This window comes from Mustelus asterias, chromosome 1 (genome assembly GCF_964213995.1).
Source record: "Mustelus asterias chromosome 1, sMusAst1.hap1.1, whole genome shotgun sequence".
NCBI lineage: Eukaryota > Metazoa > Chordata > Chondrichthyes > Carcharhiniformes > Triakidae > Mustelus > Mustelus asterias.
The window spans coordinates 90,871,574-91,159,835 of NC_135801.1; the positions used below are offsets into that span (position 1 = coordinate 90,871,574).

General features: G+C 41.5%; 2 protein-coding genes across 14 annotated transcripts; one reads left to right on the top strand and one right to left on the bottom strand.

The window, feature by feature from the left end:
• The first annotated feature begins 44,491 nt into the window (after nucleotides 1–44,491).
• ncapg (non-SMC condensin I complex, subunit G) lies at nucleotides 44,492–101,475 on the top strand. Of its 4 annotated transcripts, none has more exons than XM_078215434.1 (23): nucleotides 44,492–44,575; nucleotides 45,220–45,321; nucleotides 45,489–45,616; nucleotides 49,127–49,327; nucleotides 50,578–50,806; nucleotides 52,636–52,781; nucleotides 55,128–55,212; nucleotides 57,397–57,589; nucleotides 58,497–58,646; nucleotides 59,697–59,837; nucleotides 65,178–65,301; nucleotides 66,313–66,402; nucleotides 68,295–68,474; nucleotides 69,745–69,855; nucleotides 75,358–75,477; nucleotides 76,941–77,180; nucleotides 79,872–80,053; nucleotides 81,799–81,973; nucleotides 89,377–89,544; nucleotides 91,527–91,653; nucleotides 97,975–98,079; nucleotides 98,329–98,410; nucleotides 100,202–101,475. In XM_078215434.1, the coding sequence occupies exons 3-23, from the start codon at nucleotides 45,503–45,505 to the stop codon at nucleotides 100,326–100,328; spliced, it is 3,090 nt and encodes a 1,029-aa protein (XP_078071560.1). In that variant the 5' UTR covers nucleotides 44,492–44,575; nucleotides 45,220–45,321; nucleotides 45,489–45,502; the 3' UTR covers nucleotides 100,329–101,475. The 4 variants fall into 4 exon arrangements, with proteins under 4 accessions (XP_078071560.1, XP_078071538.1, XP_078071546.1 ...); XM_078215420.1 differs by having other exon boundaries at nucleotides 44,516–44,575; nucleotides 49,121–49,327; XM_078215412.1 differs by lacking the exon at nucleotides 45,220–45,321 and having other exon boundaries at nucleotides 49,121–49,327.
• A 10,948-nt stretch (nucleotides 101,476–112,423) lies between these two features.
• Nucleotides 112,424–243,253, bottom strand: lcorl (ligand dependent nuclear receptor corepressor-like). Of its 10 annotated transcripts, none has more exons than XM_078215338.1 (8): nucleotides 242,997–243,253; nucleotides 200,929–200,994; nucleotides 190,770–190,849; nucleotides 184,177–184,309; nucleotides 179,593–179,844; nucleotides 170,497–170,590; nucleotides 128,134–133,529; nucleotides 112,424–113,644 (listed from the first exon to the last, which is right to left on the bottom strand). In XM_078215338.1, exons 1-8 carry the CDS (start codon nucleotides 243,130–243,132, stop codon nucleotides 113,631–113,633), a joined length of 6,171 nt encoding a protein of 2,056 aa, XP_078071464.1. In that variant the 5' UTR covers nucleotides 243,133–243,253; the 3' UTR covers nucleotides 112,424–113,630. The 10 variants fall into 10 exon arrangements, with proteins under 10 accessions (XP_078071464.1, XP_078071456.1, XP_078071477.1 ...); XM_078215330.1 differs by having other exon boundaries at nucleotides 170,497–170,593; XM_078215351.1 differs by having other exon boundaries at nucleotides 242,993–243,230.
• Nucleotides 243,254–288,262: the final 45,009 nt, after the last annotated feature.

Genomic DNA, 288,262 nt, shown 5'->3' on the forward strand with positions numbered 1-288,262 from the left:
CTGCGTACTGGCCCTCACCCAGGTCTCAGGTCCTCTTCCTAACAACATCTCAAGACTTGGGCCAATATACGGCTCATCCTCTTATAAAATAACAGACTAAAGTGACGATTAACACTGAAGAGATTTCACTCATTGAATGTGTAACTAGTCTGCAACCACAGGCAAAGAATCATCCATGTGTGCTTGCTTCCCAGGGAGTTCTCATGGCTCATGCATTTGGGTGACTCGCAGCTCCCAGAGCTTTGAGACCTCAGCCAAGGTTAACAGAGAGGTCCACCAATGAATACTCACCCTTGACACATGATGCATGCGTCTCCCTTGCATGCTGCTGGCACTTTAAGTTTTATTGGAATTGTAATATTTAAAGGTTGCATGATTGCTTTAAGAGCTGATCACATGATTTCATGGTGGTGACATCACTGGGGTGTTTCAGTGATTCCTGCTTTTAGTTTCAGTTTGTACAGTCAAGTGGTCCCAGAATAAATCTGGTATTGTTAGTTTGAATCTGTGTGTGCAAACCACATTTTTTTGTTTAAAGTCCACAACCCCTAATATAGCTTTTTGGCATCTTATAGAAACACTACTCATGAGACTACCCAAAGTTCACCTGCATTACTACTTTTAAACAGAACGTTGAGAACTATGTTCGATTTGTTATTACCTTAGATGAGAAGTGAGGGCAATACAATGCTCATTTCAATAAGGAGATTGCTCACCTGCAAACCTGCCCAGATTGAACCCAGAAGTGAACAGTATCATGGTGGGTCCTGACTAGGCACCATTTTTCAGGACTTGAATCTCTCCCTCCTATACCCAAATATTGTTGCCCGCCACCCCCCTCCCCGCAAAAAAAATTAACATTCTACCCACTATGTCTGACACAGTTCTCCAATATACAATGGGTTATTGACCATTTATTATGTTTTGATAATATTTACAATTTGCTTTACGTTTGATTTTACTTTAGGACTGAATATATACTCTGAAATACATTAATCCATGAATCAGAAATGTATTTACCTAGGTATATATCAATATGTATCTCCTATTTGCTTTCTTCCATTTTCTATCTTATTTCTCCATTTTTGCTTCAATATGTTTTGATTTTTTTTCTCTACTGTGAATTGCTGTTTCACTTGTTCTACTTGGCACCTGCTGTTTCACCTGCCAAGTGTTTGATTTAGAAGTGACAATTCAGATTCTGAAGGAAACTAGATGATCAAATTCCTCTTTCATCCCCCCCCTGCCCCCGCCCCCGCCCCCAACTCCACTCCCCCAATAACTTGTGAGATGATTTTGGAAATGTACTGCATTTAAAAAAACATTCTTTCTTGGGATGCAAATGCCACCGGCAGGACAAGCATTTATTGCCCAACCCTAACTGTCCTTGAAAAGGTGATGGTGAGCTGCCTCCTTGAACTGATGTAGTCCACTTGATGTGGCATCCACAGTACAGTTAGGAAGCGAGTTCCAGGATTTTGACACAACAGTGAAGGAATGCAATATAGTTCCAAGTCAGGATGGTGTGTGGCTTGTAGAGGGTGGTGTTCCTATGCTGCTCCTCTCCTTCTCAGTGATAGAGGTCACAATTTGGAAGATGCTGTTGATGGAGACTTGGTGAGTTGCTGCAGTGCAACTTGAAGATGATATATGTTGCTGACACTGTGCTTTAGTGGTGGAGGGAATGAATGCTTAAGGGTGGTTGATGGGATGCCAATCAAATGGGCTACTTTGTCCTGGTTGCTGTCACATTGATTGGGTGTTGTTGGAGCTGCACTCACTAGACAATTGGAGAGTATTCCATCACACTCCTGACTTGTGTCTTGTAGACAGAAAGGCTTTGGGAAGTCAGGAGGTGAATTCCTCACTACAGAATTCCCAGCTTTTGACCTGCTCTTATTGCCACAATATTTATATAGCTGGTCCAGTTCAGTTTCTGGTCAATGGTAACCTCAGGATATTGTGAACAGTGGCAATGCCATTGAATATCAAGGCGAGATGGCTAGATTCTCTGTTGGAGATAGTAATTGCCTGGCACTGTGTGGTATGATTGTTACTTCCACTTATCAGCCCAAAACTGAAGGTTGTGCTGGTCTTGCTGCATATGGGCTCAGATTGATTTAGTATCTGAGGAATTGTGAATTAAGGTGAACATTTAACAGCAAACATCCCCACTTCTGACCTTATGATGGAGGATCATTGAAAAAGCAGCTGAAGATGGTTGGGCCTAGGATGCTACCCTGAGGAACTCCTGCAGCAATGTCTTGGGGCCGAGATGACTGACCCCACGACAACCATCTTCCTTTGTACTAGGTATGACTCCAATTGGTAGGGAGTTTTTCCTCTCATCTCCATCAACTCCAGTTTTGTTGGGGCACCTTGATATGATATTTAGTCAAATGTTGCTTTGATGTCAAGGGCAGTCAATCTCATCTCACCTCTGACATTCAGCTCTTTTGTCCATGTTTGGACCAAGACTGTAATGAGGTCAGGAGCTGAGTGACCCTGGTGGAACCCAAACTGAGCATCGGCGAGCAAGTCATTTGAGTAAGTACTGCTTAATACACTGTTGATGACCCCTTCCATCACTTTACTAACGATCAAGAGCAGACAGATGGGGGAGGTAATTGGTTGGATTGGATTTGTTCTGTTTGTTGTGTACAGGATATACCTGGGAGATATTCCACATTGCCAGTGCTGTAGTTGTGCTGGAACAGTTTGGCTAAGGGCACAGCAAAATCTAGAGCACAAATCTTAAGTACTATTTCTGGAATGTTGTCAAGACCCATAGCATTTACAGTATGTAATGTCTTCAGTCGTTTCTTAATATCATGTGGAGTGAATTGAATTGGCTGAAGACTGGCATCTGTGATGTGGGGGCCTCAAGACGAGGCAGAGATAGATCATCCACTCAGCCCTTCTGGCTGAAGATGGTTGCAAAAGCTTCAGCCTTGTGTTTTGCATTGATGTGCTGAGCTCCTCCATCATCGAGGATGGGGATATTTTTGGAGCCTCCTTCTCCACTGAGTTATTTAATTATCTACCACCATCCACAACTGGATGTAACAGAACTGCAGATCTTAGATCTGATCTGTTGGTTGTGGGATTGCTTAGCTCTGTCTATTACATGCTGCTTACATGTTATGCAAGTGGCCCTGCGTTGTAGCTTCACCAAATGTTACTAATATTGTTAACGTGTTACTTATTTGACGATTAAGTCTTGATGCTTTCTGAGATTAAAGAAGTTGTTTTCAACATTTATCTGTGTTTATAAGAACAGGAATTGGTAGCTCTGAAGAAGAGTGATACGGACTCAAAGTTAATTGTTTCTCGCTGCCAGACCTGTTAATTTTTTATTTCAGATTTCTAGCATCTGCAGTATTTTGTTTTTATTATAGGAGTTGGTTAAGCTTGGTCCCAGCATTCAATGAGATCATGGCTGATCTGCAATCTAATCCTCTTAAATTAATTCTTTCAGCTAACAAAAAAACTTTCAATCTTAGAATTAAAATTAACAATTGATCTACTATCAGTTTTCATTTGTGGAATAGGGCTCCACATTTATACCCAACTTTTGTAGGAGGCTGCAATTCTACCACCCTTCACTATTTGATGGCGTATCTGTATTCATGCCAAGAAAATCCTCAGACACACTGGTAAAGACACCAAGGCTAGTTTAATTAGAGCAGTGCAGAAACATGCAAACTTATGCATTGTAATGGACAGCATTCCAAAACCTGCAACAGGATCCATACACCATAGTAAAGAAATCCATCCACCAGACAGCTAATAGTCATAGAGGTTTACAGCATGGAAACAGGCCCTTTGGCCCAATTTGTCCATGCTGCCCCCCTTTTTTTTTAAACCACTAAGCTAGTCCCAATTGCCCATGTTTGGTCCATATCCCTCTATACCCATCTTACCAGCTAAATACTTTCCAAAAGACAAAACTGTACTCATGCTGAAATTCAAAGAACCACCTGCGATTTGAAGGACAAATGGTGGACAGATAAGTCTGAGGAAATGCAAATCCTTGCTGACATATCCATCTTTTTTGAGGCAACCAAAGAGATCTATGGACCCTGAACACATGGACCAACACCGGTAAGATCTAAAGATGGCAAGACTCTCAAACATAAAGACGGCATCAACATCTGCTGGAAAGAGCATTTTCAGGAACCACCAAATCAGAACCCCAATTTGGGGGGAGGGGGGCGCGAGAAGTGAACATGTACCTGCTGGAGAACCTCCCACAACAAACAAGAAAAGAGAAGTGAGTTAAACAATGATCAGCGAAGTGATAACTGCTGTCAACCAGATGAAAAGCAAGAAAGCTTCTGGTGCTCACAATATCTATGCAAATGTACTGAAATATGGAGGAGACAAACTGATCTCTTGAATACATGCCCTATTTGTGACCTCTGGCAGACTGAAAAAATTCCAAGTGACCTTTGAGATGCTATCCTGTTCACAACATTCAAGAAAGGAGACAAGTCAAACTGTAGCCACTGTAGCTGAGAGAAATGTAGCATTTCTCTCAGCTATTGGCAAATTACTTTTTTCCTACCTATCAATTGCAGAGGAGGTCCTTCCAGAGGCCCAGTCAGCTTCTGACTGACCCGAGGAACAACCAACATGATCTTCACAGCATGCCAACTTCAGCAAAAGTGCAGACAGCACATACCTGGTTCTCTTTAATCTCACAAAAGTCTTCAACTTGGTGAATTGAACTGCCCTTTGGAAGGTACTATAGCAATATGATGGCCATTAGCTAATTTCACAAATCATCTATCTCCTACATGACAATATGGAAATAACAGTACCGTGCAATAGCTCCATGACAGACCCCTTTCCTGTCAAAATAGGTCTGTCATTGCACAACACCTGTTCTCAATCTTTCTTGCGGCAATTTACTACTGATAGACTCCCTCAGGAGTGGTAATGACAAATTTACCATCTGTGTAAGAGGTTAACCTCAAGCTGGTTGAAGGCCACAACAAAGACAACAAGCACTTCTGTAATAGAACTAAAATACACTGATGATGCACAGTTTGTTGCTCACTCTGAAGAGCTAAAAAAGAGAATTTCCATATTCACTGAATCTTACAAGAGTGTGGGACTTGCGCTATACATGAAGAAGGCCAAAGTCTTCAACCAACCCACATCAAATCTATACTTTGAGTTGAGATTCTTGGTGAAGTGTTGGAAAATTTCTCTCACTTCCCATATTTTGGAAGCTATGTCTCAAAAGCTGGCAAAGAAGAGATGCACCACGGAATGCATGCTCAGCCTATGGAAAAATATGTACTCGAGTTTCTGAGAATCATAATATCAGACCCGACACTGAACTAAGTCTTTTGTGCAGCGGTTCTCCCCATACCTCTCTATGATGCTGTAGCTTGGAGATTGCTGACAGATATAGAGAGAGAGGTATGCATACATTAATTCATGAGGTGTTAACTATTTTCAACTTTGGGCCTTATTTGTGTTGGGTAAGTAAGCTGCTGAGTGCTCAATGGGCACTGAAGAGCAGCTCACTGATTCAGGAGACTGTGAACCTTAAGGCTTCATAGCAAGGCCAAACTAGAGGGAAAAAAAGTGTAGAGGAGGGAGGCATTCAGTGCTGGGGTGAGGGTGGTTGCTGAGATGTTGGCAGCAGCTCACAAAACACACAGAAGCATTTCTGAAGGCCATTTTGTGAGCAGGCTCCATCAGTGCCTCGAAGCTCAACAAAGCCACTCAAAGTCTAGAACTAATGAGCAAAGGATCCCAATTTTTCAAGTAGGCTCCTACCCATTTCAGACAGGAGCACTGAGCACCCATTTGTAGGCCTTGCTGAAGCCTGCAACTTGGGCAGGCGATTTAAACAAAAAAAACAATGACTGCAATGATTTCCGGCATTTTCCAATTGCTTGAGAGTGAAAGTTGTCCCATAAGTATTTAATAAAATAGCGAACAAGGAGTTCATATAAAATGGATTAGACCATCAAATCTTTTAGCGCTTTATACAATTCTTCCTTTCCTTCAGTTTTCAGGAAAGAATGAATTGCAACTCCTCTCCTGAATCTTGCCAGTCATTAATGGCACTCCTGCTCACCTTACTCTGGCCTATCTGCATTGTTCTGGGTCCCACACACTTGTACAACTTCTCTCCACAAGCAGTGGAACATTTCTATCCACAAGTGATACTCCCACCATGGTTGAGACCAACCTATAAAGGTAGCTGAACGTCAAAAAGGTTTGTATATGTTCAAATTGGACAGGTTTCAAAAATAGATCACCTGAATTATGCCAAGGCAAGGGTTTGGGAAAGAAAATTAGCCAGAGTGACCGTAGGCTGCTTTGACTCACAGCTATTAAAAATTTTGGTCTTAAAGAGACAGGGAAGCTTAAGCACAGCTGTTAATAAAAAATTATAATTATAAAATTATTCATTATAAAATAGCATATCATCCAATTTATTACCAAAACTGGTACAAAGATCCACTAGAACATATATAAAAGTTTTCACAGAATCTATGGCATATTATATATTAAAAAAACACTGCAAAATGAAAAAAGGCAATAATTTTAATAATCTTATTTCTCTCCCTTACCAGAAAAATGTACAAGCACTTTCCGAGTGAAAAACTTTCCTCACCAAGGAACAGTTAAACTGTGATAGCACTGGGCAAAATTAAACATAACTTTATCTTAGCAGCAGAATAATGCATTATTGATTATAACCTCTTGTCATTGCAAAATGGCTTACAACCAACCTACAGTGACCAGAAGAGGCTACTAGCTCACATATATGTACATTCCTCCCCCCATTTACACCATCCTTGCTTATCCTAAGCGCTCCCTTATGATGGATAAATAGTGTTAACTGGTATCAATTACTGGTGTCAATTACCCTCTGACTAAGGGTCATCCAGACTTGAAACGTTAGCTCCATTCTCTCTCCGTAGATGTTGGGGCATTTTCTATTTTGTTTCAGATTCCAGTATCCGCAGTAATTTGCTTTTATTACATTGGTATTGCTTAAACCATATGAAACAAGCTGGTTATTTCAGGTATTATAAGCAGCTGTTCACTCTGTGATTACCCAGCCATTAAGTCCTAACTCTCTATGTGAGTCCAAACAAGTGGCGTTAATTGTTTATTGGGAATCAATTTCCCTGCCCAATAAACTGCGAGTGACTAATATGCAACAGTTCTTGAAAGATTATGTCAATTGAATAGGAAGTGATTGGGTTATTGGAAATATGACAACTCATGTTACTATTTGCTCCAGATTCAAGGTCACCTTCCATTGGCTCCTGTCACAGTCTAACTGCCTCTTAAACCAGTCCAAGGCTTTAATTTCAGCAAAATTGACATATTCAGTGATGTACTGAATGCTGACATAATACCCTCTCATTGTTGTTGGAATGCACTATTTTTTAGAAAAGTAAGAGTAAGCAATAGCTTGTCAATGATATTTATCCCTATTCTCTGGGATTATGAGAGGGTTCACTGGATTTACCAACTATTGAGCATAACAACCAAATTGCATTAGTGTAAACATGCCTGTTACATATGGTGAGAACTATACATCAACATCATATTTATCTCACAGTCTGTTCCACTCCACTGAGATGTTAACTAAACATTTCCTCTGGTATTTCCAATGTTAAAATGCCAACATTTACCAGCAACCATTATCCTTCATGTCACTTGATGAAGTTTTAATGGGAATTCCACTGTTTAATATCAACACTGACATGTAATGATTATTTTCACCCTTGTATGTTTACCACCTACATGTCATTTAAAATATTTGCTGAAAAATAATCAGGTCATTTGAATTGCTTAACTGAAATTTCTGATGTCCGAATTTCTTTCTCACTGGAAATGTTACAATAACAGCAGGTAATTATCAGGTTCATGGCTTCATGATGTTCTGAATATATTAATCACATTTGCTAGCCTTTAGTCCTTGAGTATTACTCAAATACTCATGAAGAACTAATACATATGAATCTGGAACATTGGTAATTTCTTCCTTTCATTATTTGAAGATTCTAGGATATATTCAATCTCTCCCAGAAGTCTTTTGTGGAATTAACCCCTTTCAGTTTCTACACAACTTCCTTTACTAACTTCGAAACGTTATTGTTTAGACTTCATCTTCACGAAAAATGTGAAAAATCAATTCATTACGTGCACCATAGTTCAATGATCTGTTTTATTCAACTTCTCCATGACTGGATTATTTTGCACTGGTACAAATGAAAGGAGCAGCAAGAATAAAATAATGGAGTTCAAGGTACAATGCAACCAGTGAAAATATTAATCTTAATTGCCAAGAGCATGAGTGATAGTTGAAGTTGACCAGTAGCTGGAAGTAAGAAAACACTTCATGAAGATAAAGAGAGATGGAGAAGATGGATTACTAATCAATAATGATATTGTGTTTCTATAAAAAATGGATGTCTCAGAGATACTAAATTAAAATAATAAGGATAGAATTGAGTGATGATAAAGGCAGCAAATTATTCAATTACAGGCCTAGTGCAAGGTGAGTAAGTGAATGGGCAATAGCTTGGGTAAAGAAGGAGTCCTACAGAACATTATAATGTTTGAGCCATGGAAAAATGCAACATTTCAGCAATTGTTACTCCCAGCCTCACCAGGAATTCTTCTACCGCCTGCCAGAAACATAGCTCTTCACCAGAAATACTTTACTAGCAATTTCTTTGCTTCATTTCATATCTAGTCACTGTCAAACTGGTCCAGTACTTGGTCTTTTCCTGCTACCTCTTTATTTGAGCAGCCAACAACTTCCATCCCTCATATTCCTCTTTTAAAATTTAGAGTGTGCATTGCTCACAAATCAACATCCATGTTGAGATGTTCTCACTCCACTCTAGTTGCAGTCTCTACACCAAGCAACTCCCTTAAGCCTCTCCTTCAACATCAGTGCCTCACTTATCTTCTCTCAATAACACTTTGTAAATTGACCTACCCATTTTTGCCCATTCCCTCAACTTTGTCATCTATCATGGCTTTTCATAGAATCCTTACAGTGCAGAAGGAGGCCATTCGGCCCATCGAGCCTGCACCGACAACAATCCCACCCAGGCCTTATCCCCATAGTCCCTCGTATTTCACCTTGCTGGTCCCCCTGGCACTAAGGGGCAATTTACCATGACCAATTAACCTAATCTTTGGAATGTGGGAGGAAACTGGAGCACCTGGAGGAAACCCACGCAGACATAGGGAAAACATGCAGACTCCACACGGTCTCCCAAGATCGGAATCGAACCCAGGTCCCTAGCGCTGTGAGGCAGTCGTGCTAACCACTGTGCCACCATGACACACCTTTTATAGCCCCCAAACAATTTCTGATCATTTTCTCGTCTCCTCCCACATCCACTTAACATCTTCCGATCCCTATATTCTTACTCCAATGCATTGGACAAAATGTTTGTTCAGAACCATCACAAACTAAGATCAATTTGCATTTATATGGTGTCTTTAGCATAGAAAAACATTCTAAGACGTACAAATGCCAGCCTTGGCTCAGTAGTAGCACTCTGGCCTCTGAGTCAGAAGGCTGTCAATTCAAATCCTCTCTGGAGACCTAGGTACATTCTCTAAGCTAAGGCTTCAGTACGGTACTAAGGGAGAGCTGGAATATTGGAGGTTCTCTTTGATCTCTGAGAGCAATGGCAACATGATGAAAATACTTGTCATGCACCGGCTTGGGTCACTGTCTGTAAGGAGTCTGCACTTTATAGAACATAGAACAGTACAGCACATTACAGGCCCTTTGGCCCACGATGTTGTGCCGAACCGTTTCTGAAACCATGATCAAGCTATCCCACTCCCTATCATTCTAGTGTGCTCCATGTGCCTATCCAATAACCACTTGAAAGTTCCTAAAGTTCCAACTCCACTATCACAGCAGGCAGTCCATTCCACACCCCAACCACTCTCTGAGTAAAGAACCTACCTCGTACATCCCTCCTATATCTTCCACCACGAACCTTATAGTTATGCCCCCTAGTAACAGCTACATCCACCCGAGGAAATAGTCTCTGAACGTCCACTCTATCTATCCCCCTCATCATCTTATAAACCTCTATTAAGTCACCTCTCCACCCGAGGAAATAGTCTCTGAACGTCCACTCTATCTATCCCCCTCATCATCTTATAAACCTCTATTAAGTCACCTCTCAACCTCCTCCACTCTAAAGAGAAAAGCCCTAGCTCCCTCAACCTTTCCTCATAAGACCTACCCTCCATCCACCAGGTACACGGTACATACTCTTGCAACTCGGCCAACGTTGTCTACCTGATACGCTGCAAGAAAGGATGTCCCGAGGCATGGTACATTGGGGAAACTATGCAGACGCTGCGACAACGGATGAATGAACACCGCTCGACAATCACCAGGCAAGACTGTTCTCTTCCTGTTGGGGAGCACTTCAGCGGTCACGGGCATTCGGCCTCTGATATTCGGGTAAGCGTTCTCCAAGGCGGCCTTCGCGACACACGACAGCGCAGAGTCACTGAGCAGAAACTGATAGCCAAGTTCCGCACACACAAGGACGGCCTCAACCGGGATATTGGGTTTATGTCACACTATTTGTAACTCCCACAGTTGCGTGGACCTGCAGAGTTTCACTGGCTGTCTTGTCTGGCGACAATACACATCTTTTTAGCCTGTCTTGATGCTCTCTCCACTCCCATTGTTTTGTTTCTTAAAGACTGGATTAGTTGTAAGTATTCGCATTCCAACCATTATTCATGTAAATTGAGTCTGTGTCTTTATAAGTTCTGTTTGTGAACAGAATTCCCACTCACCTGAAGAAGGGGCTTAGAGCCTCGAAAGCTTGTGTGGCTTTTGCTACCAAATAAACCTGTTGGACTTTAACCTGGTGTTGTTAAACTTCTTTCTATGAGATAGCCAGTTACTTATCCAATCGGCCAAATTTCCCTCTATCCCACACCTCCTTACTTTCTTCATGAGCTGACCATGGGGGACCTTATCAAATGCCTTACTAAAATCCATGTATATGACATCAACTGCTCTACCTTCATCGACACACTTAGTTACCTCCTCAAAAAATTCAATCAAATTTGTGAGGCAAGACTTACCCTTCACGAATCCGTGTTGACTATCCCAGATTAAGCTGCATCTTTCTAAATGGTCATAAATCCTATCCCTCAGGACCTTTTCCATTAACTTACCGACCACTGAAGTAAGACTAACCGGCCTATAATTACCAGGGTCATTCCTATTTCCTTTCTTGAACAGAGGAACAACATTCACCACTCTCCAGTCCTCTGGCACTATCATCGTGGACAGTGAGGACCCAAAGATCAAAGCCAAAGGCTCTGCAATCTCATCCCTTGCCTCCCAAAGAATCCTAGGATATATCTCACCTGACCCAGGGGACTTATCGACCTTCAGGTTTTTCAAAATTGCTAATACATCTTCCCTCAGAACATCTGCCTCCTCCAGCCTATCAGCCTGTATCACACTCTCATCCTCAAAAACATGGCCCCTCTCCTTGGTGAACACTGAAGAAAAGTATTCATTCATCGCCTCTCCTATCTCTTCTGACTCCACGCACAAGTTCCCACTACTGTCCTTGATCGGCCCTAACTTCACCCTGGGATCATTCTTTTATTCCTCACATAAGAGTAAAAAGCCTTGGGGTTTTCCTTGATCTGACCCACCAAGGACTTCTCATGCCCCCTCCTAGCTCTCCTAAGCCCTTTTTTCAGCTCATTCCATGCTAACTTGTAACCCTCAATGGACCCAACTGAACCTTGTTTTCTCATCCTTACATACGCTTCCTTCTTCCTCTTGACAAGACATTCAACCTCTTTTGTGAACCATGGTTTCCTCACTCGGCCATTTCCTCCCTGCTTGACAGGGACATACCTGTCAAGGACACGCAGTATTTGTTCCTTGAACAAGCTCCACTTTCTCCCCGTGTCTGCATGTGTTTCCTCTGGGTGCTCCGGTTTCCTCGCGCAGTCTGAAAGATGTGCTGGTTAGGTGCATTGGCTATGCTAAATTCTCCCTCAGTGTACCTGAACAGGCGCTGGAGTGTGGTGACTAGGAGATTTTCACAGTAACTTCTGTTGTACCTGTTGATTCTCAGATACTTTCAACCAGTTTACTTACTCCAAGGTTTTACCCCGGTGTCCTTATTTGCAAGGTGGACAAAGGACAAACACAAGTAAAGATTCAACAAGTTTATTAATAATAACACTATTAACCCTTAAATTACCCACATAAAACAAGAGGATACCCCAGATTCAAGTATACTACCCGTAAAGATGGCTTGGTTAAACTGCAGGCCCGATTTTCTGAGTCCCTTTGGTCTGTCGTCACGAAGGTGAGTCTCGATGGCCGCTTCTTCCTTCCTTCTCTGGTCAGTCTTCCGAATGGTCACGGCCGCCTCCCCTGTCGAGTCTTCGCTCCTGTGTGCCTCTGAGTGTGTCCCTTTATCCCCAGCCTGCTTGCCTTTCCAGAAACTTCTCTGGCTTCCGGCCAATGAGGTCCCAGGAGGGGGTTCCAATACCCAGTGGGTTTCTTGATGTCTGCCTGACAGGACACCAGGGTCCGCCCCCCAGGTGTCCATCTCCATGTTGTTGAACTTGTTATCAGGTAAGGTTTCTACAGGATCTCTTGGTGACAGAAAGTCTGGCCCGATCTGGGCTTCTAACAATAGACCGATGCATTTCAATGAGGTGCCATGATCTCCTGCTAAGTCTCAAGTAGAGTGTAACGACCTTTGATGGGTGGTTGATGGGTCAGGCCCAGACACATTTGTGTATTTGTACAATTGGCCTGCCTGAGGTGTGACTGTGTTTGATTTCAAAATGCCCAATTCTTTAATTTCGGATATCCAATTTTATCAGCCTTAAAACTAGGCCCTGTTTATATCACCACACTTCATTGCAGTGTTAATGTAAGCCTACTTGTGACACAAATTTAAAAAATTAATTAGTTAGGATTTTGAATGCATCACCTAGGAGTGTGGTGGACGCAGATTCAATTGAGGCTTTCAAAAGGGGATTGGATGATTAGACTTTCTTTAATTTAACAATTAACTAAAAATGCAGTTTGGGTTAGAAGAAGTTTTAGTCCAGCTTTAAAACAGGGCTTATACAGGCTCTGCTTGCAGCTGCAACTAGATAACTGACTTAAACAGGTTTTTAAAGGTTACGTTCAGTTGAGCACAAAAATAGGCTATCTTACAGTGCAGATTTGGACTGCAGTAGAGTGCTTAATTTGGAGTTTGGTGACTGAGGGAGTTTGCTGAGGAGGGAATGAGGTGATCGTTCCTTTTCTATCTTTCCTCAGAAAGAAAAGTGGCAGCCTTAGTAAGTAAGACCCAGTGAGTATTTTTACTGTCCTTAATATATCCTGAACAAGTGGAAGTAAAAGTAAAGGGAGTAATTTAAGGGTAAGACATGGCAGGTCAGCCCTAGCTGTGTGGAATGCTCATCTTATGCGATGTGGGAAGTCAGGGACTCTTCCAGTGTCCAGGATGACCGCATGTGCAGGAAATATTGAAATTTGCCTTTAAGTATTGAAGCTGTGTCGAGAATCACTGTGGAGCATCTGCAAGGATGAGATCTTTGTGGATAACATGTAGATTGAGGTGGTCACACCGCAGGTAAAGAGTACACAAGCAGAAAGGGAGTGGGTGACCACCAGGCAGAGCAAAAGCACTCGGCAGATAGTGCAGGAAACCCCTGAATCCATCTCTCTCTTTAACAGGTTTTCTGTTTTGGATACTGTGGGGGAGGTGGTTTCACAGGAATGAAGCAAGTTAGAAGAGGGATGAGGTCCTGAGGTGGCATGGTGGCACAGCCGTTGGCACTGCTGTCTCACAGCATCAGGGACCTGGGTTCGATTCTGGCCTTGGGTGACTGTCTGTGTGGAGTTTGTACATTCTCTCCATGTCTACGTGGGTTCCCCTTGGCTGCTCCAGTTTCTTCCCATAGTCCAAAGATATGTAGGTTAGGTGGATTGGCCATCCTAAATTGTTCATTAGTGTCTGAAGATGTGTAGGTTAGGGGAATGAATGGGTTAAATGTATGGGGTTAGGGGGATAGGGCAGGAGGGTGGGCCTGGATAAGATGTCCTGTTGGAGAGATTGTGCAGACTAAATGGGCCAAAGGGCCTCCTTCTGCACTGTAGGGATTCTATGAAAGCAGAATGTAGGGAGTTAGGAAATTGAATAAAAAGGATTTCAAAAATAGTAATCTCAGGACCATTCCATAGCCACGTGCCAGTGAGAGCAGGAATAGGACAATAAACCGGATAAATGTGTGGCTGGAGAAATGGTGTAGGAGGGATGGATTTAGATTCCTGAGGCATTGGGACTGATTCTGAAGAAGATAGGACCTGTTCAAGCTGGATGGGTTGCACCGCAGCAAGACCAGGACCAATATCCCCACGTGGGTATTTGCCAGTGCTGTTGGGGAGGGTTTAAACTAGCGTGGCAAGGGGATGGAAACCTGAGCAGGGAGATGCAAGAGAGGAAAACAAATGTAGAAATGAAAGACAGAAAAGTAGAAAGCAAAAGTAAAAGGCAGAGGAAATCAGGGCTGGCGGCAAAAAGGGCCTGGTACAAAAACTATTTGTAAAAATGTTAAAAAGGCAAGTCCTGAAGGCATTGTAGCTGAATGCATGGAGCATTCACAATAAGGAAGACAAATTAACAGCACAAATTGAAATAAACGGGTACAATATGATTGTGATTATGGAAACATGGCTGCAAGGCAGGGAACGGAGTAACCAAAGGTACTGAATACTTAGGAAGAACAAGCAACAAAGGTGAAGGAGGTGGAATGGCATTGTTAGTTAAGGATGAAATCAGTGCAATAGTGAGAGAGGATATTAGTTCAAAGAATCTAGATGCAGAATCAGTCTGGGGGGAGCTAAGAAGTAATAAGGGGTGAAAAACATTAGTGAGAGTTGTCTGCAGGGCTCCAAACAGTAGCGGTAAGATATGGGATAGCATTGGGAAATTAGAGATGCATGTAACAGGGGTGCTACAGTAATTATGGGTGACTTTAATCTACATATATTTTAAGCAAACCAAATTAGCAGCAAGATCCAGGAAAATGCAAGCTGTTTTCTGTATCTTGGGAGGCTTCTCTCAATGAAGGTAGCACAGACAACAAAATTTATCATTGCCTCCAACATGCAACTCATCTTGCAGTTCAACTGACTGAAGAAGAATACTTGAGGATCAGGACCTCAAACCTGAGACTATGTTCATAGTTTACCGGGCAGCAGTGATCCCCATGTTCCTATTTACTTCAGAGACTTGGACAACCTGCATCAGGCACCCCAAAGCAATGGAGTAGTGCCATCAGTGATGCCATCGCAAGATCCTCCAAATCCACATAGGCGGTCAAACAGCAGCATCCTCTCTCAAGCCAACTTGCCCAATAGGACAAGACATATTGTTTGTATATATGATACCAGACTCGCAAAGCAACTGCTCTACTCTGAACTTGACCAAGCGGGTGACTTCCAGAGGCCAGTGGAAATGCTTTAGGAAGGCCTTATAGCATCCCTGCTGACCAGTGGGAGACCCAGATATGTGACAGATTAAAATGGAGAAGGCTGATTTGGGAAGACACAGAACAATGGCTAAGGCAATCAGGGATCCTTGATTTTCCCGAGAAGCATTGTTAGATTTCTTCTTGACATGGCTCATCTACCTCATGAACCCTATAGAATCCTTATGGTAGAGAAGGGGTGGGGGGGAATAGGGTTTGGACACTAAAAACTATACATTTTACATGATCCCTGACTCTTCTGCACCTATGTTGAAGCTTCAAAAAGATCTTCAGTTAAGAAGCCAAGCTAAAAGCGTGATGTATCAGCAGTGGTGGAACATGACTCCAGATTTTCAGTCTGCACTGGGTTCTGCAGTTCCTTTCCAAGAGATAGTTCACATCAGCTTACAGGAAGCTTACATATGTCATCTTAAGGATTATTTTCCTAAAGCATTTGAACTAGCCAAGTTGCATATTTTCCACTGTAAATGTAGGCTTCTAAGGATAAGGTGCTACACTAAAGATGAATATGCCAGATAAGGGTTCATGGAGTTGGGGCTGATATATTATCTTTGATAGAAGATTGGTTAAGAGACAAAAAGCATAGAATAGGGCATTTTCTTGTTGACTGGCTTCGACTAGTGGAGTGCCATAAGGGTCAGTGCTGGGGTCTCATCTATTTACAATTTATATGAACGACTTAGAAAAAGAGAGTAATGTATTTAAATTTGCTGATGACTCAAAGCTAGGTAGAAAGGTAAGCCGTGTGGAGAACACAAAAGAGGCTACAAAAAAATATCAGCAGGTTAGGTGAGTGGGCAAAAAGGTGGCATAAGAAGTATAATGTGAGGACACTGAGGCTATCCACTTTGGTTGTAAGAATACAAAAGTAGAATTTTTTTTAAATGTGTGAAATCTGTAATGCTGATTTTGGAGGAAACTTGGGTGAATGCGTAGAAGAAATACAGAAAATTGGAAGTTAGCATGCAGGGATAGCAAGTAATTAAGAAGGCAAATGGCATGTGGTTTGGAATACAAGAATAAAAAGCCTTGCTGCAATTGAACAGCAGTTTGGTGAAACCAAAGCTGAAGCACTGTGTGCAATTTTGGTCTCCAGATTTACGGAGGGAATACAGTGAGTGTTCACTAGATTGATTCCTGGGATTAGAGGGCTGCTCTGTGATGAGAGGCTGAGTAAAGTGAGTCTGTATTCCCTGGAATTTAGAAGAATGAGAAGTATTGAAACATACAAGATTCTGAAGGGGATTGACAGGTTAGAGATTAGGAGGTCATTTCCCCTGGCTAGGAAATCTAGAACACAGCCTCAGGATAAGGAGGTGATCATTAAAAACTGAGACGAGGAGAAATTTCTTCACTCAAAGGGTTGTGAATGTTTGGAACTCTCTACCCCAGAGGATTGTGACTGTTCCATCAAAGCCTGTATTTAAGGCTCAGATAGACAAATGTTTGATCTCTCAGGGAATCAAGGAATATGAGTAAATGGGCAGGAAAATGGAATTGAAGCCCCAGATAAAGCACGATCGTATTGAATGGTGGATCAGGCTGGCTGGGCAATACTGTCTACTCTTGCTCCTATTTCCCATGTTCTTTAGCAGAGCAGCTCCAAGCTCAGTAAGGGCACTCTCCTTTTGGCAGACCAGGGGGATTATCAGACCCCGCTCTGGTTCCCGATGACTGAGCTGTGAGTTTCAAAGAGAGTAATTGGAGCCAAACCTAATCCATCCCAATGGACCTGCCAACCTAGATATATTTATTTCTTCACTGCTGTGTAAACCAGCAAGAGTGCCTCCAATGTGGAGATGCTGCCAGCCTCAACAGATCCCACATCTCCTGGTGTGGTTACCAAGGCTCCTAGATCCAACCATCTTCAGCTGCTTAATCAATGACCTTCCCTCCATCCATGGTGGCACAGTGGTTAGCACTGCTGCCTCACAGCACCAGGGGCCCTGGTTCCATTCCAGCCTTGGGTGACTGTCTGTGCACATTCTCTCTGTGTCTGTGTGGGTTTCCTCTGGGGTTCTGGTTTCCTCCTACAGTCCAAAGATGTGCAAGTTAGGTGGATTGGCCATGCTAAACTGTCCCTTAGTGTCCCAAGATGTGTAGGTTAGGGAGATTAGTGGGGCAAATATGTGGGGCTGTGGGGATAGGGCAGGGGAGTGGGCTTTGGTAAGATGTTCTGTCAGAGAGTTAGTGCAGACTCAATGGGATGAATGGCCTCCTTCTGCACTTAGGGATTCTGATTCTATAAAGTCAGAAGTGAGAATGCTTGCTGATTGTATAGTGTTCAGTTTCATTCATAATTCCTTCAATAATAGAGTGGTCCATAGTCACATGCAGCAAAATTGGATCATTTTCAGGCTTGGGCTGATTTGTGGTCTGAATGTTACTTGCCACTTAAATGGCAGGCAAAGATCATTTCCAACAATCGGAACCAACTCAACCGAACTGATTTCAAATCTAATCTGGCCATTTACAAAAGTCTGACAGTAATGTGATATCCACAATACATGAAAGAAATCATAAACTATTTAAATCAAATCTTACTTACTGATTATTTGAAAATAGATTTTGGTGGAGAAAAAGAAAGCCATTGATATTCGTTATACCTGCAGATGCATCAAATGCCACCATCTATCTCCTAAAATGAACAATGGATTTTCAGCAGAGACACAGAAGCTGATTGTTAACCTGAAACTGGCTCATCACTGGGAATACCACATGTCTTTAAAACTTTCCAAAGGAGTTTATTTATGGCCTCCCAGGACATCTGCTGTGAATATCCAGCTGTCAACACCCAAAGTAGGACACCAGGCTAAGAACAAAGTCTAAACCTCCTTGAAGCTGGTTCTCTGGAATATTCCTACCATCACCCGTAGAGTCGACCAAGCCTCTGTATACCACCTCACCTTGGATGATAGCTGCTCCAACAACAGTCAAGAGCTTGATGGCACCCCATCCACCAACTTAAACATTCACCTTCTCCACCATCAGTGCACAGTGGTTACGGTTTGTACCACCTACAGAAATTCACCAAGGTGTCTTCCTAACTCTGAAATCTGTGATCTCTAACACCTAGAAGGAGAAAGGCAGTATTTGCAAGCGAATACCACTGCCTCGAAGTTCCCGTCCAAGTCATATACATTCTTATTTGGAAAGATATATTAATTCTCAAATGTGGGTGTCACTGGCAAATCCTGTGTTTGTGCCAATTAGGAATGGACAAATCACAACTTCTTCCAAAGATTCAGTACCACTTAACTCTGACTGGACGAACTACTGTCAACACTTCCAACAACACAGGACTTCCACTAATTCTACAGCAAAAAGAAAATCAAAAGCACCTCCCCTGAACGTTGGTTGACAGAGCCTTTAAATAATAGCGTCTGAAGACTCCCATGAATGTTTAAGAGGAGATGTTAACAGAATTGCAAGATCCAAATCCATGTTGAATGCTGACTGACATTAAAATTTGCCCACATTTCAGACTTCCAGCACCCACATGGGATGCCCACACTGTCTTCCAAACATGGTAATTGGCATGGGCCAAGCCCATTGTTGGGATAATCCCTTGTCATTTTTCATCTCCCTGCTTCAGTAATGCTGAAATCACAGACCTATGCAGCTGAATTTTGCAGCCAAAGTCTTTCCATTAGGGGTAAATAGTTCCACTCAGTTACTTCAAGTGACCAGTTTGGAATTACACATGGTGTCCCTGGAATCAGATTGTGCTCTTTGGCTGCAATTAATTCATGTCCTGAAGAAACCAGTGAAAAAGTGGATTGGAAAATTATTTGCACTGTAGGGATTCTACGAAATAACTAAAAGAAAAACTACTTGATTATGTTATTAAATGTCTGAGTTTTGCACATGGACTACTTTCTCATTAATTCTATGTGTTGTGAAACAATTTTTGATCTGATATTGAGAACATGAATCCAATTATTGCTGTGTTGTAAATTGGTTCATATTATACTGTCGCCTGCTGCTCTCTAGTGGAAAATATGTGAATCTCTGGAGTATGGTTTTACAATGACTGCAGGGTGAAAAATAAGTTGGTAAAGTGCAGAATCAGCCCTCTTATTTGAGAAGTTGATCAAAACAGGGTTATTTCTATATTTAAGATGATGATGTTAAAAAGCTGGGAGACCAAAGTCCATCATAGTAAATCAAGCCAATTGTCATAAATTTTCCCGTGGATATGGCACTTGAATGAACATCAAAGCATCAATACCTTGCATTTATTTAGTGCATCTAACATAGTAAAACGTCCCAAGGTGTTTCGCAGGAGTGTTTATCCAATAAAATTTGACAGAGCTACACACCAAACATTCCTTCAATTCTGGCTTATTCTGCACCTCTAATTCCCTTCACCCTTCCATTGGCAGTTCTCCATTAGTTGTATAGTTCCTGAGTGATCCGAATTCAATCCCTATGACTGTTCACCTTTGCATCTTTATCTCTTCCTTTGTTACTCCTTAAAATTTTCCTCTTTAATCAAATCTTTGGTCTTCTGTCTTAACTTCTCCTAGTACAAACAGAGTGAACAGAACTCTGTTTGGATTAGAGTACAGACAGCAGGATTTTGGATCAGCTCAAGTTTATAAAGGATGGAAAATGGAAGAGGCTGGGATTTGTCGATTCTGGTGGCAACAAAAGCATGAGCTGAGGAGGATGATACAGGCTTAAGTGGTCTTGGAGGTGCACAAATACAGTGCCTAAGAAATATTCTTGTTATAGCAAAAAACAACAGAATTTTATTAGGATTCACATTTTGAATGTGTTTTCCATTGTCAGCCTATGTCTAGATCTTTTTGTATCACAAAACTTAGGCAAAGGTTAAATTAAAACCAGGTTTCTTTGGTGTTTTGATGTTCAGGAATAAGGTGAATAGTGTCCAGGAAACAAACTGAGAAAGAGAGACTTCACAAATACTGAATACAAAAAACTGAATAAAATCAGGAGTTCAGTTCAGAGAGAGTTTAGCTTCCCTATGACAAGTTGACTTAGAAACACAAGTTGTTAATGTAGGATAAATAGCAGGGTAAATTTTATGTATTTGTGCTACTGGTATAGAGCTCCATGCATTGGGAACTCGTGGCAGGAATTCAGGTAGGGGCCATTAGCAAGCCCATCAGGATAGTCCCTCTATTAATTAAAATGGCCAAAAAATCATGTGGAGTCTGATGTTTTCAATCCTGAATTAGTAATATGAGGTACACATTTTTACAATTTACTCCATAAAGTAACAGTTAATTTGAACTGAAATAATGACACTCATGAAAACCAGGAAGTGTTTGTAGAAATTCTGTTAGCTTTAGGATAGTGATGGAAAAGGATGAGTGGTGTCCCAAGGGTAAGGTGTTGGATTGGGGCAAGCCTAATTTTAGTGGGATTAGGCAGAAATTGGCAGCTGTTGATTGGGAGAGGCTGTTCGAGGGTAAATCCACATCTGGCATGTGGGAGTCTTTTAAGGAATAGTTGTTAGGGCTGCAGGACAGGCATGTGTCTGTAAAAAAGGATAGGAAGGGTAGGATTCGAGAACCGTGGATAACCAGGGAAATTGAGGAATTGGTCAAAAAGAAAAGAGAGGCGTACGTTAGGTCCAGGCAGCTAAAAACATAGAACATAGAACATAGAAAGCCACAGCACAAACAGGCCCTTCGGCCCACAAGTTGCGCTGATCATATCCCTACCTCTAGGCCTATCTATAGCCCTCAATCCCATTAAATCCCATGTACTCATCCAGAAGTCTCTTAAAAGACCCCAACGAGTTTGCCTCCACCACCACCGACGTCAGCCGATTCCACTCACCCACCACCCTCTGAGTGAAAAACTTACCCCTGACATCTCCTCTGTACCTACCCCCCAGCACCTTAAACCTGTGTCCTCTCGTAGCAACCATTTCAGCCCTTGGAAATAGCCTCTGAGAGTCTACCCTATCCAGACCTCTCAACATCTTGTAAACCTCTATCAGGTCACCTCTCATCCTTCGTCTCTCCAGGGAGAAGAGACCAAGCTCCCTCAACCTATCCTCATAAGGCATGCCCCCCAATCCAGGCAACATCCTTGTAAATCTCCTCTGCACCCTTTCAATGGCTTCAACATCTTTCCTGTAATGAGGTGACCAGAACTGCGCGCAGTACTCCAAGTGGGGTCTAACCAGGGTCCTATAAAGCTGCAGCATTATCTCCCGACTCCTAAACTCAATCCCTCGATTAATGAAGGCTAGTACGCCGTACGCCTTCTTGACCGCATCCTCCACCTGCGAGGCCGATTTAAGAGTCCTATGGACCCGGACCCCAAGGTCTTTCTGATCCACTACACTGCTAAGAATGGTACCCTTCATATTATACTGCTGCTTCATCCCATTGGATCTGCCAAAATGGATCACTGCACACTTATCCGGGTTGAAGTCCATCTGCCACTTCTCCGCCCAGTCTTGCATTCTATCTATGTCTCGCTGCAACTTCTGACATCCCTCCAAACTATCCACAACACCACCTACCTTGGTGTCGTCAGCAAACTTACCAACCCATCCCTCCACTTCCTCATCCAGGTCATTTATGAAAATGACAAACAGCAAGGGTCCCAGAACAGATCCCTGGGGCACTCCACTGGTCACTGACCTCCATGCAGAGAAAGACCCCTCCACAGCCACTCTCTGCCTTCTGCAGGCAAGCCAGTTCTGGATCCACAAGGCAACAGCCCCTTGGATCCCATGCCCTCTCACTTTCTCAAGAAGTCTTGCATGGGGGACCTTATCGAACGCCTTGCTGAAGTCCATATAGACCACATCCACCACTCTTCCTTCGTCAATGTGTTTGGTCACATTTTCAAAGAACTCAACCAGGCTCGTAAGGCACGACCTGCCCTTGACAAAGCCATGCTGACTACTTTTGATCATACTAAACTTCTCTAGATGATCATAAATCCTGTCTCTCAGGATCCTCTCCATCAACTTACCAACCACTGAGGTTAGACTCACCGGTCGGTAATTTCCCGGGCTGTCCCTGTTCCCTTTCTTGAATATAGGGACCACATCTGCAATCCTCCAATCCTCCGGAACCTCTCCCGTCTCCATCGACGATGCAAAGATCATCGCCAAAGGCTCCGCAATCTCCTCCCTCGCCTCCCACAGTAACCTGGGGTACATCCCATCCGGTCCCGGCGACTTACCAACCTTGATGCCATTCAATAGTTCCAACACATCCTCTTTCTTTATGTCCACATGCTCGATCCTTTCTGTCCACTGCAAACCAGCAGTACAACCACCCAGATCCCTTTCCACCGTGAATACCGAGGTAAAGTATTCATTAAGCACCTCCGCCATTTCTAACGGTTCCGCACAAACTTTTCCCCCTTCACCTTTTAAGGGTCCTATGCCTTCACATCTCATCCTTTTACTCTTGACATATTTGTAGAAAGCCTTGGGATTCTCCTTAATCTTACCCGCCAAGGTCTTCTCATGACCCCTTCTCGCTCTCCTAATTTCCTTCTTAAGCTCCTTCCTACATCCCGTATACTCCTCTAAATCCTTAACACCTCCTAGCTCTCTGAACCTTCTGTATCTCCCAACGGAGGGAGCTCTGGAGGAATACAAAGAAAGTAGGAGAACTCAAACGAGGAATTAGAAGGGCAAAAAGGGGTCACGAAATGTCCTTGGCAGACAGGATTAAGGAGAATCCCAAGGCATTTTATTCATACGTTAGGAACAAAAGGGTTGTCAGGGAAAAAATCGGACCTCTCAGGGACAAAAGTGGGGAATTATGCTCAGAGCCCAAAGAAGTGGGGGAGATCCTAAATGAATACTTTGCGTCGGTATTCACAAAGGAGAGGGATGTATTGACTGGGAGTGTCCCGGAGGGGAGTGTTGACCCGTTAGAGAAAATCTCCATTACAAGGGAGGAAGTGTTAGGTTTTTTAAGGAATATAAAGACTGACAAATCCCCAGGGCCTGATGGAATCTATCCAAGGCTGCTCAGGGAGACGAGAGATGAAATCGCTGGGCCTCTGACGCAAATCTTTGTCTTGTCACTGGACACAGGTGAGGTCGCAGAGGATTGGAGGATAGCTAATGTGGTCCCGTTATTTAAGAAGGGTAGGAAGGATAACCCGGGAAATTATAGGCCGGTGAGCTTGACATCCGTGGTCGGGAAGTTGTTGGAGAGGATTCTTAGAGATAGGATGTATGAGCATTTAGAAAGGAATAAACTCATTAACGATAGTCAGCATGGTTTTGTGAGAGGGAGGTCATGCCTCACTAACCTGGTGGAGTTTTTTGAAGAAGTGACTAGAATGGTTGACGAGGGAAGGGCCGTGGATGTCGTCTATATGGACTTTAGTAAGGCGTTTGATAAAGTCCCTCATGGTAGGTTGGTGCAAAAGGTTGGATCTCATGGGATAAAGGGGGAGGTGGCTAGATGGGTGGAGAACTGGCTTGGTCACAGAAGACAGAGGGTGGTAGTGGGAGGGTCTTTTTCCGGCTGGATGCCTGTGACTAGTGGTGTTCCGCAGGGCTCTGTATTGGGACCTCTGCTGTTTGTGATTTATATAAACGATCTGGAAGAAGGTGTAACTGGGGTGATCAGTAAGTTTGCAGACGACACGAAAATGGCTGGACTTGCAGATAGTGAGGAGCATTGTCAGAGGCTACAGATGGATATAGATAGGCTGGAAATTTGGGCAAAGAAATGGCAGATGGAGTTCAATCCAGATATATGCGAAGTGATGCATTTTGGTAGAACTAATGTACGGGGGAGCTATACGATAAATGGCAGAACCATAAAGGGTGTAGATACGCAGAGGGACCTGGGTGTGCAAGTCCACAGATCCTTGAAGGTGACGTCACAGGTGGAGAAGGTAGTGAATAAGGCATATGGCATGCTTGCCTTTATAGGACGGGGCACAGAGTATAAAAGTTGGGGTCTGATGTTGCGGTTGTATAGAAAGTTGGTTCGGCCGCATTTGGAATACTGCGCCCAGTTCTGGTCACCACACTACCGGAAGGACGTGGAGGCTTTAGAGAGAGTACAGAGGAGGTTTACCAGGATGTTGTCTGGTATGGAAGGGCTTAGTTATGAGGCGAGATTGGGTAAACTGGGGTTGTTCTCACTGGAAAGACGGAGGATGAGGGGTGACCTAATAGAGGTGTATAAAATTATGAAAGGCATAGATAGGGTGAACGGTGGGAAGCTTTTTCCAAGGTCGGTAGTGACGTTCACGAGGGGTCATAGGTTCAAGGTGAGGGGGCGGGGTGGGTTAACACGGATATCAGAAGGACGTATTTTACACAGAGGGTGGTGGGGGCCTGGAATGCGCTGCTGGGCAGGGTGGTGGAGACGGACACACTGGAAACGTTTAAGACTTATCTAGATAGCCACATGAACGGAGTGGGAATGGAGGGATACAAAAGAATGGTCTAGTTTGGACCAGGGAGCGGCGCGGGCTTGGAGGGCCGAAGGGCCTGTTCCTGTGCTGTATTGTTCTTTGTTCTTTGAAGACTGAAATTACTTCAATGTTTGGTTGTGGCACACTTTGACCTGACAGTGCAGTTACTTCTGGAGCAAGAATGTCAAAAGTCCCTCTTAATGCTTTACACTTAAATGAAAAGCATATTTGTCAGATGTACCATACATACAGATGATTGCAAGCCACAACATGTTGCATGTCAAATCTGCTCCATATTTATTGTGTGTCCATGCCACACAAATTATTTCACAGCAGGGCACAGATGCAACATTCAATTGGAAACCTCGCTAGACTCACAGCTATCACACTTCAATCACTTACCAACACTTAGGCTCATCTTCAGATTGGACATGTATCTGCTTATTGTTTTAAGTTTATGTATTAGTGCCACAAGTAGGCTTACATTAACACTACAATGAGGTTACTGTGAAAATCCCCTCGTCACCACACTCCAGTGCCTGTTTAGGTACACCGAGGGAAAATTTTAGCATGGCCAATGCACCTAACCAGCACGTCTTTGGACTGTAGGAGGAAACCCATGATATGGAGATGCCGGTGTTGGACAGGGGTAAACACAGTAAGAAGTCTCACAACACCAGGTTAAAGTCCAACAGGTTTATTTGGCACTAGCTTTTGGAGTCTCAGGCTCCTTCATCAGGTGAGTGAGGAATTGTGTTCACAAACAGGTTATATACAGACACAAACTCAATTTACAAGATAATGATTGGAATGCGAGTCTTCACAGGTAATCAAGTCTTTAAGGTACAGACAATGTGAGTGGAGCGAGGGCCAAGCACAGGTTAAAGAGATGTGTATTGTCTCCAGCCAGGACAGTTAGTGAGATTTTGCAAGCCCAGGCAAGTCGTGGGGGTTACAAATAGAACCATAGAAAATTACAGCTCAGAAACAGGCCTTTTGGCCCTTCTTGTCTGTGCCGAATCATTTTATGCCTAGTCCCACTGACCTGCACTTGGACCATAATCCCTCCAAAGAACAGTACAGCACAGGAAACAGGCCCTTCGGCCCTCCAAGCCTGTGCCGCTCCTTGGTCCAACTAGACCAATCGTTTGTATCCCTCCATTCCCAGGCTGCTCATGTGACTATCCAGGTAAGCCTTAAACGATGTCAGCGTGCCTGCCTCCACCACCCTACTTGGCAGCGCATTCCAGGCCCCCACCACCCTCTGTGTAAAAAACGTCCCTCTGATATCTGAGTTATACCTCGCCCCTCTCAGCTTGAGCCCGTGACCCCTCGTGATCGTCACCTCCGACCTGGGAAAAAGCTTCCCACTGTTCACCCTATCTATACCCTTCATAATCTTGTACACCTCTATTAGATCTCCCCTCATTCTCCGTCTTTCCAAGGAGAACAACCCCAGTCTACCCAATCTCTCCTCATAGCTAAGACCCTCCATACCAGGCAACATCCTGGTAAACCTTCTCTGCACTCTCTCTAACGCCTCCACGTCCTTCTGGTAGTGCGGCGACCAGAACTGGATGCAGTACTCCAAATGTGGCCTAACCAGCGTTCTATACAGCTGCATCATCAGACTCCAGCTTTTATACTCTATACCCCGTCCTATAAAGGCAAGCATACCATATGCCTTCTTCACCACCTTCTCCACCTGTGTTGCCACCTTCAAGGATTTGTGGACTTGCACACCTAGGTCCCTCTGTGTTTCTATACTCCTGATGACTCTGCCATTTATTGTATAACTCCTCCCTACATTATTTCTTCCAAAATGCATCACTTCGCATTTATCCGGATTAAACTCCATCTGCCACCTCTCCGCCCAATTTTCCAGCCTATTTATATCCTGCTGTATTGCCCGACAATGCTCTTCGCTATCCGCAAGTCCAGCCATCTTCGTGTCATCCGCAAACTTGCTGATTACACCAGTTACACCTTCTTCCAAATCATTTATATATATCACAAATAGCAGAGGTCCCAGTACAGAGCCCTGCAGAACACCACTGGTCACAGACCTCCAGCCGGAAAAAGACCCTTCGACCACTACCCTCTGTCTCCTATGGCCAAGCCAGTTCTCCACCCATCTAGCCACTTCTCCTTGTATCCCATGAGCCTTAACCTTCTTAACCAACCTGCCATGTGGGACTTTGTCAAATGCCTTACTGAAATCCATATAGACGACATCCACGGCCCTTCCTTCATCAACCGTTTTTGTCACTTCCTCAAAAAACTCCACCAAATTTGTAAGGCATGACCTCCCTCTTACACCCCTCTCATCCATGAACCCGTCCAAGTTTTTCTTAAATGTTAAAAGTGACCCCGCATTTACCACTTTATCCGGCAGCTCATTCCACACTCCCATCACTCTCTGCGTGAAGAAGCCCCCCCTAATATTCCCTTTAAACTTTTCTCCTTTCACCCTTAACCCATGCCCTCTGGTCTTTTTCTCCCCTAGCCTCAGCGGAAAAAGCCTGCTTGCATTCACTCTATCTATACCCATCAAAATCTTATACACCTCTATCAAATCTCCCCTCAATCTTCTACGCTCCAGGGAATAAAGTCCCAACCTATTCAATCTCTCTCTGTAACTCAGCTTCTCAAGTCCCGGCAACATCCTTGTGAACCTTCTCTGCACTCTTTCAATCTTATTTACATCCTTCCTGTAACTAGGTGACCAAAACTGTACACAATACTCCAAATTCGGCCTCACCAATGCCTTATATAACCTTACCATAACACTCCAACTTTTATACTCGATACTCCGATTTATAAAGGCCAATGTACCAAAGGCACTCTTTACGACCCTATCCACCTGTGATGTCATTTTTAGGGAATTCTGTACCTGTATTCCCAGATCCCTCTGTTCAACTGCACTCTTCAGAGTCCTACCATTTACCCTGTACGTTCTTCTTTGGTTTGTCCTTCCAAAGTGCAATATCTCACACTTGTCTGCGTTAAATTCTATTTGCCATTTTTCAGCCCATTTTTCTAGTTGGTCCAAATCCCTCTGCAAGCTTTGAAAACCTTCCTCACTGTCCACTACACCTCCAATCTTTGTATCATCAGCAAACTTGCTGATCCAATTTACCACATTATCATCCAGATCATTGATATAGATGACAAACAACAATGGACCCAACACCGATCCCTGCGGCACACCACTAGTCACAGGCCTCCACTCAGAGAAGCAATCCTCCACAACCACTCTCTGGCTTCTTCCATTGAGCCAGTGTCTAATCCAATTTACTACCTCCCCATGTATACCTAGCGACTGAACCTTCCTAACTAACCTCCCATGAGGGACCTTGTCAAAGGCCTTGCTGAAATCCAGGTAGACAACATCCACTGCCTTCCCTTCATCCACTTTCCTGGTAACCTCCTCGAAAAACTCTAATAGATTGGTCAAACATGACCTACCACGCACAAAGCCATGTTGACTCTCCCTAATAAGTCCCTGTCTATCCAAATATTTGTAGATCCTATCCCTTATCACACCTTCCAATAACTTGCCCACCACCGACGTCAAACTTACTGGCCGATAATTTCCCGGATTTCTTTTGGAACCTTTTTTAAACAACGGAACAACATGCGCCACCCTCCAATCATCCGGCACCTCCCCCGTGAATACTGACATTTTAAATATGTCTGCCAGGGCCCCTACAAGTTCAACACTAGCTTCCCTCAAGGTCCGTGGGAATACCCTGTCCGGTCCTGGGGATTTATCCACTCTGATTTGCCTCAAGACAGCGAGCACCTCCTCCCCTTTAATCTGTAAAGGTTCCATGGCCTCCCTACCAGTTTGCCCTATTTCCGTAGACTCCATGCCCGTTTCCTCAGTAAATACGGATGCAAAAAAACCATTTAGTATCTCCCCCATCTCTTTTGGTTCCATACACAGTCTACCACTCTGGTCTTCAAGAGGACCAATTTTATCCCTCACTATCCTTTTGCTCCTAACATACCTATAGAAGCTCTTTGGATTTTCCTTCACTCTGTCTGCCAAAGCAACCTCATGTCTTCTTTTAGCCCTCCTGATTTCCCTCTTAAGTAGCTTCTTGCACTTTTTATACTCCTCGAGCATCTGATCTGTTCCTTGCTGCCTGTACATTTCACACAACTCTCTCTTCCTCTTAATCAGTGTTACAATCTCCCTCGAGAACCAAGGTTCCTTATTCCTATTTACTTTGCCTTTAATCCTGACAGGAACATACAAACTCTGCACTCTCAAAATTTCTCCTTTGAAGGCCTCCCACTTTCCATTTACATCCTTACCAGTGTGCCAATCCACACTTCCCAGATCCCTTCTCATTTCATCAAATTTGGCCTTTTTCCAGTTCAGAACTTCAACCCGAGGACCAGATCTATCCTTATCCACGATCAGGTTGAAACTAATGGCATTATGATCACTGGATCCAAAGTGTTCCCTCACACTCACAACCATCACCTGCTCTAACTCATTTCCCAATAGGAGATCCAATATCGCATCCTCTCGAGTTGGCACCTCTATATACTGATGTAGAAAATTCTCCTGAACACATTTTACAAACTCTACCCCGTCTAAACCTTTAACAGTATGCGAGTCCCAATCTATATGTGGAAAATTAAAATCCCCTACTATCACAACTTTGTGTTTCTTGCAGTTGTCAGCTATCTCTCCGCTGATTTGCTCCTCCAATTCTCGCTGACTATTGGGTGGTCTATAATACAAGCCCATTAACGTGGTCATACCTTTCCTGTTTCTCAGCTCCACCCATAGGGCCTCTGTAGACAAGCTCCCTAATCTATCCTGCCTGAGTACCGCTGTAACATTTTCCCTAACCAACAATGCCACCCCCCCACCTTTTATCCCTCTGCCTCTACCCGCCTGAAACATTGGAACCCTGGAACATTGAGCTGCCAGTCCTGCCCCTCCTGTAGCCAAGTTTCACTAATGGCTATAATGTCATATTTCCATGTGTCTATCCACGCCTTCAGCTCATCTGCCTTCCCCACAATACTCCTGGCATTGAAATAGACACACCTCAAAAAATTATTTCCACCACACTCTACCCTTCCATTTGTGATTTTGCTTGAACTAACCTGTCTTTTTACCCCTGCTCCACTATCTGCTCTGGCACTCTGGTTCCCACCCCCCTGCAAATCTAGTTTAAACGCTCCCCAATAACACTAGCAAATCTCCCTGCAAGTATATTGGTCCCCTTGTAGTTTAGGTGTAACCCGTCTCTTGTACAGGTCCCACCTGCCCCAAAAGAGGTCCCAATGATCCAAGAATTGGAAACCCTGCCCCCTGCACCAGTTCCTCAGCCACGTGTTTATCCGCCCAAGCATCCTACTCCTGCCCTCACTGGCATGTGGCTCAGGTAGCAATCCTGAGATTACTACCCTCGGGGTCCTGCTTTTTAACTTCCTTCCAAGCTCTTTGTACTCACTCTTTAGGACCTCCTCACTCTTCCTTCCCACGTCATTGGTACCGATGTGTACCACGACATCTGGCTGATCACCTTCCCACTTTAGAACGCTGTGCACGCGATTAGAGACATCGCTGACCTTGGCACCTGGGAGGCAACAAACCATGCGGGAGTCTCTGTCCCGACCACAGAACCTCCTGTCTGTACCTCTGACCATTGAGTCCCCTATCACTACTGCTCTCCTCTTCTTCATCCCACCCTTTTGCACTGTGGAACCAGACTCAGTATCAGAGTTCCGGCTGTCGCAGCTTGTCCCAGGTAAAGCATCTCCCACAACAGTATCCAATTCAGTATACCTGTTGTGGAGGGGTATGGCCTCAGGGGAACCCTGCGCAGTCTGTCCTTTCACACTGCCATTTCCTCTCCTTACATAAGAACATAAGAACATAAGAAATAGGAGCAGGAGTAGGCCATCTAGCCCCTCGAGCCTGCCCCGCCACTCAACAAGATCATGGCTGATCTGACGTGGATCAGTACCACTTACCCGCCTGATCCCCATAACCCTTAATTCCCTTACCGATCAGGAATCCATCCATCCGCGCTTTAAACATATTCAGCGAGGTAGCCTCCACCACCTCAGTGGGCAGAGAATTCCAGAGATTCACCACCCTCTGGGAGAAGAAGTTCCTCCTCAACTCTGTCTTAAACCGACCCCCCTTTATTTTGAGGCTGTGTCCTCTAGTTTTAACTTCCTTACTAAGTGGAAAGAATCTCTCCGCCTCCACCCTATCCAGCCCCCACATTATCTTATAAGTCTCCATAAGATCCCCCCTCATCCTTCTAAACTCCAACGAGTACAAACCCAATCTCCTCAGCCTCTCCTCATAATCCAAACCCCTCATCTCCGGTATCAACCTGGTGAACCTTCTCTGCACTCCCTCCAATGCCAATATATCCTTCCTCATATAAGGGGACCAATACTGCACACAGTATTCCAGCTGCGGCCTCACCAATGCCCTGTACAGGTGCATCAAGACATTCCTGCTTTTATATTCTATCCCCTTCACAATATAGGCCAACATCCCATTTGCCTTCTTGATCACCTGTTGTACCTGCAGACTGGGCTTTTGCGTCTCATGCACAAGGACCCCCAGGTCCCTTTGCACGGTAGCATGTTTTAATTTGTTTCCATTGAGATAGTAATCCCATTTGTTATTATTTCCTCCAAAGTGTATAACCTCGCATTTCTCAACGTTATACTCCATTTGCCATATCCTCGCCCACTCACTCAGCCTGTCCAAATCTCTCTGCAGATCTTCTCCGTCCTCCACACGATTCACTTTTCCACTTATCTTTGTGTCGTCTGCAAACTTCGTTACCCTACACTCCGTCCCCTCCTCCAGATCATCTATATAAATGGTAAATAGTTGCGGCCCGAGTACCGATCCCTGCGGCACGCCACTAGTTACCTTCCTCCAACCGGAAAAACACCCATTTATTCCGACTCTTTGCTTCCTGTCGGATAGCCAGTCCCCAATCCACTTTAACACACTACCCCCAACTCCGTGTGCCCTAATCTTCTTCAGTAGCCTTTTATGGGGCACCTTATCAAACGCCTTTTGGAAATCCAAAAACACCGCATCCACCGGTTCTCCTCCATCAACCGCCCTAGTCACATCTTCACATTCTCTCCCACATCTGTAACCCAATTTCCTGTGCTCTGCTGCTTAGGTGTAACTATCTCCCTAAAGCTACTGTCTACATACGTCTCATTCTCCCGAATTAGATGGAGGTCATCAAGCTCCTTCTCCAGTTCCCTAACACGCTTTGCTAGCAGCTGCAGCTGAATGCATCTTTTGCAGGTGCTGTCGTCAGGGATACCGGAGGTCTCCCACATCCTGCAAAAGGAGCATTCCAACATCTTGCCTGGCATTTTTTTTTTACTCTGGGGAAATACAGGAATAAACTTTCTGAAAAAGAAAAAAAACCTACCCTGCCTCTGCCTGTTCTCGCCAAAGCCCGTTTTGAGCCAAAGCCCTTCAGCTCTCACTCTGCCCCCTGCTCACTCTGCTGCCCGCTAACGACGCTGCCCGCTCAAAGGTGCGGCCTACTTTTAAACCCTCCAAAACCTTCCCAGGCTGCTGTTGGGCCTACTTCCTGTTTTGAAAAAAAACCTCCGATTTTTTTCACAAATTTAACTGAAAAATAAATAAATAAATTAGTGCACAAACAAGCTCCCTTACACTCAGCCTGCTCCTGTGGAACAATGAGTGTGACATGAACCCAAGATCCCGGTTGAGGCCGTCCTCATGTGTGCGGAACTTGGCTATCAGTTTCTGCTCAGCGATTCTGTGTTGTGTGTCGTGAAAGGACGCCCTGGAGAATGCTTACCCGAAGATCAGAGGCTGAAGGCCCGTGACTGCTGAAGTGTTCCCCGACTGGAAGGGAACACTCCTGCCTGGTGATTGTCGAGCGGTGTTCATTCATTCGTTGTCATAGCGTCTGCATGATCTCCCCAGTGTATCATGCCTCGGGACATCCTTTCCTGCAGCGTATCAGGTAGACAACATTGGCCGAGTCGCAAGAGTATGTACCGTGTACCTGGTGGATGGTGTTCTCACGTGAGATGATGGTATCCAGGTCAATGATCTGGCACATCTTGCAGAAGTTGCTGTGGCATGGTTGTGTAGTGTCGTAGTCACTGTTCTCCTGAAGGCTGGGTAGTTTGCTGCGGACAATGGTCTGTTTGAGGTTGCGCGGTTGTTTGAAGGCAAGAAGTGGGGGTGTGGGGATGGCCTTGGCGAGATGTTCGTCTTCATCGATGACATGTTGAAGGCTCCAGAGAAGATGTCGTAGCTTCTCTGCTCCAGGGAAGTACTGGACGACGAAGGGTACTCTGTCCGCCATGTCCCGTGTTTGACTTCTGAGGAGGTCAGTGCGGTTTTTCACTGTGGCATGTCGGAACTGTCGATCAATGCGTTGAGTGCCATATCCTGTTCTTATGAGGGCGTCTTTCAGCATCTCTAGGTGTCTGTTGCGATCCTCCTCATCTGAGCAGATCCTGTGTATACGGAGGGCTTGTCCGTAGGGGATGGCTTCTTTAACGTGTTGAGGGTGGAAGCTGGAGAAGTGGAGCATCGTGAGGTTATCCGTGGGCTTGCGGTACAGTGAAGTGCTGAAGTGACCGTCCTTGATGGAGATGTGTGTGTCCAAGAATGTAACTGATTCCGGAGAGTAGTCCATGGTGAGTCTGATGATGGGATGGAACTTGTTGATGTCATCATATAGTTGTTTCAATGATTGTTCGCCGTGAGTCCAAAGGAAGAAAATGTCATCGATGTATCTAGTGTATAGCATCGGTTGAAGGTCCTGTGCGGTGAAGAGGTCTTGTTCGAACCTGTGCATAAAGTTGTTGGCATATTGAGGTGCGAATTTGGTCCCCATGGCTGTTCCGTGTGTCTGGATGAAGAACTGGTTGTTGAAGGTGAAGACGTTGTGGTCCAGGATGAAGCGGATGAGTTGTAGAATTGCATCTGGAGATTGGCAGTTGTCGGCATTGAGTACTGAGGCAGTTGCAGCAATGCCGTTGTCGTGGGGGATGCTGGTGTAGAGTGCTGAGACATCCATTGTGATGAGGAGTGCTCCTGGTTCAACTGCTCCATGTGTGTTGAGTTTCTGTAGGAAGTCCGTAGTGTCACGACAGAAGCTGGGGGTTCTTTGTACAATGGGTTTCAGGATGCCCTCGACGTAGCTGGAGAGGTTCTCACACAGGGTCCCATTGCCTGATATGATGCGATGGACGGGTGTGTTGGCCTTGTGTACCTTCGGGAGGCAGTAGAGATCTCCAACGCGGGGAGTACGTGGGATGAGATCCGTTCTGTTCAGTATGACAGTGGCCCCTCCTTTGTCTACTGGTTTGATGACAATGTTGCGATTGGTCTTGAGAGCGCGGATGGCATTGCATTATGTTTGGGTGACGTTCAGGGCTGTCTTGTGAGTGTGGCTAATGAATCTGGCATTGACGCACCTCCTGACGGACACAACGGAACGACGCCGTCTACATGCACACCAAGAACAGGAAACTTGAGAAACCCGGCATCATCACCAGCAGCAACCAAGCCTCCCCTGGTACCACAGTAGAAAACAGTACCACTGCAGGGAAGTCCATTGTCAACTTATTGGACTACACACTTCAATCAGACGAAATCGAAGTTCTCAGCCGAGGGCTCAATTTCTGCCCAACCACCAAAATAGACCCCATCAGTCTCGCAGCGGACACAGAGGAATTCATCAGGCGAATGAGGCTGTGGGAGTTCTTCCACAAACCCCAAGAGGCCAACAGTGAACCTGATGAGACAGCCAATGAACCGGAACAGCTGACAGAGGGATCCGTGGTGCAGCGACCGAAGTGGAAAGAGTTGAATTGGACTCCTCCGGAAGTCCACTGCCCTCGACTCAACATGTATGTCCAAGCTGTCAGGAGGTGCGTCAATGCCAGATTCATCAGCCGCACTCACAGGACAGCCCGAACGTCACCCAAGCACAACGCAACGCCATCCGCACTCTCAAGACCAACCGCAACATTGTCATCAAACCAGCAAAGGAGGGGACACTGTCATACTGAACAGAACGGATTACTACAAAGAAGTGTACCGACAACTGAACAACGAGGAACACTATAGACAGTTACCCGCAGATCTGACGAAAGAACACACCCGTCAACTCAACAGACTGATCAAGACCTTTGATCTGGACCTTCAGAGCACCCTCTGTGCTCTCATCCCATGTACTCCCCACGTTGGAGATTCGAACAAGACCTCTTCACTGCACAGGACCTTCAACCGATGCTATACACTAGATACATCAATGACATTTTCTTCCTTTGGATTCATGGCAAACAATCATTGAAACAACTATATGATGACATCAACAAGTTCCATCCCACCATCCGACTCACCATGGACTACTCTCAGGAATCGGTTGCATTCTTGGACACACGCATCTCCATCAAGGACGGTCACCTCAGCACTTCACTGTACCGCAAGCCCACGGATAACCTCACGATGCTCCACTTCTCCAGCTTCCACCCTCAACACGTTAAAGAAGCCATCCCCTACGGACAAGCCCTCCGTATACACAGAATTTGCTCAGATGAGGAGGATCGCAACAGACGCCTACGGATCTGTAAGTTATTCGGGCAACTCAGGCCTTTTTTATGAGCTGGGAAAAGGACTTGAACCCTAAAGAACTGTGAAAGTGGCCACATTTGGCTGCAGGACTTGACCAAAAATTTCCCAGGGAGCTCAGCCAGCCTGTGTGTGTGTGTGTGTGTGAAGGGGCCCAGTCCAAAAATTGCAAGCAGCCAGAAACCAGACGGACTGCTGATTAGGTTATCAGCAGCACAAAAATGAGCTGACGACATCACCAGACTAGGCCGGCAGCAAGACAATACACCTGCTCTGGACTCAATACAGGTGATAATGGCCTTGTCCCAGAGTGAGGAGAAGCCCATTTCCATAATGGGAAAACAATTAAACGATCTCCGATGGAACAATAAAGGACAGCAAGAGACCTATCACCTGGGATGGGATCATCTGGTCTCTATGGACTGTAAGATCGCAGCTACAGATAACACTAGCAAGCCTTTGTCTGTGGAACTGCCGGTTGGAAGGGGGTGGAGTTGTCAGGAAAAAAAATTCAAGTTTTACAATATAAAAGGATGGTCAGGTCGGCCATCTCTCTTTTTCTCTTCGGACCAGCATAGCAGCACTCTTCACTCTCTTCTCCTGTTCCTGCCTCTCATTCGTCTCCAGCACGCAGCCCGAAGCCCACTGAGCAATTTAAACTAGGATTGTGAGTATCCCCTGGTAATTCGCGAAGTTCCCGAGATCATCATAGTGGATGAGGCTTTGGGGAAAGGGGGGGCTTTTGCATGCACCTTTCATAGTTTAAGACACTGGTAAACTTGTGTAAAATAAGCATTCCGTTGTGTCCGTTTTAGTATTCCTTCCATAGCTATAGTCTTATAGAGCATAAGGCATTGTGTGTTGTTTTCCTGGTGTTTGGTGATATTGACCTTGATGTTTTAATAAATATATATATATATATATATCTTTGACTTCCATTGGAGTCCGTTTTGATCTTTTCAATTTCTCACCAATGATCTCTGACCAAGTCACAATATTAAATATCCCTTACCATAATTCCGGAGTCTAGAACTGAAGGTACCCTGGGCGCTTCGAAACCGCCCACTCAGGAAAGGCTGCCAGGTAGTGGATAGGCAGCAGTTTCCTTTTCTCTCTCTTGGGAGCGCAACTCTAGTGAAGTAGACACAAGGTGGCCGTTGTTCCATCGGCAAGAGAGAGAATCACTCGGGCATTGGTGGGGTTTGGGTAACGGAGAACCAAACCTAAAATAAGCCCAGTGGAGTTAAAAAGGGGATCCCGCTACAGCTTCCACCCTCAACACGTTAAAGAAGCCATCCCCTACGGACAAGCCCTCCGTATACACAGAATTTGCTCAGATGAGGAGGATCGCAACAGACACCTACGGACGCTGAAAGATGCCCTCATAAGGACAGGATATGGCACTCGACGCATCGATCGACAGTTCCGACATGCCACAGCGAAAAACCGCACCAACCTCCTCAGAAGACAAACATGGGACATGGCGGACAGAGTATCCTTCATCGCCCAGTACTTCCCTGGAGCAGAGAAGCTACGACATCTTCTCTGGAGCCTTCAACATGTCATCGATGAAGACGAACATCTCGCCAAGGCCAACCCCACATCTTGCCTTCAAACAACTGCACAACCTCAAATAGACCATTGTCCACAGCAAACTACCCAGCCTTCAGGAGAACAGTGACCACGATACCACACAACCCTGCCACAGCAACCTCTGCAAGATGTGCCGGATCATCGACACGGATGCCATCATCTCACGTGAGAACACCATCCACCAGGTACACGGTACATACTCTTGCGACTCGGCCAACGTTGTCTACCTGATACGCTGCAGGAAAGGATATCCCGAGGCATGATACATTGGGGAGACCAGGCAGACGCTACGACAACGAATGAATGAACACCGCTCGACAATCACCAGGCAGGAGTGTTCCCTTCCAGTCAGGGAACACGTCAGCAGGCACGGGCATTCAGCCTGTGATCTTCGGGTAAGCGTTCTCCAAGGCGGCCTTCATGACACACAACAACGCAGAATCGCTGAGCAGAAACTGATAGCCAAGTTCCGCACCCATGAGGACGGCCTCAACCGGGATCTTGGGTTCATGTCACGACTTGCCTAGGCTTGCAAAATCTCACTAACTGTCCTGGCTGGAGACAATACACATCTCTTTAACCTGTGCTTGGCCCTCGCTCCACTCACATTGTCTGTACCTTAAAGACTTGATTACCTGTGAAGACTCGCATTCCAATCATTATCTTGTAAATTGAGTTTGTGTCTGTATATAACCTGTTTGTGAACACAATTCCTCACTCACCTGATGAAGGAGCCTGAGACTCCAAAAGCTAGTGCCAAATAAACCTGTTGGACTTTAACCTGGTGTTGTGAGACTTCTTACGGAGGAAACCCACGCAGACATGGGGAGAACGTGCAAACTCCACCCAGACAGTGACCCAAGCCGGGAATCGAATCTGGGTCCCTGGTGCTGTGAGGCTGCAGTGCTAACCACTGTGCCACCATGACACATTTAGCCCTTTTATTTATTCTTTCATGTGATGTGAGTGTCACTGGCAAGGCCAATCGTTGTTGCATGTCCCTAATCTTGCAGCACCTCAAGACTATTTTTGTGCAACAACATTCCAGGGTATAATCCCATTCTGCACACAAGTCTTCCTGGTGAAATACAGGTAATGCAAGAGATTTCCTTTCACATGCCAAGTAACTCTGGCAAGTTGATTCACTGAGTAATGATGGGTCTGTACAGACTTCCTTCTGATCAGTCTACTGCAACTCCTCCTCTTCCTTTGAGGGCCAGATGAGTACCCAACTTAACACCAAAGGAAACCTAAAATGAGTTTTAAGCTTCTGGAGCACTATGAAAAAAGGAAGTGAATAAAACAACAAAGTAAAAGCAAACTAAATGCAACAATAAATAAAAATTGCAATTTTTGAAACAATTTTGTGCCAAGATCACAAATGGAAAGAAAGCTATAAAGGGCCTGCCACTGCAATTGTTGATTGGGACTTAAATTACCACCTATCCATTCCTGCACAAATTCTGGCATTCCTAAGCCCCTTAACATTGCACAAAAAAACTTTGAAGTATTAACATGGCTTTTGCTCAGCAGTAAGTGCCTCCAACAATCTCAGCAGAGTGTGGATGCCAAAAATAACGGTAGTGTGATCTCAGATTGGAATAGCACGAGTCCTACTTGTGGAATTTTAGGACAAGTGCATCCCATTGTACAATTTTCACTTTAACAAAATAACTGGGGATTATGATGTTGAAATTTTCCAGTTAGCATCTTGTGGATGCTTGAACTAGGATTTGGATTTCACAATCTTAACGGGGCTCAGGTCAAGATCCATGGTTACCAGTCCTTTCACAGAAGGTGACTCACCAATGACTCCCACCCAAAATACCAGGGTGACATCCTGGACAGGAATAATCTCTTCAATACTGGCTAAGAATGAACGTGGCCAGAAACACGTTGGAAAGTCACGAGGGAGAGTAACCAGAGCACTTCACATTGCAACAGTGGCCCAGCCTTCTCTGTTGCACAATGCTGTTCTGTCTGATGGCTCTGCAGATGTCATACAAATATTGGACATGCAGCTCAACACAGCCATAAGGACAGTTTCCGGGACACTTGAGTCAACTTCAACTGCATGGCTCCCTGCACTGGCCTACATTGCCCCACTGCCATTCGTCACAAGGCTATCATGCTCAGTGAGATGGAAAATGTCACAAGTAACATAAACATTCCCATTCAGATTTGGCAAACCCCCACAAGAAAGTGTTTAAATTTGCTCTGACCATCCTGGGAAACAGCAGCTGATATTCATCAATTCAGTATCCAGATAATTGGAATTGTGGGTGAATCAACACACAAACTAGCACCTCATCACTGACCCAACAGCAGAGATCCCTGACTTTGATCTCCCTTCGAGATAGTGGACAACACTTAACCAAATTCTCACTTGGCAATGTAGCCATCTGTTCCTAAGTAAAATACAAGGGACAACCTAAATTGCATTTGTGATCATGAGTCAGACCATGGAATACATCACATGAAGCTGCCCACTAAGATCTGTTGTTGGAGGTACATCATTTCTCCACATAACATCTTAGGAGCCAACAAGTGGATAGCCAAACTTGACATGTAGTAGTACCAGTTTACATCAGGAAGTCTGTAGGTTTGATTTCTAGTTTGTGAAAGTTAATTGATCACAGTTGCTGTGGATGTTGAAGCCATACAATTAGCCTCAATGACATGGTATTGTAAGCATCCCCGAGGTATGGTTCAACAATGACTCGGTGTCACATTCCAGGGTGTTTTAGCCATCGTAGTACGTAAGGATTTAGTATGGTTTATAGTGAAACATTACTTGTTAAGTTGAAGTGAATTCACAAGAAACAGTAAGAGACTTGCATTAATATATCATCCTTCATGACCTCATGATGTCTGAAGAACTTTACAGCCAATGAAGTACTTATTGAAGTATGGTCACTGGTATAATGTAGGGTAACATAACAGCAAATTTACACGCTTCATGATTCCACAAACAGCATGAAATAAATGACCAGATTGTCAATTGTAGATGTTGGTTCAGGGATAAGGATTTGCCAGGACACCAGGAGATAACTCCCTTGCTCATTTTAAAGTAATGTCGTTGGATATTTCAAGTCAACATGAGAGAACACACCTCAGTTTAACATTTCATTCAAAGGATGGCACCTCTGATAGTCCAGTGCTCCCTTGGTATTGCATTGAAATGCTAGCCTCGATTATGTGCTTAAGCCTCTGAAGTGAGATAGATTTGATTTGATTTATTGTCACATGTATTAACATAGTGAAAAGTATTGTTTCTTGCGCACTATACAGACAAACATACCATTCATAGAGAAGGAAAGAGAGTGCAGAATGTAGTGTTACAGTCATAGCTAGGGTGTAGAGAAAGATCGACTTAATGCAACTTAAGTCCATTCAAAAGTCTGACAGCAGCAGGGAAGAAGCTATTCTTGAGTCGGTTGGTACGTGGCCCCAGACTTTTGTATCTTTTTCCCCAAAGAAGAAGGTGGAAGAGAGATTGTCCGGGGTGTATGGGGTCCTTAATTATGCTGAGGCAGAGGGAAGTGTAGACAGAGTCAATGGACGGGAGGCTGGTTTGTGTGATGGATTGGGCTACATTCACAACCTTTTGTAGATCCTTGCGATCTTGGGCAGAGCAGGCGCCATACCAAGCTGTGATACAACCAGAAAGAATGCTTTCTATGATGCATCTGTAAAGGTTGGTGAGAGCCGTAGCTGGCATGCCAAATTTCCTTAGTCTTCTGAGAAAGTAGAGGTGTTGGTGAGCTTTCTTAACTATAGTGTTGGCATGGGGGGACCAGGACAGGTTGTTGGTGATCTAGACACCTAAAAACTTGAAGCTCTTGACCCTTTCTACTTCGTCCCTATTGATGTAGACAGGGGCATGTTCTCCGTTACGCTTCCTGAAGTCGATGACAATCTCCTTCATTTTGTTGACATTGAGGGAGAGATTATTGTTGCCGCACCAATTCACCAGATTCTCTATCTCATTCCTGTACTCTGTCTCATCATTGTTTGAGATCCGACTCACTACGGTGGTGTCATCAGCAAACTTGGAAATCGAATTGGAGGGGAATTTGGCTGCACAGTCATAGGTGTATAAGGAGTATAGTAGGGGGCTGAGAACACAGCCTTGTGGGGCACCCTGTAACATTTTTATTCACAGGTGGGAGTGTTACTGCTGAGCTAAGGATGACCCTTAAGTTTAAAAGCCACTGTGTAGCCAGAACAGTTGTATATTAAAGTCAAATGCTCCAATTTAGAGAAGGTGGCCTATTCTCTAAACAAAATTAAGTTTTCCCTATTACTCATCAAGACTAATTATTTTGGGATATTGATCAACATTTTGAAAACTGTAGGATCCAAGTTTCAAGAATCTAATTTTCAAGAGGGGAAATCGTTGTCAGGTTAATTGACAGTTCTACTGGTTTACTCATGAATACAAATCCTGGTTGAATTTTCAACTTTCTGTCCCCCTGGTTGAGGCCACAAGACAAATGGACCCATACACCAGACAGTAGGGGCTATTGAGCAGGCCAAGGCCTACTTAGGTATTTAAGAATATGGAGCTTTGCCAGAAAGAAAAAGAAAAATTTTAGTTAATCCAGTAAGTGCAGCAGTAGTAGGTTATTATTTTCTTTGTACCAGGAAGGAATTAAGTAGAAGTCAGGTAAAATCTTTTATAAATACAGCTATGTACATTCACTCACTGTAAATGAAGCAACTCATATCTGATGTGCGGATGCCTATTGCAATATTCAGTTTTACACCTCTAGGCTACAGTACCATTCATTTAGATGATACGAAGCAAAAATAACTTCTTAGTTATGAGGGATGTGAGTCTGCTCATGGGAGAAGGTGGCGACATTAACCCAAGAAAGAAAGTAAGGCAAACCTGAGATTTGTAACACATGGGTTGGGTAATTGTGCAGTGATATAGATTCATTGGTTTGGACAATGAATACGTGTATAGTTTCTCCTCGCTGTGAATGCTGTGTAGTTTTTTCAGGCTGCGTAACTGGATAAAGCTCTTTCCACAGTTAGTTCACTGGAACACGCTCGGGTGTGTGTGTGTGTTAAAGAAAGTTTGATTACAATGAACATGAACCTATCTGACTACGTTTTAAAAAAAAAGTAAAGCCTGTGAACAAGGATGAAGGTGAGACTTGTGAGAGATTGTGATTTTTTTGACACCAATTGTTGCTGACAATGAGCTCTTAAATTTGTTTAAAAGAAATTAGGTGCTTGAAAATAATAAATATTTAAGATTATTGAGAGCAAACAAGAGAATGAGATCGAGTCAGGTTGTCCTATACCTTGCTGACAAGCCATCTGTGGTGAATTGAATTTTTGATGATGAAATGAATAATGGGCACCATCAACGTGCGTATAAAAGAATTATATGGTATACCAAAGTATATTTTAACATGATCATATGTGCTTTACGTTTTATCTACTAATATGAAGCGTAACAATGGACTTCAGTACCATGGACCTGCAACAATTTTTAAAAGGGAGAAGCGGTGCAATGTTGTCACATACCTTAGCAGCACAATGTCCAATTATGTTACTAACATGTGAACTGTCCAGTGTGTGTCTTTCTTTGCAAGTGTCCCATTATATAACAGCAGATATATAGAGGTCACAGTTAGGTCACAGATCAGCCATGATCTCATTGAATGATGGAACAGGCTGGAGGGCTAAATAGCCTATTGTTGTTCCAATAGCAAGTATATCTCAAAACTCTGATGAAAGGTTATCCTGACTCAAAACGTTGGCTCTATTCTCTCCACAGATGCTGTCAGACCTGCTGAGATTTTCCAGGATTTTCTGTTCTTGCTTCAAAACTACTTCACTGGCTGTAAAGTGCTTTGGGGCATCTGGAGTTTGTACAAAGTACTTTTTTTTATATTCATTCGTGGGACATGGGTGTCACAGGCTGGTCAGCATTTATTGCCCATCCCTAGTTGCCTGAGGGCAGTTGAGAGTCAACCATATTGCTGTGGCTCTGGAGTCACATGGAGGCCAGACCAGGTAAGGATGGCAGATTTCCTTCCCTAAAGGACATTAGTGAACCAGATGGGTTTTTCTGATAATTGACAATGGTTTTATGGTCATCAGTAGATTCTCAATTCCAGATATTTTTTATTGCATTCAAATTGCACCATCTACCGAGGCGGGATTCAAACCCGGGTGTCCAGAACATTAGCTGAGTTTCTGGATTAATAGTCTAGCAATAACACCACTGGGCCATTACTGAGTTATTTTTATTATTTAGAATCCCTACAGTGCAGGAGGAGGCCATTTGGCCCATCGAATATGCACCGCCCACAATCTCACCCAGGCCCTATCCCCATAACACCATGTATTTACCCTAGCTAATCCCCCTGACACTAAGGGGCAATCCACCTAACCCACACATTTTTGGACTGTGGGAGGAAACCGGAACACCTGGAGGAAACCCACGCAGACACGGGAAGAATGTGTGCAAACTCCACACAGACAGTGATCCAAGCCCGGAATCGAACCCGGGTCCCCGGTGCTGTGAGGCAGCAGTGCTAACCACTGTGCCACCGGTTTAACACGAGTTATTTTTCATTCAGAGCACAGGTGTAATCTATTTTTTTTTGTTTTACAATTCTTTGTTATATTTTCTGAGCTGCTTTGTCTAAATCTTTCTTGTTTGAAAGCATCTGTAACTGCATGGGACCAGTTTGCATTTGAGTTAATCCCACTAACTGTAGCTCTGACAAGGGTCATCTAGACTTGAAACGCTCGCTCTGCTCTCTCTCCACAGATGCCCTGCTGAGATTTTCCAGCATTTCTTTCTGTTTCAGATTCCAGCATACGCACTATTTTGCGATTATCCGTATGTGTGTGTGAACTGTAGCTCTGAGGCGGTCCTTTCCCAAAGTTCATGTGTGGTTGATCTTTCCTCACCCACTCTGCCTCTCTCCAGGATGTGGAGATGCCGGCGTTGGACTGGGGTAAACACAGTAAGAAGTTTAACAACACCAGGTTAAAGTCCAACAGGTTTATTTGGTAGCAAAAGCCACACAAGCTTTCGAGGCTCTGAGCCCCTTCTTCAGAAGGGGCTCAGAGCCTCGAAAGCTTGTGTGGCTTTTGCTACCAAATAAACCTGTTGGACTTTAACCTGGTGTTGTTAAACTTCTTACTGTGTCTCTCCAGGAGCCAGCTGGAGAACTGGTCCTCGCCGACCAATCGCCCGCTCCGCTGCGCCTCGAGTTGCCGTCATTTCCGGCCCGAGCTTCATCTCGCGAGAGCCGATTTGAAATTTCCGGCGGTTGTTGGCGGCTCGCGCCAATTCGGATCATTTGAAAACAGGAATTCTGAATCTGACAGGTAAAGAACCCCCCCTTCCCCTCCCCCCCCCCCTTTCCCCCCCCCCCCCCTCCTCCTCTCCTTCTCCGAGGGTGAGAGGGGGGAACCAACCCGGGGGAGGGAGAGTCTGCTCCTGGTGGAATTAGGGTGTGTGCGGTGGGCAGAGTCCGGTAATGGAGAGAGGGAGATGTGATGATCGGGTTGAGAGAGAGAGAGTGAGTGTGTGATAGAGAATGGAAGAGGAAAGAAAGTGAGATAATGCAGGTTAGTAATTTGAGAAGGAGGATGATAGCCCAGGTCATTTTGCGAGGTGGGAAAGGGAACCGTGAAGGTGGTTGGAGAGAGAGAGTTGGGTAACTGGCGGAGGGGAGACAAGCTGGTAATCTGGAAGGAAAGGGAGCATTTTGAGCTATGGAGCCTGTTTTGGGGGCTAGCGGGGGGAGGTGGGTGAGATAAGGCATGAGAACCCGTCTACTTAATCAAGGGGGTATACAGTGACCCACATAACCAGTGGAGGTGTGTGATAACCTCAGTGTTGAAGGAATGGAGAGATGGGATCATCAGCAATGAGGGTTACTCAGGGTGCTGTCTGTGTCAGTTGTGTTTTCTGTCAATTCAAGTACTCATGAGTTTAAAGGAATTTGTGACACCCTCTTGTGACTCAGTGAGGACCTGTGAGCTTGGAACAATCTGCCCTCTCTCAGCATCAATACTGATGAGGAAATCTGCTGTGAAAGACTGGGACATCCACACTAACCTGATCCCAGGTTAATATTTTTTCTAAATTGCTAGAGGTCTTAGAATAAAATGTTCTCTCTTGTATGCTCCTTGCCCTTAACTTGCAAAAGTACATAAATATTTTTAAAGTGGATTTATTGTTGCTTTAAAAACATCCTATTGAACAGTGATAATTTATTAATAGTTTTTATTTCAGATTATATTGTGTAAATGGGGATGCAAAAAGATGAACTGGTCCAAATTCGACAAGCCTTTGAAAAGGCTCAGAAGGGACATCAAAATCTGGCAAAGCTGGTGGCAGGACTCAAACAAATTTATAATAAGGTACAGTGCATTGCGTTGCCTCTGGATAATAACTATGGTAATCAAAAACCTCTGCTGTATTTGTCTGGATTGATAGCTTCAAAGTGTGTTTTAACAGTTTGTATTGGACTTTTGAATTTGAATCTTATTATAAATTAGAATTAATAGGGTCTAGGGACCTGCACACAACACTTCCCTTTATTGTGACTTGCTCCCCTAACTACGAGTCAAATATCCTTTATTTGTACTTCTGAAAACCAAACGTTTTGTTGAGCAGAACCTAACGTGAGCCAACATGAACCTCCCCAATGTTTTGCGCAAGAATTCTGTGATCTGAGCCGACAGAATATAAGACAAATGTACAAACAGAAACCAATGTTGATGTGGCAGATGAAAAGGGAAGAGGTCTCAGCAGAGTGCATTGACATTCTGAACTCTTTAGCTACATAAAAACTGAAAATGTCTGAATACTGTACCAAAATGCAATTGGCCCCAAGGGTTTTGGATAAAGGATACTTCCTTTCCTTCACTTGCTTTTGCTATTTTGATCTAATTTCTTTTTGCCTTAATTTCCAACATTTTAAGCTTAAGTAATAACTTCAGTTTGGAAGTTTAGATATGGCATGTTAGGTGGTCTTTCACTGTGCTTGAGATGTGGCAACTTCAGTTGATCAGTCAGACTTTTCTGCTTCTGAATCAGTACTGGCTGCTATTTATTAGGTTCTTGTCACACAGTTTCAGCTTGGTTCAGTAGGTAGCATTGTGGTCCAAGTTAGAATTGTTACGAGTTCCAGCCCCCTTACAGATTTGAGAGCATAAATCTAGTGCTTTGGGGCATCCCAAGAATATAATAAGATGCAATTTAATTTACAGGTGATCTTTGTGTATATTTTTGAACTTCATTTTACTCTTTGACCTGTTTTGCTACCATTTTTTGAAATTGATTCCTGAAATTTCTTATATCTAGAGTTGAGTCCCTGTATTGTTCATGGGCTCATTGTGTGGAGGTTGATGGTTATTACATATCAGCATTTAATGCATAGGATAAGTACCATCCATTTCTGACAATTAGCTTTGTGTTTTTAAACAGAACAATTGGACAGTTGAGGCTTGTTGCCTCAATTCCTCTTCCAAGTGGCAACTTTCCATGTGACTCCTGCCTTCCTGGTGAAGGAAAACGGCCAGAATTTCTGGCTTATGTGGGAGTCAATGATATATGTAGGAAAAAGATTGATGTTTTACAGTCAGTTTCATGAGCCCAGAGAAAGTTAAAAAGCAGGATCTTTGAGCTAATAATCTTTGAATTAGTCAGTGCCACTATGCTAGTGAGTGTAAGAGTTGTAAGAAAACACAGGTTAACGTGGCTGAAAAAATGGAATATGATGGAGGATTCCTAGTGCACATTGAGCCAGTTCTGGGACAGAAGGGACCTATTGAAGGTGGATGGGTTATATCTCAACAGAGCTGAGACAAATGGCCTTGTAGGAAGGTTAAATAATACTGAGAGAAGATTTTAAACTTGGAGGATGGATGAAACATTAGCGAGGAGAAGCAAGGTGCATAGGACTAGGAGAGGTATTAGCATTAGAATAAAGAACAATTCAGAGAGGGGATAGATGGACAAATGTGAAATAGCCTAAGATGGATTTGAAGTGCATATATGTAAATTCTTGGAGCATGGTAAATTAGGTTGGGCACAGTAGGAACAAGTTGCTACATGATATTATGATATAGTGGCAATAATGGAGATCTGCCTTAAAAAAGGGGAGGATTAGCAACTTAACATGCTTAGCTATGAGATATTCAGGTAACATGGGGACATTTGGCACAATGCGTGTTGATCTCATTTTCCTCCTCCCCTTCCATTCTGGGGAAGGCAGCTGTCCAACGAGCACTGTCACTTTGCTAGTACCTCAGCAGTAGTGCCCATCCATGACAGCAACCTCCCAGCTCTTATTTATATCGTCAAGAAGCTTGAATCAAATAAAGATTTAAGAATTGGATAAAATAAAGTTTGAAGAATTTGATGAAATGGAATTGATCAGAGTTCAGCTGCCTAGAGGGTTTTTGTTATGTGAATGAGCAGATATTTACTTGAGTGAAGTGGAGAACAATACAGTATAGAATTGTGTGTGTTAAAATTACAGAAGATGTGCCAAGGGAGGCATAAGAATACAAGTCACTTGCATGCTAGAAACATGGCTACTAAAACGAGTTATTTAGATAGGATGAGATCAAAATGGAAAAATGGTATATCAGTAGCAGGGTTAACTCTGTACTGTAGGAGGAGAAGCAGCTGATGAGCAGCTAAGATCATATCCATGCATAGTTGGAAGCAGAAGTTCTCTCAAAAGCAGGATTCTATGCTGGAAGATGCTGGTTGAAAACCCTCAAAGTCTGCACTGAATTAGAAGAAAGGCTTCCCAAAATTAAAGATACAACATGCATGGTAATGATTTGTTGGATTTGGCTTATTGATTTTAACTGTATGTGATGTTGTTTTGGGACAAGAGGCATTCTCAGAGTTTAGATTGATGTGGAATGGAGTTAATTCAAGGATTGTGTGCATGTGTGTGTCTACATATCCCACGTTATGATGATCTCGTTCATGAAAATTATTCTATGAATGATTATTTGGGCATATTTTGCATTTATCCTCAATTGTGGCTTCATCTATGAGTTTCTAGGTTTTCACCTTTCCCTAGTTTCTTCTTAAGACTGATATCTTCCTTTCCTCTGATACATTAGTTGTGCTCATTTCCTGGTTTCATTTTGCCCCTCTGATCACTCTTTGAACGTGTTCGAGTTTTCATTTAATAATTTTGGTGGCAGTCCCCTAACTCCCTTCCATACCATTTTTTTCCTACAGAATTTATTGAACTTTTTTCTGCATTTCACTTCTGATTGTTTTGTTCATCATTTTGAAACATGTTTGTCCGCTTGCAAACTTGATTAATTATTCAACATATATAGTAGTATTTCTTTATATTCTACTTCAGGCAAAGCAGCCTGCCTGAATCAATTTGAGCTTTCCTCCTTTATCTTGTTTCATCAAGACATTGGCAAGTGTTGAGTTGAGATTTCGTGGTCAACAGCAACCACTTGATAATTCATGAGCCAAACTAATGAAAGTCAGAGGCTGCTGGACCCAATTCTGTTATCAGATGTCAGAATTGGTCATTGGACAGAAATCAAGAACATTTTTGATGCAATATTTCCAGTTCTCCATGTGAAATCCAACTGATTAGCAAATAACAACGTAGATATTAATGCTGAATTAATATAAAATACTCATTTGACCGAGTTCCCCCTTTGTCAGATATTTTACTGACTTTTAATCATTTCTCTGAAGCAGTTGAATAAGCTCAGGTGTATTCATAAAGCAATTTGTGTAAGATCTGGTGGAAGTAGAGCGTTGAATGGGCTGAGTGGCTTTTTGATTCTGTACCTTTTTCTTTTTAACATTTTCCTAGCAAATGTCTGTTTATATTATTTCTATTATTAATACTATTTTTTATTTAAAAGTTGCAGAATGAAGATAAAAATACATTTCATGAAGAATTTATCAATTTGCTGAAATATCCCATGACCATTTATAAGCGAGAGCCAGCATTAGAAAGGATGATTGAGTTTGTTGCAAAATTTGCTACTTCGTTTGAAGAACCAGTAGATGAGGAAAGCAATGAGGAAGAAAATTGTTTCATGCTGTTCTTATTTCACTTCCTGCTTAAGGTGCAGTATTATTCCCAAAGTTCAAAAACATTCAAAAGCATTCAAAAACATACAATTCCATGAATTTTTGTTTCTATTTCATTTTACTTGGTTGATAACGGATTTTACTCCAGTAGATAGTTTTCTTCATGGAAATCTTTAGATTACAAGTAGAAATCTAACAGCAAAAACAGTACCAAATCCTTTTGTACTTTTACTGAAATTTGCTTTGTTGCCCAAGAAAGTGAGCTAATTATTATTTGGTATGCTAAGAACTAGCATTTAAAAAGTGACAAACCTTTTAATTAAAGTGTCGGTAAATGAGTTGAGTTTTGGGGGTTATTTTGTTTTAAAAAGAATCAACATATGCAAAACCAAAATTGCTGCTTTTAAAAGGTTGGTATTTGCTTGTTCATTTACCAGAGTTTCATTCTCGTTGAATTGTTCTAATAATCTTTAATTTTATCTTTAAGAAATATTTGCACTTAACTGCAACTGAAATACTTGTTTGTTGTTTGTGGGGCCTTGTATGCAGATTAGTTGTCGCATTTACCTACATGACAGTAACTGCACTACAAAATGATAGTGCTTTTGGATACTCTAGGACAAGTGATGCGATTTAAAAAAAAAAGTCAGCCCAATATAATGGAAATAAGTTGCATTATTTTTGTTTAGTGTTTTAATATTTAAAGTTTTTTTTTCCTGAACCGTGGGGATTTATCCAAGAGGAGATTAGCGCCCTGCTTAGTGCTAGGTTATGTTGCACAGTGGTTAGCACTGCTACCTCACAGCTCCAGGAATCTGGGTTTGATTCCCACCTTGGGTCACTGTTTGTGTGGTGCTTGCATGTTCTCCCTGTGTCTGTGGTTTTCCTCTGGATGCTCCGGTTTCCTCCTACAGTCCAAAGATGTGAGGGTCATGTGCGTTGGCCATGCTAAATTGCCCCTTAGTGTCCAAGGATGCGTAGGTTAGAGGGATTAGCAGGGTAAATATGTGGGATTACGGGGATAGGGCCTGGGTGGCATTGTTGTCATGCAGACTCAATGGGCCAAATGGCCTCCTACTGCACTAAGGTTTCTCTGATCTGACACATACAATTGTGACACAGCTAATTTCTAATGTGTACTAAAGATTTTAATGAAGACAGTGACTTTTATAATGTTTGCCAAATTGACGTATAGAAATTGCCGACTAATGTTATGAATTCAAGATAAATCTCACAGGTCTTTGATTGGATTTAATGATCTTGGTTCTAAACCACCTCCCAACAGTCTCACAGTGCATGTAGCCACTCTGTTCGATTCCGTGCCTGTCAGCTGATCAACAAACTTCTCGGTAGCATGTCAGAAAATGCACAGATTGATGATGAGCTATATGACCATATATATGAAGCTATGCTGGTGAGATTAAAAGACAAGTTTCCAAATGTGCGAATACAGGCTGTGCTTGCCTTATCCAGACTTCAAGACCCCACTGATGAAGATTGCCCAGTTATTGACGGTAAGTATTGACCTATCCAGTCTATATGAATGTTTGCGATTCAGAAGATTTTTTTTTCATTTGTATGACATGTAAATTGAGTATTCATTGTTTTATGAATATCTACTTCAAATTTTTAAATTGCAAATTATGAAGTAACATTTTCAGGGCAACTTTTATATATGCATGATACAGATTTTATTTTTGCATGATTCAGTCTCTTGGCCTGGACTGCGTGAAAATTGTGGGGCCTTTGTTTTTACGATTCCTTTATAATTGAAAAGGGATATAGTCATAAATGGGTCTTCTGTTCTGGTTTTTGGAACCTTTGGTTTTTAAAAGTGTTGTTCTAAAATGTGTACATGAGCTGTTGAAGAAAGCCTTTTCTGCAAAGCTTGCTGTTTTATGAAGTGCATTGGCTTGGATTTTGCAGTCATTGGAAATACAAGGGTCTTTGTAGAGGCTGCTCACAAAGATCTAATGATCTCTGGCTGAGATTTCCATTTTCCTGACGGCAGTTTAAATCTGATGTCAATGAAGGAGATGCGGTGTTTGGCAGTAATAATGAAGTAGTGAAGTCGTGTTTTCACCACATTTAGCAAGGAATAACTTTTCCTAGGGCTTTTAGAGTGGAAGCTCTCACCAATCCATGATTGCAAGAGTTAGCTGCCTGTGGGAGCCTCGACAGTGCATTTCTATGGAGTGTAGATTTACTGACTGCAACATTTTGTTTTCTGCATTGTTTTGCACGTCTAAATGCCTGAAGTTGTTGTCAGTTTCAGTGGAGTGATGGGGCCCGATTTTACTATTTTCATTCTAAGTGCTGAATCTGGGCGTGATGCAGATCCGACTTGGAAATCTGCTTTCAGGCACCCCCATACGCACTCAGCCATCTCCAATCCCATTCGTGCTGTGGGCGGGGCTTAGCGCCGCCGAAACGATTGGAGCTCTGAACTGCGCATACTCAGTTAGAGAAAAATTTGATAAAGTGCGCCCGTGTCAGATCGCTCCCGGGCCGCAGAAAGCGGAGAAAGCGGCCCGGGAGCAAAAAGCGGGAGCGATGGCCCCCACAGACATCACTGTCTCCCTTATCCCCCCCCAGCTTCCCAGACCGATCGCCCCCAGGGTGGCAGCGGATCCCCCAGCCGCCCCCCACCGCGCCCCCACCAGAGATCCGCCTGCCCTCCCCCCACCAGAGATCCGCCTGCCCTCCCCCCACCAGAGATCCGCCTGCCCTCCCCCCACCAGAGATCCGTCTCCCTACCGCCCCCCCCCCCCCCTGCCAGAGATCCGTCTGCCCCCCCAGCCTGAGATAAATCTTACCTGTCTCCCTACCTTCCCCCTCCCCCCCCCCCCCCACGCCTCTGAGAATGGGTCTGGCCTCACTCACCCCCCAGCCCCAGAGGAACATCTGACCCGCCTCCTCCTCCCTCCCCACCAGACAATGACCAGTCCCCCCCCCCCATGGCACCAGATAAAGTTGGGCGGGCAGTTCATTAATTCAATTTAAATGCATGCAAATGTATTTAAATCGCCATTGCGCCCGTTTTGGGCGCGAATCGAATCGTAGCCATTCCCGGGTTTTGGTAAAGTGGCAATCTGCGTGGGCGTGGATCGCGTTAATGGCCTCTCACCCGACTACCACGTTTCCGCGCCGTGCAATGGTAAAATTGGGCCCATGATGACGAACGCTAACATTTTGCTGTCATTACCACAGCAAAATCTGGATCATTGCTGGTGACTAAAAGTGGATATGTTATGTCTTTGGCTTGTTGAAATGTAGTATAGTAAAAAGATAGCTATTGAAGTTCTTGGTGATTAAAATGCATTAATTTTAATTTTTGTCTTAGCATACTTGCATTTAATTGAATGTGACACCAATCCAGAGGTGAGACGAGCAGTATTGTCCTGTATCGGACCATCAGCCAAAACTCTTTCCAAAATAATTGGGCGAACTATGGATGTTAAAGAGAATGTCAGAAAGTTAGCCTATGAGGTGGGTGAATATTGGTGTGTGCTGGCCCTCTTGCTGAATCCTACTCTGTTCCTTGTCTTTCTGCCATCAAATTTAATATTAAAAATGAAAACTCATAGATCATGCTTAACTCTTTTTAAGTTCTATGGAAAATGTGATCCTACCACTAGATATCTGTGGTTTCATTATAAGCTGCTATATTTAAAAAATCTTAAAAATATGGCTTTTGGTACACTAAGCCTAAATGATCCAAAGAAGTATGATTGGTGAGGAAAATGAAAACCTTACACTTTGCTTTGCCCCCGCCCCCCCTTATTCTGTAATTTCTTTCTTTAGGGATTTCTTTCTTTGCTACTGCAGCCATTATAAATTAGAAGGATTGTTTGAGCTTGGGCATAATGAGGCATACTTTCTCCATTTGAATGTGCACAGTTTTGCTGGATTTCTTTTGCCTTAAAATATACCAGCTACAACTTGATACAATGTTAGAGCAACCTTTCAATGTAGGAAACTTAGACTTCCTTCCCAAGATCAATCTTGCTTTAAAAGAATGGCAGGCTTTGGTGCAGTCCAACATGCCAACTTTGCCACAAATAGAAAATTCTGAAATTCTCTACTGCAGTGATTCATCAAGATTCCTTTGGCAGGTGACCTTTACCACCAAGGTGTTCCCCCTGCACCAATGCAGGCGCAGGGGGAACACCATGGCCTGCAAGTTAATCTTCAAGACGGGCGGCACAGTGGTTAGCACTGCTGCCTCACAGTGCCAGGGTTCGATTCCTGGCTTGGATCACTGTGGAGTTTGTCCGTTCTCTTTGTGTCTGCTGGGTTTCCTTCCACAGTCCAAAGATGTGCGAGTTAGGTGGATTGACCTTGCTAAATTGACTCTAGGACTAGCTGGAGTAAATGTATGGATTTATGGGGGTAGGGCCTGCGTGGGATTGTGGTTGGTGCAGACTCGATGGGCCGGAAGGCCTCCTGCACTGTAGGATTCTATGATTCTACGTACACCATCCTGATTTGGAAATATGTTGCCAGATCTTCACTGTTGCTGTTTCAAAATAGTATAACATTCTGCCGAACAGCACTTGTAACTGTATGTGCACCTACACCTCTGGTATTTGACTCAAAAAAGCACCTCATCACCACCTCCTTGAGGGAAACTGGGGGATGGGTAATACATGCTGTCCTTGCCAATGATGCCCACATCTTATGAAAAAACAACCCTGTGTAATATTTACTTCTAGTGTATCTTTAACTAAATTGCATTATATGTTTACTGCTGAGAATGATGCAATGTTTCTATCATTGTATAGATAATGTTGAAGAATGAAAAACTACAGTCCTTTTTATTGAAATAAAAACATAGTGCACGAAAAACTCAACAGACTTGGCAGTATCTGCGCAGAGAGCAGCGGAGTAAGTGTTGAGTCCAGTGTGACTTCTCAGAGCAAATGAGTATTGTATTGGACTTGAAACATTATCTGTGCAGAGAGAAGTAGAGTTACTGTCAAACCTGCTGAGCTTTGCCTGCCCTTTGTTTTTATTTCAGGTTTCTTGCATCTATAGTATTTTGTTTTGTTTTATTCTTTTGTGTTGAATGCTGCATCTTAAATGAGAATAATCTATCTCTAAACCCTTTCATCTCCCTCTCCTTTCAATGCTTTCCTTGAAACTCATTTCATTGGGGGGGGCGGCTATAGCAGAGCAGTGGGCCAGGAGACCCCCCCCCCCCCCCCCCCCCCCCCCTGCCCAAGCGGTTGGGGATAAGGGGTGGGGGTGCACCCTGGGTAGTGTCAGCCTGGCCCTGTGGCACTGCCGAAGGGGCAAAGTTGCAATGCCCAGGAGGCACCTTGGCACTGCCCACCAGGCATTGTGCAATGCCAAGGAGGTGGGACGAGATTGGTTGGGGTGCTGGGTCCCGCTGACACTCTGCACTCGGGCTTGCTGACAGAGGGAGGGAGGCCAGTGATCGGGGTGGGGGCTGTCGGGCTTTTTTAATAAGGTTCAGGCAAAGGCTCTCTGCAGTGTACAGAGTGTGGGAGATTCATTTTGAAAGTCCTGATGAAAGAAACAGCGGGATTTACTCCAGTTTTTAATGTGAATTCGACACATAGAATTTTTTTGGGAGAATCCCACCCTTGGTTACTCAATGTCTCCTTTAGCTTTGCATTCATTTTTTAAATGATACCGTAAAGTTTTGGAGTGCTACAGATGCAATTTATTTTGATTGTAAATTAAAATCACAATATGTTTGATCTTTTTGTTTTTAACTTTGTATTGAAACAATATGATTTTTGTTTTTTAACATTTATATTTGAATTTGCCAGGTGATTCAGGAAAGTTATCAATTGTCTATCCTTTTAGGTTCTAGCAGAAAAGATACATATAAAAGCATTTTCCATTGCACAGAGGGTAAAACTTCTTACGCAAGGCCTGACTGACCGGTCAGGTAAGTTATCTACATATAACATTGCTAATAATAGAGCTGACACCAAAGTCTATGCAATTTTAAATTGTATTATGCACACTTTGGATCAATGTTCATTGCATTTTATGTCTTGCTAAAAGAAAATTGCCATCCAAAGTCATTGCATTCTAACAGAGATGTCTCCAGTTTGGAAATATTCAACTGAAAATGGTGATCCAAATTTAGTAAGTTTACTTTGTTAACTTCTTATATTTACAATATCTTTAATCCTAAATGGTTGGGAAGGCAACCTGAGAGCCGGTAATCTCTGATGATTTACGCACTATTCTGCAGAGTTTGAGATAGAAGATGGAGAACTTGAATCCTATATAGCAAGTCCTCATTAAAGTTGTGATTGCATCCCTAAAAATTGTAAGTTTAAGTATAACATTGATTCTGTTAACACTTCTGTAGAACCTTCCTCAGCAGGAAAAACGTTTTTATGCGAATTTGACACTTAGAATCTTTTTGGGAGAATCCCACCCTTGGTTACTCAATGTCTCCTTTAGCTTTGGATTCATTTTTTAAATTATGCCTTCAAGTTTTGGAGTGCTACAGATGCAATTTATTTTGATTGTAAATTAAAATCAAAATATGTTTGATCTTTTTGCTTTTGTTTTTAACTTTGCATTGAAGCAATGCAATTCGCATAAAAACTGGAGTAAATCCCGCTGTTTTTTATTTTATATTTTAAAAGTTATTTCATTCATCAATTTAGGAATTCATCAAAATATTTCAATTCAAGAGGGAGAGGGTATAATGTTTTATTACTTCCTTTTTTCCTGCGAAGGAAGATTCTATAGAACCCAACTGCAGTGTTAACAAAATCTATGTTGTACTTAAAGTTGCAATTTTCCTGCTCCCTGAACCTCCTGGTCACTGCAGACTCTCCTCACTTCCCAATCTAAGAGTTGTGACCTTCTCTCGCCTACCCAACTCCAAATTGCACCCACCCTCTGTCTGAACCTCCCACTCCCTGGCTCACCCTTTCATTGCTTCACTCTCCTGGACCTGCATTCCTGTTTGAGGATCCAGATCCGATTCAAAGCTGGATCTCCAGAAGTTGTGTAATGTGAGTCACAATGGGTGCAGAAGTGCCAAGCTGGGGCTGCTATAATCCAGAAGTTTTTTTCAAATGCTACTGCTAGCGTGGGCTAGGGAGAAGGGCAGCTAGACAGGAGCATTAAAAAAAAAATCATGGATCAGTTGCAGTCCCAGGAGGTTACAAAGTTAGGGTGATGCGAGGCCCTGGAAGCATTTCAGCACTAGAATGAGAATTGGAGACTTTGGGGAACTAGGGTTCGAAATGGCTGAGTACTGAGCCAATTAAATTTGAAGTACTATCGTCCTTGTGCAAAACGTCATTTCGTGCCAAGCTTTTTAGGTGGTGCCTTTGTTGCACTATGGACTGTAGTCTTCCAATGTTCTCCTGGCTAGCCTCCCATTTTTCACCTTTGAAGCTTGAACTTGTTGAAACTGTTGCCTGCATCCGAACTCGCCCAAGTCCATTCGATATTAGCTAGTCTAATTGGGCTCCCGATCTGAAAGCACCCAACTTCACAATTATTTATTTATTTTGCTCATTCAGGACGTGGGCTTCGCTGGCTAGCCCAGCAGTTATTGCCCTTGAGATAGTGATGGTGAGCTACCTTGTCAAACCACTGTAGTCTCCTCCATGATTTTCTTCTCTCCTATCTCTGTAATCTCTTCAGGCTCTACAACCAACTAAGATTTTTGCGCACCTCCAATTGTGCCCGCATGTGCGTTCTTGATTCTAGTCTCTCCGTTGCTAGTTAGCTGTCTAGGTTCTAATTTCTGAAGTTCCTCCTCAAACCACTCTGTTGGCCCCTTTAAGACTCTTCTTAGAACTTATTTTTCTTGTCCTTATTTCCCCGTGTCCTAAAATCATATGCGACTTGGTGTCAAGTTTAGTTTGGCAACACTCCTGGAACCTCTTGGGAAATTTTACAATACTGAAGGGTCAATATGTTTGTTGTTGTCTTTACCTTTGGGAACAAGCATATTTAACCACTACCTACATATTTATGGCACCATGTTGGCGTGTGTGCTTCTTGTTCAGAGCAATGTGTGATAAGAGTTTTAATGTCGTACTTTTATCTTTTCGAGTCATGTGGTGATTATGTTCTTGCTATCTTTAATTTATAGATGCTGTGAAAGAAGTGGTGCAAAAAAAGCTGTTGCAAGCTTGGCTTCGCACAATGGAGGGCAATGTTTTAGACTTGCTCCATCATCTGGATGTGGAAAATTGTGTTACTGTGGCTGAATCTGCGCTTAATGCTTTGTTCGTCCAAGCCCCTCTTGAAGAACTCGTTGAAAACTGTCAAAATCTAAATAATGGGTGCGATAGTCTCTTTGCTTTGGCTACTGAAAATAGTTTACTACTTTCAAATTTATAAGGGCAGCAAATGCATGGAAACATCATAAGTTTCCTGCCAAGTCACTCATCATTCTGACTTGGAACTACATTTCTGTTCTTTCACTGTCGCTATGTCAAAATTCTGGAGCTCCCTCCCTAACAGCCCTGGATGTACAAACACCACATGGGTTGCAGTGCTTCAAGAAGTTCACTATAGCGATTCAAGAAGCGATTCGCCATCTTTGAGGGCAATTAGGGTTGGATAATTAAGGCTGGCCTTGCCAATGACCAGATCTCAAGAACAAAATTACATTTCATGCTGTGGCTGCTGAATTTTCTTAAATAGCATCAGTTCCTTCTGTCCAAAGGGTAATTAGTTGTGAATTGTATGAACACGTGATGTCCTAAATATGCAATAGCTACTTTAAAAGTTAAAATTTATTATTCGGTGTAAGATTATTATTTGTACATAAGAACATAAGAAATAGGAGCAGGAGTAGGCCATCTAGCCCCTCGAGCCTGCCCCGCCATTCAATAAGATCATGGCTGATCTGACGTGGATCAGTACCACTTACCCGCCTGATCCCCATAACCCTTAATTCCCTTACCGATCAGGAATCCATCCATCCGCGCTTTAAACATATTCAGCGAGGTAGCCTCCACCACCTCAGTGGGCAGAGAATTCCAGAGATTCACCACCCTCTGGGAGAAGAAGTTCCTCCTCAACTCTGTCTTAAACCGACCCCCCTTTATTTTGAGGCTGTGTCCTCTAGTTTTAACTTCCTTACTAAGTGGAAAGAATCTCTCCGCCTCCACCCTATCCAGCCCCTTGTAACTTTTTAATGCCATGTATTGAGCTGACTTGTAAAAGTATTGTTCTATCTTTCAGAAAAGTGATATCAGTTGAAAATCTAACTTGTGAGAATACCCTGTACTGGAGATGCCTCTGCAAATACATTAAATCAATGGATGATGAAAGGGAAGAAGCTTTGGAAAAACTTCTACCTGAAACAGCCATTTACGCTGAATATCTTTTGAGGTACATGTTAAATTGACTAAATTTAAACTATGGTACTGTTGATCTTCAATATAAACTATTTTGACTTGTGGAGGTTTCTTATTTAAAATTATCAGCCATTTCTCATATCTGATATGATTACATCATTGTCTTTCTCATTTCTTAAATTTTATATAATTGCAGTTTTTTTAAAAATCAGACATTTTATTTGGCCAGTTTTGATAGAAAAAGATATTTAGGGTGGCAGTAATTAAAGTAAATCAGATGTTGAGCTGTATTTAAAAAGTCTATCCTGAGCTGAAATAAGAAAGTAATCCTAAATATCAATTAGTCTAGATGGTAATCAAATATTATTATTTGATTATTCTGATGGAACATGGGATATTGTACAGTTCTGGTTGCCACAGTACAAAAAGATATTGCAGCTATTGAAACTATACAAAAGAAAATAAACCATGATTTGAGAAGATGGAGGGCTTAGATTATGAAAAATGATCATATAAATTGGGAAGGTTCTCACTGTAAAAGAACATTGCAAAGTGATATGATTGCTGTCCATGATCCTAAGGACATTAGATAATGTAGGCTATGATGAGCTGTTTCAGCTTATCCAAAGCAGAAAATGCAGAGGATGTAACCTGGTCTTGAAAGGGGAAAAATTCAAAACTAAATTGTGGAAATGTTATTTCGGTGAGTGAGTGGCCGTCGGTGTAGGCTCCCTAGGCAGATGATAGAACAAGATATTATTGATTTGTTCAAATAGATTTCTTTCAATAATAATTTGAGAAGCAAGTGTTTAGCTGGGAGGGATGGGTGATTTTGAATAAATGGTTCCAAAGCTTTCCTCCACTGGAGAATGTAGCTGCCTCACCCCTTTTGGCTATATTCTTGACTAATTGATAGAGATTGATTGTTTCTATTAGTCAGTAGCTAGCAGGAATGATAGAAGGTGAACTAGATCATCCTTTGTCTAGCAATACTCATATGTAGAACATTACTATTTCAGTAGTTTGAGGGAAAATGAAGCTAAAATCTACAGTTAGCTTAAAATATTATTCCTTATGTTACTAGTTACCTGAAAAACCTTCCTATTCTGCAAGAATCACAGAGAGCTGACTTTACACAAATTGAGGAAGTAATGAAGAAAGAATTCATAAGCCAACAGCTGGTCATTCTTGTTGGTTGCCTGGATACATCAGAAGAAGGTGGCAGGTAAATTTTGTTGTCATTTGAGTTTTTAAGTATAGGTGCCTGTGTCATTTGATACTTAAGCTGCAAACTTTGCTACGTAACTGATGAAATAAGTCTTGAAATAACTTCCAGAACAATTAACCAGACGATCAAAGTTGGATGTGTGTCTATGAACTGTTTTCATTTATAGTAACAATTTGTGTTTCATTAATTCAACTTCAGCACTGAAAATAGAATGGAGCAGAAACCATTATTCAAATATTTATCCAATTCCCTTTTGAAAGTTATTGTTGCCCTTTCAGGCAGGTTCCAGGTGCTAACAATTCGCTTTTTTGCACATGTTTCCTTGTTACTGTTGATTTTTTGTCACATGGTAAATCTGTTTGGCTTGGTATGACAGAACTTGAATATTTCTGAAAAGAGAGAAATGCTGTTGAAGCTTTTCGTCTTGTGCACATCAGAACAGAAGCAAGGTGCCAAATTTCAAAAATTAAACAATTGTATACTGCATGAGAAACAGGTGCTGTATACTTGATAAGTTGGTTGATTACTTGAGACAATGCTATGATGAATGCATCAGGGAGCTATTGTCACTCACATGAACAAAGAGCAGGCCATTCAGCCCTTCGAGCCTGCTCCGCCATTTAATAAAATATCCTACCCACTCCAGGTATCCTATCAAGCCCCTTGCTTGCCAAGAATTTGTCCACCTCTGCCTTAAAAATATTCGAAGACTCTGCTTCCGCCACCTTTTTCAGAAAGAGAGTTTCAAAGTCTCTTGATGTTGAAAACATTTAGCTTCATCTCTGCTTTAAACAGGCGACCGATTGTTTTTAAACAGTGACCCCTAGTTCTAGATTCTCACAAGAGGAAAAGTCCTCTGCTCATCCACCCTGTCAAGACCCCTAAAGTACTTCTATGTTTCAATCAAATCACCTCTTACTCTTCTAAACTCCAACAGATACAAGCCTAACCTGTCCAACCTTTCCTCATAAGTCAACCTTCCCTGAACTTTCAATGCATTTACATCCTCAAATAAGGTGATCAACATTATACACAGTTCTCCTAATGTGGTCTCACTGGTGCTCTGTCTGTACAACTGAAGCATAAACTTCCTACTTTTGTATTCAGATCTCCTCTCAAAGATGATTTCATTCTATTAGCTTTCCTTATTGCTTTCTGTACCTGTATACTAGCCTTTTGTGATTCATGCACCAGGACACCCAGATTCCTCTGCAATCTCTCACTATTTCGATAATATACTTTTTTATTCTTCTTGCCAAAGTGGACAATTTCACGTTTTCCCAGATTATACTTCATTTGCCAGATCTTTGCTCACTCGCATAACTTATCTATCTTTTTGCAGCCACCTTGAGTCCTCTTCACAACTATCTTTGCTATCTATCCCTTCATCCAAGTCATTCATATGATATTTAAATTGTTTGAGGTCCCAGCACTGGTCCACCACTGGTTACACCTTTCTAACCTGAAAAAGTCCCGTTTATGCTTACTCTCTGCTTCAGCCAATCTTCTTTCCAAGCCAATATGTTGCCCCCTACACCAGGAGCTTTTATTTTCTGCATTAACCTTTGATGTGGCACTTTATCAAATGCCTTCTACAGTACATGCAGCGGCTCTCTTTTATCCACAGTACAACTTCCCTTTCATAAAACTATGTTGATTCTGCTTGATTACCTTGAGATTATCCAAGTGCCCTGTTATAACTTCTTAAATAATGACTTTTAATATTTTCTCTACGGCAGATGTTAAGCTAACTGGCATGTAAGTTTACCACTTTTTGTCTTCCTCCCTTTTTGAATAATGGACTTGACATTTGCTGTCTTCCAATCTAATGGGACCTTCCCCCAAATCTAGTTTTGGAAATTAAAACCAATGCATCAACTATCTCACTAGACATGTAAGACCCTAAGATGAGGTACATCAAGACCCTCAGACTTTTGCAATGTCAGTAATTTGCTCAATACACATAGTTCTCTGGTGACTATAATTTTCCTCAGTTCCTCCCTCCCTTCCAGTTCCTGGTTTACAGTTGCTTCTGGGATATTACTTGTATCCACTATAGTGAAGACTGATACAAAATACCTGTTCAGTTCATCTGCCATCTCATTGCTTTCTATTGTCATGGTACCTCGTACTTTTGTTTAATTATTTGGGCTATTCCTTTTGTGTGCAAAGGGCAGGTCCCTGCATATGAATATGTGGAACTTCTATCAAGTGTGTAAGCCACATTTCGAGCCTGAATCAGTTATTGTAATTTTAAGCGTACTTTGGGCAGTGCTTACTGTTCAATCATATTGTGGAATCATTCTTAATGTTAAGAATATAGGAGCATGCATGCACACTGACTGCTTCCTGCAATACAGGCCCACATACCATTTGCTGTCCTACTTACTTGCTGCGCCTCCACATCTGCTTTCAGTGACTTATGAACAGGCCACCCAGGTCCCTGTGAACATCAGTACTTCCCAATATCTCTCTATTGAAGATATGCTCTGCATTTTCTGTGCATGCGCGCATGTTCATGTTCGCTCCCTTGCAAGTGTCCTTGCATTCTCTTGACAACTCGTTCCAATCTGAGAATGAACTATTTATTTTTTTCTCTTTTATGTCCATTAACCAATTCTCAATCCATGCCAGTATATTACACACACACACACCCCAGGCCCCAATCTCTTGTTTTCTAATTTTGCTTACTGACCTGTGTGGGAAGTCTTATGAAAACCCAAATATACCACATCTACTGATTTCGCCCTTATCTATTTTGCTAGTTACATTCTTAAAAAACTCAACAGATTTGAAGGCGCAAAAGTCTGTATTGTCTACTCTTGGTTCTATTTCTTGTGTTCGTCAAATATTATTTCCCTTTCATAAATCCATTTTGACTCTGCCCAACACTACCATAGTTTTCTAAGTGTCCAGTTATCATATCTTAACATTTTCCCTATTTCTGATATCAGGCTAAAGAGGTTTGTAATGCCCTGTTTTCTTTCTCATTCGTTTCTTAAATAGTGGAGTTACATTTGCTACCTTTGAATCTGCAGGAACTATTCTCAATCTAAAATTTTGCAAGATGATTATCAGTACATTAGTTATCTCAGCAGCTACCTCTTTCAACAGTCTGGGATGTGGATCATCAGGTCCAAGGGATTTATCAACTTTCAGTCTGATTAATTCCTCCAGTAATACTATTTTACTGACATTAATGTTTTCAGTCTCCCTCTTCCATTAGTTCTCTAGTATTCCTGGGAGGATCTTTGTATTTTCCTCTGCAAAGGCAGACACAAAGTATTTGTTTAGTTTCTCTGCCATTTCCTTATTCCCCATTATAAATTCTCCTGTCTCTGCCTGTAGTGGGTCCACATTTGTTTTTGCTAATCTTTTCTCTTTTTGCATACCTATAGAAGCTTTTGCAGTCTGCTTTTGGGTTTCTCACTTTATTTACTTAACTGTTCTCCCTTTCTCAGTTTCTTGGTCCTCCATTGCTGATTTCTAAAATGCTCCCAATCCTCAGGCATGCTACTTTTTTGGGCAACTTTATAAGCTTTCCTTTGATCTAATACAATGTTTAACTTGTCTAATTTCTCTTGTTAACCATGGTTAGATCATCTTTTCGACTGGGTTTTTGTGCCTGTTGGATGTTATGTTCTGAGTTTTTTAAGCACTGGTTGAGTACAGTTGGTATTCTGCCTATTGTGGACAGCTGAAGAGACGTGCTGTTTGTTATAATCTGCCAGTCATTTGTCTCTAGAAGGATAAAGCATCACAAAAGTGTCAGCAACAGGTGAAGCTAGATGTCTAATACTGCTACTATGCTGTTGCAACACAAATAGAATTCTCTACTATCAGAGTGCTGCTGTCAGCCCAAAAAGACATTCTGTCATCCACACAAATGAGTAATATGACAGAGGAATTTCCATGCCAGTGCGATGCCAGATACCTAGGCTGTACATCCCAATGGATTGTATCAAACAGCATGCCCCTTTAGCTGGTCACAGTTGGCAGAGTACTGATTGTACTTGACAAACCTGTGCTTATAAAACTCAGAGCATAATGTCTGACATTAAATGTAATTCCGCAATTGAGTAGCATTTGCTGAGGAATCCTGTATGCTAAGAATTACACTAACAATCAATTGAAGAATATCAGTGAGGCTCCCCATCAATACAGCTCACTTATGCTTGCCAGAAGCTCCATTACAGTCAAATGCAGGGACCTGTCCTCTGTAGGCAAAAGGAATATATCCAGACTTTACAGCTATTTTGATTAAACAAAAGCATGAAGGACAGTAACTTCCTGATGTATTTGCCATGGCATTATCCCAACCAAGCGGCATGTATGGCATCCAGTCAGCACCTTTTTCCCATGCAGTATAAATTGTTCTCTTTTGAAATTTGGCATTCTTGTATCTGTCCTGATGAGTGCAAGTTGAAAAGCTTCAACAGCATGTCTCATTTTTAGCAATATTCAAATGTATCTGTCCTCTATGTTGCCAACTCTTTTTCTTTACTCTGTCAAAACAACAATACCCGTTTCTCTTGCCTCTTCACATACCTGAAATTTCTCATCCATGATGCCTTTCTATTAAATCATCTCTGTACCCTTTCCAAGGCCTTGACATTCTTCCTGAAGTGTGGTGCCCAAAATTGGTCACAATACTCCAATTCTGATATAAATTGTGTTTTATAAAGATTTAGCACAATTTTTTTACTTTTGTTCTCTTCCTCTATTCATAAAGCCAAGGATTCTGTCTACTTCTGCTGTCTCCATGCCTGTTTGCAGCCTTTGTAACTCGTCCTGTGACCTTCAAAGATTAGTGTACATTACCCCAATGTCTCTGTTCCAGCATCCACTTTAAAATTGTATCAGTTAGCTTGTATTGCCTTTAATTCTTAAGACCAAAATGTATTGCTTCTCATTTCTCAGTTTAAATTATCCTGCCATTTGTATGCATATTTCACTAATCTACATTTCAGAATTTAGTATTGGCAAGCTTGAAATTATGCCATGTATATCCACGTATCAAAAAGAGCAGTGGTTCAAATACTGCCAGCGGGCTGCACCATAATAACTTCCCTCCCTTTGAGAAACAACCATTCAGTATAGCCCTACATAGCCACTACCCTTTTTAATCCCATGGACTTCAATTTTGCTGACATGTCCATTATGTGACACTTTATCAAACATGCATTCTGAACTCCTGGCCTGTGGAACTGCATCGGGACTCTTCCCGTCAATGAAATAACTGAGGTAACGAAAGAGAAAAGGAGACCCGACTGAGGAGGCGGTCTCCATTTTAATGCTTACTCTTTGAAATTCTAATTTTGTAGTTTAATTTACTAGGAAGTGCCTGGTCTCCGCATTGCAAGAAATTCTGATTTTGTCCAACACACCAAGTTCCCTGATTGCATTATTGATGGAACAATTGCTGCGCATCCAGAAGAATGATGACCAAAGGATTCGGCTGGTAAGAGTGCAGTTTTGCTATGTTTTTTTTTAGTTGTGTCAAAAATGTATGCCTTATTTAACATGGTGAATTTTATCATGATTTTTTTTCTTTAGTTTAAAAACAAGCACTACAGCTACAAACTTTCAACCTGGGCAACTCCTTTTGCTTCATCTTGCATCTTTTGTGAGTTGAGAACATCCAGCATAATTGGCCAATTTCAAAACACCTGTAACGACTAGAAGACTTGGATGTCAATCAGTTTGTCAATAAGAAAGTAATGTGTAACACTGAAGGCGCCAATGAGTCTGTTTGCGCTCTCCCCACTGTGGCATAGTAGTAACCCACTGGAACATCATAAAACTGGATTGATGAGTACTGGAAGAAATGTGGCCACAAAGGCACACTCTGGTTCTGCCCTAACCTGCAGTTTGATAGGGGCAGCCTGGGGCTGGGCTATCTACAGGTGAATTGTGGCATGACTGACAAATTTACGATCCCACTCTGTCTACTCCTGCTTTCTCCACGCATGCCACTTATTTACAAAATCCCACATCCTGGAAAGTGCAATACAAAGCAATCTTGAGACACTGCAGCTCACAACTCGATATTGTCAACCTTCTAATATGTGACTCATGGGGGTACAATTTTGAAAGTCCACTATTAGACTATAAGCTGTGTTCACTGCCTTCATCTCTCGAAGAATGAGTGGTTCAGCTCAGAATTCTGCACCATGCATAACACTGTGCAAATCCTTAGAAAATTCCACCCAACCATGGCAGGCTAGAACTGGCGGAACCGTCAACAGGAGTATATTGGCCTGCTGCCATTGTCCTTCTAGATGGTAGCTCTTGTGGATTTGGAGCCTTGATGAGTTCCTGCAGTGTATCTTGTAGATTGTACACACTGCTGCCACAGTGCATTGGTGTTGGTGAGAATAAATGTTTGTGGGTGGATACATTCGGAATTAAACCTGACTGTTGTATGACTATATGGTTGAGTTTTAATTGTTGTTTTTATTTAATACCACAGGTTGCAGAGATAATATCAGATGTCCGAGAACCAATTGCTCAAGTTGAAGTACCAAAAAATGCTGATGAACAAAGGAAGAGACAAGTTGAGGTATACATTTTGAGGATTATGGCTCTGCCTGGTTTGGTAATATGAATTATTATTTAAAAACCAGAAAAAGAACTTTTATAGTTTTTTTATAAAGTAGACACCACTGATTTACAAATTAAATAATGATGTACAAGATTTGAAAACTGAAGAACTGATTTATTTGCTAGTTATGGATTTTGGAAGATTAGTTTGTTTTAATTGCTTTTGAGATAACTTTTATAGTGCCCTCTAATTGTAATGAAACATCCCAAGACACTTATCAAATAGGCATAAGGGAAACCAATATTGAGCCAGAGGCAGGTTGAGAACAATCCTCACATTATGATTAGGTCCATAACCATTTAGAAATCATAATGAAGAGCCAGGCTAATGGTGTTAGGATACAAAGGGCAAACTGAAACCTAAGTCTGAAGGAATTTGGCTTGAATTAACACAATTGCTTAAGAGCAAAGAAGTACAGATTTTGTACCATAGCCTAAAGGTTATGGATGCAACCTAGTCAAGAGTTCAAATCCCAAAATGAAAACTTGTGATATTGAATTCAGTAAATCTTGCATTGTGACTTGGCAAAAGAAAATGATGATAGACTCAAAATGTCAAGCTGTGCTCCCATCCAATCGACCCTGCAATCACAAGATGGAATTGACTGAATGCCTTTACTAGGCAGTCTAGAAGATCACTCATTTTAAAAACGGAACAATAATAATTGCTATTCAGAGGCATCATTATCAAAGTAACTGCAGAGTTTTGAAGGAAGTTCTTCAGCAAACAATTTGCTGTTGTGTATAAAATAAAACAAAATGCTCAGGAATGGCAATAACGCTTCAGGTCGATGAACATAGGAACAGGAGTAGGCGATTCAGCTCATTGAGCTTGTTCCACCATTTAATTAGATCATGATTCATCTGTGGCCTAACTTCATGTACCTGCCTTTGGCCTATATCCCTTAATACCTTTGCTTAACAAAGAATTAGCTCAGATTTAAAGATAGCAGCTGACCTAGGATCAACTGCCGTTTGTGGAAGAGAGTTCCAAACCTGTATTACCCTTTGTGTATATAAGTGCTTTCTAACATCACTCCTGAATGGTCTGGCCCTAATTTTTGGACTATGCACCCAAGTAGTAGAATCTCCAACCAGTGGAAATAGTTTATCTTTATGTACCCTGTCTTTTCCAGTTAGTATCTTGAAGACTTTGGTTCTAACTTCTAGAGAAAACAGGTCTAATTTGTATAATCTCTCCTCATAATTAAGCCCCTGAAGTCTAAACATCATTCTTGTAAGCCTATGATGCTGCACTCCCTCCAAGGCCAATATGTCCTTCCTAAAGTGTGGTGCTCAGATTTGCTCACAGTACTCCAAGTGGAGTCTTAGATTTATTTAACTAGGCTTTGAACCCTTTCTGGGCGTGAAGCCGTTCTCACTGGTAAAACAGGGTTGAGAGAATACGAGGCATGAATCGGATTTTTAGCCTCCCAAGCAATCTTTCTGGCTCACCATGCTATCAACTAGCATGGCAAGCCGGTAAAATCATGCGTCACCCCATGTCCTCCTGGGTGGTGGGGGTGAAAAATACTTGGAAAGTTGTTGTAGTGCATCCTGTATATGGTGGCTTTCACTTTTATGATTCATTATCCTGATTAAATTCTTTACAACCAAATATGCTTCTGAATGTATTTATCTTGATGTTTATAATAGAATATTTTAACTTTACCCATTTTTCATATTACAAACTCAAAACCAATATAATACTATGTCTCCTTTATATGCCGTTGCAATGTCAACAAATTGGAATTGAGGACTAAAGCGATACATGTAAGATAGGGTGGTGAAAAATATTTGATAGCTATCACTAAGTAGTTACAATCATTTTTCTTCTTTTCTGTTTTGTAGCTTGCCAATATCAAAGTTCAACTGATAGAAGCAAAGCAAGCACTGGAGGAGAGTATAGCTCAGCAGGACTTCATTCATGCTTCAGAGCTGAAGCAGAAAATTGAAGAACTAGAAAATTGCAAAATTGAGATGATAAAGGCAGCTGAAGAACCAGAATTCAAAGAAGTTTACACTGAAAAGGTAATTCTTTTTAAAGGTAATGAAAATTTTAATCAACCATAGTAATCGTGAAGGTTAAGTAGGTGCAAATACCAGTATATGATAAAGTTATTGACATTTTAGCATGAGTTACTGTCTAATTACAATACGCTATTTATTGTGCTTGCCCACCCCACATATTCCCACTATCTACAATTTGTTGATTTGAGGGGGGGAAAAAATGCTCATCAAGGTTGTGATAATGCCAGGACTTAGAATGCCAGCACTTTTGCATCTCAGGTGCTTTGTGTTCGGCATTTCAAAGTCTGGTGTAGGGCTAGCTGTTCACAAAGTAAAACTACTATATCCTATTGTTAACATATTCTTTTCCTGTTTCTGCAGCAATTCTTTTCAATAGCCATTATAAAAGGAACTACTAATGTTGCACTGAACAGCTTTTGTTTTGTGGTATTAAACCCAAGTATTTTCCACTTTTGTGGATTGCAGAGCTATTTTGATCCCATCACTGGGATAGTTTCAAAGTCAGATTTCATAGATGAAAATCTTGTGATCTGCTGTAAAAGCTGTTTATGGTCATTGAAAAACATTTTTCTAAAAGGACCAAAAAAAATTATTCCGAATAATGAATGGCTTATTAAAAATAGTGTTCAACTACTTAAACTAAGCTAAATATTTGACTTTTTAAAATTCTTTCATGGGATATGGATGTTGCTGATAGGGGCAGCATTTGTTGACCAACTCTTGCCCTTGAGAAGATACTGGTGGTGTGCTGCCGCCTTGAACTGCTGCAGTTCATCTGGTATGACTTTTCTATAGGGTTTGGTACAATAGGGTGCTTGCTAGGAGATTTTAGAGGGCAGATGAGAGTCAATCACATTGCTGTGGGTCTGTAGTCACATGTAGGCCATACCAGATAAGGACCGCAGATTTCCTCCAAAAGGATATTAATTAACCAAATGTATTTTTACAATTGATTATAGTTTCATGGGTCACCAAGTCTTTCAATTCCAATTATTAATTAATTGAATTTTAAATTCGCCACCAGCTACTGTGGTGGGATTTCAACTTGTCCACAGCATATTAGCATGTGCCTGTGGATTTCTAGCCCAGTGACATTACCACTATGCCACTCTCCCCCCGAACTACATTGAAGGTACTGGTGAACAGGTTTGTTAATATTTGCAGTATGGTGGCTGTTTTCCATCAAATTTGAATAATTGGCTTATCTTTTGACTTTTCATTGAATAATATATTTTCATTTGTGTTTTTTTTCCTTTTTTCAATACAAAAGGATGATCCTGAAACTATGTTAAAATGCCTGATCATGTGTTATGAGCTTCTCAAACAGATGGCCATTACAAAGGGAATGGGCTCAACTCTGAATGGAATAACAGAAGCTTTGGTATGTCTTTAACATTTACTACTTGGTTTCTTTACTGTAATCTAGATTTCAATTATGTAATAGGAAGCATTAGGTAGAGGGAGTGACATATACAAAACTTGCATTCATGTTCCCATTCATTTTCTATATTATTGATGCCAACAGATTTTGGTAGGTCAGTTTGGAATTTATTTCTAAATTTGAAAGTTTAAACAAGAAAACCATATTACTAGTACTATGCTGCCTAGACTTCAAAGGCTCCCATTGTCAGAAATATGTCTGTCTTTCTTTGAGCTTTCATCAGAAGCACCATTCCCATCAGAATCCCCTACATGGCTGCATTTACATAAGAACATAAGAAATAGGAGCAGGAGTAGGCCATCTAGCCCCTCGAGCCTGTCCCGCCATTCAATAAGATCATGGCTGATCTGACGTGGATCAGTACCACTTACCCGCCTGATCCCCATAACCCTTAATTCCCTTACCGATCAGGAATCCATCCATCCGCGCTTTAAACATATCCAGCGAGGTAGCCTCCACCACCTCAGTGGGCAGAGAATTCCAGAGATTCACCACCCTCTGGGAGAAGAAGTTCCTCCTCAACTCTGTCTTAAACCGACCCCCCTTTATTTTGAGGCTGTGTCCTCTAGTTTTAACTTCCTTACTAAGTGGAAAGAATCTCTCCGCCTCCACCCTATCCAGCCCCCGCATTATCTTATAAGTCTCCATAAGATCCCCCCTCATCCTTCTAAACTCCAACGAGTACAAACCCAATCTCCTCAGCCTCTCCTCATAATCCAAACCCCTCATCTCCGGTATCAACCTGGTGAACCTTCTCTGCACTCCCTCCAATGCCAATATATCCTTCCTCATATAAGGGGACCAATACTGCACACAGTATTCCAGCTGCGGCCTCACCAATGCCCTGTACAGGTGCATCAAGACATCCCTGCTTTTATATTCTATCCCCCTCGCAATATAGGCCAACATCCCATTTGCCTTCTTGATCACCTGTTGTACCTGCAGACTGGGCTTTTGCGTCTCATGCACAAGGACCCCCAGGTCCCTTTGCACGGTAGCATGTTTTAATTTGTTTCCATTGAGATAGTAATCCCATTTGTTATTATTTCCTCCAAAGTGTATAACCTCGCATTTATCAACGTTTACTCCATTTGCCATATCCTCGCCCACTCACTCAGCCTGTCCAAATCTCTCTGCAGATCTTCTCCGTCCTCCACACGATTCACTTTTCCACTTATCTTTGTGTCGTCTGCAAACTTCGTTACCCTACACTCCGTCCCCTCCTCCAGATCATCTATATAAATGGTAAATAGTTGCGGCCCGAGTACCGATCCCTGCGGCACGCCACTAGTTACCTTCCTCCAACCGGAAAAACACCCATTTATTCCGACTCTTTGCTTCCTGTCGGATAGCCAGTCCCCAATCCACTTTAACACACTACCCCCAACTCCGTGTGCCCTAATCTTCTTCAGCAGCCTTTTATGGGGCACCTTATCAAACGCCTTTTGGAAATCCAAAAACACCGCATCCACCGGTTCTCCTCCATCAACCGCCCTAGTCACATCTTCATAAAAATCCAACATGTTCGTCAAGCACGACTTTCCCCTCATGAATCCATGCTGCGTCTGATTGATCGAACCATTTCTATCCAGATGCCCTGCTATCTCCTCTTTAATAATGGATTCCAGCATTTTCCCTACTACAGACGTTAAGCTGACCGGCCTATAGTTACCCGCCTTTTGTCTCCTTCCTTTTTTAAACAGCGGCGTAACATTAGCCGTTTTCCAATCAACCGGCACTACCCCAGAATGCAATGAGGTTTGATAAATAATCACTAACGCATCCACTATTACCTCTGACATTTCTTTCAATACCCTGGGATGCATTCCATCCGGACCCGGGGACTTGTCCACCTTCAGTCCCATTAGTCTACCCAGCACTGCCTCTCTGGTAACATTAATTGTATTAAGTATTTCTCCTGCTGCCAACCCTCTATCGTTAGTATTTGGCAAACTATTTGTGTCCTCCACCGTGAAGACCGACACAAAAAACTTATTTAAAGACTCAGCCATATCCTCATTTCCCACTATTAACTCCCCCCTCTCGTCCTCCAAGGGTCCAACATTCACTCTAGCCACTCTATTCCTTTTTATATATTTATAAAAACTTTTACTATCATTTTTTATATTAATTGCTAGCCTAGCTTCATAGTCTATCCTTCCTTTCTTTATCGCTTTCTTAGTCTCTCTTTGTTGTTTCTTAAATTTTTCCCAATCACTTGTTTCTCCACTATTTTTGGCCACTCTGTACGCAGCTGTTTTTATTTTAATACTCTCCTTTATTTCCTTCGTTATCCACGGCTGGTTCTCCCTTTTCTTACAATCCTTGTTTTTTGCTGGAATATATTTTTGCTGAGAACTGAAAAGGATCTCCTTAAAAATCCTCCACTGTTCCTCAGCTATCCTACCTGCCAGCCTGCTCTCCCAGTCTACCTTAGCCAATTCATCCCTCATCCTATCATATTTCCCTCTGTTCAAACAGAGGACACTGGTTTGGGACCAAACTTTCTCCTCTTCCATCTGAATCAGAAATTCGACCATATTGTGGTCACTAGACCCAAGAGGGTCCTTCACAATAAGATCCTTAATTCTACCTACCTCGTTACACAATACCAGATCCAAAATAGCTCGTTCCCTCGTCGGTTCCGTAACATGCTGTTCAAGGAAACTATCCCGACAGCATTCTAAGAACTCTTCCTCGATTCCACCCTTACCGACTTGAGTCTGCCAGTCAATGTGCATGTTGAAGTCCTTTTTGCCTGTGACTTCCAACAGTAGCATTCATTATTCTCAAGAACTTGTCACAATTTTAAGATGATTTTTGCTATGTTTGCACAACTAATTTTTTTTTAACAATTCAGAATCTCAAACTTTTCTAAAAGAATTCTCCAAGGTATGCTCAAAAATATATTAATGACCCAGCTCCTAGCTGTTCATACTCCCTTAGTAGAACCTCTACTTTGTCCAACATAATTGTTGGTACCCGTCTGGAGAATGACAATTGGATCCTTCCCCCTTCTGCTCCAAGTTCTTTGCCACCCTGAGAGGATGTTCTTAACCCTGGCACCAGACAGGTAACTCTGCCTTCGGAACTCGTGCCTTTGGTGCATTAAATCATAGCTATTCCCCCTAACTATAGTGTCCCCGACTCCAACTACATTCCTTTTCATTCCTCCACTTGAATGGCCTCATGCAGCATGTTGCCATAGTCAGTTTGCTCATCTTCCCTGCAGTCCTTTGCTCTCATCCACACAAGCTGCAGGAATATCAAAGCTGTTGGGCAATTGCAAGGTCTAAGGTTCTGTCAATGTTACCTTCTGGATCCCCATACCTGCCTCACTTCCAATCACACCCTCCTGTCCCTGATCATAAACAAAATTAGAAATACATAGCATAAGGGGTGGGATTTCCTCCTGGAAGTGGGCAAGTAACTATCCTCCATCCTGATGCTTCAGTGTCTAAAGCTCAGACTCCAGCTGAAGTTCCTCAAGCTGCAGGCACTTGTTGCAAATATGGTTGATGTGATCACATGGGTGTCCACCAGCTCTCGCATGCTAGAGCATTACCTGTCCTGCCATCTTAACTTGCTTTATTTAATCCATTAGGTTTAGAAATATCTCATGATTATCCGTAGTTATATCAAATGATTTGACTAGATAATTTTAACATTGTACTTGTACCTCACCAATACCAGTTTCAACTACTAGGTGAGTTGCCATTCCATGGAGCTGGCATAAATATGAGGGGCCAAATGGCCTCCTGTACTATGACCTATGATTCTGTGCTGGCCCTGTATGATTCTGTGCTGGCCCTATACCAAAACACCCAGATCCCTCTGCAACATAGAGTTCTACAATCTTTCTCCATTTAAATAGAGAAAGAGCTTCAAACTTGCTAACCCACTTACCTACCTACTTACCTAATTAATGCATGCGGGCTTCATCTGTGAAATCCTGCTGCTGGTCTCCGGCTCCCTTTCTCAGACCATTTTGTTTTGTAAAAGGTCAACAATGTCATCTCCCCATTGTGCTGAATTCCCCATCTCACCAAATTCCCAAGCTTACACTCTTTCTCAAGCTACATTCAGTTACAAGCTGCTTTCTTGTGCTTGCTCAGGGAAGAAAGCAAAGAACCACCAAAAGACCTCGGTGGAGGGAGGTGCAAGATTCTGGTTGAGCGGACGATGCATATTAAAAGTTCTGATTTGTATTGGGGCCATGGGGATGTCAGTTTTGTTAGTACTTGACGTTGTAATGTGACTGTGTCTCAGGAATGTATTCCATCAATAAATACTTGCACTCCACGAGATAAGAGCACATGGTGTAGGGGGTAATATAGTGCCACAGATGAAGGATTGGTTAGCTTATGGGAAGCAAAGAGTAGGGATAAATGGGTCTTGTTATGATTGGCAAGCTTGTAACTAGTGGACTGCCACAAGGATCAGGGTCCTCAACTATTTTCAATTTATAGCAATGACATGGATGAAGAAACCAAATATATGGTAGCTAAATTTATCAAGGATACCAAGGTAGGTAGGAATGTAAGTTGTCAAGATGAGGTACAGAGTCTGCAAAGGGATATAGACAGTTTTAGGTGAATGGGCAAAACTTTGGTAGATGGAGCATAACGTGAGTAAATGTGAAAAGTCCATTTTGGCAGGAGAATAGAAAAGCAGTATACTATTTAAATGGAGAGAGAGATCACAGAACTCGGTGCTGCAGAGGGATCTGGGTGTTTGGATACATGAATCCCAAAGTTAGTATACAGATACAACAAATGATTCGGAAAGCAAAAGGAATGTTTTCACTTATTGCAAGATCAATGGAATATAAAATTGGGAAGTTTTACTGCAGCTGTACAGGGTCTTGGAGAGACCACATCTGGAATACTGTGTACAATTTGGTCTCCTTATTTGAAAAAAGATATAATTGCTATAGAAGCAGTTCAGAGAAGGTTCAGCCGGCTCATTCCTGGGATGAAGGTGTATCTTATGAAAAATGTTGAACAAGTTGGGCCTATACCTATTGGAGATTAGAAGATTGAGAGGTGATCTTATTGAAACATAAAAGATCTTGAAGGACTGGATAGAGTGGATATCAGGAGGACTGGATAGGGTGGATACCAAGAGGATGTTTCCTCTTGTATGGGGAAACTAAAACTTGGGAACATAGTTTAAAGAATGAGAGGTCTCCCTTTTAAGATAGACATTTTGATATGGCCCTCTCTTCCCCAGAAGGAAGTCGAGGGTTATGGTTGCAGGTAGGAAGGTGGAGCTGAGATCACAATCAGATCAGCCATGATATTATTGAATGTTGGAGCAGACTTGAAGGGCTGAATGGCCCCCTTCTGCTCCTTTTCCTATGGAGATACTTTGCATTATGTAACTTATTATTTTTAAAAATTGTCTTTTTTCCTTACAACATATTTATTTCTGCAATTTTAGATACTTCCCAGTATTGCAAGTGTTAATCCTGCAGTAAGAAACATGGCAGTCTTGTGTTTGGGTTCATCTGTGTTGCACAATAAAGATTTTGCGATTCAGCACCTGCCACTGTTGTTACAGGTAATTAGTAGACTGGTCTTATCAATCTTGCACGATTCTCTGTTTGTGATTTCCTGAAGTACTTATAATGCAATATGGATCAACAAATAGAATTGTTTCATTCAGTACTGTATTAATACATGTTTTTCCATTTTTAATTTTGGAAGGACTTTTATCAAAAAGGAGTATGTATAAACACTCTGAATTCTGGGATATTGCTGCATTTGTGGTGGAGGCAAGTCTTGGAGGAAAATGGGATGAGGTTTGAGGTGTGTGGGCAGCAGGGTTATCTATAGGGGAGGGTCACTTTGATTTACCAGGAAAAAATAGTTTTCAAAACCGGTGCAATTTGCACTTAGATGGTTATATCGAAAGTGAAAATTCTTGCCTAATCAATCAGGAAGGAGATAATTGAAACTTGTATCATGATCGTTGACCAGGTCATGATCAAAGAACAGATTATAATTTAAACATATTGGGCTGAATTCTTTCCTTTTGCAGTAAGAATTGGGAGTTGTCATTTTCTGCCATCGTGATTGCACCTTATGAATGAACCTACCTGCCCATCTTGTTTCCGCACCCCCCCCTCCCAATTGTATCCACTACATACAGAACCCCTGAGCTCTATCATGTTTATGAGATGTTTATAAACAAGTTAAACAAATCATTTTAAAAACCTAATCCTATTAAGGGGTCATAAACTTTCAAGATAAACAAACTTGGGAGTCCCCTTGGCAGTGGAGTTAAAATCCCCTGCTGAGCTAAATCCGTTAATTGGGTTTGGAGCTCAGCCAAGCATCCATAATACAATTCAATTGCAAGCTCAGCCATCTGTTAAATCTTCAAAGGAGTGGAACAGATGTTTAAACTGCCATTTGATGAAAATACTAAATCTCAGGTGACTAATCTCAGTCAAATCTAAATATCACTATGTTTCAATGCAGAAGAGCTCTTTATTGTTTCAACAGTGTGCTCTAATGCATTTGAACACTTCTCCACTATCCCAATGCTGATAGGGCTATGTTCTAATAATGGTCTTATTAGAATATAGCCCTATCAGCAACCATTGAATTAAAAACATATGTAACTTATCATCCAACAGCATCACATTATGGTTTATGAAGTTGTCAACATCACCTGAACAGTTCCTTGCTCCAGATTGTTCTCCCATGGTTTGCGACACCTCTGATCTGACATGCACCAGGTCACCTTCAGAAGCTTGCTCAACTCCATCAAAAATATGGGGTCTCTAAAAGGCCCACCCAGCAATGGAGCCAGCAAGGTCAGGAATGCTAATGTGTGGGCTCGCAGACTGCCATGTTTCCCATGCTAAAAATTGCTAGCAATGGGAATAGGGGTGAAAATTCCAGAATCAGGCCCCACTCGTCTCCGTTTCTGCACACCCGATGTGGGTTTACTGCATGTCAGGCCAGGAAAGTATGGCCCAAATTGTCTCAACAAATAATATATCTTTTGTATTATAGATTGCTCAACTTGATATGATCAATGTGAAAATCAGTGCATTGCGGGCAGTATTTGACATTCTGCAGGTATTTGGGATTGAGGCTTTCAAACCCAGTCCTCATAAATCCCAGGAAATACAAAATGAAGAATTGGAGAGTGAACTTGAGAAATCAAAAGATGAGGAACCAAAAGAGCCTGTTCTGGAAACTGACACAGTCAACAGTATCCTTACGCTCCTCTTGGGATACCTAGACAATGAGGTATGAATTACCAGTGGCTTTTTGAACTGTTTATGGGATTTTCTACATACTTGGTGTGAGGTTGTCATCGTGGCATAAGAGATGTTGATCTTGGCTGTGAGATACACATACAAAATATTATTTCTGTGGGCACTCCTTACCTGCGGCACTTCATGCTGTCACATTTTTGACATGCATTTGTAACTCTATGCTTGGTCAAATTGGTGAGTTTTACAGAAGGATCAGTAGTGGGGACAGAAATGATGAGACAGGGAGTTATCGAATGTGGAACCACATAGGTGACCACCAGTGGTAGAATGAAGCAGGGGTGACAGTGAGTGAATCAAATAAAGGAATGAAGTGTTTGGAGGAAGGGGTTGAAGGCTGGAGGATGTTTTTGTGATGGAAATTGTTAATATTTAAAATAAGATAAGAATTTTCAAGTTGAAGAATTAAATTTAAGGAACTGTGATAATGTAGGTCAGCAAAGACAGGGCGATAGGTGAGTAAGATGTAGTGTGAGATAGAATGTGTGGAGGATGGGAGGCCTGCAAGAGAGAATTGGAACAGTTAAGTCTTGTTGCTAGCTGCCCCTCAGTTCAAGGATGGTGCCTACTTGGTCATGAATTTCTGCCATCTGACTGACCAGGCCGATTCTCAACCTGCATATCTTTGGGCACTTGGGACAGGATGTACTACAAGGTACTGAGATCTAAAGTAAGGGATTTGCATTCTCTCCTTCTCTGTTGCTGCTTTGCCTCATCACTAAGATGTTGGGACAAAAAAGGACGATGCAAAATTGTTGCCATTCTGTTTAACTGGTAGAAAGCTCCTTCCAGTCATTAAGGTCAATGCTGCTGTTCTTCGGGGAGAGCTTCCTATTGTCTTTTCCTTGTCTTCCCTGGAACATAGGTCTTTTGAGAGTTGAGAAAACAGGACCAGGTGAGGGAAATGGTTTTCAGCCACCTGGACAATCCGGTCCAACAAAAGTTGATTTTGCAGGAGATTTCCGCTGAATGCTTATGGAGCTGACTTTTTTGATCCGTGATCCTCCCGTTGAATCCGGAGGCTGTGATGGGGGCATTTCTGATGGAATTTCTCCAGTGTTCTTGTGTGTCGCTGATGCACAGTCCAAGTCTCACTGCAGTCAGGAATGTGATGATAGCAATTGCTCTGCACACTGGGACTTCTGTTGACTTGTGGAGGTCTTTGTTGTGAAACATTCGCTCCCTTAGTTTGTAGAAGGTTGAGCTGGTGCAGCTGATCCAGAGTTGGATCTCCTCATCAGTGGTGGCTTTTGGAGAGGGGAGTATGCCATGGTATGGGAAGTACCTATTTTGGAGTCTTTCCTTCAGTCTATATGGGAGGTGGAATATTTGGTTGATCTGGTGTGGGTTAATATATATAAATTTTCATACATCGAACTCCATTCCAGAGCATTAGGATCAAATATGTTTTTAACGTTTATTTATTAATCACAAGTAGGCTTACATTAACACAATGAAGTTACTGTGATGATCCTCTAGTCGCCACACTCCAGCGCCTGTTCGGGTACACTGAGGGAGAATTTAGCAGAGCCAATGCACCTAACCAGCACGCCTTTCGGACTGTGGGAGGAGACTGGAGCACATTGAGGAAACCCACCCAGATACAGGGAGAATGTGCAAACTCCGCACAGACAGTGACCCGGGCGGGGAATCGAACCCGGGTCCCTAGCGCTGTGAAGCAGCAGTGCTAACCACTGTGCCATCATGCTGCCAACTTTATCTGGTTTTGCTGCTTTCAACCAAGTCTGAAATAAAGTCAGCTGTACTAGACTCCTATGCCCATATCATTAAAGAGCATCATTGCTACCAGGGCTGGCTCAATGTAAATGCTACTCAAATATGTGATTGCCTGGAATAAGAACAAGCAGCCTTCATTGCCTGGCAGAACAACCCAAGGTTGCAACTCAAAAAGGAAGAATTGCCCAAAGATAAAGGACATGTGATGGGAAGGAGGAACTCAACAATATGCAGATCGTAACTTGCAATGCTTTTTCAAAATCACCAGAACCATCTATAGACTAAAGTTAAATGGAAGAATTTCCCTTTGTCCACAGGATGATGTTTTTTCTTAAGTCGAGTCTAGATTTGAATTAATGCCTGAGGTGGAGACAGGCATTGTTTGGAAGCAGACGGAATTTGTGAAGGGCAGGAAATGGAAGTTCAACACTCGTTTATTTTTCTCTTTCTTTGCTTTCAATTGGGATGTTGTGACTGGTGTGATGGGGAAAGAAGATACAATTGGCTGCATTTTGGGTGTGGATTACAAGCAAAACATATTTCTCAAATAAAAGCAAAATACCGCAGAGGCTGGAATCTGAAACAAAAGCAGCTCTGACTAGGGGTAAACTAGATTTGACATGTTGGCTCTGTTCTCTCCCCACAAATGCTGAGAGACCTGCTGAGATTTTTCAAACATATTTCTCAACTTTGCTGTTTTCAACCAAGTCCTCAAAAATTTGTGCTCTCTGCATCATCATTTACCCCTGACCTCTCAAACCAACTCTTCTCTCTTCCCAGTTGCTTCCTTTCCCTTTATTCTCCTCCCTTCTTTTCTCTCCTCTAAATCCTCTCTATTACTGTCTGGAAAATCCTCCCTTCTTTGCTCTTTGACCCCTCTCCCCAGTGCATATAATTTTTATGTGCTAATAATTGCTTATATTTTCAGGTAATGGACCTCAGGACTGCAGCTGCTGAAGGCCTTGCTAAATTGCTTTTTTCTGGAAGACTCTCTAGCCCCAAAATTCTTACCCGGCTTATTTTGTTATGGTATAATCCTGTGACTGAAGAGGACACTTTTCTTCGACATTGCCTGGGGGTTTTCTTTCCTCTGTTTGCATTTATGAACAGGTTTGTATTTAATCTCCTGTGTATGTTGATGAATACTGGTTTTTGCCAGAGTTGACAAGGCTGAAAGCCCCACCTGAATGAATTCCGAATTTGACATGCTGAATTTTCTACTGTTGCTTTTGTCTCTGTGCCAAGTCCTTTTATCAGTAATCTTCTTCCCCTGCACAGCTGACACTTTCTTTCAACTTCAGAATTCTCATTCTACCTGACCACCTCTTTCTGGCATCTTTCCTTCCTGGAAATAGATCTTCTCGTTTGGAAATGCCAGTGTGGCATCACTTGTCTCAATTTGTCTACCCTCCTCATTCACTCCAACAGAACCCTACTCTGAACTTGCAGCACTCCATTCTTTTTGATCCAATGCTAAAATTGTCATTAAACCTGTTGACAAGGTTGACACTTGTTTGGTAAACAAATGACTCTCATGGAGGCTGAACACTAATCTTCAATACCTCCTACCCTACCATTGAATATTAGTCATCATGATCCAGACTTTCTTTAAGCTCACCTTCTCTGGAGATCACTTTCCAATCACCCATGCCCCCTTCAACCTCTTAGTCCCTCAACCACATAAAGTCCACTTCTCCCTCCATCCCAAGATACACAAACAGGAATGCACTGGCAGGTCTTCATGTGGCCCATTTTGCAGTTCCCTTCCCTTCAACTTTTCTATCTACATTTCTGTTAGTAGGCTGCTGAACAATGTGTACTTACAAGCTCGCTGACTACCTTCATTGCACTTCGCCCACCCTGCTTCCTGCAAGGAATCTTTTCCATTTTCCCAGTTTTTTTGCCTTTGTTGGATCTGTTCTGATGTCACCAATGCTTCTGATCTGTCTCTTTTTTTCCTCCACTGTGGTTGACCAGGTCCTCGACAGTTCTTCCAACTTTGCGCACATTTTCTCCCACCTCTCGCCCTCATTCCTAAAGTAATGATAGGGTTCCCCTTGTCCTCAGCTTCCATCAGTGCCTCCACATTCAACAGATAATCGACCACCATTTCTGCAGCATCACACCACCACCAAATACATCTTCCTCCCCTCTTTCAGCATTTCTAATGAACTATTCCATCCACAAAACCCTGGTCCTCTCCTATCTCCAACACTTGCTTGCCTTATCACAGCATCGTCTCGTGCAAGCACAGAAGGTGCAACACTTGCTGATTCATCTTCACCCTTCCCACCATCCAAGGTCCCAAACTTTCCTTCCAAGCAAAACATATATTTAATGCTGCGACTTTTAGTACTATATTCACTGCTAACGATGAAAGAGACCAAATACATATTGGATGATCATTTTGCTGAACACCTCTGTTCATTTCACAGGCCTGACCCTGAGATTACGGTCAGTTACCATATTTTAATTTTCCACCCATTCCTGCTCTGACCATTCTGCACCCTATCTCTTGCATTATCCCAATGAAGCTTAAGGAACAGTGCTGCAGCTTTCAATTAGGCACTTTAGAACTTTCTGGAATTGATATTGAGTTCATTAATTTTAGATAATATCCACAGCTCCCATTTCTTCAGATTGTACCTTCAAGTAATGGTTCTGCTCTTTGTTTAATCAGTTTACCTTCCATCATAAACCTTCCACTTATTTATTTCCCCCCAGCTCCTACCCTTTCTCTTATTCTAAACTTGCTTAAAATCTATTGAATGTATTAAAAATTGAGAAAGTAAGTATTGTTCAGCAAACCGAAATAGAAATGATGTTTAATATTGTGCAAAACTTGCCTTTCCTAGGAAAAATCAAGAATGTTTTCAGGAAGCATTCCTGCCTACTTTGAGGACTCTGTTCTATGCACCAGCTTCTTCTCCTTTAGCTGAAGTTAATGCACTTAATGTAGCAGAATTTTTTGTGGATTTGACCCGAGCCAGTGAAGTTAATCACCAAAACAAGCAGATACAGGACTATCAGGTATGCATAATTACATTTTATTTCATATAGATTGTGCAACTATTCAATACAAAGTAATATTTTGTTTAGATAAAGGAAATGAAATGTATTTCTCTCCCTCCGTTCCCCAACAACTGAGGTATGTTTGCTGTAGTTTGTAGTGCATCCATTTAATTAGACCCTGTTTGCTGAGTTTACTGTTAGGTCCTACCCTGCCTCCAACGCAGTGGTGTGAAAATTTGCTGCATTGTATTAATCCAAACCTCAATTAAAGCATTCCAATGGCTGGAAAAAAGTGAAACAAAAAGGCAACTGCAATTCTGAATTCCTTTGCTATTTTGATCTGAAAACGGTTTAAAGTACCAGACTAAATACATATTGGACTAAATACATACAATGCTATGTGCATTGGTGGTTCAGTGGTAGAATTCTCGCCTGCACACGGGAGTTCCCAGGTTCGATTCCCGGCCAATGCAAAGCCCCTTCTTTGTGAGCAGCACGGTAGCACAGTGGTTAGCACTGCTGCCTCACAGCGCCAGGGACCCGGGTTCTATTCTCAGCTTGGGTCACTGTCTGTGTGGAGTTTGCATGTTCTCCCCGTGTCTGCATGGGTTTCCTCCGGGCGCTCCAGTTTCCTCCCACAGTCTGAAAGACATGCTGGTTAGGTGCATTGACCCGAACAAGCGCCGGAATGTGGCGACTAGGGGAATTTCACAGTAACTTCATTGCAGTGTTAATGTTAAGCCTTACTTGTGACTAATAAACTTTTTAAACTTTAAATACGGAGTGTACGTTTGTGTTTATAATTTATTATAACACAAATGAGTGCTGAATTACAGGTTTACAGGTGGAGTGTCCAGACTCTCAAAGATCAGGTGTGCACAATCGGAACCTGTAATAGTCCTTGTATATTGTAGCAGTGAATGGTAGATTGTTATCCCTGAAGGAGAGTACATTCATTCTATACATCCGATCAGAGGAGACACAGGCCTGCCTATAGCAAGTATTGAAGAACCTGTACTATAATTCCTGTCGGTAGGAAATTGGAAACAGATATTCATATTTGAGAATTTTGGGTTTGTGGTAAGCTGATTTATTAATTCCACTTAGAACTTGTAACTTTTCAGTGTGTAGATTTTGTTCTCAGTATGTGGGCAGTACTGAAAAGACTATATTAAATGTCCCTGTTTGCCAAAGCAGTTGTTTGTGCAGCTGAATGGCATGCATTTCAAGAGGCCATTAAAACTGTCAACATAATGTTGCCTGGGCATGTGGGAGTCTGACTCCCTCACTTGAATGATATTAATGAAATAGTTGGGTTTTTAACAAGAAGTCAACAGCTTTCTGATTTCAATAATTCTGCTCAAGCATATTTTGATCTCGGTCGCACAGCTTCCAATGTTGGGATTTAAACTTGGTCTGGACTATTAGTCCAAAACTTTACTACTACTATTCCCATTATGTGTTTGCGTTCAGAAGTTCTTTGTATATACAGTGGAATGACTTTAAATTATTGTCTAAAGTTTGTATAGGAGGAGCTCTAGATATAATTTAGGGGAGTCTCGTCAAAGTTACTTAAAATAGAATGCTAATTTTTTTTCCATTCTTAAAATTAATCTATATTTAGTGAGAGACATTTGTTGTAGTGCTTATGGTTGGTCCCTTCATAGGATACTCTTGTAAAGCTAAGTTATTGCAACTTTAGAAAGAAATCTGTTCCAGTATGTAGTAGAAATTTAGTCTGCCCATTTTGCCAAAACAGCTTTACAACAGGTTTGGGCCGTGCTCTCTCTCGGACAGAGCAGTAGAATCTTGTGTTGAATGTAATTTGTATTTGGTGTTCTGGAATTGAGCTTGCTGTCGGGGTTTGATTTGTACCTTTGGTCACTAGCTGTAATTCAATCATGGTTCTAAATCTTCATTTGGTCCTCACTTCCTTTCTATTTTGTTTGGTTTTTATAATTGCATGTAACATTTGGTTATTTTTATTGGGAATTCTGTTCCTCCTTTAATTGTTGCTGGATTAACCATTGTAATTTTTGACATGTTTCCAACTAGAGTTTGAGAGGCTTGTGTGGCGTCCTTTAAAGCATGCATTCATTGCATCCTGTATATCTTGTTCTGTTTCCTACATTGTTTCAAGATTTGATAATAAGTGTTTGCAGCAACGTGCCTCTTTAAATAAAATTAAATAATTGGATGTTAGATCCTAAATCAAAGTGACAGAGGATTATAATTCTGTTTTACAGTATGGCATCTGTAAACTCCTTGACAAAGAACAAGCTATAATTTGGTTTGATCTGTTTGACTCGCTTCAATATGTGAAGATGTAGAAGTAATTATATTTAGCAAATAGTGCATTTACTTCAAGGAGTGAGGAAATGCATGCTGCTGTCAAACTACTGTACTTTTGTGTTTTTCCATTAAAATCTTGGTTGCTTTTCATGAACACGTCTAGATATTAATTGGCAGCAGGAATATTGCCCTAGAATTAGGGAACAACGTGGGTAACAGCAAATTATAAAAATAGTTCTAAGATAATGCTGGACATGGTAAACAATGAGCCTGACACCTGAGGGCATCCTGAAGGAGAGTCACACCACCTTTCGTGAGGAAGTGGTCATATTTAGCAAACCTATTGATCCTCTTCTTGAGCACCTTCATCTTGTTAGCAGTGTTTTTTTAATTCATTTACAGGATGTGGGCATTGCTGGCTAAGGCAGCATTTAATACCCATTACTAGTTGCTCTTGAGAAGGTGGTGGTGCGCTGCCGCCTTGAACTGCTGCAGTTTGCGGTGTCGGTACGCCCACAGTGCTGTTCGTGGTAGGCCTCAACATGGCTGCCATCGGCCTTTGCTTTTTGCGCAAGTGTAGTGAAGAGCACCAAAAAAAAAAAATGGGGGGGGGGGGGGTGGGGAGAGAGAGAGTTCAGTTGTACGGAGAAGAAGTCGAGGGCTCAGGAGAGGTTAGTAAAGTTTCCAGACCACATAATGGAACAGAGTATAGAAGGTGGCAGGAATCTAACCTCAGGCAGAGCAAAAATGATGACAAGTATGAGAAAGGAGGTGGTCAATGCAGGACTGAGGGTGTTGTACCTAAATGCGTGCAGTATACGGAACAAGGTAAATGAGCTTGTTGAAATTGACCAGTACGATGTGGGCATCACAGAGACATGGCTGCAAGGGGCTCAGGGCTGGGATCTAAATATCCAAGAATATGTGTCCTATCGAAAGGACAGGCAGATGGGCAAAGGAGGCAGGGTTGCATTGTTAGTAAGGAATGAAGTTAAATCGATAACAAGAAGCGATATAGGATCAGAAGGCATAGCATCTCTGTGGGTAGAGTTGAGGAATCGCAAAGGTAAAAAGACCCTGATGGGAGTTATGTACAGGCCCCCTAGCAGTAGTCGGGATGTGGGGCAGAAAATAAATTAGGAGATAGAAAAGGTGTATGAAAAAGGCAATATTACAATAATCATGGGGGACTTCAATATGCAGGTGGACTGGGAAAATCAGGTAGGTAGTGAATTCCAAGAAAAGGAATTTGTGGAATGTCTAAGAGATGGTTTTTTTTCCCCTCCTTTGTCCCTGAGAGGTCCAATTCTTTCCCTAACAACCCTCTTGTTCCTAACGTATGTATAAAATGTCTTACGATTCTCCTTAATCCTGTCTGCCAAGGACATTTCGTGACCCCTTTTTGCCCTTCTAACTCCCTGTTTGAGTTCTTTTCTACTTTCTCTGTATTCCTCCAGTGCTCCATCTGTTTTTAGCTGCCTGGACCTCATGTATGCCTCTTTTTTTCTTTTTGATTAGACCCACAATTTCACTGGTTATCCACGGCTCTCGAATGCTACCTTTCCTATCCTTCCTCTTTACAGGCACATGCCTGTCCTGCAGTCCTATCAACTGCTCCTTAAAAGACTCCCACATGCCAGATGTGGATTTACCCTCGAACAGCCTCTCCCAATCAATAGCCACCAAATCCTGCCTAATCCGGCTGTAGTTAGCCTTTCCCCAATTCAGTACCTTACCCATAGGACAACACTCATCTTTTCCATTACTATCCTAAAGTTTGCAGAATTGTGGTCACTATTTGCCACATGTTCCCCTACTGCACCTTTGATGACCTGACCGGGCTCATTCCCCAGTACTAGGTCCATAATAGCCCCCTCTCTAGTTGGACTGCCAACATATTGTTCCAAAGAACCTTCCTGTACACATTTTATAAATTCTTCCCCGTCCAGGCCCCCAGCCCTAAGCGATTTCCAGTCTATGTGAAACAACCCTATTTATTCTGCACCTGTCCAAAATCTCCTTACATATCCGTTCCTCAACTTCCCGTGGGCTGTTGGGAGGCCTGTAGTATACCCCCAGCATAGTGACTGCGCCCTTCTTGTTTCTGAGTTCCACCCACAGTGACTCGTTACCTGACCCTTCCATATTGTCCACCCTCTGTACCGCTGTAATATGCTCCCTAACCAGCATTGCTACTCCCCCACCTCTCCTCGCCCCTCCTCTGTCTCGCCTAAAACACTTATACCCTGGAATATTCAGCTGCCAGTCCTGTCCTTTTAACCAGGTCTCTGTCACTGCAACCACATCCAAGTTCCGTGCAAGCATTAAGGCTCTAAGCTCGTCTGTCTTGCCCGTGACGCTCCTTTCATTGAAGCAGATGCACTCCAGGCTCACTGAGGTCATCCTCCCCCAGAATGCCTTTCCTCTTAGATAGCCTTGTCTTGACCCCAACCTTGTCCCCAGCCTCTATGCTTATTGACCTATTGTTCTGATCCCCACCCCCCTGCCACATTAGTTTAAACCCACCCGAACCACACTAGCAGAATTCCCAGGTAGGATATTCGTACCCCTCCAGTTTAGGTGCAACCCATCCTTCTTGTACAGGTGCCATCCTCTCTTGAAGACTTCCCAGTGATCCACGAATTCGAAACCCTCCCTCCTGCACCAGTCCTTTAGCCACGCGTTCAGCTGTGCAGTCTCCCTGTTCCTAGCCTCACTAGCTTGTGGCACTGGGAATAGTCCAGAGATCGCTACCCGAGAGGCCCTGCTTTTTAGCCTACTACCCAACTCCCTGAATTGCTCTCGCAGGACCTCCCTGCTCTTTCTGCCTACGTCATTTGCACCAATGTGGACAATGACGTCTGTCTGGTTATCCGTCCTTTTTAGGATGCTTCCTACCCGCTCAGAGACATCCAGGACCCTGGCACCAGGGAGGCAGACTACCATCCTGGAGTCTCGTTCACGCCCACAGAACCGCCTGTCTGTGCCTCTCACCATTTCATCCCCCACTACTATTGCTCTCCTGGTTCCCCTCTTTCCCTTCTGAGCCACAGAGCCCGATTCCGTGCCAGGGACCTGGTCACCGTGGCTTACCCCTGGAGGGTCATCCCCCCCCCTCCCCCACAGTATCCAAAATGGTATACTTATTTTGGAGGGGGACAACCACAGGGGATACCATCACTGACTGCTCTCTCCCCTCCTCTCTCCCGTCTGACACCATCCCTTACTGTTAAGGGGGACAACCACCGGGGTACTCTCTGGTACGTGACCTTTACCCTTCCTAACCGTGACCCACGTGCCTTCCTCGTGTTGAGAGGGCTAGAATATAAGAGCAGGGATGTACTTCTGAGGCTGTATAAGGCTCTGGTCAGACCCCATTTGGAGTATTGTGAGCAGTTTTGGGCCCCGTATCTAAGGAAGGATGTACTGGCCTTGGAAAGGGTCCGGAGGAGGTTCACAAGAATGATCCCTGGAATGAAGAGCTTGACGTATGAGGTATTGTTGAAGACTCTGGGTCTGTACTCGTTGGAGTTTAGAAGGATGAGGGGGGATCTTATTGAAACTTACAGGATACTGCGAGGCCTGGATAGAGTGCACATGGAGAGGATGTTTTCACGAGTAGGAAAAATTAGAACCAGAGGGCACAACCTCAGACTAAAGGGACGATCCTTTAAAACAGAGTTGAGGAGGAATTTCTTCAGCCACAGAGTGGTGAATCTGTGGATCTCTTTGCCAGAGAAGGCTGTGGACGCCAGGTTATTGAGTGTCTTTAAGACAGAGATAGATAGGTTCTTGATTAATAAGGGCATCAGGGGTTATGGGGAAAAGGCAGGAGAATGGGGATGAGAAAAATATCAGCCATGATTGAATGGCGGAGCAGACTCGATGGGCCGAGTGGCCTAATTCTGCTCCTATGTCTTATGGTCTAATGTTTATCTGGAGGACAAGCAATCTGAAAACAAAGGGTGGGTGGAGAGTCATGAGAGTGTGTGGGGAAACTGACATCGGGAGCTGGATTTTCTATTGCTGGCAGTGTCTGGACCCAGTGTGGGCTTGATTTTAAAAATCACAAATCTCGGGATCCCAATGATTCAAGGTCTGGGAAAATCTGGAATTTACAAAGTGCTGGCATATGTGGGAAGAACAGGAAACCTGCTCACCTCCAATTAACAGCCCATTAAGTTACTTTGAGTTTATTAATGGGTTGGGAGATGGAATTTTAAATGGTGATTTGGTGCATGTCAGGTTTGATTTGGGTGAAGGAAAAGTTTTTAATTTAATGTTGAAAATTATTGGGTCCTGAGTAATTTGCGCTGTAATGGACCCATTACCTCAGTTTGGCCCATTTACCCACAGTCTCATGTATTTAGCCTATCTTCCCTCTGAGCAGTTTCCTGCTTTCTTCAGCAAGGCATTGGCAGGCTGTTGCCTGTCTTTGCTGTGGCATCAAACAGGCAATTCTTGCTTCCTGAAGGTGGTTGGTACCCCTAATTGAGCAGTTGTGGAATAATTAGGTGTCAAGGATACATTTTTGGGGGACTCTGAAGGTAATGCTGAGAGCTTGGGGCCATTGCTGACCATAATTTGATGAAAATGGAACTAGCCACTGAGCTGGACAAAGGAAAGGAGTTAGTTAGTGGTCAACACTGTCAAAGGCTGCAGATGGGGACAGATAATGCCAATGTTGTTACACTGGTACATAATAGCTTTATGGATGATTCTATGGATGTCAAGACCTTGTGTACATTGATATGTGGAAATGGACAGGAAAAGCTGACTCAATGTTTGGGGGGTGGGGAGGGTGCCAGGGTGGAATAAACATACTGTTCACTGCAGTCGGTGAAGTTGAGAGAAAGTTGAACCACATTGCTGTCATGCATATTGTATTAGCAGTTATTTTAACCGTATAAGATTATCTGTGTGCCTGGGTAGGCAGTGGAGTCTAATGTGGGAACCTAAAAGTAAATTTGAACTCGCCATCATCACCTTGAGGGTAATTAGGGATGCGCAATAAATGCTGGCCTTGACAACAATCTCCATACCCCATGAATGAATTAAAAATAAATGGGAGACATGTACACTCTTCTGTACCTTGCATTGCTACCCAAAATGTTGTTTTATTTGCATAGGTGTTTGCAGTGCATGACAACCTGGCTGTGAAGATCTGCAATGAAATATTGAAGGATCCAGATTCACCAGACATCCGTATTTTGGTCAAAACTCTGGGATTGCTTGAACTCTCGACAGGAATGTCACCGTGCACAGAGCAGTTGTGTGTTCTCCTAGATGACATTAAGGTTATACTTATGACCTTTTCCATGATTATAATCAGGGAGAACTGGATAGGTTTCTCTTTATCAGATTTGGTATTATCAGATTTTGTTTTGCAGTTTGTTGGAATGCGATTCTGAATGAGTGAAGTATGGAAAGGTAAAGTTGCTAATTTCTGTGTTTTGGTGTTCATCGAAAGAAAATAACTGATATTGCCATCCATTCTTAGTCATGTTAATCATGTTCCTGGTAAGAGCAAGAAGGAATTTCCTCTGTCTGATTGAAAGAAATCATAAGACCATAAGACATAGGAGCGGAAGTAAGGCCATTCGGCCCATCGAGTCCACTCCACCATTCAATCATGGTTGATTTCAACTCCATTTACCCGCTCTCTCCCCATAGCCCTTAATTCCTCGAGAAATCAAGAATTTATCAATTTCTGTCTTGAAGACGCTCAACGTCTCGGCCTCCACAGCCCTCTGTGGCAATGAATTCCACAGACCCACCACTCTCTGGCTGAAGAAATTTCTCCTCATCTCTGTTCTAAAGTGACTCCCTTTTATTCTAAGGCTGTGCCCCCGCGTCCTAGTCTCCCCTGTTAATGGAAACAACTTCCCTACGTCCATCCTATCTAAGCCGTTCATTATCTTGTAAGTTTCTATCAGATCTCCCCTCAACCTCCTAAACTCCAATGAATATAATCCCACGATCCTCAGACGTTCATCGTATGTCAGGCCTACCATTCCTGGGATCATCCGTGTGAATCTCCGCTGGACCCGCTCCAGTGCCAGTATGTCCTTCCTGAGGTGTGGGGCCCAAAATTGCTCACAGTACTCCAAATGGGGCCTAACCAGTGCTTTATAAAGCCTCAGAAGTACATCCCTGCTTTTGTATTCCAAGCCTCTTGAGATAAATGACAACATTACATTTGCTTTCTTAATTACGGACTCAACCTGCAAGTTTACCTTTAGAGAATCCTGGACTAGGACTCCCAAGTCCCTTTGCACTTTAGCACTATGAATTTTGTCACCGTTTAGAAAATAGTCCATGCCTCTATTCTTTTTTCCAAAGTGTACGACCTCGCACTTGCTCACGTTGAATTTCATCAGCCACTTCTTGGACCACTCTCCTAAACTGTCTAAATCTTTCTGCAGCCTCCCCACCTCCTCAATACTACCTGCCCCTCCACCTATCTTTGTATCATCGGCAAACTTGGCCAGAATGCCCCCAGTCCCGTCATCTAGATCGTTAATATATAAAGAGAACAGCTGTGGCCCCAACACTGAACCCTGCGGGACACCACTTGTCATCATGTAAGGATGTTGCCCATATTTCGTGTTTGGTGAGCTTCTTTAGTCCCTTGATTTTCATCAACTCACCATGATCAGTACCTCGTTCCTTTGCCTCTTTTGCAAAGCACGGTATTTGCTTGTTATATTCCTTTAAATTAATGTGATAAGTTTCCTAAGGTTGCTTTGATATCTGCTTCTTGGAAGTATCTGCTCTGGGAAGATATTTTTATATTAAAAAGAATGAATTGGCTTTTTCCTGCAGTACCACTATTGCCACCCAGGTCTTTCTTGAGTAAGTGTAATATTTTTCTTGCAAGTACACTCTCTCTTCCCACTCCCCCCTTCCAACAATGATCCAATTTAAAACATTAATGATGCAGTCTTAATCTGCAATTGCTAGGTGTCAGTATCTTTGCTAATTTCCAGAGTACTTTAGAAATATTTAGTAGCATTATCTAGCCTATCACACAACACTTAAATTGTGACATTTTATTTTCTAAACATTAGCACGTATGTTTCAATCAATAAAACTTATTCAAGCAGCAGGTATATAATGTCCTTGGATAAATGGACTTTGTATTTTTGATATGCTTGAATTGGAACTTTATTCAAAGATCCTAATTATAAACAATGTGTAAGGATGGTAATTGCTTTATTGAAATTCTGAATTTAGATGTTGAATATTCGAATGCTGATTGAACTGATCTCCTTTACAGGAATTGAAAAACAAAGTAAATCAGCGAGTGATTGAGAAAATCATGATTCACTTAAATGGAGGATCAGGAGAAAATGAGAAGAGTAGATATGACACCACAACAGAGCGAACAACTGAAAATGACAAAGGTATGGTCTACTTCACAAAATTTCTTAATTGCACATTAATGATATCACTTCCAACCTCTATCTTTCCTTCCCCTGCAACTCAGTTATGATTTGATTTGATTTATTATTGTCACATGTATTAGCATACAGTGAAAAGTATTGTTTCTTGCACGCTATACAAAGCATACCGTTCATAGAGAAGGAAAGGAGAGGGTGCAGAATTTAGTGTTACAGTCATAGCTAGGGTGTAGAGAAAGATCAACTTAATACGAAGTAGGTCCATTCAAAAGTTGATGGCAGCAGGAAAGAAGCTGTTCTTGAGTCAGTTGGTATGTGACCTCAGACTTTTGTACCTTTTTCAGATATGATAATGCAATGAACGTCTTAAGATGCATTAATTGCATTAAGGCAACAAAATTTAAGTTTCTGCGCTGCTTAGGCTGACTGTTCGTTTTCCACTTGCACGAACTAATCTCTGGGTTCTCTGTGAAGTGATCAGCTATGCTAAGTGGATCCCTGAAACAAGAGTAAACATGTTTGTTTTCAAGAGAATTGAAAAAAGATGTCTGCACTGCAGAGCCATCCTTTGTATAATCAATGGCATGAGTATTGTGGAGTGTATTGGAAACCAGGATTTACAAATCTAATAGGTTTGCTCCGAATGAAGGATTAAGCATTATTAGATTGGTATATTCATCTGAATAAAGTGCATTTATTAAAAGCACAGACGAATTTGTTCAAGGACTGGAACTAAGTGTCCAACCGAGAACTTCTTTCCAAATTATAAAGTTAAGCAATTTAGAAAATTCCTCGTAAACTTATGCAACAAAAAGTATTTTTATAATTTTGCTTGGACAGTTGAGGCACTATATTACAGTGGAAAGCTGAATAAAAATGTTTGGTTTGTTGGCTGTAGTGATGGATGCCTGTGACAAGGTCACTGAAAGCTGCACTAAGGCAGTGATGAGCCTGAAGAGCACACATGGAAAAGCACCTACTCGACTCTTCCATGTATTGCTTGCATTCCGACTTGGCTGTGAAGCAGTTAATAATTGTGTCTGAAGCCACAGACATCATGCTATTGTACTATGGTTTTCAGTGCTAAGATTCCCTCGGAAATGAGTCCAAGAAATAACATAAAATGTATAGGCAACAGAAAGGATGTTGACGAAACGGAAGTAATAAAAATGTACTTTATGTTGCCCTTTTAATGTAGAAATACAATGAGGTATGAGAACACAGGTGCCAAGTTAAAGGTAACAGACATACATACACACATTTTCAGTTTGCATTCAGTCAGGTCTTGCGAGATTGTTACTGGTGATATTGTAACCCAGTGCTACCTGCCCCATTTGTTGAGTTGTGTCAGTGTCTAAACTGGCACCATTGTGGAAGGCAATGGCGAACTACCACTGAAACATCCAGCACAAATAAACAGCATTTACAAGAGTTCCTGTCAAAGGTATTAATCCGCTCGGTAAGGGAGTGAGGCCTCCCAGGTCATTATCCAGCGAAATCCTCATATACAAGCTTGTCAGTATTAAAAGAATGTAAATGCAGAGTATACAAACAACAGGAAAAGAAAGCTGGAGAACCTAAAGCAAGCAATAGAAAAGGATAAAGTAAACATCCCAGGGTTGTGACCTACAGTGACTTCATGAGTGATGAAATGAGAATGATATACTCCAGAGGAGATGAATGTGAGCAGAGTACCAATAGTGCTGGGCAAGGAAGCTGTTAACTTTGAGCGAGTAAAACTAAAGGAACAACCAATGGGCATTAAAATAAAAACAAAGTGCCAGGAAAACCCCACCAGGTCTGGCAGCATCTATGGAGAAACAAAATCTGCTAGATCTGAGTTTGTCCAGCATTTTCTGTTTTTTAAACCAGTTGATGTGTATGCCCATGTGCAAACATCCAGATGCAAAGGTTGATGAAATGTACAATAGAATTAAAAAACTGATCAGAGTGGAAAGAGCTATGTGATTGTTATGGGAGATTGGAACAATATTGCTGGAGAAGGGTAGGATCCTATGGACTTGGATAAAAATATGAGTGAGGCCAATAACCAGTAATATTTTACAGAAGAACAGGACTTGAAACAAATGCCTGGTTTAGGCATCATTTAAAGGATGATATATATATGGAAAATGATTTCAATTATACTGTATACTGATGAGACAAAGATACAGGAATAGTATTAAGAATTCTGAAAAACTGGGAGCTGGGGCAGACTCTGATCATAATACTGTGAAAATGGAAACTATCCAAAGATGTGCGGGTTAGGTTGATTGGCCAGGTTAAAAAATTGCCCCTTAGAGTCCTGGGATGTGTAGGTTAGAGGGATTAGCGGGTAAAATATGTGGGGGTAGGGCCTGGGTGGGATTGTGGTCGGTGCAGACTCGATGGGCCGAATGGCCTCCTTCTGCACTGTAGGGTTTCTATGATTTCTATGTATTCCAATTGAAGAAGATCCAAGATGAAAAATGCAGAAAATGGTGGAACCTAGAGAGGCTGAAACAAATAACTGAAGAATTTGTAAATGAAGTAACCAAAGCACTAGCTAAAGATAAAGATACCAACACCAATGAGCTATGGAAATCTGTCGAGGAAGAAGGGGGAAATAGTCAGATTTTTGAGGAAAATTAATAAAGGAACCACGAGTTATGACTGCAATGTTGCAAAAGAGTGGATCAAGCTCTTACCAGTCTACTGCAATGTATTTCAATACTGTTAAGACAGACTCATAAAAAATCTATACATGGGGCAAACAGCAAGAGTAGCCAACTAGGAGCCAGAACCATGTGAAATTGGAAAAGGAATTTGACAAAAGTGTTGTTTATCACCAGTCCTCTTCAATGTCTGCAGAAGCAACAGTCAAAGAAGCATTTGAAGACAGAATCTGACATTAAGGTGGGGAACAGGGACAGAGCATGATAACATGAAGCTCATATAATCCTTCTTCTGTACTTGCTACAAGAACCATTAGATAGACTAGTAACAGTAAGCATGAACTTTGGAATGGAAGGGAACAAGGGAGCATGGTGGCAGTGGTTAGCACTGCTGCATCACACGCTAGGGACCTGGGTTCAATTCCGGCCTCGAGTCATTGTCAGTGTGGACTTTGCACATTCCCCCCCCCCCCCCCCGTGTCTGTGTGGGTTTCCTTCGGGTGCTCTGGTTTCCACACACAGTCCAAAGATGTGTGGGATCAGTTGATCGGCTATGCTAAGCTGACCCTTAGTATCAGGGGATTTGCAGGATAAATATATAGGGTTACGGGAATAGGGCCTGGGGGGGATTGTGGTCGGTGCAGACTCGAAGGGCCGAATGGCCGCCTTCTGCACTATTCTATGACCAACAAAACCAAATTGATGCATATCTCAATCAGCAAGAAATATTCATAAATTCAGACGAGAACTAGAACAGGTGCAAAAAATCAAGTATTTGGGAAACGCATTATCTGCAGATTGAAGGTGCAACAAAAATAAGGACAAAGATAATAAAGGGAAAGTCTGAGAAAGGATAGTTGCTGACTGTTAAGCTGAATAAACAATTCAAGAAGCAACTTGTAAGATGAGTTGCTAAGTATCTTTGAAATATGGGCGGCACGGGTGGCACAGTGAATGAACCTATCCTGTTAAGCTGATCTTTCTTTTCACCCTATCTGTGACTGCACCCTATCCTTTCCTTCTCCCCCATGTACTCTATGAACGATATGTTTTGTCTGTATAGCATGCAAGAAACGATACTTTTCACTATCCCAATATATGTGACAGTAATAAGTCAAATTAAATTTCCATTCACTTTTTAAATTTATTTTATTAGTGTCACAATAGGCTTACGTTAACACTGCAATGAAATTACTGTGAAAATCCCCTCGTTGCCACACTTTAGCACCTCACAGCGCCAGGGACCCAGATTCAATTCCGGCCTTGGGTGACTGCCAGTGTGGAGTCTGCATGTTCTCCCCGTGTCTGTGTGGGTTTCCTTCGGGTGCCGGTTTCCTGTCACAGTCCAAAAGATGTGCTGGTTAGGTGGATTGGCTATGCTAAATTCTCCCTCGGTGTACCTGAACAAGTGCCGGAGTATGGCGACTAGGAGATTTTCACAGTAACTTCATTGCAGTGTTAATGTAAGCCTACTTGTGACACTAATAAAATAAATTTCAAATAATATGAGGTGAATGGAAATTTAATTTGATTTATTATTGTCACATATATTGGGATACAGTGAAAAGTATTGTTCCTTGCACACTATACAGACAAAGCATACCGTTCATAGAGTACATAAGGGGAGAAGGAAAGGATAGGATGCAGAATATGGTGTTGCAGTTGCAGATAGGTCCATTTAAACGTCTGATGGCAGCAAGCAAGAAGCTGCTCTTTAGTCGGTTACTATGTGTTCTCAAACTTTTTGTATCCTTTTTCCTGACGGAAGAAGGTAGAAGAGAGAATGTCTGGGCTGCGTGGGGTCCTTGATTATGCTGGCTGCTTTTCCGAGTTTAGCAGGAAGTGTTAACTGGGTCAGTAGATGGGAGGCTGGTTTGCATGATGGACTGGGCTACGTTCACAATTCTTTGTAGTTTCTTGCTGTCTTGGTCAGAACAAGCTGATACATCCGGAAAGGATGCTTTCTATGGTGCATCTAAAAATTGGTGAGATTTGTAGTGGATATGCCAAATTTCCTTAGCCTCCTGAGAAAGTAGAGGTGTTGGTGGGCTTTCTTAATTATAGTGTCGGCGTGGAGGGACCAGGACCGGTTGTTGGTGATCTGAACACCTCGAAATTTGAAGCTCTCGACCATTTCCACTTCATCACCATTGATGTAGACGGGCATGTCCTCCACTATGCATACTTAAGTCAAAGACTATCTCCTTCATTTTGCTGACATTGAGGGATAGGTTATTGCCATCGCATCACTTCACCAGATTCTCTATCTTTTTTCTGTACTCTGTCTCGTCATTATTTGAGAATCCACGATGGTGTCATCAGCAAACCTAAAAATGGAGTTGGCATACAATCTGGCTTTTATGATCCTCCATGGCATATTTTATAACATTAAAAGGCATTAGGTAAATGCTTTTCCTATATCAGTAAATATTAAATTATATCACTTTCTTTGTCTCAACATTTATCCCTTCTATGCTCTCATTAAGGTATTGGCTAAGCATACACTAAATTAGGTACCTTCAAATTGCCATTTATTTCTGTGAACCATGTTGGTGAATGTTGCTTGCCTTTTTGACCCTGGCTAAACCCAGTTGCTCAGACACACTTTCAAAGGAATCATCAGATTACAATCAGGAATGCCTCCAGAATTAAGATGCTGTAGCCAATTGCTTCTGTTACCTTGATGATGTTGGCACAGATGTGGAAGCTGTGACCTAGCTGGTCTGAGTCTCAGCTACTTTCTGATAAACTCACTGATGTATAAAGAAGTCTCTTTCATATACTTAACGTGGTTCTTTCATACTATTATGTCTATCAAACCAGGCTTTCTTTCTACGCCACCAAAATAGCTTCAAAAATAAACAAATCGTTTAGTAATGTATATGACATTTATCTAATGTATACTCAATTTTCTTTAGAAATTGAAATACAAGTTGCAAGTAAAGCAGTAATTTTTAACTGGGAGTGGAAGTTGTGCAGATTGGGATTGAGGCAGCTGACAAACTCCTATCTCTACAACATTGAAAGGTTGAAGATTTTTAATTCTCTGGCTCCTTTGGTTTCCTGTCCAAATCCAGCAGTAAGTGGTAGCTGATCAGTGGACAGGTGTGGCCTGTCAGGCAGCAAGAGGCTGCCTCTTGATACTCAAAAGAATAGTATGTGGGTAAGTAGTTAGGATAGAGGTTAGACGGTCATTTATGTGGGGTACAGAAGCCCAAGGGGAAGAATAATGTTTTTTGAGGCCTGGGACGGCACTAAGATTTGTATGAAGACAGCAAGGTCGGTGCTGCTAAATCACTCCCACTTAAATACTCCATTACCATGTTTTTACTGGGTGAACCCAATTAAAATTGACTCTTGTGTTCCTTGTGAAAGTGCTATTTTAATTTTCTAAAAGACTTTTGATATTTTGATCATTTATAAGCATTATTGTTTGTCAAGAAAAATCTAAGTTGAGAATTAGAAAGCATTTATGTGTCTTCTGCGAACTTGGGAGACCACCGAATTTGATATCTTGCGAAGTTTCACATCTAGTTAATAATTACAATTGAAAAATACGTACAAGGTCACTGACTAGCAATTCATTCTTTAAAAGAAGCATTTTTGAATGATTTACAGCATTGAAAGAAACACGGTAGCTCTGCAAATATTGTGCCTTTTTTCTTTCCAGATGAAGATATATCCCAAATCACTGGGAGTGTGGATGTTTCAGATCAACAAAATAATGAAAAAGTAAACGCTAAAGGAGGGAAAGAGAAGAAGACCAACAAAGAGGGTAATTTTGATTCATTCTGTAAAATGTGATGGATATTAGAAGACGATGAGTCTCAGTTGGTTATTGACTGTACAGCACAGAAGGGGGTCATTTGGCTTTTTGATAAATGCAGAACTAATAACTTTTTGGATTCTTTTTGATTCTGTATTATTGGAATGTTGGATTGGATGTTACAAGTGGATTTTGTTTGACCAGATGTTGCCTTGTAACCACCTAAAGTGAATCTTGTGTATACTGTGCTCTCTTTAGAAAAAGGAAAAGGTTTGTCAACTGCCAAGTCTGTAACCAAAAGCAGAAGGACTAGGAGAGCAGCGCGATCATCTGATGAAAGGCAAGTATAGTATCAGTGGATTGTCAGTCATCAGACATTATTTTATCATCCATGCTATCCATAAATGCTGTAATTTGAAAATAATTAACACATTTCAGCCAGAAATGGAAATGACCTTTTTTTGGTTTGATATTTCAAGCCCTCATACCACTAGCTCAAGAAATCTAGTTCTATAAGCATTAAATGTGGAGTGCATATTGGGGAGCAAGCTGTGAAAAAATAAACAAAGATCCATCCAGATATACACTAGAGCACAGATCAGCATTTGACATTCACGGGATATTAGAAATCTAATTCCTGTTCCTAGGTTTGACAGCTAAAGAAAAGTTGGAAGCAGAGGTACTGACCTGAAGTTGTGTTAAACGTTTTGTTGAGTCAGGAAGGATATAAATTGACAGATGAGGTGAGGTTCCTTGAGCTTGTGTTGAGCTTCATTGGAACGGTGTTGGAGGCAGAGGACAGAGAAGTCAGATGGGTGGAAAATTAAAACAGTAGACAATCGGAAGCTCGGGTCACGCTTGGAGTAAATTGAGGAATTCCAAAAAGCGTTCACCCAATTGAGTTTGATCTCCCTAATATGGAGACCATATTGTGAGTGATCACAACTCGATTGAACAAAGTCAATTGTTAGTTCACCTGGTACGAGTGTTTAGAGCATTCAACAGTGAGAAAGGCGGAGGTAAAAGAGCAAATGTTGCATTTTCTATGCTTGCATGAAAAGGGAAATGGGTGATTGAGGTGTGGATGAGGGTGTTGTGAAGGGAATGGTACTTTTTGTATAGTGAAAAGGGGGAGGAAGAAGTATGGGTTGTGGCATCTCTCTGATGGCGGCTGAAATGATAGAGAACAATCCATTGGCTGTGCAGGCTGGAAGCTGAGATAAAGGAAACCCTATCATAGAGAAAGAAGTAGAGAATCATAGAATCCTACAGTGCAGAAGGTGGCCATGCGGTCTATTGAGTCTGCACCGACCACAATTCCACCCAGGCCCTATCCCATAACCCCATGCATTTACCCTAGCTAGTCCCCCTGACAGTAAGGGGCAATTTAACAGGCCAATCCACCTAACCCGCACATCTTTGGACTGAGAGGAAACCGGAGCACCTGGAGGAAACCCACACAGACACGGGGAGAATGTGCAAACTCCACACAGACAGTGACCCAAGCCGGGATTTGAACCTGGGACCCTGGCGCTATGAGTCAGCAGTGCTAACCACTGTGTCACCGTGCCACCCTAGGAAAGGAAGAAATTTGCACCCATCCTTTGCCTTCATGTGACTCTTCCCTTCCTTGACTGCTCTGTCTCCATTTCTGGATAGGCTATGAATTAATAACCACTATAAGCCCACTTACTCCTGCAATCCTGACTAAACTTCTTGTCATCCCAATCTCTGTTGTATCTGTTCTGCCAATATGCCTGACGTTTTCCTTGACCAAGGAATCCACCCACTGTGGTTGACAGGTGTCTCCATTATGTCCCATTTTGCACATTTCTGCACTACTGTTGCCCCCTCCCTCCCAAAGAGCAACTTAAACGTGTTCAGTACTAACATCGATTACATTTATCCATTCATGTACTCAATTTTTTCAGTTTTAATCCATTAACAGTGATGCAATCGGATGTTGAAAAATTAATTGCTGGTTGTGCAATTCTTTTTGAAGAATACTGAAACCAGAGTTTTGTGCATAACCTGCTTTCTCAAATATGTGTAGATGTTCATGTGTTGAAGTGCAATACATTTGCTGCCTTTTGAACTTTATTTGATAATTAATGGCATGATTTTATGTTAGCAATAGCCAAGACTTTGCAACTCCAGCATCTTCAGTACCAACAAGACCTTCAAGAAGAGCAAAAACAGCAGCACTGGAGAAAACAAAAATGAATCTCTCTCAGTTATTGAACAAGGGAGAAGATTAGCCCAAAGGCTATATTTCGCATACTTGTACTTCCATATTGTTTCCAAGAAACCATATTTTGTAATTTCTCAATTTAGTGTCATTTAAGTCATACTTGTCCTGCAAGATTATAATATGCAGTATTAAAATGAGATGCTACTACATTTAGAAACATTTCTTTTTAGCTTTGTAGCTTAGCATGCCAATATTTCTTGGAAGGCATGAACATCTTTCTATTATGCTAATACAGATATGTTTCCTGAAGATGCTACTTGTATACCTTGAGCAACAAATTACAATAATGACAGCAGTAGATTCAGTAGCAATGTTGTGATTCTAGTGAAGCATATGCTTTAATTGATCTGGAAGCCAAGGATATGTTTGTCAATGTTTAGGTTGTGGATTTTGATGCTATCTGATGTATATTTTAACTTTTCTAGAGGGAAAAAAAATATTTTCATTGGACACCCATTGAAACAATAAAGGCATATTATTAACTGAGCTTTATTGGTAATTTATGACCACTTAATTTCTAGTTCTTACAACTTGGGTGCTACAGAACCAGAGAAATGTATTGTCCTTGGTGAGATCAAACTGATATTAGGTCAGCCGAGACTTGTATGGCTCCTATTTTTAAGGCTAATATTTATCTTCCCCTGAAGCTCAAAGCAGCATTTTTCATTCAAGCCTAAAATATTGTTAGCAAAAAATATAATTTAAAATCAATTCCTTATCACATAACTAGAAAATAGCCATGACAGTAAATGACTTTATGGATAAGTGTGATACTATCTACAAATGGCAATTTCTTCTCAATGTTGTTACAAATTATCTTTCAACATTTTCTTAATTACAATTGTAATGAGCTTTTATGCTCCAATCTTTAACACATGCATTAATACAAAATGTTTTTAAACACAACTTTTCTGTTCTGTTGGAGCAGGCTGTAACCTCGTGATCAAGTGGTACATGCCCTATTTATATAACCCAGTCTAAACCATAATTTTATTTAGCAGTCATGCTGGGTGAAGGAATTCATGTGGCGATTTTGCTTTTACCTCTTGTCAATTCAGTAGGAAGGAATGTCAAAAACGAATGCATTTTGTATCGAGTAAAAGGACTAAAAGTGTATTTTAGGGAAATAAAAATAATAGTTTGTACTCTGCAGCACAATATGGTTTCATTTGCCTTATCAAATCTTCAGACTTTTCACATTTCCTTGAAATCAACCTTCATAACATGCTGATAAATGAAGAGCAGAACACCATTAAGTGTGATGAACTTGAGTATTGAAGTAAGTGCTGTTTTCTCCTGTTGTAAACATGCTCAATATTAGTAAGGAAGCCTCTAGATAGCAGTGATCAGAACATGATAGAATTTCACATTCACTTTGAGAGAAATGTGGTCAATTAGAACATGGCTGAGCGTACCTTAACTCCATCTAGCTATCTTGCTTCAGTAACTCCTAATACCAACAAAAAAAATCTCTTGAAATTTTCAATCGTCTTAGCCTTTTCAGGGGCGAGTTGCAGATTTCCATTATCATTTGTGAGTGCTCCCTATCACCTCTGAATTGCCTAATTTTAAATTAATACCCCCTTATTCTGGACTTCACCCATCATAGTGAGTAAATAGTACTGATCACTAGGTGAATCTTAATTAGCATTTTGACATTAGACTAGGATTTCCTAATTCATCTCCCTTGCACATTAAATATTGGAATGGTTTTCTAATGCAAGGGGGACAATTCCTGAATTGTTTGTTTTGGAAGATCCCAAATAGAATTAGAATATTGGTAATTTACTCAAGGTTAGACAGTATCTGTGCAGAGAAATGGAATTGATGCTAGGAATACAGAAGGTTAGTGGGGAATGCATTCCTATTGATAACAGTTGCATCACAGTCATTTAACATTTGGCAGCGTCTTAATTAGCCCACCTTCCACCCTGAAGTACACTCTTCCAAAGCTGATGGATAATTGGATGGCTGGCAGTTCTAAAGTCCTAACGATGCTCTGTTTGTGCAGTGGTCACCTTTGGGAGTGGCTGTTGCCCAGCAAAGAGGAGTTAATGGAAGACAGACTTGAGGTAAGTCTGGGGTATTGGGAGGCCTGCTTGCCTGACACCCGAGCTGCCTGATTGGAGTGGGCCACCCCTTGCTGTGGGTAAGATAGTGGCAGATGTGAGGTGAGACACTTGCTATTCATTAATTGGCCATTTAAAGGCCTCAATTGGCCCTTAAGAGCAGGTGAGCCACTTTGGTGGAAAGCAGACAAGTGCTTCAAACCTACCGGTTAGGGAACCTATAATTCCCGGCTCGGGTCACTGTCTGTGTGGAGTTTGCACATTCTCCTCGTGTCTGCGTGGGTTTCCTCCGGGTGCTCCGGTTTCCTCCCACAGTCCAAAGATGTGCGGGTTAGGTTGATTGGCCAGGTTAAAAAATTGCCCCTTAGAGTCCTGGGATGTGTAGGTTAGAGGGATTAGCGGGTAAAATATGTGGGGGTAGGGCCTGGGTGGGATTGTGGTCGGTGCAGACTCGATGGGCCGAATGGCCTCCTTCTGCACTGTAGGGTTTCTATGATTCTATGAATTCCACCCTTAAAAGTTGATAAAGCATCAGGACCACATACGATACATCCAAGGACAGAGGAAAGTGAGAATGGAAATTGCAGAGACATACTACCATAATTTTCCAATCTTCCTTGGAGTCAGGCAGATGCCAGAAAACTGGGGAATTGCAAATTCTACACTCCTGTTCAAATAAAGGGTGAAAAGGTAAACCCCAGCCTCTATGAGCCAGTCAATTTAACTGATGGTGGGCAAGATTTGAAATTTCAAGACAGGATAGACGGGGGAAAAATAGTTTCTCACTGGTGAAAGCAGAGAGAACAAGAGGGCACAGATTTAAGGTAATTGGCAAAAGAAGCAATGGAGCCATGAGGACAAACATTATCATGCAGTGAATGGTTAAGGTTTAGAATGCTTTTTAGGAAAAGAAATCTGCTGCCCTTACCTGGTCTGGCCTACATGTGACTCCAGATCCACAGTAATGTGATTGGCTCTTAAAGGCCTTAGCAAACCACTCAGTTAAAGGGCAATTAGGGATGGGAATAAATGCTGGCCCCGCCAGTGATGCCCACATCCCCTGAATCAATAAAAAAAAATCAGGGTTTGGCTATGGGAAGAGAGGCACCAGGTGAATTGTTCCTTTGGTAAGCCATCTCAGCCACAATAGGCCAAATGGCCTCCCTTTTTATGCTTATCCATGTCAGAATTTGGCATATTCATCCATTGTATTGAAATCTTTGTAATGTGTTTGCCACAGTCCCAATGTTTATACATTTTGATCAACTTACAGAACCTTCCCTCAGCACTTACCTGCTTTACCATCCAAGATGATTATGTCCTTTATCTTCACCTTCATTTTACCTTTCATTTTCCTTCTTTGGGTGATTATAAATTGTTATTTTATCACTCTGCCTTTCTTCCTTTGATCAATTTTATTTTTTCTCCTCCCTTTTCCTGGGTCTGTGCTTGTTTTTTTAAAAAAAACAGTTGCATCTCAAACTTCTTCCAGTTCTGATAAAAAGGTCAATGACCTGAAACAGTAACTCATTCTTTCCAGTTTCTGCCTATCCCACACCAAGTCTCACTTACCCATCACTGTCTTTGCTGGCTTCACTGGCTCCTCGTCCTCCAACTTAAAATTATCATCCTTGTGATTAGATTTCTTATCCTATTGCTTCCCTGTCTCTAAGGGGTTGTTCTGCTACAATGTTGGTGGATGATGGAAGTCCAACTAGTACTGTACTTTTAAGGCTTTGCAAAGTTTGAACAAATAACAGGCACTCCATAAGGCAGAGGCTGTAGTTATTGTTGTTCGCACTGTTTGAATTTTGTGAGTAGAAATTTAGAACTGTTTTTGGCACTAATTTTAGAAAAATCAGCTTGCTAATGTGTTAGTATCGACTTGCAATTAGATGCAATTTTTTGTGAAAATGGATTTAAACTTCATATGCAAGATTTTCCCTCTTTTCTCCTGGTTCAGCAACTGTTTGGTGTGGATGGGAGGGAGACAAGCATGGCAGTTCACCCAGTTTTTTGGGGGCTTTTACCAAAGTTACAGTGGGAGATTAGAAATTACTGGTGTCTATATTTAATAGAGCACTTCAGTAAAATGGATCTTTGGGTTTTAGGCACAAAAAAACAAACTAACTTTCTACAGAACATTTGATTGTACAGCATTTATTATCAGTAAAGTGCCTTGAAAGTAAATCCTTTTGCTCCACATATCATAGCTGCTGGATTCCTTCTCCGGGATAGATCCTCTTTTGTTTTATGTTGCGCTGGAATAGCAATAAGAGATTGTAGCAAAGTAAAACTACCCAGTCGAATTTTTAAAGGGGTCAAGCAAAACTGGTCAGAGACTTTGAAATAAAAGATAGCCCATGGCATTCCAATGGAAAGTTCCTTAAAGGCCCAATAACCTTAAAAATCCAGGAATGATTAATAACCGAATACTTCAGGAAATCAAGCAAGTATAGACCCAATTTGGATATTAAATTCCTCAGCAGAAACTAGTAACAAGTAAATATAGAACTAAATCTGATATTTTGGCATTAAAAATGTACCTTTGATCAGCACAGAATAAAAAGTAAAATTTCTGATTTAAGCAACTGTACCCAAAATTATCCTGTCTCTACATAGTTTGGAAGATAAATGAACTGCCATTAAAGTCGGACTTTAACATTCCTGTTGAGTTATTATCATTGGCTGACTTCACATGGGATCATTCTGATCAAAATATTTGGCCTCACATCAAGATATGGCTTTCAAATCAGTGTTAAATACTTGACAAAGGAAATCTCATGAGCATTAGTTCCGATAGTTGGAGCCATAATGTGAAAACCACCTGGAGAGAAAGTGGCTTATGCAAAATATTCCATCTCAAAATACAGTCCACTTATAAAGCTATTCTGGTTTCAGGCCTGGTTTATTTCATCAAATATTATTTACAGAGTCAGACATCTTAGAAAATGACATTTAAAATAAAATGTTTGCTAAAATATAAAATATTTTGCAGTGCACATACAAACATATTCCTCCAATACTTGACTTTAGGAATTTATTTTGGTAAAAGTAGTAGGTACACTGAAAGTAGCACCAAGATAAACAGGGTAGCAGATTTTCTCAGAAGTTTTCACAGTTTAAAGATGTACCCAACTGACCCAGAAGGGGAAATAAATTCATAAAAAGCACAGCACCGCACATAGGTTCCAAATCAAGTAAAACTGTATTTATTTTCTTGCCCTAAAAAAATTAACATTCCCCTTGCAAGCACAAGAAAAATAACCACTGGTGTAAGATAAAGTCAACCATTCTTCACTTTGGGTCTATCTTGATTGAATTAATATTTTCTTCCAATTTTTACTGTTTCTGTTAATTTACAATTTCATCAACTGTCATTATTAAAATGATCAGTCTGTTGAAATACAAACCCTTTAGACTTTAATTCACCAATCTTAGTTTTCACGTAACTTGTTTTCATCAACAGAGGGTTATGATGAAAAGTTTTTGATTTGAACCGTTTCCCTCTCCACAGATGCTGCCAGACCTGCTGTGTATTTCCAGCATTTTGTTTTATTTTGGATTTCCAGCATCCATGGTACTTTGCTTCTGTATTAATGATGTGCATTATTTGCTACAATCATCTACACAATCCAATTTTAATAAATTACAGTAACAAGAATTATGAACCTACTTGTGTTGAAATACTGATAGTTACTGAGACTTTCAACCTTAGAATATATATGGCAGTTAATATGGCATTTTCTTGTGGGGGAATCCGGTAGCTTTAACATTTTGAAACACCTAGTGAGAATAAAAGCCAGAATAGGTTTATTCACATTTTTTTCTCTTCATGGCTTCACCCTTCTCTTAAATTTCTACAACCTGCTAAGAACACTGTTTACCTCCAACTCTGCTCTCTTTGCATCCCCCCCCCCACCATTAGCAATTGCACCATCAGTCATCCAGGCCCAACTTGCCCAAACATCTCCAACTCTCTTGGCAGACCTTTGCCACAGTAACAATGCTTACTATCATGTAGTGATCACAGCATAGCAAGGTTCAAAAATAGGATTGAGTGTGCCATAAGACAAAGACTAAGGTAACAGTTTGGAAAAGAGCAAATCAAGAAGAAATGAAGGTTGAACTTAAAGTCGGCACAATGGGAGAAATTGCAAAACAACATAATCTTTAAAATGGTAATAGAGGTCAAGTGAAATGTATTTCATGAAAAACAAAAAACAAGAAAGCTAATTATAGGGCTTTATGGATGAATTAGACCCAGAGAAAATTGAATTAAAAAACACAGGCAAGAACTACTGAGGTACTTAAGCAAAGGAGAATAAAAAGGAATACAGAGGATTTGGGATAGAATTTAAAAACTTAGGAAGGGAAAGAAATTACAAAATAAAAATCATCATCAAGGAAAAAAAGTACTCTCAGTTGACACAAACAAGATAAACTCATAGGTAACGACAGAGGAAATATTGAATTACTGCTCATCTTTAGTAAAAACTGAAACAAATAAAATAAACACCACTAGAGAATCAACTTAAAGACTAATACAGTTGGGATTGAAATAAAGAAAATAACTGACAAACAAAACAAAAAGAGAAAAAAAAACCTCGGTTTGGATGGTATGCACATAAACATACTAGGGAGAAGATAACAGGACTGTAGTGCTGGAGAACTGGTGCACAGCTAATGTGTCTAAATATAACTAAACTGAGAGCTATTCAGTGTTTAGGAAGGACAACAGAAAGGAAAAGGTGATGGAGTTGCATTGTTGATTAAAGATGATCTTGATACGATATTGAGGAAAGACATTAGCATAGAAGAATCTATCTGGGCCAAGTTAACAACAAGAGACAAAACCCATTGGTGGGGTTGGTATACAAACTGCCAAACTGTAGTGGTAATGTTCAGAAAAGCATTAGACAGGAAATAAGAGATGCATGTGTTAAAGGAACATCTGTGATTATGGGCAATTTTAATCTGCATATAGATTGGGAGAGTCAAATTAGTCACAGTACAATAGAGGAGGAATTTCTGGAGTGCATATACGGGATGGTTTTCTGGAGCAATATGTTGAGGAACCAACAAGGGAACAGGCCATCTTGGAAAGTAAGCTAGCAGGGAACATAAAAACTGATGGTAAAGATTTCTATAGATATGTAAAGAGAAAAAGATTGACAAAAATGAATGTAGGCCCCTTACAGTCAGAAATGGCAGAATTCATAATGGAATAAAGAAATGGCTGAGGAATTAAATTTGTACTTTGCTTCAGTCTTCACAAAGGAACTCATGAATAATGTACCAGAAGCTCTGAGAGAAACATGTTTTAGTGAGGAGCTGAAGGAAATCAGCATTAGTAGAGAAATTATTTTGGGGAAATTGATGGGACAGAAGGTGGATAAATCTTCATCCCAGAGTACTTAAGAAAGTGGCCCTGGAATTAGTAGATCCATTGTTGGTTATTTTCCAAAATTCTTTGGACTCTGGAATAGTTCCTACAGATTGGAGGGTAGCTAATGTAAGCCCACTTTTCAAAAAGGGAGGTAGAGAGAAAACAGGGAACTATGAACCAGTGAGCCTAACGTCAGTACTGGAGAAGTTGCTAGAATCTATTATCAAGGGTTTTGTAACTCGGCATTTGGAAGGCAGTGGTATAATCAGACAAAGTCAGCATGGATTTACAAAAGGGAAATCATGCTTGATGAAACTATTGGAATTTTTTGAGGATGTAACTAGTAGACTTGACCAAGGAGAACCAGTGGCTGTGGTTTATTTAGACTTTCAGAAGGCTTTTGACAAGGTCTCACATAACAGACTACTATGTAAAGTTAAAGCACATAGGATTGCAGGTAATGTTTTGAGAAGGATGTTTTGAGAAAGCTGGTTAGCAGATAGGAAGCAAAGAGCTGCATAAATGGGTCTTTGTCTGATTGGCAGTCAGTGACTAATGGGGTTCCACACGAATCTGTGCTAGGACCCCAACTGTCCACATATATTAATGATTTAGAAGAGGGAACAATGTATTATCTCCAAATTTGCAGATGACACAAATTTGGGTGGGAGGGTGAGCTGTGAGGAGGATGCAGAGATGCTTCAGTGTGATTTGGACAAGCTGATTGTGTGGGCATCTACATGGCAGATGCAGCATTAATGTGGATAAGTGTGAGGTTATCCACTTTGGTAGCAATAATAGTAAGACAGATTATTACTTGAATGGGTGTAAATTGAGAGGTGGATACGTGGCAAGATCTTCTTGTCCTCATGCATCAGTTGCTGAAAGTAAGCACATAGTTACAGCAGGCAGTAAAGAAAGCAACTGGTATGTTGACTTTCTTAGTGAGGGGATTCGAGAATAGGGATAGGGATGTTTTGCCGCAATTGTATAGGACATTGGTGAGGCCACACCTGGAGTATGGTGTCATTTTCTGAGGAAGGATGTCCTTGCTATAAAGGGGGTATGGCAAAGGTTTACCAGGCTAATTCCTGGGATGGCAGGTATGTCATATAAGGAGAGACTAAATCAGTTAGGATTATATTCACTGGAGTTTAGAAGCGAGAGAGGGGATCTCATAGGAACTTATAAAATTCTAACAGGGTTAGACAGGGTAGATTCAGAAAGAATGTTCCCAATGGTGGGGGAGTCTAGAACTAGGGGTCATGGCTTGAGGATAAGGGGTCAACCTTTTTGAACGGAGGAGAGGAGAAGTTTCTTCATCCAGAGCGTGGTGAATATGTGGAATTCACTACCACAGAATGTAGCTGAAGCCAAAACACCATCTGATTTCAAGAAGTTAGACATAGCTCTTGGTGCTCAAGGGATATGGAGGGGGGGGGTGGGTGTGTGTGTGGAAATCAGGATATTGAATTTGATGATCAGCCATGATCAAAATGAATGGAGTAGGCTCAAAAGGGCTGAATGGCCTACTCCTAGTTTCTATATAAAGGAAAATAGAATAAAATCTGGGAACCATAGATCAACCAGTTTAATGTCAATGATATGAAAGGTATCGGAGTCTACTAAAAGTGATAGAACATTTTGGAACAGAAAGTATAACAAAATAATTAGCATGGATTCCAAAAGATAAACAAAACTAAATTAAGCTCATGGAATGTTTTGGAGAAGTAATGGAAAGGGTAATGCAGTGGATGTCTAGTGCTCGGATTTCCAAAAGGCCTCCAAAAAGGTACAAGATAGGCTCATAACAAAGAGCTGGGCATGTGGAGTCATAGAAACTTACAAGCATGGATAAGACACAACAGCCTCTTGGGCTGCTGTGTCTGTGCTGACTCTCTGAAAAACCAGGATTGTTTTGGCTCACATCCCCTTGTTTTGTCCCTGTAAGCCTCTTATCTTCAAGAGCACATGCAATTCCCTTTTAAAACTATTTATGGGACTAGCTTGCACTGCCTTTTCAGGAAGAACATTTACGATCCCAACAACACTAACAAAAAAGTTTCTCATCTCTTCATTAGATCCTTTGTCGATGATTTTAAATCTGAGGCCTCTGGTTACTGACCCATTTGTCAGATGGAATAGTTCTTTCTCCATCTACTTGATCAAAATTTCTATACTTGAAATCTTCAATTAGGTCCTCTCCTCTGTTTCGAGGAGAATGGTTCTAACTTTTCCAACCTCACTGAAGTCGCTCATCCTTGTAACATCCTGGTAGATGTCCTTTTTCTAAGGCCTTTAAGTTTTCTCCGAAATTGAAGCCCAGAACTTGTCACGATACTTCAGCTGAGACCCCTAGCAGTGATTTATAAAGTTCCAGCATGATGTCTTGGTTCTTCTATTCCTGTATTTACAGTAAGTAGCCCATCTTATTAACCGCCTTATCAGCTTGCCCTGCCATATTTCAGATTCACATATGAACATCAAGGTCTCTATACTTAGCTGCACTTTTCAAAAATTATGCCATTTATTGTACGTCAGGTGACAAATTGTTGAATGGATAACATTGGTTAGAAAACAGAGTAGCTGAAGAGATTATTTTTTAGATGGGAGGAAGGTAGAAAGCAGTGTTAATTAAGGTCGATGATTACAAGACAGTTATTAATAAATTCAATAGGAAAAATAAGGAGAAATGTCTTTCCTCAGAATGGTTAGAATGTGGAACTCGGTATCATGTTAAGTGATTGAGGCAGATAGCTTATATGCTTTCAAAAACAAAATAGGCAAATACATGAGGAAAAGAAGTGAAAGATATGTTGAAAGGTTGAGGGAGGTAGTTGAAATGCAAGACTTGTGTGGAGTTTAAACATCAGCACAGACTAGTTGGGCAAAATAGCGTGTTTCTGCACTGCATAATGTGGTGTAATTCTGGCCAGACACAAAGGAAATAGTCAAACCATGGAGATTGTGTCAAGAATTGCCAAGGGTGTTTAAAAGGAACAAGTCATCAAGAAAGCGTGGAGAAAATTGGCCGTATATTCTATATACTGCCTTTTGTTATTAACTGCAGAAAATACTCAATGGAATTGAGGGTATAACCAACTTGATAGAATAGGGTAACATTATGAATTCATACATCGCAGATTTTGAGAAACCATTGAACAAATTTCCCTATTGGCACAAGCAGGTTTATCTAGTGAGTAGTTGATCCATAAGCTGCCTTAATTTTGCATTTAGTGGGCACTAGGGTAACTAACTGCCACAACTGGTGGCAACCCAAAAGTAAACTTACTATCTACACTAAAGCAAGTGGAATATAGATCTTCATGGTTGCCAGTTTTAGTGAATCTATTAAGTTCACTCCGGGGTTGCTCCTGCTACACAAAACCAATCCAGCAGAAACTATAAGTTATAAATATCCCACTAAACAGCAGCTTTTCAGACCAGAAGAAGCAGATTTTGATGTGTACTCAATGCAGATACTACTACAGTGGTCTCCAACCACCCTTGGGTTAGCAAGACAAGGTAAAATACCTAGTTACTACTGACCACTCTTCAGTGACTTTGGTGTTCAGGTGAGGAAAAGATTCATATAGCTAAGCCATCCCCACATTGATTGTTTCTGAATAATAAAGGATGATTACAAAATTTAAATGGGCTCTTAGGAAAGGCATTTGGGAGAATGTGAACTGCATCCCAACAAGGAGTCCAATATCCTTAAGAGTTGAGAAAAAGGTATTTGCTAAGATCTCTTAGAAGAACTCTGTTAAAATGGATGGCACTGAGAGTTTTTATGCCAGTAAATTGTTAAATATTAGGATACAGTGATTAGGTATTAATGGAAGTTTGATTGGGGAGCTTAGCTGGTTTCTGCTGCCCAAAGAACTGTTCGATTGCTGTTCAAAATTTATTAAATATTCTGTGCTGCAAATCAAATATACAATTTTGCTGAGAACATTAAATTGCATGAGACTCAAAATGTTCTATATAAAAAGTGATATAATTCAAAGATATTTACAAGATCAAGCAATTAAATAAGTGCACAAACAAACAGCATTTAATGGTGACATGCAAGTTAATGCATATAGTGCAAAAAATAGCAAGTGACAAGCATACTGTTAAAGGTAGTGGATCCAACAGACTTGAGTATAATAATCAAACACTGATACCTTCAAGATTGGATGTGGCTGGTCTGTTGCGTTGCACAGACAGATTTATGAAATCTATGTAAGATTTGTCTAAATCAATAAAAACATTTGCGAGCTCTGTTTTCACCTGGGATGGGAGGGCCATTTAATAAAGAGGAAAAAGCACTTGTGCAGCTAATGCCTAATGCACAAATGCCTATATTTCTAACTGAAAGGGTAAAATACAGGGTTGGCTTGACATGGAAGAAGGAGGCAATCTGCTTGGGTTCACAACATAGACTGAAACAAGAGTACTTAGGGATGGTCTTTTGATAGACAATATTGACTGGCTTTTTTGAAGAGTTTAGCCTTTAGTTATAAAAGTGTGGGCAGCAACTCAAAAACAAATAAGTAGCAATGTATTACTTAGAAAAGGATCCAGAGAAAAAAAAAACAAATCAGCAAATTAATTGAAGCTGGGAAGGTACAAGGTTATAAAGAATAGTAAACAAAAAAGGAAAGATAACGAAAGACTGATTTTTTTTTATTTCACCAAAAAACCCTAATTCAAGACAATCTGTACAATAACTTCAGACTTCAAAAGTACAATTACAGCTGATGGGCAGTGAATGAGCGAGATGCCCATGGCTATAAACATTAAAAAGATACCTCGTAGACAGATTCTGCTCTACAGGTAATCACATTCAGAATAGTAACATATTACCACAGGGCACTTATATCCAGACTAAGTAATCTGGAATCAAAGCACAAGTTTTATTTTCCCTGAGTTAAATGTCACTGAGGAAGAGTGCTTGACAAAACAGGTGTGTGTACTTGGGACCATAATGATATTATAATGGTAAGTTCTTTCAGGCCCTGTGACCAACTTATTGCTGGAGATTTACAACAAAATGGTGCAGGTACCAGAGTTTATACATAATTGTATCAATGGACCCCCCTCCCCAACAAAAGGTTTGGAATAGAGACTGTTTGAGGTAGTTTTACTCCTGCATCAAGAACTGTTTCCACAAAAGCACAATTTAAACTGTTTAAAACTTTGAAAATTCATCAAATCAGTTATTAAGGATACAAATTTATAACAAAGATTACAACATAGAATATACATAGAAAATGAGTAAAGTGTAATGTAAAATGAGTACAATAATTGAAGTGCCCTGGGTTCCAACATGGACAATGAAAATAAATCATGCTCCATTATTTCCCTTCCAAAAATGTCAAATAAATCGCTAATGCATTGTGACCTTCAACCATGCTGTGCTTGGTGCAAATAAAGTTCAAACAGAAAGGCTTATAAAAAAAAGGATGAACAGTTAAACAATTAATGCTTCTGTTGTAAAGTACATTGAGATCTAGTAGCAACCCAGAGGAATGTTAATCTGTAGATATTTAACAGGTTCTTGCAAGAGAGCAAAAACGAGAGTAAAAAGTTTTTTTTGTACAAGAAATTATTAGTGCAACCTCTGATATCTACAATATTGTTCACACAGCTTCAGGTTTTGGCTACAAAGCAGCAAATACAAAATATACTGCTACATACATTCAACCTGAATCAATAGGCTGAATATTAAGGCACTAATTAGATGCTGAGTGATAAGATAGCTTTCTTCTTAAAATTCTCAATTTATGGTATGATGTGCCAAGTCTTGGTAGCAATTGATGTATTGTTTAGTTTCAACCATCCATCGTTACGGTATGATCCTGCATCAACTTGAGTTTCCTATATGTAAAAATTAAAAAAATTAACATGCCAAAATATCTCTGTACATAAACTTTCCAATGCCATTCAAGCATTTCAATCCGAGCAAAGGGAAATTTTATTCTTCAAATGAAGTTTACTTTGTTTAATGTGGGCTGATCACAGAATCCTAAAGAGGAAATAAGGATTTTTTTATTGTACCGTGTTTTCCCTATACTCAGCAACCCATTTATGAAAAATTATACTATTGTTTCATTTGACCAAGAAAGCTAAAAGAGGTGACAAAAATGCAGACAAATAATTGTTTTTTCTGATGACCAATTATTTCCTGATAAATCATCAAATGCACCTTAGTGATGCAGGGTGTTTTTAATGGATCTAACAATTGATTATTTTTCTTTTGTTTTATCCCCCCAATATCTATTGATTTCCTTATAAAAAGTAGCTATGATGTTGATAAATGCCGGCTTATGGATAATTTAAGTGAGAGCCTGGACAGAGTATACAAGGGCACACATCACTCGGACTGATGACATGTAAACAAACGTAAGGTAATGTTTTTGGATGTTAGAAACATAAAACACATAGAATGAAGATGTATTGTTTTGATTGAGCTATTTTACTTGGGTCGTGATGACAGTTACAAAATTAACACGGCTCAATGAATTTAAAGACTGAACAACTTTTGTTCCCTACACAACACTAAAGATTCTGAACAGCTGTGCCAAGTGCAAAAGAAATTGGATAAATAAATGAATGGAAATAAAATTAAACGATATAGATGCAGATTGAGATAATTACATGCTCCACAGAGAAACATAGGGTGGGATTTTCTGGCCTCTTGTACCCCAAGGCCAGAGATTCACACGCTAGGTTAACAGACCTTTACATGGTCCGCCAAATTTTCTGTCCCACCCACTATGATTCCGTGGCAGTCGGGATGGGAAATTTCCAGCCACAGTATTGCAGGAGGCAATTAAGCACATCATACCTGTACCAGCTTTTTAAAATAGGCATCTAATTAGTCCTGCTCCCCTGCCCATTTTTATTTTTTAAATTTTCAAGTAGTTATCCAATTCTTTTGAAAGTTATCATTAAATCTATTGCCACCACTTTTTCAGGGAATGCATTTCAGATCATTCTGCATATATGATATCCCCCTAATGTCACCTCTGGCTCTTTTGCCAACTACCTTAAAGCCATGTTCTCTGGTTAACAACCCTTCTGCTTCTCCTCGTTCACTCCATCAAACCCCTTCATCATTTTCAACACCTGTATCAAATCTTCCCTCATGCTCTTCTTCTCCAAGGCCACATAAAAGGTTACTTACTACACAGGACAAACGCCAATGGTCTTGGGGATAATATATCAGCATGGATCGAGGAGTGGCTAACAGGAAAAGTCAAGATAAATGGATCATTTTCAGGTTGGCAAATTGTAACTAGTGGTGTGCTACAGGATCTGTGGTGGGGCATCAACTATTTTCGATTTATATTAATGACTTGGATGAAGGGACCAAGTGCACTGTAGCCAGATTTGCTGGCAGTGCAAAGATAGGGAGAAAAGCAAGTTGTGAGGAGGACACAAAGTCTGCAAATTGATAGATAGGTCCAGTGAGTGGGAAGAAAATGGCTATGGAAGGCCAGAATTCTCCAGTCTTGCATGCCCTGCTACCACTGTCAGCGAGAACGGAGAATTTAGTGCTCACTGAGACTGGAGAATCCCAGCCACGGGCGAGGTCAGAGAATTCCAGCTGCATTATAATCTGGGAAAATGTGAACTCACCCACTTTGGCAGCAAGAATAGAAAAGCCGTATATTATTTGAATGCAGAAAAACTCTATGGTACAGAGGGATCTGGGTGTCCTGGTACATGAATCACAAAAGGTTAGTGTGCAGGTACAGCAAGTGATTAGCATTAGGAAATAGATTTGGTTTTATGAAACATATTTGTTTTTGTGGGTATTAGGAATAAGATACAACTATAAGTGAGCTTATTTTTTTGTTTCTATATGGGTGTTAAGAAAAGAGCAAAAACTTCAGTTTAACCTTTGCCAGCATAGTAATGAAGGTTTTACGACCCTAAAGCAAACAGGGTATAAAAAGCTGGGCTGTTGCACAGCAACAAGAGACCCACATCAAGACGGCAAAAACGTCGAGTTCAGTTGGCACAAGATAACCAAGGAGGAAACACCAGTTCACTGAAACTGCTGGAGCAGAGACATGAGAGACTGCAGAGAATTGACCCCAAGCTAAACAGAAAGGTCCTTAAACCAGGGAATGAAGCAGAAGAAAGTTCCAGAAGTCCAGAAACAAAGAACAGGAATCTAGAAAAAAAAGGTTCTGTTCAGTAAAGAGGGAGGAATAGAGGAAGACTCCAAGTTAAAAAAAACAGGGCTGCAAGACGCAGACCTAGAACAACATCAGCTTGCAAGAATCCAGAGATCCAAGGTGACCAGAAGATTGGTGTAACCTTACAAACAGGCCTGTGAAGCAGTGGTGTTCTGTTGGCATAGCTGAGAGACCGTGTGGAAAGGAAACTGTGGCAATCTAGGGAAGGAACATCAGTAGGGGTTGAAACCTTCTTACTTGAAGGCATCCAGGAAAAGTGACATTTGGGAGAAGATTCCAAGACTTGATCTTCGGGAGTGGAGATTGGGAACCCTTGTGTGAAAGACAGACGTTCCAAGCAGCTCAATGTGACAAGCTTCTGGTGGGAATTGATGAGAAGCCCAGAGATGCTTTGGGTGGCATCCGTCACTTGATTTGAGTGTCTGACCACAGTTGCCAAGTAGTATATATAGACTGTGTACATTAGAGTACAAGATAGATTTCGTAACTTGTGTTATCCTTACAAATCTATATATATCTGTAAAGGTACAGTTTGGGTGTAGTGTATCATAATTAATCTTTTGTTTAATACATGTTTTGTACTTTTGTTAAAAGTTCATCAGCTGACTCCGTGATTGTTCCGTAGCTATCTTCCACATCTCTAAACAAAAAAACAATATAAATTATTGATGTCTCATCCAGAGTCACAGGGAGCATTAGAGAGACATCAAACTTTGAAAACAATGATGAGAGTGTATAATCAAGATTACACTCATGGTTGGGACAAAGGGATTCCATTTTTATTATTTGCCAATGGAGATGCCCCAAATTATTTTACGATATGGAGTCCTTTTTAATTCATTTCTGGACATGAAGTTAGAGGACTACTGAAATGAATAGAAGAAAAGTTATTAAGAAATCACTTTTGGACTAGGTATCGAATTTCAGAGAAAGACTGAATGGGTCTTCTGAAGTGGCAAGGAAGCATTTAAAGATAGCACAGCAGGGAATGAAAGCAAAGGCTGATGGGAGAGCACAGACTCATAGGGAGGGATTTTAGGCCTCGCTCGTCCCGAATTCGTAAAATCCCACTTGAGGTCAACGGAACTTTCCGCTCCGATTCCCGTGGCGGGTTGGAAGGTAATATTCCGGCCATAGTTTTGTCGCAGGGGAGAAAGTGCTAGTGTTTGCCACCTGTGTTGAGTGAATCATTGAAAGCCTGATTTAGTGGATCATATCAGATATATGAAAACAAAAACAGCAAGAAGTAAATTATCGGGTACGCACATCAGATACATGTAAATCTTAGAGTATGTCATGTTAACATGCTTAAGAGGTACCACGAAAGAAGAGATGAGGACAAGCATGAGGTCTTGGTGGTAATGAGGGAGAAGAGGAAGGGTTAAATTCTGAGAGTGACTTTCCTCTAATTAATTTGGATAATGAGGAAATATTAGGAAATTTAAACAACTGGTTAAGTTATCTTCCAGTTAAGAGCTCGAAGAAAATTGGAAGAGTTGATGCAGTCTTATAAATGTATTTGTTGGAATAAGTTAGGTAGAATGGAGATAGGGATGCATGATGTAGTAGATGTGGGGGCACAGTTCCAATAAAGCAACATTCATATAGGTTAAATCCAGAAAAGTTATCACAAGTACAGAAGAAAGTTGAATATATGCTCCAAAATTACATTGAATTCTAATGATTGGCATTCACCTATCGCAATGGTGTCGAAGCGAGATGAAACACAGACTGTGTGATTTTCCAAAAAAAAAGTAGTGCCCAACAGGTGGGAAAATGGGAGTTTTCCCGCCCATTATTTGGGCGAGCTTAGTGAAATGAATTTACGGCATTCTGCGCAACACAGAGGTCAGACGATTCACGTCGGTCGGGGGGGGGGGGGGTGTGTGGCGGGGGCCTAATCATACTAGAGAGGCTGGCATCAGATTGCTGAGGGGGAGGGGGGGGGGCACTGCACTCGCGCCAATCTCCGAGTATACTGCCATACTCCACCCCCCCCCCCCCCACATCACCGGCTCCTCCACCCTGATGGCCAGCCCCACCACCAGCCTCCACCCCACCATACAGAGCTCCCCCTTTCCCTCCTGTCCTACCGACTCATCCACTGGGTCTGACTCTGCCTCCCCATGAGGCCCCACCCTCTTGGTGTTGCCCGATGCCTGCTGGACATTGCCAGTGTAAGGCTGGCACCACCTAACAGGCACCCACCACTCCCAATCACCCAGGGTCCCTCAATGGCCTCCAGTCCCACCAAGGCCATCACACATGGTCCCTGTTGCTGGGGACCATATGTGATCATGGCTGGTGTGCACCTCTATCAACAATCGGAAACACTAGTGAGCCCGGACGATACGGTCCCGGGCTTGCTAAACAGATTGAAATTTGCACATTGTAATCAGCCTCGCACTGTTCCCCGACGTGAGGCTGATTACACTGAAAAAAATTGCGACCAGCCAGATGCCAGTTGCAATTCCTGTTTTTGGCCTCCTGCTGACATTTCCCACCCCGTTACACTACTCAACCAGCGTAGAGGGGCAGGAAAATCGCACCCTTTGCGTGGACTACAGGAAAGTGAATGTCGTCACCAAGAGAGATTCAATTCCTATACCATGGTTGGAGGCTCGCATTGAACGAGTTGGAACAGTCCAAATTGATCACAAATGGATTTGCTAAAGGGATACTGGCAAGTACCTTTGTCCAAGAGAGCAAAGGAAATCTCAGCATTTGTGATGCCAAATGGACTTTATGAATTTAAAATAATGCTGTTCAGGATGAAGAACGTACCCATAATATTTCATAGACTGGGGGGGGGGGGGGGGGGGGGGGGGGAAGGGCGGCGGCCTTGGGCACTCAAGGGAAGAAGCACCAGTCAGACACCTGAGGGGGCATCCAAGGATGTCTTGAAGCTCCAGATCCCCTCTGCCTGTGACCCCATCAACTCCAGGTCAGGCTTAGGATGGCTGCTAAGTCATCTCAGACAACAAGGTATAGCAATCAGCATTCACCTCGCTGCTCATGTCGGTGCTGTACCTGGACATAGCATTAGAGTTAGGAAACTTACATTTTGAATGCACAATGCAGGCATGGGAGTTCATTCACTGCATAATAATCTTCACTTGTAAATATATTTTGCAGTTATCTATCTCCAAGTCTAAGGTATTCAATGGCTAATCGATATAATACAAGTTCCCGCATTCATTCAAGGTTCCAAAATGACTTCTCCGCTCCACCCCAATTATCTCCCATTTGGACCTCAGTTCCATTAACTTTCACTCACTTAGTGATTAGCTTTTTTTCACATCTGTGACATGAACAAAAGCACATCATGTGTGAAAATGATGGCAGGACAATACATGTGACCCTTGGATCTCAGCTTGACATAATTTGGCTTCATGAGAACTATTTCTCAAAGTTAGTGAAATATCCCGATGCTGTCACATTGAAGTCTCTAGTTTGAGGATGTAACAAGCATTTGTCATGACCAATGTTAAGGGTCTTTTCTCCCAGTGTACTTGAGTTTTTTGGGAAAAGTAGTGTTCATCATTGAGCACCATGGGCTTTCATGCCTCCCATCTCTGCATTTAAGGCTGAATGTTATTCCTTTCTTTGTTCAAATTCTTCCCATGCATGACACTGACTGATTGAAGTAGGTTCCAATCAATGACATTTGAAACATCTGTTAGAGGGGAATGAGTATGTAATGTCAAGAGGTGTTTTGCTCATCCTGGTGAAGCCATATACTTACCTGTGAGAACTTTGCTCTTGAATAGCTGCTTGCTAATGCTGCATGGAATCCTTCTGTAAATCCACAGTATGCAATGAATTCCATACTGATTTGTATGAGTGTGCACTCAATGACTTAGGGTGGATAGAAAGGAATAGCCTTTGTGACATGGACAATGGTGAGGATTGTAATACTATGAAAGTGACTCAGCAGGATTTACAAAGGGAAGAAATTGTCACTCTCTGCTGTGTCAATAATGACTAGGCCATGTCTCTCCCAAATGCCAAGGCAATGCAGGACATAGACTTGGCAGGTTTCTGCGAATGCAGAGTCATCGGTGTTTGTAAATAATCAATCAATGGCTTCTCGGCTTTTTGGCTAAGATCAAGTGTTGTTTTGGTATTCTGGTCTTGGTTGAAGTTTTAGGTTACATGGAGGCTTCATTTGAAGCCATTTTTTAAAGCAGCATCTCGGCCTTTTGGCTAAGATGCAAATGAGATCAAGTCTTGGAGGAGGTGCAATGCCTGCTCCAATCAGCTTGGATCATGGAGATCAAGCCCAAGACAGGAAGAGGCTTGCCTGTCTTGTCAACTTAGATCTGAAATGTCTGACTTGCTGAGACTTTGATTAGATTGAATTGGATATAAACAAAAAAAAATTCAATCGATGGCCCTGCCTACCCACTCACTGTGAAATGCAAATATAACTCTCAGCTTTGGATTCATACCGTAGTTCACTGCCTCCTGTTGTCTGAAGGCATCTTGGGGCTCAGTAGCAAGATGTTATCTCTAGATTATTTATGCATGGGAGCTGTCTGAATGTTGCTCCCTTTTGAGACGGCCAAACGCAAAACATCGACTAATTTTTTTCCTGTTAGCACTGCCTTGCTAAGCTTCAGTCATACTGGAAATAAGTTCATCCATTTTTGTAATAGCATTTCAGCCCCTTGAAGGCTACCATGCCCACTGGTTTGTTGGTGCCATGATTGAAAGGACTGCACTAGATGTAGTTGTTTAAGAAGGTTAATCTGGTGGAGTGCTTATCACATTCCACAGTGACCACATGTCCTCTAAACCAATGGTTCCCAACCTTTTATATGTCATGGCCCACCTCTATACTAAGAAAGAATTTTGATGCACACCTCTTATTTTCTGTCTTCTCCCCTTACTGTGAACTTCGTTTTTAACTTCTCCCTGTCCTTTTGCCTGATTTTTAAAAAACCTCTCCATCTCTTCGCTTCATCCAGGGTTTTTGTGTCCTTTTGCATTTTCACATTTTGTGCATGCACGCCTTCAGCTCCAAGGTCAGGTACATTAGCCTGATGAACATAAAAATTCTAAACCACACATGACTCTTTCCCAGCTGGCACATGTGTGGGAGGCCCAAGATTTGTCGGATCTTGTGAGATGTCAAGCACAGAGCTGAAGACAAAGGTTAGTTTTAGTTTTGAATTAGTCATGAATTTTGAATCTTTTTTCACACCACTTTGGAGGGGGGGGGGTTTCTTCATGCACACTAGGGGCACACTTGTTGGGAACCACTGCCCTAGGCTATTGCACCTTCCAAGGATGATCCCATTGTTAGGAATTAAGGTGTCTTACATTGCTTCCATGATCATTGTGAGATGATATGTTCACGCCGACAATGAAGGGTTTGTTGCATCGAAGCCTCAAGAGAATTGCTCCCTGGATACCTAGCACAAATAAGCTGGCTCTGCTCTCTGTGATCAGAAATGAGTTGGACATGGAGTGTGAAATCCTTTTCTACTCATGAATCTCTCAGGCTGCTGCCAGGGAACTCTCAAAGCCACATATTGCTGGTGTTCTGCACTTGCAAGAAGCCTGAAATTGCAGTGAATTCCACAGCTCTGGCAGCCTGGCTTGCTTCATCTATGCAGAACTGTAAATAATGGTAAGCTTTACTGAAAAGGGCATCTGTCAACTCCCTTATGTAGTTGTGTATCACCAACGGTCCCCAGTGGAGCCTGGAAGGACCTGCTGGCAAAGAAATTCAGTGCAGCAGTAACCTTCAGAGCAGCCAGCAGTAGATGCCCTCCCATGTCCACGCTGCGCAAGTTCCTCAAATACGAGCCACCATAAGCAAAGATGTCTGCGGCATTGTCTTTCACTCATCTCCACGTATAAGCGTCTTCTGTAGATCCTTGGTCACACCAAATGTCTTTGTGGATTTGGCCACCCCTTGTCAGCATCTCAGCCTTCTTGGGGCTCTGCTGGCTCTTTTTCTCAGTACAATTGTCTTTCTACAGCAGTGCCAATTGGCAACTGTCACGTCGTCTCATCATAGCTATCAAAAAGGCAGTGATGCCTGCAGCCTGCATTGCCTATTCCTTCTTGTATCTGTGAAGTGATAAATTAAGCAATCAATGATAGTTCCTGTTGAACAGACTCCCTCCCTATACAAGGCACGAATGTAGCCTCTAATCCTCGACTTCCCCTCAATCTGTACAGGGCATACCAAGGTCACCCCTTGCAAGATGAGGTCATCCTGAAGGATGGCAGGTGGCCGAGCTTTCCCAAGCTGATTGTACATTCACAAGGAGGTTCTAAATTAGGGTCAAAGGACCCATGTCCTCTGACCCAAACTCAGGCCTCTGCTGGTTGTCCTCTAGTAGCCGTAACAATAACCATCAATACCCAATTCTTGCACCTAAGTCTTCATTGCAAGCATGGTGCCTTCTTACTGGAAAGATGGCTTGTAGAGTTCCTACTGCTGCCGTGCAGCAGCTATGGTCCTTTATTTTTTGACCCTACATCCATTCTGACATGCTTCTGGAAGGATCAGGCGACAATGCATATGCACTGTGGCACCAAACCTTAATGGATTCTAGGCCAAATCTGCACAATTAGTCAAGGATCCAAGCTCGTTCACTGTACATTAGGTCCTCGAGTCCAGTACTCAGCTGAACCATGCTCTCCATGGTATGAGCTGGAAATTTATAGGGTGCTCTTTCAATAGGCCAAAAATTGCTGAAATCCTCCCACAAGCCCAGACACCCCATCCTATGCAATTTTCTTCTGCATTTTTCAAACTGTCATTCTTTGGTGAAATCGAAAATGCTGCTGCTGACCTTCACGCAGGAGACCAACTTCCAATCTCCCCCATCACCAACCAACCTCTTCCCTCCATAATCATTGCCTCCTAATTCCCCTTCCTCCTATCACTTTCCAGCCTCACCATAATCCCTGCTCCCATTATTGTCCATGTGGATATTCCTGCTCTCCCCCTGAACAGTTTCATGTTGATGCCCCCTTGCCCTTTGTTGACCTGACCTCTCCCCTTCGAAGCCACATGCACACTAACTGCTCCCCCTCCCCTGGAGACCACCTAATACCCCCACACCCCCCCACGACTTTTCAGTTACTGACTTCTGTTGTTGTATCCTCTGCTTCACAATGAGAACCCCTTCAGGACTAAATTCCTTAAGTGACTAACCACGCCCTGCACACCATACCATGCATGATCATCACTGTTGTCTCGTCAATCCGACCCCAACAGCATGGTCTCAACCACAGAAGACTCTTCAACACTCCCCTGACAGCATGGTCTCAGCTCTTCAATATGCCAACAGCAAGGCCTCAGCTCTAGGATGTCTCTGAATCTCCCTTGGGCAGTCTTATAACTATTGCCCCAGGATAGTCTTTCACTGCTCCACTCTCCTTGTGTTCCTTGACCCCCAACCTCTAGCTCTGCCCGTCTCCCCCCTCTGTTGTCATGTTACTGCCGCTTGTTCTGCCGTCATCCCCATCCCTCATGTTCCCCACCCACCCACTGACCCCCGCACACTCCCAGTCCTGCTTCAGTCTTACCCCTCCCTTCTGTTCTCTTCTCTCGTGCCCAGCCTTAGCACGGCTTGTGCTGTAGGCACCTGCTATCTCATGGCAATGCTCTTAAAGGAAGGTGAAACCAGCATCTACTGAATTCCAAGAAGAAGTGAAGCTTGGTGGTGCTTAACAATTATCTACAGTTGTAAAAAAATACCATCTTAATTATCTGCTGGCAGAGCACTTAATTTAGAGAGGGAACATAATTCCAGCGAGGTGGCCTTCCAATGCACATGCAAGAGATGCAAATGTGGTACCTGATACTGGTCGTTAAATTTCTCCCTGACCCGAGTTGGGAGAACAACATTCCAAGCTAATTTTCCACTGATGGAAAACTGACTTTTTCCATTAGACAAACTTAATGCCTCTCCCCACCACTGAAACAACAGAAAATTCTTCCCTATATCTTCAGCATTGCAGCGAGTTTGAGTTTTGTACTCCTTTCATATCATGGGACTAGAGCTAATTTGTACTTGAACCAGTTTTACTTGCCAATCCTTGATTCCAATCAATCTGGGGTAGATTCCTTTACAAATCACTGAAATCAGCTCTCCTCCAGTTCAGTATTTTCATAGAAACCAATGATATTATGATCACTGTTCCCCAAATGCGCTCTCACTGAAACACATACCACTTGATTCCCTAGAACTAGATTTAACACTGCTTCCTTCTTTGGTCTGGAAATATATCAAAAGTTCCATATACATGTCAGGGATTCTCTCCCCCTTTGCCTTTACACTGTTATTTTTCTAATCTATATTAGGATAATTGAAGTCCCACATTGGCACCACATACAAAATTTATTTTACCTTTCTTCAATTTACTGCTAGCGTAGTCCCCTTCTGTGCATCTTGTATCTTCTCTCTAATATTTTATTATGGTGCCCCTCCCCATGCAAAATTAGTTTAAGCACTCTCCCACATCTAATTTTCCTTCAAGAATATTGGTTCCAGTCCAGCCGAAGTGCTACCAGTCCATTTTCTACAGGCCACTCCTACCCTTAAACAGGAGAGTAGTACATTGTTTATTGGTGGGGTGGGGAATTGGGGAATCAAAGTTTAATGTCATAACGGAGGTAATTTTATTCAATTATCTTTACAGGTGGAGTGTTCGAAGAATCATACAGCACAGAAGGAAGACATTCGTCCATTAATGCCACCCATTTATAATCAATCCCATTCCTTGTTCTTTTCCCATTGCTCTGTAAAAATTACCTTTTTATTAAAAGTCAAAGGAATCCATACCTCTTGTTTACATAAAGGCAAAGAAGATCGTTAAAATAAACACATATTTGAATATATCGTTCTGAATTTGAACAAATTCAATAGAATTCACATTCAAAAATCATGTCTAGCAATGAACATAAGCAAACAGAATGAACATTCTTGAATAGTTGCCACAAAATACTCAAATTTGAGTGAATGTTAATTGCATCATGCAAGTATTTTATGAATTCAGACTTTATTACCATAAAACAGTCAGATGTGGCTCAAAAGTTCATATATATATTATATATAATGTATATATAAATGAATAAAAAAGGTTATCATTGGCTGCAGCCTCCTGAGTTCCAAATTACACTTGAGATTTTATCTCAACATAATTTTCTGTAGATGGAAAGCCATACTAACTAACTGAAGATAATACATTTGCCACCCATCCTGGCATGTTTAATGCTGCAATAATTAACTCACTAGGTATGTGGCCAATGTCTGCTCATATAGGATGTCTCGTTATTGAACCTACAACAGTAGTAAAGTTAATCTGGGTTGAGAGTTTGTGAACAAAATTTATTCAATCACAAGACCATTGGGATAGCTGAATAAATACGTAGTCATTTGTCCACCTGGAATGTTGAACGCAAGTTCTAGTTTGTCCCATTTTGCTCCTCCAATACAAGCTCTTTATCTTTTCATTTAATAAAGGTGTTTGTGTTGATCAAGCTAGGGGCTGTTAGTGTTGAGGAATAGAGCAGGCTATTTAGCCCTTCAAGTCTGTTCCAACATTCAATTATGGCTGATGTGCTCCATATGCACAATGCTTTGAATCTCAGTTTTAAAATTAACAGATCAATTATCAATTGGCAAAAACGTTTCAAACTTCCACCCTCCTTTGCATGAAGTGTTTCTTAATTTCACTCCTGAAAGATCTGGCTCTAGTTTTGAGACTATGCCCTCTTAGTCCAATTAGCAGAAACAGTTTCTTCCAATCTACCCTATTTGTACAGCTCAATATCTGAACTTCCATCAAATCACCCCACAGCCCTTCTAAATTCCATGGAGTGCAATCCTAGTTTGTTGAATCTCTCCTCATATCTAGACTCTTAAAGGTTATGCTATCATTATAATAAATCTATGCTACACTCCCTTCCTCTGTTCCTCTGTTTAAGAATGGCGAATGTTGTTCCTCTGTTTAAGAAAGGGAATAGAAATGACCCTGGTAATTATAGACCGGTTAGTCTTACTTCGGTGGTTGGTAAATTGATGGAAAGGGTCCTTAGGGATGGGATTTACGACCATTTAGAAAGATGCGGATTAATCCGAGATAGTCAGCACGGATTCGTGAAGGGCAAGTCGTGCCTCACAAATTTGATAGAATTTTTTGAGGAGGTAACGAAGTGTGTTGATGAAGGTAGGGCAGTTGATGTCATATACATGGATTTTAGTAAGGCGTTTGATAAGGTCCCCCATGGTCGGCTTATGATGAAAGTGAGGAGGTGTGGGATAGAGGGAAAGTTGGCCGATTGGATAGGTAACTGGCTGTCTGACCGAAGACAGAGGGTGGTGGTCGATGGAAAATTTTCGGATTGGAGGCAGGTTGCTAGCGGTGTGCCGCAGGGATCAGTGCTTGGTCCTCTGCTCTTTGTGATTTTTATTAATGACTTAGAGGAGGGGGCTGAAGGGTGGATCAGTAAATTTGCTGATGACACCAAGATTGGTGGAGTAGTGGATGAGGTGGAGGGCTGTTGTAGGCTGCAAAGAGACATAGATAGGATGCAAAGCTGGGCTGAAAAATGGCAAATGGAGTTTAACCCTGATAAATGTGAGGTGATTCATTTTGGTAGGACAAATTTAAATGTGGATTACAGGGTCAAAGGTAGGGTTCTGAAGACTGTGGAGGAACAGAGAGATCTTGGGGTCCATATCCACAGATCTCTAAAGGTTGCCAGTCGAGTGGATAGAGCTGTGAAGAAGGCCTATAGTGTGTTAGCTTTTATTAACAGGGGGTTGGAGTTTAAGAGCCGTGGGGTTATGCTGCAACTGTACAGGACCTTGGTGAGACCACATTTGGAATATTGGGTGCAGTTCTGGTCACCTCACTATAAGAAGGATGTGGAAGCGCTGGAAAGAGTGCAGAGGAGATTTACCAGGATGCTGCCTGGTTTGGAGGGTAGGTCATATGAGGAAAGGTTGAGGGAGCTAGGGCTGTTCTCTCTGGAGCGGAGGAGGCTGAGGGGAGACTTAATAGAGGTGTATAAAATGATGAAGGGGATAGATAGAGTGAACGTTCAAAGACTATTTCCTCGGGTGGATGGAGCTATTACAAGGGGGCATAACTATAGGGTTCGTGGTGGGAGATACAGGACGGATATCAGAGGTAGGTTCTTTACGCAGAGAGTGGTTGGGGTGTGGAATGGACTGCCTGCAGTGATAGTGGAGTCAGACACTTTAGAAACATTTAAGCGGTTATTGGATAGGCACATGGAGCACACCAGGATGATAGGGAGTGGGATAGCTTGATCTTGGTTTCAGATAAAGCTCGGCACAACATCGTGGGCCGAAGGGCCTGTTCTGTGCTGTACTGTTCTATGTTCTATGTTCCCTCCAAGGTCAATATATCCTAAAGTGCCCAGAACTGCTCACAAGGCAGGGCTGTGTATAGCTGAAGCAAGGCTTCTACTTCCTTGTATTCTATTTCAGGCACCCAGTGGTGACATGCAGCAGAGTAGGTTAGGTATAATACAGCCAGATGTATAATAATGCTACCTCCACTCTGCTCATAAAAAAGGTACCAAATCCTCAAATTCAGAAAAACATCCATTTTGCAACAATCTGAATAATTTTGTGTTTGCTGCACTGCCAACCTGTAATCTTAATGCTACAGTCAATTAATGTCAGTTTTGTGCTGCTGACCCATGTCCTTTAGGAACTGGATTTAGATTGTCCAAACTCACTGATCCAGAAATCAGTCATCTTTCTTGCAAAAATGAGCAGGATTTTAACCCAAAAGTGAAGTTATGTCCAATTCACTCCAGTCCAGTCTTGGTAGCAAAATGATGTATTTTATCATCTGACAGTGAATTTAATAGAAGTTTTAGTGGCCTGAGATTATCAAGATACAAATGGACATAGCTTCATTGGTCCGACTTGCCATTACACAACAATGCAATCATTCTGCATCCCGCGTGTATGCAAAGTGCCACTAAATAAGCAATTATTGTATTTCTAAATTTAGCTTTTGAACTCCCATTTCATTCATTTCACCGTTATTAGGATAACTGAGGACCTCACAATGAAAAAAAGTTTGAATGGAGAAGGCAGAGGATTTAATCTTCCTATAACATTAATAAATCTTCTAATAGTTTAATCTTACCTATTTGGAACTGTAATTGATATTGTAATCTTTGTTCAACAGGTGACCGACTCATCCTCTTCACTGATGTCGTAGCTGCGTTCACGCTTGGATGTTTTTTCCCTGCATTATTCTTCACTATTTCTGCATTTTCCTTTTGTGAACTCTTTTCATTGACTGGGTTACTGTTGTTACTCAATGAAGTGAAGTGATCACTGTCAATTTGGCAAGGCATTGTCTGCTTACTAGCAAAGTGCTTAACCTTTTTAGATGGTGAGCTGTTCAACCCATTCTGATTACTTGTCCTGTCTTTGTGCTTTCTCTTCCCTTTTAGTTCACATAAAGTAGGACCTGCAGAGTTTAAGTTTTGTGTTTCAAATGCAATAACAGCAGGGGCATTTATTTCACTGCGTGGATCACTATTTTCTTCAGTAAATCTCTGAAGCTTACTTGTATCTTTAGTATCAGATGAGCTATTTTTGGACTGCTGCCAAGGATCATAATTTCTAAAATGGCTCTGATCCAGAGAGTTGATCTTCCTCAGAAATACCCTGCACTCTTTAAAATTCCTCAATTTCCAGTTTGCATTTTTGAAAGTGTTTTTTTGTTGCCGCTCGACAAGAGAGTCTTCTTGTTCCAAATGCTTTGCTGTGCTTTCTAGTTTCTCTGTTTTACATTTGGAGTGATTTGTTGAATTTAAGTTCTGTATGGATGCACAGTCAGACAAACCAACATCTATGCTACGTTTATCGCGGTTTGCATTTTCCTTTCCACTGGGCAGTACCGCAGGCTCTCTTTCAGGTGGAAAGCAATTTATTTCAAGCTCAGTTTGTTGAATGTCTTTGCTTTCTGCTGTGATCACCAAGTCTTGTTTCAGATTTTGGTATTGTGGATTTTCATTTATACATTTCCAAACAGATTTCCATTGTTTGTACTGAACTCTGTGACTGAGAGACAAATTTCTGTGGCTTGAATGTTGTGGTCTACAGCAAATTCTTTTGTTATACCTTACCAAAAGCTTCCTTTTAGCATTAAAAACTTTAAACTTGGACATTCTGTTTGACAGATGCAAGTGCCTTCTTGGTCTCAAAGGAGATTCTAGTGCAAATTTTTTAAGGTGCTTTTTCAAATGTTCTGCCTGAGGGCTTGGGCAGGTATCAATTTGACTTCCTACTGCCAAAACTCCTTTAGCATTAAGAACTTCAATAGGATCACGTGCATTCTCTTTTCTTACAATGGATAAAGAATGAGTTTCTGTTGTTTGCATAAACCATGCACAAATTTTATCCATATTACAATTTCCCTGAAACAACATTTGGATAGGAGAAATTTTAACCTGCTTATCATCTGCAATCATCACAGATTTGGTTACTCTCTCCAACTGAACTGGGCATTTTCTTTTGTCAGAAGCAATCAATTCTGTAGCATCAACAGGAAGCCAGCCACTGTTTATCTGTTCAAATCGCATGTCAAGTTCCTCCTGCAAAGTTTGTTTAGAAGTGGAGGTGTGCCACCACTTGAGTGAAGTGCTTGATATAAAAATTGGATCTGCTGATATTTCCAAACCACAGTCAAATTCAGCTACTTCATTCTTGGTTTCCTCCTCATTACTCCCAGATTCAACATTTGAGGTGATGTTCTCAGATACCATTTTAATATCCAACTTTCTGTTTTTAGCAAGTTCATTCCCCGCTTTGTTTAAAAGCAGCTTCCGTGATTTACGTACCAAAGCACTACTTTGAGAGAATGAACAGGAGTTTGCAAAGGAATGAAAGTAGTACAGAGATGGCTTTCTAACCCTAACAGAATGCCTCAAGGGAACGGTAGATTTTACTTTCTTCTCACCAACACTTTCGTTTGAGCTGGTTTCACAATGATTTTGGATTCTTAAAGATTCCTTATATGAATCATTGTCTTTGATAGGTGCATTTGCAGACAATTTATTTGAAGGTGAAGACTCTTGGTCTAATGGAGGTAATATACTATTAATACAGACTTTTCTTTTCAGAGGTGATACTGCATCCACAGTTACAGATATACCTGAAATCTTCACTTTTGCAGGACGCCCAGGTTTTCGTTGTCCATCTTTTGAAGTTTTAACAGCAGTAGGCTTACTATTTGGACAAATAGTTTTGCCACTGGTATGAAGTGAAACAGTCTTAGCTTTAATGGGCCTCACCAGATCATATCCATTTTCACTTCGAATCAACAAAGGTGCAGAACTATCAGGCTTGCCGTCCAATTCCACTGCAACAGAGCCCTGCATAATTTCTTCTACTTGCTTCTCACAAGTTTGCTTTAAATCACTTTCATTAGTATTTGTTGGGTGATTACTTGCCACAATTTTATTCTCAGACACTAATCTTTTGAACCTTCTTGATCTTCCATAGACAACTGTAATTCTAATATTACGGCTGTCATCTGCGAAAGATGAATACGATGTATTGAGTTTTTCAATATCTGGCATTTCAGCTGTACACCCGGCAGGTTCTGATAACTCTACTTTAGGTTTAGGTGGTCTGCCCTTTGGCCTTTTAATCTGTTTTTCCACAGGTGGGCCTAGTTTTTTGGGACGACCAGGTTTTCGTTTTAGAATAGATTCGTCCATTTCCTTTGAAATCACTGTCTTTTCTACCGTTTGATCGGTAATTTCAATTTCAGCATCATTTTTTACATAATTGTTTGAGCAGAGAGGTCGATTACAACTGAATGTCTCCATTTCAAGATTGTAATTTGCTTCCTCACAGACTGTTGGAGGACTTTCTGAACAACTCTGCAAACATTCTGTTGGATTACTACTTTCAGCAGCAACTGAATTTTGGAAACTTTCCACTGCATTAGCACTTTCAGAAGCAGATGAATTGTCTTCCTCTGGTGTTTTGAGAATGTCTGCAGGATCCATCTTTGAAATACAAGTGCTGGTGTCAAGCTGAGAAGAGTTTACAGATGTCAGCGTATATTTAACTCCTTTCTCATTGCTTATTTTAGAGAGAAACATGAGCTTTATGGGGCTGCTGTAGTTAACTGAATAATTCTGACTCGTGCCCATTTTATTTGTGGAACCAGTATCCTCATGAACTGAGCATTCACATATTGCATGATGTAGACACCTCTGCTGCAATGGAGAATTCACGCTCAGACAGTCACTCCCCAACAATGAATTTGAGTCAAGTATGTTTGCGGCTTCACATTCAGGTGGACTAGAAAGTAAATTGTTTACTGCATTCTCCAAAGTTCCACATTTGTCAACAAATTTTGAGTTATCTTTAGTGCAAATATCAATACAAATATCAGGCTGTGCAGTGCCACTATGTTCCATGGAACAAAGAGTTTCCAATGGGCCAGCATTTAACACTATAGGTGCCTTTTGCTTTTTATTACTGCATTGATCCACAAGTTCATTTGGTTTTTGTGATGCATGAAGTATCACCTCTGATAAATTAGGTTCATTTCCATGTTCTTCATTGCCTATTGAACTATCAATATTATTTATGCCCTTTAGAAGCTCAGGCTGACTAGAAGTTGATACTTCTAAACTTTCAGTTACTTCATATACCATTACACTGTCCTTTTCATTACGGATCCCTTGCTTCTTAGGGCTGTCAGTATTAGACATTTTATAAGCACTACTCTCATAGTCCACATCAGATTTTTTGGCCTTAATAGGTCTTCGCTGTAGATGTTCTGAGAAACAGGCAGCATAGAACATTTTTCTAGGCTCAGTAATGTATATAGAAAACCTTTCTGGAGGCAGAATATTTCTTTTGGTCCTGCCAATGTTGGACCTACAATCTATTTTCTCAGAATTTTCTAAGGCCACAGGAGTTTCTTTACAACCAGGGTCAGCTGCTGACTTCTCAGTGTTATCTCTTGGAGTTTCCACACTCATTTCATCTACCTCAAGAATGTTTAACAGATTGGAGACTGCACTCTGTTTTGATAAATTTAAGCATTCTGTCACATCTTCTGTTTTACCTAGTACACATTCTCCAGATAAATTCCTACATTCAGCTTCATACTGGTCAGGCAAAGTACTAGGATGTGTACTTATGTTAGCGTTGTGCAAATCTTCACTGCTAAGTGAGTATTGGGTGTCTGGTGAATTTCCATCTCTAATGCCACTCTTTGACCTCTTTCCATATTTTTCAGATGTTGATTTCTTTCTTAAAAATAGCTGGTCAAGATTTGCAAGGTCTCGCTTTATTTGAACTGTTTGGCGTCGAGATAACGGAGAGTCTGGTGAATTATGCAAAGCAATCAACGTTTCTTGACGTTTCCGAAAACGGGTTTGAATTATTCGCTTTTCCCGATTTTTTTCATGCTGTTTAAGTAACTCCATTAAGCTATAATCACTGATCTTTGCTTTGTGCAACAACGTAGCTGCAATTTCTCTCAACTTAAAGCTACCATTATTTCCTTGGTAAGAATCACTGTTTGAGAGATTGGCCAAAATTTGACCATCAGTTGTTTCTATTGTTTTCAATTTTTCATTTATCCGTTCCATTACCTCCTGAAATGAAGCTGAATTTTCACCTTTTTCCAGATCATTCTCAGAATCTGGTGTTCTACTAATTTCACCATCACCCATCTCAAAATCATCCCCTCCTTGCTCGTTTTTTTCTGCAAACTTTGATTTGGTTTGAGTCTGGCTTGAGACTCCTGGGCCACAATCTTCTTCCTCTTCTGGTGAAAGAGAGGGAGGTTGTGTGACGATAAATTCAAAATTATTAGCATCCAAAGTTGAAGCGGTTTTGCTTATTCCATCAATTTCAAACCCATCAGTTCTTACTGGAGACAGAGGTGGAGGCGATGGGCTTCGCGGCCTACTATAATCTTTGACATTATTTGTGACGGCTGAAGATTCTGTTGTTTCTATGTTGCACGTTTCTTCAATTGGAAGTTCACTGCAAGCTTGAATGGCAGCTCCTTCAGCATAAGTGCATCCAGAAATATGTTTATAAGACCCATTGTAAATCTGGTAGATATTGCTTTTGTTACACTGTTTGCAAACTCCATTACTTATTATTGTGAAACATCCAAGAGTGCCTTTTTTGCATGATAAACATTGTAGGTCTTTCATGCAGCAAGGAACCCATGCAAAAGGAACTTGCTGCACAGTTTTCACAGTGCAACTTTCACACCAACTGAATCCGTTACAATTACATAGTCCTTCACTTACTTTATTTTCATTGAAATCAGATGAGGAATTTTGAAATTGTGAAGTTCTTTGATCTCTGTATTGCACATTCGAAGCATCTTTTGCTTGGATTAGACACGTAAGCATTGTAGTAAGAAGTTTCCGATGATTAGGGCATAATGTAGATAAAATTTCATTTAAAGCAGTTACTTTGTGGTTTATGTGACCAGTTTTCTCAGTAAAGTTGAACACCGTTCCTGCATCAGTTTCAGTCTTATAACTGTAAAAAAAATAAATAAAACATGACATTACAATATTTCTTCCAAAAAAGGCTACAATTATTGACTAAAATGTTCAAATACATCACTCAAAGCATTACACTGAAACCTCAAATGTTCAAAATCAGCTCCTTGAAGTAGAGATGCTCACTGTAAAGTGAGAGCTAGTTTTTGACACGATAGAATACTGTGCCAAAATCTTTATATCTACACGCATATCCTGCAAAAAAGACAGAAATATCATAAAAACTACAGTACATTAGTTATTTGTATAGCAAAGGAATACAATTGCCATTTACATGAAGTTTGTCATGCACAAATTTAATTAAATCAAACTGCAAAAGCTCAGAGGATATCAGTGTGTTCTAGCTGAGTTGCTCAAGATCCAGAAAAAGAGATCTTCAATTTATCATTACCATTTTGAGTAACCAAGCAACTTTACGCACATATTTAAATTCGGTTCGGGAAAGGGTTTGCATCCTAACATGATACTCGACATGCATTAAGCACGACTGCATCAGATAATTCTAAACAGAAACAACATTATATTAATTTCCAATTTGCATGTTGGTACAGTCACAATCCTGCACAAGTTGTCAACCAAGGTATTCTACAGCATGGTAAAGATTAAAAAAAGGAAACTCTTAAAAATACCTAAGAAATACCATCACAAATGGAACCCATTCAAATTTCATTCAAGAAACCATAATATTTCTTAACACAAAACTCAACTATAAATAACAGCTCAGCTTTGGAAAATCTCTTTAAATAGATATTCAAAAGCAGTGAGTAAATAGAGGTAACTGGCATTTATAGTGTGAAAATCTGCTTGCACTGTTAATTGGTTAGAATTGACATAACATTTTGTTACTAGTCTCAGGTAAAGTTATGTTCCAGAGCAGCCAAGTGTTTACACATGAACTGATAAGTTATATCCCAACAATGCACTTTTATTTCAAACTCAAGAACAGTTTGTTTTCTTACCCTGTGACTTTTCGATTTTCAACACCGTTTCTCAATGAATTTACTTTGCTAATTTAAGTCCAAATTATGAGCAGTACTGAACAATAAAATCCCATTCAATAGAAACAATATTTAAAAATAGCTAAACTTCTTTCAATTAGCAGCCTTGCAGTTTAAAGAGTGGGGATCAACAGAAGGACATCTGTCTTGAGCCATTAAGCATTTTAAAACCAGGAGCTGTGTTTCATTACCAAACAGCACGATTTAATCCCAATCAGGTATTTGTAATTATTTACGCAAAAATATTAACCGTACATCATTATCCATAGATATGGTATTCTCGTATGCATTTCTTTGCTCAATTTACTTGCATGCAAATGGAGAAACATTTGCAGCGTATTTTGAGTTAAACAAAACCCATCAGTGATAGTTCACTGGAAATGAAAAGAAAAAGTGTGAAAAATTATTACTGCAATTAACTAATCTATACTTCCAAGAATCTGGCCAAAAATGTAGACCAATTAATTTAGTAGCATTATGGTGAGGCCTGTTACCAAGCTGTACTTCAAATTACTGTAAATAAGAAAATGAAATCAAAAACTTCCTTAGCATTTGCTACGCTGCATCAATGGAAAGAACAAGCAATCATAAATACACTATAACCTCCCCAGTCCGGAGATCCATTATTTGGAAACACCAATTGTCAAGAAATTTATTGAACACGCCCGAGCAATCACTACGTCATTTCAGTACGGCACAATAATGGAAAAATAGAAGATGAGGAGTCAGATATCTCTGTCCCCGTATCATCAGAAATTTCCAAGATATGCAACAGGGTCCCTTGGAAGTCTCAATGCTCTGAAACCATGGGAATTGCCCGCAAAGTTTAAACTTTAGGTGGGAAATTCCCCTGCTCCCTCAAAAAGTCTTCAACTCTGGGCTAGATTTAGAGAGGTTTTGGACGGTTCCCAATTACTTGCCTTAATAGTTACCCAGGAAATGTTATGAGGGTCCTAGTCTGGACTCTCGAGGGTAACTGATCCCACCGTGACCCACCACTTCAACACCCTCAACTTCCCAAACCGACTCGAGTACCTTCCACCATCCATTTTCCTCCTCCTGAGCCGACTAGCCCCACTCCCTCGAGTCCCCACAGAGCCCCCGACACCCCAAATCACTCCCCCATATGACTCCTCTTCTAGCCCCTGCCATCTGACCTTTTGTGACTCCTCTCCCTGAAGGCATCAGCATCTTACCCAGGTGCTGCCCTTACCCCTTCAAGTCACCCACTCTCCATGCCCTTGCCCCCTTAACCCACCCATCTTACACACTGAACCCACCCACCTTACATGCCATTACCCTACCTAACCTTGCCCCACCCACCCTACATGCCCTTGCCCCATCAATCTCCTCTACACACTTAGCTTACCACCCACCCTACACACTCTTACCCCCTTAACTCATCCATCTACCCTACACACCCTTACCCCCCTTAACTCATCCATCCGTCCTACAAGCCCTTGCCCCATTAGCTCACCCATCCTTCAACACTCATTCGTTAACATAGAAAACCTGTTTAAATGTTCCAAAGTTCCAAAGCTATTTGGTGCATTAGAGTTACCATAGTATAGCAGCTAGTGCTGTAAAAGGGGTCATGGTTTCCAGTGCTGATTCAGTTCAGTAAGAAGTCTCACAACACCAGGTTAAAGTCCAACAGGTTTATTTGGTAGCACAAGCCACTAGCTTTCGGAGCGCTGCCCCTTCATCAGGTGAGTGGGATTTCAGTTCACAAACAGGGCATTGAAACTTGAAACACTCAGATTTTGCCTCGAAATAAATTTATTTGATGAGTAACTTATATACATTAAGTTGCATTGCTAATTTCTTTAGTTCATGTTAGAGGTACAAATGTAGCAGCTCTAAGAGTTCAGTCAGATGGACATGAAAATGAAAGTTTAGGAGTGGCTGGGTTCAGAACTGACCGACTGTTAAAATAAACAAAACGTGACTTCACAGGAAAGCAGATGACTCGTTGTTGAGATTTTTTCTCTTTAAACGAGGACATTCACTCAGATTAATAACTTAAGTGAAGCAGTCTGGGAAGAGTACCATTGCAGTCAGTTTTTGTTGAAAAAAACAAAGTGACATTACAGGAAAACCCGTGAGAAATCTGAATGCTAGCTTGGAGTTTGGAGCTCCTGAGGTGATGTCAGGTGATGTCAGGATTCAAAAGTGACGTAGGGCAGGTGGAAGCTGCTGATTGGGTCGGGGAAGTATTTTCTACTTTTATCACTTATATAGTTTGCAAGGTCTTTATTTTGTGGTCTATAGTTTGTATGGGTATATTCTGTAGTGACCAGGACCAGGGAAAATGGGCTCTAGAATAATTGATATTATTTGATTTAAAGCATCTTCTAAAAGTTTAAATTTAAAGAGATAAGTCATGCTAGGAGAACCCAAAGCCATGGTATGCTCCTCCTGTTCTATGTGGGAAGCCAGGAACATTGCCAGTGTCCAGGCCCAGCATGTATGCAGCATGGGTCTCCAATTGCAGCTCCTGGAAGCCCAGGGTTCAGAGCTGAAGCGGTGCCTTTTAAATACTGGAGAGCTCCGCAAGTGGGGAGTTTTGTGGATAGCACATCTAGAAAAGTGGTCATAAAGCAGGCTAAGACTCCACTGACAGGAATGGAATGGGTGACCAGGTAGAATAAGACGACCAAGCAAGCAGTGCAGGAATCTCCTGTAGCCATTCCTCTGCAAAACAGATATACTGTTTTAGATAATGTTGGGGGGAAGGGGGGTGGGGGGCAGGAATGGCCACTTGGGGGAAAGCAGCAACAACCAAATTCATTGCACCATGATTGGCTTTGCTACACAGGGAATTTGTAAAAATTGTGGGAGTACAATAGTTATAAGGGATTCAATTGTAAGGGGAATAGAAAGGCATTTCTGTAGCCCCAAATGCGACTCCAAGATGGGATGCTGCCTCCCTGGTGCTAGGGTCAAGGATGTTTCAGAGCAGGGAGAGGAAGGGTGAACAGCCAGTGGTTGTGGTACACACTGGTATAAACAACATATGGAGTCACAAAGCAAGTTAAAAAGTAGGACCTCAAAGGCAGTGATCTCAGGATTACTACCAGTGCACATGTTAGTCAGAGCAGGAATAGCAGGATACACCAGATAAATACATGGCTGAAGAGATGGTGTGAGGGGGAGGGTTTTAGGTTCCTGGGACATTGGGACCGATTCTGGGGGAGGTGGGACCAGTACAAAACTAGTCGGGTTGTACCTAGGAGGGATCAGGATTGATGCCCTTGGGTGAGTGTTTGCTACAGTGGTTCTGGAGGGCTTAAACTCAAATGGCAGGGGAATGGGAATCTATGGAATGAGTCAGAAGAGGGGGAAACAGAATAAGAACAAAAGAGAGAAAGGGGAATAAGAAAAGTGAAATCAAGGGCCAGAATCCAACAGGACCACATTGAAAAATAATGGGAGTGGGACAAGGAATGTTGGGGGACGCAGGGTTTAGTGAGAGGGGAGAACTAAAGGAGATCGGTATTAGCAGGGGAATGGTGCTAAGGAAATTGATGGCCGATAAATCCTCAGGGTCTGAAAATTAATATCCCAAAGTACTTAAGGAAGTGGTCCTGGAAATAGAGGATGCATTGGTGCTCACCTCCTAAGGTCCTATAGACTCTGGAACATTTCCTAAGGATGAGGGTAGCTAATTACCTCCCTTTGGAGGTAGAAAGAAAATAGGGAATTTGTAGTCTAGTCAGACTGACATTGGTAGTGGAGAAAATGCTATAGTCCATTATATAAATAAAAATTAATAGCAGAGCACTTTGAAAACAGTGGCAGTAAAACAGTGGCAAGAATGGAAAGAGTCAGCATGAATTTATGAAAGGAATATCATGCTCGGACCCCAGCTATTCACTTTATATTTTTTTTTAATATATATATTGACTTAGATGGGGGAACTAAATGTAATATCTCCATTTGCAGATGACAGAAAGCTGGATGGGTGGGTGAGCTGTGAGGGGGTGCAGAAATGCTTTAGTGTGCTTTGGACAAGTTGAGTGGGCAAATGCAGTATAATTTGGATAAATGCAAGGTTATCCATTTTGGTAGCAAAAACAGGAAGGCAGATTACCTGACTGGCTATAGATTGAGAGAGGGGAATGTACAAATACCGGTCACTGTAAGCATGCATCCGTTCGGACTATATTCGTTAGAGTTTAGAAGAATGAGGGGGGAATTCATAGAAACCTATTAAATTCTAACAGAACTAGACAGGGTGGACATAGGAAACATGTTCCTGATGGCAGGGGAGTCCAGAACCAGGGGTGACAGTCTGAGGTTATAGAATAAACAATTTAGGACTGAGATGAGGAGAGATTTCTTCATTCAGAGTGTTGGGCCTATGGAATTCTCTACCTCAGAAAGCAGTTGAGGCCAAAGCATTGCATATTTTAAAGAAGGAGTTAGATATAGCTCTAAGGGCTAAAAGAACATGGGGGGAAAGCAGTAACAGGTTACTGAATTGGATGATCAGCCATGATCATAATGAATGGATGAAGCAAGGTCGGAGAGCTGAATGGCCTACTCCTATTTTCTATGTTCCTTAATTTAAAAATTCAATCAGGGTAAGTAAGCACCGAGTTGTTTGAGGCTGTAGTTAAAATTAATAGTTCAAAACAAGAAAGAATTAGATTGTTAAAGAGGGAATGGAGGGTGTTCTTTTTAGATCATAGATAGACATCAGAGATCTGTTGATTGCAATTCTTTGTGGAACCATGGGGGAATTTCAAGACACTTTGTGGGACTGCATGTGTAGCAAAGTGTCTCCAGATGCATTAGCTATAGTTCAGGATGAAGGGTGATATATACTTGGAGACACAGGGCAAGGCTTGAATAACTAAAAATCACTTTGCACTAGTGTTTAGTAAGGAAGAGGAAGCTGACAAAATATTTGCAAAAGTGAAGACACGAGAGGTGATGGATGGATGAAATACGAGGGAGAAAATACTTGAAAAGCTGGCTTTGCTTAGAGTGGATAAGGTGCTTGGTCTGAATAACTTGCATCCCAGGATCCATAGAATCCCTACAGTGCAGGAGGCCGCCATTGGGCACATCGAGTCTAGACCCACTCCCCACCCTATTCCTGCGAATTGACCATGGCCAATCCACCTAATCTACACATAGAAACATAGACGATAGGTACAGGAGTTGCCATTTGGCCCTTCGAGCCTGTACCATCATTCAAAATGGCCATGGCTGATCACGCACTCAGTATCCCACTCCCGCTTTCTCTCTATACTCCTTGATCCCTTTAGCCACAAGGGCCACGTCCAACTCCCTCTTGAATATATCCAACGAACTGGCCCCATTTTTGGAATCTAAAGGAAATGGTGATGGATATAGTGGAAGGACTTGCCATAATCTTCTGATCTTCCCTAAATATGGAGGAAGTCCCAGAAGATTGTAGAGTGCCAGACGTAGCGCCCTTATTCAAAGTGTGCAAGGAAAGTCCGAGCAAATACAGGCCAGTTAAACATCAACAGTGGCTAGGGTTTAGAAACTATGATTGGCGGTGGGGGAAATCAATAGGCACTTGAGGAGTCTGGTTAATTAAGCAGACGGCAGGAATTCGTAAAATTGTGTTTGATCAATCTAATTGAATTTCGCTATGAAGTAGCAAAGAAGGTTGATGAAGGGAATGCAATAGATGGTGTATATGTGGATTTTAAACAAGAATTTGACAAAGTATCACATTAAAAGCTGGTTAACAAATTTGTGGCTCATGGAATAATAGAGTCACTGTCAACTTCATAGAATCCCTACAGTGCAGAGGCGGCTATTCAGCCCTTCAAGTCTGCACCGACTCTCTGAAAGAGCATCTCACTCAGGCCCAACCCCTACCCTATCCCTATAACCCTGCGCTTTTACCATGGTTAATTCACCTAACCTACACATCTATGGACTTGGATTTAAAAAACTGGCTACCCACAATAGTGAGTTGCAGTAAATGGTTATTTTTTAGACTGGAGGATGGTAGACAGTGGCATTCTCCAAGGGTCAAAATTTGCCGATGATCCCAAACTTGGAAGGGTGATGCTAACTGACTGCAACATAACATATTTAGCAGCATGGGAAGACAAGTGACAGATGAAATTTAATATAGAGGTGTGAAATGATGGATTTTGGTAGAAGGGATAGGGAAAGGCCATATAGACTTAATGGCAGAGTTCTAAAGGGTGCACAGGACAGAGGAATCACAGAATTCTTACAGTGCAGGAGACCATTTGACCCATCGTGCTTGCACCAGGTCTCCAAATTAGCAAATCCCTTAGTGCCATTCCCCATCTTCTCCCTGTAACCCTGCACATTCTTCCTTTTCAAGTAAGTCTAATTCCATTTTTAATGCCTTGAATGAACCTGCTGCCACCACACTCTTGGGCAGTACATTCTACTGTATCTTGACCCTTCATCATATCTCCTCTCAATCACCTCTTCTCCAAGGATAACAGCCCCAGTTTTTCCAATCTATTCACAGATCTAGAGTCCTTCATCCCTGGAAGCATTCTCCTAAATCTTTTCTGTTCCTTCACTAAGGCCCTCACATCCATCCTGAAGTGTGGTCCCCAGAAGACATTACACTCAGGGTGAAGCTGAACCAGTGCTTTAGGAAGGTTCATTATAAACTTCCTTACTTTTGTACTCTTTGCTTCTATTTGTAAAGCCCAGGATCTCGTGTGCCTGTTACTTTTGCAACCTGCCCTGCCACCTTCAATGATTTGTGCACATTTACCCCTGGGTGTCTGTTTTTGCAGCCTCTTTAGAGTTATACTCATTATTTTTTATCGTCTCTCCATGTTCTTCCCACCAAAATGAATCACTTCATATTTCTCTACATGAAATTTCATCTGCCACATGTCTGCTCATTCCACCAGGCTATGTCTTTGCCAAGTCCAGTATTTGTATGTCATAATATGTACTTGCAGTTAATATTTAAAAATTGGATATAAACCAGCTGTTAAGACTTGAAGGTCCATGTGCATAGATCTTTGAAGGCAGCAGACATACTGCAATAGTGGTTAGCAAAGTATATCAGATCTTGGCCTTTACAAATAGAGGTACAAGTATAAAAGTAGGGAAGTTATGTTGAAACTTAATAAAGTTCTGGTCAGGCTACAACTAAAGCATATTGCACTCAGCTCCGATACCACACTTCAGGAAGGATGCGAGTGTCTGCGAGAGGGTGCAAGGATCTTTGAGGGGTGCAGAGAATTATCAAAATGGTTATGAGGATGGGGGACTTTAGCTACAAGTTTAGGTTGGAGAAGTTGGGAATAATCAAGAAGAGTTTGATATAATTGTACAAGATTATGTGGGCAAAGGAAAACTGTTCCTATTACTTCATAGTACAAGAACTATGGACACAGATTTAAGGTTTTCAGCAAGACATGCAGGAGGAAAGTGAGAAAAAGTGGAACTCTCTGCCTCGGAGAGTGGTGAAAGCAAAAACGATGAATGGTTTCAAAAAGAAATTGGATGAATACTTGAAGGAAATAAACGTGCAAGGCCATGGTTATAGAATAGGGGAAAATCAGAATGACTGGATTGTTCCATGGAGAGCCAGCATAAACCCGATGGACTAAATGGCCTCCTTGTGTGCTGAAAATGACTCTAGGCTATGAGCTATCACTTTAAAATTAAATAAACTAACAGCAGCGGTATTTTCAATAAGGGTGGCATAACATATTGCAATGGTACTTTCCCAGCCACAAGTACACCATTCTTGCTCCAGAGGCAACTTACGAAGATGTAGTAAAATCATATGAATCATTTTACTTGATCCAAAAAGCAAGGAGAATTTACGTTATTATACCCGCCCCCTAAACAAAACACATAACTAACACCTCCACAATTCACCAAATTTCATTAATTGCTGTTAGCAGCATTATCAAAATGTATTAGTTGTCATACAGGTGAAATCATTCCACGGAGGAGTGGAAAACTAAATCCACCAGTCTTAAAATTTACAGATTAACGTTAAATCAGTATATTGATAGAAAACTTTGAATTGTAACAAACCTAGATTAAATGTAATTTTATTATATATTCTGCTAATATCACTATCATTCTAAATACTTGCTACTGAAGTATCCTTCTCATTAAAATTATTTTAATCTTTCGCAATTGAAATATAATTCTGTACAATGAAACACAAATTGAAGTAACATGCATTTCATAGAATCACAGAATCCCTAAAGTGCAGGAGGCCACCATTTGGCCCATCCAGTCTGCACCAATTCTCCCCCAGAGAATTCCACCCAGGCCCTATTCCCGCAAATCCTCATATTTATCATAGAAACCCTACAGTGCAGAAGGAGGCCATTCGGCCCATCGAGTCTGCACCGACCACAATCCCACCCAGGCCCTACCCCCACATATTCATCCGCTAATCCCTCTAACCTACGCATCCCAGGACTCTAAGGGGCAATTTTTAACCTGGCCAATCAACCTAACCCGCACATCTTTGGCCTGTGGGAGGAAACTGGAGCATCCAGAGAAAACCAAATTTTTAAACTAATTTCTCCCTTCACAAATGCCGCAGAGTACAACACATTGCTTTCATTGATTGATTTTTTTTTAAAATACTGATTTGCTACCATTGCTCCTCTATGAATGTCACCCTTTGAAGTTATGGTCCTCTTCTGGTGACTATGACCTTGAGCTACCTCCTGGGACAAAATGTTATCCATCAAGTCATTAAATCCAGAAATGCACTTATCTTGTGCCCATTTTGCTGATATCAAGTTACACAAGTTTTCTCATTAGAATACGCTGGAACTTAAAATGGGTGTAAAAAAGTGTAAGCAATTGAGGCCCAAGGACATGACACTTCAATAATTTATTCTTTAAGTCTTCTAATTTTATTTTCAATTCACAGAACTATCATTCTTGCACATCAGACATGGCATGTTTAAGAACCTGTAAATCAGGGGAACTTTCCAATTTTTAATATGACATGCTGTAAAAAGATAAAGGTCTTGATTGATTAGTCATTTCTTTAAAAACTGCCCAATAAATAGCACAAAAGTTAAGAAAATGGCCTGGTTCCCTGCTGCACCTAAAATTCTGGGTACAAAGTTGAGACACCCTGACCAAATGCCATTGGAAGATGAACATATTTAGGAGTTGAGTGAAGTTATTTTTGTGGACAGATTCATTTGGGTGGAGGATCTAATGAACAGATACAAAACATTGAGAATTAGATGTGTTGCAGTTACACACACAATGCATCTAAATCCAGAATGCTGCCTTCTTTATGATCAGAGTTTGATGGTGTGCAGGTCATTTGTACATAGATTACAGATATATCTGGGCAAAAATGAGAAGGAAATTCCAGGTCAATGCATTTACAGAGAACTGTTTTTCAGTCCTTTCAGCATCAACTTCCCAACAATACTTATTCTAACTTTCACCCATCCACTCTGGATCCACGTACAGTGACAGATACCTCAGTGATAATCAAACAAACTGCTTCATATAATCCATCACCTGCCATCACAGGCATGTTCCAGCATGTTGCTCAAACAGCATCAGCTTAGTTATGAGCCTCATTATCCGTCCTCCAATAACAAAAGAAAACTTTTCCCTCTTTTCAGGTATCAAGGACCACGTCCTCAAGCAATTCTAATGCAGTGATTTCTCTTTTCTAGCCTCACCCTGTCCAGGAATGTGGGTGCCACTAAACCAATTTTCCTCAGCAAGGGCCTTAGGTGTTTCTTCTAAGTCTACATCAACAAATTCCAAGCTGAAAATGAAGAACTTACTTCTACAACCATTGGCCAACAGTTTTCATGTTTGATCAGGCTTCTTGTATTGCACTGAAAGCCTTTCTCACATATTGCCTCCACTGGCCCTCTCCCCTGAACTTCTGCTTTCTCAACCTTTCCACATGAGAACTGTCAATGTAATACTAGTCATTTTGACCTTTCCACTTTCCTAATCCGCTTTGTGTAATCTGTCTTGTCTCTGGATTTGTAGTTTTCTGGTCTCTCAATCCCAATTTGTTGCTGACAAAGGTCAGTTTGTGAATAAAGGACTCTCACCAACTGTATAATAACTTCAAATTATGCCCTTAGGATCATAAATAATGTGATAACCTCATTGAAGGCACCCCTACATTTTACATTCTGATGGAGGGAGACAGCACTAGTATTTTAAATTTAAACAGGGGAATTATGAAGGCATGGAAGCAGAGCTAGCTAAAGTGAACTGGCAATTATGCTTAAGGGATAGATCGACAGATTCAGTGGCAGAAGTTTAAAGGGATATTTTCCAACGAGAAAAAAATTCCAAGGGGAAGGTCCATCATCTGTGGCTAACTAAAAGAGTTAAAGACAGTGCTAAACTAAAGAAAAAGCATATATTTGCACAAAGACGAGTAGCAGAAGATTGGAGAGAATATAAAGATCAAAGAATGACAAAGATTGATAAGGAGGGAAAAAACAGAGTACGAGAGAAAGCTAGCCAGTAACAGAGATAGACAGTAAGAGTTTCTAAAATAGTTAAATTAGGAGGGTTAACAAAATGAGCATCGTTCCTATAAAAATTGCACCTAGGAAATTGATAATAGAAGTAGCTATGGTGGATGAATCAAGCGGGTATTTTGCGGTCACAAGTAACATCGCAAACATAGCTGTAAATCGGGAAATGGAAGGGAGGAACTCTGGAAAATAGTAGGGAAATGGTATTGAGCAAATTGTTGGATCTGCAGGCTGGCAAATCCCCTGGGCTGGTTGGAATTCACCCTATGGTCTTGAAAGAAGTGGCTGATGAGATAGTTGATGCATTGGTTTTAATTTTCCAAAATTCCTTAGATTTGGCGATGGTTCCATTAGATTGGAAGATAGCAAATGTAATTCCTTTATTTAAAAAGGGAAGGAGACAGAAAGCAGGAAACTATAGGCCAGTTAGCCTAACATTTGTCATAGGGAAAATGTTAGAAGCCATTATTAAAGATGTTATAACAGGGCACTTGGAAAAATTCAAGGCAATCAGGCAGAGTCAACATGGTTTTGAGAGTGTCACACAACCTCAACCTTTTACAATTTATAAAAATGACTTAGGTGCCGGGACTGAAGGTACGGTTGCTAAATTTGCTGATGACACAAAGATAGGTAGAAAAGTCAATTATGAAGAGGATTTAAGGAGGCTACAAAAGGGCATAGATAGGTTAAGTGAGTGGGCAAAAATCTGGCAAATGGAGTATAATGTGGGAAAATGTGAAATTGTCTATTTTGGCAGAAAACAACTTACTAACTAGATGGTGAGAGATTGCAGAACTCTGAGGTGCAGAGGGATCAGGGTGTCCTGGTGCATGAAGCACAAAGGCTAATATGCAGGTGCAGCAAGTAACTATGAAAACTAATAGAATGTTATCATTTATTCAAGAGTATTGATTACAAGAATAGGGAGGTTATGCTTCAGTTGTACAGGGCATTGATGAGATCACATCTGGAGTATTATGCTACAGTATTGGTCTCCTTATTTAAGATATAAATGAGTTGGAAGCAGTCCAGAGAACGCTTGCTAGACTAATACCAGGAATGGGCGGGGGGGTTGTCTTATGGGGAAAGGTTGGAGGAGATAGGTTTGTATTCGCTAGAGTTTAGAAGAATAAGAAGCAATTTAATTAAAACATTAAAGATCCTGAGGGGTTTTGAAAGGGTGGATGTAGAGGGGATGTTTCCACTTGTTAGACAACCTAGAATTAGGGGTCACTGTTTAAATACAAGTGGTGGCTCACTTAAGGCAGAGATGAGGATAAATTTTCTCAGTACTATGAGTCGCTGGAACACTTCCTCAAAAGGCAGTAGAACCAGAGTCTTGAGTTAGATGGATTCTTGATTTAACAAAGGGGTGAAAGGTTATTGAGGGTAAGCAGGAATGTAGGCTTTTAGTGCAACAAGATCATGATCTGACTGTAATGCGGAACAGGCTAGAGGGGCTGAGTGGCCTACTCCTAATTCGTATGCTCATATGTCACTGATCATCAAACCTGTCATCATTTCTCAGCAAATGTAATTCCTTTATTTACAAAGGAAGACAGAAAGCAGGAAACTATAGGCCAGTTAGCCCAACATCTATTACAGGGAAGTTCTTCTCTTCCAGAAATCTCTTCCCTTTCCCCATCTTGTATTTCCCATCCCACACAGCATCTCCCTTCCAAGTATATAAATAGCAGATCCATTTACCTGTTTCCACTAAACTGCTCTGCCCTTCACTTTATTTCCTCCTACCTCCATCTACCCATCATCAGATACCTATCCGTGACAATTTATAGTTCTTTCCCCCCCAAATAGTGTGCTTTTACTGTGGACTTATAGTCATCACACCGTGGTTCCTTACAAATTCAAATCCTCTGCATCATCTTCAAATAGCCAAACAGATCCTAAGTCACCAAAGCTCTCTACTTGGTAGAATTTGTTCTCATCACAAAAAACTTTTAAAATCCACATTCTACCTCGATAAAAGGTATTATTAGAGTAACCTGTTTCAGTCCTAACCATGCCTGTCTTTTGTAGCATATTTAGAACACTTATAATTTGAGTCAGGCTCCCAACACTTCATTCCATTGCTAAACAGGTTATCATTGTTCCTAATTTGACTTAGGCATCCATTCTAACCTCTCTTTCTCTCTCCATTACACAGATCACCCTGTTACTGTCATTTCTAATCTACACCATTTAATATCTTTCACTTCCAATTTTCAAATATCCTTCACCTTCATAATAATAAAAGCAAAATACTGCAGATCCTGGAAATCTGAAATAAAAATAAAAAATGCTGGAAAAACTCAGCACGTCTGGCTGCATCTGTGGAGAGAGAACAGAGCTAACATTTGGAGCTAAAAAGAGGAAGAAATGTGATAGATGTTATACTGTTTAAGAGGCAAAGCAAAATAGATCAGGGATAGGTGGGAGCACAGGATAGATTTGACAAAGGTCTCATGGGCACAAGACAAAGATCTTCAGACAAAGGTTTCAGAATTCCATCACCCAGTGTTTTACTTCTATCCTTCAATTTGATCCAGTTCATCACAAATTTTCCCTTTCGTTCTCTCCAGCTCTGGCAATAGGTTTTCTGCAGGTACCCATTACAAATCTATAGTCACCTGGATTGGGCTTCAGACTTCCCATTTTGTTTTCCATAAAGATTTGGTTTCTTTTCCCCCATTGTTTTTTTTTTAGCCAGACCTTTTTTGATCTCTCCAATTTCCTCAGTGATGTTTCTGGTGGGCATGGGCCCACATTATTTCCATTTCCCCCATTTTTTTGTTTTCTTACGATTATAACGGGCTACTTTGAGCTCAGTTTTCATCCCACTGGCCTCTGCAATCATTAGGCCATTTTCGAGCAGATGATCCCACCACCCTTTGCATATTTTTCTCTTCCTCTACATTTGTGGGGGGGTGGGGGGGGGAGAAGATTCACTTTGGGACAATGTTCATTCTTCCATTGTCCTTATTTGCCATAACCTTACTCTGACACTTTTCACAAGTAGCATTAACTGCCATTTACCTCATCCAATAATACCATGGTAAGCAGCAAACTCTTCTTCCATGCGAGTTAGTAATTTATATGTAGCTTCTCCAATGTAGCATACTGTATTTACTGCTCTTCTGCTTGGGGAAACTAAAGCAGATTTGGTGATTATTTTGTCTGCAGATTGGATTTGACTTGTGGCCTTAATTCCTCCTTCTGCTCCTTGGTATCTCAGTCTTTGAATAACTGTATTGTTCTGATTAAACTTTAATGAGGTTTCAGCAAGGTTCAGATTTTTCTCTTCGAGCACTTCCTGTGGACATCAACTTTGAAAACTTCAGTCCATAGCTATCTGCTAGTTTCTTTGTTCTATTAATGTCTTTTTACTATCTCGCTGAAATGAGCTTTGCAGATCATTATCATCGCTTTCCAACTTTTAAACACATTAACTTCTCTGGTAGAATTCAGTGTTCTTGCTTCTCCCCACCCCATTACCTTCCCTTACGTGTTTGTTTAGTTCACTCCTACTAAGGCAGTCATTTATCTGATTGACAAAAATGTTTGAATCTAAAACATGAAGCTGCTTTCCCTTAATGACACTGACATACCCTGTGTTTCCAAAATTCTATTTAATTTTTAATTCTTATTTAAAGAACTTTGTTCGCTAAGCTAGTACTATGCTCATTTTACAAGCACAAAAAAATTACAAGAATAGTACTGAGAACATTTTGATCCGAATGTACATGCCAGAGCTGCTGCAATAAAGTGCCAACTGCCTTTACTTGATTAGAATAACATTCCAGAATGAATTTAACCTTTTGTGTGCATGCAAAAATTTCTCCTGTTCCAAATCAATATGAAATTGCATCCAAAACATATCTATCTTTAAATCTTACCGCATAGTGGCTGTCTCCTAATCAGGGATGCATCTTCTCAGCAATTCCCTTGCCACCACGCTGCTGAAAGCAATGAAACAGTACAGGGTTTGAGGGTTGGGGGAGTGGTGTCGAGGGAGGAGTAAGAAAGAGAATGGGGAGAAGAGAAGAATGTCAGGAACAGAGGTGAATGCCAAATGTTGTTCGTTTTACTACTCAACCTCATGCTAAATGAGTTTTCTTGATCAAAAGATCAGACTTTATACTGTCAGTTGTTTGCATAAATACTTCAGAAACCTGTCACAGTGAACTATTTTGGAGTAATTCTTTATAGCTTACCGTAGAAATTATAAAATTTGGTTATATTTAGAAAAAAGGCTTAACAAATCCTCAAAATGACTGTGATCAGGCACCAATGTAAAAGAAAATACGCACATGAAAAAGGAATCAGGTCTGATTGGTATACATTTATAAAATCCAATTATCAAACTAGATCATAGAATGTTATAGTACAGGAGGCCATTTAGCACGACATGACTCTGCTAGCTCAACTACACTTTCCTCTTTGCGTATATTTTTCCTTTTAAAATATTTATCAAGTTCTCTTTTGAAAATGATTGAATCTATTTCCACAAAATTTTAAGACAGTGCATTGCAGATTCTTAGAAGCTGCAATTTTGTGTTTATCATGCTGCCTCTGGATCTATTTTCATTTACCTCAAATCTGTTCCTCTGGTTGCCTACCTTTCAGCCACTGAAACAGTTTCCCCATATTAACTCTGTCAAAACCATTCATGATTTTGAACATCGCTAACAAATTTCCCACTGACTTTCTATGCTATCCAATCCTCAGTTTTCTGGTTCCTCCATATAACTGAAGTCCCTTGTGCCTGCTACAGGTACAGTGTCTCAAATCCGGCTATCTGAAAACTTTTTTTAAAAAATAAAGCGGTCTTGCATGAATTTTATCAGATAAGTAAAATAACTTATTGGTTAACTTGACTCGGTGCTAAATTGCCATGTTGGCGAGTCAATTAGTATCAGCTTTTTGCATCCGTCTTTTCCCACGCTCCAAGTGTCCCCACCTGACCCAGCCCGACTGCCAGACCTGAAAATCAGCAAGATTTGAAATCCAGTGTTGACTTTGGCGCAAGGTTGACGGTTTTGAGACACTTATCTGTATTTTCATAGTAACTTTCCAAAAGTATGGTGCCCATACACAATACTCCAGCTGGAGCCTAACCCAGTGTTTTTGTTTAAATTTAGCATAATTTCTTGCTTCTGTACTCTATACATCTTAATTTTAAAGCCAAGAAGCACACACGCCTTTTTTTCTGGCTCTCTCAACTTATTTTGCCACCTTCAAAGACTTGTGTACATAAATCCCCAGGTCTTCTTTAATACCCCCTTCAAAATTTTACCACTTAGTTTACTGCATCTCCTCATTCCTCCTACTTAAATGAATCATTTCACCCTACCCTGCATTAAATTGGTGTATTGGCCAATTCACCAACCTATACGGTCTGCTCTTATCCTCATTAGTTCACAGGTACGGGAAAAAAAAATCACTCACCGTGTACCCAAATTCAAGTTTTAATATACAATCGGAAAACAGCTATGGTGCCAATATGGACACTACTTCATACTTTTCTCCAGTCTGAAAAACTGTTCACTATACTCTTTTCTTTTTGCCCCTTAGACAATTATGTATCTACACATATACTGTCCCTTTAATCCCATGGGCTTTAAACAAGTCTACTATGTAGCTCGTTAACAAATTACTTTTAAAATTCCATATACATGTCAACCCACACGACGAACCCAATCGGCTTAGTCACAGTTTGCTTTTCTTTTTAATTAATTAGATTTGGGCACTTCTCTCAAACAGGCATTTGTTTCCTATCCTTAATTGCTGAGTAGCTTGCGAGGCCGCTTCAGAGGGCAATTAAGAATCAACCACACTGTTAGGGTCTGGAGTCACATGTAGGCCGGGCAAAGATGGTACATTTCCTTCCCTCAAAGGACATTAATGAACCACATGCCTTTTTCTGTGGATTTTCCACATTACTGAGACTAACTTTCCATTCCAGATTTTCTAAAACTTAATTGTACTTAGTAATTAATTGAATTTAAATTCCAGTAGCTGCCATGGTGCAATTTGAACCTGTTTCCTCAAGAGTATTAGCCTGGGCCGCTGGATTACTAATACTGTAACATTACCACCATCACCCCAGATAACAAATTCATGCTGGCTTTCATCGATTAATTCGCATTATTCCAAACGTGAATTCCCTTTGTTCCAGATTAATTTCACCACCATTGACATAAGGCTGCCTGGCTTGCAATTGCTGGGTTTATGCCCCTCCCTATTTTTGCATGGAAATTTACTATTTGCAATTGCCAGTTCTCTGGCACCACTCCCTAAAGTAGAAGACTCTGGCCAGAGCCTCCACAATTTATCATTATTACTTCCCTCAGCAATTTAAGATGGACAATACCAGACTGAGTGACTTCCTTACCTTGAACCTTGCAAACATTTTCATCTATTTTCATCATACCCATTCCTCTACTGCCCTCTCCTTTACTGCAACATTTACAACATTCTGGTTTTCAGTAAAGACTGATGCAAAGTACTCATATAGTACCTCTGCCATGCTCTGTGCCTCCACAACATAACCTTGTTTCTGGTTAACTGGTCCCACCCTTCTACTATTCATGTTTATAACAGATTGTGTTCCATTTATAATCTATTTTCATACATTTGCTTCTTATTTTCTTTCTAGGTGATCCCCTGTACTTCATGTATTCAGCTTGGTTTCCTACCGAATTTAAGGACCTGACATTTATTGGAAGATCCTCTTATACTATTTTAGAATGCATCAGCAGTCCATGAGATATGTGGCACATAAAGGCCTTACAGATTTTCCAAACTGTGATGGCTCTTCTTCTTTGAAAAACTGAATCATTTGACCATCATTCTGCAGAAGCTCTACACTGCAGAAATCATAATTTAATCTATGGCAGACTAACGAAATGAGTGGAAGGGATGCAAAAACAGAATAGTCCTGTTCTTACCTGATATCATTATGTAACTTTTCAGAGCAAATCTCTGCTAGCAAGCAAAAGGAACACTAGTGGCTTTTATCCTTCCCTGTCCATGCAAGTCTACTGCAGTGCCCTTAATTTTCTGACATTTTCCATCTCAGCACAGGTAAGGATTAAAACCTAAATTTTCCCGATAATCAATCAGTAAAGCCAGTTCGCTTGTACAATAGATTTAGTAATCAAGCACCATATACATTGTACATGCATCACTTACTGCCTACATAGGTGAGATGGTGGTAGTGTGGTAATGTCACTGGACTAGTAATCTAGAGACCTAGATTAATGTTCTGGGGTCCTGGGTTCCAGTCACACCAATGCATCTCGTGGAATTTGAATTCAGTTAATAAATCTGGAATATAAAGCTAGTCTCAGTAGTGGTGACCATGAAACTATCAATTGTCATTTTAAAAAATCTCCTTCTTATGCAATCCTTTGGAATCTAAGATGACTTGCTTGCTTCCACAAGCAATGCGTTTTCTGGAGGAATTCGATGTGCGACCTCCAGCCTTGGTTACACATGGGACAATGATGGTTGGAGGAGCAGGTGGAGCTGCCCAGGTTGCCATCTGCTCCTTTCACTGTTGACATACATTTTCAGCTTTCTATTGGTGCCGGGACTTGAGAAGCTGAGTTACAGAGAGAGATTGAATAGGTTGGGACTTTATTCCCTGGAGCGTAGAAGATTGAGGGGAGATTTGATAGAGGAGTATTGGGGCGGCACGGTAGCACAGTGGTTAGCACTGCTGCTTCACAGCTCCAGGGACCTGGGTTCAATTCCCGGCTTGGGTCACTGTCTGTGTGGAGTTTGCACATTCTCCTCGTGTCTGCGTGGGTTTCCTCCGGGTGCTCCGGTTTCCTCCCACAGTCCAAAGATGTGCAGGTTAGGTTGATTGGCCATGCTAAAATTGCCCCTTAGTGTCCTGAGATGCATAGGTTAGAGGGATTAATAGGTAGAAAATGTAGGGATATGGGGGTAGGGCCTGGGTGGGATTGTGGTCGGTGCAGACTCGATGGGCCGAATGGCCTCTTTCTGTACTGTAGGGTTTCTATAAGATTTTGATGGGTATAGATAGAGTGAATGCAAGCAGGCTTTTTCCGCTGAGGCAAGGGGAGAAAAAAACCAGAGGGCATGGGTTAAGGGTGAAAGCAGAAAAGTTTAAAGGGAATATTAGGGGGGGCTTCTTCACGCAGAGAATGGTGGGAGTGTGGAATGAGCTGCCAGATAAAGTGGTAAATGCGGGGTCACTTTTAACATTTAAGAAAAACTTGGACGGGTTCATGGATGAGAGGGGTGTGGAGGGATATGGTCCAAGTGCAGGTCATCGGGACTAGGCATAAAATGGTTCGGCACAGACAAGAAGGGCCAAAAGGCCTGTTTCTGAGCTGTAATTTTCTATGGTTCTATGGAACTCCAGGAGTTCAGCTCCTTCCTAGATGCTTTTTTTCAAGGCATTGAAAGTGTCCTTGAAGCTTTTGCTTTGCTCTCCTGGGGCTCATTTGCCTCGTCTCCAAGGAGGTACTTGTTTCGGGAGTCTTGTGTCAGGCATGCAGAGGGGCTGTGTTGATGATGGCTTAAAGCCCAGCCTCAGTGTGCGCAGATGCAAGGATTGTCTGCATACTGTAGTTTAATGACACTGCTGGGACAACCTTGGATCTGCCCTGCAGGTGGCAGAGCTTGAACGGATTCCCGTTTGTGCTGTACTTTTGTTCCACTCCAGTAGGGAGCTTGCTGAGGGCAACATGGAGCACTGCAGCAAGGAAGATCAAGAGCATCGGTGTGATGAATCTGGTTCACTAATGTCCTTTGGGGAAGGAAATCTGCCATCCTTACCTGGTCTGGCCTACATGCGACTCCAGAGCCACAGCAATAAGGTTGACCTGAACTGTCCTCTGAAGTGGCCTAGCAAGCCACTTCGGTAAAGGGCAATTAGGATGGGCAACAAATGCTGGCTTTGCCAGTGACAGTTACATCCCATGAAAATAAATTTTAAAAGGCCACAGTTTCTTAAACTCTTGGTTGCATTAAGCTTCTGCAACAGATTCATTCAGCAGAATGGTGTTTCTCCCCTTGACTTCCTTCAATTTTCCTCAGTTCAAAGGCTTATACATGTCACAGTATCGTCTGCAACCCCATCAACATAGGTTGAACTTAAAAAAATACAAATGGCTTAGAGTAGGGCTTCCAAATGGTGGGTTGCTACCCCCCAGTGTGGTCTGCAGGCTCGAAGTAGCAGCGGCTGCCAAGGAGCCCAGACTGATTTCTGGCAGTTGAAAGGCCCCTTTAAATATTTGTGGGTTTTTTTTGTTGGTGAGTATGGCCTAATTAACTGCTCCAAATCCAGATGGCTACTGCTCAGGTTTCTGAATGGGTTTTTTTTTCTTTTGGAGAGACCTTGCCCTTTCATCAACCCCTGTTCCCAACTTCACCAGGCTCAACATTTAGGATCAAATTAAGAAGGCATTTTCTCACACAAAGACCAGTAGAAATCTCGAACTCTTTCCCAAAAGACAGAAAATGAGGTCAATTGGAGCTTGCAAGGCTGAGATACATCGATATGTGTTATATAAAGATACCTTGGGATTTGGGACAAAGGCAGGTTGGTTGATGAACTCCAGGTACAGGCCAGCCAAGATTTAGTTGAATGACGGATCATAAGAGTAAGCCAATTAGCCCATTGAGCCTACTTGCCATTCAATAAGATCATAGCTGATCTGTTCATGGTGTTAACTTCACTTTCTTTCCTGTCTCCCATAACCCCCTGATTCTCTTGTAGATCAACATTCAGTCTAACTTGATCTTGAATATATTCAATGACCCAGCCTCCAGTGCTCTCTGGGAAGAGAATTCCAAAGACTAATGACAAAGAAAAAAAAGATCTAATCTTGGTCTTAAAATGGTTGACCCCTTGTTTTTAAAACTCTGAGCAGTAGTTCTAAATTTCCCCATGAAGGAAAACATCAGCTCTGCACCCACCCTGTCAAGCCCCTTCAGAATCATATATGCTCCAATCAGATCAACTCCCATTTTTCTTAATTCCAATAAGTTTAGGGCCAACCTGCTCAACCTTTTCTTCGTAACCCTCATCACAGGAATCTTCTCTGAACTGCTTACAACGCAAGTATATTCTCCTTTAAGCAACAGTCCAAATTCTCCAGGTGCCCTGTACAGCTGTAGCAAGGCTTCCCTACATTTATATTCCATCGCCATCGCAATAAAGGCCAATATCCCTTCCACCTTTCTTGCTGCACCACAACTTGCTTTCCTATCTTTGCATAATCAGCAAATTTGACTAGAGTATACTTAGTCCCTTCATCCAAATCATTAAACATAGATTATAAATACTGAGGACCCAGCATTAATCCCTGTGGTACTGCATCAGTTACAACTCGCCAACCTGAAAATGACCCATTTATCTCACTCTGTTTGCAGTTAGTCAATCCTCCATCCATGAGAGCAGGTTCAAAGCCTTTTCATTCCACTTCTACCTTCTTTCTAATTAGCCCATTAAACTAATGTTGAGATTAGTACATGCTCTTCCCACAAACTACATCACAGAGCATTACTTTCAATACAACTTAAAGAAAATTGCAGGGCGCGAAGGATAATTCCCCTGCTCCTCTTTGTAATGGTGCCAGTGGGCCTTTCACATCCACAGGCCTCAGGTTAACATCTCATCTGAAAGATAGCACTTCCAACAGTGCAGCACTCCTCAGTACTTCACTGGAGTGCAAATCTTACATTTTTGTGCTCAGGTCCTGGAGTGGGACTTGAATGCACAACTTCTGACACAAAGGCAAAAATGCTACCAACCTAACACACTGCACCAATATACATAATGTGCCAATGGAAGCAATATTTATCTTCAAACTACAAATGTCTGAAATTTCAGTGGAATAGTATTAAGTGGAGAAGAAATTATGGAGTCACAAAAACTTTGATCCATTTCCACTTTTCAAAAAAGTTAATGCTTCACTCAAGAATTACCATGACACGTTTTAAGACAGGCAAAGAGAAATCCTTAAAATACCCCAATTTTTGGTCTTCACGCGTGATAAAGTCTACATGAACCATCATGTATGTTACGTTAAGTGGTATAAAATTTGGCTGAGGTGTTAAAGTTGAACTTCCGCAGATTTTGTTCTTGTCCTGATAGACAACTGTCCAATTTCCATTAATCTTACAGTTAGTGTCTTGTGCTGATATTATATCAAATTACCAGGAAACAATAATATCCCAATTTATGTTGTGATCATTTCTAATGTCTTCCTAATTCAAATGGTTTGACAACTTGTTTATGACATTTCTCCCAGGGTTCAAAGTTTCTGCAGCAGATCAGGAGAACCCTATGGAAATTCTATCCCTTATCTCTACAATAAAAACATCTTTTGTAAGAGCAATAATTAATACACTTCTTTGTAAAGGAGGATTTAAATGCTCAGATCACTACCAAGCAAATGTGTGCACATTGTCAACACTAACAGCAGTGTTGTCCTATTGATGCAGAGGTATTTCAGTTAGCATAACTGGAGGATAGAAGCAATGGAAAACTTTGACCTCTAAAAAAGTTTCGACTCCTGATTTTGTTTCTATGTACAAGGATGCAGAATAATAAATACCAAGGGCATACAACTTTACAATCTACTATACATAAAAAAGACAACAATCAAATTTTACTAGTTTTCAATTTTATGTGCAAAAGCATCAAAGTGCTTTACTACAAATTACAACCTATAAACACAATAATTAAAACAGCTGAAATCTGTACAGATTGAGGATTATTAAACAACACATCATAGGAAAACAGAATCACAGTAAATGTTTAACACCACAAGACACATTGTCCAGATAACATTGTTTTCATTAGAAAATATTGTAATAAATAATTCATGAATATAGTGCAATTGATTTATGCATAAATATAACTAATCATCTAAAATCAGTTTTACATTAACCAATTTTTAAAATCAAGGCAGCCACAGAGTTTAGCTATATTACTGTGATAATGGAAATACTGTACTGCAATTTGAAAATAAACAAGTGATAATCTGTACTTACTGTAAACAACTAAAAATCAGTTTTACTAAACATAATATACAATATAAAATTTTCCCATTATCTACCAGAAAATGGTTTAAACATTACTGAGCAGTAATTCTAAAAACAGAGGCACTGTTTTGTAATACAAAATTTTTCCAGAAACATTCTTGAGTACTAAAGTCGGTTGTCACGATATTAATATATTATGGAGGAAAGAAATTTAATTACAAATGGATAGTGGCACAGTAGTTCAATAAATCATGTTTCAGAAATCTGCTTTCCTATCACTAAAAATAAAACTTGGGTTTTATACACTTTATAAAAAGCTAAGAACACCTACAAAAATAAAAATGAGAAACTAAATTATTTCCAATTAAGAATTTTTTTCAATTAATGCCAGTGATCCTCTTCAATGTTTTCCATATTTTCAAATGATGCATCTCCACCATTCAACCCCAAACTGATATATATATATATATATATATATATATATATTTTTTTTTATATATATAATATATAATGTATTTTCTCAGTTTGTTTAATTGTGTTTAAGATTAAAAATCAGTTTCCATTGTAATGTTTGACTACGAGAGGATAACTTTTCATGTTGCACACTTCAGATGATTTTATAATGCAAAAATGACAAGAAATGAGAGAAAAATGAGAGAATGATGACCATACATTTTCAATGACTACCATAATATCGTGACATCCCTAGTACTAAGTTTGAACCATGTCTTTAGGGCTTGCTCAGCATTTTAATTACTTTTGCTTAAATTGTGGACAGATCTAAAATTACTAAATTGAAACACGCCACTTTCTTTTTATCAGGTTAGCAAAATGCTGTCACATACGCACTGCCAAACTTGGTGGTTGGTAGAGCAAGCCCAATCTTTTTTTATATCATGTGATACTTTAAAGTGAAAACATAACTTCACCTGATCCTTAAAATTCACAAATTCAGAACAAAATTTTAACTTTTTCAGTATGAACTACAAAGGTGAGGCCTTAAACACAAATTCACACAGAAGTTTTTTTTAAATTTACCCTATTCCAAGTCATAAAATTGGAAAACTGTATCATCAGCAACACAAGAGAAACCTAAAACTGTTCAGAGCTTTTCTTTCTTATCTAACCATATTGAGACCCTGAATTCAAAAGCTTCTTTCTGTTAAATCCATGTCAAAATGCAACTGCTGAATTTGGTACTCATAAAATGATAATGTATATGAACACAAAAATTGAAGCAGATGGATTGCCCTTGTAAAACTAGAAGGACCATAACTGCTGAATTTGATGCTCAGAATGATAATGTATATGGACACAAAAACTGAAATGGTTGCTAGAAGAGAAGCAACTGCTGAATTTGGTACTCAAAATTACAATGTATATGGATACAAAAACTGAACCAGTTGGAATATCTTTGTGAAACTTGAATTTTCAAGTCTCTGACAAGAACACTTAGCAGCAGGTAAGTTTACAGTTAGCAAAATTCTGTCCTGGGAGTGTGAGAAATTGCAAACTTGTTACGACATACTATACCTATTTCTTTTAATTAAATACAGACTAACAAGAGCAACAAAACAATCTATTCTCAAGCTTCTTCAGTGCATCTTATGCATCATGCTCTATACAGTGCTCTATCGATTCGTTAGTCATTCCTTTCGCACCAACAGCTTATCTATTTCTCAATAAAATTATTCATATTTCCATTTTAATTTCCAGTATCTATTTAGGAAGTCGCTCCATTCTTAGCCTCCAAACTTGAGACATGTGACATTTTAAATCTTTTCCATTCATAAATAATCACAGGCACCCGAAAGCTGGCAGGAAATTAAAACTTTAAACAAAATGTTTGCCTATTGTGAGCACTCTGGAGTTCCAATGTTTTACATATGGATTTAATCTCCCACTTTACAGAGTTGTCAATTTCATTCACTATGTGCATCCATTGGGCGTGTGGGGGCAGGCATAGTTGGCTGGACAGTGGAGGGAAAAGACAGTCTTCATGGCTGATGTGAAGTTAGCCAGTGGAAAGCAGGAGACTCCAGAGCAGGCTATTTGCCAAAGTAGCGTACACTTAAGTGGATTGGGAAGATTACAGGGATGGAGAAAATGAGTCTCATAAATCTTGCCAACAGGGATAGATTACTTAGTGCAGAATTTCACAACTCCTAAAACACTTTACGCTAACTAGTCAATCTACTGTTGGCACTCACTCCCTAAAATTTGCATTTTAAAACTTGTGAAATGAATGTCTGCGTTACTCCATAATTTGACATGTACATCTGAATTGTGTAACTTATACAAAAAAGCCAGGACTTAAACATAGCACACAATGTGTGCTCTGTAAGTTTTGATTAAAAAAAGTTTCCAAGTTTATCTCAAAATTTATGAATTCATTGTACTTTTAATGAGTTGGCAGAGTGATTTTATACTTAAGAATGGAATTTCCTTACCTACTTTAGGTAGTAAGACTGGTCAGTTCATTTCTATTCCTGACTTGGGCTCAGTGAGCCAATCCTATAAAATAATGCTGTGTGAGACTATTACTCGTGTCTTACAACGGAATCATTGAAAATACCTATAATGTGGCATTTTCCATACTAGACATTAACTTTTTCTAAATCACAATTAGTTTTATTCTACAAGAGCATTAAAATGAGAACTAGCACATGCGACTGTACTAAGTATATTCCTTTTTACGTACAGTCAGATCCCTGCTTGAAACTATGCTTTGCCTGAAGGCCAAAGGGTGGTTTTACAATACTAGTTGAATTAGCATTTACTGTATAGTGAAGTCCATCTGAGTCGCATCCCTTTTTAAGAGGATTTATGTAGACTTGTTGCTACTTTTGGAGCTGCTTGTCCCTGAATTTGTCATACTGAACAACCCAGTGTCTGTTAATCTGAGCTTCTTCTTCGGAGGTGTCTTCAGTGTCCCAGATCTTTCTTTTACTTTGTATTCTAAAGTGCTGTGAGGTACTCCATAAATTCCTTGTGCTTTAGAGACACTCATTTTCCCACTCATTACCATTGTAATAGCTTCTTCCAAGATGTCATGATCATATTGCCGATAGCGACCACGCTTTTTCCTTGGCTGTTTACTGTCTTTCAGACTAATATGATCCTGACTATCATTTTCAGATGTCACATCAATCGTGCCATTCTTTACATTAAGACAAAGTGGAGGAAGGTCTCCATGCAGTAGGTAGGAATCAACACTAGAATGAGTCAAAGGTAAGGAACATTCAATTTTACTCTGCTTGGGTAGGATAGTTTTGAGTTTTTGAAGAGCTGATCCTTCCAGCAGCGAGGACGTTTTTGATACCTGGTACATAACATCGAAGAGACCACAGCTGTCAGGCTGGGACTTGGGCACAGAGCTTGCTCGTACCTGAGGGATTTTTAACTGTACAACAGAGCTACTGACACTTTCATTATGAAGACTGTCATCTTTTTCTTTTAGCTGTGTAACCATTCTTTGCAGGGTTAACTGGTGGAGGTAACTGGAAGCAGTGGGGAATTTCAACTCTGAGGTTTCAACATGAGTGAGTTTTCGATGCTCGCTACATTGATCGGGACTATGTTCTGCCTGAGCTCTAGCCCATAATGCAACTTTTTGCAGAAGAGCATTAGGTTCCCCAAAGGTCTTCGAGAAACAACCTTCTCTGATATCTCTGGTTTTACTTTTCAGTGGTGCTGCTCCTCCTGATAAGGCTTCCAAATGGAGAAGTAAAGTCTGGTGAGGTATTCCATAAAGCATGGCTGCTTTGTTCATGTCCAATGCCCCTGACTGAATGTCTTTCAAGGCCTTTGAAAGCAAACCATCTGCAAATTCAGCACTTCGTTTCACATGCTCCTCAGTGTTTATCTGTAGTCTCCTAGGATGGATGGAATGAAACGATGGTAAGCTGACGCAAGAGACTGGCACACAGCTATGGAAGGGAAGGGTCCACTCCTTTATTACAGGGTTGCTTGGGTAACATCACTGCTTCTCTCATTGTTTAAGTCTTTGAGTTCTGGCTGTTATTGCTTAAAGTTGAAAAAGGTTACAGTTCTGGTAGGGCAGTGTAAATGTTTAATTGCACTTCTAAAGCGGCCTTGGCAAGAGCTTTATGTTACAGTTCAATATTTGTGTTAATGTTTCTTGCAGTTGTTATCCCGTGATAGTTGCTTGCAAAATAAAAGGAACAACTTTCACAGTTTGAGCTTCAATTATTGTCCTTTTCAATTTACTGTATTATAATGGCATTCTAAGTCCTAAAGCAATGTGTTAGTAGAAACGTGACGTTACCGCTAAACAAGTAATAAAAGAGTCAACCCTCTTTTTTCAGGCAGGGTACTGCAATCACAACATGCTAAGAACATTTTCCAAAACATTGCACAAAACATAAAGCACAGGCCACATTAATACCGCACAGTAACAATTCACAGTGACAATCCAAATGTGACACATTAATGCTAAAATTTTTAAGCATATCCAAGCTAAACAGATAAGGGTGTCAATTTTGCTTTTGGCCACCTGTTCTTTAGTAGTCAACCCAAATAATAAAATATGAAACCAAAAGCAAGTATTGGATAAAGAACATTATTCATTTTGCATTTTTAATAATGTATATGAAAACTTTACAACTGTTCTATGTTAACAAATCAACAAAAAATACCATTTCATTACTTTTCTAAAAATAACTTGAAGTGCCAGAAGTGTCAATTTAAGTCAAATATGAAATAAGTTACATAAATATGTAAATGCTGCAGAAGAGTACATGACAAAGTTATTTAACAGAAACTTACATGCTACTTTCAATTCAAGGAAATTTTACAATATTAAAGGCCCTCCTCTACTGTCTGAATATCCATTGCTACTTAAAGCTAAATTTTAGCTGCGTTCATATTATGTAATTTTAAATAATCTTAACTGATTATACACATTAGAAGCTATCTGTTAACTGATCAAATATAGATGATTTGTGTGAATAACATTTAGTTTAATAACAGCCTTCTCCTTTAGAATGCATACTGAAGGTTCAGCTCTAATTTTCAGTTACAATGTGGGTTAATAGCACCCAATATCTACAAACTATTATACATACTAAGATATGATGTTTGCATAACTAATGTATACATCCAAACATTCTGTTTGTCACTAAATTGACAGCAATCTCAATCCAGCCTTTTATCTATAATAAGCTAAACAATCACAAACTTGGGTGTTTTTAATCCAATATTTTACAGGGAAAAATGTTTAGGTTTATAGGATTGTTTTGAAGGTTACAACGTAAAATACATGTTACACAATAGCTAATCAAAACAGTTCTCCTAGCTTTCTTTTATACTTTAAATCAACTGTGAAAGCCAATATTGTTTGAATTTGTGCATATTGTTGAACATGCATTGGCTCCTCTTCTGAGATGTTCTCTACTTTGAGAAAATGTCCCCTGGAAGATTTCATCAGGTCCAAAACCTTAAACTAGCCCAAGAGCTCTGTGGTCCCTGACAATTCCCGACAATATGATGTTCAAGTTAGAACGAACTACACTTGGGACATTTAAAAATTGACACCGTTTCGAATTTACAATGTCGGTTTCAACTTTGACGCCCTGCCAGCCCATCTTCTATATTTTTGTAAGTATGATTTATAAATTTAATATGCTTTGAACGAGCCTGGGGAATATGTGAAATCACCTAACAAAACTCCAGGCCCCCTGCATCCTTCACTCACGAGGTTGCAAGTCTGGCCTGGAAGGTTGCTACATACAGCCCCCCGGTAGTGCATCATCAGAGCCAGAAACTGGAAAATTGTTTTTGAGAACCTGGAAATGAGGCCTCAACTTACTCTGCTGGCTGGTCTCCCATTGATTATAATGGGTTTTTTTGCACCTGCAGTATGAAGCCTTTTGCTTGGCCAGTTACAGAGAACGGTCACTGTGGCCTGTTGGCAGAGGTCTGAATGAATCCGGATGAACATCTAAAACTCTCGGAGTGCCTCTCTCTCGCAGGAAATGAAGTTGTAATTTACTGGTAAAACTGCTGCCTTGCCCCAGTGACAGAACCAATCCGCCCATTTTTAACATTGTTCCTATGGGGAAATTGGTTCTGATTGATGACATTTTAACTTGCAATGCAATTTCCAGGAATCAATTGTGTCCCAAGTCCAAGGACTGCCTGCAGTAGGAAGTAGAGGAATAGATTCCATTTGGGGTGCAAGTGCCCCATTCTGTCACAGAAGTCACTGGCATGGTTTTTGGAAGGAAGGACCTCCCCTAAATAGAAGGTTTTTTTGACATCAAGTCAACTGAACAGGATTGGCCTCGCTGCAACAATTTAGCACCAACTTCTTCTAAGACAATGTCACGGTTACCTGGCACCTGGAGTTCCCTCATGGTTCTGCAAGTAAACATACTACATGATGGCTATAGTAAGCTGCACAGACCAGGAATGCCAGATACGTAATCGAGTCGGGAAACGTGATGGGGACCTGGCAGTTATTTAGAGAGGATTGTGCAGACAGAGTTCTCACGCCTGATAAAAAGTGCTCACAAAGACTAATAGAAACAAAACTGTGTTTGGCTATTTTCCTTTGCAAAGCCTACAAACTGTTTGTTTAGGCTCACTTATCAAATATTATCATGTGAGCAGGCACCAGAAAACTGTCAGAACTGAAAAAGGACAAGGCAGGAAGGAGGCAAGAAAGAAAATCAAATGAGTCAAAGACTAAATTTACAGAATTCTCCTCCTGTGAGCCATATACAATTTAAATTACAAGTGAACAATTCAAGATATAAACACTAAGTATCAATAGAGGAACCTAAAATAAAGGAACAAAAATAACTAGGGTGGAATTTTCCCGTCCAACCTGCCATGGGAATCATAATGGGCGGGACACAGACTGTGCAAAGGTCCGTTGACTTCCGGCGAGATTTTACGGTCGAGCGAATGCAGACGGAAATTCCACCCCTTGTCTTTCTGAAATACTTTTCTGAGAACATCCCAAATTGTTTAGAGCTAAGCGCTTTTTGAATGACAGCTACAGTTGTCAGAAACACAACAGCTAACTTTCACACAAACAGCAATGTGATAAAACGTCATGTGATCTGTATGTATGTGATACTTGTTAAAGAATAAATATTTTCTGGAGCAAATCTCCTGCTCTTTTTTGAATAATCAAATGGAAATATACTTCCTGGCAGGACTCAAATTCCATTCTCCCAGTTTCTCTATTGCAACCGTTTAGTTGCTACCATCTTCTACACCAATGCTTCTGAAATGGCTGTCTTTCTCATCAACTGAGAATTCCACATGCCATGGCTGGTAGGGCTACTGTCCAGGTCTTCTTTATTTCCTGTACCTCCTTCCAAAAACGAATAAAGGGTCACGGGAATAGTGGGTATAAAGGGCATTTAAGTGCCTGAATATTCATGATTGCACTAAACGACAGGCTGAATGGTCTACTCCTGTTTCGCTGTTCCTAAGACAGGGTTACCTTCCACTCCACTAGCCTCCACATTCAAGTGCCACCATCCAACATTTCGGTCACCTCCTCTCCCCCCAAACCTTCTGGAGGGCCCATGACACATCAGTTCACTTTTCTGTCATTCCTAATATGTATTCGTCTTCCCCACCACCTCCCAAGCAAAAGCAGGAAATACAACACCATTCATTTCCTTGAATGTTTTGTGGCTCAGTTAGTAGCACTGCTGCACTGGAGTCTGAGGGTTGTAGGTTCAAGTCCCATTCCAGAACTTGAGAACACAATCTAAGCTGACATTCCATGCATTAGTGAGGGAGTAGTGCATTATCAGAGGGTGCAGCCTTTCAGATGAGATGTTAAACAGAGGCCCCTCAGATGAATGTAAAAGATACCATGGCACTATTTTGAAAAATAGAGTTATCACTCATGCTGACCAATTTTATCCTTCAAACATCATAAAAATTGATGATTCTGGTCTTTTATCACATTGCTGTTTGTAGAGGTTTGTTGTGTGCAAACTGGCTGCCAAGTTTCCTATATTACAACAAATGACTACAGTTCAAGATTACTTAATTGGTTGTAAAGAGCTTTGGGATGTCCTTTGATTGTGAAAAGCACAATATAAACAGAAATAGTTTTTCCTCCCTTCCCAACGTCCTGGACACTGAAAGCACCTTCCAGGTGATTTGGACTTCCAACTTAGTATTCACTGCTCATGATGCTGTCTCCTCGATACTGGGGATGCCCAAAAGCAGATTGAGTGAACAATTTGTTGAACATCTGTGTTGAGTCCGCAGATGTAATCTTAAACTACTGATCACGTGCACTTTAATTCTCCACACATTGTCCATTGGATATCTGTCTTTGAAGTGGAACACAAGCTTGAGGAACAACTGATCTTTCTACTAGGTGCTTTAATCAAGTTTGACATCTGATCTTAAGCACCACTCTCATTTTCTCTCAAACAATTTGCTGGTAATGGAGGGTGGTTGCACCAGAGCCAGTGTGTGCTGCTGATACCCATCTTCTCCCTCCATATTCACTGATGCAAGTCCCTCTATTTTGCCAATTGCTACACTTCTTTCTCCCATTGTCATCATGTTTTAAATATTTACATCTTCCTGGATCCATCCTTCCTTGCCTATCTAATTAATGTCCCTTTGCTTTGCAGCCCTTTTTCTAATTTAGTCACCCCAGCTCTCCACCTTATCACAAACAATTCCTATTTATGTTTTTTCTGCACTTCTCCCAATTTTCTCTGACTCTGGAATTGCTTAAACAGTTTTCATCTAGAACATATTTCAGTTCTGATGAAAAGTCATCAACTTGAAACATTAGCTGTTTCGCATTCCGCAGAATGTTTTCCATATTTGCAGTTTTGATTTCATTTATAAACACTCCATCATTACTGGCCCATCAGTGCATTTCTGCAGAAACTTTTTTTATTGCAGTAAATATACAAATTCTATTTTTCACATTAGCCATTGTTAAGCCCATGCAGGATTGACAAACTATAAAAAAAAATCAATTGTGCGCCCCAAAGTTGAGCAACTCTTGAATGAAGCACAGGTTGGGTGCATTGATTTTCTTCAATCTGTACTCCACTTGAGTCCAGCCAGATGGAGCTTGAGATTGACAAATTTGCCCTACATGTAGGTCAGTGCTCTGGACGCACATTACATTACAGAATCTTGAGTGCAGGAGACCATCCAGCCCATTGCACTGGCTCTCAAAGCTATCCAATGCCACTGCCGTCTTATTCTCATAATCTTAAACATTCTCCCTTTTCAGATAGCAATCTAATTTGCTTTTGAATACCTCCATTGACCTACTTCCATCACACTTTATGGAAATTTGTTCCAGATTCTAACCACCCTTTCAGTTAAAAAAAAAATTCCTTATCGCTTTTACCAATTATTTTAAATCTGTGTCCCTTAAATCATGATGCTCTCTTTAGTGGGAACAGTTTCTCACTATTCACTCTGTCCATACCCCTCAGGATCTTGAATACCTCTACACAACCTTCTTTTCTCCAAGGAAAACAGTCCCAATTTATCTTTACAGTTACAGTTCTTCATCCCTAAAATCTCTCGTGAATCTCCTCTATACTCTCTTCAAATCTTTTACACCTTCCCTACATGGCGCCCAGAACTGGACGCAGCACTTCAGATGAGGCTTAACGAATGTCTTCTACAAATTCAACATGAACTTAAGATACTATATGCTTTATTAACTGCTCTCTCAACCTGTCCTGCCATCTTCAATGATTTACAGACATGCACACCAAGGCCCCCTCTGTTCCTGCATCTCCTTTAGAGTTTCTCCCTGTATGTTATACGGTCTTTGTATTCTTCCTGCCAAAATGAATTTCCTCACACTTCTCTGCATTGAACTTCATCTACCACTTGGTCTGTCCAGTCCACCAACATGTCCATATCTTTTTGAAATTTGAGACTTTCCTCATCATAGTTGACATTTCCAATCTTATCTGCAAATTTTGAAGTCATACCTTGAACACCGCAGTTTAGGTCATTAATATATATAGGTCAGCAGATTTGGTCATTAATATACTATATATATTATATGTATAAAAAATAATAATAAACAGCATGGGTCCAAACACTGCCCCTTGGGGAACTTCACTACAAATATTCCTCCAATCTGAAAACAATCATATACATTACTCGATTTCCTGTCACTCTGCCAATTTCGCATTCAAGTGCCTATTTTCCCTTCTATTTCATGAGCTCGAATTTACAAATCTGTTGCCTTTTGAAAATCCATATCACCGCATTAACAGCATTACCCATATCAACTTTGTGTTTCCTCTGCAAAACGCTTCAGGAAGTTAAACATGATTTTCCTTTTACAAATCCAGGTTGCCTTTCCTTAATTATCCTGCACTGGTCTCAAGTGACTGCTGCTTTTGTCCCGAACTATAGTTTACATAAGTTTCCCTATTACTGAAATAAAACTGACTGGTTTGTAGTTGCCAGCTTTATCCCTACATCCCTGTTGAAAAAGGGTGTAACATTCACCGTTTTTCAGTCCTCTGGTGTCATCTCTGTCTGAGGAAAAGTGAATGATTATCACAAGTGCCTCTAATTTCCACTCTCACTTCACTCAGATCCTTGTATGCATCTCATCTAACTCTGGTACTTATTTATTTTAAGTAAAGACAGCCTAACACCTCTTCCTACTCAATTGTAAATTTTGAATGCACTAGTTACTTACTTCCTCACCTTGGCCTGGGTAGCATCTTTGTCCTTTTGTAAAGACAGATGCAAAGTACTCATTTAATACCTCTACTATTTCTCCTACGAGAAGAATACAGGAAGTGCAAGAGAGAAGTTAAAAAAACAATTGGAAGAGCAAAAATGGAGCATGAAAAAGGACTTGCGAACATCCAGGCCTGGGGATTTGTGCATTTTAAACCTGTCAATGCCTCCAATACCTCCTCACTTCCTATATCAAACTTTCCCACGGTCTCCTGAATTCTGTACCTATGATCTCCTTCTCCTACGTGAAGACCAATCATAAGTATTCCTTTAACACCCTTCCAATGTCCTGCAGCTTCACACACAGATTGCCCCCCTGGTCTCTACAATGGGCCCTATTCTTTCCCTTAATGTATTTATAGACTATCTCAGGATTCTCCCTAATCTTGTTCACAAGTCCTTTTTCATGCTCCATTTTTGCTCTTCTAATTTCATTATCTCCTACTTATTGGAATGCGCAAGGTTCCTTGTAAGACACACTCTATTAAAATCTCCAGAATGCCCCAAGAAACCGCCTCTGTTAAACTTAGGAGGAATATCTAATTGGAAGGATAAGCCTTCTCAAATACTTCCAGTATCATATAAATTTGTTAAGAATTTCCACATTCTTAATAAGAAATGAGTGCAAGTGATTCCATTAATATACGAACATACTTGCCACTTTATCTTGACTCAAAGATGTCCCTTGATCACCTTCACACTAAGCTGCTGATCATTCAACTATCCTGCCTGGTTCCCAGGCTGGCCAATATCTCCTTCTCTCTGGAGTTCTGAAGAAAGGTCATTAATCTGAAATGTTAACTGTTTCTCTCTCCAGACACCAGCTTCTCTCCCTTCCGACCCTTGCAATCTAGAAACGTTATTCTGATCTGTAAAAGCCTTGCTTGATGTAGTTGCATTTGTAAGACTTTCAAGTTTGGTCTCTCAAGTTGCCTATTCACATCACTTTATGACCTGCAGTGGGGTATAAATAAGGTGACTATACAGAGTACATGCAAATACCTCCATCGTCATGAAACCAAGACATTACCTTTATAAGTTAAGTGAGAGAAACACATAATGGAAGTGGTCAGGACAAACAATTCAAAGAACAAAGATAGGGTAAAAGGATTAGCGAACAAATCAAAAACAACAAAAATCATACAAGCTGTAAAAGAGAGAAAAAATAAAGGAAAGCAAAACACTTATGTAGTAGACAATGGTGTATTCTGTAACACTATACTCTTGGGGATAGCTCTATAACTGCAGTCAAAGATTTTTAAAAATGACATGTGCACAAACACTGTACCAAAGTAACTAAAGAACTCAGCCTTGAGACTTGACACTTCTGGCACTATAAAAGAAAGCTAAAGGATAATGCACCAGTATCATATTGCTAAAATACTTTTGCTAGTGTGAAAGACCCATAAACAGGTTTTGCTGTGCATTTATTATTTTTTTTAAAAACAAGAGAAATCACCTCTGTAGTGGACTACCAGTTATGCAACTTTGAATATATTTCTGAACAGGTCATAAAAGATAACTACAATTAAAAATTGTTTTTTAATATTCACTGCAGTTATATGTACTGGCAATATATTTTGCACTGCTTTGGACAGAATGTCCATAATAATGAAGCAAGGTGAAAGATTTAATACCATTTAAGCTTACTTGTCAGTCAGAAATTTAATCAAAAGTTATCGCAGAATGCTACTTTTAAAAAAAAGTTAATTACATTATCACTAGCAATAATTAAGTGTTTCAACTTTTATAGCAAACCTAAGCAGGTGTGGTAATGAGCAAACATGTGGCCAAAAGTTCTTAAAAACTTTGTATCTCCTGTAGCTTTGAACATCTTTGAGAGAATGGAATGGTTCAGATATTAAAAGTTTAGCAGTGAAGCTAAAATATCTGCAGAATCAAGAAAACTGTGCTTGTAGAACACGAGTTTATTTTAAACCTCATTGAATAATCTACATTCAAAACCAGATGAAAATACATATCAAACTAACAGTCAGAAATTTGACTGGAATTGGCTGTCCCACAGTTGGTTGTGAGAAACTGTCAACTGTTCCATTGAATTTCTTACTGACAAGTACTCATAAGTCTACTTTAAAAATGAAACTTTCAGAATGACTGAATTTTTTTTTTTGCAATGCTGCGTGTTAAAATAAGTGTAGAAAAAAACTTTCTAAATCCTGCTGACAATCCGATATGGTATGGATAAATTTAACCAGACACAACTGATCACGTGCCAAATGACAACTTTTCATTAGGAGGATCAAGTCCCAAGAAGTTTTATGTAAACTATCTAACGCACGCTGACCCAGATAGAATACGCTTCCATACATTTACAGCTTTATCATTTCCGACCTTATTAAATCTTACTTCAACAGCAAATTAAGGACGTCAATACAATCCACAGCCACTGAGTTACGTAAATAAATTGACAACACAGATTGTTTATCGACCTGTTTTAAACTTTGGACATTATGACCAACTGCCTTCCAAAATGAAAACCGTAAACTAAAAAAAAAATCACAACAGTAACATACGTGAGAGATAGAATGATGATTCAAAATAAAACAATGCAGTGCAGCTGTGGCAAGATGTTTACTCTCAAGACTTAACAAAATAAACAAAATTAAATCATTTTTAAACGCAAGTCCTTTGGATCTAATTCTTTAATAATACTTACCCTGATAATTTGATAGTGGTTGATGCAGGACTAGATCCAGTTGATATTGTGGAAATTATACTATTCTTCTTTGTAGACAGATCAAGCACTCCATCTGCTAACAGACAAAGTTTGGTTCAATTTTTCCTTAACAAAAGCCTTTAAGGCAATTGACCTTCAGTCGTGAAAATAGTAACATTTTGTTTTTCACAAATAACCCAAGAGACATCACCTATTGCTCAGAACTTCTGACAAAATACCAATTATAAACGGAAATGTTATAACCCTCTTTTCTCTCAATGTTGTTGAATGGCCCATACATTTTCATAATTTTGAAATTCTAGACTTTGCAGTGCTTATTTAATAATAAATATTTTAGTTAATTTTTTAAATCTCTAATCATATGGAGATCCAAAATTCCATCAGCATCCCAAGAATCTCACACATTATCCAGCCTGGCTGGATAAAAAAAAGAGCTGAACACCTGGCTTTAACCCTTTACCTTAAAGAGAAAGAGACTTGCCCCTTACCCAGTGATTTCTCACTTAAAACTGAAAGGCATGGGGAACCATCAGCTTTTTACTGCCAAACATCGAACAGGCTGATAAAAAAAATCTTACTATGGAGGACCATGCAGGTACCCGTCAAGAATTTCAGACCAAAGTCACCTTCCTATCATATGTAGAACATATCACTAGGTTTCTGATTCCCATAAGCAACAGAAAATGGAGCTTCATAGAAACAGAACATTTATGGCACAGGAGAAGGCCATTCAACTCACCTTGTCTGCGCCAGCTCAAAGAGTTATCAAGCTCAATTCTGCTTTCCAGCCCTTGGCCTTACAGCTTACTCACTTCAAGTGTATTCAAATATTTTAAACAGGACAAGGTTTCTGCCCCAACCACCTCTTTTAGGCACCGAGTTTCACCACATTCTGAGTAAAGAATTTCTCTTCAACTCTGCCCTGCAACCCCCTCCCCACCCCCCATATCAATGACTTTAAATCTACTCCCTGTCATTACTGACCTATTTGCTAATGAAATATCTAGGCCCTTAATTTTATGTCCAAATTATACCCCTCAGCCTCCTATGTTCCAAAGAAAAGGATCCCAGCCTATCCAATCTTTCCTCACAACTCAGTTCAGAATTAAACACTGCAGGAAATAACGTATTTAAAAAGGATAGAGAAGAACTAGAGGAGGCGGACTAGCTGTGCATACAAGGGTAAGATAATGGCAGTAGGAGAAAGGGATGCAGCTATCAACAAGACAAAAATAGCATCCAAAAGAATCAATTGCATTAATTGGTTCATCTACAGGTTACCTAACAGTGGAAGGGAGGTGGAGAATGAAACATGCAGACAAATTAGGAAAATTAAAAAAACAATCGGGACTTCTTTTCAAACAAATATATAAAAAGCGTACAAGGGAAGATTTGAGTTTGGATCAGGCAATGGGGAACAAACCAAAGCACATCAGATAAGTAGAACATTTAGGCAGTAGAGACTAAAATCGAACATACTAAGATGATTCTAGAAAAGGACAGGGTTATGAGAAAACTACCACTAATTTAATAGATGGGAGAAAAGTTAATTTTGAGGGGCTTAGAATAGAACTTGGGAAAATAAATGGGCAAAAATATTTGCAAACACAGAAAAACGGAAATAATTAAAACTGTGTTCAGAATGCAGGCAAAATATGTTCTACTAAAAGAAAAACTAAACGAGAGAGAATCCATTGATGAATAAAGAAAAAGGAACAATTGAAGGTTAGGAAAGAGGCACGCATTAAGTACACGGACAAAAGAGGGATGCATGATAACACAGATTAGGAGAAAAGAAAAAAAATTAGGAAGGCAAAGAGGAACTACGAAATTAAATCATCAAGGAACAAAATATTTTACAAATACATCAGTTAAAAAAGGAAGGCAATGATGGGAATACTGCCATTAGAGAAATAGAGGATAATATTGGTAATAGAAAAGGTGGCAAAAATATTAAAAATTATTTTACTTCAGTGTTTACCAGGGAGACAGAACAGGTAGATATAATATTGAATAGATGAGCAATAAATAATGAAAGGGTTTTTATAGCATGCATAAGAGCATATTTTCTTTAGCAGAGAAGAGCACAACTAAAGCCAATCAATAGAAGATACTTGCCAAGAAATCCAATGAGTATTTCAGAAGAAACCTTTTTACCTGAAGAGTGGTAATAATGCGAAACCTGACCACAGGGAGCAGTTGAAATGAATAGTATAGATGCATTTAAAGGAAAACTAGACAAGCATATGGAGGAGAAAGGAGGAGAGAGTTCCAATGGTACATTTAGATAAGATGGGAGAGGCTCAAGTGGAGTATAAATATTAGCATGGGCTGGTTCGACTGAATGACCTGTTTGAGTGAAGTATATCCTGTGAAGTGTATTTTACATAATCCATTCCCTACAACACCCTCGTTAACCTTTTCGGTACCTCCTCGGGGAAGATGATGGCATTATGGTAATGTCACTGTACGAATAATCTAAGGATCCAAGCTAATGATCTGGGCGCGGGGGACATGTTTAAATCTCACCAGGGCAGCTAGGGGAAATTTGAACTCAATTAACAAATCAGGAATATAAAAGCTAGTCTCAGTAAAGGTGACCATGTAACTATTTGTCACAAAAACCCATCTGGCTCACTAATGTCCTTCAGGAAGGTAAATTTGTCATCCTTACCCAGTTTGGCCTACATGTGACATCAGACCCACAGAAATGTGGTCGACTCTTAACTGCCCTCCAAAATGCCTCCTAGCAAGGCACTCAGTTGTATTCAGATAGAGATGGCTTATCACCACCCTCAAGGGCAATAAATGTTGGCCTTGTCAGGAATGTTCACATCCAATTAGAAAAACCCTTCTCCAATGTAATGACCAGAACTGTGTACAATACTCTAGCTATGGTCACATCTATGTTTAATACGGTTCTAGCAAAACCTTCCTGCTCTTCTACCTTGGCTAATAAAAGGAAATTATCGCATATGCCATCTTAACCACCTCATCACCTGTCCTGCTACCTTCACAGATTATAGACACGCATTCTAAGTTTCCTCTGCTCCTCAACGCTTCTCAGTACCCTACCAAGTATTACCTGCTCCCTTGCCTTCTTTGCTTTCCCTAACATGCATTACCCCTCATTTCTCTGAATGGAACTCCATTTGCACTTTTCTGGCCATCTGACCATTCCATTGATATCTTCAACTTCATTCTATTTCAAACATAATAAGCTAAGCTGTTCGCAATATGGCTGACAAAGTGATACAGCCGAAGTGAAAATAACACATCTGAACATTAGGGGACCTAACCACCCAATTAAGAAATAAATCATAATCTGTTTTAAAGATGATTAAGTAGCTATTCCAAGAAAATTATATTTGGCTAGGAAGAGTAAATAATTTAGGAAGAAATAAAAATAGAAAATGCTGGAATTACTCAGGTCAGCCTTTGTGGATGGGGAGGGGGTAGGGGGTGGTAGGCTGGGAAGACAAACAAATTTCTAATAGGGTGGAGGGCAGAAGAATTTAAATGACCAAAAGCTTTCATGTTGCAAGGCCAAAGTGAGTGGTTATCAGAAAAGTAAAAAACAAAGTCTTGCACTTTTCACAACCATGAGATATCTCAAAGTGCTTCACAGCCAGTGAAATTCTTTTTGAAGTGTAATCATTGTGTTGTAATGTTAGAAATAAGGTGTATCTGGTGGAGGTGTGAATGCTAGGATAGCTGCTGTCTGAACATGAAATGAAGGAAAAAGAGAAATGAGAAGCAAAAAAAAGAAACCAGAAACATAAGAGGTTGTGATCGTTGAACTGAATGCTGAGACCAAAAGACTTTAAAATGCCAAGCCGAATAAGGAGGTGCGGGTTCCAAGCTTCACTGGAACACCATAGCAGTAAGAAGTTTAACAACACCAGGTTAAAGTCCAACAGGTTTATTTGGTAGCGTGGCTTTTGCTACCAAATAAACCTGTTGGACTTTAACCTGGCATTGTTAAACTTCTTACTGTGTTTACTCCAGTCCAACGCCGGCATCTCCACATCATGGACACCATAGCAGGCCAAGGACAGAAAGGTATGTATTTGATCTCCCCATTGTAGAGGAGATCACATTGGCAGTAGCAAATACAGTACAGTAAACTGAAAATAGAAGTGCTATTTGGGGGAAGAGGAGGAGTTGGTGGAAGTGGCAGGGGCAGGCACAAAATTTGTTGATTAGGAATGAAGACAATCAGTGCCTGACTAATCCCACTGTACATCCTGGTTATTCGCTTTTTATGAGAAATAGAAACAAGACTAAGCCATTTGGTTCCTTGAGTCTGCTCTGCCATTCTGCAATATTCTGGCTCATCATCTACCTCAAAAGCATCAAAATAAACTGCAACCTTGAAGAATCACATGTTTATTTTTCCCCAGCAGGTTACTGATAATTCTTCATCCCCAACAAAATTTCTAATGCTGCCCCAAAGCATCACCATCATTGGAACCTTATCTGTTGCTTCCAAAAAAATCATCTAACTCCCATTATAACTGGCTCTTCTTGCAATCAGATTTATTCCAATTTCCTCCATATCAATATATAAAAGCCTATATAAATCCTAGGCCATCCACTGCCAGGGATGCAAAGGAGGAAGCATCAACTGTTTTTCATGACATCATCCACAACACAGAGAGCCCAGTCAACTTTCTTCATTGCACATATTTTGCTACTAAACTCAAAAATAAATTCAGTCAAATGAATAGCTACTCACATCTCCAGCCACTTCTGGGCAAAGGTTTTAAAGACTACCAGAGCCAAAAATGGCTTAAACACCAACACGAACTAATCCTATGCATACTCAACTCACTAGCAACACTTGCAGGCTCATCACTTTTCACTTCAAATAATGAACAAATGCATCTCTCAACTCTAGTACAATCTGACACCAAAACAAAGATGGGATAGATGTCATGGTAGAGAAAATAATTCACTGGCTACACCTGAAATTAGAAAGACACAAAGGTAAGAGGCTATAATAGGGAGATCCATAGCCAAAGGACTAGGCTGATCATAGAAGCAATGTATTCTATACATGTTCCTTGTGCCTCACACAAATGAAATACTATGCCAACCGAGCACTCAACAACGTCCCTCAACTTCATTTCTCCTTTTTATCCCCCCATGTGATCTTAGCTCCAGAAATTACCTTGACCGTACTAATTAGTGACTCAGACCATGTGTTACAAATTGTACTGTACAGGGTGCTTAATGCACATATATGTATAAGTGGTGTGAGCTCTACAAAGCAATAGGTACTCTGTTGCACTTCACTCTAGGATTTAACAACTGAAACAAAAAATTGTTGCGGTAAGTAGGGTAAAAAAAATGAAAACATATTAGTTGATACGATAGCCATTTCAAGTTACTTTTTCTGTGGGGGTTGATGTAAAGTTCAGCAACGTGCTAAAATTGATTGTTCAGCCAGTGAGAAAGCATGACTGTCTAAACACACAAACCTAATGTATAACACGCTATATACGCAGGTATTTTGATTCAAGAGACTTGCATGCTTAAGCTAATCTCCATAAATGTTACTTTTGGGGATCAAGACTACACAAACTTCAATATAATTGTATTATTAATACACTGAAGTTTGAGACATCAATGCTCCATATTTCTGACTAGAATGTAATCAAAACCATTGCTTGCATCTTCAGTGTTAAGCCTAAAACATGCCGATTCGTCAATAGTATAAATCTGACAATTTGTATCTTAACAAAAATTAGCCGCAATTGTTCCAATTACATTCCTACATCACTGACACTGGTGTTGCAGCCTGCAGTATAAACTCCCACTCCTAAGCACACTTCAACTTCTGGTATCAGAGCATCTGCGAGGGATTTTAATGAAGCAAGACTGACTACAATAGGCTATCAGACAGTGCATCATTCTTAGGTAAGCAAGATACAGCAAATTAAAATTTAGAAAGCTTGCACAATTTATCGAAACATAGAAAAAAGCAGGACTAGGCCATTTGGCCCTTCAAGCCTTTCTCCGCCATTTATTTTGATCATAACTGATCATCTAATTCCATATCTAGAATTTGACAGAGAAACTAGCCAGTTGAGTGTGTTTCAAAGCAAATCGTTCTTCTTGGTTTGAACTAAAACTTACCAGAACAAAAAAAAAAAAAGTTAAAAGTCACAAAAATAGCACATCTGTCTTTTACTACATTGAGTATTATCACAGAATAGTTATGGTGCAGGCCATTCAGCCCTCCCATGTCTGCACCAGCTCTCTAAATGAGCATTATGACTCAGTGCCATCCCCGGCATATTGTTTCTATTCAAATCATCTAACGAACTCTTGAATGTCTCCATTGAACTTGCCTCCACTACATTTCCAGACAGTGCATTCCAGACCCAAACAATTCATTGTGAGAAAAAAAAAATTCTCATCACATTTGCTTCTTTTACAAAATCACTTTAATTCTACGTCTACTCATTCTTGAGCCTTTTACAAGGGGAACAGTTTCTTCCTTTCTACTCTGTCCAGCCCCTTTATTTTGAACATTTCAATCAAATCTCCGTGTGGTCTTCTTCTCTCCAAGGAGAACAATGCCAACCTCCCCAATCTAGCCTCATAACCAAAGTGCCACATCCATAGAACCATTCTCTAATGCGCTCACATCTTTCCTATGGTCTGGCACTCAGAACTGTACAAAATACTTCAGCTAAGGTCTAACTAGTGTCTTGTATAACCTCCTGCTCTTGTACTCTATTGCCCTATTAATAAAGCCCAGGATGCTATATGTTTTACTAACTGCTCTTCCCATCTGTCCTGCCATCTTCAATAATCTATGCTCCTGCATCCTCTTAAGAATTTTACCCCTTATTTTGTATTGTATCCCCATGTTCTTCTCATCAAAATGCATCACTTCACACTCCTCCGCAGTGAACTTCATCTGCCACCTATTTGCCCACTCCACTGCTGGGGCTATCCTTACTAACTTTTTTGAACAAGGGCATACATAACATTTGCAACTCTACAATCCTCTGGAATCTCCTGAATCTAGAGGAGACTGAAAGATTGCCAACACCCCTGCAGTTCCATTCTCACTTCTTTCAACATCCTGTCCCAATGCCTTGTCAACTTTCAATTCAACACTTCCGCCATATCAATTTTGAACCCTTCTAGGGTCAGATTTTCTTCATTGGTCTCCATTGACCTCCTTGGTAAAGACGGATGCAAAGTATTGATTTAATTTTTTGTTTTTAATTAATTTTTACTTGTTACAAAACCAATTAAAAAACCAAATTCAAATTTAATCCAATTCATGGTCCCCACAAGAGGGACAAACAAGATACAAGCTGACAAGATAAGGCATTGCACCCCATCTTGGGCTTGATCTTAGCCACTCCCCCTGCTTCCATGTGTAAATTCCCTTTTTGGTGCCTAATTGGCCCTACTCCTTTTACTGTTTATATGTCTATAGAAAGACTTTAGGATTCCACTTCAATGTTGGCTGCCAGTCTTTACAAAGTCTCTTGCGAAGAACCAACATGGGCATGACAGTATAAGTGTCCTCCTCCTGTGCGGTCGCCATCATGCTCCAAGATTCATGGAATTCGGAATAATCAAGTTGTTTATTACAGAATATGCTCCTGTTTTTCAGTTTGTACATGTAGTTGGGATAACAACTTGCATAAGAGAAATGCAAGGACAGATTAGTTTTATAAGAACATAAAGATACATTTTATATGCTGGTGAGACAGGATGTTTAATTGTGCCATGACACCAGAGGGAGCATTTCCTGCACACGGAGTGTCAGAGTATTGGCTGCTGCATTAAAACAAACAAGTTGGCTTGAAGCTAAAGATAAAGTTCAAGTTACCAATTTTTGGGTCTGTGCAGTTCTTCACCAAATACAAGTTCTGATACCTACTTTACCCATCATTTATCAACTGTTCCCTCCGTAAAACATGCTTCTGAAAATTCTGTGAATGACGTAGATATATAATGAAGAAATTTCAATAAATGAGACTCCCAGCTTCCAATGAACTTAAGACTATGGAGAATTAGTTGCAATTTTTTAATGGCAAAAACCCATAGAAGTATTTTAAATAAAATACTTAAAAGAAATTTATAAGATTCAAAACAATGATTCAAAGTCTCATTATCATCCATCTGAAATAATTGGGAAACATGAGGGGTTCCCTTAACACACTGGGCAGGAAACAATATTGAAATTAACTAATTTATTTTGTTTATTTTCAATGATCTGATTTATTATGGATTGTAGCAAGTTAATTAGTGATGTATATGGAGGTGGGTTGACCCCTCTAAAGCTGCAGCTGTTTCTCTACCTGGGTACCACTGCAGACCTTTAAGAATACGTCAATTGTCAATCACAATGCTAAACGCTCATTTAATGGTGATGTAAATAGGCTGTGTTAAAAAACAAGATTTTATGTAGTAAGATATGGAAAAATTCCATCCTGTCCCAACAGCTGTACATGTGCTGGTACCTGCAGCGTGGATCGAATGCACATGCGCAAGTGTTCTTGACACGCTGGTAGGAGTTGCAATGGATGAGAACGGCTGCAGTGTTACGGGGAGTAGAATCCTTTTTCTACTTTTGTTATGCTACAGTACCGCTGTGTATCTGCAGTACACGGATAGCAATTGTCCCCATTGGGAATGAATAACAAAAGCTGGCCGTGCCAATGTTCATATCCCTTAAAAACAGATTTTCACTGGTGCACTCTAAAATCAGCAACCAGAGAGAATGTTATCCCACTTATTTTAAAACGTGCCATGAACTGACCTGACTGCGAACCAACACTGACCGTATCATACTTTTCTCCACTTTTAATAATTATATATTTAAATTGAGTATGGTTGTCAATTTGTTGCTTGCACTTACTTAGAATTAGGTTATGTCACTGACTTTCATTCCATTATTTCTGAGCTGGCAATGAATCCAGGTTCCGATGATAAAATTATCATGGTAACGTATTGTTACAGCCTTTCCTCGGTAACTATATTTACATGTGCGCACACACTGAAATCTGAAACACTCAATTATTAGGAAAGAAATCTGATTACCTTGTTGAAAATTTTTCGGTTGATTTTTATTCACAGTGAGGTCTAGGGGTCCCTCCTGCTCCTGGTGAAAGTTCTGAGTTTGCTTGGCAGGAGGATCATTTGGGACTGAAACAGATTCATCGGTCGATCCAGTCTGACTTTCATGAACATGATTACTTCTGGATATATATTCAATTGCAAATTGACGAATCATTCTTTTCATTATTTCCTGAGCAACTAGAGGAATGTTGCGATCACAGTTCTGAGGAAGGTCTAAAAGGATTAATGTTATATATTAATGGAAATGTACTGCATAAAATAAGTGTTCATTTCAATTATTACGGCATACAAGAGTGAATTACATTTCCTCTATCCACATATACATTAATTAAAAACAGAAAATGCTGGAAAAATTCAGCAGTTCTGGCAGCATCCGTGGAGAGATAAATAAAATATTGTTTCGAGTCCATATGACCTTGTCAGGGCATTAAGTAAACTTAGTACAATATAATTGGAATAATTTCCTGGAAACATCACCGAAACAATGGGACAAGTACAGCACAATAGCAATTTTCAGCACCAAAGACAGCTTGTGCTGGTTTTAAACTATGCCAGCTGTCTTGATCTTTTGCACTACATCTGCTAACTTGCTAGTGATTAATAGAGCTTTACTTGCATGCAAAAGAGCAACTTGTTGGGATTTTCTAGATTTTGTCTGGTTTTCTGGTGACTGCAAAGGAAACTAGGTGAAGGATCATCAGAGGACATCTGATGTTAATATATTTTGACTCTTGTGCGAATTTTCAAACAGCTTCACCTTTGGCACAGTAGCAACCTTTTCCATCTCAATCTTTCTGCCCAGAGACATCAGATTCTCTCAGCCCAATATTTTTCACTTCTTCCAGTGGTCAATTGGATAAAGGAGCTGCAATGGCATGTCTCATCAGCATTCCTCAATTCAGCTTTTTAAAATAAATGATGTAGAGAATGAGGAACGGTGGAGTAAGGCATCCCCAATGTCCTGAGTGTGTACTAATGGGTTTGAAGGTTATATCAGGACCTTGGAGCAGCAATGTATGTGGCCACGTGTGAAATTCTTCAGGAAGAAAGGAAGCCACGGACTTTGTGAGATATCATCACTATGGCTCTCCATTTTTATAGCTCCAGATAGATCCAGTCACCCACTTTACAATACCAACCAGAAGCTGCAAGAGCCTACATTCAACAGGTGACAGGGCAGCCGTTTTCATCCAGTATGGCATATCCCTTGCAGAGCAATGATTACAAGCTGGCTGGGGTTCCCTGGGATGTAGGCTATCGATTGAACCTACTTTAGCGGGGAACCGGCAACATTCATTATAGGAAGAAATTACACTTGCTAAGTTAGCCTATGATGCCCATAAAGGACTCTGCATTTCAATGCAGAGCATAACCAAGAAGCTGCCAGGATGCTTATATCCTTTGCCATTCCACCACCACTGATTATTCAAAGATGATCAAATAAATAGATGGATCCTGAGCAATTACACCTACCAGCTGTCACCATGGTTGATGGCACCATTCTGCACAGCACAGGATTATTGCAATCATGCACATACAGTGAACAGGCAGGTAGTGGAGAGAACAATGGAGGTCCAGAGGTTGGAGGTTGCCCTACAGTATCTGCTGCAGAGAGGCAAGAATTGTTGTGCCCTGCTGGGTAAAATACAGTTTTGTCTTGCTGGAAGGGATTAGTCAGAAAGTGTCTGGTGAGGAGTGCATTAAATCGGAAAATCTCAAGACCCTAGTTCCACAGCCAAGTGAACAAGAAAATCAGATGGCAGCTCCCAGGAAAAGTGCTCAACAACTGATTGCCCCACCTTCAAAAATCCCCACCAGTAGCATCAGCAATTCGCAACCATTTCCGTTGATAGTTTCCTTTGGGGAAGTTGTTGCAAAGACTGAAGACCAGGCAACACCAGAAATAATTAAAACTTTATTCAACAATGTCACTCGAAACATGATTCAAATTTCAAGGAAGTGAACTTTCAAATAGAAAACAGTGACAAGGTCCAGAACCTTCTACACTGCTCAACAGCAATGGAAACGTGTGAACCTTCAAAGTTTTGGCATTCAGATTATTATATAAACAAACACACTCCACTGAACATTATTTCATTGTGAACCTTAAAGATGCGACTGCAACAAAAGGCCAGCATCAGTAACAGTGCCAAGGTAGTTGACTATCAAAGTATAAAAAAGAGTACCCAAATTTAAATCAACATTTTTCTGTAAACACTGCTTAAATGTTTGTTCATCCAAAAAAACCTTACTTTGGCTATCAGCTGCACTAATGACTCAATATAGAAAGAAAGCATCATCAAACAATCCAGTTCATAGAAGTTACAGGTTAAAAAGCACATTGCCAAAGACAGTTGTAGAGCAAAAGGAGCAACCGTACATTATTGTCCAAAAAACAGCTCAGTCAGCAACTACACAAAGCAGTAAAACTGGTCATGCAGTTATGGCATTGTACAAAGCAGCCCCTGGGTCAAAAGGAGTTGGAACGGATAGACTCAGCAAGCAGACATTCACTAATTTTTGAACACGGTGTGCCAAAAATGTGACTCTTAACAAAATATACTGTTGCAAGTGCCGATTTCGATGAGATCATTGGAGGTAGCAAAGCTGCCGTGAATGCTGGACTGAAGGGGAATGGGGTTCAGCAGTCTCTCAACACACAGCAGTTGGTTCTTGAGAGGGATCTGGTTGCTGGTCACATCTTGAGAGAGCTTCTGAGAAGTCCAATCTTGCCTGCCACAAACATCAGCTGATTGATTGATGTCACATCCCAGAAGCCTCAAGTGACTGCTTGAGTAAAAGACCAGAAAGTACCATTTACTGTGCCGCCAAAATCAATGAATGCAGTCCGATTCCAGTGGGGAATCCATGACTTTGGCAGAAATTACAGGAATGCCTTTGCAACCAGTGTGAGCCACCGTCAATGACTGACACATACCTATTGTGCTCAAAGCATGTAACTTAAAACATAAATCTGTTAAGTCTGGTTCTCATGACTCTTCACAATTTGGCTGTCTACTCCTCCTCATTGTTCTCTGGTCTCCCAGATTGTCAAGGCAGCTTACCAGACGTTGCCTTACAGGTTGCTCAGAGTGCCTGTATCCAAATGGCTGCCCTTGACAAGACAACTGAGTGATGTGGCCTGAGTGTCTTTGGGGTCAGGGGTGCTGAAGAAATTGCACTCCTGCAAGAAGACAGGGGACATGTTCGCCCTCTTCAATAGAGCCTGTGCAATGGTTTGCGACCGTTGTATCATTTTCCCTTAGAGGTGCTCCTTTCCCTCCTCCCGCCTATGTACGTACGTACACACCCACCACACACACAGATTCTTGTGTCCTTAAGCCAGGTTCACCCTTTACAGTTTGTTGCTGCCTGGTTGACACAAAGTCATAGTTCAAAAATATCTCTCTTTAGCTAACCAGAGATTAAAGGGGCATGTCAACAACTAAGACCAGGTGTTTTCACCGAATATCAGACTTAGCTAGTACTACAGATATTGTTTGGACGCTGTATTTTAAAGAACTAGCGCCTGCCAATGCAGGTTATATGACAAAAATAACATGCGCTGCTCAAAGAGCATTTCAACATCAATGCCCTTGTCTGATTTTTGAAAGGGAGAGCTGGTGAATGTCTGACCCTGCCAGCTCTGACCAGATAGATGCATTTTCTATGACACTGTTCAGGGGTCCATTGGGGGGGGGGAAGGCACACAGAATTTCTACAGGCAGTTAGTAAGACCTTCTTCCAGAGATCCTAGCTAAGATGACTGGATGGAGATGGGCGACCTTTCTCCATTAAGCATCCAGCTCCTCCTCAACTCAATTTATTGCAGGTCACTCGACAAGAAACTGCTGACCCTCTTCTCAGTGGACTTCACTGTAAAAAGAGAGATAGTGTTGTGACACAGGAAACAACCTTTAAAGTATTTTTTAATAAAAAGAAATTGGAGAGAGAAAACCATGCTCCACTTACCACAATGCCCAAGCTTCACTTTTGGTCTTGTCTCGTCTGACCCTCCCATGCGATGGCTGCCCACATTTCCCAGCAATTACTTAAGCCTCTTCCGAGCTTGTTGTGTTATATGTTTGGGCACATGTGGTTAAAATTCATTGGAAACTGCACTGCAAGTTGCTGTCAGCAAGATCAATGTGGAGATTGAATTGTTCGCTAAACTGCTGTTTATACCAATCCAAAGAATTCCAGGCCTACAAAGCCATGAAAATGATAATATAGGAAAGTGAAGTTACTTTGCATACAGCCACTAGATGGAGCCAGTGTGTCTTTAATAAAAATTCTAAACTTGGCAGAGAATATTAGGAGCATACAGAATGTATAAACAGTAGACCCAAAACTGACATCCGTGTACAATCCCTCGGGCACCACTGTGTTAATTAAACATATGTCTTAAGCATCATTGTCACCCAGCACACATTACTTTCATGCATAGCAATCAACACTGAAAATATTCAACTCAAAATAACATACAACTTAAAACTGAAGCTTCAACAAGCCTTTTATGTACATCATGAAAATATAACATTATACCTTTTTTGTGAAAGATAGCATTAAGAAACTTGTCTGCTTGGCATTCAAGCTTTTCAGTGTGGGACTGCCCCTGAGATAGAGATTCCTCAGTAGATGTCAGTGTTGTAGGTGCACTCACAGACGAGATATGATCCTAGAAATAGTAATGAATTGTGTACAGAAATATTTTGAGATAAACCAAATGGAAGAAAAGGTTAAGTTTCACAGTCAAAATATTGGGACCATAACATTACTAAAAGCTAGTGCTAATGATAGAATACAAACAACCAAAATTTCCAAATCCCAGCATAAAGTTAATTTACAATTATGAATCCTCAATTAAATATTATTTTCAACACATATTATGGCATAAGAAATTTATCTTCCATGTTAGACAGATCTGTAGTTTTATCGGGTTTTAGCCCTTTTTGAAAGAGCTATTGGATTGGTTATTCTTCAGTTCTCTGGAGTTACCAGTACAAGTTCAAGGATGTTTGAAAAATTGTGACCAGAACCTCCCCACTATTTCTTCTCGGTCTTTGTGTGTTCTAGGATGCATGCCATCCTGGTCTAGTGCCTTTTCTACTTAAGTTTCTTCAATCTTTCAAGTCCATTTCTTTATCTAAAGTTGTTATACAACTGCTTCATGCTCCATTTGTAGCCTACATTCCTGAGACCATACTCTACTCTGAAAATTGACACTCATTTAATGTTCCTTCATTCTCACATCTCATTAGTCCTATCTTTTTTAAACTATTCCTTTACTTTGTACTTTCTTTGTAACTTGCAGTGAGTTGCCCACATCATTTTTTAAACTTATATTTTTGATTGGTCTATTTTGTTTTGGATTTTAAAAAAAAATTTAACTCCAATCTGTCACATATTAATTTTGCTACTCATGCAAGGCACTACAGTCTTTACTAATGAGATCTATCCATCTACCCTAATCATATCCTCTTTGAATATTTTCCATTGATTATCAACTACGTTGTTAACTTTTGTCTAGGATAGTTCCCCTTTCTCAGTACAATTGGGTTTTTCGGTCAAGCACGTCCATTTCTTCACGTGTTCACATTTTAAATTGTTATGGTCGCCGATTCCCCATAGTCCTTATAAGACCCAATAAATTTCCTAGGACTAGACCCAACATTGCTTTTCTTATTAAACTAAAATATACAGATCCCTTACATTATGCAAATATAGGCTTACGCAAAAATAGTCTGTCATCTATTTTATGACCCTTAAGTTTGTTTCTCGCATCTCTGTCCCATTTCTTCCTTTATTCCAAGAGCATCACGAGATCAATTTCAGATCCACACCTGGAGGGATTGATTACGTGATGGTCCCATAGGAAATGTCAAAAAGTGGTTACAAAAGTACTTTGAAAATTTACCTTGCTGTAAAACTGAAGTCAACTTGAAGGCAAATGAAATGGACCTTTTTATAAAAAGAATGCTCTCAAGTTCAATATTAGCTCTCAAAAGAAAAATGCTTCTGTTTAAAAAAATCTACTGACTACCCACTTGTCTCTTTTCTTATCAATGCTGTGTATTCACAGGAAGTGAAAGGACATGGTCTCTTGGCCTTTTCTTTGTTCAGTGTCATGCCAGCAGAAACATCAAGCAAACTGCCTATCCTGCCTCCCAATGTTGTTCTCACCAGACACCTGATGCCAAGCTCAGATGAACATACAAGTTATTGTCGGAGTACATATGAATGTTCACTGGAATCTCCAAATTGATTTTCATTGTCTAAAGCAGTCTGCTCAGATGCCTTTTGTGAGTCTTAATCTCAGTTGCTCTAATATCTCATCAGACCTGCATTCAAATTAATAGTAGAATTTTTAAACAAGTCATCAGAAATGCTGCAACATGAGTCTCCATAGTTGATAACTATAGAGTTCATATGTTAGTGCCTATAGAACCCACCGCCAACTACTTTCAGCATTTTAAATTTTCAGGAGCTGCATTAGATAGTCATGGATCTCATACAGGTCACCAGCTCTGAAACAACAAAATGCCAACCAACTCTGTATTCACAATAAAGTATTGATGTGTGTTATTAAGTGATCAAAGAAATTACTGATGCTGCTAATAGTAGGTCTTGACAGAGGTTGAGGGGCGACCTGATAGAAGTCTACAAGATTATGAGAGGCATGGACAGAGTGGATAGTCAGAAGCTTTTTCCCAGGGTGGGAGAGTCAATTACTAGGGGGCACAGGTTTGTGCGAGGGGCAAGGTTGAAAGGAGATGTACGAGGCAGATGTTTTACACAGAGGGTGGTGAGTGCCTGGAACTCGTTGCCGGGGGAGGTAGTGGAAGCAGATACGATAGTGACTTTTAAGGAACATCTTGACAAATACATGAATAAGATGGGAATAGAGGAATATGGTCCACGGAAAGATAGTGGGTTTTAGTAAGTCGGGTAGCATGGTCGGTGAAGGCTTGGAGGGCCAAAGGGCCTGTTCCTGCGCGGTAATTTTCTTTGTTCTTTGTAGTAAGAGACAGATAGAGGCCCAAAGTAGCAAAACATAAAACAGATAGAGGATCACCACCACAATGGCATCCAATGCTGTTGAGTTGGTAAATGAATGGCTGAAAATGCAAAATGCATAGGAATAATTGTGAAATTGAGTATATTTGGTGAAGTAACTTGAATTTCCACATTATTCACTCCAACATGTGAAGCACTGTTCTAGAATTGGTGATTTTCAAATTCTGCTGGCTGACAAATTAACAACTGGATAAAAGCAAATTACTGCGGATGCTGGAAAATCTCGGCAGGTCTGGCAGCATCTGTGAGGAGAGAAAAGAGCTGACGTTGAGTCCAGATGACCCTTTGTGAAAGCTAAAAGGCATAGAAAGTGGGAGATATTTATACTGCTCGGTGAGGGAATGAAATATGAGTCATAGCTACAGAAACCATGGGAAAAGGCTGCTAATGGCAGTCCATAGAGAGAATAAAGGATGTGAATGGCCAAACAGCAGAGAAGCTGTGACAGATGAAGATGGGGCAGGAGGGGGGGTTAAATTTAGAAAAAGACCATTCACACTCTTTATTCTCTCTACGGACTGCCATTAGCAGCCTTTTCCCCTGGTTTCTGTAGCTATGACTCATATTTCATTCCCTCACCCTGCAGTATAAATATCTCCCACTTTCTATGGCTTTCAGCTTTCGCAAAGCGTCACCTGGACTCAAAACATTAGCTCTTTTCTCTCCTTACAGATGCTGCAAGACCTGCTGAGATTTTCCAGCATTTTCTCTTTTGGTTGCACAATTTAGCAACATTAGGCTACCATACTTCATAGAATCCATTCAGCCTATCTAGTCTGCACCGATAACAATTCCACCCAAGTCCTAACCCTGTAACCCCATATATTTATCCTGCTGGTCCCTGGAAGGGGCTATTTAGCACGGCCAATCAACCTAATCTGCACATATTTGGAGTGTGAGAGGAAATCAGAGCACACAGAGGAAATCCATGCAGACATGGCGAGATCGTGCAAAATCCACACAGACAGTGACCCCAAGCCGGACTTGAACCCGAATCCCTGGTGTTGTGAGGCAGCAGTGCTAACCACTCTGCCACTGTGCTGCCCTTATAAGAAGTTTTACTTCTACTATTTACTATAAAAATAAAACAAATCATGCCCTAAAGTAGACCAGTTCTAAAACAATCAAATAGATTACAAAACAGTCTGAAGACAGATGAAATAGGTGTACATAAAGTAGGTGTGTACAGAGTTTGTTCACTCCTAACTTTAAAAATACATAAAAAATATTCCTGCACAGTTTTCAATTCTATGCAGTAAATTGCTATTACTAAGCAGATCATGTAGCTAATGTTTCTTTCTTCCTTGTTCCAAAATAACTTGCAGATCTGAGAATATGAAACTTTAATTGAACTTAAATTTAGAAATGGCAAGCTGACATTGCTGTGCCAGATTGGGGACCAGCATGTGCCAAGCACCGTTTGAAGAGGTCTGCATTCATGTTTCTTCATACATTCGCCTACTACTGTGATAGAAGTCAGAATAACCACACTTCATAACAGCTGCTTTTTTAAATGGCAGAAGTGAAATTTAAGAACAATATTTCTTCAGATCTCAGCAAGAAATTGGATGGAATGGGTAGTGGTGGAAGATGGGTGAAAGAAAAACAAACTTCTTGGAATATGGGAATCGTTGGCATTTGTTGCCCATCTTGGGCGAGAGAAGTTGGTGATGGATCATCTTGAACTCTCGCAGTTCATATGCCTCATTTTCTTTAATAGTGCTTCCCATATAAAAATTACATTGCCATGCAACAACTTTCCGTAGGCAAATGCAGTAGCCATTATGCAAAACAAGAACCAACAAGCAGCATTTGTGCGATGACTAGGAGAGGAATGTTGGTTAAGTCAACTGCTTGTTACTCAGAAAATATTACCACAGGATCTCCAACATCCACCTAAACAAAGGGGTTTGAGGTTTCAATTTAATGTCTTGACTGAAGGTTGACACATTCAATGACGCAACACTCCTTCTGCACTCCAAGTTACATATATTATTTGCTTGCACTGAAATGCATTTTGAACTTCCAACCTCTAACTCAGAGGCAGGAGTTCAAACCAGTGGAGTGAGGATGACACTGATTGAGTTTAGTAGCTCAAAAACAAAGTCCCAAATTTGCAGAGGCAATGATGGTGATGCTTTCAGTGATCACCACCATTGCACAATAAGGAGTCCCAGAAACTTATGGAGCATGCAGCAAAGCAGAGCGCAAACTCAGAAGTTACAGTGAGCCTATCTTTGCTGCCGTGGAGATTATGCGGTATCACTCACTAACCTGAGCATTAAAACAAGAGAGCAGTAATGAGCATTTGCACTGATGCCCACTAACAAGTTACTTTGTCAAAAATATATAGATATTTTAAGGGTATTATTTCATGCATCCTCTCATTTCACAAATATTCAAGGACACTGCCACCAGAAAGCCCCAGGACAGCTGTGGGACACAGATATTTCAACTCTCGATCAGACTTTTCAATGTTGAACGGCAGCTAACAAGATTTGGCTTGACTTCATAAAATGTTTTAATATAAATGGCATTTTAAACAGGATTTAAGACTTTTAATGTTTCAGCATATCACATTTAGATGCCTTTCATCCAACTTTTAAAAAAAAAAGTTATGATTGTTAAATATTTATAAACAAATTAACCTGACGTAAACTATGATTTCGATTTGACTTTTTAAAACATCACAGACACTGGAACAGCTTGGTTTTGACAGATTCTGTGGGTATAGCTTCCAGTCACAGAACCACATGATCTTCGCATGTCCTTCGCACCCTTACTACAGAATCCAGTAAGGCCACACTGAAGCATACACCATGAGGGAAATCACTATTCTTGGGAGCTGAAATTCTCACCTTCACTATTGCATTAGGCAAGCTTGTGGATTAGTTTGAGGTCAGAGTGGAGCAGGCCATAAGCTACAAGTTCACAGTCGTTTTGAGAAATCTAAAACTCTATGGCTAGCATATTCAAGCTGAGATCCTTGAATTTAGATTAACTTGTCATTCTCAATGGTAGAATGCATTTCCAAAGAATTCAATATTGAATCTAACAAGTTTTTCCACTGCGTGAAACAACTCTCACCTGTTCTTCAAAAATGGCATCTCAATGGAAATGGGATGGGCCATATATGTCAAAATGGGATAACAAATGCACATCTTTTGCTTATGATTCTACAAATCAGCTCTAGCTGTACCATTCAACTAAAGTTTCTGCCTGATGTGTGCGCACAATAGACTCCGCGGCACATTTATGATCTCTGGAAAATCTACTGCCAAGCAAAGTGTATTGTCGCTGTCATGTCTAACTATTTCTGTCAAACATTGTTTAAGAGAGACATAAAGCAGGAAACTATAGGCCAGCTAGCCTAACATTTGTCGTAGAGAAAAGGCTAGAATCCATTATTAAGGAGTTAATAGCAGGATATTTAGGAAGCCATAATTAAATCATATTGATTCTGGCCGATTGCGTGGAAGGAAAATATAGTGTTTGATGAATTTATTGTTCTGGATCCTCAATATTTACAATCTATATCAAAGATTTGGATATAGGGACCAAAAGTATGGTAGCAGAGGGCACAATGATAGGTGGAAAATTAAGCTGACAAGAGGACTTAAAAGAGCCGGGATTTAGATAGGTTAAATCACTGGGTAAAAATTTGGCATAGTATAGTGTGGGAAAATGTGAACACGCCCACGTTGGCAGGAAGAACAGTGGAGGCTGAGTCATTGAATATATTCAAGGTCGAGTTAGATTTTTGATCAAGGATTATGTACAGACAAGAAAGGCCACAATCAGATCAGCCATGATCACATTGGATGGCACAGAAGGCTCAAAGGGCTGAAATGCCCTAGTCTTGCTCCTAATTCTTCTATTCTTAATGTTTCTCAATCTGCTGGATTAAAAACTGAAAGTGAATTTTGTGCAATATTTTAAATTAAAAAGATCTGATCTCGAGATATAGGTGAAAGTCTGATTAAAATAAGATAAATAAATAAAGGAGATAGCTAAAAGCTATCATTATTTTAACAAGTCAGTTATGTAGTTTTTGGACATACCTTGACTTTTTCTCTTCTTATGCAGCAAAATGAACAGTTTTCATTCATAGACCAGTCAGTCACTTCTTCTGGTTCACAGTCTTCAAATAAAACAAGTGCAAAAACATTTTTAATCTATTATACAGCACAAATCAAATATATTTTTTGTAACTACGAAAAACTAATAGACAGAATTATTTGGGCACAAAGACTGAAATGGTAGTCTTGCAGCACAATCTTATATTCAAGTATAGCTATGTTTAAAATGTATTTTTCAAATGCAAGAGATCTTCTATACAGCCAATGTATAGTTAAAGTTAATGACGGAGAGTTTTACAGTGAATAATCTTGAGACATGAGGCGTCAATGGCATTTTAAGTACTGCATAAAGCCTCCTTACTAATCATTCCTTCCTACAATCAGATGGATAGCAGTACAATTATTCTTAGAAAACAAAGTAAAGTCAATGCCCTAGACTTTCCAGGAAACAGTGAAATGTGCAACTTATACTGCAAATCATGCAACTGAGCTCTCCAATCTTCCAGTTATTAAAATTAATTTTCCAGGAAATCTTGATGCATGTTGATTCATCATACCAAGCTTAATGGCAGACTGACAACCTCAGTGGTGCAGCAAATAACTTGCTCCGTTTACCAATCACAAGATCGGAAAGTTCAGAACAGAGGCCTTTGTAAGTCAAGTTTGGTTAAGTATCTGCTCTATTCTTAAAATGACTTAACTTGATAACAGAGATATGCAAATGAAGTTCAAAAGGCAGCACTTCCTAGGCCGTGGCTTCTTTCCAAGACTCTGTCAGTCATACAAATGAGACCAGACAATTCAGAGCTCATCTCTACATCAGCAGCTCTATTGCAAGAGATGGCCATAGGGAGCCAAACAACAACTTTACCCCCATGCTGTTTTGGAATGACATTAGGGCTCTCAACTGATCCCAGTCAGCATGCCAGACTTGTATCTCAGTAAATATGGGTACAAGGCTCACCCAGGCCCAAAGATGAATTGTGGTGTCACCAGAGAATAGAATTCCTGCCGGTAGAGTCTACTTCCTCTTGCTCCTTCTTACCCTCAACCACACTTTTGAACACAGCATTGCAAATAGTGAGTGAATGTTTGCACTTTGCATTTTTATGCTGTTTTTGGGTGGATTGAAGTCAGATCAATTTGTTGTTTTTTAAAAAAAAACCCAGTAAAATGTGGACAATTTACAATGCTGTCATAGGAAACCTTTTGCTTGGGAACAATAACTATGCACATCCTGATAATTAACTACCTTGTCACTAATACCGTCTCTTTATACCATGGCCATTTTTTGACAATGCTTAAATGCAGCCAGTGCGTCGTTAATAGGTCACCCTCAGGACTGCTGTCCAAGAATGTAGCTGGGTGCTGAGGCATGTAGACCTCATCATATCTACCTACTTTATAAATGTTTGATCTTCTTGAAGTTTTCAGGATGGAGTTGTCAGGGCAAAGGTTTACAATACAACTTGCTATTTGTTGATTACAAGCTTATTGTTTTTTTTCTGCTCATTAAAAATTCAGTGGCTTGTTATAGTCTTGTCTTGCATTCCTTGGATTTACAGTCCCAAGATGATCAATCCATGGCCTAATGAGGGGGGATCTCAGAGACTTATAAAATTCTAACAGGACAATACGGGGTAAATGCAGGGAGGATGTTCCCGATGGTGGGGGAGTCCAGAACCAGGGGTCATAGTCTGAGGATTCAGGGTAGACCATTTTGGATGGAGATGAGGAGACATTTCTTCACCCAAAGAGTGGTGAGCCTATGGAATTCATTACCACAGGAAGTAGTTGATGCCAAAACATTGAATATATTCAAGAGGTGGCTAGATATGGCACTTGGAGTGAATGGGATCAAAGGTTATGGGGAGAAAGGAGGATTGGGTTATTGAGTTGGATGATCAGCCATGATTGTGATGAATGGCAGAGCGGGCTCAAAGGGCCAAATGGCTTCCTCCTGCCTCTATCCACTATGTTTCTAATGCTCAAGACATCCTTTGCAACTTTATTTGCCCGATTAATGCAGGTGATTGGGAGAGCATTAGCTGAACAACTGTGCCTAGCCACTGGCACTGTTCCTCCTACCAGGGGGCACAAAGATCAGGATGCCCTGGTTCCACAGACATCTCCATTGGGAAGTCCAGGTGGAACTCTTCCCATTGTATGAAATGGTGCAGATCACTAAAATTTGTGTCACTTAATTGGGACTATGCTTCGGTACAACATCTGACTGGTCCCACTACCTGAAATAAGCTTCGAGAGTCTGAAATGGTGACATCCACCATGGCGTGGCATTCCAGAAAATTTCAGGCCATTAATTTCTGCAAAACTAGATAGACAAGGGAAATGCTCAATATTTAATTCTTTGATGAGAGCAGAACGCTGGAATAAGTTAGACACTTTGTTTACCATAGATTGTGGCACACAAGTTGACCTGACGTTGAAGGTAACCCCTTTTTTTCCATCCCCAAAAATGTTTTTGCATACACTTAGTTATGACGGATACCACCCACCCAACCTCCCCTGCCACCTGGCAGCCATGATATGCTATACTCACATTAGCAGTCAGCCTCAATCTTTCACCCTACAAATGGATGTTTTACTCAACAGATCTTATAATTGGGTGCAAGAGATCAAAAAGGTGAAGTATTGTGAAAATGCACAGGAATTTAAGGCACACCCACAGAGCGGATCCTGCGTGGTGAATGGCAATCTCTCATACAGGCAGTTGACCTCATTTTAGGAGGGATTTTGAGGCTTCAGAGGTTGACACAAACATCAATGGTACTTAATTTCACCGCTCCAGTGTACTGTTGAATTAAACTTGGTATCCTGAAGGAAGTAGGCAGCTCGCTACGAAACACTAATTAAAAAACAACCCTGGCTAATTGCAAATCATTTATCTAAATAAATGCAAACCATGTTTGGTAACAATATGGGATCCCTCCAAGACAATATCTTCTGAAATGTATCCAAGTAACAATAAAGCTGCTGAAATTTTTTAAAATCTCGTGTTGGACCTCAAATGCAAGATTAATTCCAAAAGTTTATGTTCTTTCAATTTGTTAGACTTTCCCAATGTAAAAGTAGAAAACGTTTACCCGTTTTACTTGTCTTAGTTCCTCAAAGAATTACATTTCTTCTAGCAATTCGAATGGAGAATTTCACAATTGATTCATGTGGTGATATGTAAATATAGGGGAAGGCAAATCACCAATGCAGAATTGTAACATGCAATCCTCAGACTACATTGGAACAAATTGCTATGAATCAGAATATTGTTTTCTCAGTTTTTGTACCAAAGCTGATGTGACCTCACCATGAGGTATCTGAGAGTTTATTAATCCTTCTGGATGAAAGCAAAGCAATAATCATTGCAATTTCCCATGCTAGAATTTTAGTTACAATAAAAATTAGATGACACATCATTGGGAATATCTCAAATATTGCAGCACTAATTCCAGATTTCTAACGGCAATGTCACAAAGGATACAATTTAAGCTTTTAAAATTTCCTTAAACACACATATAAAACATCTATCTGTTCCCAGGGCAACACCAACTATAAAACTACTTCCAATATGTCCTCCAGGATCAGATATGTGGTGCTAATTGGTGGGATATTGTAGGTAGAGGATGCATTCAAAGAACAAAGACAAAATTTTAATATTTTTATTTATACCTATATGGAATATGTAGGCAACATGGGCAGAACTGACCAACAAAATGTTTGAGTAAAAGTATGAAAAAAAATTTAAATGGCAACGTAGCAGGATCAGTTTGGAATAACTTCCCACAGATTGTATAAAATAATTAGTACTTCTATGGAGCCTTGAATGTAACAGAAAGCAGAATTTTGGTGACCTCAGGTTTATGGGGAGTTAAGTCACCATAATCCTTGATGACCATAGGCAGCTCTCTCCTTCGAGGGGAAGAGCTGACTGGTGGTGATTTAATCTGAAGATCACCACACCTCAGGTGAGGGGCAAAGTTGCGAAGGCGAGCCTTCATGAATAACCTCAACTGGTACGGGAATTGAACCTGTGACATTGGCATCATTAACCAGCCATCCAGCCAATGCTAGAGGTCACACAAACGTGCATTTTTAATAATCAATGAGCTAACAAAGATATAGATGTTTTCAGCAGATAAGCAGAGATAAGGGCAGAGTTAGGCTACATAGGATGTGGAAATAGACAATCTTACTGATGCTGAATGGAAGCACTTCTAGGATGAAATATGAAGGTAATGAAAAAGCTGGTTCAGATTCAGACAGTTGCCAGATTAAAGAAATGGAGTTGGTAGCCAGGAAGAGAATTTGTAGCTTGGACAAAAGACAATGGTTTCAGTCTTCCAGATATTTTGTCGGATCTAAAAATCTAGACAAACAGAAGATTACCTACCATACATTGAGGTCAACCACATTAATGGAAAGGGGCAATTCCTTTAAAGTTTTCACTCTTTAAAATCAATCATATTCTGAAAATCAATTCAGTCAAGAACACACCTGAACCAATGGACTAAAATTCAACCTACATTATGTTACTAGTTTCAATTAAAACAGGGCATGCACATAGTGGAAATATTGTAGGTTTGTTTATTACAGAACTATCATATATGTGCAACTATACCTCCATTTCCTAGCCAGTTAAGTGTCAAGAAGGCGATACATGGTGATTCATGATGAAATACAAAGAGATCTAAAGCTGAGGTTGAGTGAAACTTCCTATGCAGGAAAGAGTAGAGTAGGGATATAGCAAGGAAGGATAGAGGTATAGGAAGTATTAAGTCTCATGGTCAATTTAAAGCTCAGTGATTTAGATGATCTTCATTGTGAACACAAAAAAATAATAGATTAATGGAATTTGGCAGATGTTATGCTGCAGTTCTATAAGGTTCTAACTAGACTGTGTCTGAAGTATTGCATTCAGTTCCTATTACTCATCTCAGGAAGGAAGTATTGTTTTTAGAAGGAATATCTTCAATTCACCAGAATAATTTAAGGGATTAAAATGTTACATGCACGAGGGAAAGGTTGCATAGTGGTACTATGGACAAATAATGCAAAGGCTCTAATTGGAATTCAATTAATGTACACAACTAGAAGTTTAAAAAAAAAACTAGCCTCAGTAATGGTCACCACGAAACACTTGAAATTTAATGAGAACACACCTGGTTCACTATTGTCCTTTAGGGAAAAAAATCTGTAATCCTTACCCAGTCTGGTTTATGATTTCAGACCCACAGCAATGTGGTTGATTCTTAATTATCCTCTGAAATAGCCAAGGAAGCCACTCTGTTGTATCAAACCACGACAGAAAAGTCAAAGAATAAAACTGGACTTAAGACACCAGAAACAAAGGCACAGCCTGCCTAGTTGGCCCTTTAACATCCTTCTCACTAATTATGAACTTGCACCAGAATTGGGAGAGCATCTGTCCATGTCAGTATTGGTGGAAGTGTCTTCACAAGGAGTATACTGTCCATCATGCTGTATGGCACCACCACCGCGCTAAATGGAACAGACTTAGAACAGAACCAAGCATCCATGTTGCACTGTGGGTCAGTGTCAACAGTAGCAGCTGAATTGCATTTAATCACTATCTGCAACCTCATGGACTGGATATCCCTTGCTCTACTAGTACATTAAGCCATGGGACCAACCCTGGGTCAATGAGAAGTGTGGGAGAGCATGCCAGGAGCAACACCAGGTATATCTAACAAGGAGGATTCAACCTGGACCACATCGATGCTTAACAGTGGAAAAAATATGCAACAGACAAAGCAAAGCAATCCAACAAAGAATCAGGCCAAAGCTTTACAGTCATGAATGATGGTGGATAATTAAACAATGAACTGGAGGAAGAGGCTCCACAACATCACCATCCTTAAAGATGGCGGAGAGAAACATGTCAGTGCAAGACAAGGTTGAAGCATTTGCAAGCATCTTCAGTCAGAAATGCCAAGTGGATCATTCACCTTGGCCTACTCTTGAGGCAACACGCAGATGCCAGTCTTCAACCAATTCAATTCACTCCATATGATATTAAGCAACATGGATAAGGGGGACAAATGGATGTGCTGCACTCCCAGAAGGCTTTTGGCATGGTACCACATTAAAGGTTACTGTACAAAATAAGAACTCACAGTGCAACACATTAGCAGAGAGAGAACTGGTTAGCTAACAGTAAGCAGAGAGTAGCCATAAATGGATCTTTTTCAAGTTGGCAAGATGGAGTGCCACAGGGATCAGTGTCAGAGTCATACAGTAAATAAACAGGCCTTTCAGCCTATCATGTCTATGCCAGCCATAATATACCAATCTGTACTAATCCCATTTACTAGCACTTGGACCATAGCCTACTATGCCTTGGCAGTTTAAGCGCTCATCCAGATGCTTCTTAAAAGTTGAGAGTGTACCTGCCTCCACTACCCTCTCAGGCAGCATGTTCCATGTTTCCACGCCCTCTGGATGAAAAATATTTTCCTCAGATCCCCTCTAAACTCCCTCCTCACCTTAAACCTATGCCCTCTAGTCTTGGGCACTTCAGCCAAGGGGAACCTCATGTTGGGACCTCAACTATTTACAATTAATGTCAATGACTTGGATAGAGGAACCAAACATATAGTTGCTGAATTTGCTGATGACACAAAGCTAGGTAAGAAATTGTGAAAGTGAGCACAAGGAGTCTGCAAAGGGACATAGACAGGTTAACTGAGTGGGCAAAAATCTGGTAGGTATAATGTGGGAAAATGTGAACATGTCCACTGGCAAGAAGAATAGAAAAGCAGCATATTATTTAAATAGAGAATGCAGAACTTGACAGTACAGAGAGCTCTGGGTCTTTGGACTGTGGGAGGAAACCCATGCAGGCACAGGAAGAACGCACAAACTCCACACAGTCAGCAGAATCAAATGGGTCCCTGGTGCAAGGGGAATGGAATGCTTTGCTACAGTTGTACAGGGCGTTGGAGACACCACAGCTGAGTACCGTGTCTTCTTTAAGATAGGATATAAATACAATAGAAGTAGTTCACTTGACTGTGGGTGGGACGAGTTATCTTACAAGGAAAGATCGAACTGGCTGGGCCGTATCCATTGGAGTTTAGAAGACTAAACTGTGACCTTATTGAAACATAGAAGATCCTGAGAGGACTTGACAAGGTGGATGCTGATGGAATGCTTCCCTTTATGGGAGAGGCTCAAACTAGGGGACACGGTTTAAAAATAAGCGGCCTCCCATTTAAAATTGAGATGAGAAGAATTCTTTTCTGAGGGTCTGTAATCATTAGAACTCTTCTTTATTCAGTGTTGGAGGCAGATAGACTCTTGACTAAGGGAGTCAAATGGGTAGGCAGAATGTAGAGTTAAGGCCAGAATCCCCACATTCGTGCTTTCATATGCAACCCTTGCGCTTGCAGATACACACTGACCATAGTCCAGTAATGCCTCAATTTCTAAAGCCCCAACCTTGATTGCCTCCATGGCCTAGCCACTCCCCAACTCTCTAATCTCTTCCAGCCCCAACACCCTCCATGATTTTTGCACTCCTCCAATTCCAGTCTCTTGCACATTCCCATTTTAAATCACTCCATCAATGGTAGCAGTGTTTTCAGGGCTGTAAGGTCTGGAGTTCCCTAACTAAATTTTCCTCTTTTCTCCATTTTTATAATGCTCCTTAAAACCATCTGGAACAAAGCAGCCGATTTGAGCAGTACCTCATCCACCACTTTTAAAATATTCACTCCCTCCACCGCCAGCATATCATAGCTAATCTGCACACCATCTACAAGTTACACTGTGGGAACTTGGCATGGCTTCTTTTTATAATCTTTCCATGAGCTTGCAGCATCCCATCTCCTCCAGCTCCTTTCAAATTATGTTGAGTTGTACTTTTTCTCCTCACCCAGTCTAGTTTCCAAAGAAGCATTCAGCTACTGCCTCTTTAGAGCTCATTCCCTAAACCTCTCCACTCCTCTCATCTTTAAAATACTAATAAGAACCCTCTCTTAATCAAGTTTTTCACTACCTCTAAATATTACTTTCTCCATAACTCCTTTACTAGTTTACTTCATGCTTATTTCTACAATCCTTCAGAAAACTACATAAAAACAAGCAGTTGCTGACTGATGCGGACAGATGTGTGCATGTCCATTCAGTCTCACTTTGCACTGCTGCAATTGCTTTTTGTTAATATAGGCTAGAATCAAGTCAATCCGCATGTGTAAAAAGGGATCTCAGTTTTGGATATCTACCCTTCATTAACTGAAAGGCCATACTGTTTCTCTTTGTATATGTTGATTGGACTGATGGCACTTCCAGCATTTTCTCTCATTTCAGATTTCCATTCGAGGGTGTAGCTTAAAAAAACCTGGTAAGTAGAAGAAAGCCTATGACTTGGTGGTAACATTCCCACAGTTGGGGCCCCAACCCAGACCGTTCTGGCGAATAAAGACTAGAATATGGTAACTCAGCAGCAGGGTTACATGCGCCTAGACTGAATCCTAGTCAGGTGGGTTGGGTTTGGCACAACTGAAAACAGCTTCAACAATCAGAGTCCAAAGTGCTAGCACTGAATAGTGGATAAACATCCATCTGTGACATGTGTGTCTGATATTTGCAGATGCTCCCATCACAAGGAAAAAGGTTCTTTCACCATGTTTGCAAACAACTGAGGTGAAGACATTCCAAAAACAAAAGCTGCATTAGAACAGGAAATTACACCTCCCTAGCAAGTGGCTCAAGAATCTCGCATGTGACAGGACTTTTCCTGGTTCCAAATAATGAATTGGAACTGCACTAGTCCTGGGGCTGTCTTTCATCTGTTACAAAATTAGCTAGCCTTAAGTACTAGCCACACAAGGTAACAAGAGGTATGAAGTCATTTGCCTGACTGATATGCTCCAATTATCAACAGGATTTGAGGAAGAAAAATAAACCACACTAATTCTTCTGTATCAGTAGAATGCTGGTGCTTGCCTACATTCACTTTAGTGCAGGAGACTGGATCTTCATTTCTAACTTTCTACAAGAATTTAAGGACCCAACGCAAGATTTGCTTTTCTCCATATGAACCTTTAAATACACTAGTAAATCGACACACTTATGTACTGTTTGTTCAATATTGCAGGTTGTTCTTGAACCGATTGCATCATGTTCTCCACTGAATACTCCCGAAATCTGGTAGCAATAATGGTTGGTCTCTGGTTTCAGAATTTTATTTACGACTATCAGCATTTCTAAAGTTTTAGTGCTCTCTTCAATTGAGGGAGAGGTGACTAGACAACTGTAGCCCACTGCTTTTACAGCTAATATCAGCTGACTCAAGAGACCAGACACTAAACCTGATACTTAGGGACCGGTATAATTAGTACACCACATGGTGCTTTGACTTATTGAGTATTCCATATTTTAAAGGCCAACATTTCTCAGTGCTATTAGAAAGTTGTAAAACTGACTTTTAAGTGAAATATGCAGACGCTTGATTATGTGAAATTCTTTCTATACAAGTAGCAAATTAATCAACATGCACAAGGTATAGAAATGTTGGGAATTGTGGAAATTTGTGTGCCATGTTGCAGATCACGTTGCCTTAAAATATGAATACTGCCCATAAACAAACTTCCCTATTCACACCTTTCTGGCGGTAAAGTTGTTGAAAAAAATGTGAAATTAGTTTTTAGAAGTACGAAATCATTTATGCACTTATATAGCCTCCAGTACATTAAAGAAACAGGATACATCACAATAAATGGATTCCCAGTATATTGCCCTTTTTATGGATAGTTAAGGAACAGTGCAGAGCAAGGACAAAGATGTGGATTTTAAAATAGAAAAATAGAACTTTTTAATTTAATTAGAACTATAATTTAAGTGGAGCGCAAGTGCCCAAGTTAGATAGCTCTTCTTAGAGATGAACAAACAAAATAAGTCAATTCATTCTGAATATATTCTCATTCAAAGGAAACAGCATTTGACGGAATTTTAAATTTTTGAAATATTTTATGCAGGTTTCAGTTCAATTTTAACTGAAACCCATATCAAAAGCTCCTCAAATTCCATTGCACCATAAATCACTCATTTGAAGTTCACAACTAAGTGTCTTCCTATGGCCATATTCAGAAAACAAACATTTTACCATCAAATAAACTGAGGTCTCTGAGTAACCTTGGTCCATAAAGCCCTTCCAAGATGCTTTCGAACCCTGTAAATAAAATGTTCATATGTTAGCTCACAAATGCAATAAAGTATCTTGACACAAAGTACTGAAAGTATTTCATCACTACCACAAGATATTTTTCTACTGATTCCACAGTCCGAATACAAATTAACATATTTCAGCTTTAGCTAAAATTAAAATTTGCCTACAATGCTGCTTATGGTACCGGTAATAGCAAGTGGGGTGCAGGAACGAGTTCCAAGGCACTCACGTAGTGTGGGGCAGTGCAGGTAGCCGATTTGTGCTCACTTACAGCAGAGTCAAGAGGTTCTGGATTCAAGTTCCACTCCAGGACTTGGATCACATAATCTAGACAGACACTTTAGGCAAGGCACTGAAAAGGGATTGTGTCGTCAGATATGCTGCCTTTTGGAGAAAACATGTGGTCATGAAGATCTGAAAGAACAGCAGAGGAGTTCTCGCAGTATACAGGTCAACATTTACTTTTTAACCAAGACTACCATTAGAATCATCCAAGCACTCATCTCACTTGCTGATACTTGGCCCTGTTATGCAAAATTGGATTTGCCTATAGAAGAGTGATTACACTTCAAAATAAAGTAATCTGCCCGTGAAGTGCTTTGGGATGGTTTGAGATCATGCATTTCAGGTCTTTATAAATAACTTTCCTTTAGGCATGTTCCAAAGTTCTAGAACTAACAATCCACCAACTTGAATACACAGTTCAGACATAACAGTTATTGCAGTAGGCATTTCTTTTTGTATTAAACAGAGATCTTTCAGTTTGATAAAGTCCGATATTATGCAAACACAAATAATGTATATATTAAAAAATCCATTTCAGCATCAAGCAATTTGTGTTGCTTCAGCCAAAAAAAATTGATGAAGCACACATGTGGTGAAAGCTTTCAGATTGAAGCATTCGACAAAAGCAAAATTGCTAGTCCTGTTAAGAAGCCAATTGGTACTGAAGGAAAGAATTCTTTGTCCTCTAGAATGATTCCAAGGGACTAGGAAAGCAAAGAGTGGAACAGGATGAGATACCTATAGGAGAGAAGGTGCTAGGAGATGGGAAGAAGAAACCAAGACTTAGTGCTAAAAGTCAACAACAACAGTTTAGGTGAGTTAGTTGGTGGTAAGTAGAGCTAAGTGTGGAGGCATTTGGCATGTGGAAACCTGTTGTCATCCAGGCCAGTTTTTGTTTGATTTCAAACTTCTTGCTCAAAAAAAAACAATATTTTGGAGAGTGAAGAAAATAGTTGATTACTTGACAGAGTTCGAAGTGGAAGTGAAACACGGGGTAGTTGGCGTTACTGTTTGTAAGGAGGGAGTGAAAAAGCTTGACCACAATAATCATTCAAAGAATGTCCAAAGAGTCAGAATGCACAGATACAATCTGACATTGTACTCATTAACTGAACGAGATTCTGCAACTTTCGAAAATGTCATTCTTCAACCCTGTTCATTGCAAGCAGAGCATTGGCAAAGCTACCAATAGCCTCAGCACCCTGTGCCATAGAAAGGAGCCACAACTCACAGCTATACTCGATACTCAAGTGCGCATTTGGACATGTGTAGGCCAGGATTGCGGTCTACTACTCTAGTTCACAAATGAAGAACCATTGCGCCAGGAAGCACCATACTCAGCAAAGCTTTAAAAAAGTCTCATGCAGTCAACTAATCAACAAATCCATAACTGCACAAGCACAACTTTCATAAATCTGATGTGGAGATGCCAGCGTTGGACTGGGGTGGGCACGGTAAGTCTCACAACACCAGGTTAAAGTCAAAACAAGGTTTATTTGGAATCACGAACTTTCAGAGCGCTGCTCCTTCATCAGGCGACTCACCTGATTAACCTGGCAATGTGAGAATTCTGGGCATCACTGTGCTCACCAATGGAACTTCCTATTAAAATGGGGTGATGATATGCCCTAGTTCCATTATCAAACTATACATGTTAAGTTGCTGCATGCAAGGTTATATTGATTTACAAAATCAAATTCAGTTTTTTCACTCTATTCTGGGATTTTATTGAAAGTGTCCTGTGGACAGCATTTTAGATTGTAATACTACTTTGAAAATTAATGCCAATTTTCAATTAATACTAGTTACTACATCCCTTTTTAAAGGGGCCATTTAGTATCATAACATCGCTAAAAATATTGCCAAATAAATGGCAAGCCACACTCGCTGTTAAATAGTATTAACAGCTTTTACAGAACTTGGAGATGAGCGGAGCTGGAACGGGATAGAACAACAATACCTTCGTTATCTTAGAAAATAGATTCAAGTCTTCCTCCTAAACCTTCATGATTTCCATGTTCTCATGCTAAATTCAAGATTTCGGATAACCAGCCAAAATTACCCCATTTCTCCCTTGGTATTGCTGGAAGGAACTAAATAAGACCTGCATTAATCCTTTAGTGACTTCTGCTGGAGACAATGGAGCAACCAACAATAGAATGTCAAAACAGATTGTTGCACGGCTCGACAGAAAATGATTCTTATCAAAGGTCAGAAAAGGCATCCCAGGTTACTGTGATAAAGGTAAAACACAAGGTTAGCTTACCCAGGCAAGATCTAGTTATACCTCACTATCAGCTCTCTTAATTCCTCCAGTGTTGCTATATTACTAAATAGATAAGCAAGGAACCAAGGGAGTGCAGTCTCACCCAGCTGACAGTGGAGAGGCGAGCCGGACGGTACCAACCGTCATAAATCATATTTTATTAGCAGTTAAATATGAATTTTATTTTTCAAAAGTTAGAATCACAAATCTAGATACTGACTCCAGGCTTAAATTAAGATAAGAATGTAGAGACCAGCTGACCCATCAAGTCTGTACAATAATCACCATTATTAAAATAACACTGTTAATGTAGAGAAACATAGCAAAATGCTTCACAGGCAACATAAAAAAAATGCTGAGCCAAAAAGACGGCTAAAACCTTGATGGTAGATGCAAATTTTAAGGCATATTTTGAAAAGAATATATGGAGACAATGAGGTTAGGGAGGTTTAGAAAGCAATCTCCAAGCTACGAGGCTTAATTGGCTGAAGTCATAAATGCCAATGATGTGACAAAGGGAAGCACAAGGTCAGAGGAATAAAGAGAGATGGGGCTGAGTTTATAGAGGTATAGAGGGGCATTAAAGAGTAGCAGAATTTAATAAGAGGTGTTTTGGAAGACCCTTCGAATCCACAGCAATGATGACAACAGCATGAGCTTGTATGGCAGCAATTGGCCTTGACTGACAGCAGTCTGAGTGTCGGCTGTGGTACTCTTAGCTGCAATGGAAGCTGAGACATTGACCATCAGGTACTATTATCACGGTTGGTTCCACAAGTGTGTTGATGGAGTTTATTGCCAGTCCCATGCTCCAAGCTCTATGCCAAGGCGGTGCTAGATGCCATGCTCCTAAACAGAGTTTCTGACATTCAGCTCCATGGCTCTTTTCCCACTGCCTTCTCATTGTATACTTGGGAGGACTTGCATCCATGAAGTGGGTAGAGGACATCTCTTCATTCTAATTCCTCCACTCTCCAGCACAGCATTGGAAAACCCTTGGTGCATACAACCTCCCATGATTATAGACTGCTTGTTCCCAATGATCAAAAATAATTCATTTTAAGCACCACAAGCATGATTTAACACGTAACGATTTTGTGCCCCCTACTGATGCATTAAGCTAAAAGAACAGTATTGTTATTGCAAGTTGCAGGCAGCAATCATTACAATAAACAAGCAACATGAAGCTAGTGTATTCCCTTCACAACAATCCGTACACCTGTTTTCAGAGGCTAATTTAGCCTCCAAAAAGGGCACTGAAACCATCAATAGCTTGAGTGTAGATTGATCAGGGTAACACCAAGGATGGGAAACTATAATTGAGGAAAATTGCACAATACTGGGATAATTCCCACTAAAGCAGAGCGAATGTGATTTAAACCAGATGACTTTAAAACCATGATGGGTTTTATAGAAGAGACCACAGGAAAAATACTATTTTCTTTAGTTTGAGTAGAGAAGAGAAGTCAACCAAAGAGTGAGGAGATTTAAGAAAACTCCATTAAACGTGGAAATCACGGTAGCACAGTGGTTAGCACTGCTGCTTCACAGCTCCAGGGTCCCGGGTTCGATTCCCGGCTCGGGTCACTGTCTGTGTGGAGTTTGCACATTCTCCTCGTGTCTGCGTGGGTTTCCTCCGGGTGCTCCGGTTTCCTCCCACAGTCCAAAGATGTGCGGGTTAGGTTGATTGGCCAGGTTCAAAATTGCCCCTTAGAGTCGTGAGATGCGTAGGTTAGAGGGATTAGCGGGTAAATATGTGGGGGTAGGGCCTGGGTGGGATTGTGGTCGGTGCAGACTCGATGGGCTGAATGGCCACAGGGAAGGTGGATGAGGCACAGACTCTTTAAGGGCAAACTGCAGAAATATTTGAAGCACAGAACAATTTTTCTAATCAATTCATTCTTGGAATGTCGGTATCGCTGGCATTTCTGTCCAGCCCTATGCATTAGGGCTGCAATAGACCTTTCTTCTAATGTCTCACCAATGGTCACTTTTATAGACACCGATGGGATTCTAAACCAGGTCAGTCTACAAAACATCTGCTCTTCAATCACATTTAGTCCTTGTTTATATAGGAAGATGCTTTCACATTAGTTTTGTTTTAAAATTTGGAGAAAATGGCTTGCAATTTGAGCTCCAATCATGACAAATTAAGCCAAGACATATGAAACTGCCATTTACCTCTGCTTTTCTTCATATAGCACAGTGAGCAATGCAGGTAGGACCTAATAACACAAGGCACAAATTACCTTTAATTCCAAGCTGCCCAAATCCCAGCATTACTACTTTGAGTTCTTTCCTACTTTCTTTGTATTCCTCCAGAGCTCCCTCCGTTTTTAGCTGCCTGGACCTAACGTACGCCACTCTTTTCTTTATGACCAATCCCTCAATTTCCCTGGTTATCCACGGTTCTCGAATCCTACCCTTCCTATCCTTTTTTACAGGCACATGCCTATCCTGCAGCCCTAACAACTGTTCCTTAAAAGACTCCCACATGCCAGATGTGGATTTACCCTCAAACAGCCTCTCCCAATCAACAGCTGCTAATTTCTGCCTAATCCCACTAAAGTTAGCCTTCCCCCAATCCAACACCTTACCCTTGGGACACCACTCATCCTTTTCCATCACTATCCTAAAGCTAACAGAATTGTGGTCACTATTTGCCACATGTTCCCCTACCGAAACTTTGAAGACCTGACCGGGCTCATTCCCCAGTACTAGGTCCAGTATAGCCCCCTCTCTAGTCGGGCTATCTACATATTGTTCCAAAGAACCTTCCTGTACGCATTTTACAAATGCCTCCCCATTCAGACTCCCAGCCCTACACGATTTCCAGTCTATACCAGGGAAATTGAAGTCTCCCACTACAACAACCCTATTTTTCCTGCACCTATCCATTATCCCCTGACATATCCGTTCTTCCACTTCCCTTGGGCTGTTGGGGGGGCCTGTAGTATACCCCCAACATAGTGACTGCGCCCTTCCTGTTTCTGAGCTCCACCCACAGTGACTCGTTACACAGCCCCTCTGAATTGTCCTCCCTCTGCACCGCTGTAATATGCTAACTAATACTGCTACTCCCCCACCTCTTTTGGCCCCTCCTCTGTCTCGCCTAAAACACTTGTACCCCAGAATATTCTGCTGCCAGTCCTGTCCCTCTTTAAACCAAGTCTCTGTCACCGCAACCACATCCAAGAACTCAAATGAGGAATTAGAAGGGCAAAAAGGGGTCACGAAATGTCCTTGGCAGACAGGATTAAGGAGAATCCCAAGGCATTTCATACATTAGGAGCAAAAGGGTTGTCAGGGAAAAAATCGGACCTCTCAGGGACAAAAGTGGGGAATTATGCTTAGAGCCCAAAGAAGTAGGGGAGATCCTAAATGAATACTTTGCGTCGGTATTCACAAAGGAGAGGGAGGTACATATTGGTACCAACGACATAGGTAAGAGAAGGGACGGGGATTTAAAGCAGGAATTTCTGGAGCTGGGCTGGAAGCTGAGAGCCAAGACAAAACATGTGGTCATCCCTGGTACATTGCCGGTGCCATGTGATAGCGAGTTGAGGAACAGGGAGAGAGTGCAGTTAAACATGTGGTTGCAGGGATGGTGTAGGAGGGAGGGTTTCAGATACGTGGATAATTGGAACACATTCTGGGGAAGGTGGGACCTGTACAAACAGGACGGGGTGCACCTGAACCAGAGGGGCACCAATATCCTAGGAGGGAAACCCCGGCTCTTCAGGGGGGGTTTAAACTAATTTGTCAGGGGAGTGGGAAAAGGAGTTGTAGTCCAGAAGTCAGTGAGGGTGGTGAGGTATTGGGGAAGGTATCAGGGTCAAGGATGGGTACCGGTAGACAGGAAGGTGGGTTGAAGTGTGTCTACTTCAATGCAAGGAGCACCCGGAACAAGGTAGATGAACTTGGAGCGTGGATTGGTACTTGGGACTACGATGTTGTGGCCATTACGGAAACGTGGGTAGAACAAGGACGGGAATGGTTGTTGGACGTTCCGGGGTATAGATGTTTCAGTAAGTGTAGGGAAGCTGGTAAAAGAGGTGGAGGAGTGGCATTGTTAATCAAGGATAGTTTAATGGCTGCGGAAAGGCACTTCGAGGGGGATCTGCACACTGAGGTCATATGGGCTGAGGTTAGAAATAGGAAAGGAACGGTCACATTGTTAGGAGTTTACTATAGGCCCCCAAATAGTAATAGAGATGTGGAGGAAGAAATTGCTAAGCAGATTATGGATATGTGTGGGGGTCACAGGGTAGTTGTCATGGGGGACTTCAACTTTCCAAATATTGATTGGAACCTTTGTAGGTCAAATAGTTCGGATGGGGCAGTTTTTGTGCAGTGTGTGCAGGAGGGTTTCCTGACACAATATGTGGATAGGCCGACAAGAGGTGAGGCCACATTGGATTTGGTACTGGGAAATGAACCGGGCCAAGTGTTAGATTTGGTTGTGGGAGAGCACTTTGGAGATAGTGACCACAATTCGGTGTCTTTTGTTATTGCAATGGAGAGGGATAGGGCCGTACGGCAGGGCAAGGTTTACAATTGGGGGAGAGGTAATTATGATGCGATTAGGCAAGAATTAGGGGGCATAAGTTGGGAACAGAAACTGTCAGGGAAAGGAACTAATGAAAAGTGGAACTTTTTCAAGGAACAAATACTGGGTGTCCTTGATAGGTATGTCCCTGTCAGGCAGGGACGAAATGGCCGAGTGAGGGAACCATGGTTCACGAAAGAGGTGGAATGTCTTGTGAAAAGGAAGAGGGAAGCTTATGTAGGGATGAGGAAACAAGGTTCAGATGGCTCGATTGAGGGTTACAAGTTAGCAAGGAATGAGCTGAAAAAGGGGCTTAGGAGAGCTAGGAGGGGACATGAGAAGTCCTTGGCGAGTCGGATAAGGAAAACCCCAAGGCTTTTTACTCTTATGTGAGGAATAAAAGAATGACCAGGGTGAGGTTAGGGCCGGTCAAGGACAGTAGTGGAAACTTGTGTATGGAGTCAGTAGAGATAGGCGAGGTGATGAATGAATACTTTTCTTCAGTGTTCACTAAGGAGAGCGGCCATGTTTTTGAGGAAGAGAAGGTGTTACAGGCTAATAGGCTGGAGGAAATAGATGTTCGGAAGGAGGATGTCCTGGCAGTTTTGAATAAACTGAAGGTCGATAAGTCCCCTGGGCCTGATGAAATATATCCTAGGATTCTTTGGGAGGCAAGGGATGAGATTGCAGAGCCTTTGGCTTTGATCTTTGGGTCCTTGCTGTCCACGGGGATGGCGCCAGAGGACTGGAGAATGGCGAATGTTGTTCCTCTGTTTAAGAAAGGGGATAGAAATGACCCTGGTAATTATAGACCGGTTAGTCTTACTTCGGTGGTTGGTAAATTGATGGAAAAGGTCCTTAGGGATGGGATTTACGACCATTTAGAAAGATGCGGATTAACCCGGGATAGTCAGCACGGCTTCGTGAAGGGCAAGTCGTGCCTCACAAATTTGATAGAATTTTTTGAGGAGGTAACGAAGTGTGTTGATGAAGGTAGGGCAGTTGATGTCATATACATGGATTTTAGTAAGGCGTTTGATAAGGTCCCCCATGGTCGGCTTATGATGAAAGTGAGGAGGTGTGGGATCGAGGGAAAGTTGGCCGATTGGATAGGTAACTGGCTGTCTGATCGAAGACAGAGGGTGGTGGTGGATGGAAAATTTTCGGATTGGAGGCAGGTTGCTAGCGGAGTGCCACAGGGATCAGTGCTTGGTCCTCTGCTCTTTGTGATTTTTATTAATGACTTAGAGGAGGGGGCTGAAGGGTGGATCAGTAAATTTGCTGATGACACCAAGATTGGTGGAGTAGTGGATGAGGTGGAGGGCTGTTGTAGGCTGGAAAGAGACATAGATAGGATGCAAAGCTGGGCTGAAAAATGGCAAATGGAGTTTAACCCTGATAAATGTGAGGTGATTCATTTTGGTAGGACTAATTTAAATGTGGATTACAGGGTCAAAGGTAGGGTTCTGAAGACTGTGGAGGAACAGAGAGATCTTGGGGTCCATATCCACAGATCTCTAAAGGTTGCCACTCAAGTGGATAGAGCTGTGAAGAAGGCCGATAGTGTGTTAGTTTTTATTAACAGGGGGTTGGAGTTTAAGAGCCGTGGGGTTATGCTGCAACTGTACAGGACCTTGGTGAGACCACATTTGGAATATTGTGTGCAGTTCTGGTCACCTCACTATAAGAAGGATGTGGAAGCACTGGAAAGAGTGCAGAGGAGATTTACCAGGATGCTGCCTGGTTTGGAGGGTAGGTCTTATGAGGAAAGGTTGAGGGAGCTAGGGCTGTTCTCTCTGGAGCGGAGGAGGCTGAGGGGAGACTTAATAGAGGTTTATAAAATGATGAAGGGGATAGATAGAGTGAACGTTCAAAGACTATTTCCTCGGGTGGATGGAGCTATTACAAGGGGGCATAATTATAGGGTTCGTGGTGGGAGATATAGGAAGGATATCAGAGGTAGGTTCTTTACGCAGAGAGTGGTTGGGGTGTGGAATGGACTACCTGCAGTGATAGTGGAGTCAGACACTTTAGGAACATTTAAGCGGTTATTGGATAGGCACATGGAGCACACCAGGATGATAGGGAGTGGGATAGCTTGATCTTGGTTTCAGATAAAGCTCGGCATAACATCGTGGGCTGAAGGGCCTGTTCTGTGCTGTACTGTTCTATGTTCTATGTGTTGACTGGGAGTGTCTCGGAGGGGAGTGTTGACCCGTTAGAGAAAATCTCCATTACAAGGGAGGAAGTGTTAAAGAACAAAGAACAATACAGCACAGGAACAGGCCCTTCGGCCCTCCAAGCCCGCGCCGCTCCCCGGTCCAGGATTGAATCCTGAATCCAGGATCCCCGCCCAATTTTCCAGCCTATCTACATACCAATATCCTATCCACCGAGCTGTCCCTCACAGCTACGATGCTTTGTTCATCACAACCTATTAACTCACCCCCACCCCCCCATTCCAGACCATGTGATCTCCAGGGAGGGGCGAAAACCCAGAGTGAAAACCCCAGGGCCAATATGGGGAAAAAAAATCTGGGAAATTCCTCTCCGACCCCCTGAGGCGATCGAAACGAGTCCAGGAGATCACAATGGCCCTGATCGGAAAATGCTTCCCACCCTAGTCATTTCCACTTCCACGAACACCATATGAATTCCCTGCCCCCGAGACAGGTTCCCAACTATCCGCAGTCTCGCTCTGTACTGGCACCAGCAAGATGATCATAGAATGAAGCCTTAAAACGAGAAACAAGGAACAATTAGCCCGCGCCGCTCCCTGGTCCAAACTAGACCACTCTTTTGTATCCCTCCATTCCCACTCCGTTCATATAGCTGTCTAGATAAGTCTTAAACGTTCCCAGTGTGTCCGCCTCCACCACCTTGCCCGGCAACACATTCCAGGCCCCCACGACCCTCTGTGTGAAATATGTCCTTCTGATATCTGTGTTAAACCTCCCCCCCTTCACCTTGAACCTATGACCCCTCGTGAACGTCACCACCGACCCGGGGAAAAGCTTCCCACCGTTCACCCTATCTATGCCTTTCATAATTTTATACACCTCTATTAAGTCTCCCCTCATCCTCCGTCTTTCCAAGGAGAACAACCCCAGTTTCCCCAATCTCTCCTCATAACCAAGCCACTCCATACCAGGCAACATCCTGGTAAACCTCCTCTGTACTCTCTCCAAAGCCTCCACGTCCTTCTGGTTTTTGGTGTTAGGTTTTTTAGGAAATATAAAGACTGACAAATCCCCAGGGCCTGATGGAATCTATCCCAGGCTGCTCAGGGAGACGAGAGATGAAATCGCTGGTCCTCTAACGCAAATCTTTGTCTCGTCACTGGACACAGGTGAGGTCCCAGAGGATAGCTAATGTGGTCCCGTTATTAAAGAAGGGTAGGGAGGATAACCCGGGAAATTATAGGTCGGTGAGCTTGACGTCCGTGGTAGGGAAGTTGTTGGAGGGGATTCTTAGAGATAGGATGTATGAACATTTAGAAAGGAATAAACTCATTAACGATAGTCAGCATGGTTTGTGAGAGGGAGGTCATGCCTCAGTAACCAGCTTTTTGAAGAAGTGACTAGAATGGTTGACAAGGGATGTTGTCTATATGGACTTTAGTAAAGCGTTTGACAAAGTCCCTCATGGTAGGTTGGTGCAAAAGGTTGGATCTCATGGGATAAAGGGGGAGGTGGCTAGATGGGTGGAGAACTGGCTTGGTCACAGAAGACAGAGGGTGGTAGTGGGAGGGTCTTTTTCCGGCTGGATGCCTGTGACTAGTGGTGTTCCGCAGGGCTCTGTATTGGGACCTCTGCTGTTTGTGATTTATATAAAAGATCTGGAAGAAGGTGTAACTGGGGTGATCAGTAAGTTTGCGGATGACACGAAAATGGCTGGACTTGCAGATAGTGAGGAACATTGTCAGAGGCTACAGAAGGATATAGATAGGCTGGAAATTTGGGCAAAGAAATGGCAGATGGAGTTCAATCCAGATATATGCGAAGTGATGCATTTTGGTAGAACTAACGTAGGGGGGAGCTATACGATAAATGGCAGAACCATAAAGGGTGTAGATACGCAGAGGGACCTGGGTGTGCAAGTCCACAGATCCTTGAAGGTGACGGCACAGGTGGAGAAGGTAGTGAAGGCGGCATATGGCATGCTTGCCTTTATAGGACGGGGCATAGAGTATAAAAGTTGGGGTCTGATGTTGCGATTGTATAGAACGTTGGTTCGGCCGCATTTGGAATACTGCGCCCAGTTCTGGTCGCCACACTACCAGAAGGACGTGGAGGCTTTAGAGAGAGTGCAGAGGAGGTTTACCAGGATGTTGCCTGGTATGGAAGGGCTTAGTTATGAGGAGAGATTGGGTAAACTGGGGTTGTTCTCACTGGAGAATATGGGGTGACTTAATAGAGGTGTATAAAATTATGAAAGGCATAGATAGGGTGAACGGTGGGAAGCTTTTTCCCAGGTCAGTGGTGACGTTCACGAGGGGTCATAGGTTCAAGGTGAGGGGGCGGGGAGGGTTAACACGGATATCAGAAGGACGTATTTTACACAGAGGGTGGTGGGGGCCTGGAATGCGCTGCCGGGCATGGTGGTGGAGGCGGACACACTGGGAACGTTTAAGACTTATCTAGATAGCCACATGAACGGAGTGGGAATGGAGGGATACAAAAGAATGGTCTAGTTTGGACCAGGGAGCGGCGCGGGCTTGAAGGGCTGAAGGGCCTGTTCCTGTGCTGTATTGTTCTTTGTACTTATGATACCCAAATTTTGTTGGTTATTTGCACATACCAATTACTCCAGATAATTCATTGGTCCTTAAACCGCTAAAAAGATTAATGATCACCATCTTATTGTAGGACCTTGCTCTGCACAAAATAGCTGCAGCAAATGTCTATATGATAGCCACGCAATTCAAAGCTAACGAACAAACAGAAACATTTTAGAACACCCTGAGAATGTAAAAGACACCATATATAGACAAGTATTTTCTTCCTGTCGACTATATACAAATACATTTTGCTTAGTAGGCAGCTGGGATATAAAATCAACGATGTTGCAAATCAATGAAATATTTTTGTCTGGAACTGTCCAATATCGCTGCCAAAGTTGATCATTTTCAACATGGTACCATACATACTGGACAAAAAAACCTCGGTTTTATTAAAAGCAGCTTTTATAGCTACTGGTGAACAAAGCGATAGATGATGTTCTGCCATAAAAGAAATCTTTCATGTTGTGGACAGCTTCCTCACTACAATATTGCTGTATGCTTAATTTCAAGCAGCAATATATTTTCTACCACTATGAAAGCCAAGACTGACAAATCATTTACACCAGAAAATAAACTGGAGGCATCATCCTAATTTAAACCTATTCCCTCCCACATACACTTGTTTTGCCTTGGTTTTTGATAACATACTCAATGAATCTGTCTAATCATAGAGCTGTCAAAAGCTCATTCTCATTTTGATTGCACTCGCAGAAATGTAGGACAAGCAATGAAATTTATCAACACAGGAAGCAATGCATCTCTAGAGTTTTTCAAAAGAATTCACAGACTTAAAGATCCACCTCTTACTGTTAGGACCCAATTTTAAAATGTTCATTTGCACTAGCAGTGATGACAAAGAATTCCTGACAATTCTTACAACGGTAGCCAAATTGCTCAAGAAAATCAACCCCAATGTTGTTTATGACTGGTATGGAAATATGTTGCATTTATGCCATATAAACTTATGGAAGATTTTTCTCCACCCTGCTAATCAATGGAAAAAATAAGCTCGTCAACCTGGTCAGTGATGACAACAAGTTAGGTATATTCTCAGTATTTACACTGAAATATATATATTTTTTATTCATTCCTGGGGCATGGGCAGCACTGGCTGGCCAGCATTTATTGCCCATCCCTAGTTGGCAGAGGGCAGTTGAGTGTCAACCACATTGCTGTGGCTTGGAGTCACATGTAGGCCAGATCAGGCAAGGACAGCAGGTTTCCTTCCCTAAAAGGACATTAGTGAACTTGATGGTTTTTGCCGACAAACAACAATGGTTTCATGGTCATCAGTAGATTCTCAATTCCGGATATTTTTATTGAATTCATAGTCCACCATCTGCCATGGCAGGATTTGAATCCAGATCCCCAGAACAACCTTGGTTTCTGGAAAGAAAGCCATATGGAATTAAGCTATTTTTCCAACTTATTGAAAATCTAAAATGGTTCATGCTGGAATGGTGAAAATTAAAGAGGAAGGGAGAGGCAAGGCCATGAAAGGATTTACAAAGGAACATTTTACGTTGAAGGGCCTGAAACCAGTGTAGGTCAGCAAGGACCTGAGCAGAACCAGAGGCCAATTAAAATACAGGTAATAAAGTCTCGGGAATGAACTTTATACAGCATGGAGGATTTCAAGGAGAGATTTGGAATAGTGGAACTTGAAGGTGAAAAAGGCATGCATGAGAGTTTTAGCTGAGGCAGATGACGTTTGAGTGACAGTAGGTGTCTTTTGAAATTAGAGTTACGCAAACATATGAAAATGTTCCAAGTTCTGATGCTTTATGCATCAGGAGACAAGACTCCCTTCTTTCCAGTTAGTCTCCTGAGGAAGGGTTAAAATCTCAATTAAACACCAAGGACAATTTCTTGAATAACAGAGCAGAGATGCTATTTAGCCCATCATCCTTGTTTGAAAGTTATCCGATTAGTTCCACTCCTCTGTTCTTTTTCCACAAATCTGAAATATTTCCTTTTTAAGAAAATCTTCAACTATTTTGAAAAGGTAACATTGGATCGGTTTCATCTTTCTTAAGGTAACACATTCCAGATCTTAGCATGTGGCATGTATTTTTAAAATCCTTAATCCTTGTATCCTCAGTTTCTTTTGCCAATTCAGATGGGCTGAATGGCCTCCTACACTAACAATTGTCACTCAGCGCCCTATTGTCACAGATCCACCTGCCAATTTATTTCAGGGGGAGAGAAATCTAGACATTTCCTCTTCTCTTCAACCTCTCCAGACAATCAAAACTAGTCCAGGACACTATACCGATGACAAATATGATTCGACACCTACCACATATACAATGCCATCGTCATGTAGCTATGGACTGGTCCAGCACACTCGAATCAGCAGTCAATGCCCTGGCTAATGACTTCCTCCATAAACTTATAATTCAACAGGAAAAGAACAACCTCACATCTAACCCACCACCCAGGTGCCCAAACCTAATGGAATCCCAAGTTCCCCCCCCACCCACTCCTCTGAGACTGCACCTCACACTGGCATGGAGGCACAGGCGGTGTCCAGCTCCATTGTTGCTCTGCACATCTCAGTCATTTTTTCCAGGCTATGGCATTCTGTCATCTGGGAATAACACTTGGCCAAAACATCACTGGTCAGTGTTGCACATTATATTCTATGCCTCTTCAGAAGAACCTTTATTTTCCTTATAAAACCCAGCCCTCACCATGAACCCATGAGGCCATGCCTCAGCTGCAGTATGCTTTGGCACAACCCTGCAATGTTTATATTCATCGGCTACTTCAAGACCCTCATCTTGTGCTTTTGTTGCTTTTTGGGCAAAGTTATTGAGCTGGAACAGTTCAGTTGAAGTAATGGACTGGTGAATACATAATGCAAGTATGTACAAACTGTAATAATTACATACTGAACATTGCCATGCTGCTTTATTACTATTTGGGGTCACATTCATTTTCCAGTGTAAAAATGGGGTGGTTTGGAAAGTGCGTACCGAACCTATTTGTTTCTTTGTGAAATTTATGTACATGAACACTGGCTATCCAACTAACTAAAATAATGTCAGCATACACACACACAAACACATCTTAATTTTATAGGACTTCCAATTAAATCATTAGACCAATAAATCTCTCATATATATGTACATATTATAGACTCAGCTCCAAGTTAATCTGAGTAGTTAGGAATCATCTACAAATTATTTATTTGAACGTTCCTCCAAAGGTTCAACATCATCCAGCATGTGTGGATATCAAATAGGGACAGAAGCTCAGTTTAGGATCAAATAAAAGGTACAGGAGGATGAGACACAAAATGGTGCATTTTGCACTTCCACAACTGGGGAAAATTTTTATCACATCAAAAGGGTGCCACAGTGGGTTAGCACTGCTGCCTCACAGTGTCAGGGACCCGAGTTCAATTCCAGCCTTAGGCGATTGTGTGGAGTTTACATGTGTCTGTGCGAGTTTCCTCAGTGCTCCTGTTTCCTCCCATAGTCCAAAGATGTGCCGGTTAGGTTGATTGGCCATGATCAATTGCTCCTTAATGTCAGAGCGATTAGCAGGGTAAATACGTGGGGTAACAGGGATAGGGCCTGGGTGGGATTGTTGTCGGTGCAGGCTCAAATGGCGTCCTTCTGCAATGTTGGGATTCTATGATTCTTCTATTCCAAGACAGGGTGCACTGATAGCAGAGGGCGTAGACGAGTCAAGTGGAGCAATGGAGAGTAAGCGCAGGGCAGGGTTAGTTCTACATCGTGAAGCAGACCCCATGTCTTTTGATTACACTGTCAAAAGGTAGCATGTAGGAGGCAATACCACAGGGGCAGAAAGAGAAGTCATTATCGAAAACTTTCTGGCTATGATTAAGAGTGGAAAGAAGCAAGGGCAGTCTCTTTGAAGTGTAAAACAGAAGAAAGGCTATGGCTGCTGCAATCTGCTTCAAAGAAGGTAGAGGGACTGTGGAGATAGAGGAGGGCAAGAGCACGTAGTTCATAGTTACAAAGGATATCATTTATCACTTTGATTAAGGCAATAAACAGAGGAAACCTTATTGGAGAGGTTCAAACAACGATTTATGGGAAAGATGAGCTTGGACGTGGAAGGTGAAAACATGTTCAAGGATGAGAGGAAAGGGAGTGTGGTGAGGGACAACAGTTTAAAAAGACAGAAGGTTGGAAGTATGCTTTTTGAAGAGGGCAAAGACAGGAAATTTTAAAGGAAGGGAGACTGTACTAAAGGAGAGGGAACTATTTTAATTCCAAAATTATGGGTCAGTGTTCAAGCAATCAGATCAATTAAATAAAATCCTTTTTAACCTCGTTTAAGTGAATGGGCAAGAAGATAGCACATGAGAGTATAACTATAGGAAAGTCTGAAGCTATTCACTTTGGTCATATGTATAGAAAAGCATCATGTTTTAAACTTGTGAAACTTGTAAATGTTGATGTTCAAAGAGACTTAGCATGTACAATGAATGCAGAGAGTCAGCGTGCAGGTGCAGTAAACAATTAGAAAACAAATGGCATGTTGATCTTTATTGCAAAAGGGTTAAAGTACAAGAATAAAGAAGTCTTGCTAGAATTGTACAGGGTTTGAGAGACTGCATGCAGTTTTGGTCTCCACATTTAAGAAAGGATATACCTGCATTGGAGGTGGCACAGTGAAGGTTCACTAGATTGGTCCCTGGGATGAGGAAGTTGTCCGATGAAGAAGGGCTAAGTAAATTGAGCTTGTATTCTTTGGAGCTCAGAAGAGGGGCAATCTCATTGAAAGCTACAGAAACCAGCCTCCCATCCATCGACTCTGTCTACACTTCCTGCTGCCTTGGCAAAGCAGCCAGCACAATTAAGGACCCCACGCACCCCAGACATACTCTCTTCCACCTTCTTCCGTCAGGAAAAAGATACAAAAGTCTCAGGTCACTTACCAACCGACTCAAGACAGCTTTTTCCCTGCTGCCATCAGACTTTTGAATGGACCTACCTCGCATTAAGTTGATCTTTCTCCACGCCGTAGCTATGACTTAACACTACATTCTGCACTCTCTCGTTTCCTTAGCTATGAATGGTATGCTTTGTCTGTATCGCGCACAAGAAACAACACTTTTCACTGTATACTAATACATGTGACAATAAATCAAATCAAAAAATTTTGAGGTGGTTTGATAGGGTTGACACTCATTGCTTTCACCGATTGTTAAGTCTAAAACACTGAGCGCAGTCTCAATATAAGGAACCAATCATTTAAGTCTGAGATGAGGAGAAATTACTTCACTCAAAGGGTGTGGAGACTCCATTGTTGAATGCATTTAAGACTGGGATTGTTGAACGCATTTAAGGCTGGGATGACCAATTTTTAGTCTCTCAGGGAATAAAGGAATATGGGGAGGAAGCAGGAAAATGCAGTTGAAGCCCAAGAACAGCCATGATCATATTAAATGGCAGAGGGATAATGGGCCACATGGTCTACGTCGGCTCCTATTTCTTGTGTTCTTTTACAAGTTTCCAATATTATGGAGCCAACAAACTACAAAGGAACGCCCTCATCCCAATAATGTGGAAATGCCGGCGTTGGACTGGGGTAAACACAGTAAGGAGTCTAACAACACCAGGTTAAAGTCCAACAGGTTTATTTGGTAGCAAACGCCACTAGCTTTCGGAGCGCTGCTCCTTCGTCAGATGGAGTGGAAATCTGCTCTCAAACAGGGAACAGAGACACAAAATCAAGTTACAGAATACCGATTAGAATGCAAATCTCTACAGCCAACCAGCGGTCACAGGCATTCAGCCTCTGATCTTCGGGTAAGCGTTCTCCAAGGCGGCCTTCATGACACACGACAGCGCAGAGTTGCTGAGCAGAAACTGATAGCCAAGTTCCGCACACATGAGGACGGCCTAAACCGAGATGTTGGGTTTATGTCACACTATCAGTAACCCCCACAGCTTGCCTGCTGGACTTGCAGAATCTCACTGGCTGTCCTGTCTGGAGACAATACACATCTCTTTAACCTGTGCTTAATGCTCCCTCCACTCACATTGTCTGTATCTTTAAGACCTGGTTGGCTGTAGAGATTTGCATTCTAATCAGTATTCTGTAACTTGATTTTGTGTCTCTGTGCCCTGTTTGAGAGCAGATTTCCACTCCATCTGACGAAGGAGCAGCGGTCCGAAAGCTAGTGGTGTTTGCTACCAAATAAACCTGTTGAACTTTAACCTGGTGTTGTTAGACTCCTTACTGTGCTCATCCCAATATGTGGAGATGCCGGCATTGGACTGGGGTAAACACAGTTAGAGTTTTAACAACACCAGGTTAAAGTCCAACAGGTCTATTTGGTGGCAAATGCCATTAGCTTTCGGAGCGCTGCTCCTTCGTCAGATGGAGTGGATATCTGCTCGCAAACAAGGCACACAGAGACACAAAATCAAGTTACAGAATACTGATTAGAATGCGAATCCTCCATCTGACGAAGGAGCAGCGCTCTAAAAGCTAATGGCATTTGCTACCAAATAAACCTGTTGGACTTTAACGTGTTGTTAAAACTCTTACTGTGCTCATCCCAATATGCAGAGTAAAGCAAAGTAATTCATCCAAAGTTGTGTTAACTTCTACAGTTTAAGTCTTGCATGCTGTTACAAAACCCAAGTAAAAATAGCTGCCAAATCAAATAGATAAGCTACTTTTGAAAAATTACACGCTTGCCCATGTACTTCTTTTGCATGATAATTAGACTCCCATGTGAATGATTTATATAGTCCATTCCATCAATCCCTTTCAAACAAAAGCTTTATAAATATCATCATCAATACCTCTGGCTATTTTCCTTTACTGCAGCTGCACTTTATATTCTGAAATGCAGGTTATAAAATCAATGTGGGTAATACAATTGAGAAAATATGGTATAGAACCAAGGGCTATACTGCAGGATGCCAAGGTTATAAAAAGTGCCAGGGAACAAAGGCCTGGGCAAATCAGGTGATTATGATCAAATTGACATTCTTCAGCTCATCCTTAAGAACAAATGTCTTTTTAGAAGCTATTGTTTTCCAGTATTAACACGTAAAAGGAGGTGAAAAGACAATTGAAGTGCTGTAACTGACAGGGTTATAGACTACAAGCTGTAAAGTTGGATTAGGCTAGGTCGCTCTATTTTGGCTGGACAGGCATGATAAGCTAAGTGGCTTCAAATTTCTATGTATGTCAGATCAGCACAGACAAGGTGGCTGGGGGAAAGACAGAAAGAGGCACCAGGGACTAGCCACACATGTTGACCCAAAGTGATGAGAGGATCAGAGCTGTGATTTCCAAGCAACAACAACATGGTTGGCAAATGCTACATCATGCATAGCTGAAAGGCTTACTCTTGGGACAATGAAGCGCTTGTCCTCCAGAGTAAAATTTCAATGCTAACGACAATCATCCAATATCTAACAGGAGCCTACATGAGGTTTCCCAAATGGGAGGTATGTCAGAACAGAACTGCAAAGGTGGGCTGGAATGGAGATCCAGTTAGCAGGATGAGAGAGATACTGTTGATGTGAATATCAAAACAGAACAGTAAAGTATTTGTTTGCACATCATTGCAGTCTGTATATTTATTCTCCACAAGATATCAACCATGCCATGAAGTACATTCTGCTTTGCAGTCTTGCTAATTGAATGGAGACATCAACTCTAAGTCTCATTTCTGAAGCATTTGCCAAATGAATCCTAACACTTGCCAGTGTTCAAGGCTTTTGAATTTTTCTCCCCTTACAAATCCCAGCAATATAATGTATTCTTGGCAGTGCTAATCATCATGGAAGTAGCTCACATGCACCATCTGCTAGTCGATTAAATAATTACTACACATTTTCAAACTCAGCAAAACTCTGAACTTCAGTAGCAAATCAAGATGTGTCTTGGCACTGACTGCTGAAAAATATCATTGCACTTTTGCAGAATTGTTTCACTGCTACGAAGGAAGAGATACTGTTAAGGATCTTGCCTTTCTTTGTTTCTCTTGTGAAGGTACCAACTTTACTGGTGCAGGTGTCCAAGGCTGCAAGCAGCCACAAAGTACCATACCAAGTAACCATTGTTCACACACGGACTGAGCTAGGGATGCAGCTATTGGACCATTAAAAATGCCACACAATCAAAAACAACTTTTATTTACATGGTGACTTTGTCCCAATCAAATGTAATTCACACGTTAAATTTACAAGAGTACCACCAAGCATGGGCTCAGGAACATAATCCGAACAGACCAGATGTACAAGCAAGTTCAATAATTTAAAATTAATCCCTACAACTCCAGGAACAGAGCACGCTAGAATGTGAACCATTAACCAGCTCATTCCCTATATTTATCCACTAACTCATTTGCAAAAAGCTCAAGAGCATCAACCCAATGCTAGCTACACAATTTGCCCACATTCCTCCACCACTACATACTCCCTACCAACTCAAACATCTTCCCTTTCAAAAAAATAAGCATGATCATCAAGGTTTACAATTTTTCCTCAAATTACACAACTCGCATGCAAAAATATGATCCCAGAACGCTAATACAACAGTTTAACTTACTTAAAATCACTTTAAATTAACAGCACTAATATTAATGGCACAAAAATGCATTCTCTGAATGGAGAGATAAAAAATTTCCTGTTTGGTCAGAAAATCTTCGTTTTAGAACCATACTCTTTGATGGAAACTAGCAATTTTAGGAATCCTATTATACCACACCTACAGTAATAAACTTGTTTTAGAAGGGAGAGCCAGGTGAAGAGAATGAATTGGAAAGTATTGCACTTTAGTCTACTGGCATCTGATTCTGAAGCTGAAGTTAACCTGTACTGGAAGGTACAGGACTAACTTCATGACTCAAAAGCCAAGGTTTTGCAGCTTGCAGTCCCTCAAGAGGCCAATATGTCTTTCCTAAAGTGTAGTACCAAGAAGTGCTCAGTCCTCCTGGTGTGATCTAACCAGGACTTTGTATAGTTCAGCATAATGCATCCAGGATACAGTATCTGTAACCTGAAGAGGATCAACCACCATTGTGGGTTGGATCTCAAACAATGACGAGACCGAGTACAGGAAAGGGATAGAGAATCTGGTGAACTGGTGCGACGACAATAATCTCTCCCTCAATGTCAACAAAACAAAGGAGATAGTCATCGACTTCAGGAAGCGTAGTGGAAGCCCTTGTCTACATCAGTGGGAATGAAGTAGAAATGGTCAAAAGCTTCAAGTTTTTAGGTGTCCAGATCACCAACAACCTGCCTTGGTCCCTCCATGCTGACACTATAGTTAAGAAAGCCCACCAACGCCTCTTTCTCAGGAGACTAAGGAAATTTGCCATGCCCACTATAACTCTCACCAACTTCTATGGATGCACCATAGAAAGCATTCTTTCTGGTTGTATCACAGTTTGGTATGGCTCCTGTGTTGTCCAAGACCGCATGAAACTACAAAGGGTCATGAATAAAGCCCAATCCATCACTCAAACCAGCCTCCCATCCACTGACTGTCTACACTTCCTGCTGCCTTGGAAAAACTGCCAGCATAATTAAGGACCCCGTGCACCCAGACATACTTGCTTCCACCTTCTTCCAAAAGGAAAAAGATGCAAAAACGTCTGAGGACGCGTACCAACTGACTCAAGAACAGCTTCTTCCCTGCTGCCATCAGACTTTTAAATGGACCTACCTCGCATTAAGTTGACCTTTCTCTACACTCTAGCTATGACTGTAACACTACATTCTCCACTCTCTCCTTTCCTTCTCTATGTTTGGTGTGCTTTGTATAGTGCGCAAGAAACAATACTTTTCACTGTATACTAATACATGTGACAATAATAAATCAAATCAGGAAGATCAGCCATAACCCACCATAACAAAGAAACAAAAATCATTTTTAAAATAAACTCAAGGCAGGGTGTTTTGTTCTTTCAGCATCCAAAAAAAAACTACGGTTTATTACTTTGCTCATCTTAAAATCTAAAATTTTAAGCAATTTTAGAAACTGAATTCCACTGAATTTTTTGAAAGAGATAGGGGAGAAGTAGCAATTTATATGAACCTCCAGGAAACATTTAAAAGTCCCTCATAAAAGATTGTTACAGACAGGAAAAGATAAAACAATCCTAATCTTTCCCCTCATCACCCGTCAAACAGAAAGGTGTTTTTGTTGATTTTCTTTCTCCATACGAGATGACATATTTCCCCAACCCTTAAGTGATCTGACCCTCTATTAATAACACCAAGGCAAATTAGAGATGGGCAAAATCGGGGGTTAGTTCACTTCACTCGCTCAAAATGCAGGAAGAGGGTTTCCACGAGTTTTCTTGATGGAATATGGCAGACAGCCTCCTTTAGCTTCACAAGGCAACATATTTGGAGGCATGTGTGCATGAAGATGATTAATGTGTCATCCATTAATAAACTTATCAGAGGTTTCAGGGTCCCTTGCCTTCACAGATTATCCTCATTTGCCAGGGTTTTGCTTCAAAAATGTAAAATGGCTTTTGTGTATTTCCTTGGAATTTGCTTTTTGCAGTTTCATGGGGTATTAGCATATCTTTAGAGATGACGAGTTTGCAGTGGTTTTCTGAAGGCTAGAAATTCCTTTTGTGAGTTGGAACTAGTCATGGCTTCAATCACTGTAAAGTCTTTATCCTTTATATTTAAGGAAAAGCCATTTTATAAAGTAGCCAGATTGATATGGAATCATAGAATTCCTTCAGTGCAGAAAAGGCCACTCAGCCATCAAGTCTACACCTACACATAACGGGCCACTAAGGGGCAATTTAACATCGCCATTCCATCTAACCTGCACATCTTTGGACTGTAGGAGCAAACTGAAGCATCCAGAGGAAATATAGATAGATTTTGTTTCCCCTTATACAGATAGATATTTTTTTCTTTCCTGTTTTGTTGGCATGACAAGACAGTCAGCTAAATTTGAAGCTAATTGAGTTGAAGGTAATTTATTGTTCCAGTTTAGAAAGTGGTTGAGCGGCAGGAGACAAAAGTAGAGACACTGGCAGGATATGGCTTGTGGAACCCCACATAAATGTGTCGGGGGCTCAACTATTCACGATTTATTAACTTAGATGATAGGATAGAAAGTCACATGTCCAGGTTTGCTGATAACACAAATATAACACCATTTAAGCAGTGTAGATCAGGGTTGTTCAACACACAGTCCTCAGGCTAGAGCCTGGCCACTAAAGATTTCTGCCTGCAAACCTTTCCTAACCATTAGATATTGTAGCATTGTTGATCACGCACTGCTCTATCCCTGCAGTTCCAATTCTCACCACAAACACAACCAGTTTCACCAGTGCAGTAAAAGATGAAGTCACTCTTAATCCACTTAGAACATTGCAGTGTGAGGTGCTGAAGACCACTGAGTCATCTACACACCAAACATCACAATATTGCTCAGCAGCCATAACAGAGTGAGTCCTTAACCTAAAATTGAGATACATCTCAATTTTTATTTCGAAAATAGTTTTCCCAGATTAAAACGTCAAAACTATTTTTCTCTTTTGTTGAATATAGGAGTCTGAGTAGTAAATAATGATTGAAATTTGTTTCTTGGTGGCTGCTGTCAGCCCCTTAGCCAGTGATGGGATCAAGATTCAATGAAATTTGAATCAACAGATTACCAAGACCAAAATCTTCATGCATGGATATAAATAGGTCGGAGGACCAGGTCAGTACTGAGGTTAAACATCAAGCAACGTCAGGCAATTTGGCACTGTTGCTTGAGCAATGCTGTGATGTTCAGCCTGTATAAGAGTCAGTGGCCTTTAGTAGCATCTCGCATAGTAATATATATATTTATTAACACCCTAGCTCCTGCTGCCAACACACAAGAGCGGCTGTAAATGCGCACTCAGGATTCTTAACCCAGGGCTCATGGATCCAGGGGATTTCATGTTTTAAAAATTCAGAATACAATTTTTGCTTGGCATGGGAATTCACAATTGTCTAAAAATGATAAAAATTTCAAGGTGAAGCAACCCTGAAACAAACCATTACAAAAAAATTACTAAAGGAAACATTTGCACCAGGCACCATTAGGATTACAAATAGGGGAGGGGGGGGGGGGGGGTGGAGAAATGAGATAATTCCAAGAATTACTAGGTATTGTTTTAAAAGTCCATGTTCTTCCAAGAAAGATGCAAACTGTTTATGCAAAATTATGACTGACGGAAATGATCACTGAACTGTTCATATAAATGCACACTTTGTGTTACTTTGATTAATAGCAAGTCAAATTTCCAATCCTTTATCTTTTCGAAATTTGCTCACCAGCGCTGAGAGTGAGAACATTGAAATGTGATCTATCCCACAAAAAGATTAGACACCACTGGTGCTGATGGAAGAATTAATTTACAAAGAGGGATTAAATGAATGGATAATTCTGTGGTAAATGGATTTCAGTGAGGGCAAATGTGAAATATCTACTGTGGAACGAAAAATTGAAAAGAGCATTTCTAAATGTTGGTCCAGGAACACACCATTATAATGATATGGGCAATTACATAAGAAAATTGAAATGGTTCAACAGATCCAATAAAGGTTTAAGGCAGCAAACAGCATTTTGGCCTTTATTGCAAAGGGGTTGGAGTTTAAAAATAGGGAGGTTTTGTTGCAATTGCACAGGGTGTTGGTGAGGCCTCACCTGGAATATTGTCCACAGTTTTGGTCTCCTAACCTAAAAAAGGATATAGTAACATTGGAAGCAGTCCAAAGGAGATTCACCAGGCTAATTCCTGGGATGAGAGGATTGGTTGTCCCATCAAGAAACTAAATAAACTGGGTCTGTACTCCTTGTGGAGTTTAGAAGAGTTTAGAAGAGCAAAGTTACCTTATTGAAATTTACACGATCCTGAGGGTGCTTGACAGGGTAAATGGTCAGAATTTTCACTATTGAGTCTCAAACAAGATAAATGGCTGGTCGTTTAAAACTGAGGCGTGTAGAAATTTCTTCTCGCAGAAGATGGTGAATCTCTGGAATTCTCTGTCCGAAAGGGTGGTGACACGGCTGGATCATAAGTATTTAAAGTGGAGGGGGATGAATATTTGATAGATCGAGGAATAGAGGGCTATGGACGGATGGCACAAAGGTTGAGGCCGGCGTAGATCAGCCATGGTGGCATTGAATGGCGGGGCAGGCTTAGGGGCTACTCTTGCTTCTATTTCTTGTGTTCTGTTATGTTCATGGAATGTTAGCCTTTGCATTTAGAGGACTAGATTGCAATGAAACATATGTTTCAACTATACAAAGCTCTGGTTAGAACACAATGGGCAGTTAGTTCTATGCACCATGCCTTAAGGAGGGGCCTTGGTGAAAGTACAGCATAGGTTTGCCAGAATGATACCTGGATTCGAAGGGTCAAGCTGTCAGCAGGGATTATACAAATTAAGGTGTTATTTCCTGGAATTTAGAAAATTAAGCAGTGATTTGATTAAAGTTTTATAGGGTACAGGCAGAAACCATTTTTGGTGGCTGGGGAGTCTAGGACTAGAGGCTATATCATGTAAAAATTACAGTCAAATCTTTCAGGAGTGAAATAGGAAACACAGCAGGTGAAATAAATTTTGAACGCTCTTGCATCAACAACATTTATGCAAGATCAATTTTAATTTTAAATCCAAGATTTATAGATTTTTGTTAACAAGGGATATTAAGGGATATGGAGCAAACATGCAACTCGGGCATGGAGCAGACATGAAGTCTTTGGATTTAATAATGGCTAAATCACTCATTTCTGTTCCTCAATCAGAAGTATTTAAGTTCAGATTTTAAATTTAACAAACAGCTCCGAAGAGTTATATGGACTTGAAACGTTAACAGATGCTGTCAGACCTGAGTTTTTCCAGCATTTGCAATATTTTTCTTTTAAATTAAGTTGGGCACACAGTATTCCAGCTGTGCCGTAACCAAAGTTGTGTACAGCTCCAACATAACCTCACTGCTCTTATAACCTATACCATGACCGACAAGGCAAATGTTCCCTACCCCTTCTTAACTACCCTATGAACTTGTCCTGCCACCTTCAGGAATCTGTGGACAGGCACCCTCAGATTCCTCTGAACTCCCTAGTGCCCTGCCATTTATTGAGTACTCCTTTGCCTTGTTACTCCTAATGTACTCCTATACTGTACAACAACAATATAATTCTCTTAAGTACTACCATCTCAATAAAATAGAAAGGAAGAATCCACTTTCTCTAAAAGCAAAACAAATCCTAATGGTCAATAGGTTGTCATATAGGACAAATAATGTAGGTGTCAATTACAAAAGAGGCACTTAAACTGTATTTGGTTATTTCAGGTAGATCACACAGCTGTTCACACATCTCAATGCATTGTTCCTAGGATGAGAGGAACAGTCTCAGGATAAGGGGTTGATTATTTAGGACTGAGATGAGCACAAATTTGTTCAAAGGGCTGTGCATCTTAGAAATTCTCCACACCACTACACAAGAGGGTTGCGGATGCTTCATTGTTGAATATACTCATGGCTGTGAGAGACAGATTTTTGGTCTCAGGTAATCAAGGGATATAAAGAGTGGGCAAAAGTGGAGTCGAAGTCAAATATCAGCCAAGTTCACATTGAGCGGTCGTATGGTCCACACCTGCTCCTATTCCTTATGTTACATTATGAAACAACATTTACATTACATACTCTTCAAAACGTTCTCAAAAATCTTCAGTCTAACTTGTGCAAAACAACATAACGCATCAAAAAAAAAAGTGGTCAATGCTATCAAGCCATGGTCCAACCAAATAAAAACAGGTGCACACAAAATTTAAACTTGTTCAAAAGAGATGTCAACTTGAAAACTGTCTTGGCAATTTGTTCATCTAAATTCAGTTAGAAAAAAAGGAATAAAAAGCTAGTATCAGTGACCATGACCACGAATCTATTGGATTGCTGCGAAAAAAAGCCCAAATGGTTCACTAACATTTGTTAGGGAAGGAAACCCACTGTTCTTAGCCAGTCTGGCCTCTTATGTATTTCCAGACCCACAACATTCTGGTGGCTCTAAACTGCCCTCTGAAACAGCCTAGCACAGCACTCATTTGCATTAAACTGCTATGAAGAAGTACAAGAATAAAAGCCTGACAGATCACTCAGTTTTAACCAATGCATCAGACTTGAACATAACAAAGGCAGTCCAGTCAACCTTGAAAAGTCCTCCTCACCAACAGCTGGGGACTGATATCACAGTTGGGAGAATTATCCCAGATTCATCAATTCAACAGTCTGACAGTCATACTCAGATCAACATCAGCATTTCTCGTTATGCCAACAAAAACATATTTATATAGCACTTTTAACATAATGCATCCAAAGGTGTTATGAGTGTTGTAAAGGAAAAGTACGCATCAAGCCGCCTTAGGTGATATTAGAGCAGAATGCGAAACACTTCGTTAGAGGTAGGTTTAAGGAGCATCTCAAAAGGTTGATATGTAGAGAGGGAATTTCAGGAAAGAACTCCAGAGGGCCTAGGCAGTGGTGGAGCAATTAAAACCAGGAATCAAGGAGGTAAGAATTAGAAGACTGCAGGGTGGTGATGCTATCAAAGATTACAATGATCCAGAGAAAAAGAAAGACATGGAGGGATTTGAAAACAAGATTTAAAACTGGAGTGTTGCTTTATTGGGAAGCAAGGTAGGTCAACAAGCACAGAACTAGGAGCAAGAAGGGACATGTCAGCAGTTTATTTTTGTTGACCTCAAGTTTACAGGGGGAAGAATGTAGGAGTCAACACAAGAGTACAATGGAACAGTCAAGTCTGGAGGCAACAGTTGCCTGAATGAGGGTTACAGTAGAATGAGGGTTACAGGGGAAGGGGCCATAGCCAATAGCTTAATCCTTTCCAATATTTAACTGAAGGAAATTTTCACTCATCTAGTACTGGATTCAATAATGATTTAGTAACAATGAAGGATTCAAGAAATGCGGCGAGGTAGAGCTGGGCGTCAGTAAATTTGGAAAGTAACAGTATGCTTTTGGATGGTGTCACTCAGGGGCAGCAAAGAACAAATAACAGTACAGCACAGCAACAGGCCCTTTGGCCCACCAAGTCTGTGCTGACACAGATGCCTCGCTAATCTACATGCTCCATATCCCTGCCTATTCACATATCTATCCAGATGCCTCTTCAACGTTCCTATAGAATCTGCTTCCACCACCACCTCCTCTGGCAGCACATTCCAGGAATTCACCACCGTGTGTGAAAAACTTGCCCCTTATATCTCTTGAAACTTTCCCCCTCATTTTCAACCTATGCCCCCGGGTAACTGACCCTTCGACCCTGGGAAAAAGACTCTTGACTATCTACTCTATCCAAGCCTGTTATAATCTTGCAAACCTCTATCAGGTCCCCGCTCATCCTCCAATGCTCCAATGAAAACAATCCAAGTTTGTTCAATCTTTCTTCATAGTCCATATCCTCTAAACCAAGCAACATCCTGGTAAATCTCTTCTGCATCCTTTTCAATGCATCAACATCCTTCTGGTAGTGTGACGACCAAAACTGTACACAATACTCCAAATGCAGCATAACCAAAGTCTTACACAGATGCAACATGATTTTCCAATTCCTATACTCAAGCGCCCCGACCAATGAAAGCCAGTATGCCATATGCCTTCTTGACCACCTTGTCCACCCGAGTTGCCACATTCAGGGAACTGTGAATATGCATGCCTAGATCCTTCTGTATGCTAATATTTCTAAGGGCTCTACCATTTACTGTATACTTCCCTTTGGCAGTAGAGCTTCCAAATCGCATCACCTCACCTTTGTCCGGGTTAAATCCCATCTGCCATCTTTGAGCCCAGGTCTTCAGCCAATTTATATCCTGCTGTATCCTCTGACAATCCTCCTCACTATCTGCTACTCCCTCAATTTTTGTATCATCTGCAAATTTACTGATCAGACCACCTACATTTTCCTCCAAATCATTTATATATATTACAAACAACAGAAGCCCAAGCACTGATCCTTGTGGAACACCGCTGTCACAGACCTCGCCGTTTTCTACGCCCAAGCCAGTTTTATATCCATCTTACCAGCTCACCTTGGATCCCATATGACTGCACCTTCTGTATCAGCTTGCCATGAGGGACCTTATCAAAGGCTTTACTAAAGTCCATGTATGCAACATCCATTGCCCTGGTCAATTTTTTTTGTCACTTCCTCAAATAACTCAATCAAATTTGTGAAACCAGACCTTCCCTTCACAAACCTTGTTGCCTACCACTAATAAGCCTATTTTCTTCCAGATGCGAGTACATCCTGTCCCCAAGAACCTTCTCCAATAATTTCCCCACCTCAGGCCTGTAATTTCCCAGATTGTTTAAGGGCAAGGTGGCAATGAGACAGAGGAACAATGTTAGCTATTCTCCAATCCTCTGGTACCTTGTCCATAGCTAGAGGATGCAAAGATTTTGGCCAAGGCTTCAGCAATTTCTTCCCTCGCTTCTCTAAGTATTCTGGGATAGACCCTATCTGGCCCTGGGGATTTGTCCACCTTAAAGTTTTTCAAAACCTCCAATACCTCCTCCCTTTTATCTCAAAATGTCCTAGAACATCAACATCCTCCTTTCTACACTCCCGATCCTTCTCCTTTGTGAATACTGATGCAAAGTACTCATTAAGGACCTCACCCACCTCATTTGGCTCCACACACAAATTCCCTGCACTGTCCTCGTTCAGTGCACTCATCCTTCCCTTACACATCCTTTCCGACCCTCTTCCTCCTTACACATGCATAAAAAGCCTTGGGATTTTCCTTAATTCTGCCTGCCAAGGACATTTCATGGCCCCTATTAGTCTTCCAAAGTCCCTGCTTAAGCTCTTTCCCGCTCTCTTTGTATTCCTCAAGGGCCTTATCAGTTTTCAATTTCCTGAAATTTGTGTGTGCTTCCTTCTTCTTTGTCACTAAGCTCACAATCCAAGCTTTCAGTTCATCCGCCTTTTACCTGCCATACACCCTGGGCTAAAGAAAACATGATGTGTTTTCATGATATAAGCATGATACAAGCTCTGATATACATGATATAAACATGATATAAGCTCTGTTTGTGAACAAAATTCCCACTCACCTGAAGAAGGGGCTTAGAGCTCCGAAAGCTTGTGTGGCTTTTGCTACCAAATAAACCTGTTGGACTTTAACCTGGTGTTGTTAAACTTCTTACTAAAGAAAACACACAGACCATCTGTCCTGTCATGTTTTATACACTCTCCCGGTGTTTTATTTCTCTTTTGGTTTCAGATTCCAGCATCCATAGTAATTTGCTTTTATTTCTCTTAGCCTTACTGGACCCATTCAGAGTCCTCCATAGTCTCTGTACTTGTACTGTGGCCTTTTTTGATTTCTCCACCTTCTGTTTCTGTCCCCTTTACTTCCCTCTAACTTCCTGCATCGGTTCCCATCCCCCTGCCACATTAGTTTAAATCCTCCCCAACAGCACAAACAAACATTCCTCCCCCCCCCCCCCCCCGGGACATTGGTTCCAGTCCTGCCCAGGTGCAGACTGTCCTATTTGTACTGGTCCCACCTCCCCCAGAACTAGTTCCAACGTTCCAGGAATTTGAATCCCTTCCTCAAGCACATATTCATCTTCGCTATCCTGACATTCCTACTCTGACTAGCACGTGGCACTGGTAGCAATCCTTAGATTACTATCTTTGAGGTCCTATTTTTTAGTTTAGTTCCTAACTTCAGCTCGTAGGACCTCATCACATTTTTTACCTATATTGTTGGTGCCTAAATGCACAAGGACAGTTGGCTGTTCACCCTCCCCCTCTAGAATGCCCTGCAATGGCTCCAAGTCTTCCTTGACCAAGATGTAGATGAGAAATAGGATGGGATCAAGGATAGACAGTAGCGGGATACCAAGAGGTACTTACGAGCATACAAATTAGGAGCAGTGGCGTATTTGGGCCCTCGAGCCTGTGTAGTCTTATCTCCACTTTCCTATACCTTTTGACTCATTTGCCAATCAAGGATCTATTTAACTCAAGCCTTAAAAATATTCAATTATCCTGTCTCCACTGTTCTCTGGGGAAGTGAATTCCACAGACCAAAGGCCCTCAAGAGAAAAATATTCTCATATCCCATAAATGGGAGACCCCTTATTTTTTAAACTTTTCCCCCTAGTTCTCATCTTTCCCACAAGGAAAAACATCCTCTTAGCATCCACCCTGTCAAGTCCCCCAGGATCTTATGTGTTTCAATTTGGAATCATAGAATCCTACAGTGCAGGAGGCCATTCGGCCCATCAGGTTTGCACCGACCACAATCCCACCCAGACTATCTCCATAACCTCATGTATTTACCCTAGTTAGTCCCCTTGACACTAATGGGCAATTGAACATGGCTAATCCACCTAACATGCACATCTTTGGACTGTGGGAGGAAACCGGAGCACCCAGAGGAAACCCACACAGACACGGGGAGAATGTGCAAACTCCACACAGACAGTGACCCAAGCCGGGAATCGAACCCAGGTCCCTGGTGCTGTGAGGCAGCAGTGCTAACCACTGTGCCACCGTGCCGGCCCTCATTCTTCTGTTCTCAAACTTCAACCCAACTTCTCCAACCATTCCTCATAAGATAACACTTCATCCCAGGAGTAAGTCGAGTGAACTTTCTCTGAACTGCAACAAATACAATTATGTCCTTTCTTGAATAAAGAGACCAAAACAGCACCTAGCACTTCAGATGTGATCTCACCAACACTATATCCAATTGTAGCAAAACTTTCCCACTTTAATATTGCATTCATGAAGCCTCATGGCACTGGATCAAACATGGGTAAAGAAACTCCTGCTGATTAACATTCTCCAACATGATAATATAGTACTCCTCCACATGAAACACCACTTGGAAGCATCACCAAAGGTAGCAAGAGCACAGAGTGAACTTGGGTGAGACATTTCAATGTCCAAAGAATGGCTGAGAAACACCACTACTGACCAAGCCCTGAAGGAAACTGCTGCTAATTCCGTGCTTGCAGCAGGCAGAGAGAAAATCAACTTGACCTCATCCATCTATCTGTTGCAGATGCACCACTGTCGTTATGGAGACAAATCCCATCTTCACAGAGGATACCCTCAAGCTTATGTGGAATTACCACCATGCTAAATAGGATACATGCAAAAAAATGTCTAAACTTAAAACAGGGTATGTATGAGGAGGTGTGGGCAATTATCAGAACTGCATTCCACCACAATCTCATGGCTTAGTATATCCCTACTCTGCTATTACCATCAAATCAGGTGACTAAGCCTGCTTCAATGTGGAATGTGGCAGAGCATGCCAGGAGTAGCACCATATATAGCTTAAAATGAACCAACTTTGAAACTACAAAAATCTACACACAGGCTGAATAGTGAAAGCAGGGCATCAGGCAATTCCACAACCAACAGGTGAAATAAGAGCTCGACAGTCAGTGGATGAGCCATATTGCCCTCCTTCTGAGGCCTCCTCCACTACAATTACAAGCTTTCAGCCAGTTTAATTAATTTCAACTGATATCAGGAAAGAATTGAAAACACTGAGTACAGTAACTGCTATGGACCTTGACAACAGTGGCTCTATCTGTAATTCCTCGCAATGAAACATCCTACATGGATAAGTGAGAAGTAATTTTCATACCACACAAGCACCAGACAATGACCACTCCAACAAGTCTAACCACTGTTAGGGTACCAGATCAGAAACTCCAAGGTATATTATGAAGCCAGACTAAGCCCCAACAATTTTTATTTGGCATTAGTGGGAGGATAAAATGCTTCACTCCACGCACAATTCTATCGACAAACCGGGGAGCTTTTATTAAAATAAATTTTATTTAACACAGTTCAACTGTAACCATAAATTACATCAACCTTTAACAACTGAATACTTAAACATGACAAGATACGATTCTTAACTGCTAACTTGTCACTATGAGTTCCAATCATGTAATATTTCTCAGACTCAAACCTCTCTTTAAAATTAGTTAGCAAAACACAGGCATACATGCTTTGACCTAGGTTACCAGGCTTGGAACTTTCAGAACACTTCTGGGGAACGAGACAGAAAGAAAGTGCACGGTTTCTTCCAGCAGGTCCAGGTAGCAACTACTTGTATGTTGAAATGAAAATGAAACTGGGCTCTCCTGCAAGCCGAGCTCCACCCATTAATCACATGACTCCATCCCAGTCAATCAACCTAATCAAAAACTCACATGACTCTGCATACCGAGTCTAAATTCCCAGGAGAACCTGAATAAACAAAAGGTCCATTAACTCTACAAAGTAACACATTCCTAGCCAAAATCATTTAACCTCCATTCTTAACATCTGCTGCACGATCAGTCAAAAAAAATTGACTCTTGTAATAAAACACTTCCTCTTAAAGCAGTTTACAGAAACATAAAATATATCAAAATAGCACAGTATCATCACATCTCCCTAAGACATTCAATGGAAATATTATTGTTAAATCTTGGGGATGAACATTGAAAGGAACACAACTGGACCAGCCACATCAACACAGTGACTACAATGGGAAATCAGAGATTGAGTAATCTGTGGTAAACAACTCACCTTCGGACACACCTCTTCCCTTCCCCCCCACACCCGCCTCGCCTCCAACCTTTCCGCTACTTGCAAGACACAAGCTGAACAGCATAATAGAATACTCCTCACTTGGACGGCAATGGCTTCTTTAACAGAACCTCTCAAACCCACAACTTCTACCTGTAGGGAAACACTACCACCTCAAAGCAGTTTACCTTTCCAAGTAACAAACTGAGGCTTGGTAATACATTTTCCTTTTTTTCCACTCTCACTGGACCAATATGTGTAAATAGATACCCAACAGCACTGACTGTCTTCACCAAATGGACAACAGTAACTCAAGAAAACGTACAACCACTCTCTCTCTCTCAAGGGCAACTAGGAATGGGCAATAAATGCTAGCCTTTCTAGTAATGTTGAAGGTGTACACAGGTTTTTCCAAGACAAATTCCTGATTTGACTATTTATTTCTTTCTGTAACAAAACTGGTCAAGCACTTCTTCAGAGGAAAGGGGTAGACAAATCACATCTAGTTTTGTGCAACTTAATCTGCATTATTAGAGGTAAAGCAAACGAAGGCCTTAAGGAGGAGAGAAAAATAAATTCCCAAAATTAAACTAAAAAGTTGACTGAAAACTTGTCTCTCTTGTGGCGACCATGAATTGGGTTCAATTTGAATTTGTTTTTTGGAGCAAGGAGATGATTTGTTTTTTGCCTGGCCCATTCTCCACAATTGAGTAATTTTTTAAAAAAACCTTGCATGATTTTAAACATGTCCATCAAATGTCCTGATAAACCTCACTGATGTAAGGGGAATAACTTCAGCTTCTCCAGTCTCCTTAAATTTCTGGTTCACTTCATGTTTTATTTTTCTATCACATTGTAAAGATGTCCAAAATACCTGACAACTAACAGATTGTTTCTGATGTGCAGTCAATGTTATGTGGGAAAACATGGCAACCAATCAAGCACACTGCAAACTGGGCGAATTCAAAAGCTGTGTGGATTTGAAAGAACTTTCTGCTGTTGTTTGAAAATTGCCACTGATTAGTTTTCACACACCAACAGCCATGCATGAAAATGACATGCCTCATGGTTATTGTTTCGCAGGATAACAGCACCTCTATAAGCACTTCCTCAGCATTCTGAGCAGCCTAAATTATATGATAAAGTTGAGAGATGGGATGAAACTCAACCTTCAGATTGGCTCAGTGACAGCATCTTCATCCGAGTCATATTGTATTCAAGGCCCATGAAGGTGGGTGCTGCACTGTCAGAGACTCCAACTTTCACATCAAAACAATTGGTGACTGACCTTATTGCTGTCTATGCGAGTTCACTATCCAAGATGGTAGCTATCAAGCAGAATATAGAATGGGAAAATTTAGGGGCAAGATCAAAGGCACAATGAAGGAACGGCAAAGATTACAGACCCTTAAGAAAGATTCCTTAAAGGGAAGACCCCTTTATTTTGAAACTATGCACCCAGTTCTAGACTGGGAAATATTCTTTCAACATCTACCCTGTCAAACCCCCTCATAATCTTATATATTTCAAGAACAACACCTCTCCAGTATTTCTGGAAAAAGAGACATACCGTTGAAATTGTGTATGAATTGCCATACTGATGTCCCTTTACATCCTATCTTATCAATGAATGGTTCTGCACAACATTAATTGGCCAAACGGTTGGGCAAGTTGCTATCATCAGCTCTGAGCAAGTTTTCCACAAACACAGCTAAAGGATTCCTTAACCTTTGCAAAGACTATACAGGACTTGCACATAGATAGTAACCTTGTCCATGTGCTTGTTTGACAATGCTGCCACAGGACCTTCTCTAGGCCCACCTCGCGCCAACACCTTTTTTCGGTTTCCACAATAAAAGCATCTTTGATAGAATAACACCTAACCTTTGCATATTTCCAATATGTAGATGATACATTTGCTGTTTCTGAATTTGCAGCTGTATGCAAGAATTTCTTTACACAACTTAATGGGCTCCATCCTGCACTCACATTCACCATTGAAATGGGGCAGTCAAATGAGCGCACTTTTCTCGATGTGCTAGTTGAGCAATCTGCCAATGGTTTTCTATTACTGTCTATTGCAGGTTATGCAGGTAGTTCCCCAAGACTGGGGGATCATATCAATCAGCACATCCCTTTGGCTGTTCGCAATAGGCAAAGTACTGACTGTACTATCAGCCCATGCTTGCAAAACTCAAAACATTGTGTCCAACAATAGATGTGATTTCAAATTACAGTGCACATGTTAAACAATCCTGATTGTGCTGAGAATCATACCGACAACCGATTTAAGATCAGTTGAGCTTGCAGTGTGGCTCCGTGATGTGTGCTAGAAGCTTCACACACTCCTTTGCAGGCAGAAGGAGCATGCCCAAGCACTGTGCCTTGACCAGTCGACCTGCCTGGTTTGAATTTAAACAAAAGCTTGGCAGTTAACTATTCCCTGGTACATTCTCCAAGGCAACTCCTTTGCCCAAGTCCCACCTGCCAACCAATCAGTACTCTCTTCTCATGCAGTATAAATTGTTGTTCCCATTACAATTGGTATTCTTGCAAATCTGTCCTTGAGAACAAAAAGCTTTGACAGCATGTCTCTTTCTTTCAGCAATACTCAAGTTCTGTACAACAATTTGAACACCTCCCATTCTAAACTCCAGTGGATATAAGTCCAACCCATCCAACCTTCTCACTTCAGGACAACCCCTTCATCCCAGGAATTAGCCTAGTGAGCTTTCTCTGAGCTGATTCCAATGCAAGTACATCCCTTATTAAATAAAGAAATCAAAATTGTACAAGTTACAGGACTTCCCTACTTTTATACTCCACCCTGCTTGCGATAAGGGCCAACATTCTATCTGCCTTCCCAATTACTTCCTGTAACTGCATGCTAGAGTCATGTAGCAAGATACCCAGAACCATCAAATGCAACATTCAGCATTCTCTTTCTAATTACATTAGGTTCTGCGTTTCCATTCTTCCCAAAGTGCAGAATCTCACATTCTCCCCCATTGTGCTCTATCTGCCAACTCACGTTAACCTATCAATATCCATTTGCAGACTATGTGCCTTCCTCCTACCGAGCATTGTTTTGTCAGTAATTTTGGTTACAATATTCAGTCCTTTCATCCAAGTCATGAAAGTAGATCATAAATAGTTGGGCCCTCAGCACGGGATCCCTGTGGCATTCCCCCAGGTAGTTTACCTTCCTAAAAATGAACCATTTATCCTGACTCTGCTTTTGGTCAGGCAATCCTCAATCCTTGTTAAAAGAAATTCCCTCGCACTATGAGCTCTTATCATATGTAGTCACCATTGACATAGTGCCTCACCAAATGCCTTTCAAAAATCCAAATACACTGCATCTACTGTTTCCCCTTTATCCACCGTGCTTGCTACATCTTCAAGAGAAATTTGTCAAACACAATTTTCCCTTCATAAAACCATGTGATTCAGTGTGATTGTAATGACTTTTTGAATGTCCTGTTACTACTTCCTTCATAATGGATTCAAGCATTTTTACAATGCTAGATGTTGGGTTAACTGCCCTATAGTTTCTGCCTTCTGTTCCCCTCCTTTCTTGAACAGGGACAATACATTTTCTGTTTTCCAATCCTCTGGGACCTATCCAGAATCTAGGGTACTTAAGGAATACATTGTTATAATCCTCCAATCTTTGCAGCCATTTCTTTTAAGACCAAAAGACACAAGCCATTAGGGTCTATAGTCCCATTATTTTTCCTAGTACTTTCTCCTCTAGTGGCAGCAATTAATCCAAGTTACTCTCTCCCTTTCTACTATCCTTAGTGTAGATGCTTTTAGCATCTTCAACTATGAAGGCAAATACAAAATATTTGTTCAAAAGTGACTCCCATTTCCTTATTTCCCATTATTAATTCTTCAGTCTCATCTTCTAAGGTACAGTAAGAAATCTCACAACACCAGGTTAAAGTCCAACAGGTTTATTTGGTAGCACGTGCTTTCAGAGCACTGCCCCTTCATCAGGTGAGTGCACTCTGATGAAGGGGCAGTGCTCCAAAAGCTCATGCTACCAAGTAAACCTGTTGGACTTTAACCTGGTGTTGTGAGACTTCTTACTGTGCCTACCCCAGTCCAATGCCGGTATCTCCACATCTTCTAAGGTAGCAACATTCATTGAAAGTGTAACAACTAATGGAACAAAAATGCAACTGTCAGTGGGCATGTCTTACGGTTAAAATTTTGAAAGCAACAATTCAAAATTTCACGTTTATGTCCTGGAGCAAAAGGGTGCCACTGGATATCGGATAGTGTTAAATTTCTGGACAGTGGTGGCAGAAGAGCATTAGAACTTGAGGTGATAATACATCAAGGGGATGGAACACTTCAAAGACAGGAGACAACATGGAAAAATAGAAATACCTTGGTTTTGCTGACACTAAATCTCATTAACCTTGTGTCCTCATTAGCCTACAGCTCCTGCTTATATATTGCCTTGACTTTAATATTCTCAGCCATGTTTTCAAATCCCTCCATGATCTCACTGCTCCCTACTTCTAATATCACCCAGCCCCAGAACCCTCTAATAAAAAAGTAATTTTCCTAATTCTGGCCTCTAGATCATAGAATCACAGAAACTGTACAGTTCAGATGGTCATTTGGCCCATTGAGTCTGCACTGACAACAATCTCATCTAGGCCCTATCCCCGCAATCCCACATATTTATCTCGGTAATCCCTCTAACATATACATCCCGGGACACTAAGAGGCAATTTAGCATAGCCAATGCACCTAATCCGTACATCTTTAGACTGTGGGAGGAGCACCTGGAGGAAACCCATGCAGACACAGTTCTGAGTTCAACCGCACCATCATTAGCGACTATGGCCTAAGCTCTGCAATTGCCTCCCTGAACCTCATCTTTTTTCCACTTTTAAGAGATTCCTTGAAACCTCTTTGATCAAGATTTTGTTATCTGTCCTAATATCCTTAAATGTGTTTAAGTCACAGATAGATAGATTTTAAGGGTTATGGGGAGCGGGCGGCTAAGTGGAACTGAACCCACTATCAGATCAGCCATGATCTTATTGAATGGCGGAGCAGGCTTGAGGGGCTAGATGGCCTACTCCTATTTCTTATGTTCTTATCCTTGGGCTTGGTATCAAACTTAATTTGATGACACTATGAAGCACCTTGTTTTACAGCAGAGGCACTATACAGTCTATAAAAATGTTGGTGCTGGCTTATAGTCAAATGTATAGTGGGACAGCATAATAACTGTACTGATTTGATAGACATGGAGTAATGCTGGACGTCAGGGAACGTATATAATCTAACACCCTGGTCCCAGATATCGCAAAAATATAACTGAGGATGCAATCTTGTCTTGTATCTGCATGGACAGGCACTCTTAAAGGAATCATCTAAGAAAGAAATGCATCATGTTGCTAGGGACACTGAAGGGGGATGGTATAGAAAGGAGCAGGAGAGTCCAGAAAACTCGAGAAAAACAAGCCCTGGACAAAATCATGCAGAATGCTTACTGGGCAGCCTCAGTGTTGTCAGCGCTGAAGCAGACTGGAGAATAGTGAAGAGGAAATAGTGGAAGCATGGCAGTGAGACAACACCATCTAAGACAGTAAAGCAAATAGTGTTTTATTTTAATTTGGGGATAGGAGCAGATTGATGAGCTCAGCAAGCGGGGCGCAGAAACTGATTACTGTATACACATTACAACAGGGAGACGCATTATGAAATCAGTGAATCCGGGAAGAGGGAGCACAAGAGAGTGGGGATAGAGGATTAAGGCAGAGAAAAGATCAGAGGAAGCTGTGTAGGTAAACAATTTTGCATAGTTCAGAATCATCAGATCCTCTCAATTAGTGTGCAATTTAATCAAAAAAGTGTGATAGAAGGAGCTCAGAGAAAATGGCAAAGTCAATTTGGAGATGTTTTGGTTCATCTGAATGATCCAAGCAGGTTTTGTCATAGAAAATTGCATCTTATACATCAGTAGACAACTCACTTATTCATACACATTTGGACTTTTGTTCAAGAGATTTAAAGTTCAGCATTGTACCAAGGATCATCCAAATGGTCTTGAGGGCAAGCAGAACAGTTATGGAGCAGATCAGAGGCAAATACCATCTTGGTAGTACACCAATATACAACCAAGTTTGTGAAGGTGCTTGCAAGGGCACCAGGTTTGAGAAAGTGCTTGCAAGTGCACTGAAATGATCTGACATCCCTACCAGAGGGGTTAAGGGGTTTAAGGAGGCAAGCATTTACCCAAGAAAGTACCTCCGAGAACATTCAGCTGCAGCATCAAGGGATTTCTCATGCAAAGCACTTAATTGTGCCATTCTTGAGAAATCCCTGAGCCCTGCTGACCAATTGTCTCATCCAACAGAAAGAGTGATTCAGAAGGACAAGTGAAATTGAACTGAAATAATGAGAAACAAACTGTCCCTTTATTAACAAAGTGGTCTTCTCACACTGCTGCTTCCCTCCCTCTCCCTGCATTACAGTCTTGGTAATCTGATTCCTGAACAAGACTGCAGTTATGCAGAGTGGTGTTGATACCTCAACAACCAACCCTATCCATTGATGAGTTTTGGCAGGGAGCTGAGTTTCTTCTTCCCCAGTTCAAAGTAACACTGGCTAAAGCTCAGTGGACAAGTGATGTGGTTCCAGCTGCCCAACAGGCACACTCTGGTGGTCTGTGCAATCTTAGCAGTTAAACTGTCATATGAGGAGAGACTAAATCGCTTAGGATTATATTCACTGGAGTTTAGAAGAGTGAGAGGGGATCTCATAGAAACTTATAAAATTCTAGCAGGGTTAGACAGGGTAGATTCAGAAAGAATGTTCCCAATGGTGGAGGAATCCAGAACTAGGAGTCATAGTTTGAGGCTAAGAGGTAAACCTTTTAGAACTGAGATGAGAGGAGAAATGTCTTCACCCAGAGGGTGGTGAATGTGTGGAATTCACTACCACAGGATGTAGTTGAGGCCGAAATGTTGTCTGATTTCAAAAAGAAATTAGATATAGCTCTTGGGGCTAAAGGGATCAAGGGATATGGGAGGAAGTGGGGGAGGGGGGGGATGTCAGGATATTGAAATCGATGATTAGCCATGATCAAAATGAATGGCGGAGCAGGTTCAAAAGACCGAATGGCCTACTCCTGCTTCTAGTTTCTAAACTCCAGCACTATCCCAGCACACATCTGAGCAATCCTAAAAGCTACGTAAACAGGGATGTTACTTTGCACAACTCCTTATTAGGCAGGAACCATTTTTTAAGTATAGATTTTGCATTCGCTTGAATGGGAGACTCAAACATGGTGATGGATTGCCATGCGTCAAACACAGCTGATCCCACCCGAAATCTCACAAAAGTGGCAAACGTATCTCGGGTACACGGAATCATCCGCCATGCCTCGCTGACGCAAAACAAAATGATTTTAACAACAGAAATCAAAAAGAGAGACTAGAAAAATTAAAGGTCAAGTTGTGTCAAATTAAGGTAAGCTTGTACTCGAGTAAATCCCAGGGAACTTCTCCGCGAAACTGGGGTTGTTATTGTAGCAATCGGTCAGCGAAAGATTGAGAGCCAGAAGGGCAAGGAGAAATGGCCGCGCGGGATCCAGCAGTGGCTTTAGAGCCCCAGAAGCTTTGGCAGATCGTGTGGACATGGTCCATCCGATCGAAAACGCTGCAAGGAAGCGCCGTATCTCTGAAAAAAGCAGCAACTTGCACGGAGGAGGAACATTCGAAAGAGGGAAGTGAAAGTTTGCAAAAGACAAACAAAAAAAAGTTTAATCAGTCCGTAAAAATAGGTGTGGAGGGTGGCGTGAGTTGGGAAGAGGGAAGCGCTCTCTGTTTGAGTGTGTGGAGGGACTGACTGGCGGAGTGCCCCTGGGGCAGCGGGTGGTGAAGCGGAAGTCGGAGCCGGGTCACTCTCTGGGGGGAGTCACGTGAGCCGCTTTTTGTTCCTCCGCGGCCGTTGGGCTCCGGCGTCGCCGCCACTCCCACAGAGTGCGGAGGGAATGAGGAGAGGGGGTGAGGGACAGAGAGAGGAGGAGAAGCAGAGTGAGGGGCTCCTTCAGCAACATTACCATGGCAGCCAACTCAATACAAACTTCCTCACGGAACCGCCACGCCATCAACCGTCACTTTTTTAAAAAACCAACTCCCTCTCGGCCAAAGCCGCTCGCTCGCGCCCAAAGAGTACAACAACAACAATAACAACAAATAAAATCTAACCGCCAGCCCGGTCAGCCTCTCTCTTTTAAATCTACTCACAGGCCGAGTGAACCCATTCCCCCGACCCCCCCGCTCCCAGCCTGAGGGTCGTGCGGGACATCCGCCGGAATGGCGAGAGGGCTCTCGGAGTCAAAGACAAAAGAAAATGGAGCCAGGTATCTCCGGAGCAGCAACTTCAGAGCCAGGAGCGGGCTCCCTCTCCCCTCAGCGCCCACTCGCCCCAAGTGCCACCCAACAACGACACGGATACCAAGGCGGCTGCAGAAACCGGGGACGCCGTCCTTACCTACACAGTGTATGAGTTTGTACCGCCACGAATCGAGTTCCCGCCGAAATCCTCTTCTTTCTGCCGTACATCTGGGGCTGCCGCACTGACTCGCCATTCTGTCCCAGCCTGCTGCCTGCGCCTGACGTCACCACGCTCATCTACATACCGCGCTCCGCGTCTCTCTGATTGACGGCTGTCAGCAGCTCAGCGCGTGGAGGCGGTGCAGCCCCTACTGCCCAGACCCTGCACCCACACACAGCCCACTACAGCCCAGCCCCTGCTCCCACACACAGTCCCCTACAGCCCAGAGCCTGCACCCATACACAGCCCCCTACAGCCCAGACCCTGCACCCACACACAGCCCAGACCCTGCTCCCACACACAGCCCCCTACAGCCCAGACCCTGCTCCCACACACAGCCCCCTACAGCCCAGAGCCTGCACCCATACACAGCCCCCTACAGCCCAGACCCAGCACCCATACACAGTCCCCTACAGTCCAGACCCTGCACCCACACACAGCCCTCTACAGCCCAGAGCCTGCACCCACACACAGCCCCCAACAGCCCAGACCCTGCACCCATACACAGCCCCCTACAGTCCAGACCCTGCACCCACACACAGCCCAGACCCTGCACCCACGCACAGCCCCCAACAGCCCAGACCCTGCACCCACGCACAGCCCCCAACAGCCCAGACCCTGCACCCACACACAGCCCCCTACACCCGGGACACAACCCCTACACCCGAGATACAGTCCCCTTACAACCCAGACCCTGCACCCGGGACACAATCCCCCATAGCCCAGATCTGTACCCCGGACACAGACACGGTGCAAGACCCCCCCAGAGACAACTAGCTGGAGGGTGGACACTGGGTGCAGCCCCTACACCCCGGACGCAGCCTCTGCACCCTCGGCACAGCCTGCTGGACACTTGGTGTAGCAGCCCCTACACCCAGGACAAAGCTTCCACCGGCCCAGCCACAACCGGCTGGACACTTGGTGCTGCAGCCTCCAACTCCCCGGCCGCTGCTGGGTATGGACAAAAGAGCTAGGACACTGGAGCGTTGCCCTTAGAATTGTGGTCATTTAAAATAAAATACACTCGCATTTAAACGCGACACTATGGTACCTTCTTCTGGCAAAGATGAGTGTTCATTGTAAACTATTTCCCCCTCTTTACACGAGGTTTGATCGTTTAGTTTTCAGACGAACAAGTCACCCCGCCCTTTCCAAATAAAAGCATCGTACAATTTTAATTCCCTTCGTTTAGGAGTCGAGTGTGCTTGACCAAATGGATTTTGTGACTCAATCAATCTGCACTTGGGAATGGAGATAGATGCAGTGAAGAGACTGGTCCGGGTTTTTTACAGAGTCGGAGACACCGTGGAGCATTTCTTGTAAACATTGTAGGACCACCGTAATAAAAATAAATGAGTAATTGTTCCTCAGACGGCTTTGGCAGCGGCAGTGTGATACAGTTTTAGTTTTGTTGGCAGGCATGTGTCATGGTTATAGGTAGAAAATAAATTCTATCAGATCTCAATCTGAGCAGCGTGAAATAATTTTACTTTCGCGAACTCCAGGCTATTAAAGTTGTAATCAGTCTCGATTGCAAATCTAATAGCGCGTTTTACTGGAAGCAACCCCCCCCCCCCCCCTATATTCGCTGTGATTTAAGCATTGATAAATCAACAAAACAAAACGACATAATTAAAGATAGGAAATCCGGAGGAAAAAAACAATGCGACCACATACTCAGATATCACAATGACGCAGCAGCTGTGAAAACATTGTCAGTGGCCACATTTGTAACAAAACGAATTCGAATATCTAATCCTCACAACAGAAAGCAGATTCCTTGAATCCATACAACTGCTCTGTTTCGTTCACTGTAATTCCAACCCCCCCTCCCCCCCCCCCCCCCCAATCAGTCTGCCTCCACCGCGGTATTAGTTACATTAGGGATAAAGGATGGCCTGGCTGCATGTGAATATGTTTGCTCAATAGTACGCACCCAAAACTTCACAAATAGTCTTTCCTCGACAGGTCCGGACTGATCCAATATGTATTTTCGACACATCCTGCTCTTATTTCAGTTTTCTCTCATTTTTAGGTTTTCCAATTTGCAAGATTTTCACAGAGGGACTGGGCAGGCATGGTAAAATGCCTATCTATATCACAGTTATTTGTTGACTTAATTGAATTTTGTTTACTCTAGTCCTATGTCTTGTTGATGTGACTGGGAGTTGTAACTAAAAATGAACTTTTGATAGAACTGCCAAAGACTCGTCTGTATTGAAACTCGAATGTGCAATGAGCTTCTTAGATGCAACATCAATCCTCTGCATTTATTCATTCTCTCCCCTTATGACTGGTCTCTGTTCATCTGCTAGTGTTCTTGGTAAATCTTCCGCTCCCACACCCACACACAGTTGATGGCACCTGAAAAAATGAGAGTGTTTTTAAAAAACAATTAAATACGTACAAATACAGAAGCTACATACACATTTAATTTTTACATTTCCGTTTGTATTTAAGTACAAAGCATTTCAGTTCCTCTTCTGAGCTTTTACTTCCCAGCAAGTAGAGACATTAGAAGGTAATACACAGCAGAACCTTAGTTTTGCTTTTCATTTGTATGTCTATGTCAGAAGCTGGGAGTTTTAAAATAACATTTCCAACTCTCAAACAGGAAACAGTAGGAAACTAAGATCTTTAAACATAGATCAAGCTGAGGACGCCTTCGTGATCGTTGTGTTCCTGAAATACTGTAAAATGATTGTTTAAATGCAGAATTGGCCACGATTACAGTTCCAAAGATGCTAAGATTTTTTTAATGACATTTTTTCGAAAAACAAGCAGTTGAAAGAGAAAATAAAATAAAATCCAAATATTTATAAACGTGAAATTGCAACTCGGGCTTTACAACTCATCCTTATTTTTTTGCGTTGTCTCTTCCATTTATTTTTATTAGGCCTTTGGAATAAAACACAAATTATGATTTGATCAAAAACACTCAAATGTAAGAAAATAATTTTAACTATTACTGATATCACAAAATATAATATATCCTCCAAAAAGCAGGTGACTGATTCAATTTCTTAAATTGATTTTGTCCAAGGGTATACTAAAACCAATATTGGCTGCAGATTTCAGACTAGAGCTTTTCCCCCTACAGGTGTTGAATTGACCTTAACTGTGCTCACTTAACAATGTACTCAGTCATGTTCCTGGTCTTGGGTCAATAGGTTACTGTTCCATTTCTCAGCTACAATCAGTATTACTGAAGAGGAGGGGAGATTTGTATTAAAGAAAGCAATCCAGGGCCTCACAGTATTGGAAATATTAGGCCCGAGCTCTCTACGTGGCTCTACCAGACAGGATAATCAAAATTTGTCAAGTGATAAAGAGACTGAGAAAGAGAGAGAAAAAGAACGAAGACAAATAAAATGAAAAGGGCGAGAGAGGCAGTTACAGGAGAAGTGACATAAATTTTGTCCATTAGCAATGTCAAGGGAAATCAATTAGTGCTTATAAATATTTGTAGAAAATGTTTGCAGTTTAAACTGCTTCTAGTCCATCTTAATCTCGATTCTTCACCTCCATATTAAATAATTCATCGTAAATATGAGTGGTGTGATGTGTCTAATTTCCAGCAAGTATTGTTTAGAGCAATGAAATATCTGTGAGCAGTCCTTACTGTGTTCATAAACATGATTGCCATATACTGTATGCCATATTTGTTTTCACATTAGTATGTTTACCAAATGTCCTTTTGTCCTCAAGACTTCCATGCTTCTAAGTCAGAGAATACCTTTAACTTATGTTGAACAAGATTACCAGTAATTGTAGTATAATTATTATAGCATTATTATAGGATAAATTTTCAGAAATATGTTTTATTCCTTTGCCTTTGAAACCTTTTCAGGATCAGAATAGTGCATATTGCCACACTGGAGAAAATGTGCATAGATATCTTATATGATGTATTTTCCTTTGAATTTTTACAATAGAGAGCATTGATATACACACATCTGTGTTGACATTCAAGTCACAATGTTGCAATAATCAATGTTACTTGAAATTTTTCAATTATTTTTACCATTTAAAAATGTTGAGGATGAGGACATGAGAGCTAAAATCTTAACATTTCAATGTTTCCAATGAGCATACTTACATTTTATTTACATTTACAACATACTTTGGGTTTCCACAAACATAGCTGTAAAATATTTTCTGAGATTGTTCTCAGGTATAAGCTGTTTATAGGACTTGAGTCTGGCAAATTGGTGATGATATAAGTTATCTCATTGATTTTTACTCACAAACCAACATTGTACATAATAGTGGTTCTGATGGGAAAGTTAAAGCTTAGGTTATCAGCTCAATCTTAAAGAAATACATCTAATTATGTTTGCATGGTGGTGACTTGAATGAGGTGGTCTTCTGTTGTGTGAGACAGTGAAAAACAAGCAGACAAAATTACTGGACAAGAACAGACCAACAAATCCCTGTAATCTAAAAGCAGAATACAATGGATGTTGGATGTTAGATTGGACGACAGAGAATGAATGACTGAAGAGGGCCAAAAGGAATAGTAATGGGGCAAGAAAAGAAACAAAAGATGTTCTTAGAGCAGATGTGTCTGAAAGCAAAAATAAGAGAAACACCGAAACATACAAAGAAAATGAAACAAAATGGGGTGACATAAATCTCTCCTGTCTTCCATCCAATCACGGATCTTCCTTTGTCTTCGTCCCACCCACCCCTTACTCAAAATATATCTCTAACTTTTCCCAATTCTGATGAAAAGTCATCGACCTCTCTATTCATACAGTCATATGCCTTGTGCACCATAATGAAGACATTTCCTAACCACCCAGGCCCATGTAATCCCTTGAGAGGAGCTGCAAACCAGGTTAAAAACCAAAGCCAATTCGAGAAAAGTAAGTTATGGAAAATGCCTCTCTGATCTCCTTATCCTGTCTCTCCCCCAGCTGATCAAACCTAATTCACAATAGCCATTGTTTCTTGGTACCTATATTTTGTTTAATATGATCTCCACTCCATTTAGCTCTCTTGAAAGTATACTGCAAATCAGTTCCCAATGCACTGGCTAGCAATTTATTCCATTGTTCCACTATTTTCTGGGATCCAAAGGTGTATACTTCAGTAAAAGAAAATCCAATGGACAGTACAGATCATAAAATAAATAGAAATATTTTGCATAATAAGGTCAGAAGTGGGGATGCTCATTGATAATTGCACAATGTTCAGCACCAATAGTGACACCTCAGATACTGAAGCAGTCCCTGTTCAAATGCAGCAAGGTTGGACAATTTCCATGCTTGGGCTGACAAGTGGCAAATAACATTCACACCAGACAATGCCAGCAATGACCATCTCCAAAACCAGCTCTAACCAGTGCCCCTTGACATTCAATAGCAATACCATCGCTGAATTCCCTCGTAGCAACATCCTAAGCATTATCATTGAAACTTATCTGATTAGCTGTGGCTACAAGAACTGGTCAAAAGCTAGGAATCCTGCAGTAGGTACCTTACCTGACTCCCCAAAGCCTGCCTACCATATACAAGGCATAAGTCAGGGGTATGTTGGAATACTATCCACTTGTCTGGATGAGTGCAGCTCCAACAACACTCAAAAAGCTTGACATCATCCAGGGCAAAGCAGCCTGCTTGATTGGCACCCCATACATAAACATGCACACCCTCCACCACCAGCATACAGTGGCAGCAATGTGTATCATCTACAAGCTGCACTGCAGGAGCTCGCCACACATCCTCAGACAACACCTTCCAAACCCATAATGACTATCATCTAGAAGGACAAAGGCAGCAGCTACATGGGGACACCATCACCAAGAAATTCCCCTCCTAACCATCCACCATCCTGATTTGGAAAACTATATCGCTGCCCCTTCACTGTTACTGGGTCAAAATCTGGAACTCCCTCTCTAATAGCATTGTGGCTGTAACTACACAACATGCACTGCAGCAGTTCAAGAAGACAGCTCACCACTACCTTCTCAAGGGTAATTAGAGATGGGCAATAAATGCCCTAGCCAGTGACGCCCACGTCCCCAAAATGAATAAAAAATAAATAAATATGTTTAAAGTTGGATAACAACATGAAAAATTTCAACTAGTAAAACGTGTACATTGAATTAAAAGTTAATTGCCTAAAATTATTGCTACAGTTGTTGTATTAGATAGTTGAAAGTCCAGACCAACAATCAATTTTTCTTCCACCATACATGTGAAATGGGACTCTATAGAGAATGAGGTACTTTTTGGGATAGTTTTTATTTCCATCTAATCGGAAAGATGGGTGAAAACAATGTTATCTGTTTTGTATAATTCATTTTTATTAATGGGAATGACAGGCAGAATTCAATTACAATGTGTGTTTAATTTGGAATTTGCGCACTTCTCAAGTAGCTTGCAAGCCTCTTAACTTGTATGAATATTGTACATTTCATTAATCCTATGCGAAGTAGACAAAAGTTATAGCACAGTCATATTTGAGAAAAGCTCACTTTATGGACTGTCCTATGGAATTTTGTGGACTGCATAATTTAGAAATGAGCTGTGATTTAACAACTCACTAATAAGCAACAATATCATGGAACTTGTCAACATGTCACAGAGTATTTGTATTCAGAATCAAGTAGCAAGAGAAGCTGTTAGGATGTATAGAAGAAGTTTAACAACTTGATAAATACTGCCAAGATAAACAGCATTAGAGCAGAATGTTTTATTCTGAAATGAAAATATCTTAAAGATTAAGTAATTGTGTGCATAAATATATGAAAGCACAGAGTCTACTCTAAAATGATTGCACTTTGAGGTGCTAAATCAGCATGAGGCATGAAGTTAAATCTTAATCATTAAAGACAATAATGCACAAAATGCAATGTACAAACTGAAATTACTGTATTTCCAGATGCCAAATCAGTTTGTTTTAATCCACATTTCTCTTACTTTTGTAGGCTAAACTTGTGCAAAATATAATACATTCAGTACAACAGCTGGTGGGGTCTCCTGGGGGAAACTTTACTTCCAGCAACAGAAAATTATGGAGTTGGTAGGGAGAGAGACTGTCTTAACTATTGGGCCTGATGACACTTGGCAGGTGTGAACGTTGCTGGATAAGTATGATATTAATCAATATATTCTCTGGTTTTCACAATATATTACATCAATATATCTAGCCAAACTGATTGTCATGACAATGTAATCTCCAACTGATAAATATGCATTTATACTCAAAATATCCCATCTACTGTCTCCATTGAACAAAGAGAACCAGCTGGCCTATGTTGTAACGGTTCTATTCAGTAGGTCTCACACATAGGTTCGGAGGTTTAAATGGTTGAACACTAAGTGTTTATTGGTAACACATAACTATATACATGTGTACAAAATATAGCCCCCAAGAGCTATCTCCATGCTGACACACATCTCTCCTGTTTCCTGTTTACTGTCATTTGACTCTCTACATAATACTATGGGCAGTACTGTTCACTACTCCCACAATAACCCTTGCTATGTCAAACACCCTTAAACTGCACCTTCCCCCAAGTCTTTACCCAACATATTTTAGGTACAATCTTTCTTTACGTGTTACCCCCTCCACTTGACATGTCACTGACATGAAAAATTCAGACAGTCTGGGAGCTTGTCAATTCTGGTCACATTTAGAGGAGTGATAGGCTCAGTTGCTTTGGGCAAGCTCTGTTGGTTTGGAGTTTGAATTGTAGTATTTTGTGTTTCTGGCACTTAGTTGTCTCCATCGAATTTGCTTCTTAGAGTTGAAAACATCTGTTTTGTTTGGACATTCTGGGTTTGTCCTGTTCCTTCTGAAGGGAATGTTCACACCATTCCTTCAAGGGGTGGACTCTGGATTTCTTTTTTCCATGGGGATCACCATGACCTTCCTGAAAATTGACATTTCAAAAATAAAACCTTCATTTCCACTTGTTTCAGAATTTCACCCAAATATTTGTTTCTTCTTTTATTTCCAATTCGTTTTCAAAATTATTAATCTTTTGATTCAGCTCAGCAACTACTGTTGTGAGATCAATTGTCTTTGTTTCTGAGTTATCTGTGGATTCCTTATGCAAGTTTAATAACTTCAGTTGTACAACCAGTTCCTTTTGGGATCTTTCTTCTATGATCATTGACTGCTCCTTAGAATCTTTCAACTCATTTCTAGATCCTGAATCTGTTCCTTAGAATTTTCCTTATCTGCTTTCAAAGCCTGGATTTGCATTTTTCCCAAACAGGTGCTGGAGTGTGGCGATAGGGGATTTTCACAGTAACTTCAATGCAGTGTTGATGTAAGCCTACTTGTGAGAATAATAAATAAACTTTAAACTCATCCTTCATTTTCTTCAGATTGAATTGAAGTTCAAGAACTTCATCAGTTTGGTGGTTAATTATGCATTCAACCAACTGTTCTGATTCATCAACAATTCCTTCTCCTGTTCTAAACATTTTTAACGATACTTAATAGAGACTTCTGATATTTGAAACTCATCAAGTTCTAACTGAAGATTTATCTTCATTGAATTTGCTTCTACCAAGTTATCTTTTAGGTGTTTCAAGTCTTTCAAATATTCTACTTCTTGTGTGACACTCCAGTGTTCTCACCGTTCTTGTTTTTCATCAGCAAACTCACCTTTCATATGTGAAAGTTGGTTCTCTGCACTGAACAGCTTCTCTGTAATTGCACTTCTGCTAATTATTTCTGAGACTCTTCATGCTCCTTTATGCAAACTTCTGCTTTCACTTGGGTATGCTGCCAAAGTGGAGAGACATCTTTTTGTGTCTATTGAACTGGAGCTGTAAGTTTTCTACTTTCTGTTGCTCTTGCACATAAGAATGCTCAAGCGTTTCCTTTTCCTCCTGCAGTCTTTCACTTTGCAGTTTGACCTCTACATACTTCCTCTTCACATTTTCCATGCACTCATCCTTTTCACACATGGCATAAACGAACTTGCTTTCCATTTTTTCATATATAGCTTTGGAAATGTAATCATTTTCCTTCCACGTTTTCTTTAAGTGTACAACTGTTTTCTTCAGCTCTGCAGTCTCTTTCTTTTGCTTATTGTCTTCCTCCTGGAATATAGAACATTGCTGAGTCTTCTCTGCTAACTGGTGACATTAAATTCATTTTGCCTCCCTTCATAATTGTCCAGAGGAACAAACTTTGACCTGAAGGATCTTTACAGCTTATGAAGGTCCGTCAATAACCTTTCTTTTGCAAAGCTCAATTGTTTCATCTTGAGCTTTCTTGTATTTCAACAGAGTCTCCTCAACCTTTTTCTGCTGTCCCACCATTCTGCTGTTCAAGGCAGCTTTCATTTCTTCATGCTGCTAAAGGGTTATGTACTCCTTTTACATTTGATCTTGAAGGACGGTTAGCTATTCTTTCAACTGTTTATTTTCCTGTTGACCTCTTGCCCACTCACTCTGTGCTTCACTGCATTGCTCCGCTGCTACTGATAGTTCCAATGCAGCTTTTTCTGAAGTAGTATTTACCATCTTTTTTAATTCCTCTTGTTTTTCCAGGGGCAAGCATTGATTATTCAATGAATCTTTCCAGGCAGCAATTTGCTTGAGTATATTTTCTGCTGGCTGTTGTGTCTGGCTGTATTTCTGGTTGAGTTCTTCCAACTCCCTCTCCGATTTGCCAACAATGGAATTCAGGGTTGTTACTTCCTCCTTGAGCTTTTCTGGAGATACGCACTGAGTCTGCACTTGATTCTGATTTTCACTTATTGCATTCTTCTCAACACTCAACCTTTCTGTTTCTTTGAAAGCCTCTCAGTATCTTACACCTCAGAAATGTGTTTGTTCAGACTTTGAACAGTTCAGTTCCTTGAAATTTTTAGTTTTTCATGGTTTAATCATAGTTTTCAAAGGCACATACTCTTCTGTTTCAAATCTTCCAATTCAGCTTTGATACGGATATTTTCCAATCTTACATCTGTCTTTTCTTTCTCCGCCTGCAGTGGTGCTTTGTCCTCGTCCTTCATTTTGGTTTCACTGTTAGCCAGGTCTGTCTCCAGCGAAGTCTTAGCCTGTGTCAGTTTTCTAATTCTGCTACTCACAACTTTAGTTTCCACTTGCTGCTTGGAACGCTCTATGACGATTCCTTTAATCAGAACTAATTGGCTTTTTTATACGAGTGGTTCAGTCTGGAATGCACTGCCTGGAAGCGTGATGGAGACAAGTTCAATTGAAGCATTCATTGAGAGCATTAGATGATTACTTGAATAAAAATAATGTGCAGAGGTATGGGGAAAAGGCAGGGGAATGGCACTAAGCCATAATGCTCGCTTGGAGAGCCAGTGCAGACACAATGGGCCAAATTACCTCCTTGTGCGCCATAACAATACTGTGATTCTGTGGCTCAGCAGTGCCACCTGCTGTTGCAGTTTGGGTAATGTGTTGGTCTTTTCAAAATAATCTATTGCTTCAATTTAAAACACCCCCTCCCCCCTCACAACAGACCGTCTGTCATTTGTTCTTAAAGTCACTACTTTTTGTTGACATCATCAGAACCTGGCCAATCTACCTGAAGTGTACCACCACCCAACCTCGACACAAGCTCAAAAGAGATCACGGAGGAGGACACTGTCACGGTGGAGGAAGCGTAACAGATATTATCTGCATCATCCACCAGAGACACACACCTCGGTGAGTGACCTTAACAGGCAGGCTTCTAGATCACTTTCTGGTGAGCACCACTGTTTCTGATGCACATCAGGTTGAAGCAGGTACGTCCCAGGGACTGGACAGTTGGCGGTCTGCTGGATCCCAGGACTGAGCTGTGCTTCAGCCATGCTTCTGGGCACGTTTGTCCCTCAGCTTCTAGAGATGCAAAGGCAGAGCCAGAAATACCAGGAGGGGATGTCAGCGACACTCCTGCAACTGCAAGGCTGAATGGAGGAGTCCCAAAGCTTTCTGTCACAAGAGCCAGCAATGCATGGCATCCAAGTCAACACTGCAAGCCTGGGGCATGAGGTCAGATCTATGACAGGAGAACTTCGAATCATTTTTTGAAATATATTCATTCATGGGATGTGGGCATTGCTGGCTGGGCCAGTATTTATTGCCCATCCGTAAGAGTCAACCATATTGTTGTGGGTCTGGAGTCACATGTAGGCCAGACCAGGTAAGGACGGCAGGTTTACTTCCCTAAAAGATAGTAGTGAACCAGATGGGTTTTTACAACAATCGACAATGGTTTTATGGTCACCATTAGACTTTTAATTTCAGATTTTTATTGAATTCAAATTACACCATCTGACGTGGTGGGATTCGAACCTGGGTCCCCAGAGCATTATCCTGGGTCTCTGGATTACTAGTCAAGTGACAATACCACTACGGCACTGAGCATGGCTCAGTCTATGAGGACCCTGGCTGAGGGCTTCACCTGAACGGTTAAGACAATGGCGGGCCTCCAGGCCAGGCAGTACCAGATTACATTGAGGCTTCTGGAGCTCAGTCCAGTTGTGCCTCCATCCCATGGAGTAACCCAGGGGCCCACGAGAACCCAGAGGGAGGAGGATCCGCTGGAGCACAACCTGGGAAAACAGCACTGAGACCTGAAAGTAGGCCGGGACCCTCCAGGTCCCGGCCCTCCAGAGGACGCTCGCCAAGGGCATCTCAGGCAAGAGGGAATGGAAGGGATTAGGTGACCTCACCTTTGATGTACACCCTAGGACACACCCAGATGTAGTGGGAGAGTTTGCAAGTGTAAGGAATTGTAGGGGCACAACTTGGGCATGGGTGAAGTTAGGCACAAGTAGTTGGAAGGCGTTATCACTTGTAAAATCTGCACTTGTCACTGATTAAATATTGTTATTCTCCACCACCTAACGCCTCTCCCATTCTCTAACCATCCTCTCAATGGCATGGCACTTCCCCCCTTCTGGACAGTTGTTCTCACTGGCCTTCCATACCCCACCAAATAGTTAGGCCCTCTGAGTGTGAATGTTTCACTCGCAGTGATAGGACTCAGGCATGATTGAGTGAACCCTAGACTCTCGTCCCTAATCCCCTCTGGAGACTACGGGAAAGGAGCACAGGGCTGAACCTCACTCAGACATAAGCTGGGGAGTCAGAATGCTAGCAGCAGACAGACAGGAGTCAGATATAAACAACAGCTGAGGAACATCTCAGACCAATCCTCACTGCAAGTCATCATCTACTGCATTGACTGACTCCCCAGGCCCTGATAACTAAGGTCTCTGCAACCCTCATTCCCATGGTCGCAGAAGGCTCACAACAGACTGGGGGAAGGTGAGGGAGGTGTTGTGCTGTTGGATAAACATGTTGCGCCTACTCCATAAAACAGGAGGTGATGAGGGCACCCCCAGCCCTTCTGGCAATGTGCACCCAATTCCCCACCTGGCCTCCATCCTCCGAATGCTCAGCAGCCGATTCCTCAACTCCATCTTGAATATCCTCCTCGTCTGAGGACACATGTCGTTCTACCAGGTTTTCCACATGAAGGTTGTCACCCCGCTGCAGAGCCAGGTTATGTAGGGCACAGCAGACCACCACGATGTGGGAGACCCTCTGCGGGCTATACTGCAGGGTCCCATTGACCTGTTGAGGCAGGGAAAGCGCATTTTAAGGAGGCCGATGCACTGGTTTATCACAGATTGGGTGGCACTGTGAGCCTCGTTGTATTGGGCCTCTGCTGCGATCTCTGGCCTCTGCACTGGCGTCATCAGTCAAGACCTCGGGATATCCCTTGTCCCCTACAAGCCATCCCTGAAGCCTAGGGTGAGCCTTGAAATGCCTGAGATTGCCCAAGGATGTAATTGTCATAAACAGGCACGCACATGAATGAATGGCATCTGGGGTCACACACCTTCTCCACATTGAGGGAGTGGAACCCCTTCCGCTTTATGAAGCGGACTCCCCAATGCCATGGGGCAAGTAATGCGATGTAAGTGCAGTCGATCACCCTGCACCTGTGACAGACCATCTGTGGTGCTGAATCCTGCAGCCCCCTCGTCCTGCTGGGCCTGGTCCAGATTGAAATAAATGAAGTCCAAAGTCTTTGCATCGGATGCGTCCATGACCTTACAGATCCACTTATGGGCGGATGCCTGTGAGATGCTACAGAGCTGGAATGATGTCATTGTGTAAAAATTGGAGGCTGCGATTGTTCCCTTTCGTCCCTCCACACAATGCTGTCATGTGACTCTCTCCATTACACTATGGGTAATAGAGTTCTCCTGTTCCACATCAACCTTACTATATCAACATACTGCAGGCTATTCCTGCATGGGAACAATACTGGCCAGAACAACAATCATTATTGCCCCACCTGAAGTGAGTAGATGTACAGATACAGACAGGTATGATGATACTTGAATACAAATGGGAGTTAAACAGAGGCAAGAAGTGCATGACAGAGGCCTGGCATGGTGCCTGCCTTTCCTCAGATATTTCCTTTGTTATCTTGGTGGGCCTGCTCTTTAACTGAGTCTGCTATAGAACTTGAAGATCCTCAGCAGTTGTTTAGCTCATTACACTCAATGCACACAGCAATACACGATGGCATGGATAGGATGAATCCAGTTGTCATGACAGCTTTAATTATTTGGTTAATGTTTACAAATGACCATGGGTGAGATGACAAAAATAACTCATACTTGCTCACTTCACTGCTCAAAGAAATCAATGGGTGCAGTGAGGTTTTGCCCTCCAATGATATGTATAGAAAAGCACAACAACCATTGGCCATACTGATGTCATTCCTATTCTGCTTTTTAGGCCCTGTCTTTACATTCTAAGCCGCTTTGAAGCCGTATCTCAGGGAGTTCTTGACTAACACAGGAAATCTGTTTAGCTTAACCCTGACAGGCAACCTGAAGTCTCCAACATTAAAGGGAACCAAACTTAAAGGACAGCACAGTGGCACGGTGGTTAGCACTGCTGCCTCACAGCACCTGGGACCCAGGTTCAATTCCGGCCTTGGGTCACTGTGTGGAGTTTGCACATTCTCCCTGTGTCTGTGTGGGTTTCCTCCGGGTGCTCTGGTTTCCTCCCACAGTCCAAAGATGTGCGGGTTAGGTTGATTGGCCATACTCAATTGCCCTAGTGTCAGAGGATTAGTAGGGTAAATATGTGGGGTTGCGAGAATAGGGCCTGGATGGGATTGTGGTTGGTGCAGACTTGATGGGCCGAATGGCCTCCTTCTGTACTGTAGGGATTCTATTCTATGAACAATCGCACTAGAAGTGCTGCCCATCTGTTCCTTGTCAGAATAAAGTTATTGTGGCCTTTAATACTCAGCACAATAAGGACAGGGTAACACTCAACGATCGGCCACTCAGCAACTTAAATACCTCTGTTGTTCTCTAGTTGGGATGTGGAGACACCATCTACATGCACACCAAGAACAGGAAACTTGAGAAACTCGGCATTACCACCAGCAGCAACCAAGCCTCCCCCGGTGCCACAGTAGAAAACAGTACCACTGCAGGGAAGTCCATTGTCAACTTGTCCGACTACACACTTCAACCAGATGAAATCGAAGTTCTCAGCCGAGGGCTTAATTTTTGCCCCACCACCAAAATAGACCCCACCGGTCTCACAGCAGACACAGAGGAATTCATCAGGCGAATGAGGCTGCGGGAGTTCTTCCACAAACCCCAAGAGGCCAACAGCGAACACAATGAGACAGCCAATGAACCGGAACAGCCGACAGAGAGATCTGCAGTGCATCCGAAGCGGAAAGAGTCGAATTGGACTCCTCCGGAAGGCCGCTGCCCTCGACTTGACATGTATGCCCAAGCCATCAGGAGGTGCGTCAACACCAAATTCATCAGCCGCACTCACAAGACAGCCCCGAACATCACCCAAGCACAACGCAACGCCATCCACGCTCTCAAGACCAACCGCAACATTGTCATCAAACCAGCAGACAAAGGAGAGGCCATCGTCATACTGAACAGAACGGATTACTGCAAAGAAGTGTACCGACAACTAAACAACGAGGAACACTACAGACAGTTACCCGCAGATCTGACCAAAGAACACATCCGTCAACTCAACACTCTGATCACGACCTTTGATCTGGACCGTCAGAGCACCCTCCGTGCTCTCATCCCACGCACTCCCCGCGTTGGAGATCTCTACTGCCTCCCGAAGATACACAAGGCAAACACACCCGGCCGTCCCATTGTATCGGGCAATGGGACCCTGTGTGAGAACCTCTCCGGCTATGTCGAGGGCATCCTGAAACCCATTGTACAAAGAACCCCCAGCTTTTGTCGCGACACTACGGACTTCCTACAGAAACTCGGCACACATGGAGCAGTTGAACCAGGAGCGCTCCTCGTCACAATGGATGTCTCGGCACTCTACACCAGCATCCCCCACGATGATGACATTGCTGCAACGGCTTCAGTGCTCAGCGCCGACAACTGCCAGTTTCCAGATGCAATTTTACAACTCATCCGCTTCATCCTGGACCACAATGTCTTCACCTTCAACAACCAGTTCTTCATCCAGACACACAGAACAGCCATGGGGACCAAATTCGCACCTCAATATGCCAACATCTTCATGCACAGGTTCGAACAAGACTTCTTCACAGCACAGGACCTTCAACCGATGCTATACACTAGATACATCGATGACATTTTCTTCCTTTAGACTCATGGTGAACAATCACTGAAACAACTATATGATGACATCAACAAGTTCCATCCCACCATCAGACTTACCATGGACTACTCTCCGGAATCGGTTGCATTCTTGGACACATGCATCTCCATTAAGGACAGTCACCGCAGCACCTTACTATACTGCAAGCCCACAGATAACCTCACGATGCTCCACTTCTCCAGCTTCCACCCTAAACACGTTAAAGAAGCCATCCCTTACGGACAAGCCTTCCGTATACACAGGATCTGCTCGGATGAAGAGGATCGCAACAGACACCTCCAGACGCTGAAAGATGCCCTCATAAGAACAGGATATGGCACTCAACTCATCGATCGACAGTTCCGACGTGCCACAGCGAAAAACCGCACCGACCTCCTCAGAAGACAAACACGGGACACGGTGGACAGAGTACCCTTCGTCGTCCAGTAATTCCCCGGAGTGGAGAAGCTACGGCATCTCCTCCGGAGCCTTCAACATGTCATTGATGAAGACGAACATCTCGCCAAGGCCATCCCCACACCCCCACTTCTTGCCTTCAAACAACTGCACAACCTCAAACAGACCATTGTCCGCAGCAAACTACCCAGCCTTCAGGAGAACAGTGATCACGACACCACACAACCCTGCCACAGCAACCTCTGCAAGACGTGCCGGATCATCGACACAGATGTCATCATCTCACGTGAGAACACCATCCACCAGGTACACGGTACATACTCTTGCAACTCGGCCAATGTTGTCTACCTGATACGCTGCAGGAAAGGATGTCCCGAGGCACGGTACATTGGGGAGACCATGCAGACGCTGCGACAACGGATGAATGAACATCTCTCGACAATCACCAGGCAAGACTGTTCTCATCCTGTTGGGGAGCACTTCAGCGGTCACGGGCATTTGGCCTCTGATATTCGGGTAAGCGTTTTCCAAGGCGGCCTTCACGACACACGACGGCACAGAGTCGCTGAGCAGAGACTGATAGCCAAGTTCCGCACACATGAGGATGGCCTCAACCGGGATATTGGGTTCATGTCACACTATTTGTAACCCCCACAGCTTGCCTGGACCTGCAGAGTCTCACTGGCTGTCCTGTCTGGAGACAATACACATCTCTTTAACCTGTCTTAATGCTCTCTCCACTCACATTGTTTGTATCTTTAAGACTTGATTAGTTGTAAGGATTCGCATTCCAACCATTATTCTGTAAATTGAGTCTGTGTCTTTATATGCCCTGTTTGTGAACAGAATTCCCACTCACCTGAAGAAGGGGCTTAAGGCTCCGAAAGCTTGTGGCTTTTGCTACCAAATAAACCTGTTGGACTTTAATCTGGTGTTGTTAAACTTCTTACTGTGTTCTCTAATTGGTGCAGGGTGTCTGCCCTGAATATTTGACTGACCACTCCAAAGAATTTGGCCAAGCCAGCGTGAAGAAAACCTGCCTTGTTGCACTCTGCTTCTCATAACAGACTTCAGAAGCTCAAGGTTCAGAACTTAGTATTTATTTATGTTCCTGCCTGTGTAATTTGAGGTCTTGTGGTGCAATAGGTTGTGTCCTTACCTCTGAGCCAGAAGCTTCAGTCCACCTCGAGTCCCCATCAGGACTTGATGGCCATGGAATGTATGTTTAGAACACAGCAAACTGATTGTTTGTCAATCTGCAAATCTTTCCAATGTGCCTATTGAGGGCGGTTAGAGCAGGAGAGGCGCCAGTTCAGCCATGCTTGATGCGGAGTGGCACCCTTCAAGTTATAGCCTCTAGCTTCAAGCTAACGACCCGTTCTGGGAAAAAAAAGCTGCAGGAGAGAGACATAATCACATGCTTATGTGTCTCTAAGTCTGTACGATTTTGCCTTGGTTTCCTTTGAATTGTTTAAGAAAACTCTAGCGATGCTTCATTGAAAATTGTTTTGCGAATTTTCATGAACACATTTTAAGATAGGAGCAAGTCTCAGTAGGACAAGAGTTTCAGTGCAGGCAACATTCAGCTGAGAATGGCCAGAAAAATGCAATGGTAATTACTTATAATAGTCTGGTCAGTTGATGTAAATAATTATTCATAACTTCCTATGCAGCTTTGGCTTTATGTAGGAACTAGCCTATAGGAAATAAAGACTGGATAATTAGGCTTTACAGGAAATTTAAAGACTGCGAGTTAAGTGGCTGCTGCAAGGAGGTCAAATTCTTCTCGCCTTTGAAAGAGCATAAAGCGCATTTCAAATATCGACAGCCTTAGCTCAGGGTGTAGGGGGAAGAGAATGTTCAACAAATTGAAATGAAAGGAAATGTGGAAGGATAAAATAGAGTCCCAGAATCAAACTCTTATTTTGAGGCTTGTGAAGTGGACTTTATGACACATGAAGTAAGTGAGAGTAATATTGTCCTATTTGTTATTCTAGGTTAACCTCCCCATAGCATATAAGTGCAGCATTCTTGCAACAAGTCAGGAAGCTTAAAAGTTAAAGGCCAAAACCACAGAGCCACTGGCAGTGCCATACATCTCACAGCAGATCAGGAAATAACATGTGGCACAATTCTATCACTGCTGTCCTTGAGAATCAGCAACTACACAGGCAGGATTCATTGAATAAATCCAGGTAATTGCATCTCTAACCGTATTTGCAGATAGAACGATTAAACTGGCTAGGTACAGTCATTATGTTGTGCGATTTTACTTGCCAAACTTCATCGCATTTCCTTCTCATTTTCTTACAAAATACAAATGATTGTTCAAATTTCTAAGGCAGTGTCAGATTTGGTGAGTTTAAGTTTTAAGTTTACTTATTATTGTCACAAGTAGGCTTCCATTAGTACTGCAATGAAATTACTGTGAAAATCCCCTGGTCACCACACTCCGGCACCTGTTCGGGTACACTGAGGGAGAATTTAGCATGGCCAATGCACCTAACCGGCATGTCTTTCGGACTGTGGGAGGAAATCCACGCAGACACAAGGAGAACATGCAGACTCCACACAGACAGTGACCCAAGGACAAAGCTAAGTGGGTTAAAAAAACAGCAAAAACTATAACTTACAGCAGAATACATTTATAAAACATTCTTCAAAAATATATTTTGTCTTTCTCTGTCTCTTTAAATATAACTTCCAGGTCCAACAGCTTGCCTGAAATTGTGGACACCTATTTGATATGGGCATTTGGTGACTAAGGGGATATCTGGAGACCCCCAGATTTCTTCTCTTCAAGATTGAAATTAAGTTGTGGCAGTGACCTTTTGCTCCAGAGATTAGAATAACTGGAATTAAATGCCATGCATTATAGGACTAAATATCAGACAGAACTGATCGCTGCCACTGTATACACTCCAGTATGTCCCTGTTGTGTCTTTTTCTGGGGCATAATGAAGTTGAAAATTCTGAGCAACTGAAGTAGAGATAAACCAGGCTGGTTATTTATAGATGTCGGCTTTTTGGTTAAAATCAATACATACAGCAAAAAAACCTCCCCAAGTGAGATAATTAGAACTCATCAGCAGCTGTAGTTAAACTGTAGTTGCTCTACTTCCTATTGAAAGTATGTGAGATTAAGCATGTCACCAGCACAGCAAGGCCAGTTCAACACAGTGAGAAATGCTTTCAGAAATGTCAGTACAACCTTATGCTTATTTAAACCAAGTGCATAAACATTCATTATCAGTAAACTGATAAACATGGATGTGGCTTTTTCTGAATTTCTCTCAGGAATATTACGTTGCTGAACACCATTTGGAAGGCAGAGTTGCATGTGTTGGCATGGGAAGTGTGTCGGAGGGTGGGCGGGGAGGGGAGGGTTGGGAAGAGGTGTGAGGAGTAGAAGGGCCCTATGGTTTTTATTGTAATTTGGACTAAGTTCTAGAGTACCAAGGCAGCTCTTTTAAACAGCCCGCCTTGGCATTTGGCAGCCACTGAGGCTGCTTCCACACTGTTTCTGGGGACGTCCCCCCACCAAGAGGCAGAATGTTGGCCCTCAGCTTGGTTAGGCTGCTGGCAATATGCTATTACTGTGGAGCGGCCTTATTTAAAGTCAGCTGGTTTGGAACTGATTTCCTTCTGGAGTTAAGAATACACAACCCCCATCCCCTCAACCAACACCCCCACTCCAACCTCCCACTGCCCCCGCTTCTCCCTGTGAAATCTAGCTTTTAAAAATTCTTGATGATATTCTATCAGTACTTTTTCCATTGAAAACTTGTTGAATTCTGTAAGCTGTTTCTAATTACTAAACAGTCCCAAAGTCATCTATGCTGCATTTTCTTTGAACCCTCATCAGTGCACCAAGGGTAGCACTTAATATTCCAAATATAGACATACTAATGACTATACAGGATTCAAACTACATTTTTAAAAAATTGTGTTTTTTGCAGTGGTTATTTTTTATTAAAGGTAATTTTGTTAATATTATACCTGGATTCCAAACTATGTAGGTCTGCTTTGAAATAACAATCTAAAGTATTTTGTTGTAGAATATTAGGAGAGCAACTAAGTAAATTGAATAGCAAATGCATGCTTTTTTCATCAAAGGCTTCAAATAGTTTCCATTTTTACACTTAGTTTCTTTTAACTTCCTTTCCTGTGGTGCAGACTCAGATGCAACCTCATTAAAGATATCAATTAGACACCAACATGGTTTCATGACTAACAATAAATTCTACAATTGGTTGCTTTCAATAACTTGATAGCTATTATCAAAATGCATTTTTAACAAACAATTGCAATACTACTTCTTTTCAGCATTATAGCAAATGCATTGGTATCTGGAGATTTTTCTGATTTCCAAACACTTGTGACAACTTTCTTTTGGTCTCAGCATTATGGGCCGGATTCTCCGGCCTCCCAGCTGCATATTTTTTGGTGGTGGGAGGCAGTTGCGCTGTTCATGGTGGCAGGATTCTCTGGATTTCCCATTGAAGCCACTCCACGCTGCTGGGAAACCCATGGGCGGAGGCGCACTGCCGGCAAGACCAGAAAATCCCGCTGGCATGAACAGCTGGAGAATTTTGACCTATATATTTTTAAACATTGTGTAAATACAATAAGTCATTGAGAGGATCAATCAAATTCTTCACAGAATATTGATAAACTTTGAAATCCTTGAAGATCTTAATGATCTTAAAGAGTCTTAATAATTTTGGCACATAACTGGCAGACACTTTATTGATACAACTACTTCTGGAATTGTAAACATTTTTCGTGGCATTATGTTATTAAGCCATTTTTACTGAGATTAGTAAGTGCCTGAAATTTCTTGGGGAGTTCCACTGATCTTCCACTGATGTGAAACTAATGGAATCCACAGAAAAACACCAAAGACGTTTGTGGATTTCAGGAGCTTTGCCTTTCTCTTTGTAAATTGTTGAGTTGTGATGCAAAGGACAAGGGTTTCCTGCATTAAAAGTTCCTGCTGCTCAACTCTTTACTTAGAGCCCGATATATCAGCGGAGGCTAGTGCACTAAGCGAGTGATGGTGTACTGGCTTCCACAAGGATATGTGAATGCATTTTTGGCTCAAGATTGTAAAAGAAATAGAGCTGCAGAATTGCTTTGATTACAATCCTGACTGACACACGCAGGAGCACCTCATTTACATGGGAGAGATGAGTGCAAGCAACACGTAAGACACATCTCTAGCATCCAACTGCCCATAACTGTTGGAGTGTTTAAGGTTTCTTCCAATATCATGGACATAGGTACTTAGGTCCCACCTCCCAACCCATATGTGGCCACTTCAGTAAAGGGGCCAATTTATTTTTTAAATTGCAACTGACGGCCCTTGTATGAATGAAACCCTTAAAAATTTTGGCATGTAGTTTACCAGATGGAGATCTGATTTTTCCTGGTACTCCAGCAATTTTGAGTCAACCATTGGATACATTGGCCTTGGTGTTTCATTATAATTTAGTGTGTTTTAGGATTGATGTTCCTACCACATCCTAAGACATCATTGTTGTTTTGATTCTATTACAATTAAAGCTGAATGGACAACACCATGTTCAGGGAATGTGCTCAAACTTCAAAAGAAAAACACTCTCTAATCCAGCTATCTTTTCATGGTTGTCAGTGTTCAATTCAAGGCACATCTGTGCATCATCAGCCTGTTGAAGTTCTGCCGTCATAATCTTACATACAGAGTCACTGGGGTTAATTTTCTCTTCCTCTGCTAAGCAGTAACAGGGTGATAGTGTGACTGGAATAGTAGCACAGCATTGCCAACCTGTTCCTCCTGACAACCAGCTCCCTTTGCTTTGGTCAAGCAAAATTGCGGATGCTGGAATCTGAAACAAAAACAGAAAATGCTGGAAAATCTCAACAGGTTTGACAACATCTGTCGGGAGAGAATAGAGCCAATGTTTCGAGTTTAGATGACCCTTCATCAGAACTTTGCTTTAGGCACCCACTGAGAACAGACAAGCCCATGGAAATCGAAGTCCTTTGACATCAGTAGATATGAAAATCACACTGTTTCTATTAGGTGAATGAAGTGGGGAAAATTATAAAAATGGTTACCTGACACACAAAATGGTTGCCTGGCACACAAAATGGTTACCTGGGAAGAGACATTAAGCAGGCACTGGCTTTTAGCACAGACAGTTATTTAAAGTTAAATATGCAGGAACCAAATACTGCAGGAAGCTAGTCAGAGCTTGAGGCACTTTAAAGATAAGGACAGACCCAGGACAATAAGACTGATAAGATTAGCCCTAGATGGGAACACAAATACATAAATGCAACAAAAACCAATCACTGAGTGAATAGATCAAAACCAGTCATTGATAGAGGAAATGTATCCATTCTATGAAACAAGACGATGTTAAATGCCCATGTCTGTGCCTGTCTGATTGTAACGATGTGTTAACTATCGATCACCATGATCTGTCTACTCAACTATGACGATGTGTCAAATGGCTAATGTCCAGACTATCCATTGTCTAAAAGGTATAAAAATGATCAACTGGTATTGTATAATTGAGAAGGTAGCTGCCAAGTACTGCGGAGTACCAGCACTTTCTCCCTGAAGCTTCGTGTCCGAAATAAAACTGTGTTGTTGAACCTCCAGTCTGACTCTGGTGGTAATTTCCCACAACAGTGAACATCTATCCCTCAGTCATCATTCAAGATGAAATTGGATGTCTGCCTGAAGGAAAAGGGAATAAATAAAGGGATGTGGGAACAGGGCAGGCCAATATGACTAGGACTATTCGCTTACACACATCAATGATGCCAGCCTCACACCAACCCAGCAGCAGCAGCATTGTATTCAACCACAATCTGTAACCTATTTGCCTGGCATATGCCTCACTCTACCACCAAGCCAGGGTACAAAGATGATTGGAAGAGAGCATGCCAGAAGCAGTACCAGGCATACCTAAGAATGAGGTCCCAACCTGGTGAAGCCACACACAGGACTACATGCTTACTAAATTTCAGAAGCAGCATACTATGGACAATGATAAGCAATCCCACAGCCAATGGATGAGATCAAAACTCTGCTGTCCTGCCATGTTTCTCTTTAAGTAATATGTACACCACTTGCCTACTGTATAAGGAAAATATACACAGTGTAAAACAGGATTTTGTTTGCCAGAAGTAAAATAAACTGTTAAATGCTATTGTGTTTGCATAACCAACTTAGCACCTAGTTTTGTGAGCTTTGTGCTTGACATCGCTAAATGGTTCATTTTGGAATAAATGATAAAAGCTCATTGCATATTTCATATTTAATTTTTGGGAACTGTTTCCTTTATTAGATAATCTTTAGTGAAATGTATAAACTGCAAGACTACAATGAGTATGTGATTGGGTTCAGATGGTCATATCTCAGCAATATTGATGTTTATGTGGGGAAGGGTAATTTGCTAATCCACTGACATGTATTTAACAGGGGTTTGGTTTCATGGCGACTGCAAAATCTTTCAAGGTTCAGTTAATCTGGTTAACATCCACATATTTGTGAGGGTTGCTTTTGTTTTTCCTGAGGCACTCCCCTAAAAAAGCAAAAAGGTAAAAAGTAATTATGGTTTTTTTTTCTCATTTACTCTTTGAATACTGTGTGTGCCATATTTGGAGTCAAGGTAGAAGCTACAACTGATTTTCCTCCTGGAATTTAAATGGTGCAGATGTAAAATTTAAAGTTTCAGAGAAAGGTGTGCTGGAAATAAATAATTAGGTTTACAAAGAGATAATGTACTGAGGCTCTAGAAAGGTCCACATTATTGGGTAGTTTAGTTGAGAAAAATATGCATCCATATTCTCTAATGGACTAATGATTTGTATATACACAATTCCTGGTGGTATGCATAAATAATCCAGCTCATGGTGATCAAAATACATTGGCTATAGGTTTTGCAAAGGCCAAAATATTTGATCCTTCAAAGGCGATACCACAGCTAACCTTTGTCTCCAGAATTAAAGACTGAGCATTTAGACTGGCAATAAAGATTAAATTTTACACCTTTCAAGTGCATATTTGAATACCGTCCTATTTAGACACAAGATTCAAATTGATTGCAATATTGTTTTCAAAAAAATAATTCAATCTTAATGATTTTTGATCTCTGCTGACAAGTACTCCCCATATCTTTACAAACCGAGTAGACCAAAGTAGATGCAGAAGTTGAATATATTTCAAGTGAAATTAATGAAATGAAAACGCAGCCATAGAAAGGAGAGTTTATATTGATGGTCACCATCTTGAAGTACCGCAGTCTATGTGATGTAGGTACACCCACAGTGTTTGCTGTTCTTCAAAAACTCTCGCTCAGAAAATGATCCTGACACAGCTATTTAATAGACAATCATGTAGCACACCTTAGCAACATCATTTACACGGTGAGCATTTGAAAACACTGATTGTTAGTTTTTCACTAACTGTGCTAATTCAGAATATTTATTTCCCTGTAACTCTCCTGTATACTTAACATTACTTCTCACCAGGGTTAGCTTGAAAGTCTCTTTGAATGTTGCATTTTTTTCACCAAGGCTACATGCTGCTTACAAATCAAGTTCATAGGATTTCCATTCATACCCATAAAGCAATACGAAATTCTTAATTTCACTTGAAATGTATTCAACTCTTGTATCTACTTTGGTTTACTTGGTTTGTAAATATATGTGGGGTACTTGTCAGCAGAGATCAAAAATCAGAGATCAATGTTATGAGAAACTGTGTCAGACAAATAGTCATTTGTCTGGATCAGAATAAATGATTGTCATCTCTTGGCAGTGACAGCTAATATATGCGGTGCAGAGTTGGGAATGAGTGTGGGTAGTTACATAAATGATTTCAATGCCTTATAAAACTCATCAGTGGGCTTGGCATGGGTACCACCCCAACAAGCTAAATTAACAAATGTGGGTTCATGGTATGTATATGGTCCAGATGAGCCTGTTCCATTGATTGGATTTGGCCTGTGGGTCATACCCTCCTGCAGGCACCAAAAAGCTTTCCCTTTTCGGTATGTTCATTATGTTGTATGGATCCATTATTCCTTTAGTCGGTTAATTGGCCAATGACGAAGTAGTTTAGAACACTTTAACTATGACGAAGTGATATTTGTTGGCCTGAAAATAAAGCATCTATTGACTTCCCTCTTGCTTGACTATTCAGTGAAATCAGAAACGATTCATTGCTACAATGTCTTCTCTATCTGCCTATGTATGTATGTGTCTTTGTAACTATGACTGATAACAGCTGCAATGTACTATTTGGTGGAATAGAATTAAATAAATTATTTGACTGTCACAGAAATTAGCTAAGTCTTGCATTTGAAATAAATTAGAGAATAAAAGGTTGTAACAATTTTCCTCACCTCAAGCTACTATTAAATGCTTTAACATTGTCGGTGGTGCCTAAAGAGAGGGATGTTGCGTTGAAGGAAGTACTTTTCACTTAAAAAGTGCTTCCTCAAATAAGTCTGGGAGGGATATTGATTAAAAAAAAGTATTTTTCTACATTAAATAATTATTCTGTTTTTCTACTTAAAAACCTATTTTGCAACTTATTGGAAACTTGTTATGCTGTGTCCTCCGAATGGAAATAGTCCACCTGGTCTGATGTAATTTATGCCAGAATGGATTTTGGCAGTTATAAGATTTGAAGAATCTGTAAAGACTTGAAGGCCTCAGAAAGCATTTGAACGGAAGATTGAAGGGATAATGGACTAAGAAGACAGGTAAAAATGTAGGGAAATGAATTTCATGATATAATTTCATGATATAAACACATGGAAAAACAGCATAGAACATCAATGGGAGGCAGTGGTGTCGTGGTATTGTCACTGGACTAGTAATCCAGAGATCCAGAGTAATGCTCAGCAGATGTTAGAATTTGAATTCACTGTGGGTGTGCCAACACCACAGGGAGTGCAGCGGTTCAAGAAGGCAGCTTACCAACACCTTCTCCAGGGCGATTAGGGATGGGCAATAAGTGCTGGCCTTGTCAGTGACTCCCACATCCTGCGAAAAAAGAAAACTCATTACTGCATTGCAATCTGTGTTTCAAACCAATGTATTGTTCAACCACACGCATGAAGGGATCTGAAAAAAAAATAAACACTCAATGTATTAGAGTATATTTAATATTTTGTGCCAAAAGGTGTGATTATTTCAGACTTCTGAGAACCAACAAGACTTACATGCTAGCAGCAAGAGTTTGTGAGTAAAACTCAAACATTATAAAAATTAGGTTGAAAACAAATCCACCTGAATTAACGCCGAAGAGAAAGATAAAACTGGACTGAATTTTATGGACAAGTGAGAAAATAGGCAGGTGGATCTGAAAATTCGGGTACCGTGCATTTGGAGGCATGCCTATCTGCCCCACATGATTTTACAGATGACAGGAGAGGTGTCAGGTGAGCTGCACACCCATAGTCCAACTGAGACCCTTAAGTGAACAATCAAAGCCAACTAAAGGCCTCACTCATCCTGCCACCACTCCAATTTAATAGGTGCTTCAAGAGACCTGTAGCTAACCTTTAGGTTTAATGGTGTAGACTGCTGGTCAGTGTAAGAGGGGAGTTGCCTCCTTTTGGGGTTCACTCTGCCAATTTGAGATCCCCCACATTTTGTCTCCCCATGTCCACCCTTTACAACATGCACCCCCTACCCCCTCACTGGGGCCAGTGGCCACCAATCCTAGTGTGGTGTAACTCTATGAGGTGTAACTCTATGAGGTGGAGCTTCCTCCTCGAGACAGATGGAAGACCAGGTTCACATAAATGAAAGGACTGTCATCTGAATAATTAATGTGGTGAGAGCTATCAAGCAGATATGGGCTTGCCTCTGAAATTTATGCTGGGCTGTGTGGTAGGCCTGCCCCCAGCATATAATCCAGTCCACAGAATTAATAATGTGAAAACGAGATGGCCACCACCGTAAAGAACCAGCCCATAATGAATTTGGAGGCCAAACGATGTTGTGGAAACTCTTGAGATGTTTAAACAAAAGTGCACATGGACATTCAATAGTTTCCTAAGAGGCACCAGTGACGGGGAAAGGGTCAGGTGCATCATTTTGTGGACAGGAGAGAAAGAATGAGATCTTTTCAATAGCTGGGAAATGAGTGAGTGACAGTAAAAACCCAGTTTTGTTTTGAGGAATTCAGTATATATCTCCAACCAAAGCCAAACCATCAGACCAACCGATAGGAATTTCCCAGCCTGAGGCAAGGACTCAATGAGCCTGTTGCCAATTTTGTAACAAAATTGAGAGACATAGGATTGCATTCTCTGACCTTGCCGATAGCTGGGATTCTCCGGTCCTGCTGCAGTGAATGGAGATTTGTCTGAAGGTCAATTTCTCTGTTCTCACTGGCAATGATGGCAGGGCATGAACAGCCAGAGAATTCCAGCCTTAGTCAACAAGTAAATTCAAGAAAACTGATGAAAGGCTGCTGGATCAGCTCATTTGGGGCTCTACACACACTCTGATATATAAAATAACTCTGATTGGAAAAGACAAGCTCCGAATATTGCAAGATATAGATACTATCAGAGCACACAAAGCCATGAGTAAACAGATGAAGCCACTAACTATGCAAATAGCTAGTCTTCAGTTTATTCAAAGAACAAAAGAACAAAGAAAATTACAGCACAGGAACAGGCCCTTTGGCCCTCCAAGCCTGCACCGACCATGTTGCCCGACTGAGCTAAAACCCCCTACCCTTCCGGGGACCATATCCCTCTATTCCCATCCTATTCATGTATTTGTCAAGACGCCCCTTAAAAGTTAGGGTAAGGCAGCAGGGTTCATGCAGTGAAACAGAAATAAAAGAATGAAAACCAGACAGACAAAATAATGTGCAAGAGCTGTGGACAACAAAATGAATACACAAACAAAAGGAAATGTCCCCCATATAAATCAAAATGCAGAGCTTGTGGAATGCCCAATCACTGGAAAAAGACACCCATAAGAAAGATAGAAGATGCAAAAGGAATTACCAGAGATAGAGGAACAGGATGAATGAGAAAGAAAATGACATAAAACAACCATACCTTGAAAGATGATGATGAGTTTGAGGACGCGATAGACACAGGAACTAGACACTTACATGAAACGTTTGGATGCAACAGTTCCCAGAGAAAAGAAATTCACTCAACTATTCTGATCAGGAATAAGGTGAGAAATAAAACTACAACCATATATTTGAAGCTGAAGCTTGATTTAGGAGCACATAGTAACAGCACCCTGCTCAGAAAATAGCAGAAGATCTTTCCTGAACACATGAAAGGAAATAGTTGCCCAAAGAAAGATACTCTCTCTGAAGCAGAGTAACATCATGCAGATGGCATATGGTGGAATTCAGATCCAACAGTTAGAAATGACCCAAATCAGAGGGATATATATCTAAGTCATGCTAAGAAGAACAGTAGGAATGGTAGCTGGGATGGCAAACATCAAGGTACCTATTTGAAATGGATGTCCAGGTTAGTTAAATGCAGTGGAGATTATGAAAAGAACACATATAACAATAAGTGTATTTTAGTCAGCTTTATACTGTTTTCCATTTTCTTTCCCTGCACCTCCTCCTATGCTATGATACTAACACTACATTCTGCACTCTCATTTCCTTCTCTATGAACAGTATGTTTTGTCTGTATAGCGCGCAAGAAACAATACTTTTCACTGTATGTTAATACATGTGACAATAATAAATCAAATCAGATCAAATCTCCCTCCCCGCCCCTTCCTGATTGCAACTAAAGTTGGGAAGTAAGTGAATGGTGGAAGGAAATTGAGAAGCTAGGAGGCACAAATGTATGAATTTCCTGAAGGTCCTGCCAGATGTAACGGCAAACCTGATTTAATTTTCTCTGTTTCCTGGAAGCAGACAACCAGATTGAGAGGCTAACAGGCAGGTAGAATAATAACTGGGATGCAGATATAGGAAAGGGAGCTGATATCAGGAAGGGAATGTGTTGATTAGTCTAGCTTTGGAATGATTATTGAACCTTGGGTATGTTCCAACAAGAACTGGTTTATTTTATACAAATGTACTTTGTATATCTATCAATGATTCGGTGCTGCACTGTTGAAGTCATAAACACTCTTCTCCCATCTCTTAATCATGTTTTCTCTTACCCCATCATCATGGGATGTGCTATTTACACATTCCCATACAATAAAGCTTACAAACCCTAATACTACGGGACGGACATCAGGGAGCTAGGAATGGTATCAGGAGGGGGGCTGACGGTAGTAGGAGAGCAAACATCAGAAGGGGATAAAATGCCAGGAGAGGACATTCGGAGTGAAGCAGACTCTGGGATGGGAGCAGGCATCAGGAGGGGAGCTGACACCAGTTCGATCAAAGAGGAGAGCTGCTCAGCCAATTGCAAGGTTATTTATACGTAAGCTTGTGGCCATCGATAAATTTAAAACAGAGTTAAAAGTGAGGCATATAGTCTCATTAAAAAGCTTAATTTCAGGATTCGCTTCAATAGGGTAGGTTAGTCACGGCTGTACCACCCCGCCCCCGCCCCCGCCCCCCCACCAACCTTCACCCACCACACTAAAAATGCAGGTAGGCGGTTTGGGTGAGGTTTCTAAATTTATCACTTTTAATTTCTCAGCATCACCTCCTCTCCCACTGCCACAATTATTTTCTGTCAACATTCTTAAAGACTTTCTTTCCCACTGGGGTTCTTACAGTAAGGTACATTTGAAAGGATCTCAGACTGCACTGGTCATATTCTGCACTAACCCACCACTCCTCACAAAACCTAATTTTCAGGCAGAACTTCACAGATTTAATTTTAGCAGATGACTAATGCTTTGGAGCCTTTTTATTCCAGACCAATCCAAATAATGCTCAACCAATCCTTAATGTTTTCAGGATTGGATCCTGCACACAGACAATATGTTAGCTCAACAAGTGTGGCTAGGATTTGGCAGGTTTGTTGAAGTGTTGATTTCTACCTTTGCATCAATGAGTTGTTTGCTTACATCCTCCACATGGTCAGGAGGATGTAACTTATTTAGCAGAGCTGTTTTGTACTTTATACATTTAATAACTCTGTAGGAAATTTCATGTCGACTTTGAAAGTTGTAGTTCAGAGTAACAAGGCAAGTTTTAGATCTTCCTTTGTCACTCGGCACTTTATCATCTGAAAGTAGCTTTCTATGAAGCTGTGCCCCCTTGGGCAATGTGCGTGATGAGGTGATGATGTCAAATCCATACTGTTCAGCAAACACTTTAAGCTTTCTGGAGGTGAATTGGGTTCCATTATCACATATGACACTTTCAGGAATTACTGTTTAGCAAGCAGAATTTGTACTACTGTTGTGATTGTTGTAGCACTCAAATCTCACTTTGCTGATGAATGAACTTTGACAATAGTCTATTACATAAAGATGCCACTCTTGGTTGTCTGTGAATAAGGCAGCTCTCTCAGTTTTCCACAGTCTGGATGGTACTTCACTGGCTATCATCTCCACTTTCTGCTGTGTATTTCCATACTTCTGCCATACACTTCACACAGATACAATTCTTTCACTGTCTCTGTAGATGTTTATCCAGTCCACGGCTGATCTGAACTTACACTTCTCCATTGCCATGTGGTCTTCATATACCTTCTGGACAAGTTGTTTCTGCATCTTTTTGGGTAGAATGATTCCGGATCTGGCCAGCAGAACACCATCTTCTCGTCAGCTATCATCTCTGTTAGACCAATATTGTCATGGTGCTGGCAGAATTTGCTGCAGCTTATCAGGACATTCTTTTGTTACTTGCTGAGAGGATATTTGTAACTCTCCAATAATGTTCACTAGATGATGGATATTTATGCCTAGACCTTTCATTTTGTACTCCTCACGTGCTGATAAATGGGAAAGGCCATCAGGTAACGCCATTTCTCTTCCTGGCTTAAATTTCAGGGTAAAATTGAAGCCTCAAAAGTAACCATTGAAATCTCAGTGGTTTGTCTTGTAAATCTGCTCTAGTGGAAAATGATTACTCCCTACTGTGAACTTTCTCCCATAGGGATAGGTATGAAATTCTGAACTCCCACCCACCTGACGAAGGGACAGCCTGTTCTGAAAACTAGTGGCTTTTGCTACCAAATAAACCTGTTGGACTTTAACCTGGTGTTGTAAGACTTCTTACTGTGTTAGAGTTTTGTACCAGGGTTGTTTTCTGCCCTTTGGTAGGTGCATATAGTTGCAGAGTAATAGGTTTCTCTCTGTTGTGGTATGACAGAATTTTCTCCCTGAAATTCATCTCACGTAACTCTGACCGCCGGTATTCAACATCTTCTCTCATAGATTTGCTGTGTCCTCTGACATGAGAGGTATGAAAGAACCCATGTACTGGATCAAGCCACTCATGCCAGGCATTTCACCATGTGCAGATTCCAATAAACTCGGGCTGTAAGTTATACATGGTGTCAATATCTGAGTTGGTAGCTGCCAATGTGAGTGAGTGAGTGGCAGTCTTTCTTCTTCATTTTTTTCCTGTTCAAAGAACAAAGAACAAAGAAAATTACAGCACAGGAACAGGCCCTTCGGCCCTCCAAGCCTGCACCGACCATGCTGCCTGACTTAACTAAAACCCCCTACGCTTCCGGGGACCATGTCCCTCTATTCCCATCTCATTCATGTACTTGTCAAGACGCCCCTTAAAAGTCACTACAGTATCCGCTTCCACTGCCTTCCCTGGCAATGAGTTCAGGCACCCACCACTCTCTGTGTAAAAAATCTGCCTCATACATCTCTTTTAAAACTTGCCCCTCGCACCTTAAACCTATGCCCCCTAGTAATTGACTCTTCCACCCTGGGAAAAAGCTTCTGACTATCCAGTCTGTCCATGCCTCTCATAATCTCGTAGACTTCTATCAGGTCTCCCTTCAACCTCCGTCGCTCCAGTGAGAACAAACCAAGTTTCTCCAACCTCTCCTCATAGCTAATGCCCTCCATACCAGGCAACATCCTGGTAAATCTTTTCTGTACCCTCTCCAAATCCTCCACATCCTTCTGGTAGTGTGGTGACCAGAATTGAACATTATATTCCAAGTGCGGCCTCACTAAGGTTCTATAAAGCTGCAACATGACTTGCCAATTTTTCAACTCAATACCCCGGCCGATGAAGGCAAGCATGCCGTATGCCTTCTTGACTACCTTCTCCACCTGCATTGCCACTTTCAGTGACCTGTGTACCTGTACACGCAGGTCCCTTTGCCTATCAATACTCCTAAGGGTTCTGCCATTTACTGTATATTTCCTATCTGTATTAGACCTTCCAAAATGCATTACCTCACATTTGTCTGGATTAAACTCCATCTGCCATCTCTCCGCCCAAGTCTCCAACTGATCCATATCCTGCTGTATCCTCTGATGGTCCTCATCGCTATCTGCAAATCCACCAACCTTTGTGTCGTCCACAAACTTACTAATCAATCCAGTTACATTTTCCTCCAAATCATTTATATATATTACAAACAGCAAAGGTCCCAGCACTGATCCCTGAGGAACACCACTGGTCACAGCCCTCCATTCAGAAACGCACCCTTCCACTGCTACCCTCTATCTTCTTTGACCGAGCCAGTTTTGTATCCACCTTGCCAGCTCACCTCTGATCCCATGCCACTTCACCTTCTGCACCAGTCTGCCATGAGGGACCTTGCCAAAGGCCTTACTGAAGTCCATGTAGACAACATCCACTGCCCTACTTTCATCAATCATCTTCGTAACTTCCTCGAAAAACTCGATTAAGTTCGTGAGACACGACCTCCCCTTCACAAAGCCGTGTTGCCTCTCAATAATACGTCCACTTATTTCCAAGTGGGAATAATTCCTGTCTCAAAGAATCCTCTCCAATAATTTCCCTACCACTGATGTAAGGCTCACCGGCCTGTAATTACCTGGATTATCCTTGCTACCCTTCTTAAACAAAGGAACAACATTGGCCATTCTCCAATCCTCTGGGACCTCCCCTGTAGCCAGTGAGGATACAAAGATTTCTCTCAAGGCCCCAGCAATTTCCTCTCTTGCCTCTCTCAGTATTCTGGGGTATATTCCATCAGGCCCTGGAGACTTGTCTACTTTGATGTTTCTCAAGAACCTCAATACCTCCTCCTTTTTGATCTCAACTTGACTCAAACTATCTACACATCCTTTCCCAGACTCAACATCCACCAAGTCCTTCTCTTTGGTGAAAACTGACGCAAAGTACTTATTTAATACCTCGCCCATTTCCTCTGGCTCCACACATAGATTCCCTCCCTTGTCCTTGAGTGGGCCAACCCTCTCCCTGGCTACTCTCTTGCTCTTTATATATGTGTAAAAAGCCTTAGGAATTTCCTTAATCCTGCTGGCCAATGCTTTTTCATGACCCCTTTTAGCTCTTCTTACTCCTTGCTGAAGTTTCTTTCTACTTTCCTTGTATTCCACACTTGCTTCGTGTGTTCCCAGCCTCCTAGCTTCTGACAAAGGCTTCCTTTTTCTCTTTGACTGGGCTGACAATATCTCTCGTTATCCAAGGTTCCCAAAACTTGCCATACTTATCCTTCATCCTTACAGGAATGTGCTGGTCCTGAATCCCTATCAACTTACACTTGAAAGCCTCCCACATGCCAGATGTTGATTTGCCCTCAAATCTCTGCCCCCAATCTACATTCTTCAGTTCCTGCCTAATATTGTTGTAATTAGCCTTCCCCCAATTTAGCACCTTCACTTGAGGACTACACTTATCTTTATCCATCAGTACCTTAAAGCTTACTGAATTGTGGTCACTGTTCCCGAACTGCTCCCCTACTGAAACATCGACCTCCTGGCCGGGCTCATTCCCCAATACCAGGTCTAATATAGCCCCTTCCCTAGTTGGACTATCTACATACTGTTTCAGGAAGCCCTCCTGGATGCTCCTTGGTTCTTCCACCACCTTCACTTTGATGACTGCCTGTCCAAGTGACAGTTCTTGGATATCTGAAAGGAGAAAGGCATCACAATAGTCATGTGGCGAAGGTAGCGGGGGAAAGAAGGAGAGGCATGTTTAAATCTGCAGCATGTAAAGAAGAGATTGTATGATAATGGTGAAGTGGGATGTGACGAGGAGGATTATGTGGGAGCATGCTGACATCTTCACGATTTTAACTCCACTGCTGACCACAACCTCAGTTATAGCCACCCCAATGAGGTAAGAACAGTCTGGCGTACCTGTCCACTGCTGGTTAGCTCTTGCTGCCTCCAGATTTGTGCCACCTTGTCCTGCAAAAGGGCAGCGAGTATGGCACAATCTCTTTGGGTGATGTTGCTGTCATGGTTGAAAAGCTGGCAGTGGGTGAAAGCTGTGACATGTCAGCGTGATGTTTGCAGCAGTGTTAAGTGTATGTAGATGAAGTGTGTGAGGCAGAGGAGCAGTTGGTGGGTTATGGCTTTTGAAGTTTCATTCACTGACCTAGACCACTCATGAGGGGTCATTGAACTTCTTACAGAGTTGCATCCAGGTCCTTGGGACCTAACTCCTGGCATTCATGTTCCCCCTTTGAAGAGTCTTGGGGGAATTGGCAGGGTAAATATGTAGGGTTACAGGAATAGGGCTTGGGTGGGATTGTGGTTGGTGCAAACTCAATGGGCCGAAAGGCCTCCTTCTGCATTGTATGATTCTATGATTCTAGTTAATGCAAAAGTATCTTTTGGGCGGCACGGTGGCACAGTGGTTAGCACTGCTGCCTCACCAGCGCCAGGGACCTGGGTTCGATTCCCGGCTTGGGTCTCTGTCTGTGTGGAGTTTGCACGTTCTCCCCGTGTCTTGTGTGGGTTTCCTCCGGGTGTTCCAGTTTCCTCCCACAGTCCAAAGATGTGCCGGTTAGGTTGATTGGCCAAGCTAAATTGCCCCTTAGTGTCAGGGGAATACCAAGGTAAATCTGTGGGGTTATGGGAATAGGACCTGGGTGGGATTGTGGTCAGTGCAGGCTCGATGGACCGAATGGCCTCCTTCTGCACTGTGGGGATTCAATGATTCATTGACTAACATAGTTTATCTGGAACCATGGAGAGTTTGTGTGAGGATGTCTCCGGGCCCGCTGCAAATTTTTTCTACCCTACCTCCTTGATCAAGGCCTCCCGCAGAGCATCAGAATATCATGGAACTTGTGTGTTCCAGTGTTGTGCCGTATTTCACTGTTCTTTTTACTCACACTTGCTTCTTCAACCAATTCTAGCACCTGTTCCATCCAGAGTGCAGCTCCATTGTAAAAGATACAATCTGACTTCAGTGCAGGCTAGTTTTAAGTAGCACTGACCTCTCATTATTTTATGCCCCCTGCTGAAGTATGCAGCCACTCAGCAACATACTTAATGCTTGACTGCATGCTACAACCATTTAAATGAGCAGACAGCATGAAGTTTGCATGCTGCCTGGACTAAAAGCAACAAGCGAGCAGAATTGCGACCCGTGGATCCAGTTTTGGGTCTTATTGACTCTCACAGCCTTCTCTTCCAAGACAAAATTGTGTTAAAATTCTTTACTTGCCATCTTGTCGGTCTGAACTGACAAATTACAATAGTCTTTTGAGGACTAATTGATTTTCAGAATGAGATTTGTGACAATGTAATATGGAACCTGTTTCCTGTTTTATTTTTACCACAAGGTCCTGTACCAGGGGAACACATTAACAAGATATTTTGATAATATAAAAAAATCCTCTTGTAAACATTTTAATAATCCATATTCACATTTGACCATCTTTTTCTTCCTTTCTTTTGATCTTCATGCTGTGTTGAAGCTCTAAGGAAACTTGTCAGCTTCAATCAATCTCAAGGTACTGCTTCACCAGTTTTACACACTTTCTTCAGTTAAATCTAATATCATTGATCAATCCCTTTTAAATCCTTTAACTTGCATTTTTTGTCAGCGCACAGACATTGCAAGCAATCAAAAATGTGAGTATTGGATCAACGATCAAGGGCTGTGGACCATTATCTACTCCTATTTTATTGTAAGTCAGAGTTATTTAACTGCAAGCCTTTTCAGCTTTTGGCAATATTAATGATTGATATAATACAATTTATTTTTCAAAGGTAGCTCTGACTCAGGCAGAAGTAAATTGATGTAACCTTTATGGAGGCAATAGAACTTCACGCATGTCAGTCTTAATGTGTATCAAAATCTCAATATAAGAAAAATTGACAGTGAAGTACAATCTTCAAATATTTTTGACACATTAATTGTTAGTTATGTAAAGATGTTATTTTATATGACACTTACAATAGTCTTTATACAGCTGAACAGGAAACAATGCATTAATGGTTTTATTTTGCAAGGTATAATTATGTTTTTGTAAGCGATTGCATACAAACCGATATGTGTATTCATTTAGAAAAATGCTGGATTGAATTTTCATTGAAATTCAGATTACAATTACGATGAGTCTGGAACTAAACTTCTACTTCTCCATGTTTTTATCAGTCATGGCTATAAGAAAAATTGTTTTGATTTTACAGCTGAATAAGAAAAAAAATCATTTGTTTTCAATAATGTTCTCTGGTGTAAAATGACACCCTTTCCCTATTGTGCTTCCTGTCCAGTGATCATTTCAAATGGCTCATATTTTTCAGTGAAACCTGATAGTTTGGAATTGATGCAAAAATCATTCACATTAGAACACTGGGTCGATCTCTTTTTGTGTATCTCCAATTATATATGCTGAAAAATGGGCTGAGTGTTATTACCCACTTCAGTAGCAGAGGAGCAATTATCTTCCCAAATAATGCAAATCTGCATTCGAGTAGACATCCTCAGAAGATTCCTCATTCACATTATCATTAAGGAATATACATAATGGTAAATATTTTTAATAATTTTATATATATATCAAGCATCATGATATGTTTAAAATCAGCTGAATGATTTTACATGTTATCAGGATTTTTTTTTAAGAGCTGAAGTTTCTCAGGCATCATTGTTTCAATTGTAAGGATGACTCATTTTTTCTTTCACTCACCTTGGACTAAACATGAAAGAGATTTTAACTCACTAAAAGAGTTAACTCACTTATGCAGAATTAAAATGTGGCCCAAAACCTCACATAAAGTTCACTAAATTAAAAAAAATAAGGCATAGTAGAACATAGGTCTTCTCCCCCAAAAAATAATTGTGACTGGTGTTGCCCCCCTGTGCAACCCTTCTTGTTCAAAGCTGTTGAACTTTTGCAGATGTGAAAGCAAGAAAATGCCACAAAGTCTTCCACAGATTCTGATTCAGCTCCTGGCAGCGATACCCAATGCATTACACTGTGTTTAATTGTTTTTATCGTGTTGAATAATGTCCAAAATAATCCAGTCTTAATGTATGGGGTCAATTGTTAAATGCTTCTTCTGCTGGCTCAATGTTAATCACTTGGGGATGGACTTCGGAAGCCAGCGGTATCGAGAACGGGTTTGGGTAGTGATGCGCGTCAATAAGCACATGGAACCAAGGCTTCGGTATTGAAGGCTTTAATAGAGTAACAATGGAACTACTAACACGAATACACCAGTTCAGACTGAAGGGGTCCTGCCGGAGCAGGGGGTCTTATACCTCGCCACCGGAGGCGGGACCCCACTGGAATGTGCCATGATAACTCTTATAACAGGTAAACACCCTAACCCAACAACATAGTACAACCCCCACAGTAACAACACCCTAGCCCAACAGTAACATAGTAACAAACCCCAGTGGTGAACCAACGATGGTTCACCACATTCACCCCTCCTTTAAGAACAAAAGGTGGCGGGGTGCATGAAAAACAGGTCATATAAACAGACAATAACAGACAAATCACAGGATTCACAAGTCCAGACGGTCTGGAGGACCGCACCGACGCTGCGATCTCCTCAACACCGGTTGCGAAACCGGAGCAGGTGCTTGTGGTGGCGCTCTTTCCAAAGCAACGTCTGGCTGTCCCCTCAAGGACTCCCGGGCCGGCCGGCCCTGGTGCAGGGGATCCTGGAACGTTTGGTGGTAGTGGTGGTGGTGATGATGATGGTGGCGCCGATCTCCGAGTCTCAGGCAAGCTGTACATGGGAGTAAAAGTGTTATGCACTGGTCCCGGTGCTGACCGCGCCACGTCTGGGGAAGTAATGAGGAGTAGTGGATTCGTGACTGGGGGAATAGGAGCGACAGGAGTTGCTACGTCCCCTGCGGGCGCCAGGTCTCTAATGGAGACAGTGTCCTCTCGCCCGTCAGGATATGCCACATAGGCATACTGAGGGTTGGCGTGGAGGAGTTGGACCGGTTCGACCAAGGGGTCGGACTTACGAGCCCTCACATGGCGCCGCAGAAGGACGGGTCCTGGGTACGTCAACCAGGCTGGCAATGAGGTCCCCGAGGATGACTTCCGAGGGAATGAGAACATCCTCTCGTGGGGAGTAGCATTGGTTGCCGTACACAGGAGGGAGCGGATAGAATGGAGCGCATTTGGAAGGACCTCCTGCCAACGGGAGACTGGAAGGCCCCTGGATTTCAGTGCCAGTAGGACAGCCTTCCAGACTGTAGCATTCTCCCTTTCCACCTGTCCGTTACCCCTAGGGTTGTAGCTCGTGGTTCTACTAGAGGCAATCCCGAATGAGAGCAGGAATTGCCTCAAGTCGTTGCTCATGAACGACGAGCCCCTGTCGCTATGAATGTAGCAGGGGTACCCGAACAGGGTAAAAAGTTCACTGAAAACCTTAATGACGGTGGCAGTTGACGTGTCCGCACAGGGGAAAACAAATGGAAACCGGGAATACTCGTCTATTATGTTGAGAAAATAGACATTCCGGTCCGTTGAGGGAAGGGGGCCCTTAAAATCCACACTCAGCCTCTCAAAAGGGCGAGTGGCCTTGACCAATTGTGCCCGGTCTGGTCGATAAAAGTGTGGTTTGCATTCTGCGCAAATCCGACAGCTTCTAGTCACTGACCTGACATCCTCCACCGAGTAAGGCAGGTTGCGGGCTTTGACGAAGTGGTAGAGTCTGGTGACTCCAGGATGACACAGATCATTGTGGAGAGCCTTCAAGCGGTCCTCCTGCATGATGGCGCATGTTCCGCGCGAGAGGGCATCCGAGGGCTCATTGAGCTTCCCTGGACGATACATAATATCGTAATTATAGGTGGAGAGCTCAATTCTCCACCGCAAGATCTTATCGTTCTTGATCTTGCCCCTCTGCGTGTTACTGAACATAAACGCCACGGATCGTTGATCCGTGATCAGGGTGAACCGCTTCCCTGCCAGGTAATGGCGCCAGTGTCTGACTGCCTCCACAATGGCCTGAGCCTCCTTCTCCACCGCTGAGTGCCGAATTTCTGGGCCTTGAAGGGTGCGGGAAAAGAACGTGACGGGCCTGCCTGCCTGGTTTAGTGTGGCGGCTAGGGCGAAGTCAGATGCATCACTCTCCACCTGGAAAGGGATGGATTCATCCACCGCGTGCATTGTGGCTTTCGAGATGTCGCTCTTCAAAACCTTGAAGGCCAATTGGGCCTCCGGCGTAAGTGGAAAGGTCGTGGACTTAATGAGCGGACGAGCTTTGTCCGCGTAGTTGGGGACCCACTGTGCATAATACGAAAAAAACCCGAGGCATCTCCTCAGTGCTTTCGTGCTAGCGGGCAAGGGAAGTTCAGTGAGTGGGCGCATACGGTCTGGATCAGGGCCAATGACCCCGTTTTCCACCACGTATCCGAGGATGGCTAACCTACGCGTACGGAATACGCACTTCTCCCTGTTATAGGTCAGATTCAGGCGAGATGCAGTGCGCAGAAAGTGTTGGAGATTCGTGTCGTGGTCCTGCTGGTCATGGCCGCAGATGGTGACGTTATCCAGGTACGGGAAGGTAGCCCGCAACCCGTTCTGGTCCACCATTCGGTCCATAGCACGCTGGAAGACCGAGACCCCATTGGTGACACCAAATGGAACCCTGAGGAATTGGTATAGACGACCATCCGCCTCAAAAGCCGTATATTGTCGGTCCTCTGGGCGGATGGGGAGTTGATGGTAGGCGGACTTAAGGTCTATGGTAGAAAACACTCGGTACTGCGCAATCTGATTGACCATATCAGAAATGCGCGGGAGAGGATACGCATCCAGCTGCCTGTATCTATTAATGGTCTGACTATAGTCGATGACCATCCGAGGTTTGTTCCCGCTTTTGACTACCACGACCTGCGCTCTCCACGGACTAGCACTGGCCTGTATGATCCCTTCCTTGAGGAGCCGCTGAACCTCAGATCTAATAAAGATCCGGTCCTCAGCGCTGTAACGCCTACTTTTAGTAGCGATGGGCTTGCCGCCAGGTACCAGATTTTTAAAAAGGGAGGGTGTAGCGATTTTCAGGGTGGATAGATTGCACGCGGGGCGCTTTGGGCAATTTGGAGGCTGCGGCTGATTCCCTACTGCCAGTGAAGGGAGTGGCCCACCGTACTGTAGGATCACACTCTTCATGTGGACCATAAAGTTTAGTCCGAGGAGAATTGGCGCGCAAAGGTGAGGTAGCACAAGGAGCCTGTATTGCTCGTAAATTGTGCCCTGTACCTCAAGAGTTACCATACATCGTCCTTGGATCGGTACAGACCGGGACCGTGATGCCATGGAAATTGTCTGTTTGGCAGGGAGAATCCGGAGTCCACACCTTTTAGCAGTTTCAGGGTGTATGAAACTTTCGGTGCTTCCACTGTCAAACAGACAATTCACAGTTCTGCCACTAACCTTTACCTCCATCATAGAATGTTCCAGTCTGTAATGCCTGGTCTGATCCAGGGAGATCGACGCCACCGTTGGCCCCTGGGCGTCACTGCATGCTGCCGATGTGGATGCTGAGGACCCCTGCTGGTCGCTCCTAGTCGTCGTGGACCATGATGGCTGCCCCCATGAATCGCACGTGGGCGAGGGCGCCAAGCGCAGCGACTCCTGGTGGTCTTCCTCCTCCTCTGTCAGCCACGATGGCGCCGTCCTGGGATCGCACGTGGTCGGACCTCGTGGGTACTGCGACGCCGAAAGAGATTGTCTCCGTTCTGGAGGGTTACAAGCTGCACTGCCGTTTTTAGGTTTGGACCTGCAGACTTTGCCATAGTGGCCTTTTTTACCGCACTGGCTGCAGATTGCCGTTCTTGCCAGACACTGTTGCCGTGGATGCTTGGCCCCTCCACAAAAATAGCATCGCTGGCCACCTGGAGCTGCCGCCGTCGTCGAATCGATCTGGGAGCGCGGGTTAGCGGGGCGAGGAGGGAGCTGAGCTTGCTCCAACCACGTTGACTGCACGTGGTCCTCGGGGTACAGCGCCAAGCTCTTCGACGCCGCCTCCAACCTCACGGCCATCTCCATTGCCTGGGTCAAGTTGAGTTTCCCCTTTTCCAGCAATTTAAGCCTGATGTACGAGGACCCTACCCCTGCTACGAACGCGTCTCGGGCGAGGTCGTACATATACTGTTCGGCGGAGACGTCCTTACAGTCGCAACCCCTGGCAAGCTGCAGGAGCTCATTGGCATAATCCTCCATGGTTTCGCCCGACTGCCGACGTCGTGTAGCGAGGAGGTAACGAGCATGTATCTCGTTGGGTGGCATAGTGTATCTTTTCTTTAGGAGCTCGACGGCACCCTGGTAAGTGGGAGCTGCACGAATGGCTAGGTAAATCGTGTTGCTTACCCTTGCGTGGAGGACCTGGAGTCTATCACTGTCTGTAGTGATAGCTACCGAGGCTGCCAGGTAGTCCTCAAAGCACTTCCACCAATGGTCGAATGTGTTAGCTGCACCGACCGCACGTGGGTCCAGTGTCAGACGATCCGGTTTTAGAATCTGTTCCATACTCTCTGTTTTTTTTTCTTCTTGCTGTACAGTTGTGAGTTTTCTGTTTACTCTATTAAATTGATGCGCGTCAATAAGCACATGGAACCAAGGCTTCGGTATTGAAGGCTTTAATAGAGTAACAATGGAACTACTAACACGAATACACCAGTTCAGACTGAAGGGGTCCTGCCGGAGCAGGGGGTCTTATACCTCGCCACCGGAGGCGGGACCCCACTGGAATGTGCCATGATAACTCTTATAACAGGTAAACACCCTAACCCAACAACATAGTACAACCCCCACAGTAACAACACCCTAGCCCAACAGTAACATAGTAACAAACCCCAGTGGTGAACCAACGATGGTTCACCACAGGTAGGAATTGGAAATTGCGTTCATGGACAGCAGCACTGGATCCTAATGCCTCCAGAACACGATGTGACTCTCAAAGTGAAGGGGGAGCCAGGAACTGTTTGTTACTTGTCACTGATGAGTTCAATAATAGGCTTTAGAGAAGCAGTATTACATTTTCGGCTGGGAGGCACAGGGAACACAGGGATGCACAGTGGCACAATGGTGAGCACTGATGCCACACAGCTCCAGGGACCCGGGTTCAATTCCAGCCTCAGGTGACTGTGTGGAATTTTCACATTCTCCCCATATATGTGTGGGTTTCTTCTGGGTTCTCCATTTCCTCCCAATGCAGGTTAGGTTGATTGGCCATACTAAATTGCCCCTTAGTGTCGGGGCATTAGCAGGGTAGGTATGTGGCATTACAGGCATAGGACCTGGGTGAATTGTTAGTGTAGGCTCGATGGGCTTAATGGCCTCCTTCTGCACTTTAGGGATTCTATGATTCTATGAACATGCAGTGTCAAAGACACATCAGGGTGCATACCTATCATGAGCACCTTGGGAGCCAAGAGGGTTAATGGATACACCTGTCAACATTTTTGAGAAATGGTGAATAAAGGTCAGCTGCTGAACCAATTGCACAAAGTTTCCACCTCTGGGCTGAAAGGCTTGCAGTTGTGACCATTGAGAGGTGAGATTGTTGAGAGGAGTGTGAGGCAGTTGGCATCACTTGGACAGCAGAGGTTGTCAGAGAAAACCTGCTGAGCAATGAACAGCAGCTGAGAGAGTTGAGATGGGAGAAAGTTACTAATAGTGGATAGAATACTGAGAAGGAGATTCAGCAGAGGCATCCTCCTGGTTAGGACCAGGCCAAAGGAGGTCAGTGAGAGGTTGCGGTAGGAAGTAGGCACTACAGGTGTAACACCTATGACCCTTAACTCTCATCTCATCTTTGACATCAAACACAGTGGACTGATTGATTTCATAATCCACTGCCAAGGGGAGTGCCGTTGCAACTGGAGATGAGATGGATGCAGCATGCTCCATTGTATCTGCATCGGGCAGGGATGCCTATGACTTCTGTCCTCATTGTAGAGGTGCCTGTGGGGGGGCTCCTCCATAGGCTGCAGCACTGTGATCCCCACACTGGGGGTGGATCCCCTCCACACTGGCCTGACCCGCAGCTATAAAGCACTGCAGCTTGGCTTAACAAGGCTAATGTGGCTCTTCCTCATTGGGGAGGAAGCCCTGCCTTCTGGAACTGCCAATCAATTGAATATGTCAATAACTTCATCAGTCTTGGCAGTGCCAAGAAGGCATCAATGGCCACTGCCAAGACTGCAAAGAGAGGAGGAAGAAGGCCTATAGATCCCCAAAGCCAGCAATTCTGAGGTTGTGGGCAGGGAGGGTTCTGGCAGGTCAGAGAAGAGTATGGGAAGTGGGGAGTGTTGAGTTTAAGACTGTGGGGGATTTGTTAATAAAGCTGGTTTTATCAGTAATTTATAAAAACTGTTTGGTAAAATTTGAAAATTTGATGGTGTAAGTGCAACTCTGTGAAATGGGATCCATGATTTACAAGAAGCAAAATGTTGTTTTCCTGCAGAGAAATATCAATTTCTTCTCAAGATAGGACTAGTCTACCTTGGGCTGCAGGGGAAACTTGCCAAACTGAGTCCATTATACTTGTTGGCTAATGTTACATGTTGCTGCAATTCTAACTGGGTAACTTCAGCAAGTTCTAAATAACTGTTCCAGGTAACCTGAAAACATATTGCTTGGGCAATTAGAATAGTATTATAAGGGGGAAGTAAGCTACAGAACTGGAAAACAGAACAATGGAACAAGTCAAAAAATGCAGTTTTTGGTGGCTCACGAATGTTTTTGTATGTGCACCTTGACCATAAAGATGCAAGCTTGTCCACATAATATGGAGACAGAATCACAAAGGAATTGACACACTGGGGGAGGCATCTGGGTGGGAGGTGAGAGTCTTTCCCAATTGTGGAGATGCCAATGTTGGACTGTGGTGGACAAGATGAGAGGTCACACAACACCAGGTTATAGTCCAGGTTTATTTGAAATCACAAGCTTTCGGAGCCTGTTGGACTATAGCCTGGTGTCGTGTGACCTCTCATCTTTCCCAAATGAGAGTGGGGAAAAGGGAAAATCAATAAAAACTGCATTGTTTTCATACATCACTTGGTATCATTTACATAGGGGCATTGTAAGATATCCGAGAACAGGCCACCTCCTCAATCTTTCAGTTAGGGAACAGTGGGTGCATCTAAAGAGGCAGGGGGAGATTATGATAGGCAGTCAGCAGCAAAGAACATGTGCTCATTGCTGACCTTGAAGAAAAACTTTGCTGAAAAATCTAACAATCTCTGTGGCAAGAATTTTAGTTCTCCCATTGTGTAGTTGATTGTAGCATTCGGCCAATCACATTAACAAATTCTCATGAACAGCTAACCGGGAAATTCAAAGCACTAGAATAAAATCACTTAAAAAAAATTTTATATGGAGAAAAATAAAATTAGTACATCTGGATGAAAGAAGCTGAAATATTCTGAGCAGTGTGAGGACCGAAAAGGGATTGCTCTGTCAAGTTGTGATCAGTTTTAGTGGGGCAACGATGGCAGATGCTGACAGTACACTGTCAACCCTCCTTTAGAAGCCAATAGGAAGCAAACATGAATTATTACATCTTAACAGTTACACGTGAATTCTGATTTAAATTAAATTATGGTGTTGATCTCTTGTGCTGTATCCAAACTATTACTCAAAGGAAAGAACTCGCAAAGAGTAAAGTACTTACTGCAAAGTTATTTTTCTTTTTTGAAAATTCCTAGTTGAAATACTCTTTGAGCTAATGTTGCAGTATTGTGCTAAAAAGAAAAAATACATCTCCTGAATGTTCTGTAAATCAATGAACAACACAGAGATAAGTAGTGACCAGTAAATGCACTGCCTGAAGAATCTCCCTGTTA

Excerpts from the sequence above, each read along its gene's own strand:
- ncapg (XM_078215412.1), top strand. The coding sequence starts at position 45,503 with ATGGGGATGCAAAAAGATGAACTGGTCCAAATTCGACAAGCCTTTGAA. Across the intron at positions 80,054-81,798 it reads CTGTTTGCATTTATGAACAG|GAAAAATCAAGAATGTTTTC; the intron begins GTTTGTATTTAA and ends TGCCTTTCCTAG. Across the intron at positions 91,654-97,974 it reads AACAACTGAAAATGACAAAG|ATGAAGATATATCCCAAATC; the intron begins GTATGGTCTACT and ends TTTTCTTTCCAG.
- lcorl (XM_078215330.1), bottom strand. The coding sequence starts at position 243,132 with ATGAGCGTGGTGACGTCAGGCGCAGGCAGCAGGCTGGGACAGAATGGC. Across the intron at positions 200,995-242,996 it reads GGTACAAACTCATACACTGT|GGTTCGAAAGCATCTTGGAA; the intron begins GTAGGTAAGGAC and ends TTTTATTTACAG. Across the intron at positions 184,310-190,769 it reads TAAGAAGAGAAAAAGTCAAG|GATCATATCTCGTCTGTGAG; the intron begins GTATGTCCAAAA and ends TACTATTTCTAG.